A 236,790-nucleotide genomic window follows, 5' to 3' on the forward strand; every position below is an offset into this window, starting at 1 on the left:
ACGAAGTTGCAGCACTTCATGTATGTGTGCATACGTGTGTGTATATGTGTGTGTGTGTGGCATAATAATTTTGCATATGCAATTTTTGCGATCGATAAGCCAAAATATGCAAAGCAGTTAAAAGACTGCAACTCCCCAGCGGGTGTTCAGGTAGCAAAAGAGAGACGAGCTCACTTTCCACCTGCCTCTCAGGTATCCCATTGACAGTTTCTTGTGTCAATCGATGTCGAATTTTGTTGCTTTGAAACGAGTTTTAATGACATCTTTAGCTCGCTTTAAATATCAGCTGCAGCTCACTTTAAGAGCCGCACTTGATGGCTTTCGCATAGAGTTTTGCAAGAGTTTGAAGTCTGTGCTGTTATCGAGGCGGGAGAAGTTTTAAATTTTAGCCTGCAGTAGTACAAGGAAATATATGTAGGGATTAGTCGAGAGCAATTGGGTTTTAGCAAAAGTTCTTCAGATGCGCTTGGGGCTTAGCTTTTCCAAAGCCCCAAATGTGGGATTAAGGTTACTGGACTTTGTTATTGGTCAAGGTTCTTACTGTTCATATTAAAGGGATAATCTTTTGGAAGTCTGATCAATGAACTAAGAATAATAAAACAAAAATATATTATATAATAATAATAATTAAAAAAAAATAAAAATAATAATAATAATAATAATAATAATAAAAATAATAATAATAATAATAATAATAAAAATAATAATAATAATCATAATAATGCCAAAATTTTAGCTATGAGCCATCTTAAAAATATCTCTAAGTTTTATCCGCACTTCTCGTTAAATTTTAAAGCTAAAACTTGGTTTCTTCAAGCCAATTTAGCGGATTATTTTGGAAACTGCTCCCAAAACAAAAATTAACAGTTTCTCATGATCGAAATGCGTAACGAGCGACATATTTCGGTTGTGCTTTTTTCATTATATCTATACATATATCTGTTGTGGCAAGCCCAGAGGCATCGTTGTCAAAAATAGCAACAGAAGTCAAGTGAAAGGAAAACAAGTTGATGGACTAGATGGGGCGGAGCAGTGGGATGTCTGAGAGCTGAAGCTAATGCTGAAGCTGGAGGTGCAGGTGTAGATGGAGGCGGAGGCAGAGGCAGAGGCGGAGGCAGCACTACGAGTAAATTACAAATTAAATCATAAAACGCAAGTGACAGCGCACAGGGCAGAGATTTAGATTTATTACGTGACTGGAAACATTAAACGCTTTGGCCATTAACACACGCGCGCCCAGGATAACAAGCCAGGATGAGACAATGTGTGTCTGTGTGGGTGTGTGTGTGGATGAGCGTATGTGTGTGTGCGTATGTGGGTGTCTGTGCGTGTGTCTGTCTGTCTGTCTCTTTGTCGGCTAGGGCATCGTATATGTTTGACTTTTGTGTGTTTAGTGTGTGTTTATTTCGATTAAATTATTAAAATATTTAATTGCCGAACAAAACAAAGTCATTTATCTCTATCTAACTGTATCTGTATCTGTGAGTGCACTAAACAAATTGAGCTTTGGCTTTGGTCTTTTGATCAGCTAATTATATTTGAGCTGTGAACTGTGTATAAATACACATCTATTTCTATAGCTCTCTATATATAAACGCTTGAATGTTTTTTGGGTCTTTCCCAAAGTAACGAATAGGCACACTCAGTTTGTGGTCTTGCGGTTTTTGTTGTCTTGACCAAGCCAATTAGTTGTTGGTCCTTTATCACACATTCATTTAATGTTACACTTAATTCTTAGCATGATTTCGATTTGTGTCTGTGTGCGTGTGTATGTGTCACTCAAGTATCTCTTAACGGCGTCTGTGTGTGTGTGTGTGCGAGTGTGTGTGCTGTGCTGTGATTTGTCGAGCATTTCAGCTCGTATAAAGTAATTTTCATTTAATTGACATAATTGCGCACACTGTGCATATGTAATCAATTGTCGCCGGTCAAGTGACAAACGGGATATCCACACACACACACACACATACACGTGTGGAGTGAGGCATTTGTTGTTCACTTTATCGTTAAGCTGACAATGACAGCGATGGCAATTTTATTGGCAGGCACTGGCCAAATGGCCATTGGCATAGACAAATATTTGTTGGTTTACCATTGCAAATGTTACACACTCACACACAGACACATAAAGCCACGCACAGCCCCTTTGCCACGCCTCAATATTCAAAGCCAAAGCTTTCACTCAAATGTCACTTATCGCCTCACTTCGCTTCAAACTACACACACACACACACTCACACACACACACTCAGACACTTCAACAGCTGTTTATCATATGCCCAAAGTTTGCATGTATGCTTGCCTCTAAGTGGATGTGTGTGTGTGAGTCTGTTTGTGTTTAGCGTTTTAGTCTTCCTTTTGCCTGTGCTAATGATATACAATTGAAAAGTTGGCCAACACAATGCAGTTCAATGATTACGCAAATAAATATAAGTAATAACAATTAAGTAGAAAATCAAATGAAAGAGAAAGATAAAGAAAAAGCAACAGAGAGAGAGGGAGCGAGAGAGGTATAGAGAAAGGCAGATAGATAGAGAGTAAGTAAGTAGAGTTTAGCTTTAAGAAACATTAACAGGAATTAACCATTTAAAGCAGGTAAGGAGCAGGTGAAGCCTGTATCTTCATCTCTGAAAACATGCAGTAAAATAATGAACATATATATTTTTGATAAAATATATCTGAGCAATATTAGAGGACATCAAGTGATACAAAACAGAGCATGAGAGTTGCCTCTGAAGTGCAATATTAATTAATTTTCAAAGTTAAAACTCCTGTGGAAATCGAACGGTAAGCTCATAAGCCTAAAACGGTTGCAGCCCGCTGAGGGAAGTATAATAATTATTAGAGGCGCATATTAATCCAATAATAGGATTTCCCGACCAGACCCAAGCGGGCAATGAGCTCGTTTTGATTGCTTGGAGAATGCAAAAGGCAATATGAATTGAATGGCATTTAATGTGTGCAGCTCGGCTGCAAGGATTTGCCCCGACAGTTGTAAACGGGCCGGTTGATATTCTTGTCGAGCTGCATAATAAGGAAAATGGAAGGAGAATGGATGGAAAATGGATGGGAAATGGATGGAGAAGGGATGCAGAATGGATATAGCCAGAGCCGCACAATATAATTATGCATTAATGTTAATTATCGCCAGGCATTGTTCGTTATGGCAGGCCACGCCCATTCGCCGAGCGGCTTACAGGGCGAAGCAGCAATCAGTGAGGCCACAAACCAATACGTAGAGTCCATTCTGAGACAGAGAAACAAAAGGCTGAAAATGATTTTAATTACAATTAATTAATGACTGTTTAAATGTTGGGCATGTGGCACGGTGCACGCTGCATGTTGCGCGTTGCACGAAGCAATTCATGCTTTGTGTATTGCAACAGGCTTACCTTTGACGCAATTAATTTGGCTTAATGAAAGACCCACACATACTCAGACACAGACACGGACAGAGACAGAGAGAGAGACAGAGACAGAGACAGAGACAGCAGAGACGCGGATGGGCACTAAAAGTTGCACGACTGGTGAAAAATGATGCCTGTCAGTGGCATCATATGCAAAACTCTTGGCATTAACTGTCCAAAGCAGAAGCCACGACCCAAAAACCCTTGAAGGATCAAGTGGCCCAAAAACTAACCGAAAACTAAATTTCAAGGCTCATTGCGTGCGAATAATGTGGCCAATGTTTGACAAGAGCACGGGACGGTCACTCATGTGTATGTGTATGTGTGTGCGTGGGGGGGGGGGGGGGGGGGTCTAGGGTAAGTTTGTGCACTGAACCTCACTAATGTTGCGGTCACACACCCACACACAAACACACTCGCACACAGTCACATATACAAGCAAAAGTTTGACTTTCTTTAAGCGGATGTGTCTGCGGGTCGAGGCGAATGGCAATTTGCATATGAAACACAAAAACGTTAATGATGCATAAAATGATTTTGTTAGCTTGTAAAATTCTTTCAATTCATACACATATACACATACATATATTTATATATGTATGTGCATAGATACATGCATGAAAAGTCGAGCTATAAATGATTGAACAGCAAATGTGGGCGTTGCCAGACGCCGCCCGCCCACTCGTTAACAGCACCAGCAGCTGCTAAACTTGTTTGTTAACCTGTTGATAAATTTTATGTCTCTCGCGTAAGCTTTGCCAAAGATTTTGCATTATCGATTTGCGCTGCTCGAAAATGTTTAAATGACGGCAGAAGCAAAAAAACAAAAAATAATGAATGAGAATTGTGTGAAAATACAACTCAAATCACATGTGAAATTTTGAAAAATGAGCGCGAGCACGCGCCGCCCCTCCCCTGGGCATTTGATTTTTCAGGTGGCGCCGCGAGCAAACTGAATGAGTCAGCCGGGTAACATAAATCATTCGAATGCGAAAATCAGTTAAAGCATAATGTTCCATAAACATTGAAATGGTTACCTGTCCCTCACTAGCTCGCTTGGTCTCTCTCTTTCTCTTTCTGTTACTTGCTTTCTCTCTCTGTTCAGGCCGTGTTTAGCATCCATTCTTTGCTTTTGTTTTATTTAAAACAGCAACTGGGGAGCAGCCAGCCTATAAATAAGCGCAATGATCTATATGCAAGTATTCCCAGCTAAAATTGAAAAGCGGAACAGAGTGAACCAGCATCGCATTCAGCTGTCGGCCTTTTGAACTGGGCCTATAGCAGAGCTATGCGGGCTTTAAGTAAGTTTATTCATTCATTCATTAAGTTTATTCATTCATTTCATTTCGTGTTGATGCTGCGTTTGATTGACTGCATTTACTTGGCAATAGATTAAATATATTATATATTTATTTTATTTTATTCAAAGAGAAGGTTTGAAAATGGGTATAGAAAAATAAAACAGTTCTGAAATTAGAAAAGAAAATTTGATATGTGAAATATGGAACGACCATTCTCTATTGATTTCTATGGATCTATTCTATGATATATGATCTGTTTTAGAGTTAACGAAAAGTTACGAACACTTAGCATAGATTGCTGTAAATTAAACGTGAAAGTTTTTTCACTTGGTTCTTCGATTCGCTCTGAGTTAAGCCCTAGCACTAAGCTGTATATTTTAATTCCAATTTCAATAATTCGATGTCTGTTTTAGCAAAGCAGTAAATTTATTTTCAGCACATTCATTAAAAAGGAATATCGCAGCAGTTCACTCAGTACCTTCGACAGTCCACATCTATCAGCTCTTCAGTCGACAGGTAATTACAGGTCAGCTGCTAGTCAAGCTCTGTCTGCGTTTCGATATATTCTTTGGCAGCGAGTGACTTGTAATTTATGGAGTGTCTTGCATATTTCATGCCGTTAAGATTAAGATAAGCACACATGAATATTTAAGGGAAAAGTTGATGCTGCTCGAGGGCGACCAATCTAAGGACTAATTAAAGCCCACGTCGGATTTGCGTGTCAAGCTTTTGTCAAGCTGACTGGCAGTCGCTTCAGCTGAAGTTACATTTGACATCAACTTTGCCCTAGCAGCCGGTGGGAGGGTCGTGTATGTGTGTGTATGAGTGTGTGTGTGTGTGAGCTGCAGCTGTGCGATTAAATTAATAACTGCACAAGGATTAAAAAACTAACTAACAGCCATGGCAAGGACATGCACCCAAGCCCAAGCCCAAGCCCAGGCTCAGGCTCTGGCACAGACAGCAGCTGCTGCGTCCGAAAACTTTTGCTGCAGCTAAAGAGGTTTTAAGTTAAGCAGCCTGTTCTAAGGTGAATATAAAGAAGAGCGCTCATTTCCATAATATTTGCTTTGCACTCGAAGCCACGCCCCACGCCCCAACCGTTTCGCCTGCAGCCGCGTGGAAGAAAATAATTTGCTAAATGATGTCTTAAATAGTTAACGAACTTCGCACGAAATTCTGCGGGCTCCGTTTCGTGAACAGATTCTGAGTTGCTCTGGCTGCTCTTAATTCACTTGGACCATCGGTATCGCTCTGCTATATGCGTGCAGCATCCCCCATTGCCACCTCAGCGCAAACAGCGAACAGCAAACATCAAACGCTGTGCGGAGAGGCAAACTTTAACTAATTTGCTTAAAGCTCGAATCAATTCGGCTCACAGATTGTGGGCGCTCTGCCACGCCCCTCTCTTCATTTGGTTATCTTCACATGACGCCGGTTGGCGACTGGCGGCGGACCTGGGCATCTCGTAAATTTCGCCGAACCACCCGAAACTTTCCATTAAGAAGCTCAAAAACAGATATACCAAACTTCCAAGTGCTCATCCGCCTGGCTGGGCGCATAGTGAAGGGCGGCGGAAGGGGCCCTGTAAGAGGGGAACTAAGGCAGCCATCTGCTGTGTGTGTGTGTGTATGTTTGTGTGTGTGGGTAGGCAGACGCGACATACGCCGCGCAACAAATCACGCGTCGCAGCCGCCGACCAGGCCAAATGGAAATGCCGACAACCAAAAAAGGCTGGCCAAGTGCTCTAAGCCAGATGTGCTCGACTAGCAGATGCCCTGCAGAATAGTAAGTAATGAATGAATTTTCAGTAAAGAATTTTAAATCTGAAATTTATGTTTCTGCAAGAAATTAGTCTTGTTGATTCCACAGTTATACAACTCTTACCACACAAATAATCGATTCTATATTTAGTTAATCTTAATTTGTGCAGGGTATTAAGCAATAAAGAATAAAATTGCTCAGGAAGTGCACGCAGTCTGTTAGTCGGAAAACGAATATCATAATTTACTTTGTCACCCGCTGCGAATTAGCATTGTGTGTGTGCGTGTGTGTGTGTGCATTTGTGTGCAGTCTGCCACGCCCACCTTTGACTGCTCAACGGGGCGGAACATTTTAAACAAAGCGTCGCCACTTGAACGCCACTGCGAAAACTTTCCACAAAGCACTTAAAAATTTCTGTGTGTGTGTGTTGGATAGAGAGAGACAGAGCTACAAAGAGAGAGAGGGAAAGAGAAAGAGAGTATTCGCTGATTTTAACATACGATAAAGCGAGCCACAGAGTGAGCAAAAGCTGGAGAGAGAAAGTTAGTCAGAGAAAGGAAGAGAAAGAGAGAGAGATAAGGAGAGAGAAAGAGAGAGATAAGGAGAGAGAGAGAGAGAGAGGGGTATAGCAAGTCTGCTCAGCGCAGACAAATAAGTGAAGTTGCAGGCTTCAGCCTTCAGCCTCAGATTGCAGCCAATGAATAAGAGCTGATGGTCGCGGCTGCCTCTCGCCACTCCCACTGGGTGTGTGCATGTGTGAGTGTGAGTGTGAGTTGCCACAGAGCAAATTAATAAAAAAGCATTTGAGGCTGAAAAAGCGCCAATAAATAACGCGACGGGGACAGCTTCATTTGTTTAAGTGCCAGACAAAGCGGCTATCAAGTGCGGAGGATCGCACTCGAAGTGGATGGAGTGCAGTTTTAATCTTTAGCCGATCAGCCAATACTTTAAACTGAATTAAGAAGAGCTAAATGAAAGGATACGGCTTCTCGGAAAATTACTTACGCAGGAAATACTTCTTAAGAGCTCGCAGATAAATGTAAACCGGTAACTGAAATGAATACCAAATGAAGAATGCTGTTGCCTTATCGTATTAGCCCTTCTTATGTGAGTGAAGGCCAAGGCAGGGATTGCCCAGGAAAGATGAAGGCGCGTGGTTGCTTGGTGCTTTCGCTTGACAATTTTGTAAACTCAAAAGCCAAAATGGAATTAAAAGGTTTATCTGCAGCAACTCAGCCAGGCGTAGGTTTAGTTCCGGGAAAACCCTGATTAGCATTATGGGTTCCATAGAATAAATAGGAAAAGTATTTAGAAGAAGAAGAAGAAGACAAGCTGCATTTGCTACCTCACCTCGCAGGTAAAGCCAAGAGAAAGTTGACTAAGAGCCTATCAAGCGCAATTAGAAAGTTCCACAGCCATAGAATTCTATATTCTGGCTTCCCTCACACAATGCCTACCTAGAATACCTGCGAGGCAGAAATAAGAGTGAAATTGATACTGGTACGACTCATGTCCTTAGCTTAGGCACAAGTCGTTGGCTTTATTCAATTACCAAAGAAAATCATATCCGGGACAGCAAACAAATTATCTGAAATTACATTTGTGTTATCGGAGCTGAGTTTGTGGTATCCCTTATGGTCATCCACCAATACAAATAACGCATATCACAGCACTAACTAAACTCTCTCTCACACACACACACACACAGGAAGAGTTTTTATGCGCTTAGCTTTCAATATGATTGCCACTGATGCCATTTGCAAAGTCATCACGTATACGCCACCGTACAGCTCATGCCCCCAGCAGACAGATCACATATGTATATATGTATGTATGTATGTATGTGCGCATGTTTGTATGGTTATGGTGTAAGGGGCATAAGACACACTTAGATGTGTTTAGAGATTGGCTCATTGCCTGATTTCGTTTTGCGTTACGTCATTATTCCGTTGTTATTTGCCATTATGACAATTTAGTTAGTAAAATGCGTTACGAGCTTAAAACTAATTTCAGATTACGCTCAGAGATTTGCAAGAGTTGGGCACAAGCAATGCGAATCTAAGGCAGTAAAAATGCCGCACAACAAGACACAGAGATTGAGATGGAGACGGGCAGAGAGAGACATAGACAGAGAGAGAGAGAGAGAGCGAGAGGAAAGCAGTGAATGTAATAAGTGATTTACATGACTCGCAGGAATTTAGCCGCAAGTCACAAGGCAAAAAGAAAACGAAAACGAGAATCGAAAACGAGAATCGAACATTTCGTGAAATCAGTAGAAATCGATACTTCATTAAGATACCAAAACGTAGCTGACTGTTTGTCCCTTATGCCTGCCCTATTCTCTACTCCCTCCTCCTGCCACCCGCTCACCGCCTCCCCTCGTCCGTGTCCTTCGTTGTCTAACGAGCATGGCACGTTGGCTGCTGCTGGTGTGACGGCCTATCTCTATTGATAGATGGCTAACATGATAGACGGAATCGTGTCGCAGTGTCGCTGACTTGGCAGTCCCATCCACGTTCCCCATTGGCGGCAATGGTGCGTATACGCAATATGCACATTTGCACAACAAAAGCACATGTCAGTCAAGGTCAAATCTAGAACCCAATAGACGAAGCATAGAATGAAATCCCTGCTATTTGAGCATGGCTAACATATAATATAATATTATTAATGCGATTACCCAGACAACTCAATAAATGATATTACTCTTCTATACAGACATAATAAATATGGGAATGGCATTGCCTTAAAGTAGTTCGCTACAGACAAACCCAGAGAAGTTATGTATGCTGATATAGTAGTTGAAAATTTAATCATTCTGCTTAGCTAAATAAACGAAATTTATATATTCGAAACGGTATATATATTTCTTTGATATTTTTGATACTCTTTCACGGAATTACCTATACAATGAACTCTTTAAAGGCATGTGGAATACTTTTGTTGAAATGAATAAATATTGTTTTCAAAATGAAACGGAACGAAATGAAATGTTCGCTGATTAACTAAATTTGGCGACCGCATAATATGTTTGGCCTAGAGGCATGCGAATATCAATTTATGAGTCCAGTTCTGGATGCTGTTGTTTATGTATTGGTGGCAATAAATCATGTAATTATTACATGCGAGTCTGGCCTGCACCTACGCACACATATGCAAATGCACACACAGTTAGATATGGGAGTGTTTGGGCCAGCATTTCGAATCAATTAAACGTGGTTTAAAAACTGAAATAACATCGGCTGCATAAATTATTTAAATATTTTGCTAAGCCTTGTCGATGCGTGGGAACAGGGTAATTCGCATTTGTGTGCGATCTGTACAACTAAATTAAAACCTGGCCAAAATGACTGAGTCTTTGTGGTCCATAATGTGCACTGTGGCAGTTGCAATGGCTGTGGCAATGACTGTTGCAGTTGCAGTTGCAGTTGCATTTGCTTTGGCCTCTAATGCGAAAATAGTTCAACATTTAATTTAAATTATTTAAGCGGCCGACTGGGGAGGGAAAGGGAGCACATAGTGCGGGCTGTTGATGTTACGGATGCATAGCTAAACAGATCAACAGCAGCAAATAATTGTAACGGAAATTGAAATTATATTTTGCTTGGCCTCATTTTGCCATTGACGCGGCTTTCACATAAAATATTTGCCATTTTTTATGCAACAATAATACATATTTTTAGTTCCATTTTTTTGCACGCAAATGCAACATAAGTTTAGCATTTAGTTTTTCATTTAAATTCCATGTGAATTAGCAAACATTTGACATTTATAAAAGCTACAAGTAATTTAAATACGCGCGCATATCTGCATATGTAAATGCGACTAATGCTAATGCTCAGATAGCACAGAATTTTGACAAGGCGCTTAAATTGTCGAAAGCTTCTTAGGTATGCTGACATGTATATTTATATATAAGCATGTGTATATGAATATATATATATATAGTGCACATATATATATAGTGCATATATATATATATATATATATATATATATATATATATATATATATATATATATATATATATATATATATATATATATACCTATATACATTTACATTTATATACATAGGGCATACATTTTGAATAAAATATTTACCTTTAGCTTAGATTTTGATATTTAAGATATTTGAACTTAGTCAAAAGCCAAATATCTAGTTTCTTCATTTGTTGCGTATTTTAAACTGAAGAAGACAATGAAAATGAATGTCTGATCAAATTATACTCATTATTGATGTTTATTCGTTGCCTTTGGCATTATAATTTTAATGGAAATCTAAGAAATTATTTAACCTAATCTCGCTTTTAGAAAAATTACAAAATATTTCACTAAAATCGAACTGAGCTTTAAATATTTATGAACATATTTATATAAATATTTATGAACATGTTTATATGTTTGTATTATTATTTATTTACAATTTGTTAAAGCTCATTGTATTAGACTAACTAAGTAACTAGTAAGTGGACTTATGGACTTAGTCATTTAAAGTCTAAACATAATTATATCTCATTCTATTTTATTCTATATTTCAAGATCTTCAGATCTATTTAACCTTCGCCTGCTGCTGTCAGCAACAGGAGTCGCCAGCTCTAATTGTAGCTCTCAGCTTCTCACTATCCACTCAGTTCAAAAAAATTAGATCTCCTTTGGTATGAGATCTTCATGCTGAGAGGTATTCCATATAGGCACAATCATTACTTGAGGCTTTGCATTCAGCAGATAAAAAATATTTGCCAAAAACATAAAATTACAAATAATAATATTATTTAAATACATTATAAATTACCCTAACTCTATTGACAGGCATTGCGTTGATTCCCTGAAATAAATTGTGCCACAATTAGTATTAAATTCCATTTTTACTGGAACTAGCTAAGCTGACTTTTTAAGGTGCGTATTAAAGAATTAAATTGATTCAAACATATTCTCAGAAATTAATAAGTCGCTGCTGAAAAATACAATTATCATATTAAAACTCCTTTAAATTGAATTATTTTCTTAAGGATGTCGTAAAAAATTCAAATTACGCAACACCCGCGGCGTTAATTGTTGAATATTTGAATCGAAAAGAATGTCGACTCGTCAGGACATTAGTTCAGACGGCAGATTTTGTGAGCCAAATGAACCCTTCTGCCACGCCCACTGGCATCAGACCCAAAAAAATAATAAAAATAAAAATCAGATATGTACAAAAAAAAAAAAGCGCCGGAAATAGAAAAGCAACGGCAGCGCAGCGTGTGCCAGAGACAGCACTGGGCTGGAGCAAGGGCAGGGGCAGGGGCAGAGTGAGCAGTAGAAGGCTGTAAGCAGGACGCAGGACAAGACAAAGGCAACGGAATACACGCACGCCTCGTGCCCAGGCCACGGCGAAGCGCTATTAAGACGTAAAACATTTTTAACACCTACTCGAAATGCCGCCCCGAAACAGAATTCGGGCAGGAGCTGGAACGGGGCGTGGCGTGGTGGATGGCTGGCTGGCTGGCTGGGTGGCAGCAGACGGAAGTGAAGACGCACTCACAGGAAGCTGAAGAAGAGCTGGGAAATAGTTGTGCGAGAAGAAAGCAAAGGAATGAAATGAAATGAAATGTTTCTAATTCAGCGCAACACATTTAAAAGTAATGAAAATAGCAAAAGCAATTGACATGCCACGCCCACTCGCAGTGCCTCTGCTGTTGACACTTTATCAGGCAGGCAGGCCATGCGTGTGTGTGTGCTGAGTGTGTGTGCTGGGTGTGTCGCATCCGTCATTGCCCTGCTCGCAACATTTTCCGCTTTTATTTATAATATGAACAATTTCCTTCAATGCCTTTCCCTGTGAGCCCAACAACTCGTACAATGAGTGCTGCCACTTGACGCTTACCACTTGCCGTTTTCCTCAAAAAATGCATTTTCCAAAAAAAAAAAAAAAAAAAAAAAACAAGTAAGAAGGCTCCAGTCGAGACTGCTCGACTGGGAGATACCCTAAACCCTCTAAGCTGATATTCTAATCATTCTGCACTTCTTTTATGCACACATACATACACATGCATCCACACGCACGCATAAGCCTGCGCTCTGCTAACTGCGCAGTAAGCAGCGACTGCGCTTGGGCTGCGCTACAGTGTGGGCAATATTATGAGAATTTATTTGTCAAATAATTTCTTTTGTAGACGTACGATCTTCATGAAACTTTCAGAGTGTAATCATATGGTAAATGTGTGTGTACATTCCAAAGCACAAGTCTCTAGTACTTGAAATGCGTTTTTTACAAATTGGGGGCGAATGGGGCGTGGTATCCAAAATCTGTAAATTACAAAATCTTTGTATCGATTAACTTTATATACAACACAAATTTGAAGACTCCAGGTCTAAAAATGTTCAAGTTAGGCTAAAAAAACAAAATCAATTTTTCGATTATTCTCGATAAAAAAGTTATCGGACAATTTATCGAAAAAATAAAGCAAACTCGTACTGCGTATGGTACACACGAGTATGCATGCCAAATTTCAGCTCTCTAGCTCCTATAACTTCTTAGATCGACGCACTCATACGGACGGACGGACGGACGGCCGGACGGACGGACGGACGGACAGACGGACAGGGCTATATCGACTCAGCTCGTCACGCTGATCAAGAATATATATACTTTGTGGGGTCTGCCACGCCTCCTTCTGCCCGTTACATACTTTTTCACAAAACCATTATACCCTGATTTCCCATTTTCAATGGGTTCAGGGTATAAAAAGGAGGTGGAAAAGAAACTCACGTTTCTTTACGTAGTCACTGGTCGTTCGGCAGATACCCTGTATTTATTACACTGATTTATAAAGTGAACTGAATGCATTAGGCTTGAGGAATGTCCGTTATGCTGCTCGTCCGTCTGTCTGTCCGCTTGCCTGTCCGTCTATCTGTCTGTTCGCCTTTCAGTCCGACTAAACGCATACCATTTCGCCGCCATTGAAGCTAGCGACTTGATATTTGGATTATATTTGCCGTACTCGTACTCAAGTCTGATGGAACGTTACGACTTTCTTAAAATGTTAGCTTTGGGCGTGGCAAATCGAGTAAGACTATCCCCTGTAAGTTAGAAATCAGGAATACATTTGTATTGACAACCAAGTTCAGAATGTTATAGCCAACATATCATATATGCATATAGGAAATACATTTCCATCTCTTACATATATATTTCTATTGCTTTTACCTGTCTGTCTGCATGGACAATACATTCTGATACAAATACAATGCATGCAGGGTATAGGAAAAAAGAAAATTTCAATTTCGTCAGCCAGCGCTCTCAGAGAAAGAGAGACAAGAGAAGGAGAGAGTGAGAGAGAGAGAGAGCGAGAATGCTGGGCGACAGATTCGTCGTTGTCGCTGCCATGTCTTGCACTTGTCGCTAATGACAATACACTTGTCTAGGGCAGCAGTGCTAGTATACGTGTGTGTGTGAGTGTGCGTGTATTTGTGTATGCGTGTGCGCTTTGCGCGCTTCTTACTTATTTGATTTACGTTTCATTTCCGGTTGCCATATGCTGCCTCGCATGCGAATGTTGCAACACACACACACATATACACTCGCAGACTTTAGTTGTAGTTGCAGCATAGCCCCCCACACATACGCACACACACACGCACACATTTATACTCATCCTCCAGCGGACCACCTTGTGAGCACGTTATGCAATTATAACTTTTGTCGTTAGCAACTTTAAGCAACTTTAAACGTAAATTGCAGCCATGAAGTAGCTTTTGGCGCACACTCTAAAGCAATGCCACACACGCGCACACACAGCGAGAGAGGCACACACACACACAAATACTCTCACTAATGCTAAACGTTATAGTTTGTTGTCGGCTTTAGCGCCAAGTGTGTGAAAGGTGTTTTATTGAATTAAGTGGGTTTAACGGGATTTCTATAATGCCAACAACGATGCTGCCTCTGCCTCTGCATATGTATTTATTGTAACTACAGTTCTTATCTCTACCTATTTGTGTGTAAGTGTGTGTCTGTGTGTGGGAGGCTGTTCTGAAATGAGTTTGTCAGACAACAACAACAACAGCAGCAACAATAGCAAAGGCAACAACAACAACAACAACTGTCGCACTTTTAGCTCAACTTTTTTCAGTTACGTAATGCATATTTTATTTAATTTTTATGAGTTGCCAACCAAAAAGTGGAACTCATGCTGCGCTAGAGGTTAACAGGGGGGAGAGTGGGTGGGTGGGTACCTTCTACTGCCTGCTTTAGAGTGCTCCTCGCTGGAACTGTTGAAATTGTTTGCCAACAGTTAAGTGGCGCTGAATTATAATGCGCACTGCAAAATTACGAATCCGAATAATGTGCATAATGAGCGCATTTTGTCCAAGCGTTTCTCAAGCGCTTTCAACTGAACAGTGTTGTACAATTGCTGAACTCGTGAGCGCTGCAGTGTTGCAAATTGCATAAATTGAAAGTAGTTTGAGTGGAAATTAAACTGCGAAATGTCAAAGTGGCCCACTCTAGTGGATATACCTGAATGCTCATAAATTAACTTAAAATACAGATAACTAAATAGGTATATATAATAAATAAATATATAAAACTAAACAGATACATATGTAGATAGATAATATCTTAATAATAACTTCAAATATAGATAGCTAAATAGGATATACATACATACATATGTAGATATATAGATACTGGCTGAGAAATTTATAATAGAAATATGTTCAGATTAAGCCTTTGCTTCTTTCAACTCTTATCTACATATATATTTATTTATATCAATCCAGTTGAAAATTGAGTAACAAATATAAGAAATAGTTTATGGTTCGACGGATAGATGGAAAATAGATTGATAGTCAACTAGATTAGCATTTCATCTTTGGGTTGTAGCATAGATCTTCCATTGTTTTCCTTTCATATAATTTAACTCTCATTCTTCCATCAATCATTATTATGTGTCATTGAAACTCAAGAGAATGCAATGCAATTTTAATGCAACTTGCTTGCTTAAATTTCACTTGATACAGGTCACACTAGATTCCCTTTTGATTTGAAAAAACGAACTCTAAACAAAACTCTGCTCGATGACAGGAATGATAAAGACCTTAGTTTGAGTACATAGATTCACTGTTAATAGGGCACATTTCTGTCCCCAGCTTTGGTTTCGCTGGCATTTTTTTATGTTTTGCTCTTTTACTTTCAAGCGCATGTTTGAGTACGAGTATTTGACAGGGAAATGAATATGGAAAAACGCGGAGTCGGAAAAAGTCGCGCGTGTGGCATGCAAAAGTGAAACTCATTTCCCTTGACGAGCACTTAAAAGCCCGCGCAACTGCAGTTATTTCCCATGTTTGGGCCAATGAGAGAGAGAGCGAGATAGAGAGAGAGTTGGGCTAGTGTTTCAACAACTGCAACTGCTGGACATGCAACGTGCTGGTGCATGCCGCAAGCTCAGAGCTCTGCGGAGAGTACAGGGCACACACATTATGACTTCCTCTCGAAATTAGGCAAATGGGCAGCAATTAAATAACATGTGATTCAAGGCGACCCCTGGCGCGACTCGTGCGTTTGTGCTTAATTTATTTGAGGTGTTGTTGTGTTCGTTGCTGTTCTTTTTGTTTTTCTCTTGCAAATGCTCGTTAAATATTAATAAGCCATTTAACTGCCACAGCACGTTGATGCATGGCCCACAATTAGTCTGCAAATAGCTCCAAATGTTTACTTAATCAACGCCATTCATCAAATCGACACGTTTTTATCCACGGCCCAGTCCCAGTCACTCTCTATACAACCACTCACACTGTCCTGCCTGGCAAACACGCAAGCTTAACCCCACACTGCAGTCGGGGCCCAATCGAGGACAGTGCTAAAAATTCGCGTTGCAGCAAGGAGACACTGAGAGGCGCCTGAAATTGGAACTGCTGTGGAGAGGTTAAAAAAAAAGTATTTAAATTATTTATTCAATAAAGTGAATTTGCTTGAAGTTAATTGAAATAGAGTGTTATTTATTGAGAGGATCCTAATGCAAAGATTTTTTATTTTTATTTAATTTTATTTTTAAAGATATAAGTTTCAGTGTATATCAATTAATTGAATATACATATGTAAATGTTAACTTACTTTAAATCCAAAGGTACAAATTCTGATCTAGATCTATATTCATTTATCTCAAGCTCTGCTATAAAAACAGAGTTAGCATTAAACAAAGAAAAGCTATTTTACGTGGATAATATAATATTTATTAATATTTAATATAACATTTATTGAAGTTTAATCTCAACATTTCTATTAAAGTAATTTCATTCATAATACAAATCTATAAAAATTAATTTTTCTTTAGCAAACAACGAAGTGCTTTATTTTACTGTATTTAATATGTCTCTAGGTTCAAAATCAATACTTTAAATACATAGAGCATATTTCCATACTTTGTGGCATCTGAGCTTTCTATTACTTCATAAGCTAAAGATTTATTTGCATATATGTATGCAATGGATAGCTTATATAAACACATATACTTCTACCTTTACGTTTGTTTCTATGGACACGCAATGAAATTCAAATATCATTTATATACACACATAAATAGCTTTTACCTTTAAATTAATTAAAATTTATATCTCATCCTTATATCTCATGCCGCCACGGCAATCGCTTAATAAAAATCTCAGTTATTGAGTTAAAAAAAAAAATGATTCTGCTCGACCCTTATCTTTGGCTTAACTGTGGGGTAGCTGTGCCTGCAGCACTCTCCATATATTTATTTATTTTTTTATTCGTTTACTTTTCTTCTTCTTCTTTCCTTTTTTTTGCTGTTGAGCATATTGCATTCGCCTGATCTGGCATCGAATGCGGCCTAATTTGCCACATGCGGCGTCTGAGCTGTCGCACGTTTATTGTTTGCATTCAAATTGAATCCCTTAACTGGATGCGGCACTTGATGCCGCAATTGACATCGACTTGCCGTGCAGTGTGCAGACCCCTTCCACCTCACCCTCTCTCTCTCTCTCTCTCTCTCTCTCTGTCCCTCTGGCAGCAACAATATAAATATTAATGCTGTTTGCTGAACGTTTCAATTGCAAGTGGGTTTTCGGCGAGAACTTTAAAGCCGGCAACACTTGGCCGATTCACACGCAGCGCCAGGACAACGGGACGTCGCATATTAATCAGGCATGAGGCTCAAATCGTAGGTACGAACAAGAGCAACAAAACATTCAGAAATTGCGTATGTGGCACTCAGTGTACTCTGAATGATTCATCTGCTGGACTGTTGACTCCGGCCTCGGCTACGGCTCGGGCGCCGTTTGAGGGGTTGCATTCGTTTTAGGGTGTAAGTCGATGCAAATACTTTAATCCACTTCACAGTGACACTGAAATTAACACACACACACACACACAAGCACACATAGAGCGAGAATGACAACCCTCAGCAATTGGTAAGGGTTGGGTGGGGTTAGGGGTTGGCATCGCATTCAAATTGGCTGCTATCGCAATTATTCATATGGCGGCGACACTCATAAAATGTCGCGCAAGTGGCGTCCAGATATTTGGGTGCTCTGCACACACACACACAGATGTACACATGGAGAGAGTGAGAGACACACACACACACAGATGCATACATATGTAGGTACAGAAACATTCGCCGTGCTGTCGTCCTTTTGACAGATGAAACACAAATGCAATTATCACTTTATTTTAAACGATTTATGTGCAACAGGACGACGGCGTCCCGCGTCCCGCGTCCCGCGTCCCACGTCCTGTGTCCTGTCCTGACAAACATGCGACACGACAAACGGACCAACAGACAAACGGACAGCGGATAACAACGGAACATATAGACATGAAGCCGACAGCGGCATAACGGAAACGGAAATGGCAACAAGCGCTGCCACCCGAATCCGCGCTTCCTCGATCCATTCAGAATCAACGCGCTGCCACTGCGACCGGGCGTAGGTGAAATACAGCCCGACGCAGGTCATTAAAAGTAAAAGCTAAATGTAAAAACGACCTCATCAAATGTCTTAAATGCGATCAGCCTCTATCAAACTGCATTGACGATTCACAAGCAATAAAAAACCAATGGGCGTACATATGTACTATATACATATATATGTATATATAAATATAAATTAATAGCCGCTTCATGAATATTTATTATATATAAAACCAAGTTTTAATCTACTTCATAGGATGAAATGTCCATTGCAGTGCATTTTCCATGAATGGCATCTATATTTAATATTTATACCATCTATTTTAATATCTCCAAGATAATTTAATAAAAGATTGACCACATATTAAGAGTCTCTTATTTAGATTATAAACTTAAAGTGCTTTAGTATTTGTATAGCAATTTAAAAGCGTTTATTGGTTTTGTTGATTGTTCAACTGTAAGCTACAGACTTTGAATTTTGAATATTTACTCTTACATACCACACACAGGTAAGTGTAGTATAGAGCAAGGTGAGAGAGAAAAATGAGAGGGCCAAGATATCGGGAAATCAAATTCATTTGCTGAAAGTCTGAAGACTATTCTCAAGTCATAAGGGAGCTAATGTCGGAACCAAGTTAACTGTTTCTTTACTTTTACTATTTATATGCAAATAGTAAAAGTATAGAATCTTTATTACTTTGTGTAAAGAATCCTTTCTTACTTTGCAATAACTATTAATCGGGTTTCAAACTGACCTTCTGAGCTTAGCTCTCCTTATTCACATCGCAGCCAACTTAATGCTAATTGGCGTTGCCAGATCTCGAACACACACTGCCTACGATTCTTTCAGCATAAGTCAAACATGAGAACTGTAAGGAAACAACGAAAATCGATAAGTATATAAATATATAAGATCTCAAAGCAGATTGACAGGCATCACATTACAGTTGCAGCAGGCACTCAATGGCACACAGTAGTTGGAAGTGCACTCGGCAATTAGGTTCGTTTTTTATCGGCAACATCTTGACAGTGTCCTGTCAGAAGTTGTAATGCGTTTTGCTGTGCCTCAATTGCAACAGATTTGGTCGATCTATAATTTCTGCTCATATTGAATGGGAATTGACAGACGGTTAATGGCGCCGAATGAGGCGGGCTGAGGGACTTGGACAATAGGCAAAAGAGGCAGCGGCAATTTAACACCCCGCTGAGCAGGGGCTGCTCATAGCTAACAGCCGCTAAGGGCTTGGGCCAAGGGCAGAGCGGGACGGGGCGGGGCTGCGAGATTTGCGATAAAAAATGATTGCACATGCGAGTGTTTTGCCTCGAAATTGCAACATTTGCGGCATGAAAATGCCGCACAAGCCAAAAGAAAACCCAACACATGCCCAACAATGAGAAGTGGCTGGGGGGAGGGCGAGGGGGTGGATGGTGGAGAGTGGAGTGAGTGGTGGAGGGCGAGGAGGGTGTGAGCCAACTCTCGCCAGCCTAGCGACGACCCAGATTTGCACATGCCGCCCAGTTTAGCCGGGTTATCAGTGGCCTCGAGCATAAATCACTGTCAAGTGTCATTCGCTCGCGTCGACGCTGGCTGCCATGCACTGAGAGAAAATGCTCAGTGTATACTTTAAATTAAGCTGCACATTTCTTAAACTGATCTCGAGAACCATTTCTCCCTAAGAAACGTAGGACTCCACTTGAATGCGTTTCGCATCTATGTTAAAGACAATACACAGAGAATAGACACAGTAGATAGTACAAAAAGCTTCTAAACAAGTTTGGGTATTGAAGGAATTTCATTTTGAAAGCGATATCTAATATGTAATGTGTGTGTGTTTGCATTCAAGGCAACATTAATGCACTTGGAGAAAAAAGGGTAAGCTAGTATTTTTATTGCAAAAATTAACTCGTTTATGCAGTACTTAAACATATGCTGAGGGTATAACTAAAAAGAAAACTGCAGTATTATTTTCAAAAAGTTGCCAAGTACTTCCATTTTATTAACAGATATTTTGATTAGATTATCAGATAGTTTTGTATGTACTTCAATTAAAAAAATATTTTTATAATTTTTTATTTCAAGCTTCTTTATTAAGCCAAATACTTATTGAAATCTGTTTATTATGTTCAACTTGAAGTATAAAATATTGAGTATATTCGTTCTATTTATGTATGTCTTGTTGAGTAAGTATACCAGATAGGCTCTATAAGTATCCTTACGCAGGAAACATATACATAAGAAATGCAAATAAAACAGTTGAGATTCGTTTTAGTCTGGTAAATCTTTGATGCATATTTCAATAATCTATCTCTGTTCTTTTACTCTAAGTATTTCTCTAAGTGTAGCTGAAGTAGTTGGTATATGCTTTATTTTAGCTACTTCGACTGCGTTTTAGTATAAGTTTTTTCATACACCCACACACACACATACACACACATGTGTATTGAGCTATCAGCTTACCACGATACATGTGCATGTGTGTGTGTCAGCGAGTCAAAAGGTGCATCAGCGGAAACTGCAGAAGCAGCAGCAGCAGCCACTCAACGCCAGCTCCAAAACAATAACAACAACAACTATAACAACAACAGCAAGGATAGCCTGAAAAAGTTGCTAATTAAACTTTTTGCTTGGCGGCTGCCGCTGGCTGAGCTTTGGCCCTAACGATCATCAGGTCGGGCATTTGCCATTGCAGCGAAAGTGTTGCATGTCGAGCAGCCGCCAATCACGGTGTTCACAGTACCAGCTACACACATAACCTATGCCTCTTCTCTCTCTCTCACTCACTCACTAACTCCTCGTCTGCTCTGCTGTGTTCCACACATTCGTTACGCTTTGGCTGGCATTTCGTTGCGCTGTCAATGCAATCGCAAGTGAATCCAGCCACAAGTATCACTTTGTCCTCGTGCCGTGTGCTCACTGTACCGTTCCATGCATCCCCTGCAGATCCAGCTGCATTGCTCCATACCCATATACACTCTATATATGTATATCTATCTATCTAACTATCTACGCTCTCAGCCGTCTGGCTTCTTGGCATGCTTAATTTCCGCTATTGTTCATAATTTTTATTGCGCTTGTTGCGAATTAGTTTCGGTTACGCCTGACGCCAACACCCCGCTAGCGGACCACCCCTCTCCCCTCGCCCTCTCTGCTCACCCTTAATAGCTAGCAATCAGCCCTTGGTCTGGCCTCATTGCAATTTTTTGCAATTTAAAATTTGTTGCCATAATTGACGGCGTCTTCAGTTAGGGGTTGACTTTTTGTCCGTCGACTTGGCCTACAGGGGCGTTGACAGCGGTTACAACTGCTACAACAACAACAACAACAACAACAGCAGCAGCAACATGTCTGTTTAACATGACTGCCAACAAGCGATTGGCCATGGGCTTAGGGGGCGAGGGCTGCTGCAGCATTTAACAGCGCTGTCGATGGGTGTAAAACACATTTCGGTTTAAATGTTTGCAGCTCATTGCAATTAAATTGTGGTAGAGGTAGGGCTACGTGGTTAGGAATGGGGAAGGACGGGGAGGAGTGGATGAAACTGTAGTTAATTTAAAGTAGTGTCAATGAGTACTCGGTGTTTGAGAACGCCATCAAACGGTTAGCATTTAGCTAACAAGTGTTCGGCCATGTTAAATATTGCTTGATTAGCAAGAGCTACAGAAGTCAAGTGCTGAACACAAATCTGTTAAGTGCTAAGTCAACGTAAGCGAGCTGTTAAGAAAGTCAAAAATAACAGCAACATAACTGGCAAACAAATATTGCTACATATCTGTTAAATACCCACCTAGTTTACAGAGCAATGTAAAGCCAATAGAATTTTATTCTACCCCAAAGACAATTCGAAGTTTCCAATATTAACATAACATAGCATGACATGACATAACATAGCATTTTAGCTTAGTCCTGAATGAAGGGGGCAGTGTACTGTCAATAGCATTTGCTGTTAACTTCACTTCGAAATTTGAATCACTGTTAGTGTTCCGCTATCAGTTATAACATTCTAGCTACGTCATGCTGTACTGTATAAAGGGGCAAGTGTACTGCTAATAGCATCTGCTGTTAACTTCACATCGAAATTCGAGTTACTGTTAGCTTTGCTATCTGTTATAACATTCTAGCTACGTCCTGCTGTACTGTATGAGGCGGAAAGTGTACAGCCAATAGCATTTGCTGTTAGCTTCCCTTCGAAATTCGAATTGCTGTTAGCGTTCCGTAGTCTGTTCCCCAGTCGAACTACTATGTTATCTTTAGCATTGAAAGTAAAGTGTTCTGTTCAAGGGGTAGTTTTCTGAGCTGTTAGCAGCAGCAACTGTTAACTATGCTCTCGGTTGGCATGGAGTGTTAAATGTGAAGGGGAATTTTCGTTTTTAACAGAGTCGAACAGCGCCTGCTTGTATGCATGTTTCCTTCATATGCGACTTTCGTGGTTTGCAGTACAGTTACAGCAGCTGACAGAACTATGTTAAAGGTAAAAGCGCAGACTGTTTTCGCAGGACGAGCTTGTTTGCTTGTTAACTTCTTATTTGATTTTCGAAATGTTAACCCAGCATAGTTTCCTTGTTGCTGTTAAAAACATTTGCCTTGGCATTAGGCTTGTTATGTTAGTCAAAAATCGTTTTATCTTCTGTTGAGTTTAGCATTGCGGCTCAGCCTTTAGAACGCTCTTAACAAGTATTTGCGCCATGACAACAGGTGTGCAGTATGATATGAACTGTTATTAACTGAAATATTTTTTAATAAGTTTTAATATATTTTTAATGTTAATTAAACTTGCTGTTGAATATATAATTAAAATTAAAAATATATATTGTCAAATATTTGCATAAATTTCTTTTAAAAAAGTTAAAATAATAAAATCGCGAATAAAAATAATTAAATTAAATTAAATTTACAAATATTTTTAAATCGCTTTAAAATTATTTAATGCTTTGTACAACCATAGAATACTTGCTGAACGCCATTCCAATTCCAGTTGGACCGCTCGCGTTGGTTTCGTAGGTCGTGAGCAAAGAGCAGGACAACCTCTTATCAGTCGTTGGCTTATCAGCAGCATTTGTAGACGCTGCGTGTGGTGAGTTTCGGAGTGCCCATTTGACTCTCTTATTGGCGACCGAAATGTCCAAGGCATTACCCGAACTGCTAACGCCAGCCACTTCGGCTGCGCGTGGTGGGTTGTATGCCGAGCACTTCGGCAATGGCGACACGAAGCGGCGCGTCGCTGCCCGCTGATTGAGTTGAGAATTTATTAGCGCAAAAAACGAAGAAGCTTCAGTCTCGTGTTTGTTGTGCGCTCGTAAGGATGTGTCCGCAGCCGCTGACGGACCTCGTGCGTTCGCGTCGCGTGTGCGCGCGTTCCCAACGCTGAACGCTTCAGCCGTGTTTCAATCGCTTTTCCATGCCAACAAATTAAACATAAAAGGAAATTAAAAAAAAGAATAAAATAAAATAAATAAGAAGAAAATTTAATTATCCCGAAAAACGCCAAAGGCGAGTGTTGAAATAAAAAAAGTCAAGTGTGTAATTAATGTTTTATTTAGTGTTCCGTTCGTGTGGCAGCCACCGGCTGCAGCAAGCGGCAGCAGCCCAATAAGCGGCCAACAAGTGCAACAACAGCCAACAACGAAAAGGTGCCTACAACTGACCCACAATTTGCACTAAAACATAACTCACTGCACCGCACCTACAGCCCCCCAACACCCCAACCCCTCAACCCCCTAATTCCACCATTTGCACATACCGCAACCCTTCGGGGCATGCCACACTTTTGAGGCATGCAAATTTTTGGCGTTGCATATTCCTGTACACAATCAAATTTCTTTTCGGGGCCTCGCCGCAAATGCAAATATTTTCGCATTTATGCAAAGCGCCCAAAGCGTTTCGCGCCACGCCCCCTTTGGCATTTGACGCCTACACTTGAATGAAAGTTGATGTTCAAAACAAAAGAGAATTGCAACTAGATCTGAGCTTAAATGGTTCTTACTCAAAAAATGTTTGAAATTTGTTTATTTTTTTTTTTTTTTCTGTTTTTAGTATAACTGAATAGTAAACAAAACATGAGGAAAAGGCAAACAATTATTTTAAGTTAAGAAAATCCTGTGTTAAGATTTATGCAAAAAATCTAAAGAAAATGTTTTAAGGAAATTTAATATAAAATATAATAATATAAAGTATAAAAAAAAAAAATATATATATATATATATATATAATAATAATAAAATATGGTATTAAACAATGCTCAAGAAAATACATAATATAATATATATTAAAAAAAAAATAAATAAAAAATTGTAATAAATTTGAACAAAGTTTAAGAAAATTTCTGGCTTTGGGCCACAAAATCTTACAATCGAATTAATTATTTAAAACGGGGAAAAAAAGCTTTCGACCTATTTTGCTTTTTAGCTTAAGTTAAAAGTTCTAAACTTGATTAAGCCCTGCCACGCCCAGCAGCGTGAACGCCTTTCAATTAATTAGTTTAATTAGTGTGGGCTGTTGGCGCTTTTGCTTAACCGAAAGAATTGTTTTGGCATTTGCAAAACGACTTTGAAAACTTTCGCAAAAGGCGCTCAGGCCGAATTCTAATGGCAAACCTTAACGCACAAGCACACACACACACATACACCCACACACATACGCACACACAGTGAGTCGAAAAAGGACCTCGATCAACGTTTCATGTGCCATTTAACAAACACTAAGCGAACCCTTTGCGACCATTTTTCTTAATTTCATTCGCTTCTTCTCGACAACGGCAACAGCAGCTCAGTCAATTGCGCTACATGTTTGAATACCCTGCAGATGGGCATATGCGTGCGGATATGCAAGATGTAACAAGTGCATGTAGAGTGAAAGAGTGGGCGAGAGCAGGCAGAGTAGAGCGAGTGAGACAGTTAATGTGGGCTCTAATCAGTCGGACAATCGGCATAAATCTTATATAAATCGATTGTATATGATAAATATCGGGCTAGTCTAATATCGACAGCTTAATTTGGATCTACCTACTCAGGCAGCGAAAGCTATAGAGCTCCCTCTCTTTCGCTCTCAAATTAAAATTATTGCTATATAGGCAACACATTTGCATACCCCATCGGCTGCTTTTCTAGGGTATGAAGTGTTCATCATGTGCGTTTTTTAATGTTGCTCATTGGCCAGTTGTTTTTTCATTTTTATGCTTGGCCATTTCGTTTTGGGGGCAACAAAAGCCGCCAGCGACTTAAGACATTTCGTGGCTCTAAATGGCAGCAGGAGGCATGAGGCATGCGGCTTGGGGCATGTGGGCTGGGAGCTTGTGGCAGGCTCTGTGCGGCAGCCAGTGAAAGCAAACTAAAAGAAAATTTATTTACTTTGCCACTGAATTTGCGCTGATTTCGTGTTGTTGTTTTTGCTGCTGCGGCTGCTGCTGTTGTTGTTGTTGTTGCCACTGACCGTTGCCCCAATGGCCTGCTGCTCGATTGCCTCATTTGTTGTTTGCCCCACTCAACAACAACAACAACAGCAACAGCAACAAAGAAAAGTAGGCAACAGCAAAAAATGTTTGTCAACAAACGCAGCCAGGCACAAAAATAATATCAAAAACTAAGTTGAAGGCAAAGCCAAAGATGCCACACACACACACATCTGTCTCTCTCTCTCTCTCTCTCTCTGTCTCTCTCTGTCCCTGTCGCTCTGCCATACACAGATGGCATATTTTTGGCTCAAGTGTGCCACGTCCGGCGCACAACTATGAGTATTTTAAAATTTGTGGCACGTGCCCCAAATAGCAAACATCAGCAAATAATAAATTCATTGTAAGCCAACGCACGGCGCTGCCTGCACTTGAGCAGCAGCCAAGTACGAGCCAAAGGGACATGCGGCATGCGGCATGCAGCATGTGGCATGTGGCGTGCGGCATCTGGCATGGGGCATGTACCAGAGATGAGTGGCTGACCGGCTGTGCAACCAAATTAGCTGCTTTACTTTCCTTTCTGCTCATTTCTATTCTTTCTCCTTCTCCTTCTCCTTCGACTCCTCCTACTCGTCCTCCTTCTCCTCCTCCCTCTCCTTCGCCTCTTCTTTCAATTATTTTGTTGGGCAGCTAAGCTCGGTTTACGGCACGCTTAGCCATTACGTTTGTGTGAGTGGCATGCAACAACTGCAGCGCAGACAAATACCAAAAACTACTTGCCGCATCTTGCGGCACAGGCGGCCATTGTGGCCAGCACTTGCAGCAATTACAATTGCATTTGTGTGCGTGTGTGCATTTTCTTTCTCCTTATGTGGCAACACCTGCTGTGGCTGCGGCTGCGGCTGCTTCGATACTTGAGAAAAGCTGCAGCTGCAGCTGCACTTGAGCTGCGTGTTGCTATTCATTGTGCAACGTGTGGCATCATAAGCTGCAGTCAGCGCTGGAGCAGCTACAGACAAATGCTTGCAACATAATGTTGACACGCGGCTTTTGTTGCTCGCCTTTGAATTTCCGTGGCTCTTGCAGTCTTCTGTAACAGTGTGTGTGTGTGTGAGTGTATCAGTGCACGTGTGTGTGTTTGCAACCTGTGTAATTTCCATTGGAATTAAGTAGTTGGCAGTTTGTTTCTCAGCAAGCAAAATTCTTGAAGAATTATTTTTAGCGAAAATAATTTTTAATTTTTTTATTTTATTTTTTTTTCTCTAACATTTTAGTTGCAAGAGAAAAATGTTTTAAATTATTGTTAAAATATAGATAAAAATAATACATTTATAAAACTGTGTTTCAAAACTGTTACAGAAAAACGGTTAAAGTGAGTGAAAATAAGTGAAATTTGTTTGTTGAATAACAATATAGAAAAAATATTTAAGAAAATGATACAAAAGTATTTAAAAGGCACAAAGAAAATATATTTGATAGTAATATCTATAAATATATATAAATATATATAACTAATAGGAATTTTCATTATTCTTGTAAATCATACATTCCCAAACGCCAAATGACAGAAAATGCGAGTAAAAGTAAAAGAAAATAGAAAATTCAAAGAAATTGCGAATAAAAAATAAATAGTTCAATCTATTCTAAAAGTGAAATGTTTACCAGCAATTCAGTAAAAAAAATATCAAATGAAATAGAATGCAAATTTAAATAGAAGAAATCGGTTTTATTTATTTTCCAAGGAAAATTAATCGAGAATTTTAAGCATAATTTATGCTGCCAAATGAATTAAAAAACTATTTGCTTTTTTTTAAATTAAATCAGATCTTTTCGTGTTTTTTTTTTTCTGTCTATATTAAAAAAAGGTTTAAAATGGTAATTATTTCATTTGAAAATTTGGCACTTATAAAAATTGCAATTGAAAAGTATTGCCTATGAATTGAATATGAATATTTATTTTACCTTATAGTTTCTTAATATATAGTAATTGATAGCAGCAAGAAATTTTTATTTTCATTAATGGAATATGATTTTCTTATTTTTAAGATATTTTCTTAAACAGATCCAGATGTATTTTAAAAATAATTTGTGTCATAAATCAACGCAGATTTCTTAGAGCTAATTTTGTATGAAAATAGTTTTCAGTAGAAATAACTATATTATTGTTATTTTTTATTTCATTTTATTTAATTTTTTTCACATTTACTTTATATTTTTTGCAAATCAATGTAAATCATTATAAAGCATTCTTGGCCTGTGCTGTTCCTTTTGGCCAATTCTTCTTCTTCTTCTTTACCTAGCTCTAATTATCGCTCTTGTGCAGCTCAAGCGGAAAGGGATAAAAACTTGACTATTTATTCGCGTGCATTTGCGACATGTCAAAGCTTTTCATTTATATCAGATGCTTATTCGCAGCAATTTATTCTCTTCTTCTTCCTCTTTTTTTTGCATTATTTATTTATGCAACTTCATTGCGCCGCGCCCCGCTCAGCTTTCACCTTGCTTCTTCCTCCATTTCCGCTGGCTTAATTCATTTTTTATTTCAACGTAAATAAGCAGTAAATTACAAGCTGCAACAGCAACAGTTGCTGCTGTCTCAGTTGTTGCCGTTGCTGTTGCTGCTTGTCCTTTGCATATTTCGTGTAATATTGTTGCTTACTTTATGCAGTCGAGTCCTTGCCGCTAGCTCAGCCATATTTCTGCTTACCCTGCCCCGCCCTGCACCTGCCCAGTGGCAAGTGTCAGCTGCCTGCCGTTAGCCCCATCTGCTCGTTGCTATTCATTAACAACCTGCGCAATTTAAGTTCAAGTTCTGTCAGCTCCAGCAGTAGCATTCGGTTGCATTTTTCTACACTGCGCGAAACGCTGTTCCGCTTTGTCATAACTGCAAATCGGCTAGTGACATCTGAACTATTTACTCGGGGATTTCTTGTCCACTTGCTCGCCCCTGCCCCGCCTCACCTAGTCTTAACTCCGGCTGTCAACCCTTCAGCAGTTACTTTTGTGGAATAGAAAGAAAATGCTGAACGGAAATGTTCGCTGGCAGTTTAATTGCTTTGCTTTGCTGCATCGACAACTGCTCATTAGCTGGGCCAAAAGAGCGCGGCTGGAGTGAGGGGGAGGCTAACTTGTTGAGTTGGTCAGCAGCAGTTGGCAACCACTTGATGAGGCTCGAGCTGGCCCCAAGTCGTTAAGGTGCTTAGCGCAAGGCGACTCCAGGCAAGACACTCCACCCTGAGAGTCCACTGCGAGGCTAACAGCTAACAGCTAACGGCAAACGGCAAACGCAACTGTAAATGTTACTATTAGCCATTAGTGGGCTTCAGCGTCTCTGTTTGGATTAGACGGCGTCTACGCTCGTTAAGTGTCAGGTGCTTGCGCAGCGCCTACTCCCAGTCAAAGACACGGCCCGTCTATATAGTGATTATATGTATATAACGATTATATGTCTGCCATACATATTTTATTTAAAAGCATAGTCAGTCGTCAGACAGCAACGTATAATTATAGTGAGCGCTAAAGAAATGTGTCCCCAATGTGTGCTGTTCGATGAATTTTACTATGACTTAAAAGTGCCAGTAAAGGCAAGTGAGCTAAACTTGTGGAACCAATGAGTGCAACAGAGGAGAAAAGAATGGAATAGAATGTGCTCTACAATAGCATAATATGTAATATAATATAATGAGATGAAAGCTTAACTCGATTGTGCATGTTTTATTACAATAAATTGTTGGCATTCAAAGCGTCCTACAAAGCAGAGAAACATTTGAACAAGTTTCGGAGCAACTCGAAATTCTCGGCTTTTATTTCCAAGAACTCGCCCACAATGGAGTGCACTGGGAGTCGAACCCCACTTACGGATTTCTGGCTTTCTTGGCTTCTCAGTATCAAATCAATTGATGATTAAATTTAGAATTTATTCAGAAATACTGAAAATCAAATCAGAAAACAGAAAAGGCACAGAAAATATGTAAATTTCATTGGAAGTTCATTAAATTTAATAATTAATAGGGATTTAGTTGTTATTTATGAACAAATATTTGCAGCTCACTACATTTTTTTTTTTTTTTTTTTTTTTTTTTCTATAAACATTTTTCATATTTTTAATTAATTTTATATATTTGTATTTCATATATTTTAATTCATTTATTTTTTAGCTACTTAAAAATAGTTTGTCTATTAATTTACTGTGTTAAAAATTCCATCTTACTCATTTCTTTGCTCTTTTCATAGAGCATTTATTTCGTATGGCTATATAGACAGTCAAAACTCCAAATCAAGTTAATAATACTGTTAAGCCTAACAGATATCAAGAGTACGTAATTTAAAGTACCTTTGTTTATTTAAAAAATAATGCAAGCACTGAAGCAGAAATAATTCTTTGTCCATTCAGTTGGCAAATGTGTTGAACGCAATAATCTCTGCTTTCGAGCTTAAGTCCTGCTCTTGATTCTCTGTAACTAACAACATTTTAATGACTTTCAACAGGGCAAATAAATGTTGAGCGGGATTCACACTGAATTCGCAAATTGCCACAGCAAAAAAACTATAAAAAAAAGAAAGAAGAGAGATATTAAAAGCTAAAAAGTCAGGTGGAAAACAAAACATTTGAATACCCTTTATTGCAGCTGCACACAAATGGGGTTTGCTGCCCCAGAGTGAGGGGTTTGCATTTTTGTGGAGCAATTGTTAGCCGAACATAAATGTGTACACAGGGGTGTGTCAGCAGTGGGAGTTGGATTCCACAATTATACTTTATACACACTTGTGCACGCTCCTGGCAGATTCAAGTCCAAAATAATACATGCATAGCCACAAAAACTTATTTACCCGAAAATGTTTGTATGTTCCGTGTGCGGACAGTCAGATGTGTAGCTACATCTATAAACATACATATATATATTAACACACAATATATGTATATATGCAATGAGAGAAATGTAAGAAAAAACTTTAATTACCAGCAGCCCGAACCGAACTGAGAGCAACAAAAGTGAAAAGGGAGAATATGTAGTAATAACACATAAATCAACGTGTGGAACAACAATTTGTTTATCCCAAAAACTTGCTGCATTTTCATTTGAAAGCCAAGCGGGCTGCAATATGAAATTTTCTATATGAAAATGTTTTATTTTAAAGGCACAGGCAAAGGAAACTTGTTGGCAAATATTAAAAGGAAATTCGAATTGTGAACTCTACAAAGGAAAAGCAAAATGAACATGTAAATTATAGTCTGCAAATACCAATAAAAATAGCAAATATATTTTCAGTTTTCTTTCAATGATTGATAGTTAGTTTGGATAGAAACAGATATTTGAAAACCTGCAATGATTATAGTTCATCAGAGTAACAAGACAAGGCAATGCATCGGAAGTTGGTAACAAAGTCTACTGAATATATAACAAAAAGGTTCTTCAAATGGGCTTATAGATAACCAGCTTATATTGTGTGTGCACGAACCTTTGTTAGTTGAAAATAATTACCTTATATACGAGTGCAGCCCTGGCGCATGTAAATATACATATATGTGTTTTTATATATACAAATAAATGTATAAAATATTTGCATGTATAGTTTTTAATATTTGTTATGCTGCAACCATATTTAAAAAACTTACATTTTTTCAAGAGTTGATATATTCAATATAAAATATTTGCCAACAAAAAGTTCTCGTAAGCTTTAATTATTCAACAGAGTTAAGAGTTTTGATTAAAAGTTAAAAAGCACAATTTTACAAATAATGATTAAAACACTTCAAACTGTTTTTGTTCGCAGTTGAGTTGAGAGAGAAATGAGAAATAAGTTGTGTGTGCCTGCATTACAGTCCAATTTTTGTTAGCTACTTTATAGTTTGATATAATTATGTACAGGCATTTTATTTTCGTTTACTACTCAATAAAAAATAAATGAAATTTGTGATACATGTTTTAAAATTTTTTTAAATTTTTTAAATTTTTCAGGCAAACTTTAACAATTTATTCGACTTGATTAGATTAGATTCGTATACCCTCTTCTATTTTGTCTGAAAGCAAGCCTAGTAATAGTTTAAAGATTATTAAAACATTTTATATAATAGCTCTTCTCTGTCTCTCTAATATTGACGTATAGGAAACGTTTGTCAGTGCTTAAACCAAGTTGTTGGCCCTTCAATCATGCGTGTTGGCTTTAAGCTAGAAGCTCTTAGCTGGCCTTGGGGTTAGGCATTGGGGTTGCCTTAAAAAAACTTTGATCTCAATTGAAATATAGGTGAAATCTTTATTAATTAAATTGATCGCAAAAGTGGGATGCTGCAGCAGCTCCTGTATCAATGACAGCATCTGTTGGCCTGCTCAGCCTGTGCGTTTTGGGGCGTACGCAACATGCCACAAATGGGGGCAAAGAATTAAAAGGTGCAGCGAAAACTTTCGTTTCAGTTTTGTAGCTGTGCCAACGTTAAAATGAAAGTTTTTAAAAGCAACCACAACATTTACGTCATGTGTGTGAGCGAGAAAGAGGGAGAGGTGATGTTGTTGCTGTTGTTGTTGTTCAAGCTGTAGTTAAGCTTGTTGCTGCTGCTGCTGCTGCTGCTGCTGCTGCTGTTGCTGCTGCTGTTGCTGCTGGCTGTGTAGCATGTTCCGCATCAAAGTGGCAGCTTTAAGGCGCTTACTGCTCAGTTTGCACTTTTTATAGTCAAAAGGCAACACGCCAAGTTGCAGCAGCAACAACAATTGCAAACAGCACCATTTGTTGCCACATGTTGTAACTGTTGCCGCATTAAATGTGCAACCCTCAGCTGCGGTTCAATGTTGCTGCTGTTGTTGTTGTCGTTGTTGCTGCTGCTGCTGCTGCTGCTGCTGTTGCGAATTTCACTTTTATGTTGGCGCATCCTACGCTGCTTTTATGCTGTTGCAGCCGCTGCAGCGCCGCACCACCTCGGCTCAGCTCCATTAGTTCACTGGGCACCACCAGCGGAGATTTCACTTCATTTTATGTTGTCAGACTTCCGAGTGCGCCGAGTTCTTGTTATAAAAAAGCCAAATTCATTTTGCACATATAACTTTTATAACCCACACAAACACACATACACACACAGACCTCTCTCACTCTCACTCTCAGTCTTTCTATATCTATGTGTGTTTGTGTGTGTGTTGTGTTTATGCTCCCTGCTGCTTCAACTTGACATCTCCTGGTTAATTCTGCAACCGCAGCTCGAAAATGACAGGCGCACACAGTTGGAAACTCGTTTTTTGTTGGCGCATTTGCAGTTCCCTTTGGGGCATTATTTATTGACGGCCAAAAGGGCTGCTAGCCCATTTTGCAAGCAACCGAATTCGAGCAGAAATTTGGCATTTTCATATATATTTTTTTATATGGAATTAGAAATTGGCGCGCACATTCGAGAAGAAAAATCTGAAATGAATGTTTGTATATATAATAGTTTCCTTGAAACTATTATATGCTGTGCATATGATCACATGTATTTATTATTAAAGTACACTCTTTATTATTGTATAAAATCCTTACACATTACTCCTGTTCTCAAATCCTTTCAATTCATTAAAGTAAAGTGCACAAATATTCCATGCCTCCATATTTACGCACATTGGAAGTCAACATGAATTTCTCTTAGTAGATAAATATAGCTTTCACTAATCAATTTCGAAAACATAAATAAAACTCTTGCAATCTTTTCAGCAGCTAATAATCAAATATTGGCACAATGAAAATAAACATTCTTTTCCATTTTACAGCTTCAATAAAATGATAACCTGAGGCTTCGACTCTGCATGTAAACAGTTTAAATTGAAAATTCAAAAGTATAAATAAAAAAAAAACTAGTAAAAACATTAAGCGAGGCAGAGAGAGAGAGAAAGAGAGAGCGTGTAACAAATTGGCCAACGAAAGTAAACAAAAATATAATTCAATTGAATAACCCATGGGCGAAAACTTCAACCCATCCAAATACCATTAAAAATAAGAAAAAAAAATTAAAAAAAAAAAAAAAATCACGCAACGTAAACCACCGCAAAGCACTTGCTTTCAGAAAGAGATAAATATATAGAAAAGGATACAAATTGAAACAGCAGCAACAGCCGCAAAAGCCACGCCCACAAAATGACGCTGCGCATATCGGTGAAATCGAGAAATCATCTTGGACTCATTATTTATGGCTTTGTCTGGCTGCTGATAACGACAACAACATCAACAATGCCATCCATCGAAGCTGGACGAATTTTCGGTGAGTTGAACAAAACACGATTTGCTCTTCTTCTTCTTCTTCAGTCTTTCCATTTTCTTAGCCACATTTCTATCGGTCTCTGTTGGAAAATATTCCATGAGCTGCTTTTTCCTTTCCTTTTCATTTTTCACTTTTTCTTTGTGGCCTTTATTAATGCACACAGTTTCCAGCTAATGGAATTTTTAATGCAATGAAAACGCAATGTGGACACATTTCACAAATTGGCTAAAATAAGTGAGAGCTGCGCAAGAAATGCAAATTGACAACCCTTTAGCGTCTTCTTCGTGCGCCCATACCCTGTAAGCTTTCGAGTTTTTAGAGGGTTTTAGGAGGTTTTTAGTGTAGATTAAAAATATATAAATATAATGGAAAGATTTAAATTATATAAAGGCTTTGGATTGGGAATTTTGTGGATTTTGATTTTTATGTTTATATAGGGAATATTGCACTATTTCTATACTATCCGAATGAAATTTTTCATATACTGAACAATGTAACTCAAATTTCTTAAAGCCATATTAGGAACTGCTTAGAGCTATATGATAGACCTCCATCTATCCAGAGTCTTTCATATGAGGATTAGGTTTTAATTTAAAAGAGATATCCTTTGATAACAGTTGGGCTAATAATTTTATTTATTTATTTATTTTTTTTTTTAATATTTATGCTCATCTAATGGACTTTTTCTTGGAAGTACTACTCTTCATTTACAGGGTACTTCTGGGCTGAGCATGCTCACGCGTTAGCTCACTTAATTATACTTTATTGGATTTGGGTCATATCCATGGGTACATGTTATTTTCGTATTAATTAGTATTACAAAAGGTTTCCTCTCTGTCTGCCTCGCAATGTCATGAACGTTAATGAACTGTACCTTTTGCCGTATAAGCCCCACACAACAAACAAGCAAATGCACATATGTGTGCGTGTGTGTGTTTGTATGTGTAAAAGTTCCTGTTAAAGTCAATGATTGTGTGTTTTTTATAAAAAATAATTAAATATAATTACATGACTTGAAAACACGTTTGCTCGAAATAAGGGTTTCGATTAGAAGCAGAGAGAGAAACAGAGACTCAAAGAGAGAAAGAGAGGGAGGCAGGGAGAGTGAGGCCGCAAGGCTATGTGCTGCGGTCTAATTAACCGCATTCATATATTCATAAATGAAGCGTTTTGTACATGTGGCTCTAATTTACATGTAATTATGGTCGCACAACTAGCACGGCTTTGGCCTATGCAAACACACAATAAACGTGTTGGTAAATGCCGTTTAAGGCGAAGCCTCCCAGCCAGAGGGCGGGAAAATGGCAAAGGGATATCAAAACAGCCTTCGCATGGCTAATTGCAGTTTTATCTGCCTGGACGCACTCGAAAAGGCGCACATTAGTTTGTTGTCCGTATAAAAAAAAAAAAAAAAAAAAAAAATAGTTGGCATTTGCCATGATCAAAGCCGAGAACCCACAATAACAAAAACAATAACACCAACAACAACAACGACCATTGTTGACACACATTTTGTTGTGGCTGGCCCCTAAAAAGTATGCTACGAAATTTGTGCACACGAATGAGAGAATTTGCATGGCATCAGGAGGGGCGGCAGGAGGGGCAACAATAATGCGCAGATAAAAAGAATACCGCTGCACACACACTTACAACTCTGTAAATTTGCATGTGTGTGCGTGTGTGTCTATGTGTGTTTGTGTGTATTGGCATTAGGCTGGCAGTTGTGCAACACTTTTTGTCGCGCAATTTAAATGACGCTGTCGAGTGCCAACCACCGCAGCCCCACCGCAACAACAACAGCAACTACTATGGAACTGCAGCCAGGCGTATGCTTACACACACACACACACACACACACATACGTTCGTGCAGCATTGAAAGCGTAAAGTTTACGCGCTTGTTTGCTATAATTTCGATTGTTTTCACTGCGCGCAGCAGCCGACGCCGTTGCCATTGCCGCCGTGGTGGCACCGCCACGCCCATCGATAGGTAAACAAGCCCCCCTCTGCACCCCAACAGCGCCGAGACCCTTGGCTCAACCCCTGCCCTTCGCTTGTTGCGACAGTTTGCCGTAATTTTCGTTTTATTGATGTGCGCGTCGCTGTTGTTGTTGTTGTTGTCGTTGCTGCTGTTGTTCTTGCAACTTTGCTGGCAGGCAACAACAGCTTGCAGCAGCAGCAGCAGCAACAGCAGCAGCAACAGCAACAGCAACAGCAAATGCAGTCGCATAAAATATGCCCGATAAGTGGCACACTTTAGCATTTCAGATTTTTGCAGTTGTTGCATGTTTTTGGTTAAGTGCAAGAAAATTGATGCAAAACTTTTGCCCCAAAAATGTTGCACAATTTATGCGGCACGAGGATGTGCAATTCCAGCTGCGAGCGCACACACTTTATGACCACGCCCTGATTGCCTACAATTAAGTGGGCGTCGAATGGGCAACTAATTGAGTGTATATAAAGCTGGCATGGGCCCTAGCCAGAAAGGATGCGCCATAAAGTTAGAATTTCACTTTTACTTAAGGGAATTATTAGCGTAGATATCAATGGACTTATAATGAGTAAATTATAGGTTTAATTTACTATTAATTACTATTAATTACTATTAATTACTACTATTATACTCATATTAGTTAAGTGTATGCATGAGAAAGCTATCTGCATCAAATAAATACCTCTAATAGAAATATTATTATGCCGCTGTTAAAGTTTCATAGTTTTCTTTTATTTCTGTGGAATTTGTAAATCGCTGTTTTTGTGGTAACATTTCACATATCTAAAAAATATGCATTAAAAATTTGAAAATCAAGTCCATTGTTCCACAGCCCATAGGCATCATATGTGGTTAGAGTGTAAAAACATTTTCATTGAAATTTCTTTGGCATTTGTGTTGGATTTTCTAGTTTTTCTACGAATTTTTTCGCATATTTTTTTTGCCACGAATTTTCGCCAGCTACCACAGAATGTAGCGAGCATTCAAGACAGTTATTCGATCTCTGTCAATTTGGCTCAAGTTGTCAGCAAAGCTAAATATAAAAATAATGTTTCAGCCCCTGCTCTAGCTGCTTCCATTCAGCAGCAGAACAAAACAAAACTTTGTGCCACCAAGTTTTTCTTTTCATTTCATCAGCACGTGGCAGGTGGTGGAGGTTGGCGGGAGCAGGAGGTGCGACTAGGACATGGCTATTTATATCTGCATGTTTATGTCTTTAGGACTAGGTCAAAGGTAACTAGCATTAGCTGCCAAATTGATAAATCGAGCATTTAATGAGCCACAGCAACTGTTAGAGCACTCACACATACACAACGGCACACACACACTGACACACGCATACTGACACAGATCCCTAGCTAATGATTTCGTTTTAAATTATTCATGCGTCTCCTAAGTATAAACAATTTTTATGGCCTGCCATCAGACGTACTTTATATTCAGCTCATTATGTTAAAGCCAAACAATTGGCGACATCAACACAAACAACAACAACAATAAGAAACCATTGTTGTATACATGTATATAAGTATGTATATATATAAATATATGCTTGTGCTGCTTTTTGTTTTAGCTGGGATCACATTTAAGCATGGCGTTGTCCTTGGCAGCATCGCTGTCTGGCGTAATTTCTTTATTAGATTCATTGCGCCCCTTCAGCAAATTTGCACTTGCCACAGCCACAGCCACAGCCAGCGGCAGCGACGGCTGAGACAGGCAGCAGCTGCAAACGATGCTAAAAACAATTACATAAATTGGCTTTGACTTTTAGTTGAGACTGTTGCGAGTCTAAGCCACATTTATGAACAAGTTTCGCATCGCTGAACTAACTCAAAGCAGCTGAGACTAAGGAAATACAAAATATATGTAAATATCCACTCGGTTAATATTGCAAATTTATAAAATATACATTTAGTTTAAGAATTTCTTGTGGTGGGTCGACAGATAAGTAAGAGCATTTCAAATTCGCATCGCTTCAATAGCTGTGACATGACTCAAATTCCTTGATTGGCAGCTACAAATGTCTTTTAATAGGAGTTCAAAGCATTTTTTTTTTGACGGCTTTAGGAAAAACTAAATAAGTGTAAAAGCTTTCGCAGCAGCGAATAGTAAAGAAAAGAAATTTAATTATACGACAAGCAAGTTCAAAGGAAATTCGAAATCTGAAAAAAGGCAAAAAGAAAATGAAAACAAAATAAATTAAAAATCCAAAATTCAGTTTTTGAAAGCTAATGAATGTGAACTAATGAAATTCATAGAAAAATCGAAAAGGAAATTAATTTATGCTAACTTTTCGACAATATTTGATTGCAATTAAAATGAATTTATTTACTGATCGAGCAAAAATTTGCTCTCTTTGTGACCTAAAACCTGGTTGTAGTTTGTCTTTAGAAACTTTTCGAAATGAATTGAAATTTATCCGCAAAACTAGAGAAATGCTAACATATCCGTTCGGCCAGTTGAATGGATGGAAAAGCGGAAAATTAGTCCAGAGGGAAAACTGTGTGGCTAAAAATGCATGTAAATCTTGTTGCACATATTTATTATTGTTTATGTTTTATTGTTGTTGTCATTTGGTTGTTATTGAAGCAAATAAATTGTTTTTCCATGTGGATCATTAGGCACCCTAATTGAATTGAATATTTGTTCACAAAGTTTTCCTTTGCACGCCCAGCTTAAATAAATAAACAACAATCGATTAGAAAATTATGATAATAAATATTTATAATTTCGACTGCAGTCCGCTTCGCACATCGGTGAATAAATATTGCCACAGCAAATGCAACAAAATAGAATCAACAAATATGCATCTTCGATTAAAGCTTTAATAAAATATTTCAATTAGAATGCTGCCTGATAAACACAAATGAATTTCGACACGAATTCATGCAATTCGTCTGAATTAGCATATTTATGGCTGCAGTAGAAGGAAAAGACCAAAGAATAACTGAATAAATTTATATGAATTAAATTGATTTCATATTCAATTAAAATGTGAGTAAGTGAAGTAAAAATAATAATCAAATTGTAAGATAAATTTTGCATTAGCTACAGTCGAGTAAAAACCATAAATACCTTGATATAAGATTCCACTAACTAAAGCAGGAATAAATGTGAATGAATAAATTATTTAGCTTGTACAATGCAAATCTCTTGTATAAGGAAAGTGTCATTAAGGTCTCTATATGACCTACTTCTAATCTGGCATTGCATCACGTTAACAACAAGGCCTTACTAGGCCTCATTTAACTTAAAGCGTTAACTTAAGGCTATATATTAATTTGATACACCCAAAAATAATAGATTCTAAATCTAACTCAACCGTTAAGCACTTAAGACATTTAAGCCAGGCTAAGGCCGTGCTCGCTTGTAAAACTTTCAAGCTGACAAATGTTGGCCCTTATAAATGAATTCCATCTTCGAGCTCTCTAGCGGCTCAGCTTTAAACATCGCCACAAATGCCGCCACAGCGAACATGCCACAAGAGGTGCTCACCTGCCTCATTATCCTTGCTGCGTAAGTTGCTGCTGCTGCCGTTGCCGTTGCCACTGCCTCTGCCTCTGCTTCTGCTGGCGCCTGCGAGTGCCTATTATAATCCCAGCTAAGCCGCTGCGATTATTGTCTACAAAATTCATGTATTTCATTATTAGGCAGCGTAACGGCAGCCAGAACAGCGGCTCAGCGTATCCGGCTTCAGCAGGCAGCCAGCAGCCGGCAGCCGGCTAGGCTCGTGTCCTGTGGCCGTGCTCATAGTCGCTTGTTCATTTGCTGTCATAATTTAATTTTTGCCACCGCCCAGGCACTCACACACACACACACCCACGTATACACACATATTCAGCGAGCAGCAGACAGTTAGGCAGAAAGCACATCCTGTCGGACTTGGGCTGTCTGCCTGTGGCCTGCGGCTGGCCTCCTTCATCCTTCTCATTTTTTGCTCTCCATCCGCTTGACATGCAAAGCACTGCAAATGTTGTCTATGGCAAAGCAGAGAAAAAACGAAAATGAAAACAAAAATCAGCCAGCAACACGATGTCAAATGGACATGGACAGGCCTCAAAAATCCCAATGTGGTTTTGCTACACAGCGGCTCATTAATCCCTGCAGTTGAATGGCCATCGCCGTCGCCGTCTCCGTCGCCGCTGTGCCGTAACCTTTTGAGGCTTTGTCTTGTCTCCCGTTGCCGCCTCCTGCCCTGTTCAGAGCCCGCACATAAATCAGTTGCCTTTGGGCACTTTATCTACATCAGTTACAGCATCAACTGGCATATCGCAATTTCATATCTGTCTTTCTCTTATTCTCTCTCTCTTTCTCTCGCTCTCTGGGTTGCTCCCCATTTGGGGCGCTCAATTTGCTACGCAAATTATAAACACCAAATGAAAAAAAAGAGGAAAAAATTGAAGCGCTGCATAAAAACTTCAAACTTGGCCAAAATTGAAATGCCTCAAGCTGATTTCAACATTCATGCGCGAAAAGTCAATAATGAACATTTCCCGGCTGAGCCAAGGGGCCAAGGTCTTAAGCTGCCTCCGCCTGCGCCGCCTCCTCGCCGCCTCGACGCCGTGCCAAATGTAATAAAATTCGCATAAAAACATTTCACAGGCTTTGGACGCGCCTCGCAGCTGCCTGCTAAACTTGTGCCATCCGCCCGGAGAGCGAAAGGAGAGCGGACGGAGCCCGTTGGCCCGGTGGCTCGGTGGTCCGGTAGTCCGTAGTGCCGAGCCGGAGAGATCATGTGACAGCAGGAGAAATTAAAGCAAGCTGCTTAAAAAGTTGTGCAGCATCCGGACAAACGGCCGCAGTTGAGTTTGTGGCAGCACAAATAGCTTGCAGCACAGTTGCTGCTGCAGGCACAGTGGGCACTTTGGGTAATTTGTGAGACAATTATTTGATTGCGGCTGAGCAGGCAAATGAATTAAAATTTAACATTTATGTATAACCTAGAGAAACATGTTTAATATATATTTTAAGCTATTTAATATAAATATTTTTCTTAAATTTTGGCATTCAGTTTAATTAAATTATTTTATTTGTCTATTTTGTCATATATTTGCCACTTCCTCTGGGCATTTCTATGGCACTGTCAATGCCAACGCCTTCTGCAGTTGGCAGGATGCCCAAAAGTTGTGCCGCCTTGTGACGTGGCGCCTATCAAAACCAATTTACTAACGAAGCACATAAATCCAATTTCTGGCCAACACAGCAACAGCTCAACAACAACAACTACAACAAAAGTGAAGAAAAGAATTGTCTAGTGTTTGTTGTAGGCAGCGACAATTTCCGCATCCGCTAGACTTGGCCCTTGCTCGGCGTCTCTAAATTACTCGTCCTGCTTGTCTTGCTCTAGCGTTTAGTTTATTAGGCTTATCAGGATGGGTTTATTAGGCGTCTCCTGCCCCCACCAACGCCAGCCTGTGCAAGCCTCAAACGTAGCTCAGCTAGTTGTTGTTGCTATTGGAGCTGTCGCTCAAGCAGAGCTTTCGATGTGTTGCATGCAACAGACAGTGCCAGCTGCAACTGCAACCGGACTCAAATCAACTCGTACAACCAATGCCTGAGGGAGTTCGAGCACTGGCCAAATCAGCAGCACGTTGCTAAGGGCCAGGGCCATGAGAGGATTATGCCTACAATGCGTTTGACACGTTTTACTTTATGAGTTTCCGTTACCCCGAGAGAGCCGGAGAACTCTTCAAAATTGAGTTCTTTTTAAATGCATGAAACAGAGCAGGATTGGCTAATCGGTTATCAATGTCCTTGCCCAAGTGCCGACAATTCGTACTGCTCAGCCAAATGAATCTCTCCAAGCGGGGTCAGAGCCTTGAACGGGCCATGTGTGGATGGACTATGCACAAGGCATGTAAATTTAAGTGAGTTTTAATGCAAACTGTAAATAAATCAGTAAACAAAAGCGAAAGTAAGACAGCATAAAGAGTAACGGCAGCAGCAGGAGCAGGAGTGAGTGCATGCTGCAGACAACACATGTGCTGGGCTCTGTGCTGCCTCTACGCATATCCTTTCAAATACGCATTTATTTATGATGCGAGGAATGAGCAAAAGTTTTAAATTAAATTTTATGCTATGTGCTGGAAGTCCAGGCCAATGTAAATAGAAATGCAAGCAAAACTTTGACCCAAATACCAGGATCGCAGGCAAAAGGCACGAGTGCACGAGCACACACACACACAATCATATAAACACAAGCACTCTCTCACACACACACACACGTACACAGAGAAAATGCACAAGATGCTGCATGGCATTTGCTAGCTTTTTCTGCCAATCTGCCTCGCACTCTATCTCTGCCCGGGTACGTTTCTGATTGTCTTCGCCTGCATCCTTTGTCCTTTGTGTGCTGTCACTTGGGTCAGTTAGGTAAGACAAACAGTGGACTGTTGCTCCTTGCTTCGAGCTTCTTGGCCACTGTCAGAGTGCTTGAGCCTCTCTCTCACTCTCTTTCTCTCTGTCTCTTTCTCACTCACTCTCTCTTTTTCCCAATCGATTTCTCGTTTTTTAAAGCATTCTTTTATGCGCACATGAAATTCGATTATGCATTTCGTACGCCTGCGGCCTGTCTGCCTGCCTGTGTGCCGGTTGAATGTGGGCGTGAATATGATATGATTCTTATAATTGAATCAACTGCGTTCCGCTTCAGCACCCCCTATATCTTTCTCTCTCTCTCACTCTTTGGTTCTGGCCTGATCTCTGTCCATTGGCAGGCGCATAAAAGTAAGCGCATCTATAAAACAGAAATCCATCTGAAAGTTAAGATTAACGCTGTTTTTACGACCAACGCATTTGTCATACACTTTTCGGCCCATAAAACGTAACTTGAAGGGTTGCCCTCGCCAGCCCCACGTCACTCCCTTTGACCCCTTGCTCACTCCACACTGGGGTCTTTAATGCCCTTGTCGTATGACTTAATAGAGGCAAGCGATTGACTCGTTTTTAGCGGCCTTAAAGTGCAGTTTATGGGCTTTTGTTTCTAGTTGTAATGAGCTGGAGCAATACAAGACATATAACTACACTGAAAGAAATACAAGTGCAGATATACATACATATATAATATAAATTTTTGTTTTGACTATTTAAAGTGGCTCATTCAATTTCAGCTCTTTCAATAGTCTATTGTCGATTGATTTTCTCCCTTGTTGCATGAGTGTCTCGAGTTGTTCTCTGAGTGTATTGAGTACGTGTATGGCACACCTCGTGGCTGTCATTTATCAATTTATTGGCTGCTACGAGCATAGCTTGTTCATATGTCAAGAGGTCAATGTGTGCGTCGGCTAATTAGCAGAGCGACACACATACATGCATATATGTATGTCTGTTTATATATAGACGCACGCACAACCCCACACACACACACACACACACATGATCAATCATATTGGCAGTCAGCTGAGCTTGGTAAATGGGTCACAACAACTTGCCACAGTCGTGATTTATGCATGTGGCAGCGGCTCTACTGAATAATTTGATTAATTTAATCAGCTGCACGCAGATAGATTAAATCCCAACTATTGAATAAGAACAGAGTTTTAAATAAATATATCGTAAGTATGTGTATATGTTTGTATGTATATATAGATACTCTTCAAAATTGTCAGCTCAGTGGCTTAGGGAAAATAACCGTTACTGACAGTCCATGAATATTTTACAAGTGCTTTAAAATTGTTCGCAAGCCAAACTCCCATATAACAACAACAACAACAATGGCAGACAGCCACTGCGTAAATAAATGCAATACAATTTGAATAAACAGGCTTACACATACTTAAATACACACACGACTGATTTATGCCAGTATGTGTGTGCCTGCGTGTATATGTGTGTGTATGTGAACCACTTGCTTTAAATGTTGTTCGCTTGTGTGTATATGTGAGTGCCGCATATATATATGTGTGTGTTGGTGTGTATTTGAAAACAATTTATATCCGATTTTCATTTTGAATCTCTGGGGCGTAAATCGAAATCTCTTGGTAAAAGCAAATCTTTTGGGCGTGGCCTCCTCTCTCTCTCTCTCTCTCTCTTCTCTGCAGAGTGCGCCCATAGCAGGTGGCAACGCAGGTGCAATGCTCCGGCTTAATCTCCAATTAGTATATGTAAACAGAGAATTAAGCTGATTTGACAGCCCGAATAACGTTCATGTTAATATTAAATGAACTTTATATATTTAAAATAAATAACTACGTTATTCATATAGTAATAGGCTCATGACCAACTGTCACAAATAAACAAATAAATAAACAAAATTGTGAACACAGAAAAGATTTATTGCTAATATATATAGATTATATGCTTATGACTGCTTATATAGAATTATAGGTATTAAAAATTGATTTGAAAAGTCAGAAAATAACGAGTTTATTTGTATTAATGAATAAATAAAATATTTGGCAAGCGAGGATTAGGATTTAACAGAAAGCAGAATATAATGTTCGAGGTACGGCTTCAGAGTAGAGCAAAAGCCTGTAATTATTATAATTATATATTACATTTGCTTAACAGGAATCAGGCTTTAGATATTTAATATGTTTTCTGTCATAATATAAGAAGGTTTTAGACTCACATTTATCCCAGCATAAACTTACAGAGAATTTTAGATACTTTAATATGACACTTTATGCTGGTCTTTAAATCCCAATAAACTTCGTGCGAACTAATAATATTATATACATAATATATATATATATATATATTTATACATAGTAAACAATCACAAGAATTTTCCTCAGATTGCATCGAACGAGTAACGAGCTGCTTACCAAATCAGTTAGGACGTTGCCAGGCGCCGGATTTGCTATTAAATTGAACTAATTAGACTCACATATGCATGAGTAACAGATACGATAACAAAGTGTCGCATATACTTAGACGCCCACTCACACACACACACACGCACTCTCATCCACATGTTTTTCTTGGAGCGCGCGCCCCAAAAAGTAGGCAACATTTTATGCTGTAATTGGAGAAACTGCTGCAAATGTAATCAGGACTTTTGATGATAGCATTTCGGACCCAGCCAGTCATGCGTTTACGTATGTGTGTTTGTGTGTGTGTGTGTGGCATAGAGCAGCAACAATAACAACAACGAGAATAGCAACAACAACGTGACGTAAGGCGCGCACGCTCTCACGCACAAACAAAAAATACATAAATCAAATTGTTGGAAATTGGTTACCAAGCAGAGATAAACTCGCATTATTATGCCTTCCATTTAGGTGTGTGGGTTGATGCGTGTGTGTGTGTGTGTGAGTAGAAGCTGCTAGGCAACACATTTTTCACATGCAATAGCTAAGCCACACACACACACGCACACACGCACACACACACCCATACACCCACAAACAGACATAAGCAGAGGAAACCTGCTACTTATCGGCCATCAATCAATAGATATGAGCCAGCTTTTGCCTAATATTAATAGCTGTTCGTTTGCGTCGCAGATCATTTCAAAACCAAAGATTGATATGTAGCTCTGGTTGTTGTTATCATTGCTATAAGGAATTTATGGAGCACAACGAGCACAGCTTGTTTTCGCTTCTTCTTTGTTCTCACAACAACAACAAAAAAAAGACAGAAAAACTTGGCCCAGTTAGCTCTTGACTGGATGCTGTTGTCGTTGTTGCTTCGCCAGCGACATTCAGCCAAATGTCGCCGTTTCTTGCCCCAATTTAAGCTAACTGAATTAATAATTGCTGCGAGTCTCAAAGTCTTTGAAATCGGAGCAGGCGCATTGCACTTGCTGCTGATGCCAGCCCGTCGCACTTGCGTCAGCTACCTGATGCTTATTGCCCAATTAATTCTGATTTATGCATGTATTTTAGAGTTTCTCTGTCGACGTGTGCGTATGTGAGTGACTGTGTGTGTGTGTGTGTGCTGTTGATTGAACGAGTCAACCGCAAGGGAGTCGTCGGAGCGACAGAGCGGCGGGATTGCGTAGGCGGCGGTGTCAGTGTCCTGTCAGCTCCATCTGAGTCAGGCACTCGAAGCCAAGTCATTTATGCATTAGCCAAGAAGCGCTCGACTGTCTAAAGCATATGCGAGCCACATAGGAGTAGGACGGGCGCATGGCATTGCCTTTCAAATGAATGCAAAACTGTTTCAAATTTTCATAAATTCGACAGAGAGACAGAGAGAGAGAGAGAGAGAGAGAGAGAGAGAGAGAGAGACAAAGACCCAGTCGAGCTGGCAGGCTTTGACTTGGTTTCGAACTTGTCGACGACTCCAACAATAAAAGACCGCAGCAAATTATGCAAATGCAAAAGGCAAACCAATTTAGCGCACAATTTGCACGTTGGCCGCAAAATTTGCTGTGCAGCCCAAAAACCTCCCAGCCCGAACGCCCAGCCCCTAGCTAACGGTCTAAGGACACTTCCTGAATCACAGTTGGCGGCCAGCTGACCAGGCCAAGGCGCTTGAATGTCCTCAGAACAGCTGGAGGCCCGCAGTAAATGTGGACCGCATGATTTGTATCACAAATAGGCCGCAAATGGCTCCAATACACTCACACACACACATACACACACCCGTACACACATCTCCAAATACATGCACCCGCACACCAATACAAACATTTATTGCTAATTGCTGAGAGGACATTTGCATAAACTTAACAAAACCCCAAAATTCTCGTATAGCCAGGCAAATAAACGACAAAGTGACCAGTCTTTCACATACACAAACACACACACACACACACCGAGAGAGAGAGAGAGAGAGACACGTACACACGTACTATGTTTTCAATGTATATGAGCAAATAAACGTCTTGGCTTGTGCACAGTTCATTTTGTGTGAAATGCAGTGTGGTCAATGGCATACACTCAGAGAAACGGCAAAGCAAAAGCTTGTAGAAATTAAGGCATTAATTAAATGATACAAAAAATAAACAAATAAACAAATAAAAAATAAAAGTTATAAAATATGTGAAGTGCTGTATATGTTTATTTACTATGTTTGAGTATTAGTTTGTTTTTCTTTTTAGTTTTTTTTTTTTTTTTTTTTTTTTTTTTAAATTATTAAAATAATTTTTGATTTATTCAAAGAAATAATTTAATCAAAAATACCCACTCATTTCGACAATCGATTGCAAATTAAATGTTTATTATATAAAATTACATTCATTAATTTTTAATTAAATTTGAAATTTATATTTATCTTTATTTTCATTTTAATTTATTTCTTTTTCTTTTTGTAATTTATTTTGATTATTAATGTGATACTTAATTTATTTCCATAAAGGATTTTTCCCTCCCTATCTGAGCCCACATTTACATTTAATTCAATTAAATTTTAATTGCCCATTTTATATTTATAATAAATTTTTGTGAGTGTATTTGCTTGGCTGACACAATTTGCCTGCCTCTGGGCTGGCTGCCAAACAGGACGACAGGACGCTCTGTTGCTACAACAGCCAAAACCGTAAACATAAATCAATTAGTGTTACCTGGCAATGAGGCACAACTCTTCCAGCTAGAAATATATAATTGATTGTGATTTGCTCCTCTCTCTTGGCAGAGCACAGCAGTCGAAAGAGCAGCGAGAATAATTGCAGCTAGGCACAAGGCTTAGAGGCAGCTCTAGCTTTGATCTGTGAAGTGCAGCTAATTATTGTTACAGTCTGGCAACGCTTGCTCCGCTTTCCACACTTGCCACATTTGCCACACTTGTGCATAAAATTAGCCTGTAGTACAAGGCGGCTCATGTGGGGCACGTTGCGCACGAAAGTATGCAACATATTCCGTATGCAATCGACGCTTGACCCATTTAAGTCCGTTTGGGGGCAGAGAAATACAGGCGCGGAAAGGGATGGCTCTTAAACGTTTCGGCATGCCAATTTAGATGCTCATTTCATGCTGGGCAAAGGCATAAATTGTCCAAATTAATGTGAATGCGTTGCGCGCACCACCACCACCACCAGCACCATCAAAAGTCTGTGATTGAAGTTGAGGCAGCAGCCAAAGTTAGACGAATATCACAGATACGACAGCGAATGTGAGAATATTTCAATAAAGTTCGCAGCATCAGACGCAACTTGACTTTCGCACTCAGCAGGATTTGGTTGAGTAAACTAGACTGAGAGATACCCTCTACCAAAGTATATAATGTGTGTCAGTTTCATGAAGTAAATAATAAAGTAAATAAACTGGTTCTACTCTTGCAAAATATTATTGAATTAGATAACCTTACAGTTGTAGCTATAACTTTACCTCCCATCCTGTTTACAGGGTATAGCCACCACATGGCAACATCTCACAACAACTACAGCGATTTGCCAAAGTGCCCTCATCAAAGCAACAACAGGCGCCGAACGAGGCACAGCAGAGGCCGAGGCATCCGCATGGCCGCTGCTTTGATTACTCGCTCGCTCCTCGTTTCATTCTGTTTCTTCATTTCGCTTGCCCCTTCACTCTATTGCTATTTCTTTTTTTTTTTTATTTTTTGTTGTGCTTTGTGTCCTGTTGAAATCTTTGTGCGTTTTTCATTTGCATTGTTTGAAGAGCAGTCCTTCACTGCGTGGCAGTTGTCAAATTTTCAAAGCAACTGCCGTAGATTGATAAAACTGGCTGTAAGACTCACCTGAAGTTAGCGAGGCGACAGTAAAATCATCTGAGACATTTCTGCTGGCCAAATCAGATGCAAAGCTGGCCTTTGGTGATGATGGCACGGAAATGACACCACGCAACACACTTGAGCAATTCCCTTCGACTTTTCGACTTTTCCACTCATCAGACGGCAACTCCATCAAAGAAAGCAGCAGGAAATTGTTTTTCTCTAGCGCCAAAAAGTAAAATTCAAGACGAAATTAAAATCTGTTTATAAAGCCATTGTTCCGGCATGTTGCCATGTTGTTGCGGTTCAACGGAATTTGTTGCCACTTTGGCTAGAAATTCCTTAGCTAATACCCTATAATTGCGGTAGTTCTGCAGAGATTATTGCTGTGTGGAAAAGATAAAGAGAATAATAATGATTAATACGGATAGATGAAGAATAGATGAATGCTGTGAATACCACAAGAATGAGCTCAAGGACTCTGCGAGTCTTGGTATATGAATACATTGAATGATTGATCGCATTTCAAAATAACTGATAAGAGTCCATTAAAACCCAGAAACTTCAGCATCCTCTATACAATTCAGTCTGAATTTATATCAAGTCGCATCTAAAAGTTAAATTTTCCACAAGTACAGGGTATTGGCTTGTCAAGTGCTCGTAACGAACGCATTCTTGTTGGCCTCCTTTGCTGGTTTTCTTAACGCTCGCCCGCTGCATTTGCCATTTAAATGGAGACTCCCGAGTGCGAATGGCATTTAGCAAACAAAACTTGGCCAAAAACCCAACGGCAAGCGACGAGCGGCAAGTGGGTGAGAACGAGCCAAGCCAACGACAATGCCAATAACAACGACGATGATGACGCTGGCTGGCATTTCAGAGTGCTGGAGCTTTAGAGGAGAGCTCTCGAATTATACAAGACTGTGCGCCAAGGCCGAAGGCCGGAGGACGTGCGACTAGCGACAAGCGACCGTTATGTCTACAGTTATTGCAATTATAAGATGGCTCATTGTTATGGGGCCCCTAATGAAAATGGCGCTGCAGTCATTTTTGGGGCTTAGCAGCCGCCCATTTGGTATTAATTAATATTAAGCATACGACTCGATGGCCCGGCCACAGAACAATGCCAGCCATTTGCATATGATGCGCCAATTTGATTGATTAAAAATATAATTGCAACGTTGCTCGAGGCGATGGGACTTAACGGAATGAAGCAAGCCACCGTCCGGTGCTGTTGAGGCTAAGCCTTTAAGCCGGCACTCGTTCCAATTTGTAATTGCCACATTTGCTTGGCTCAGCAGCTGCTGGTGTTTATGGTCGAATTGTAAGTTTTTGCAGCTGCTAACAAGAGCTTGGAGCTCGGAGCTCGCAGCTCGGAACTCGAGTGCTCTTTGCGCATACGCAAAGCGCACAGTACAAAATGTAGCTGGCAATTGGTTCTCACTACAGTCTACTAAATAATTGAACGGAAAGCGAAAAACTTAAGCCATGGCTAATAAAGCACAAGATGTGGCAGCCACAACGTCGTCAAGTGGCTTTAAATGAATTGCAGTGCAGCTCAAGCGCTGGCAAGGACATGCTGCTGCTGCTGCCACTACTCCTGCTGCTGCCACTGCTCCTCCTGCTGTTGCTGCCGCCTAATGTTGTTTGCAGCTGGCGGGTGTGGCAGCAACAACAAACAAACTGATGCAACATTTGTTTACTTCTGATGGCAACTTCAACGGGGTAGCCAATCAGTTGACTTGACTGTAACTTTTCCTGCCTCTCCGCTCTCTCTGTCTACCTCTCTCTCTTGCAGAGGCAAATGCAGACGAGCTACATTTTTCACTTTTCTCTCGTCTTCGACTCTCTCTCTTTTTTTTTTTTTTTGTGTCATTTTGGCATTTCATTTTGATAAATTGCGCGCCAAGTTTTAAAGCATCCCACTCTGCCACGCCCTTGTTGAGTGGGCGTAGCGCTCAACGTTGAAGCATTTAATGATGCAGCTCTTTTCCGCCTTCTCTGGCTTCTCTGCCTCCACTGCCCGTCTTGCCACAGCACTGTTGCACAATGACCTCAATTTTGTTGCAGTTTTGGCTTTTAGCCCAAAACTAGATTTTCAGTCATGAGTTCATGTGTATTTTATGGCTGTTTATGCAAAATGATCATCAGTTTAGCTTAATTAACGCCTTGTTCATGGCTTCACAATTATTTCCCATACAAATTTTTGGCAAATTTTCGTGCAGGTTGTTTTTGTTTTTTTTTTTTTTTTTTGTATGTTTTCTATTTGTTGGAAGGGCCATGTCAGTCGCAGGCAAACACCTCGATTCAAATTGAAATTGCATCGAATGCGCATAAATTATGCAGATGAAGCAATTAGTAGGATGTGTGCGCAATTTTTGGGTACTAGGTTGGGGTCCATACATCCATTTAACATTGTCACCTGACAGCTACCGTTCGTTGCAAAAACATTGCCAAATTTACATACAATTTCGATGGTCATTGGCGAAATTCACAAATTAATGGCACAGTGTGAGCGAGAGAGAGAGAGAGAGAGAGAGAGAGAGAGAGAGAGCGAGAGAGAGAGAGACAGGTGAGGGACATATTAGAATAATTTAAATGGAATTTTTGCAGTGCCTAATGAGCCAATAACCAGATCGACCGCATTCCGATAGTTAATCGATAGATAATCCAGCAACTGCTGCGCTGTGGTTCTCCCAATCTGCCATGCACATTAAACAATAAAATTTGCACACAAGAATCCAAAGTGGCTTTATTTTACAATTCAATTTACGCATTTTTTAGCCAATAAATGAAATCAATTGAAATGTGAATTTAGCTAGAAAGAGCTAATCGGAGAATATATGAATTGCATTGCGTATATATGAAATATATATATGTGTGCATTGTATTTACTATATACATATAAATGTGTGTGTATCTTGACTAAAAGTAATATCTTTTTATTCAGAAAAATATTTTTCATAAAAATTACTTGATTTTAAATTCATGCTTGAATGGACTCTGCTTAAAAATGTATAAAATAAAAGCAATTATTTTATTTATATATTTTTAAATATATTTTAAGCAAAATGAATTCAAGATTAGATGAAACCTGTTTGACAGTCATCCGTCTCTCCCCTCTTGCCTTCCGCTCATCATTAGCGCATTCATTCATATAATCGGAATATAAATATATAGGGCTATAATCAAATACCTAAAGACAGACCATTTGAGTGTTCATTCGGTGTTAACGAAAAAAGAACAATAAGAAGAAGCAGCAGCAAAAGAAAACAAAATATTTAAGCCGCTTGCCACGCAGCGGACATCTTAAAAACTCAATTTCCTGAATAAGCAAATTAAATCCAACATTAGCATCGAGCGATGCCCTGAGTGCGCTTACAAATATATAAATACATGCGCACGTAGCACTTCCAGCAGCTTCAGCTTCAGGTGCTGCAGATGCTGACAAAGCGACTCGTTTGCTAAGGTACAAGAAGGAAAAAAAAAAAGTGAAGCGAAACACAAAGAATATGAAGAAAATTCATAAATAAGTAGCATATACAAACATTTGGCTTGAAGTATGCAAATGTCTTTGCAAAGGCGCGAATAATACAATTTCGATGGCATTCAGAAAGACAATTTTCATAATTGAAGCAAACACATTCAGTGGGCCGCATGCTCCATTTGCATAACAACAACAACTGAGTTGTAACAGTTAAATATATATTTAAATATATAACTTTACATATATATACACATACACATATTTATGTATGTGTGTGTATACACTCGCGCTTTGGTGATTTATGAAGCCGTCGACTGGTCAACGAGAGCAAAGTTTTTGCCTTTCACCTGCCGCGTGGCACTCGAAGTTTGTTTGGCATTTCATTTCAGTAGCTTTTTACTTTTATTTAAAAATTTTTTAATTTTTTTTTTTTTTTTTATATATTTCCCAAACTTTGCAGACGTCTATCGAACGGATTAGGGGCTATGGCGGCGCAGTACGATTCCGGCTAACTGCAGCTCATTGGGCCCTTTATAGCCGCTTAGTCGTAATTTTTATTATTTGGTCCACTCGCTGAAAAAATCAACAATTAAAAGCGCAGACTGCGCCCGCGGGGCATGCTGCTGCTGCTGAACAAATTGAGGTCAGGCAAAGGCAAAGGGCTACACATAACGCTCGAAAGCAGCGGGGCCATGAGAGTGGGCGGGCCGGCTGAAGCGGAGTGGTGTGGCAAGCCCAAACAACAGTTAAAAGAAAATTGGCTGCTGTTGCTACAGGCGACCGCAAATGAAGTCGACGAAGCAGACGCAGAGCCAGTACGAGAGAAAAAGAGAGAGAGAGAGGGGGAGCGATGTTGGGTTAAAGTGGAACTCTGGATGGGAATCTGGCACTTGGCCGTGGCGTTTGGCCAGGCGCTTGTTTTCACATTGGCTCATAAAAGCAACACAAAATTGTGCTAATTAGCCCTAAAAGCATGTCTAACTGTATATGTGTGTGTGTGTGACTTTGCACCGCTTACTCCTTTGTTGCCCTTCTCTAGATTTGCGAGCGCTTAAAAATTAATATGCACATTATGGCTGTTCATTGTTTTTATAACCCAATTATTATAGCCAAAGCAACAGCAGCAGCAGCAGCTGCTGCAGTGGCTGGCCACGCCCTGTTTTTAGGCACTGCACCGCCTTTGTTGATTTGGAAACATAGCTACGCAGTGTGTGGGCGCCTGCTGCACAGATAGTTTTATTATGCGACTGTCAAGTGGAATATCACGCATACGACGCGTCGCACGCACAAAAACGCATGAGTAATTAGCCCATTAAAGCCAAACAATATATGCACTTAGCATGTTGTTATTGCCGCTATTATTGCACATATTTGTTATTATTTATAATTATTATTATTATTATTATGCTTTATTAGCGCCCGTTGTTGTTGTTGTTGTCCTTGTCGTTGTGTGCTGGTTGCCACGCGCCGCAAAAATTAAACGCAAACATTTGTTAACAACTTTTGCTGTGTGTGTGTGTGTGAGGCAGCACACATATTGCCAAAACGGAAGCGACAAACCCGCGACTCACACTTAAATCAAACACGCCACAGCCGCAGGGCAGGTGTGGCAGGAGAGTGATACGCGTCAAGCTCACCTGTCAATAGCTAACCGCAAATTTTTCAGATTGACAGCAGATTGACAAAGCGTGTGAGTCCTAATAAAGTAGTTGGCTTCAAAATTAAGTTAAATATATGTTGAGGTATGTCGACTCAATCCATAAAAGAAAATACTTTCTAGCGTAGTATTTTCTGTAATTTAATATATTCACGGAAAACTTTGAGCACAGAGGAATTTTCTTTTACATGTGGCACACGCACTTTAAGCATAAAGTTGAGCCTGTCGAAAGTTTAGCTGGATAACGACTAACGGCTTAAGACTTACGGCATACGGCTTGCATTGATCGTCAATCAGTCGATCAGTCAGTCAATCAAATGTACTTAAAATACGTATATATATGTTAAACTGCGTATGTTTGGCATTATTATCAAAATGACATTAGACGGCAGGCGTCATGTGGGGCGCACATAAAATGCGAAGCGATAAAATAGCGACGAAATGTTCAGATTAAGCAGCCAAAAGGCGAGTCATCCTGCTGTTGCCACAGCAAATGTCAGCGAACGCAAATTTAAATTTAAGCGACACAGCGCTAATGTGAAGCGTTTCCATGAGGCAGATAAAGAGAGAAAGGGAGAGAGTGGGTGGAGTAGCGACAGCCGTAGGCAGGTGTATAGATATGAAAGCCCCAAAGCGCGCCGCTCGCACCGGATGTGCGTGTTTTTTTGGCTGCATGCCTAATGCCACAAAGTCATTTGACGGCTTTTGCAAGAAACGAAACCAAAAATACAACAACAACAATAAAGAAAGAAAGAGAAGAGAAGAGAGGATGAAAAGGAAGAACAACCAAAGTCGAAGCCAAAACCAAGCTGAAAGAAAAATAAAAGCAAGACATGGCTCGCATCATTTATAATGCGTACAACGCGGCGTATGTGTAACATGCCTTTCCACTACCGGCAAACAGTTGTCGCTGTCGCTCTACCTAAAGTGTTATTGTTGTTGTTGAGTGTTTGTGTTGCTGTTGCCGTTGTTGTTGTTGCGGCTGCTGCGTGCGTTGTTATCATTAGCGTTACATCGCTTAACGCCTTTTGTCCGGACTGTCAGCAGCAACGAGTTAGCCAACTTTTGGCTAAAGTATGTGACCTTTTAAACGTGGCCAAATTATGCGCAAGTTAAGTTGTATTCCATTTTGGACTTGGCAAACAGAAAACAGACAATCAGCTAAATTGCAAGTCCAGCTATGCTGCTAATTTTCAAGTCAAATTACGCTATGACTGTCAGCTAAAAATATGATTGTCGTTAAGTGCGTAGGTCATTATGTCTATAGAAGAAAATTATCATGCTCGCCATTATTCACTATATTTATGTACTTCATATTTATATTTAGACTTGATTAAAGTTTTTATAAACTTGCATAGGGCAATTCACTTCTGCTTGACATCCGATATAAATAATTTTTTAATACGAGACTCAAGACTCTAAGTAAGTTAATATTCATATTATTTATTTAACGAACCCAATGTCAACGATAATGTAAATTATAAACATGAATATAATAGTACCCAAATAAAAGAAGAAACCTATGTCCATCAAACTGTTGAGGTATTGGCCCGCCCAATATGCCCCAATTAACAGGCATACCATATCGAGCCATGATGAAATAAAAAGTGCTTATGGAAGTTTAAAAAATCATTTTTAAGGACTGTCAAGTATAATTACTTTATTAAGAATTACATTAAAATCATTCTAAAAGGATTTAAAGAAAGGATTGATTGAAAATTGATTATTTTAACAGAATAAAGATAGTTAACAAATCATTATTCATTATAAATATTATACATATGAATATGCCTTAGAATATAAATAATAATATATTAATTATCTATATTAATTATCTTTTTTATATTTTTATATATATGCAATATTATTATTATTCAATAAATTTCAATTTTTGTCGGTTTAGATTTGTGCAAATATTGCTTTACAAATTTAGACATCTCATAAATATTTGCTGCTCCAAAAAGTAATATATTTACATTAAGAAGATTTATAATAAGTATTTAGAAAGCGAATTTCCACTTCGACTTCCGCCTGAAGTTTCTGTGCCGTCGCATCAGCTGTTTGCCTTGGCGTTGTTTATTTTTTATTCGGACTCAAATAGACACATTGCCAGTGCTGTGCTGGACAGTAAGTGTGTTGTCTCTAATCACCGTCTGGGCATCTGCCACGCCCTGTTAGTTTTGCCCAGAGTATCTGACGCCTTGCAGCGATGATATATTAATTGGGTTTTTATTTATGATGTCGACACCTACGCGCAGACAGCGGACTGTGGCGCTTCTGTTGATGTTTTTCTATTTCGTTCTCTGTGTTTCTCTCATTCTATTTGGCGAATTCTCGCTGTCACATCCGATTTGCTTTTTATTTTTTGCTAGCTAATAATTGATTTTTAGCCCACACACACAGAGGCACACACACATACGGAGGTTAAGTGTCAATGGCGAGCAGTTCAACAAACTGCTGACGTCTGCGAGCCAAGCTTCGAGAGCAGCTAAAACAATGACCCACAAGGACCCAATGAACTGAGCTGTAAATGTTGTTTGCCATGCATGTGACAACTGTGTGTGTGTGCGCGTGAGTGTGTGATTGTTGTTTGTGTGCTGTTGTAGTTGTTGCGTAGTTCAGCTTAGGGACTCGCTCTGTGGCTATGACAATTTATTAGCAGCTGTAATGAGCAGAGTTTATTGAGGTCCCGTGTGTTTATGATTTAAATTTACATGCAAACCCCACACACACTCACACTCACACACACACGAATACACATATGCAATTGCTGTCCATGGGGCAATGCAAACACTTGTCATCATTAAAATAACTGCAGTTGCAACAGATGCTGTAGCCGCTGCCGTTGCTAAACAATAAATAAAGGCAATTTGCAGCTGCAATTATTATGAAAGCTGATAACAACAGTTAGCCAACTACCTACACACAATAAACACAGACACGCACACACACACACACTAATACACACATATGGAGAGAGTCAGCTATTTTGAGGGTTGCCATAACGTTTTGCATGGCTTATAGTAAACTGTTTGCTTATTTAAGCCCACAGGCTTCGGTTGCCCACTTTTAGCCCACAGAATCTAGAACTAAATACTAAATTAAATATGAAATTTGAGTAGTGCTCGGACTAAGCACTAAAGATGAGTACAAAATGTTGATTAAGTACAATGTCAGCTGCATTTAGCTAAGCAATCATATATCAAATTATTAGAAACGACAAAGCAGATTAAATGGAGCAGTGTGCTTCAAAAGTTCTAATAAAGAAGCCAATTACGAGTTATGACCGTACTTATTGCATTAGGTTTGTGTTAGAGTGTTAACACTGTTGAGGTGCTTTAATTAGAGTTAACAATTGAACTCGAGAGAGATTTAAGCAAATGAAATTCGAATAAATCTAGAATGAGTAGGAAATGTCTTAGAATATAATACTATCTTCGTCTTAGTCTTTTGTTTACTGTGTCTCTTATCTATATTCGCTTAAACGCGTAAACCATACAGGACTCTCTATGGAACATTTGAGTGTAACCAATTTATTATCTTGGCAGCCTAAAAGGCAATATCAAATTAATTCCTATTCACGTTTACCTAAGCACTTGGAGTTCGAATCGAACATTTTGATTACCGCAACGAACATCTTTTGTCAGCTACACGCACCAATACACACGCATCCACATTGCCAGCACTCGTGGCTTTCAGTGCAGCTTGAGCCTTGGCATGCTTACCACATGAAATGGAAGTCATTATGAGTGGCAAATAAAGGCCTTTCAATAGCAGTTAGGGCTATATATGCCTGCAGCTCGCAGCAGTGCTTAATGCAGAGTGCTATGGTGTGTACAAATAGAAAGCGGCTTAAATTTAACAGATTGAGCATATTTGGTAATTCGTTATGGCTGGAATCAATTTGCATAAACAATGGATGCAATATTCATGGCTCTATTCTGAATTCTATAGCGCGAGCTGGCGAATCGCTTAAACTGAAATACACACACTAAACTCACACACACACACACGCACAGACATTAAGACAATATGCTAACAGGCAGCTGTCACGCCCACGATCACACACACACACGCACGCACACTGATGAAATTAGACTAATGAAAACAAATGCATATCGAAATTAATCCCATAATGTCGCTTTATTTATAGACAAGCGTCGCAAGCAGCAGTAACAAATGAGCCAAGTCATTATCGTTGCCAAATAGTGGGCGTTGTTCTGTGTGGGCGTGGCCCGAGAACCACTTCATTAGATGCGAAGCAATAAACCAGATAGAAATGCAAAATCATTTTCAGACACAAGTCAAAATCGAAGCAATAGCACAAAAGTGTTGTCATTTGTTGCACGCAAGCACACACACACACATATATATATACATGCAAGAGCATGATGTCATGTGTAGCGGGAAAGGAGCTAAAGCTACAGCTGTTCCTCATAAGCAAATCATCATGATGCGTTTTAATTAGTGAACCAAGCGTTTAATAGTTAATTTTATGGAGTAGAGCGAGAGGGCGAGAAAGAGAGAGGAGGAGTGATATGTGTGTGAGAGGCAAGTAGAGTCTCTGTTAAGCAGACAACAATTTGCATTAGCAGGCATTCAAGTTCTGCCAGCTAGTAATTAAAATAATAAACACGCACAAAATGCATTAGAAAATTTAGCTGAGATCTGCGCAAAGAGAAGCTCTGGCAAAGCGACTGCAAAGGTTGGGGTAAAACTGATGGTTGTTGCTTCTGCCGAGTAGATGTGGCAATTGTCACACAAATAGGCTCACACACACACACATACATGTTACGGCTGGCAGCGTGTGCGGCTCAAATGCTAGACAATGGCACACGTTGCATATACGCAACGCTGGATAATTGTTTGCATAGTCAAAGCGATTGTGTGTGTGTGTGTGTATATATGTGTGTGAGTGTGTGTGTGCATGAATATATGTGCTTGTGGACCAAACGTGTGCTATTTGTGTTGGCTGTTTCACTTAGTGCGCTACTGACTTCAGACTTCAGGTGCGCCCCACTGCGCCTCGTCCAGAGCGCGGGGCAAGGGCTGGAACACAAGGAGTTTGCCGTGCTGCGACAATTGTTGTGGCAAGCACAACACTCACACACACAGACACACACACATAAACACTTGACCTGCAAAGCATTCACAATGGTCACAATGGCCGTCTAACCCGGCCAAGAGCTGCTAATGACGAAATCAAGCCGAAGATTGACCATGACTATGACTATGCCACAACACGTTGCACGTGTTGCAACTGGTCTGAGTGGGCAACATCAATCAGCTGAGCAAATTAGTTGCCTGGCAATATCAACAGCAAACAGGACACGCCATAATTGTGCGCTTGTTGAGCTGGGATTAACGCAAATGTACTTGGGCTTTACGATTATCCTTGACTAAACTCGAACCGAGTGAAAACAATTTTTGTTGGCCACAATCAACATTTAAACGTTTGCAACTACTTAGCCGCATTTTGATGGGCAGCACAATGAGACACTCTTGCGTTTCCGTCACTCTCACACACACACACTCACAAACTGTTGGCTAAACACTGCAACAACAAGATGCAGAAAAATTACAAATGACAACAATGGCTGCCAGATGGAGCTGCGGCACGAACTAACGGGCTAGGGTGGTAAGGGGGGGCTAGGGTGCTGTGGCTCTGAGGTTGACTGAGTGCTTGCCCGACTGCATTACAGCTCTAGACGTCAACTGTGTCAACGTGTTGTTGCTGGTGCTGCCTCTGCTTCTGTCTCTGTCGCTGCTGCTGTCGTTGTGTCGTTGAGTGCGTCTGTCGACGCTTGAGTGTATCAAACACAACGCTATATCAGCTGCATACTTTTAGCTGCTACTGTCTCACTGGCTATGTGAGAGAGTGTGTGTGTGTGTGCGTGTATATGCACTTAAGTGTCAGTGTGTCAGTGAGCGGCTGACCCACTTTATGATAAGCACGACGTCACCAACACCAACGAAACAACAACGAACAGCACCAAGCAAAACTAGTGCACTGTGGGCCAAGTTGATTCATTTTTCTATGAAAATTTGAAGTGCTTTTCAAGTATTGAATTTGAATAGTATTTTGCAGCACTGAAATGCTGAATAGTCAGAGTCCTCGGGATATTTGATTTCTTCTACTCTACAAACTTTATCATATATAAATGGAATCATATGAGCAGCAAAATACGCAGCTATTTAGCTATTTAGTACTTCATTAATTTAACAATATATTCAACAATTATGCCCATAGTGCTACGTATGCGTATTTATCATCGCACACGAAAGCGTTGCATACTTTTTGGCTGATGACGGCGCAACAGTGAATGACATTTAAATAAATTCTCAACTATATGAGGGGCCTGTTATGCTTTTGACAAAAAAAAAAAAGAAGGCATAAATGCGATTTTTTTCGCTTAAGCTCTCTTCGCATGACAATATTGTTTTGCTATTTATTTTGAAAAACAAAAGAAGAGACAGCAAATGAGGCTTTTGCCAAAGAGCAAGCGGAGCAATTTTGCTTTTGTGTTTTGTGTTTGTGTCAATTTGTTAGCGCTAATTTAACGTTGATTATCTGTGGCTGTCACACATGCACACATATATATATATATATGTATACTCAGACAGAGTGTGTGCTCAGATAACTTTGGCAGCTTCAATTTCGGCTCCGTTTTGTTAGCGATTTGAACGTTGACAATTAAATGAAAGTAAGATAAATTGTCGCGTTTGTTTACAGTTCAACTTGCCTGCTCCTCCGTTCGAATTCCAGCCAAATTGCCAGTGGGCGTGGCATGGCCAATCTGCGCTTATAGTGCGACTGCCTTTCTCCGTCTACCCTTGCCCCCCTCTGCGTGCAGCCACATTGTATCGCTTAATTTATTAGATGCTTCGCTCGTTCCTTTTGCCGCAAGTATTTCTGCAAAGATAAATTCCCAAATGTCATGTCATTTGTTGTTGTCGGCCCAAAAGGCCTAAGGGTTCCTGAGAGTGAGTGGGGTGGGCGTGATAACAGCGACAAGGTCTGACTACTTAGCCATGTTAATATCCCGAGCGAGAGCTCACTGCAAACGGCATTGCCATAGGGCTAGCAGATATGAAGAGTAATCGCTTTCCCTATCGAAGATTGATGACGAATGGAAATTTAAACACACTTAATTTCGCATTAAGTTTAATGATTAACTTTTAAATGTATATCGAAATTTTTGACGACACTAAAGACTTTCGTATATGCATTTATTTATTGATTTTGTTTTAATGTCAGCAAAAGTATAAAAAATGCGTGCTGCGATTTTTATTGCATATAAATTTTTAACTCTTCAGCATGTGAACGAATTCCTAAAATTTATCTCAATTTAAAATTCAAGCATAAAATGTTAAAGTAATTGGATTTTATAGCGTTCAAGAGCGAAGTCTTTAATATCTGAACTAGTTTCTATGCATAAAAACTGTGCTTAAATATTTCTTGGAAAGTTTATGAAATTTTATGAAACTGTTGGTAATATTAAATTAAATATAAATAAAGTATGTGAATGTTTTTATAGTTGAAATTAATATCGTTTAATTAGAATGAAATCACTCTAGAGTTGAAGAAATGCAAGCAAATTTCGAACACGTCTCACCTGGTGGCAACACCTGCTGCACCAAATGAGAAAGAGCGGGCAACAAAATGAGGACATTCTGTTGAAACCATGGCTAAGTCACTTTCCATGTAAGCACGCAACAATGTGTGTGTGTGAGAGAGAGAGAGAGTAGGTGCCGTTGGGCGAAATGTAGCTGCTGTGGCAGCCGAAAGGGCATAAGACGATAGTAGCTATTGCTGCAATGCCTGGCATTTGTGCTGTAATTAAAGCGCCACTGGTGACGCCGCACCACAGTGGGTGGTTCGAGTGGATGAACTGAGCTCGAGTCCAACTTTAGTGAAATGTAAATTTGATTATCGCAGCTGCAAATATTTGTGTGAGCGCTGTCCAATGCGTGAGTGGTTGGGTGGTGCGGGGGGTTGGGCTGGTGCTCGTCTGTTGACATATTTATCGAGACATTTTTGTTGTTCACATTGCTGTCGCTTGTCTTTTCCTTTCCTTCTTGATACTCATACCTTAGCTTGCCCACCCAGCCATTGCATTGGCCCGATGTCAGCTTGACTTTTGTTTAGCCAGGCAATGATTAATTAAAACATGAGCATTTTTATTGTTGTAGTGTTGTTGCTGTTGTTGGTATTGTGAGCATAAGGCTTGTTTATATTACACCACACAAACAAAGCGGCCTTCAATGCCCCATCCTAAAGAGTCCCCAATACACACTCTTCTTGTCTATAGACATTAGCCCAAATAAAAGCAAAGACGTCCAACCACCAACCACTACGGGCCCCACTTTGTGGGTCGCTGTTGCGTGGCTAAAACTTGCGGGCTCTGGATTTGGACTCATTAAGCCGCTTCAGCTGCTGGTGTCAAAATTGCTTTAAACGACCGACCCACTGTGCGTACACTGAGAGAATTATTTTAGTTGAGTTGCAAAACAAATATCGTAGGACTCATGCAATCTACTTAAATTTTTATTATTTTAGATTTTATGTTTATTAGTATTTTTTTTTTTTTAATTTTGATTAAATGGAGTTGTTACTTTTTAATAAAATGTAAAAGTGAATCAACTGAAATATTTGATAGGCAAAATCCATATTGAAAATCTTTCATATATTAAAAAATGTTCGAGCTGAACTTCAATTAAAGCCAATAAAGAATTCTATAAACTTTCTTTAAGTGTGTTTATCTGCTTAGGTGTGTGTCTGTGCGTGTGTATGCGCAAACATGACGCCTAATGAGAAAGAAACTTACTCTACTATTTGAATTTGCTTTAGAGACGGCGTCGAGTCCTTGTTTGCCAGGCAATGCGGGGCCAACAGGCTGGCAAACAGATTGGTTCCGACCGGGGTGGCTCGTAATGTGGGCAACTTGTAATGGTTGCCAATTTGTAATATTGCAAATTGCAGCGCATGTCGTTTGCGACAACATTGTCGCCTGCGCTGCAATGCAATGCACGAGAGAGACAGAGAGCGGAGCTTTAGCGATCGAGCTTTCGTTAAGCTTACGCTGTGCTCGCTCGTCGGAGACAGTGGGAGAAATACGCTCACTAGCATCCCGCGGTCCGAAGCTTCGCTGAGAGCGAAACATTGAAACCAAGAACACTGGAATGTGGGCGTATAAAAAGCGGCCACATTGCCAGCTCCATCTTTTTCCGGCCCACATTTTCAAGAAGATACCCTCAGCGTGGAGTGCTATCCAGCTAAAATTTTTGTTAATAATTATATATATATCTATCTTTATATATATATTTAACAAAAAGAAACATACACAAAAGATTATTGCCCTCCACAAAAGATTGGAATTTTCTGAATTTGGCCCACCGTGACCAGCTGAGCTAGTCAGTCATTGACTTTGGTGCGCGCAGCCGCACGCATTTTTATTCGTGGGAAACAACAAGTGTGCAAGCAGGCAAAAAAAGGTATTTCGATCAAAATTAATATAAATTAAAACTTAGTTTACAGAAACTAAGTTGGTTTTTTGTATTTTGCAGCCTTTAATATAACCCTAACCTCTCGGCCAGCAGAAGGCCACATGCACATATGCGCTGTGCAGAGGTTAGGGCTATATATTAAAGTAGCCCCCGAAAAAAAAAAAAGATTAGCCACCGAAGAAAAAAAAAGAGCCCCGAAAAATAGCACCCGAAATAAAATGTATAGCAGATCGCAGAACGGCGAGGGATTATTGACGACATATTAGTGAAAAAAAAATATATATATATATATATAAACTAAAAATTACAAATCATTATATGTGCGGTTTAAAAAGAAACAAAAATTAGAGAAAATTATGTATATATATTTGCACGTGTGCGCAATGTGTATGTGAAGAAAAAAACATGAAAAAAAAGCTTCCAAGACAAATTTGATAAAAGTGAACGTGCAGCATAAAACTGCAAGTACACGAAAAAAAAAAAAAAAAGAACTTTAAATGCTTATTGGTTAAATAAATTCTTGATTTAATAGACAATAATGAATATTATACATATATAGAATTATATATATATAATACATAAAAAAAAAAAAAAAAAAAAAAGACCGAAAAGTATGATACTATAATTCCCCACTAAAATAATAATAATGCATTAAAATAATACACAATAGTTCACACATCCTCCATATAGCAGCAGCAGCAGTCACCAAACGAAAGGCCTTTCAGCGGTGGACATACAACAAAAAGAACTGTGAGTGCTAAATTAACCCTTGTCTTCCCCTCCCTATCATGTCCCCAAAATGTATAACGAAATAAAACTAAATAAATAAATAAAGAAAAAAATAGAAAAAAAAGAAAAAAATTTTGAATAAAGAATGAAATACAAACTAAGAAATAAAAACTATGAAATAAAAGCTATGAATTAAAACTAAATTTTTAAATTAATATATATTAACGAATACTCCCCAAATGTCTAAAATATGATTTAAACATTCTTTTAATATTTTATTGTAATATTATATTATTATATTATTATGTTATTATTACTATATTGCTAACCTTTTTATACATTTGTAATTTTTTCATATTATGTAGTTTTTTTTATTTTATTATACACTCAAACTACATACCAAACACATGCACATACATAAATATAAATTAAAGAACATGAAGCGACAGTAATTAAGAGTACATGAAAATGTAATAGTCTAGTTAGAGTAATTTAAAGAATAAATGTATCTTTTAGAATTTTTTTGAGTTTCCTTGATGGATTAATATGGTAGGCTAGGAGTATAGCGTTGGCATAGAAGAGAGAGAGAGTCGAGGCAATCTTTATTAGGGGATCTTCATAAACAATTTAAAGCTGAAGATCATGGTTGGGTTTGGGTAAAGACAGCGAGAAGCCAACACCACCTCGGCTTCCGCGTCTTTCTAACTGTCCGTGTTTGTTTCGTTTTTCTTGTTGTCCGAATGTTTGTGTTGCATAGGAATCCTAAAAATTTTAAAGTTTGTGTGTATTGGTGACGGTTTGGCAAGACCCACCCCACCGCCGACAGAGCTAAGGGAACCAGAGGATTCCGCCCGCCACTACCCGATCCACGTCTTGTGTATGTTGATGTATGTTGATGTATGTATGTATGTATACATGTATGTGTATATATGTATATATGTATATATGTAAACATGCGAATGGACGAAGATCGCTTTCATACTCGAGTACGCTCGTTACATAGATTTTATGGCGCCCAACGGGGGGCCTGAAATTCGAAGAGAGAAGTTAACGCCCGCTGCATTCATACATAAGATCGATACATTACATAAATTTTATGGCGCCCAACGTGGGGCACTGTGAGTTCATTAGCTTTCAGTGAACCGAAATTGTTTGTGGGGCACTGTGAGTTCATTAGCTTTCAGTGAACCGAAATTGTTTGTGAGGCACTGTGAGTTGATACGCTTTCAGTGAACCAAAGTTTTCTTGTATGGCCACTTCTTCTATATGGAGTAGTAGTCATACAAAACACCCCCTTTTGTGAGAATATTAGTTGTCTCAGTAGCCTGTATTGCTGAAATAGACTTAGACTGGGTTGGTCTAGCTATCGCAACAGCGACTGCTGAGAGGAATAGATTTGTTTTCATAGGTACTACGAAGCTGCTGGATTCAAGCCTGGATCGCAGACCGAGACACCTTGAAGAATCTTTCAACTTTAAATGAATTAAAGCATCTCTGCTTTGGAAAAGAACATCTTCCCTCACAATTGTAGCTCGTTTTTGTTTGCTGTGGATGAAGCCACAATTCAATCTAGTTCTAGAAAAACTTCTCTAAATAATTCCAGAATATTGTGTATTCGGCTAGGATACCAATACTGATTATCCCTGGAGGGTATTCTTTACTTAAATGAAGAATGGTAGAAGCCTTAAGCAATGCTAGTTGTGTGTTGATAAGTTGTTGTCGTTGCGTCTTTAAGTGTACTATTGTCTGGAACTCGGAGATATGCTGCCTGTGCATTCCCTTGCCGAATAGTATAGTTTTTGATGGTAGCGATAATAAATTTGTAAATACCTGCTAGATTTAGTTTCAATAGCCCAAAATGAAACAATTCGGAACAGTTAGAACTAATAAGAATACCTCGATTTTCTCTCTCTATGCCATTTATAGTCAAGCTTAACAACACTTTTTAGTAATTATGCCAGTTATAAATACACCGCCGCACGTCGCATCTGTAGGTAGTACAGAAAATAAATGCGCACTATGTGCGACAGAAATGGATGATACATATCCTTGCTATTTATTAGCGTGTCAGCACATTTTTCATAAAAACTGCGTAGAAGCGTGGTTAACAGAAAATACCATCTGTTATACTTGCCAGACACCAATAGATAAGCAGCAAATGAAGCTAGTAGTAGGCAATTGCTCACCCTCTCGGAGGCACGAGACAGCTCCGCCACCAGCTCCAGTAACTCGTCGAGTTACAACCAGAAATCTTGCCAGAACTTTAGCACTAGCAGAGGCCAACAATACAGCTAATGTACAAGAAGCTGCTTTGTTGAATGCTAGTGGCGCACAGTCATCAGCTTTAGATGCGAGTCAAAGCCCGAGTCAGGCTGAAGCTGCGCGACCCAGAACTACTAGGGGACGACCCAGAGCAACTCGACCATTCCGTGGTGCGAATCCTCAAAGATCGCAGCAACCGGACTACAATGTTATACAGAACATGATTGAAGAAACAGTCACTAGGGTCATGTCCTCGTTAGCCATAAACAATCGCCCTTCGCCAATCGAATCATTGCCGGTAGCGAACAGTCGCGAGTCCCCATCAATAGGCGCTTGCTCCTTGAATAGTCGAAGGATCGTTGACATTATGCAAAAGTGGGGAGTTCAATTTGATGGTTCATCAGATGGATTAGGGGTTAATGAATTTATCTATCGCGTTAAATCGTTAACAGATGAGACCTTAGATAGTGATTTCACAGGCATGTGCAAGAATATGCATGTGTTATTTACTGGAAAGGCTCGATCATGGTATTGGAGATACCACAAACAAGTTGATCATATTATTTGGTCTGACCTCTGTGCATCCCTTCGTCAACAGTACGATGATTATCGGTCAAGCTTTATGAAGATGGAGATGATCAGAGCTCGAAAGCAAAAACCAGGAGAGTCTTTTTCAACTTTTTATGAATCGGTAGCCTCTCTTATAGATAAATCTTCACTCAAGGTAGCAGAAGAAGAATTAATGGAAATTTTAAAGAATAACTTACTCCCTGAAATACGCGGGAAGCTATTATATCAGCCAGTTCACTCGGTAGGACACTTACGCCGTTTAGTTCAAATGAGCGAAAACTTAGCGTATGAGACTAGTTGTCGTTTTAATCAGGCAAAGCCAGTAGTACAGCGTAGACAAGTTTATGCTGTCGAAGAAATAGCTGATGATGTAGAAGGCGATTCACTAGATGCAGAGCTTGCAGCTATACGCGCCTCTCATCAGAAACTTCGTTGCTGGAATTGCGAAGAAATAGGCCATATCTGGGAAAACTGTCTATCTGAACGTCGCATTTTCTGCTACGGTTGTGGACAGCCCAATGTATATAAGCCACAGTGCAAAGTCTGCCTACAGAGACAGTCGGAAAACCGGCAGAAGGCATCCGTCAACAGCAGGATGCCCACGAAAATGTAGAACCCAAAAGCACAGATACAGATACACCCGAGTTGCAAAACTTGCACTCGAATACGTCTGCAATTCGTTTTCGTCCCTACGAAGAACGCTTACAAAATTATGTAGAGGTTCGAAATCGAATATTTCAAGATAACCCGCCTGCTATTAGCAAGCGAACTCAAAGATTAAAGACATATTATTCAGAGGTAAAGAAAAACCGGAATTTGCAAATATCTACGATTTTCAATAATGGAACCGACTTTCGTAGCTATGCTGAAGTTTCGTTCTTAAATTATACAGAACTTGGTCTGTTAGATACTGGAGCAAATATTAGTTGTATAGGTTCGAAATTAGCAACACAAGATTTTTCGAAGCTGTCAGAGTTTAAGCCTATAAAATCGAAAGCAAAAACAGCCGGAGGAGAGAGTCAAACCATTATTGGATATTTAGACGTAGAACTGACATATAACTCTGTCACCAAGCCAATCACATTATATATTATTCCCAGCATAAAGCAGAATCTCATTTTAGGACATGATTTCTGGAAATCCTTTCGCCTTGCACCAAACATTATTAACGCTATAGAGATAGCTGATACAAGCAAGAATAATTCCCACGAACAGTCATATCCTTTAACGAAGACAGAGATTCAACAACTAGAGCTAGTAAAAGGATTATTTCCAAATGCATCTCATAGTTTGGGGCGTACAACACTTATAGAGCACCACATAGATATTGGAGACGCAAAGCCAGTGAAACAAAGATTCTATCCAGTCAGTCCCGCTGTAGAAAAGCTGTTATATCAAGAAATTGATCGAATGCTTCAGTTGGATGTGATTGAACCTTCTGTTAGCCCTTGGAGTTCACCTATGCGCCTCGTAGTAAAACCTAATAAAGTTCGCTTATGTTTAGATGCTCGCAGACTCAATGATGCTACTAAAAAGGACGCGTATCCTTTGCCCAGCATTGATGGAATATTTTCGCGATTACCTAAAGCAAATCTTATTTCGAAATTAGATTTGAAGGATGCTTTTTGGCAAATTAAACTCACTGAGGAGTCTAAGCATTTGACTGCATTCACAGTCCCAGGCCGCCCTTTATACCAGTTTAAAGTTATGCCCTTTGGTTTATGCAATGCCCCCTCCACAATGTGTCGTTTAATGGACCAGCTTATTCCACCAGATCTGAGGCATTGTGTGTTTGGATACCTGGATGACCTTTGTGTCGTCTCAGAAGATTTTCCATCTCATTTATCAATTTTAGTCCGTCTAGCAGATCAATTTCGAAAAGCGAATCTAACTCTGAACATAGATAAAAGTCACTTTTGCGTTACAAGCATTAATTATTTAGGCTATGTAATTGGAAGTGGAGGTATTAGCCCAGATCAATCCAAAGTATCTTGTATAATTAATTGGCCACCGCCCAAAAACTTAAAGCAAGTTCGTGGATTTCTAGGAGTGTGTGGGTGGTACAGACGATTTATACATAACTTCGCAGATCTTACTTGTCCAATTACTGACGTACTCTCAACAAAGTCAAAATTTGTCTGGCCTCCCGAAGCACAAATGGCTATGGATAAGTTAAAGAAAGTATTGACTACTGCTCCCATTTTAACAAATCCAGATTTTAGCAAAAAATTTTATTTACATTGCGATGCCAGCGATTTTGGTATTGGTGCCGTGCTTGTGCAACTCTCAGATACAAATGACGAAAAGCCAATCGCATTTATGTCGAAGAAATTAAATCGCTCTCAACGCAATTATAGTGTTACCGAGCGCGAGTGTCTCGCAGTGATACTCGCAATTGAGAAGTTTCGATGCTATTTAGAACTGCAAGAATTCGAAGTGGTTACCGATCATTCTAGCTTGCTTTGGCTTATGCGGCAGCAGAATATCTCTGGTAGACTAGCTCGCTGGATTTTTCGTTTACAGCAGTTTAAATTTACTTTTAGTCATCGAAAAGGCAAAGAACATGTAGTCCCAGATGCATTATCTCGATTAAGCGAAAATGAAATATTAGAACTTGATATGAACCCGATTATAGACCTCACATCAAATGCTTTTTCAGAAGATTCTTATTTAGAGCTCATAAAGAAATATTCCGAGCAAAAGTCTCGATTTCCCGATCTGAAATTGGTTGGAAACTTTTTATATGTTCGCACCGAACATGCAAATGGTCAGCAAGAACAAGAAAAACTATCTTGGAAGCTATGGGTCCCCGAGAGCCTTCGAGCAAGTGCCCTTAAACAAGCCCATAATAGTTGTACTTCAGCCCATGCCGGAATGCAAAAGACCATAGAAAAGCTACGTAGGCATCTCTTTTGGCCAGGTCTAGCAAAAGATGTGAGAGACTATATTCGTTCATGCGATACTTGTAAAGAAAGCAAAGCCCCTAATTATACATTGAAACCCCCAATGGGTGATCATATCCCTTCATATAGGCCGTTTCAAAGACTTTACATTGACCTTCTTGGACCATATCCTCGTAGTAAACAAGGTCATATAGGGTTGCTTATAGTTTTGGACCATTTTAGCAAATACCATTGGCTATGTCCATTAAAGAAGTTCACGTCTGCAAAGATTCAAGAGTATCTGCTAAAGCACATATTTCATAGTTTTGGGGTCCCTGAAACTATCGTTAGTGATAATGGCACTCAGTTCAAGTCAAAAGAATTTAACGCCTTTTTGACGGAACTAGGCATCAAACACGTATACACCGCTCTTTACTCACCACAGAGTAACGCGGCCGAACGTGTAAACCGATCTTTGCTAGCAGCGATTCGTTCATACTTGCAAAACGATCAAACTGAATGGGATGTTCATCTCACGAGCATTTCATGTGCGTTACGCTCAGGACTGCATCAATCGCTAAACTGTTCGCCATACCGAGCACTTTTTGGACTCGATATGATAACACACGGAGCGGACTATAAATTATTAAAAGATTTGCATTTGCTCCAAGAGCCAATAATCCCGATCTCTAGATCCGACAATCTGGCTCTATTGAGACACGATATCCAGATCAATATCCGTCGAGCCCATGAACGAAACGCAGGCCAATATAATCTCAGAGCTAAATCGGTTACTTTCAAAGAAGGACAAGAAGTCTTTAGAAGAAATTTTGCTTTGAGTAAATTTTCGCAAAATATTAATGCCAAACTAGGACCACAATTTCTAAAATGCCGAGTTAAGAAAAAGTTAGGAAATTGTTACTATCTGCTTAAGAACCTGCAAGGCCAAGAAGTCGGTACTTACCATGCCAAAGATATTAGAAGCTGATTCCCGCTAATATACTGTCTAACGTTGTATATTATCGGGTGGTGTAATGGTTGCCAATTTGTAATATTGCAAATTGCAGCGCATGTCGTTTGCGACAACATTGTCGCCTGCGCTGCAATGCAATGCACGAGAGAGACAGAGAGCGGAGCTTTAGCGATCGAGCTTTCGTTAAGCTTACGCTGTGCTCGCTCGTCGGAGACAGTGGGAGAAATACGCTCACTAGCATCCCGCGGTCCGAAGCTTCGCTGAGAGCGAAACATTGAAACCAAGAACACTGGAATGTGGGCGTATAAAAAGCGGCCACATTGCCAGCTCCATCTTTTTCCGGCCCACATTTTCAAGAAGATACCCTCAGCGTGGAGTGCTATCCAGCTAAAATTTTTGTTAATAATTATATATATATCTATCTTTATATATATATTTAACAAAAAGAAACATACACAAAAGATTATTGCCCTCCACAAAAGATTGGAATTTTCTGAATTTGGCCCACCGTGACCAGCTGAGCTAGTCAGTCATTGACTTTGGTGCGCGCAGCCGCACGCATTTTTATTCGTGGGAAACAACAAGTGTGCAAGCAGGCAAAAAAAGGTATTTCGATCAAAATTAATATAAATTAAAACTTAGTTTACAGAAACTAAGTTGGTTTTTTGTATTTTGCAGCCTTTAATATAACCCTAACCTCTCGGCCAGCAGAAGGCCACATGCACATATGCGCTGTGCAGAGGTTAGGGCTATATATTAAAGTAGCCCCCGAAAAAAAAAAAAGATTAGCCACCGAAGAAAAAAAAAGAGCCCCGAAAAATAGCACCCGAAATAAAATGTATAGCAGATCGCAGAACGGCGAGGGATTATTGACGACATATTAGTGAAAAAAAAATATATATATATATATATAAACTAAAAATTACAAATCATTATATGTGCGGTTTAAAAAGAAACAAAAATTAGAGAAAATTATGTATATATATTTGCACGTGTGCGCAATGTGTATGTGAAGAAAAAAACATGAAAAAAAAGCTTCCAAGACAAATTTGATAAAAGTGAACGTGCAGCATAAAACTGCAAGTACACGAAAAAAAAAAAAAAAAGAACTTTAAATGCTTATTGGTTAAATAAATTCTTGATTTAATAGACAATAATGAATATTATACATATATAGAATTATATATATATAATACATAAAAAAAAAAAAAAAAAAAAAGACCGAAAAGTATGATACTATAATTCCCCACTAAAATAATAATAATGCATTAAAATAATACACAATAGTTCACACATCCTCCATATAGCAGCAGCAGCAGTCACCAAACGAAAGGCCTTTCAGCGGTGGACATACAACAAAAAGAACTGTGAGTGCTAAATTAACCCTTGTCTTCCCCTCCCTATCATGTCCCCAAAATGTATAACGAAATAAAACTAAATAAATAAATAAAGAAAAAAATAGAAAAAAAAGAAAAAAATTTTGAATAAAGAATGAAATACAAACTAAGAAATAAAAACTATGAAATAAAAGCTATGAATTAAAACTAAATTTTTAAATTAATATATATTAACGAATACTCCCCAAATGTCTAAAATATGATTTAAACATTCTTTTAATATTTTATTGTAATATTATATTATTATATTATTATGTTATTATTACTATATTGCTAACCTTTTTATACATTTGTAATTTTTTCATATTATGTAGTTTTTTTTATTTTATTATACACTCAAACTACATACCAAACACATGCACATACATAAATATAAATTAAAGAACATGAAGCGACAGTAATTAAGAGTACATGAAAATGTAATAGTCTAGTTAGAGTAATTTAAAGAATAAATGTATCTTTTAGAATTTTTTTGAGTTTCCTTGATGGATTAATATGGTAGGCTAGGAGTATAGCGTTGGCATAGAAGAGAGAGAGAGTCGAGGCAATCTTTATTAGGGGATCTTCATAAACAATTTAAAGCTGAAGATCATGGTTGGGTTTGGGTAAAGACAGCGAGAAGCCAACACCACCTCGGCTTCCGCGTCTTTCTAACTGTCCGTGTTTGTTTCGTTTTTCTTGTTGTCCGAATGTTTGTGTTGCATAGGAATCCTAAAAATTTTAAAGTTTGTGTGTATTGGTGACGGTTTGGCAAGACCCACCCCACCGCCGACAGAGCTAAGGGAACCAGAGGATTCCGCCCGCCACTACCCGATCCACGTCTTGTGTATGTTGATGTATGTTGATGTATGTATGTATGTATACATGTATGTGTATATATGTATATATGTATATATGTAAACATGCGAATGGACGAAGATCGCTTTCATACTCGAGTACGCTCGTTACATAGATTTTATGGCGCCCAACGGGGGGCCTGAAATTCGAAGAGAGAAGTTAACGCCCGCTGCATTCATACATAAGATCGATACATTACAAACTATATGTTTACCGTTAGCTGTCAGCCATAAGGCAATCGTTGTGTTAAAATGCAAACGAATTTAATGTGAAATTTATAACTAAATATATTTGTGAAAAAGAAAAAAAACAAAAAAAACAAATTTTAGATAAAAAGTATGTATGTATAATCAATAATTAGATTTCAATTTTAATTAGTTTTGAAGCTCTGATGAGCAATTGTATTAATTAAAATTTGACATCTAATTATTATAGATAATTAAAAATTTAATGAAAATCACCTATTGAATGATCCCAGGGCAAATCAGAGAGCAGCAATAATATCCTTGGGTAACACCAAAGTAGTGCGCAAATTATGCAAGCTCTAAGATCATAGCTCCAGCTCCAGCTCCAATATTTGCCTGAAGCAGGCAGCGGCCGCGTAATGGCTGCGGGGAGGCGAGTTGTATAGATGCGGGTCACAGGACGCGGCAAGCTGTTGGCAAAAGCATCGCTAATTACTTGCTCATTATGCTGGCTATTTAGCTTTAATTACGCCAAGCGCCATCCATGACAAGGGCGACAACGAGACACTCTCAGACACACACACATATACACACACACACACTCCAACCGATATTCTACGGTAAAAACTCGCTAAAATGCTAGCTAACAAAGTAGCAACAACATTTGGAGCCTTTCACTTTTCACCTGCTTCTGCCGCTCGCCTTTGTCCCCGGCCAGCCCTCAAATGTGCAACGTTTTCTATTCAAGTGCCGCAGCGACAGGGAGAGTGGGGCAGCGTGAAGAGGGGCAGCGGCACGTGTAGCAATGTGATGCTGCGGCAATTTGCAGCCTTTCAAAGCGAATACACTGGGTCAGTGTCTGTATGTGTGTGTGCGAGTGTGTGTGTCCATGTGGCTTAGAGGCAAAAATGCTAGGGGTCTGTGTATAATGGCTGCAAAAAGTATGTGTATCAAAGACCGAATCATAGATAAAATCCTTCTATCAATTAAAGAGCTTAAATTGAATCATTTATGCAGCGTTTTAATGATATAAGAACACAAATATCATGAATTGCACATGTGACATGAAATATCTTTTATAATGCCGAAAAAGGTGGATTGAAATTGGTAAATATGTAAGGTATAACATCCTTCTGAATAGGTGTCTTTTGACTGAGTATAGCACAGCATTTTTAGCTATTTTTAGCCACATACTTCTGTTAGCGACTGTTGTGTGTTGTTTGGTCTCAAATTGATCTATTTTTAAATGTATGCAAAGGAAATTGTGGCTACGTGTTTGAGTGTAGTATACGACTGCAGGTGTGCAGGTATATAGGTATATACTATAGGGGTTGCACACCTGGCTAAAATATTAGATATGCTTTTATGCCGTTTATCCAATTCATATCATATGCTTGTTTTAAGCCGCATTTGTGTAATGAGTTGGAAGCACTTAATGCTGCCCGCCCAAACAATTACCAACCCTAACCCAGTTCTACCCTCTGGCTGAAGTTGAACATAATTGAAAAATGTATTCAATACGCCACCTACGCACACACACGCATACACGCACACATGTACACACTCTCTTTCACCTTTGCTTAAATTGTGAACTGACAGGTCTGTCAGCCTGCCTTCAATATGATGTCAGCATTATTGACTGATCCCTGATGCCTTGAATCGATTCAGTTCTCGTCTCATTTTGCTTGCCAAAAGACATTTTCATAAGCAAAACACTTGAGGTCAAACTGTGGGCAAGGCTCACCTGCTCCACGTGGTTCAATCATGGCCCATGCTTCACTGCCTCACTGCCTCATGCCACACGCCACTTGTCAGCATTCATCTGTATTTACAAAAGAAATGGCCAAACAGGATAGAGTTGGCCGGCAAACTGTATGTGCGACTGAAGGTAACCATGGCACGAACTGAAACTACCTGTATAGGTAGAGGGTGCTTTAATCTTCTATGATTGTCTATTGAATATTTGAATTACTAGAAATTGTAATAATGTTAAACATCAAAATTACAGGATATCTCGCATGTCTGTGCACACACTCGCATTGACTTGTGCGTGTGTGTGTGTATTATAATTTCATTATTCGTACCGCTCGAGCATAAAAAAAGGGATATCTTGTTGTCATGTGAACTGAGGCAGTGGCAGAGGCAGGATGGCCCCTGTCAGTAGCCGCTGTTCCCGGGTCTGTGGGTCGCTGCTTAAGCATTTATTTATGTTGGTCTGCAGCGAACAGGCAGCACCACAGCCAGAGGAGATGACGGAGTGTCTTTTCAATCAGGCAGCCAGTCAGCCCGGGCAGTCAATCAGACAGCCAGACACACACGCACGCATCCTTTGCGAGACAGCTGTCCTTGGCACGTGGCTCAAGTAAGCGCAAATAAAAGCATGCAGAAAAAAAAAGAAGAAAAACATGAGAATGAACGGAAAATAATAAAATGGCCTAGCCAATGTCTGCGAGTAGCGAGAAGCATCAGTTTTAATTGAATAATTGTTCAACCACTTGGATGCGAAATGCGTAAGAATGACGGTCGAGGCCAGCAGCTGCAGCAGCAGGAGCACCAGCAGGAGCTGTAGCAGGAGCCGGCCAATGTGAAATGTGGTTAATGCAATTGGCTCAACAGCCAGCGGAAAATGATGAAATGCATTTTAATGGAGGCGCCACGCTTTGCAGTAAGGTTGAATACAGACAAGCAATACGAAGGAAATCACTCGGAAGTAAAAGGAAATTAAAGCCAAATTACAACAACTACGCAGCATTCTAGATAGAACGGAGGCGTGGCTGTTGGCACACGAATGCGGCTAATGCTGTTGCCATGGCTTTAAAGCGTTTCACTCCGATGCAAAAATTGCTTCGAAATGCTTGGTAAATGGCCGCTTACCAAATTCCCAGCAACTTGTTGGGCCCCTTTGTCGAAATGCAGGCGAGAGGGCAAGTGAAATGAACTGCAGCAGCAGGAGCAGCAGGAGCAGCAGAGGCAGCAGGAGCAGGCGGTGATCAGGTCGGACGGACAGTCGAATGTATGACGGGGCAAGCAGTGTGCCTTTGCAAGGCGATTGGCAGTCAGTTGCTGACTGCCAAAGGGCAACACAGCACAAGGATTAAAAGCCAAATGGCCCTGCGTCGAACAAATGCTCCAATGCTGCCCAGCATTCAGCATCCAGCATCCAGCATCAGGCATCTGGCATCCAGCATCCAGCATTCAGCATCCTGGGCAGTCAATGTCAATTTCGTGGCATTTTTGGCTGGCGAGCAACGCATATTCGAGTGAATTTCGCGCTATATGCAGGCAGCTGGATCATAAAGTTTTGCACATGTTCCAAATGGATGGAGCTCCAATAAAGCAGCTTAAAGTCGAGAAAACCCCCTGACTGAAAGTACATAAGAGTGCGCGAGTCAGAAAAAAACTCCATTTGAATGAGGCGGATTAACTAGTCAAACTACCAGTCGGGAGACCAGATTTCACACAGATTTCAGCGTAACTTTGTAACAAGTTTCGCTTTAGGTTTAAGAGCGATTGTCATTAAAGATCTGCTAGCTGTCCAAACAGTTTTAGCTATGACTAAATATCACTTAAATTTTTAAATCAACCTTAAATCATTATTTGCTTTAATTTATATATAATATATAGCTATATTGTATATTTGACCTATAGGTAAATTTTCACTTCACATAATAGTACATAATTAGTTTTACATTAAATTTTAATTATTATAAAAAAAAATATTAATATGCACAAAATATTTAAATATTGTAGTTAAATAATAAACAATAAATAATAAATAAAAAATTAAAAATAATAAAAAATAAATAAGAAAAATTAAATAACAAATAATAAATAACAAAAATTAAATAAGAAAAATTAAATATTAAATAATAAATAGTTCAAAAGGCTGCAGATGTAAAGCGCTTTCGATATAGTTCGATGGGTTTCCTAATGCAGTTTCACAAGTAATATTTAGCTAGTAACATGATTCAGAAGTGATAGTGATCTACCTGTAGTGCTTTACAATAATATAATACCTCACACACACACACACCTGTTGCAGGGCATTAAGTGTGTCTGATATAATCGAGTGCAGCTAATTGTCAATGCTCCAGAGTTGAGTTCAAAGGCCGAAGGACAACAGTTGAACTGCTGTCAGCACGCATCGCACTGGCTGTCGCTGGCGCTGACCCGCAACTAACTGCAGCAGTAGCAGCAGTAGCAGCAGCAGCAACAGCAGTAGCCACGCCCACGGCCGCCTCTGTTTGCCCCAGCTGCTGACACGCTCTTAATGGGCCGCACTTGCAATTGGATTCTCTGGAGGGCCATTGCTGGGGCTTAGCCGTGCAGTGCCGAGCAGCTCCATTTGCTTTGGTTATGCTTGGCTAGCAAGTGCTTTCTCTTCTTCTTGTTGTTGTTGTTGTTATTGCTGCAGTTGTTGGCCATTGAATTGGTCAGAAGCGTTGGCCAATCGGACACGTCTAAATGCACTAATAATGGTAATGATTTGAACTCGAACACGACGCAATGGACGCAACGGTGCATGAATTCAATTTTAATACAACTAACAACAAGTGCAGACACGTACAGACAGACAGCCAGAGGGACGGACAGACGAACGGACGAAGAGTCGGAGGTATGGCCAGAAAGACTGGCAGACAGACAGACAGACAGATGGACGCTTAGATTGCCATGGCAGCAGACGGCACAAGAGGCTTCTGTTGTTGGGTGAGCGAAATTATTTTACGTTGATTAGAATCAACATAAATAAAATTAATTGTTGCCGCTTCGTCTGTCTCGTTCGCTTTTCAGGGGTTGCATTCAATTTGATTATTAGCATTTGCTCAACCGAAACGCACTCGACTGTGCCACAGGCCACAGTGCAACCGGCTGCTGTAGTGCCCCCAGAGGGTTGCTTGAGCTCATGCTTGAGTCACTTGTAGCTGGCCAATTTTTTAAGGCTTGCGCTGGGATGTGCCCAAGATGTGACAGTAGTGGGCCTTAGTGATGAGAAAATACTAAAGGAAATTCCATCTGAGTGCGTGAGAAGTGCGTCACGTCAAGAGATGGGAATAAGGGGGAGTATGTAAATAAAAATAGTAAAGTAAAAATTTTAAATGATTGTTGAGCACAAATAAAGTAAGTCGAAATGTGTAAAATATATATTTAAATAATATGTTTATATATATAAAATACAAAATAATGATTAAATATATTAAATAAAAATTTCGATGTATGAACTACAATGTTTATTATTTATTTATTACTTTATAAAAAAAAAATTAATAAAAATGGTATAGGATTAAATTAAGAAATGTATAAAAATGTGGACCAGTAATCGATAGAAATATCTACTTTAAATATATATTTTAAAAAATGGTTTTGTTATTATTACTGTAACATTAATCGCATGACACGCGCTCATCTCTAGCCAGGTCAGGCGGGTCGTCAGTCCCTTGGGTAGTCGCGCAGTCAGCCAAATAAGTACTCGTAATTATTATTTATTTACGTGGCTCTCGTCTGCTTGGCTGCATAATTTTGGGCTGGTTTTTTAATTGGCCAGTGGCTGGGGCAACTTTGTATCTATCGAAGTGATTGCCCATTCAATATGTCCACTGTGTACACACGCACACACACACACAGGGACATTTGCAACATTTTGCACTCGCGCATAAATTGTGCGCAATTGTTTCCTGAGTCACGGCTGACATTATGCGAAGCAAGAGTTGCTTGTGGTGCGAGTGATGTGGGTGGCTTGGTGGGCAGCCTGATGCGAACCAACAGCCGTCGCGATTTCGCATCGAAAAATGATCAGGAAATTAAACAGCCCACACTGCCTGGTGCGAAGATGCGCCCGCCGCCTCATCAGCATGCGACTGGCATAATAAGTATGCAAAATCTTTCTCTCTGCCAGCTGCAGCGCTCCCATTCGACGACTGTGGTGCAACGTGGTGCCGAAAGCCATAAATTACACAAAAGTGACCACCAACAGCACCAGGGACAGTCGCTGGCAGCAGTCGCAGCATTAGCTGCCAGCACAATGCCTCATAGAGTGGGCTGTGGAGTAGTACAGTTGGTCAGCTTATAATATGCAAAATATGCCCTTACTGCGCCAAGCAACCAGCCAACCTCCTCCCCCTTCCCCACTGCTGGCTGCGGCACAGTTGTCGCCCAGCCCAGCTGCCAAGTAATTAAACGCGTTGCCCAGTCGCCCTCGCACGGCCCACGAAAAAAACATGCAGCAGAATTGTCAATTCTTATGGCCATTGTGTTGGCCACGCACGCACACAAACACGCACTCTCACATACACCCACGCACACACAGCGACTGCAAGCGTATTGCTATGTTTATGAAATACCATGGGAACAGCTCCTGCCAAATAGATTCGCTGAGTGGCGAATGCATGTAAATCAGACTCAACTAATTCTATAGCATACTTTTCAACAACAACTGCTTTCGAAAAATCTTAACCAGCAAATAGGTCTAAGAGCCACCAGAACTATATAATATTTACATGTTTATTCCATATGCACTATTTCCAGTCTTCGTCTGTTGTTATTGCTTGCAATTTGGGGCTAGATCCAGTGAAAGTTCATATCGCTTTATTTTGGGCTTTATTTCTATTGAAGCCTGCGCCACAGAGCTCCGCAATGTTATTCCATATAGGATGGAAATATGTTAATGTGTGTCTCCAGTTTACGTAGCTATTAGTTACACATCACCCAGCTGCTCCCGTTCGCCAAATTTCTGCTGTAAGCGACTCAGTCTAATACCCAAAATCATAGCCATTGCCATAGAAATGAAATTCGAATGCAATTTAAAGCGAGTACCGCGCCTAGCCTATGGCCGGTCTGGAATGCCTTTGTAGGCATTGCACGGCTCAACGATATTTTTGGCCATAATGTCGTCTGTTCTGGCTGCATGCGGCAGAACGACAACAGTTGCTATAACGCAACCGCTAAGCCACTACTGCCACGAGAATCGAGGGGCTGTCATAGACGGGCTATAGAAATGTTCATCGCAAATTGCATGGAAGTTGATTGTGGAAGAGATGATGTTGCTGCTGCAACTAGTTGCATTGCTGTCGGCGTTTGTTTTTCTGCATGTGAACGAATACACTTGACTGTGATGGTGTTTAGTTTTGTATTGATTCTTTATTCTGTTGGGCCCGGGTTTTTATACCCAGACTCATGTATAATTTTAACCATTAAATCTAGTGCGTCTATTGCTGAGTGTGTAAGGCTCAGCATTGGTCTATTACATATTCTTAACTTATCGCGTAGTTTGTAAGACTCCGCATTGGTTTATTAGCTATTATTATTTTATTGCTGAGTTTATAAGACTCCGCGTTGGCTTATTAGCTATTCTTATGCTATCGCTGAGTTTGTAATGCTCAGCGCTCGCCTCTTACGTATTCTAATCGCTAAGGGTCAGGGTCATAATTTGTGCCCAGTTTGACAGTTCACACTTGAAACATATGTCATTTATTTTATGCTAGTTGTCGAGTGCATAGCGCGTACGTTCCCCTACTTATCATATTTCTATGTTCATGCATGTGCATGAACATTCTGCGGGGGGCCAAAGTGGGTAACGTCCAGAACTGCTATCTGTGGATTTCTAAATAATATTCAGGACAAATACAAATTTAATAATTGTTAGTATTCTTGACGAAATGATCATGATCAAGGATTGCAACCTTATGTTCGTGCCTGAACATTCTGCAGGGCCCAGAGAATGTGACATCCAGATAAACCGAGTATGCCACCATCACCTTGGTCTTTTGCTCAGGTGGCGGCTCCCATGCCAAGTGAAGTCGTGCCTCTTTAAAGAACTTCTGTGGCTTGTAGGTGTCATCGTTTTTTGCATTAATACAGCTGATTGCATCTGTTGAGGACGTTGTCGATCGCTTCATTGTTGCCGAGGCCAAAGCCTCCAAGTGATAGATGTCCTTCTGTTGATGCTGATGCCTTATTGTGCCTATTGTTATGATTGTAGTGGTTATGATTGTTTCCTTTAATATGTTGCTGCTACTTCCAATTGACTCCTTTTCTGATGTAATTGTACTTGCAGCTTTAATTTCCATTGTTGGTGGCGCTGCTGTGGTCATCACTGAAGAGTTTGAGTCGGCATTGTTGCTTTTCTCTTCAGCTGCACTTCCAGTCGCTGTTGCAGTCTCCGCAGAAGTTTGCTCTTCCGTCGTGCTGCCAACTGTGGAAATATCATCCATTGGTCGAACTTCCAATTGGATATCTGTTGATGTATCTTCAGTGATACTCAACGTCGATGTCGAAGTTGTGGCAGAAATTCCATTCTCGTCCGCATCTTCTATGTGCTCCGGATCCTTTGTCGGAGTTGGTGGAGCCCAGATCTTTTTTATCGATCTCTTGTCTTCACCTATATTTGGTTTTGTTGTTACCACTTGAACCTTATTACGTTGTTCAGTAGCTTTATTTATATTTCCTCCCACGTGGAGGCTTGCCGGCGGGTTGTAATCCCACTTTTTGAACACTATTGCATCCAAAGCAGCCTGATATGCGGTCATCTCATCAGCTGTGACGTTGTCGCTGTTATCAGAGGTGCTCACGCAATTGCGGATACTGCCTTCATCGTTATCCTTCAGCAGTTCCATGTCCACAGGCAAATAACGTTTGTAGCGTTTGCATAAATAGTCCCACGCTGAATTGTAGTTACCCACTCCAATTGAGAAATGGCTTATAACTCGTTGACCTTCTCCTTTGAGATACATTTTGAGGTATATCAGTTTCGTCTTGTCGCTGATATCCTTTCTGTTGTGAATTATTTTGGTGAACTGCTCGAAGAACGTTGGCCACGCCTTAGGACTTCCATTAAAGTGAGGAAGTGTCGGTTTCGGTCGCTTTGGAGTGTCTTCTTTTACGATTTGCAGTGCACTTATTTTCCTTTCCAGTTTTTTCGACACTGTGTACACTTTGAGTTCCAGTTCGTCTATGTACTCGATTTCGAAGGCAGGCCTTTCATATTTTACCTCCAAATCTTTCAGTGTTGACTGGACTTTCTTCCAGAGGAAATCTAGCGTATCTTTGTAGCTAACGATTTCATCCTGGTTGCTGAGCTCAATGTTGGCCAGCACCTCTTCAATGTGCAGCCTTACTCTTTGAGCTCTTTCGTCCACAAGGCTTACCAACTTCTCTATTGGGCTCGACCAACCAAATGAAAACATCTCTTGCTTTGATGTTTCTGGTCTCGTTTCCCAACTATAAAGTTGTTTTGTGTCTATGGCGTGGTCGGCAACTTCGACTTTCATGAACTCTTTATTGGTTCTGATTTCTGCCATTATGCCACCATATTTCTCTTTAAATATTGATGGTTGACGACACAGTTGTTTGTTTATTGTAGATCCATTGGCTTATCCCGTTGGAGGTTTTTTTGTTTTGATCACCAGGTTGATCTTGCTGTGCCTCGACTCACAGCTTGGGTTGGAAAGCCAATGCACAAATCTATAATACTAGCACTTCACTTTGTACTAATCACAAACATTTTTCCTTGTGGATGAAATTGAAGTATTCAAAATACTTCATCCGGCTCGAAGGACCATGAACGAATACACTTGACTGTGATGGTGTTTAGTTTTGTATTGATTCTTTATTCTGTTGGGCCCGGGTTTTTATACCCAGACTCATGTATAATTTTAACCATTAAATCTAGTGCGTCTATTGCTGAGTGTGTAAGGCTCAGCATTGGTCTATTACATATTCTTAACTTATCGCGTAGTTTGTAAGACTCCGCATTGGTTTATTAGCTATTATTATTTTATTGCTGAGTTTATAAGACTCCGCGTTGGCTTATTAGCTATTCTTATGCTATCGCTGAGTTTGTAATGCTCAGCGCTCGCCTCTTACGTATTCTAATCGCTAAGGGTCAGGGTCATAATTTGTGCCCAGTTTGACAGTTCACACTTGAAACATATGTCATTTATTTTATGCTAGTTGTCGAGTGCATAGCGCGTACGTTCCCCTACTTATCATATTTCTATGTTCATGCATGTGCATGAACAGCATGATTTTTCGATTCATCGGCATCGGCCCGAATATTCACGTCGTGTAGGTGCTTGGGCATTGCACGAACCGGACATTTGCATCAGCCTAATGCTTATTAGGCACACTCGAACGCTTACGAGATTGTGTGGAGCGGCACGAGCTCTGTAAAAGGAGCGTGCAGCAACCCCTCTCGACTAAAATCGATTTGCTGTTTTTATAATTTTAATTGAAGCTCGGCTTTGCTCAGCAAATCCAACCCAAGCTGCCAGTCTGCATTGCATTTTGGCAATTTCCTAAACAAATATTACACAAAGGATCAAATCGTAAGCATTTACACACACACACACACATACGCATTCACCTGTGCATCGGAATGTGCAACATGGAGTCGAGTCGCTTTGAGGTCGGGTTTCGTCCATGTTTTGTAATTAAAATGCCTGCAAGACATTTTAGCAACATTTTCGGCAATTTGAGCTTAGACCACACTTTTCCTTTTGACCCACACTCCGAATGCTTTTCACTCTTCACTCATTTCTCATTTCTCGTTTCGCTCCTCTCCTTGCAGACGTCACGAATCTGGACTACGTCAAGGTAACGGCCGAGGCTGGCAAGAACGTGACCATACCCTGTCCGGGCGTCACAGAGCACTCGCTGGTGGACACTTTGGTCTGGAAGACAGCGTCGACGACAATCGCACAGTTTGCCAATCGCATTCCGTTGCTCCACAGCCCCAGGGTAAGTAGAGGCCATCAAACAAACTGCGATAAGCCGGAAGGTGAAGCAAGTCCTATGATTGATCCAATTTACTACTTTGGACTGGTTAGATTTATTATTAAAACGAATTTATTTCCCAGTCCGCTTGCTAATGAAAAGCAATTGTTGTTGTGAATTCCATTAATCTTGTATCAACCGGCCAATGGCAGTGGCAAATCTCTGGAGTGCAGTTATAACTCAAATTGCAATCCGACTTGGCTTCATATTAGAATTCATTACCCACTTGCCATATTTCGGCACTTGACGGCCCGAGTTGGGGCCACTTGAGTTTGGCCATTAAATATTTTTGGTTGGCAGACAAAAGGAAGCACAAAAAACAGAGGCAGAAGCAGGAGAAGCAGGAGCAGCAGAAGCAGCAGAAGAAGGTGGCTGTTAAAATAATTGATAGCCAGTTAGTTGCAAGGCGGCTGTTTGAACTTTGCCAGCGACGGCAACGACGACGGCGACGACGACGGCAACGGCGACAGCGACACAGGCGAACAAAAAGAAAGTGCAGCGAAAGTCAGGAGAACTAAGTGGCCATCAGTGGGCGTTCGAGTTGGCTGCAGACAGTGGGGCCAATATATTTTTAATGTTTGATAGTTGTAGTAAAATAAAAACGACAAGGCGCAAAAATGGTTTAAGTGGCTGCCAAGCAGCGCCAAGCAGCAACGCCAACTCCAACAGCTGCTGCTGCTGCTACCGCTGCTCCTGCTCCTGCTCCTGCTGCTGCTGCTCCTGCTGCTGCCTTAAACGCACTCCGGGGGCCCCATCGAGGCGGGGCAAACAAAATGAAGAATGAACAAGTTTCAGCTGCAGCCCGAACAAGGCCCTGGGACTAGGCAGGACGCGGCAGCAGCCACCCCCTGCGTGCCCATCCCCTCAGCTATCGTGTTAAATGGCAAACTGGGACACTTGAGCTGCAGCCAAGCCAAAGTTGGCGTCGAGCTAAGCAGAGAGTTTACCTGGCTTGCAGCCGCGACGCTCTCGCTCATATTTCTTAGCCAATTTGGCCTTTGCCATTGCTCAATGTGCGACGGCTGTGCGCCTGCACAGTGGGCCAGAAGACCATATAAATTGGTGTGGATTTATAAAAAAGTTACCAAGTCCAATTTCCAATTAAACAGTGAAATATTTTAGTTACATTTTTTTTTTTTTATCAACTATGAAATTGCTTAAACTTTTTATTTATTTTCCCACAACTGTAATTTAAAATTTTTTTTTTTATAAATAAAGCATTTTATATACATAAAAAAAAAGTTGAATTAAATGAATTTACAATTTGTGCTACCTTCACAGGTATTAAAATTATTTATACATTTTTTTTTAAAATTTTTATTAAATTAAATTTTGTTTCTAAATTTAATTTTTTCTCCACTGTAGTTTCGCATTGTTTAAGCTATTGCTCCACTGTGCAGTGTGTACTTTATGCTTGGCTATTATGTGTATTAAAAGTTTTTCAGTCCGTCGTAGTAGCTGCTTCATTTTATTACAACTGACACACTCTCCACACACACACACGCTGGCTCCCTCTCTCTCTCTCTCTCTCTCTCACTCTCTGCTAAGCAGCTATTAACTTTTGTTTTATGGCTGCGGCTAAAAAGGGAAATAAGAAAGAGAATGATTCATGTTACTGTCGCCGACTGGTCTTTGCCAGTTCTTAGCTGCAGCTCAACTTTGTAAGATGCTCGACTGTCAGATTTTGGAGTCTGACTGATGCTATCTGGACACATCGTTGAGGCTGTCAGGCGCACACAGCTTAAGTGCAAATTTGTTGCATGTAATTAAAATTTTGTTGCAATTTCCTGCTCGGCTGCAGATTGAACTGTAAATTGAAATTCCATTGTGGAAAAATATTTAGGGTGAAATTGTTTTTGCGGCCAGCAGCACATAGTTTATTGCTTAATAATCAAATCCGATCGATCAACAATTTCATGCCACAAGACTGTAGTCAAGACCCAGACGAATGTGCTAGCAATTTTGTGGCCAAAGACACACACACTGACACAGACACAGACACAGACAGACACAGACAGACACACACTTATGTCGTCTGGCCAGCCCACAGAGAGCTCAACAGGGCAGGTGCACAAAGCGCTTTAGTAAAAACCTGAAATTTTCGTTTTAACCAAAAAACAATTCCCCTAAAGAAGAGCCTAGGCCCCTAACAATGAAATGTCAGAGATTTCAAACAGTTTTTAGCACAAAATCCTTAATAGGTTTTCAAGAAATAATACCGTTTACATACACACATATATACATATATGGGCTAAGGACTGTGGCTCTGCCCAGGCTCGGCTCGTTCATCAGGCTGCAAGCGTATTAAATGTTTTGCATTTATAAATGCTTTTCTACGTGCAGTGGAGCTCAAATCAAACTTTAAAGTAATTTGCGTGCATTGCCCCCCAAAACTCAATTTGCCAGGGCTCAATTATGGAGACAACAACAACAGCAGCAGCAGCAGAAGCAACAACAAGCACATGTGCATTGAAAAGTTATCGTCTACAACTACAAATTGTCGCCAGAGTCAAATGTTGTCCCAATGTTTGGGGCTATTTTAAGTGCTGTCCACTCGATAGCTGCACTGTGTGTGTGTGTGTGTGTGAGGGGCGGTCCTGTTTGGAGGCGTGGCTATGCAGCAAACTTGCTTTTGCTAACTTATTTGTCTTTTGTATTAAAAAGTTTGTGTGCAGCCTAAAGTAGAAACTCGTGTTGTCCACATTGTTGCCGGCCACTGTCAACGTCCCCATCTCCATGTCCGTTTGCAGTTTTGTTTTCATTTCGCCCTGCCACCCCCTCAGTCCTGCCTATCTTGCTCCACTTTAACTGCACTTGTTTTGCACACGTTTCTGACAAATTTGTTTGTTATGCCAACTGATGTCAGATCCAACGCAATGCAGGCGCCCAGTTAGCATTCGTATTCTCGCATTCTCGATTTCGAATGAAATAATTAACCCCAATAATTAGTCCCATTCCTTCTCTCATTCTCGTTCTCATTTTGTCTTTTTTTTTTTTTTTTTTGCAGATTCAACTGTTATCGGACAATTTCGGCCTGCAGTTCGCCCCGGCCCTGGCGAGCGACACATCGGAGTACATTTGTCTAGTCAACGATCGGCATATACCAGAGGCCATTGTTGATCTGCTGGTGCAGGGTAAGTAAGAAAGAGAGATAGTCTAGAACAGCATATTACAGTGAGTAGCATTAATATTCGTTTTGAATTTTTTTTAATTTTATTAGTTATGTTAAGTATACTATATTGATATATACCTCATCGGAAAGGTTATTAATGTTACTCACTGTATATGATATTTAATGGCATTGCTGCTGTCAGGCGGAATTCCAATTAGATATTTCGCTGAGGTTTTAAATATGAAATTGTTTAAATAAACAAATTCAATTTTGATTTATAGCTCTTGCATTTTAAGTTTGCTCTTTGTTATTAATTTAATTTTAATTTAATTTAATTTCGATTTTCTTGAACGGTGAACTTACCTTTAGTTTACTCTCGCTCTTTCTCATGCTCATGCATTAAATACTCTTGCCCTGCTTTCATCTCCATTCAGCTGGCTTAGCAACTAGAGCAGATTTCGCTCGAGTATGGGACAGACAGCAGCTCCATCATATTACATTTCATACATATATTTCTGTTCTGCTTCTGCCTTTCATGATTTTCTTCCTTTTTATTCGTTTGGTTTGCCATTCGCCATTTAATGAAAGCCTTAACAACATTAATGATTTATCCGGTTTCCTTCCATTTTGGTGATTTCATTTGCAGTTATGTGTCCGTGTGTGTGTGTGTGAGTGTGTGCGTACGCGTGCGTGTGCGTGTGTATACAATTTCGATTTTCTCACCACAACTCACACACACGCACACACATACATACACACACGTTCGTTTTCTTGTCATGATTTCCATTTGCATTTCACTGATAGCTGCCAGTTTTCTTTTTTATTTTTATTTTTTTTTTGCTCGCTCTTCTCATGTGTTTTTCTTTCTCTCTCTCTCCCCTCTCTCTCTTTCTCGCTCGTCACACAGATGTGCCCGATCCACCGGAGCGTCCTTTGTTAATAAGTTTCACATCACGCTCCGTGAACTTATCCTGGGCGCACTCCCAGCATCCACGGAATGCGCCAGTGACGCATTTCATTATTGAAACTCGGTAAGTACAGCAAACGTAGCTAGAGCTTCAGTACATTAAATCCATAAAGTTACCCATCTATCTGTCTCTCTCACACTCCCACTTACCCTCTCCTTGTTGCTCTCTCTATTTATTGGAATTAGAGCATTTCAATGCCAAAGATTGTTTTGTCTAGCCATATATAATATATATTATGTACCATAACTATCTTTACCATCCACATTCTTGCCGTATAAATCGCATGTGCCACGCCCCCGGAAACATGTTCAGCGGCCAGGCAATGGCTGGCTGCGCCTCCCTTGCTCCAGTCTTTGTCGCGCGTACGCATGCAATCAATTAAAATCATGCGTTTATTGCTTTCCGCTCGCCGCTCTTTGATAAATTTCCATTGCATATATTGCAGCTGCCACGCCTCCTGCAACTCGGCCCACTTACCGTTGGGTGTCCTGTAATTAATATGTAAAGCATTGGCTGTGATATGCGCGCATATCCACAGCGATACGCACTTCACTTGTGCTCCATTTAAATAGAAAAGAAAACACGCACACACACACACACGCACAGGCACACAGTCACACACACACACACACATACGCATACACAGACTCACGCTTGAGAAGACGTTCTTGCAGCGGCTATTTTCCGAATAACTTGAACTCAATGCGCGGCATGAACATAAAAAGAGAAGAAGAAGAAGAAACGATTGCCGCGAGTGCAATACAAAGGCCAGCAAAACGAGTCTGCGGAAAAACTACTGAAAAGCGAAACTTTTTCAATAAATTCCCATCATCAACAGCAGCAGCGGCAGCAGCAGCAATGGTAGCAGTGCCAGTGGGTGGGCGTGGCATGGCAGGGGTACAAGACACTGGGGCCGGCAATCGATGACAGGCAGCTGAAAAGCAAGCAGAGCCTGTGGTGCATTTATGCAAAATAAGAAATAACCACACACCCACACCCATACGCACACACACACAGCCATACACTAGAGCGTGCGCGAGTGAGTATACATATATGTAGCATACTTTTTTGGGCATGCACAAAATGAAGCTGACGCCGACTGCGCCGCTGACTGCATTTTATGTAAATTCTCCCATCGATGTGAAGTGATGTGAAGTGTAGGTTGAGCTCCTGATGTTGTTGTTGCTGTTGTTGTCCTTGTTGTTGTTGTTGTTGCTGTCGTTGTTGTTGTTGTTGTTGCCGTTGTTCGTGTTGTACGCGCTGCTGTTGCTGCCACACAGTACGCCTGTTATTTACATTTTCGGTTGATTCGGTTTATATGCGCATATGCAAACCGTGTGCGAGTGTGTGGATGTGTGTGAGTGTGTAGGTGTGAGGCGTGCCGCGTGCGGAGGCCTTTAAGGGGCTTGTGTATTATGTGGAATATATCTTTTGAGTGCCGGCCCTGCAAATTGAAAGACGATGACAACGAAATGCTTCAAGCTGGAAATCTCGTCTCGCAAATCCACACATCGAATGCCAATGCAATTGAAAATAAGTTCAGCTGCGATAAATGCGAACTGAGAATCGGAGGTGCGAAGTGTCTGTTGGTGTGAGTGTGTGTCTATATGTGTGTGAGTGTGTGTGCTACAAAACAAGTGGCTGTACATTAATACAGGCCATAAATTGTATGGCACACACACATACACACACTCCTATATATATGTATATACATACATTTATTTATAAGTGTGTTTGAGGCCGAACTTTTATACATTTATTTATCGAATTGATGATGATTGTACTCGCTGCTGTTTGAGTGCTGTTTACAGTTGTATGTGAAAGGTGTTTATCAATTTGAGTTGATTTTCATATCCAGCAAACGTGATAGAGAACAATTCAAGAGTGGATTGTATGACAGACAGCATAAAGGAACAGATAAACAAAAGAGGAAATAAATACAACTACTAGCATTTGAGCTAGAAATATTATAGTATATGATATATAATACATAATTAATGAATATGAATTATATAATATTTATAACTAGCTGGCCCGGCAAACGTTGCATTGCCCTCTATATTATTTCTAGGTAAAAAATTGTTGAAAGCTATGTTGTTCAGGCTGGGATACACTGATAAATTTATTAATCGGATTTTCATTCAAGCACCTTGTTGTAAACGACATTCTTCGTTTTTTGGTCGGGTGCAAGAACAAATAATGCGGATCGTTTGCCAACACGTGAGCATGCCACGTACAATTGACCATGAGAAAAACACGCATTTTCTAGATTGAGGCCACAAATAGTCAAAGATTGGCCCTGTGACTTGTTGATCGTCATGGCGAAGGCAAGACGAAGCGGGAATTGAATTCGTTTAAATTCAAAGGGCATATCTGTTGAGCTCATCGGAATCCTAGGAATAAGAACTTCCTCATCTTTAAATTTTCCTTTGAGTATCAACGCGTGAATCACATTGCTCATCAGTTTTCTTATCACCAAACGCGTTCCATTGCACAGTTTTGGTTGGTTTAAATTTCTAAGCATGCAAATCATGGAGAATTGCTCTTTTCATAGCTGTGTTCATTTCTTGACGCCGGTCAAGTTGTTCTTCCATATTGCCCATGAAGTATATTTGCAAGAATTTTTGCTGTGCATCTTCAATAGGTTGCAATGATCCAATGCGATGGCAAATCTGGCCTTGAATCTTTAAATTCAAAGCCATAGTTATAGTTATATTTACAAACACTATTTACAGAAATCTAACAAACTACATTATTCAAAATTTTTTTTTGGCAGTCATAGAAAATAAAATTTTTAACGTAAATTACCTTAAATATCCGTCTCCAATATTTTCCGCCCCAAATTATGTCATTTGGAAACAGGCATTGTATTTTTGAGTGTTCGCTAGAAAATGTCGTGATTCTAGTGTTTCGCCATAAAGCAGGGAACGCAATGGCTATGGTGACCGCTAATGGCAATGTCACTTTACCACTAACGCAGCACAAACCGGGCGTTTCACCAGCAAACTTCAATGCGCCACAATGCTAGCAAACAACGTCCATTGGACCAATGCAAACTAAACGATTCAAGCTGTAATCAATGGTGCAATCATATCGAAACGCTGCTCGATTCAAATCAATCCTTGAACCATTTCTTATTGCCATTTCACGGGCTGCCTCTCTTTGAGAAGCACGAATTAAGGCCCTTCTTCCCTGGGTACTAACGCGGAGCCTTTCTCGGGCGATTTCTCGCTCTTCGTCAGATAATTGACTCGCGCTATTCCGTTGCCTAATTGCATTATGGGTCCGCCGGGAAAGATTAGATCTTCTAGGACGCGGCATTTTTATTAATAGTAATACTGCCCTCGCACAAAACCATATAAAACAATCGAGAAATATAAATATAAATAATTTACACAAATTTATGTTTGAGACAAACAAATACCTGAACTTTCGAGATATTTAGCTTTTGTAAAAGTCCAAAAATACAATTTTTAATAATTAACTTTTTTTTTTTTTAATTTCGAATTTTGAATTTTGAATTTTTTATTTATTTTTGATTGTTAGGTTTTAATCTTTTGATTTTTTTTTTTTAATTTTTGCAGATTTTTGATTTGAAATATTTATAAAGTTTAAAAGTCCGAAAATATAAAAAGCCAAAAATACACTTTTTAATAATTACCTTTTTTTTTTAATTTCGAATTTTTAATTTTTTATTTATTTTTTGAACAGTCAGGTTTTAATCTTTTGATTTTTTGCAGATTTTTGATTTGAAATATTTTTCCTTTTGATTTGAAAATTTTTTTTTTTTTTTTTTTTTTTTTTTTTTTTTTTTTTTTGAATAGTCAGGTCTGCTCGAGGTCAGGAGACCGTAGACTGACTGACTACATTTGTTTATTTACTTCTACACTATTGTCAAAACTGTCACTGTTACCAAGCCTACTGGGTATAAAAAAAATTTGAACATTTGGGGAAAAAACCGCGTTTTTCAAGTATTCGGCAAATTTTTTCAGTATTTTTAAGACCCTATACTAAACTCGTTGCGGAGACAAATCCAACAAATCAAAAACCATGAAAATTGGTTCAGCCCAAATCAAGTTATAAGCAGTCTTCACTTTTACACAACTTTCTTTTATATATATAGATTATTATTTATAACATTAAAGTAAATCAAGTAAATTCCAGCTTAGCTTACATTAGGCTTCATATTTAACTTCAAAGAAAAAGAGAAATATTCAATGATTCCCATAATGAAATACTTTTTATAATATCGTCAGCATTCTAGATAGAAACAATCTGAAACTCTCTCAGTAAAGCGAAGGCAAGCTCTACTTACAGGGTATCTCTCAAGTTCAGCAACTCTTCAGCTGGCTTGTTGATGTCTCAAATATACACACAGTCTCTCTCTCTCTCTCTCTCCCACACAACCACTCTCACATTATACTGCATATTTGCAAAATGTCATCAAATAAGAAACAGAAAAGTCATATTTAATTATAAACAATAATATTCTTCGCTGAGATTTAATCAACAGCAGCGAAAGTCGATGTTGTTTTTGGCAAATTGATTTCGCTTTTTCATTAATTGAACAGCATAGCAAACTAATTTCCTTTTTTTTTTTTTTTAATGTCAGCGCGTTGTAATTAAATAAAGAATAATTAAACAATAATTAAATTATGCAACAAATTTGTTGATATCAGCGAACTTAATTGCAGGCGAGAAACTGAACAGAAATTTTAATTTAATGTTTGACAGAAACTCGACGATTTGAAATGCAAATAATATGCGATATATGTAAGCTCATTAGAGGAAGAATAAAATAAATGTTTATCAATAGATACTCGCCTCTCTCCATCTCTCTCACTCGCGAGAGCGAGTCTCTATCTCTGTCTCATTATCTACACAGTTCATTGTGCATATTTCATGTAGTTGCTCAGCCACAAAATACAACATTTTTGACTGTTTAAACAAGTCGTGCATGAACTTTGGCCCTGGCCCTTACAAATCACACACACCCACGCACACACACACACACACATACATATATATACAGGCAGCACATACATAAGCCATATGCTAAAGGCAGCAAAAGAACGAATGTTTAAGCGGCTTAAAAAAATGTTGTGTGTATTTTATACCGATTCAAACACACAGACATACACACCTACACACACGCACACTTGCATACATGCTGTATGGAAGCAGCCGCAAATTTATTTGCCATTGCGGTTATTTCGCTTATTGTTGTTGTTGTTGTTATTGCTGAGCTGTTTTTTAGGCACAGCCCATTTTTCACAAGTTCTTTTTTTTTTTGGCTTGTGCGCCGCTTGCCGCCTCTGAGTAGCAGCAACAGCAGCAGCTTGTATTCATTTTTGCAGCAATATCCATTGACAACACACTCACACACCCACACACACATGCACACATGTGTATGTGGCTGCCCACACGCATTTATTAATTTTAATGCTTTTTGGAGCAACTTAAAAAATATGTTTTTCCTCCTCACAGATTGTGTTGGTGCTCTTATTTTTATTTTTATTTTTATTTTATTTTTTTTTTTGCTGGTAGTAAATATATTTATTTTATATTATATTTTCTTCATTTTGCCGTTGTTGTTGTTGTTGCTTCACTCCACTTTCAGTCGCATCTCATATTTAATGCATTTTTAATCACACAAAAAAGCTGCACATCGCTTTCAGCTCGTGTAGCTCGCGTAGCCGTGCATAAGCCCTAATAACATAATGTGTGCATACACCAACACACTCACACACACATACGTCTGCATGGTATGCGTGAAATTTATGCAGCCAAAAAAAAAAAAGAGCAAAAAAATGGGAATTTTTTGGCAACTTTAAACAAAATTTACTGCACTTTGATATTGGTCATGAAAAATGTTTATTGTGCGGCGCCCGCTGAAAATTTATGCGTCACAAAAGATCCAAAGCCAACCGAAATGGGGAAATGAGCTTAAAGCGAATATAATCTAAGGCCTGTCACATGCCCCACTTAATACCCTGTATGACTTTTACTTCGAATTCAATATGAAAATCTGAGCTAGACTGAGACTGAAAGCTAAAGAGGCTTGCAAATTGTATTTAAATTTACTTGTAGAAAATAGAAATAACAATTTTTTGTGTTTTCTAGACGAATTTTTTTAGAGTATAGTAATAGATATTAATTTAAAATATTTTTTAGAATAGATTAGAGCTGGCTAGAAGAAAGATGGGTCAAGTATTTTAGCATCCGGTCCAGCAGATCTTGACAATGTTAGCATCTCTATCTTCTCCTACTTCTAGCAGTTCACTGCCCTACAATATCCAAGTAGCTAGCGAAATATTATATATTATGCATATTATTTCTGACTGACAGTCTTATAAACAGACAGGCCAATGAACAGAAAGATGAACTTTTGAGCTGGCAGATGATGATCTGTAAGGAAAATTATTGTCAAGTTTTACAATATATACTTACTTATATATAACCAAAACAAAGATAGTTGAACAGAGTCAGAAAACTTTCTTATATAAAAATGTGATCTTAAAAATATATATATTTCATTCCGTTATATAGTCAGCTGCAAGAAACTTTAAGCACTACATATGTACTACAAAATGTTAATACCCAATGCGGGATCATAAAAACAGAAAATCTCGTAACGTTTTTTGATATATAATTTTTTTGCATGTGTATGTGCGTGTATTAATGCGTATGTGTGCGGTAAAACGAGCATAAATATTTTAGTACCTATGGCAAACACTGTTATTTTTTATGTGGAGAAAATCTCATTCCCGTCGCCGGGGCATAATGCATTTGTTGCCAATATTTTATGTTAATCTCGCTCTTTGAAATGTATTCGAAATAAATGTTTATACAAAAAGAGAACAGTATATATGTATATATGTATATATGGCTATTTGCAGGTGTCAATTGAGGCAAGTGCAATAAAGATTAATACAGTTTTGGCATATGAATTATTCGATAAATAGAATTGTAATAAAATGGGATATTTTATATATTATATTGAATGTGGTTTTCTCTTAAATCCACAGCGAGGGCGAGGATGGCATCTGGGATCAAGTGTCGCGCATCTATACCAGAACCAATGCGACTTCATATCAGGTGACGGGCCTCACTCCGTTCACCGTTTACAGCTTCCGTCTGCTGGCCGTCAACAAGCTGGGCGTCAGTCCGCCCTCCAAGGAGTCCTACTACATTGTGACGCTGCGTGAAGGTGAGCCAAATGAGATATACGTATATACACATATATGTATATATACATAGATATATGTGCATTGCTCGGTTTATGATAGGCACATACAGATACATTAACAGTGAGTCACATAAATTACCAGACAGTGCTGACATGACACTTTTCTCTTTTACAATCGCATTAATTTTTCATTTGCATTTTATGGCTTGGCGGGACTCGCACCTGCTTTAAGTACCGGACCATGAAAAGTTGTGACGTCATAAAAGTGCGCGCCTTTAAGTCTGATGTGCATTTAATTATTTTAATGCCATGCTGCGTGGCTGCGTGTGGCTGCATGAACGTGTGGGCGTATAGCGTATGGGCGTGGCCGTTGCTGTTAAAGTAACTAACCGAAGGGACAAAGCCGCAAATTGACAAATTCGACAGCATTGACAGCTAAACAATGGACGAACAGTGTTGCAGCTTCGTTGTTGCAGCTGTAGATTTGTTGCATGCGGCGTGCGTGCGGCACCTGCTGCTGCTGCTGTTGCTGCTTGCCCCATGATTAATTATGGCCTGCTTTTAGGCTGAGCTGAAAGCCAACTTTTTCGCAGCCCACTGCCATTAATCACAGCAGAAGCAGCCACGCCCCGCCGCCTAGGCCGCCTCGGCCGCCCTTAATGTAGGGGCACATATATCTAAATGGCGACAGCGACAAGCTATTAGCAACACATTTGTCTTGAAGGCCCAGCTTGAGGGCGTGAAATGGCATTTATGCCACAGCCTATTGGAATGCGTGGCAAGCAGCAGCAGCTGCTGCTGTTGCAACACACATTCGTGGTTGTAAATTAGTCAATAGTCTGCGGCTTGTAGCTCATTAAAAACCGCATGACTTAGACCAGTCCCCTCTCTCCCTCCTCCCCTCTTTGACTCTTGTGTGCTGGCCAATTTGTATAAATTAGGCGCGTGGCATGCAACACTCTCGAGTCAAATGAAAATGTTTGCGTAATTTATTTATATGCTGCTGCAGCTTGTTGCCAACTTGCCAAGTGACAAACTGCCAGAGCAACTTGTCCAACTGCCAGAGCTAGCGCCTCAGATTCCAGCTCCAGCTCCAGCTCCTGCGTCAGCTCCAGCTTTAACTCCGACTTCAGATGCCGCTGAATGGTTGAATGGCTCACCTGCCCGACAGGAGTTGAGGCAGCAGGAGCCGCAGGAGCCACAGTGAGACGCACGCACCATTTAACTTAATGCGACAGAGCGGTCCACGGGACGCAGCCAGCGCTCCCAACGGCAGGCACTTGCAACTTATGTTGCGTGACAGTGACAACTTGACAATGCCACACAGACAACGCCACAAAGACGAACAAAAAAGAAAGAGAAAGCAACAGCAGCTAAAAAACGCCAAGCGAACTTTTTCGTGCGGCATTTTTAATTTGAAATTTTTGAGTTTTCGCCAAGTTTTTTGGCAGCCAGAAAAAGTTTGGCCCGCGGCTACCTCAGCCTCGATTTGAGTTTGGTATTTGATTTGGATATATGCTTCGGTTTATCTTTGCAGCGCCCACAGGCAAGCCGATACCCACCACGGCGCACAACACCTCATCCAGCTCGGTGTACATCTCGTGGAAGCCGCCGGCGCCCGACACCATTCTGGGCGAGTTTCTGGGCTATCGCATAACATATCGTCCACGCGATCGCAGCCCCAACGATACCAAGGAAATCTATATACGCGACAATACAGTGGAGGTAAGCGAGTGCTTCTTTTTGACTTCAGCATAATTGAATTTCCACAATTTTTGACACTTTTGCATATTGCAAATGCCAAGCGGCAGGGGCAAAGGGGATAGAGGCGCCGCGAGCATAACGTGCCACATAACAGTCATTCGATATCCATTTCGTGCCACCTTCCTGTCTGTCTGTCTGCCTGTTACCATCTTCAGCAAAAATAACCGCTTTTCAATTGGTCCCAAAGTGTTGGACGAGTAGGGGAGGGGGGAGGTAAGGTGGCCCGTCGCGACATATTAAAAAGTAATTTACACCTGCCGACAGAGGCTGTTTTTCTCACAGCCACGCCCACCCAGCAGCAGCGAGGAGTGGGTAATGGGCTGTTGCTGCTGCTGCTACAACACGTGGCATATCTCTTGTAGTGGCCGCTATCACAAGCAATTTGTTAACGATTAGTCGACGTCGTCGTCGTGGCAAGGTAAACATTATGTGTATCAGGTGTTTGTGCGAATGGGTGTGTGTGTTTGTGTGCGTAGCATTTGTATCTTTCGTAATGCCACTACACGCGACGCCACTAATGAAGTGTGGCAATGTCTGGGACACATTTATACATGCGGGCAACCGCATGTGGCACGTGCTGCCTGCCGAACATGCCACGCGGGAATACACTTTGGGCTTAGCGCAGCCTAAAAGGAATTCGGAATTTATGCAACTACTTTCGCCGTGCCCCATGGAAATCTCAACTACTGGCGATACCTACGCACAGTCCCGGCGGAATTCTAGCTAGGCGAAATTAGCAATTGGCGCAAATGGACTCGATTTTCAATGTTTAATGCAGAGATTTTTCAATTTACGACCCTTTTTTTAATGGTGCTCGGAATGGGTCAGAGCTGGTGAAGAATGTAACATAAAATGCCGGAAATGTTGGCAATAAACAGAGGGAGATATGTTGCCATGGCATAGAGCAAATGGGTGGCATGAGTTTAGTTACATTTGTTGCGGGTCCTGCTTAGACCTCTACATGACCTCTGTGGGCTTAGGGCTGGTGTCATCAAACTCTACTTTATAATTAATGAGGAGTCGCCTCAAAATGTCACCGAAACGAAATTAGGAGCCCACAAACCGCATACCTCTGCGTAAGAGAACTTAATTAAACAATTACAATAGTTAAATAATTTAAAAGAGAATATTCGCATTTGGGAGGGGGATATTGGTCGCTTTTGACTCAGCCCACTATACTCAGTTGACTCTGTGGCCTGCAGGAGAGTAAACTACTCGCTATGATACTATCGTCGTCTTATCAGTGAAAGAGTATTAGATATTTTCCTCTACTGTCTGATATACTAAGGCATAACAAAGCTAACAATAAAACTATATTTATATTTTATTTATTATGATTAAGTGGAGAAACAAATGAGCTACATTTAACAAAGAATTTCTATTGTTGGGCATATTTAAAAAATATTTATATATAAATATATATGTGGGAATGGTAGTTTAATATTAGTTTGAGAATCTCAACTTATGAAAGAAGTCTAGCTAAGTGAAAGAGGCATAAGGTAATCTTCTAGTGATCTGATATTTGTGCAAGGAAAGAGGTTTAATATCGAAAGAGTCATTGCGAAAGGAATCGAATTAGACACTAGGGGAGCTCAGAGAACAGAAGCATTGCTATAAATAAGACGAAGAGATTAGAAACAAAATTACGACTTGCTCCGCTCTAGCCTAACGGAATAATACAAGTACAGCTGGATCTGAACCCACTGGGATGCATCAGCATCATCCTAAATCCAAATAAAACATATATTCTTTATATACATGTATAAGAGGTAATGCCACTCTTATAAACTATCTCAAGCCATAGAAATATTTATTTTCTCATAGAAATATTTTGCTATCCATATTATGAAAACCTAGCAATGAGCACCCTCTACAGTGTGCAACGATACGTAAACTAATAATAGTACGAGGGCTGCATTTTTATGAGAAATAAAGGAGCTCTCGCTGCCGCTTGCTGAGCCTCCAGCCCCAAGTAAAGCACTCCTGGCCAGTTTCAATACGAATTTTAACTGCGAATATGTGGTTAAGTTGGCTTTAAACACGTATATTGCCCATAAACGTGTTTATATTCTATAGGCATTTGAAATTTGGTTATCTGGCAACTGAATGTGCATATCATAATCGGAATATTGGAATTGTGCACTCATTGGTAGTTTGTTTAATGAATATTTGAATTAACTAATAGCTGCGGCTTTAAGCCTTTGCTAATTCGCGCTCTAAGTAAATGGCTCAATAGAATTTGCAGTAAAAATGTCAAGCGCCTGCCACGCCCTCGATGCCATTTAAGCCAATAATATGCAGTGCATGGAATGCATTTTTGAATTTTCACAATTTTGCAATGGAAGAGCGGGCGGGGACGGGCGGGGCGGAGATGGAGGGATGCAAAAATATGCAAAAATTATTAGCGATAATGCTCACGTACGACAACCGACGCGACGCGACGTAGTTGCCCAAAATGCCAAAAAAAAAAAAAAAAAAAAAAAAAAAACGATGGTAAAATAAAACTATGCTAACGCGCTGGCAATGAGGCTGGAGGTGGATGGGGGCATGTGCGAGGCACTGCTGATAGGGACATGGCACGCTTTTGTGCTTGAGTGCATATTTTGCAGTTATCTCGACACTGGACCCGCCGGCTAAACAGTACTCGCAGCCAGCTGAAGCTTTACGCTCTTTCATTTCGTTTTTGCATGTCAGTGCGAAATGTTGAAATATTATCCTTGCAGGCAGAAACGTGCGACTCTCTGACTCCATTCCAGTTTTTTTTTTGTCTTTTACTTATTGCAAGCCCTGTTGAACTCGAGGGCATGGTTTGTCTCTGCCGTAAGCTGTCGCAAATGCCCGACCCCGAGCCCGAACCCGAGCCAGAGCCAGAGCTAAAGCCTGGGCACCCTCAGCATTCGCTACATTGAGCTGTCACGTGTGAAAGCGCCTCGAGTCCTTGGCAGGACTCTATCTAACTGCGCCTTCCACTTCCTTACTCTGCGTCTGCTGTGGCTGTGTAGCTATGTGAGTGTGTGTGTGTGTTAAAATTTGCCAATTTTCTAATTAAAATTTCTGCGCCGCAAAGCATAAATTTTGCTCGTTTTACGCCGTGCGAATTTCGCACAAAAGCCACCAAGTGAAAACTAAACCGTGTTAACTTTGTGCCAGTCGCCGGCGCTGATAACATTTTTCTGCACGGCTCAAAGGATATGCAGATGCGGCATGTGGCAACCAAATTTGTAGTCCTTAGTTGCCGTTGTTGCTGCTGTTGTTGTTGTTGTTGCTGCTGTTGCCTCTCTGTTGCTGTTGTTAATTGTTGTTTGAGTTTCGCTTTACACCTCTTTGACTAGCTGCTAGGGAAACGCACACGTACTCGCACGTAGGGGTATCAGATGTGCTGCCTGGCAAAACTTTTAATGATGAGCCAGTGTTGGGCAGCGCACTAATTACCAGCTTTGCATCACAGCTCCGATCGAATCTGGGCAAACATTATTCATGCTCTGTTTGCTTAATGGCGCAAATGAGCATATCTGGCTGAGTGCTCGCATTTAAATTTAAGCTCTAATTCAGGCATTTTAGTAAGTAGTAAATAGTTACTTTATATTGTAGTTGATATTATATTGATATTCTCTGGCAAGCAAAAGCTCGAGAAAATTAATTAAAAATTATTTCTTAGGTATTCAAATTTACCAATTTCCTTAAGGCCCACCAACGTTTCTCTTTAAAAGCTGAATTCCTATCTTTCTCAGCCCTTCTCTGCGATTCTCATGCCAAAACCACCGACAGTAAAGTATTGCGCCGGCAATTGCTGCTTTCGGCAACGTATTTAGTTGTAGTTCCGGTTTCTCAGACAATTTATCATGCTTTCAGCTAAGCACACGCTCGGCTCTATCAATTACATTATATCAATTAACTGGTTTTGGCCAACTTTTGGCGGCGGCCGCATAAAACGGGCCAGCAGCTGTAAATTTGGGGCCTCATTTACTATGGCCACTCGACTGGCGACTACATAAAATGAAATTATATGGCGGCATTAGCGCCAGAGCGAAGGCAACTAAAATCTAGCCTACACACCAGCTCACACACACACACACACACACACACGCGAACATACAGCAGGCAAAAAGATGTGCGTTTGTTGGTTGTTAAATCAAAGCGCTTGTTGGCCAACTCTGGCGCCTGGCAGCCACTTAAGCTTTTGGCATGGCAGTCAATCCGTTTCTAAGCACACACACATAGAGAGAGAGAGAGAGGAAGAGAGAGAGAGAGAAAGAGAGAGACTCAGAGCCAACCGCTTTGCGGTCCAGACCAGCAGCAGCAGGAGCAGCGACAGCGGCAGCGGCAGCGGCAGCAACAACTACAGCAAGAGACGGCGCTCTAATGTATGCAACATAAATTGTGTTTGTTGTAGCAAGCAGCCATTTTGAGCTTAACCACAGCGTATATGCATGCATGTGTGTGTGTGTGTGAGCTGCTTAAAGCCAGCGGCTTGTTTTATGGTTTCGCACTGCTTTTGACCTTACGTAAAATTTTAATAAGCCGCACCCGCCAGGATCTGCTGCCACATAAGTAGTTTTTGCAGGGCTTCCTTTTCGGGGGCGCTATAGCAGTGGGCATGGCACTGGCCACTAGCACATCCCTCAATGATTACTTGTGTATGTATATGTACAGCTCTGTCTGAGTCTATATATGTACGTCCTTCTATTTCCGCATAATGAACCCGAGCTTTAAGTTTGTCAAAGTAGAATTTAAAATATTAAGGGAACAAAACTTTAAGGCAAGGTAAGAGATAAATTGTGTTTAATGCGGAACTAGCGTATTTGCATTTCACTGAAGGGAAAAAGAAAATATATACATAAATATTTTTAGTCTAAGATCCGATTTATTTTCATGGCTTTATAGGTTTTCCTAAGAACTAAATAATTCTCGTAAACAAAACTTGCAAATTTTTCAAAGAAAAAACAGTAAAGCAAGCCAACTCAGAAACAATCTCAGAAAATGAGGCTGCAAACGCTAGCTGAACTATCGAAACTTTACGACGTTTCGTAATAAAAACGTGTATGTGTGTGTATGTTAGCTGGTGCAATTAAGGCTGCCTCACAACTCAATTTCCTTCTCGCTTTTTTCATGAGCCCCGCGCTGCAGCAAATACATTTTTAACAGCTGCAATTTAACGTGCATACATATTTGCCAGGCGACGCACAGAAGTGGGCGATGCGCAATTTCCGCTTGAGGCTGACTGCAGCTGGCAGCTGAAAGGGAGCGAGAGAGGGGGCAGGGGGCGAAAGGAAGGAAGGCAAAGGAAGCCAGCTCATTCAATTTGGCTACTCGCTCAGCGAGTGCAAAAAAAAAGTGTTTAGGTATTATGAAATACCTAGAGAGAAATTATGGGAATATGCGTCTTGTCTCTATAAACGAAACGATAAAAATAACTAAAAACATAAATATGCAAATAAATGTAGACTTCATTACACGAGCATGACGGCAGTCTGGTATACCCGTTAGCCCCATGTTCACCTATTATAAGCGCTTTCGTTTGATTAATTCGCTGAATAATTTTGCATTCACATTTCCCCATTGCAGAGCCACGAGATACAGAATCTGGAAACCTACACGCAGTACAAGGTCACCGTGCAGGTGTTCAACCCAGAAGGGCTCGGCCCAGAGACAACCATACTGGTGATGACCGATGAAGGAGGTGAGTGTTCTTGCTTAATGCAATAAGTCAGTCATGAATTCTGAAAACGTTTTACACTTGAAAACATAGCCAAGATTTCCAACGGAATAATTTAAGAGGCATCTGTATGCTTTTACACTCTGCAAAATTTGGTAGGTAATCTGACCGCTGACTAGGCAAAGCATATTTGGAATCAAGCATTCATGTTGCTTATAATTTTTTTTTAGTGTTTGAATAATTCTTTCCGATTCACGCTTGATTTATTCAAAATTTCAAGCCAGTCAAGCAAAAATGCATTTGAAATAAAACTGCAAATTCTCTCTGGGTAGCTACGTAAGTTTTTCTCTCAGTGTGCAGAAAATATGAAATACGGCGATGACTTTGCCGGCATTTTCAATATTTGATTTATATCCGATTCAAGTTGCAACTCGTTTTATTTCTCTCTTTTTGTTGCCATTTTCTGTTTGAGTTGGGCTTGTGGAACTATTTCGCACATATGCAAAAGGCAACTGCTTATTGAAATGCCAAGTGACCAGCAAGTGACCAAGCCACACGATACATGACTCTGCATACAGAGGAGAAGCGATTCGGAGGAGACGAAGGCGAAGAACCGTTTGTGCAACAATCAAAAGAAATTGCTTTTGTATGCACTACTTAAGGCTCTGCCCCTGCATTGTCAGAGCGAAGGGTATATTATTGCATGTGCAGAGATTTTCAATTTAAAAATCCACTTGAGTGCCATAAGATTTCAAAGCTATAGACCTTGTATTGGATAACAAAAAAATAACTCCACGTATGATCTGTTGAATAGAAAAGACCAATCAAATCCCATTTCAAATGTCTGAATATAGAGTATCTCTCGGCTTTAGTTTTGCCTAGCATCTTACATTATCCTGCTCTCCCACTCTCTCTTTCTCTCTCTCTCTATCTCTGTCTCTGCCTCTCTTCTGCACACAGTTCTCAATTCAAATAGAGCAAAGAGCCAAAGCTTTGACTCGCTCGACCGCAAAATGTCTGTGCCATGCAATGAGCCAAACAAATAAAAGTTGAGTTAGACCAAACAGAGGCAAAAATATGCTACAATTTCTCATATTTCTTTCAGCAGCTGCAGCTGCATACGGACGCTCTTCCAGTGTGTGTGTATGTGTGCGTATGTGTGTGTGTGTGTGTGTGTGTGTGTGTAAGGGCACTGTATTGGAATCGAGCATAAATAAAAATTGCTTACTTAAACTTTTGCCATATGCTGCATACTCAGCACAACAAATCGAGGCAAAAACCGTTCAGGCATATCCCTTATGCGCCACGTAACCAACTACAACTCACCAACGCCCGCTGGCCGTGCCCCATTCCCTTGCCGCATTTCCAAATCCCATTTCTCTTTCCATTGCCACGTAGCCATTATTTTTTTATTTTTTAGACAATTTGTTTTGTTGGCGCATTCTAACGTGGATTTCCGTTCGCGTCTCAGTCTGTGGCTCAGACGCCGCCACAAGCGGAAATCCACGGAATGCAGACGCCGGCCACTGCCTACGACTGCCAGGACTCTGGGATGCTGCCGGGGTCTGCGGAGGGGGCAGCAGTTGCGGTTGCGGGCAAAAATAATAAGCTGAATGCCCCCTGCAGCACGCTTTACTAGTTAGTTATGAAAGGTCTTGAAGCTGATTTGAAGTAAATATGTTGCTAATAGCAACAAAGCAAACTCTGAAGCATATACAATATAAAATTTAATATAAATATTCCCCTTTGCCTGGAGCTGCCTTAGTTCAAGTGAATATATCAAGTAAAACTTTTACCTCACTCACCCTCTCTCTCTCTCTCTCTCTCTCTCTCTCTCTCTCTCTCACACACTGTTTCTCTTTTGCTCAATCAAAGCAACGGCCAAGCAGTGTATTTAATATTCGGCATTTACGGTGCCTTTCAACCGCCTTTTGTCTGGCTGCCTTTCGGCTAGATTTTAATATCGCCCCAAGTCGGCGCTAAGCTTTTTATTCGTGCCAACTTTTAACTCTTTGGATGAAGATTCGTAAAGAAAAGTTAAATGTTTAACGCATAATTAGCATAAAACACTGCGGCAAATCCGCTCAGCATTGACTCAGGTTGTCCTAATATATCTCAGCATTGTATAATGAGTAGATACATATATATTAAAAAGAGCAAAACGAGAAGATAAGGGAAAAGTGTATTGCGCACATAAAAGTGCAACTTTTAATACATTTTTCGGTCTGAAGCTCTCCTGGCTGACTGAGAGCAGCTTAGATATATATACATATATATATAAATTATATATATATATCTATGTATAAATATATAGAAATATAATACTTACTTTTCTGACTGGCAGCAGATTTGTTTGCTTTTGGCAGAGTCGACTTTTCTTTTTCTTTGGAAAATTTTCATAAGCGCCTTTGACTTGGGCTTCCTGCTGCAAAGTTCGCTGCAAAATGTTCGCAGCTGGCATAATTTTGTAATTTCATTTCATTTTACATTTTCGCCAGCTTCAGCTTTATAAAAATTTCTTTCTTTTTTGTGCGTATGTGCCTGTGTGTGTGTGTGTGTTTATTCAACATTTTTGGGCTGAGCTGCCAGGTGCAGACAGGCGAGGCTTTCAAGGGATTTGCAGCGGCTTAGTCGACAAGTTTAAACAGCTGTGCAGGATGTGGCTCGGGATGTAGCTGTGTACAAGGATGCGACTAAGGATGCGAATCTGAATGCGGCTCGTCTTGATGAGCTTGGCAACATGTTGGCTATGCCTTTGACAGACTTGATTAATTAGCAGTTACACCCACACACACACACACACACGTGCGCGCACTTACACGCACACACACAGACAGTCTAAATCATATTTTATGAATTTCATTTTCATTTTCGTATTGCGCCTTGCTTTTTGCTATTGCTCGAAATCAAATGCCTAGTTGCCGCATGCCTCATGCCGCATGCCGCATTCTGCATGCCGCAAGACGGGGCGCCTAGCCGCATGCGGTGAGCATTATGAAGCCTTGCAATGCAGCTTAGCGCGCGTCTCCTTTGACTGAAGGACTCTGTGATTTTGCGGCTATCACTTGCCTTTAACTATCCCGTTGCGCTCTGACACGAACAGATATGACAATTGCAACGGCATACAAGAGCTGTGAATGCCCTTTCAGTGCGAGCAAGAGTCCTGCTAAAAGTGTTTCATTAATGTACTAATTTCATATTGTTTTCTATATGCTGAACTGAAGATTAACTCTATAAGCAACCCGTTAATGTAAGCTATGCCAAAGCTATGCCAAGTAAAACTCTCGATCTCTGCTGCTTAGACTCTATATACTATATAACTGCCACATCGCCTCAGTGCAGCTTACAGTCTTTTAATGCTCTCTGTTAGGGCATTTTCCTGCTAACAAAAGGACACGTGGCAGAGGCAATTGCAAAGCAATTCCAAGGGCTTCACTTGTTTCCCACTTATTCAATATTCTGCTCATCCTCGTTGTTGTTGTTGTTGTTGCTGCTGTTTCTATTGTTATTTTCGTTTGTGCCAGACTGTTAAATCTGACTGAGCCCTGCCTGCACTTTGAGCCGAAACAAACTCGGCGGGAGGCTCCGGCTCTGTCTCTGATTAAAATTTTGCCACTTTTGCCGCTGCCGCTGCTGCTTCTGCTGCTGCTGCGTCTTAGCTTTTGACATTGACCCGGCTAGGAATGGGAGTACGGTTTTAGACCTGACGCCGAATCGCCTTGCACTTTAGCCAGCACGCACTAGAATTTCATTTGGCAGCCTCGACATGCGCTTTGTGGTAGCCCGAGCTGCAGTGGCAGCTCTTGCCCTTGCCTTTGTGCCACGCCCCGTAACGCTTATCCAAGGACTTAGGCGAGGCATAATAGTCGTGTGCCTTGAGCCATGATAACTTCGTTTCATTTTCATTTCACTTGCGCAGTTTTACTTTGGGCCACGTCTCCCATTGTGGCACTTGATGGCTCTCAACATTGTTGTTGTTGTTGTTGTTGTTGTAGTGCTTGGCAACTTTTGACTTTAACGCGTCATGTTTCAAACAGCAAAGACAGTTACATTCTCGTTTCAGACATGGCCTAAGGATTTCTCGCTCTTGCTGTCTTCGACCCGTGCCAGGGATCACATGAAAGGCCAGACGCCCAAGGTGTGCGAGTGTCAGGTGTTGCACGAAACTTGCTGACCCAATGTCTTGACTTTTTTTGCTTTCTTTTTTGTATATAGTTGCGCCTTCGTCTCCTAAGTAGCCTGCTGTTTCTTTTTACTTCTATAGATAAGCTTACAAATGTGTAAGAGGCCCCCAGAGATTTTGTCTACAGTTTAAAGTGCTTTCAATATTCGAGAAATGCTCTTCATAAGTTGAAATTGTTTAACATTCAGTTAACATTTGCTTACAAGTTAAATGAAAGCTACATAAATATAAAATGCTTGAATGATTATGGAATATTTCTACCCCAAGTATTTGCAAGAAATCATTTCAAAATTACAAAAAAAAAGCAAATATATTTACGAAATTAAAATGTAATCCCCTAAGAACTTTCTTTCCAACTCTTCAACTGCTTCGCGTGTTTATCTAAAATTCGTTATCTCATGCTCAATTATAAATGACGAATCGTTAACGCTTAAGCTTACTGCCAATTCCAATGGAAAGTTCAAGGCCACCGCTACCGCCACCGCCAACGCCCAGCCCCGCCCCCGCACAAAATCAAGGCAGCCAATTGAAAAGGTCCATTAGACGCTTTATGCAGCACTCAGCGAAAAGCGGGTTTCGCTTCTAGTCATTTATCAGAGTTGCTTGTCAACGCCACGCCCGATGAGGCGTGGCACACAAAATTAATAGACACATTGCAGCATGACAAGAAAATGGAAAATGGAAAATTGCAGCACGAAAATGGAAAATGCTCGCAGCTGTTTAACTATTGCCGCGAGTTTGACGAAAAACCCAAGACAAAAAACAAAGCAATAGAAGGACGAAAGCGAAAAAGGAAAACGTATAAAATTGCGGTCACTCATTCTAAATGAGGAGCCAAGCAAATGGAAAACTGAAAATGGAAAATCGTAGATGGTAGATGGAAGATGGCAAATCCATTTGCACTGTGGACTGGACTGTCAAAGGCAAGCGCCGCGTCACCTGGCGCTCAAACTAAACTAAAACCGCGAGCGAGAGAGCTGAGCTAAGCTCATCTGCGAGTTGAGAGTTGAGTTGAGTGGAGAGTTGAGTTTCGCGGTTTGATGGCTGTTTGCTTTGGCTGCGAGCGGCAGAGCTCGTCGCATAAAACTTACAGCAACAAAATTAATTACCTTTGGCTACTTGCAACTAGTTGCGGCAGCGACCGCCGTTTGCATGAACGGCCAAAAAGGTGGCCCAACATCCGCTCACTGCTTTTAAAGCGAAAGCCGCGACGAAAAAAAAAAAAAACAAGAGAAAAAAAATCTCCAAGTTTTAGCAGAGGCGGAAGTGACAAAACAGCAACAGCAAAAGCAGAGACAACTCTGCTAAAAATGAAAAAAAAAAAAAAAAAAAACAAGATGGCCGCCGCAAGAAGACGAAAGCGGATGTGATACAACGGGAAAAGTATGTTTTAATAAAAGCGGAAATGAAGCAGCGTTACCGTTATTTCCTGTTTGCGCACAGTTTTGTTTGCAGCTACAGCCCAAAACTCTGCCAGCCCAGGCAGTCGAGCAGTTGGAGCTGTTGGAGCAGTTAGAGTTGCTGGAGCAGTCGAGCAGCAGCTGACCTGCTGCATTTTCATTTCCCAGCTCGGCTGCAAACCTAAAATGATAAACCGCAAGCCACTTAAAAAACTTGGCTAAAAAACTCGGAATGCAGAGACTAAGAAAAAGTGCGGCAAAAACTTCTTGTAAATAGACGAAATTAATGAGCGGCAACGAAAATTACATCCTGGCAACGCTACCTGCGGCAGCCAGACACAGTGAGTCGGCGCGGGGCAAGACGAGGCGTGGAGGAGGAGGCGGAGGTTAGGGTGTAGCAGCAGAACAAAAAGATTCATGACTCTGTTGTATTGATTTCGCCTGCTGCCTAATTGAATTTGCTGCCACAGTCGGAATGGCCATCAGTTAAAGCCAGTTAAGAGGGCCCTCAGCGCAGTACAGACTGCAACTGGAGTAATGTACAATAGGAAAAGAAGCACATAATTATGCAGCCATTAGCGAATTACTAATTAAAAATTGACAGGATAATCAATAGCCAAGATGACAGTCAAGCTAAAAACCAGATCTGTTTGCTTTGTTGAGTAAAGGTTGCTCCTCAAAAACATTCACTTCTATAAAGTTAAGGTCCTCGACAAAATCTATTTTTGCCAGTTATTGATAAAGTTCATGACTTAAGGTAAACTCCTATTACAACATCTCTGATTCCTAAATTTAAATTCTCAGCCATGTTTGATTTCATAGTTTTGACTTCTCTTAAGTATATTACTTAAATATTTTTAACTAACTTTAGCCACATTTCACATATAATCCCAAAAACTTTGAGAATTACCTTTGATGTTGTGATCGAATTTATTTTCATACGCTGTTCAGACGCACCCAAATATTCAGAGCTCTATGCGAAATGTCGTATATTTTGCCATAATATTGCCACACATCTGACACCGAGCTGCGGTTGCCGGAACCATGCCCCCATCTCCAGCTCCACCTACACCACCGCATACACCTTCATCGCGCTATATCTCAAAGAGTAAGCTAATAAAACATTTGAAAGCAATCACAAGTTTTGCGCTGCAGTTCGATGGCTGTCATTGCATGTCGGAAAATAAAACAGCTTCGAACTGGAACCGAAACCGAAACTGAAACTGAAATACCAAAATGCAAAGTAAACTCCTCATGCCAGATGGAGCTCCCACTTCCCATTCAGCCAAAGAGCGCGACCGCAAAAGCCGAATAAAAAATGGAAAAGAAATCGCATCGCATGCCAAAAATGAAAACGAAATGAAATGTTGGAAAAGTTGCTGAAAATGGCGTTGACAAATAATTTCATATCATGTCTGCGCATTTTGGCACTGCGCCTGGCGACTGGCGCCAGATCCTGCCGCCTGCTGCCTCCAGCCTGCTGCCTGATTCCCAATTCCTGGTATTTGCCTTTACTTAGATTTACTTCGATTTCCTCAGGATCAGTTTCATTTGATTTCATCTATCTGCCTTGCCGCAACGTGAGTGCATGCTGTCAGCTGAGGTGGCACAGCTCATCCACCTGTCTGCCAATGACTACCCCAATGAAGTCTCCTCTTCTTCTTCTTCGTTTTTCTCTTTTCACTTTTTTTGACAAATTCGCCCCAGGCTTAGGACGCACGCTCAATCACTTTATCGAAGGCGGATTTTAAAGTCTTTAACTTGCCTTTTGACTTTTGTGTTCTTGTAAGAGAAGCAAAGGCGAATGCTGAGTGTGAGAATACCCTGTATTGAGGGAGGGCAGCAGATGAGCAGATGTGATGACATGATACGAGATGACAGATAGATGTTGATAATAAATTTGACTCCTTTTGCGATTTAAATACCATCTGTCAACTTTTAAACTTCATTGCCTGTTCTTGAAGCCTTTTACAGGGTATCACATAGGTAAAGTTCATAGTGCTTGGATTGGAGTTTTGGACAGCATCAAACACACTTGGCAAATCTTTTGAGGCCAACTCGTCTAGCTGCCGCCATGTGGGTGTGAAAAGTGCCTGTGTTTGTATGTGTGTGTGTGTACGTGCGTGTGTGTGTGTATCCTTTCGTGCGTATCCTTTCCTTTGCGGACCCTCTTTTTGTCCCCGCATGTGTTTGCCGTGTAGAGCCTGCGGGTTTTTGACGTTTTGCCCTTTTTTTTTCATCTTGTGCCTTGGCAAAAGTGCAGAAAATTTGTGCAAGTTACGTGCTTGATTACATTTTTTCAAAGTTTTTACTTGACTTTATCTCCTGTTTTGTGTCTGTGAGCCAGTTGGAGACACACACAGAGAGAGACACACGGACGGGTTTTGAGCAGTGGCAGCGATAAGGTTAAAGGTTTGCCCTTCCCTGTCCCAGAGTGTGCAGGGCGGTGCGGTGGCTGTGATTGTAGTGCCAACTCTGGGCGTGGATGGAGTGCGCGTGTATTCTATATTTACTGGCGATTAACATAATTGAACAAACACCTGTGCCAGCAGCAGAAATCAAAAGCTTTTAACAAATTGTGGTCAGGTGCGTAATCGGCTTAAATCGAACAAAACAAATCTCAGCAATTAGGCAACAAACAAAGCGCAAGCAATTCAATTTCTGGCCAATCAACTGCCGACTATTTAAACAAGTTTCATATCAATGTCGAGCCGTCTGCCTGCTATGCTATGGCTTACACACGCACACATGTCCATATGGGCTTAGAGTGGAAACGAATGGTCAGCCCTAGCCACTGGCCAAACCACAAGTTGCCAGTTATTATATTATGTGCGTCACAGTAATACTTTATGTAGCTGCAGATGTTTTATGGCTAGAGATGGGAGCGTGACACGAGATGAACTACATTATTTATTGGTCAAATATGTGAGCACTTTTTGTTTAAATAGAATTCTTGAAGCTGTCTTTAATTGAGTGTAGTTTGCCTTAAACTCAAAGAGATTACACTGAAAATAAATAATAGTAAAGTAAAATTGAATCTCACGCAATTCCAGCTCCATTCGCACAATCTACAAAATTGTTTGACATGCTGGAATTTCTCTGATAACTAAATCAAAATTTACATTTTCTCTTTCTTTTTTCATCTTAGTTCAGTCAAGCCAAAAATTGAAGGCTTACAGCTTCGACTGCGTTGGCCAAACTGTAGAACAGCGTGTGTGACAACATGGCGTATGATAGATTTCACTAGAAACTTGTTTCGGCTGCAGCTGCAAGGCATGTTCCATGCACAGCGACACACAACATGTTGCCAGCCTCTGTCTCTGACTCTTCAGGCTGTTGCGCATTCGTCTAGTATTGGTGCTGCTCCTGCTGCTGCTCCTGCTGCTGCTGCTGCTGCAAGGCTACTCTCTGTTAAATTAGTTTTGCACTTTGTACATTGTCAGTGGCATTCTTTGCACTTCTACCCGCCCCCGCTGCAGCACCCACTGCCGCCCCCACTGCCGCCCTAATCTGCCCAGCTGGCTCTTTTGGTTGTTTGTGTGTCCCTTGCCTCTTGCCGCTGTCTAACTTGGTTAAGGTCTTGCCCAGCTGACTGTGGCTCAGGCGTGGCGGCATATGTGTGTATATATATGTGTGTGTGTCTCCTGCGGGCAACTATGTGTGTGGCTGCGGCTGTGTGTGTGACTCTGTTTCCATATATATATTTATGTGTGTGTGTGTTTGTGTGTCTCCTGCGGGCTACTCTGCTCCTCACATACTCTCTCTCCCTCTCTCTCTCTCTCTCTCTCTCCCTCTCTCTCTCTCTCTCTCTCTCCACTCAACTACAGCTTGTCATGTTGCACATGTGCATTTGTGTGTATTTGTTAGTAAAAGCGACTTTCATGTGGTTAGTTTTGCTCGCTTCAGACAAAACTCTGCACATTTAACGCCAAATGGGCGTGCCACATACCAGCCCCTTCCCCTGCCCCACTCCCTGCCCCTGCCCCTGCTCGTTGCTTTAGCAAATCAGCTTTGAAATTTATCTAAATGCCTAAAGCTCGTTATAAAACGAGGCTCGGCCCGGCTTAGATTTATGCAGACATGTGCCAAGTGCCAACTGTCAGTTGCCAGTTGCCAGTTGCCAGTTGCCACAGTTGCCACACAGCGTTGCCAGACTGGCCAAGGTTGCCAACTGGAGTTATGCAGGCTGCGCTGCTAAGTAGGCAACATATTTTTGTCTAGGCCTAAGCCGGCTAACACTTTGCACTGATTGCCCACAGACAGCATACACACACACACACACACACACTCACACAGGCACACACGCACACACTTGTTTGCACATATTTTTACACACATGCATTAATTTTCATTTACAGCACTTGCATGTCAGCCCCTCTCCGTCCCTCTCGCTCCTGCCAAACGCACTTAGCCAAATTGCATTGCTTGGCAATGACTTCGCGCAGACGCCGTTGCCGTTGCTGTTGCCGTTGCCATTGCCGCGTCGTTGCACTCGTAAAGCGTTAAAACCACATTTGCCCAAAAACAAACAAACAACAACAACGGCAACGGCAACGGCTCTAGCTGCTTAGCCCTTTACCCCTCCTGCTTCCGCCTTGCCCGTCTGCTTGTTTTTGTGTGCGTTTTTAAAATGTAAATCCTGCAAATTTTATGCACATTTTGTAGACATGCCGAGCCCCTACCCATCTATCGCCCCCGCTCCTATCCTCCACTATCGCTTATATAATATTTTGTAAAACTGCATTTACACCACAAACACATTTGCATTTGAAATGCGCTGCTGCTGCTGCTGCTGCTGCTCCTCTGGCTCTGTTATTACAGCTACAACTGTCCCGTTGACACGCCCACCAGTCTCTGGCTTTACAAGTGCAGCTAGCCTCATGTTACAGTGACTCAACAACAAGACAATTGATTGAATGGAAAATGTACGAGGGACAATCAAAAGATTTTCATAAAGGGTCAATTGGCTAGGTAGATAAAAGTTTAGATTTTGTTTAATTTTTTAAGTTGATTTGTCAGCAATTTAACAAAATTTTATTGCATAAATTATTATTTTGTAGGATTTGTATGTGTTGAGCATATGTCGATTGTCAATGTTAAATTTATTTAATTTATTAGATGTTAGAGTTTATGTATATCAAATGAAAATCAATCGGTTGTCTTTGAGTCTTTGAGCTGAGTGTATATACATACATGTCATAGATTTATAGTAATTGTCTGTCGTATAAGTTTTAGAGTTAAGTTTATATATTCTATTACTGTTTTGCAGTAGATCTCAACGAGTAATCTTCCTTCCGTATTAAGTGTCTTTCAGGTTTTATAGTTAACTGGGAACAACAAAAAGAAGTCAAGCAATCGCCTAATAGAATATTTTAATTTATGAGTTTCTCCCTCTCTCTTCCTTTTGTAGAGGCAAGTTAGGTGCCCCAACTAAAGCTTTGCAGTCTTAATAAGTCCTTCCAGATATTAACTTTAATAATGCTACATAGATAACCGTCCTTACACTCTTCATATATGTTAGCAAACCTCCTTTCGCATTATTAGCACATTTTCAACCACTGTGCCACTGAGACGTCTGTCGAGCACTTCTGTCCTTTATTTGTGTGTGTTTGCTTCTTTTTTCATTTTTGCTTATTGTAGTTGTAGCTGGCATTTCTTTAGCAACATTTTGTTAAATGCCTTGTAGCCTGGAAATCCTGTTTAGCAATATCCTCAACAGAACATGGCATGTGCCATTCCACTCCATGCCATGCCGCCTGCCTCATGCCGCCGCATTCCAGTGACACATGTTGCCACACGATACAGCGAGCCCAGCAGACTTTAAAGTTGACTAAAAATAAATCAAATTCAAATTATGCATAATTTAAGAGAGCTTTTTACGACTTAAGGATTATGTTTATTTATTTCTATTTTTACGTATGTATGTCTGTATGTCTATCGTACAGCTGCAGCTGGACTAACAGCCTCGCTTGTGGGCCAGGTGGGGCGTGGCTGAGCCGTCAGCTGTCAGTCTGATTGTCATTTTTCTTATACAAGCGAAGAGCTGCAACTGTGTGCCGACTACATAGACTTGCCACGCCCCGTCAAGTGTGGGGAATGCCACAAGTTTGGCTCTTGCCGGCGTGCTGTTGTTGTTGTTGCTGTTGTTGTTGCTGCTGTAGTCAAGATGCGTTAATTTGATTTAAGCGTTTGTGGCATGCGGTCGCCGGCGACTGGGACAATATTCAAAAGCCACGCTTATGCGCCAGCCAGTTGCGGTAAGAGGTCAGCAGCAACAACAATAGCAGGAGCAGCCACAACAACAACAACAACAAAGTGAAGCTATATGACATGGTCGCCGTAGCATGTCACAGCTCTCAGCCAGCTGCCATGACGACGAGGACGACGCCGCCTTTTGTTCGTTATCCTTGTTGAGCTAAATTGCAGCAGCAGCAGTAGCAACAACAACAAAATAGAAAATGTCATAAAATATGAATTAAAATAAGCATAAAAAAAATATTAAAAATATGACAACACACACACATTCTGTGCAATATAAATTTAAAGGCAGCGCCAAATGCATATTTTGAAGCCACAATAAACCAACAGCGGAGCTATAAAACTGCGCATTGTTGTGACTGCAGTCGCCCACAAGCAGAGGCTGCGGCAAGTTGAACTGAAACGGGGATCCTTTGCTTAAAGCCTTTAAGCAAAAACAAATTGTGTATATAAACTTTTCAGAATTTATTGAATATTTGCTCGAAAAACATTTCATTTCATCATTAAATCAGCATTCAGAGTAAGCAAACATAAAGAGATAGTGTGAAGCGCATTCCCATTCAACTCTCTCGCTTGCTACGAAAATCAATGTTTAATTTGTGAATTTTTCAGAATTTTGCATTGCATTTAAATGCCACATTTCAGTGGTGCAACATCGAGTGACCTTCGCACATATTTCATACGTGAATTGCGAACGGCCCGCCTCCGGCTGACCGCGCCTTCACAGCTTTGAGCCCGACCTCGAATCCTGTCATGGGAAATGCTTCATATACGTACACATTTTTACTTTTCGCTTCGGTTTCCTGTGCGGTTGCGGGGACTCACGTGCAGTGGGAGAGGCCACTCGCTCTGGCGGCGCATGCAGCGCATAAATTTTATTCAATTTCTGTCATTTCGCGAAATGTATAAACACATCACTCGAATGCGATTGCAACAGCAACGGTTGCTGCTGATGCTGCTGCTGTTGCTGCTGTTGCTGTTGGTGTTGCATGTATTTGGCAGCCGGCAGCCGCAAGCGCCGCAGTTGCCGCAACCGCAGCGATGGCAGCCACGCCCCGCACCTGAAGAACTGTCCTGCCTGTGCACCGCTGCGGTTTAGATGGCCGCGCCTCTGTTTTGTCAATGTTTAAGCTGGGAAACGACAAAAAAATCACACGTTTGTGCCGCATGGCACGCGCACCAAATATTATTTTCAGCATTCGCCTGCAGCTCGCAGCGGAAAAGTATTTTGCGCTTAAAGAAACGTCAGGAAACGGCAAGCGGATGTGGCACACGGAATGCAAATAAACCAGGGCCACAGCCGGGAGCAGGACCCATGTAAAAATTTACATACTCACATACACAAGCACACACTCAGTATGTGTGTGTGTGTGTGTGTGTAAGGCGATGCCTGTCGAAGCGAAAGTAGAAAAAGCCAGGCAATAGCTAAGTAAATTCTCAAAACATTTTGCTCGTCGTTGCGCTTTTGTCGCATTAGTGTACGTGATGTTGCAACAGCAACAACAACAATGGAAACAACAACAACAACTGCTACTACTAGAAGAAAAGTATCAACTGTTAGAGACCAAACACATGGCAAACGCATTTGGTCCTTTGGCCTCCTCGAGTTTGCATACTTCAGCTGCTGTTTTCTTTATTGAAAACGAGTTTGGTTCGAGTCAAGTGTTTCGCATTTTTTTTTTCTATTGGTTCGTTTGTGATAGTTGCAGCGCGCACAACAGGGCGTATGTGTATTCAATTATGCACATTTAGAAAATATTTTAAGGAAATTCTCGGCGAGTTGAATGTGAAATAAAAACGGTCTTACGATGCTTTCAGAGTGCACTACCGCAGCTCTTATGTATCATAGTAGATCTATGCAAACAAGTTTGATATAAAGTCAATAGAGAATGAATATTTCCTTTATTAGCCATCAAATTTCGCATATTTTGAACATTTCGAGCATCCATCAAAGAATAGCTCAGCTTGCTAAGCTCTCTTGCTAAGCCATGAAAGAGCTCTTTGCTGAGAGGTTATTCGTTTGAGGGGGACTTAAAGCAGTGGATTGAAAGCATTAAAACAAATTCAATGCAAAGGAATAGCTAGCCCCCTCTCACTCCCCCTCTCACTCCCCATACATCTCTGTCACAGTGCATCACAAATCAATGTAAATGGCAAGCATACATTACTCATACGCAACGTTGGCTGAAGGGGAACCACACACACACACATACGAGCATACTAAAAGCTTGCAGCTAATGACGCTTCAATTGCTGCTTCATATGAGTTGCAAAACGTCGAATGAATGAACGTCATTGAATTGAATGACACAAGTGTTGCAAGACTTGCAGCAACAGAAGCAGCAACAGCAGCAGCAGGAGCAGCTAAGTAAGTGCCTGCAGACATTTGTGGGGTGGCAGCTGAGTGTTGCGGGCCATTGCCAGGGACGACGACGATGTTGATAATGATGCATGTTTCAAATCAATTTTGTTGTATTATGCCAAAAATGTGCTCGCTCTCGAGCAGCAGCAGCAGTAGCAGCAGCAGGAGCAGCAACAGCAGCAGTGCAACAACTGCTGCCCCATTAGCAGTCGCTGTTTGCAACCGGGTTGTGGTTCCACCCAAACGCTCAGCTTTTATGTGGCCGCCACCACGTTGAATGATTTTGTGCAATTCTTTTGCGCTGCTTGCTTACTTCTTATACGTGCCACGCCCCATGCCCCACGCACCATTGCAGCCATGTGGCATGCACTAAAAATCCCGCCTTCGCTTTCAAGTGGGTGGCGAGCTCTCTTGGCTGGGCTGTCACAATTTTTCAGCGTACGCGTGTTGTTGCTCAAGAATTAGTGTCATTGGCTCAAGAGAAAAATACACACACACACACACCCAACCTCACACATGCACACACTTGTAAGCTTGTTGTCTTTTTCTTAACTCAAACACAAAGCATTGTAAATAATTGTCTCTAAGTCCATTTTCTTCAGCAGCTTTTTCTCCTGCTTTTTATGTGACATTTCATTTTATTTCATTTACTTTTTGTTTGGCTTTCATTTTGCACTTCTCTTGAGTCTCCTGTACTCGCCTTTTTTTCTTAGCTCTTTTAATTAATGTCATCAATGTGTGATTAATCTATGAACTGGTTTGAGTTTGTGTTAGTGAAATATAACTGAATGCAAAGGCTTGTCTGAGCACCTGCTGGACGACTTACGTTTTCAGCGGAAAATTCCAGAAGTGATAGAGCTGCGTGAGACAATTTTCCAGCTAAATTGGTAACTCAAGAGTTTTCTGCGGAAAAGCCTATTAGCAGCTCTAAAGCAAATTTCATCAGTATCTCTTTAAGCTTACCAGCGATAAATATTTGTATAAAATTGATGTACAGATAAATGAGAATAAAAAAGATAAATAGATATACAAAAAATATAGATATTTATAAATATTTGTATAAAATTGATGTAGAGATAAATAATAATAAGAAAGATAAATAAGGAAAAAAATAAATAAGCCCAAACATTAAATTGACTACATACTACATATTTCTAGACGGCTATAATAAACCAGATTTTCTGGCTAAAATCAATTTCACTTTTGATTTTCATTGAACCGAGTATGTCACATAGAAAAGCTCACAAAAATATAATAAAAGTAATTTGAGGAGCTTAAAGATAGCGCACGCCTATTGACAATGATTTTCACAGGGTTTGCTTTTTATGTGTGTGTGTGTGTGTCCAGGGAGAGCAATGTGAAAAGTGAAAAAGGAAAAACTGTTACGACATTTTCATTTTAATCTTATTAAAATGTTACACGCTTTGTAGCGCTTATGTCGTGGGCGCTGCCCACCGCTCGCTGCCTTCGCCTTTGGCTTTGCTTTTGCCTTTGCTGCGTCTGGGCGCGCCCACTTTGATATTGAAATAAGTTTTTAAATTAATTTTTTGTTAGCAAAAGTTTGCCAAACTGAACTGAACTGAACTCGAGTGGACTAAACTGGACTGGATCACGACTGGATGCGACTGAATCAGAACTCGATTGAGGCGGCCCCTACTCAGGGCTGAATGAACAGCCCCAGCCCTCGCAGCTGCCAAAATGGGCGTGTGAATGGAGCAATTGTGTGCCATATTGATTGAATCGGCCATGCCATAGAGTGTATATAAAAAGCGATTGTTAGCTATTTGTTGCTGCAAAATTGAAAAACTTTTGCCCTGCCATTGATGACAGAGCGACAAAGAGAGAGAGAGAGAGAGGCAGAGTAGAGGCTAAAAATTCGCAAATAAAAAAAAGAAAATCAAATATTATTAATAAACTTGTAATTAAAATTTCAACTTGAAGTGCAGCCACTTGTTCACGAGTTAACATTTTCTGTGCACTCAACAATTTTCCACAATTTCCGTTTTTTCCCCCCCTCAATGGCTGTGTGCGTTGGTGTGCACATGTGATTCGCCTGTCAGTGGGTTACGAGTGCATTCGATACACACATGCCGTCGACCACCTGCTGCCACGCCCCGCTGTGGCCAGTCTATCACGTGAGTTTTATGCGCATTTCATTTGGCTCAAGCGCCTTTCACATGTTTTCTATAAACGCGCGCATTTGAAAACTACCAAAAGGGCCCCACTGACAGCTGACACTGACAACTCCACAGCTCCACAGCTCCACACTTCCAGCTCGCATTTCCCACTTAACCCCGCGCCATCAGCCAATCCCCGCACTGCCGCATAAATCACATAAACAACATTCTGATTTTTCGCGCATGATATTTGTGTCTTCCGCTGCAAAAAAAAAAGAAAAAGAAAAAAGTGAATTCTATGCGGCGATTTGTGGGCGGATTTGCAGTGAGTTTGCAAAAACAAATAAACCTCGACTACACCAGAAAAAAAAGAAACACTATCCAAAATAAAATACGGATATACAGGAAACACATGAAAACAGATAAGGCTAGTACGTGAGCAAAAGTGGGGAGTGAGCGACTAGCAGATGCCCTGCAAGATGACCTTAGCTGCATTCAGTTCATAAATATACTGTGTATATATAAATACAAATTTATTAAATTTATATATATTTATATGCGTTTACCTCCTAAGTGCTCAGGTGTGCAAAAGTTTTTATATTGAATTTAGTTTAACTTTCTTAAATACTTTTTACTTTGAAGTTCTTTGCTTTGAAAGTCCCTAAGTTAAAAAAACGAAAGATTTCTAACAAATATTTATAAACTATGGAAAAGTGTTTCTTTTATATATATATTTATACAGAAAACTTTAAGGGAAAACTATATTTGTATATCATAAAGAGATGCTTAATAAACAAAATAAAAACAATATACAACAAACATCAACTTTGAGTCAATTATCATTCCCTGTTGTATTCATTTGCTGCAGTCAAAATATTTGCACACACACAGACAGATATACATAAACATATATATTTTTATATATCAGTTGTTAGTGTGCACACGAAACACAAACCGCACTGCGCTCATGATGAGCAATAAAAATGAGCATAAAAAAGCGAATACAATGAGACAACATTTGAGTTATTACTTGAATTTTTTGGCACTGATTTGCTATGCTGCTTGTCCGCCCGGCTTGTCCGCCCTCTATCATCAGGCGACCCTCATTCGCATTCGATTGCAACATTTGCAACAATGCAATGATTTTTATGCTGCCATCAAATCTCTGGCACACGACAATCCATTGTTTTTCCCGCAAAGGGGCACACAGATTGCCACAAAGTATCTTCCCATACATAAATTTACTCAGCTTGAAAACATTTTCATAGGTTCAGGACAATTTTAAAATCGTTTCTGATGTGCCAAAAAACAAAAAAAAAAAAACAAACAAGCAAACCAAAGAAAAACAACAGAAATATGAAGTACTTTAATAACGAAAACTCTTTTATTGTCAAAGACTCTCTCTCTCCCTCTCTCTCTCCCTCTCTCTCAACCATTTAGCAAGAGTTCAAAGTGCGAGCAGCATTAAAATACGCTCAGCTATAACAAATTTAATGCAAGAGCACGATTTTGATGCAAATGGATAATTTACAGGCAACTTCAAAGAGAATATTATGTGGAATGAGAAATAGAATTGAAGTGAGCACCTTGCTAGATATGCTATATATATATATATATATATATATATATATATATGAGCAACTGTAGTTGGAAGCGAGCAACAATAACCTAAATATTACACAATATTGGGCATTCAATGTTTAACCTATTCAAAGGGTTTTCAATTCAGTTTGCATTACAAATTGCTATTTAATTCGTAGTAAAAAAAATGCAGTTACTCAAACTCAGTTGCAATTATCTAACTGATTTTGTGGTATTTTGGACATGGAAAATATATATACACAAAATAATAGAAAATTTGAAGAAACACAATTATCTTTCGAGTTGTAAAACAAAAAAAAAAAATAATATATAAAAAAATAATATATATATACTATTATTATTATATATATATATATTTTTTTTTTATTATTAAATTTAATTTCTATAAAACAAATAAAAAGTAATAAATTAAAAAGTAATAATTCAAATCAATGGCTAAAATGCCTACTATATGGGATTGAAAGGCCCAAAGCTTTCGTCAAATCAAATTATTGCGTGAATTTCAAAAACAAATCCTATGCCAGGTACAAACAGAAATTGGCCATGCCAGAAGACTTCTTAGAAATACTAAATTTATTCGTATTGCCATACCAGAGCCCCCAAAAATATATAATATATCATATATATTTGACATAACAGCTTTGAATTCAGTTAATAAACGTGTCAATAAATACATTTCACATCTGCCAACCTAAGTAAACCCAACTAACAATAATATTTACCATGATGATAAGTTAGATATATATATCGGATCACATCTGTTAGTCATTAGACTATATATAGAGTATATTCTCTCGCCGACTCATTCGCAACTCAGCTGTAAGTTAAAAATAGAAACGAATCGTAGCTAAGTTTGATTTACTGTGACTTTCCCAATAAATTATTTAAAGGAAACAAAAGATTTTCCATGTTAAAAAATCATTTTTGACAGCTGATTGCTATGGCAGCCGTATAATCTAGACTCCAAGGAAGAATAATTTGCAACCGACTACAATTTCATAATCAGTTTGGGGAATCAGTCGAGGAACAAGACGTAATCCTCAAAATATAAATTCGTAATGTTGTGCACAACTTGTGTGCTCGTATCTCTTGGCATTCGCCATTTTTATTTAATTTGCAACACTTTTCTCCATTTTTACAATGCGCTACATTTTTCAATTTACTTGTGAGTCGCACACACACACACAGCGAGCGCTCGTTTCGACGTAATTTACACATTTTTCTGCCACATTAAGCGACGTTTTGCCTTGCACAAGCACAGCCAGTCGAATCGTGTGGGGTTGCTTTGAGGCTTGGGTTGGGTCAGGACTGATATTCCCCAAAGTGCAATAAACATGCGCGCTACTGACACACACACACACACATACATACACACATCGTGCTGGTACCTATGTCATGACACACTTAAATTTTGCAAGACAGACCCAAAGAAAAGAAAAAAGGAAAGCCGAAAACTTTGCCGAAAAAAAATGCAGACTAAAGAAGAAATAAACTTCAAATAAGCGAGCCAAGATAGCTTACAGCCTGCCACACGCTCACATACATTAACTTCAATATGTGTGTGTGTGTGTGTGCTTAGTAGCAGTTGCTGGCACTTAAACTTAAACAGAAAGAGACAGAGCGAGAGGGAGCGAACACAAGCTGCAATAGGAGACACAACTCTAGTTATACATTATATATATATAAGTATATACCTTGTATATGTATATACGTGTATCTAGATAGTCCTCTTGTTGCGCACAGCCTTAAACTCTCGACGCTTAAGCGCTGCACAAATATTTATTGTGTCATTGATTTTGCCGCTAAGCCGCCAAGAGTCGGCGCTCAACTTTCCATTGGATCCCTTCTTATTTTCTGCCTTCTTCTGCCATATTTACTCAACGCACATTGCTTTTGTGCTCTGCCAGTGTGTGTGTGCGCTTGTGTGTGTGTATAACTGGCAACACAAATATTAAATTTCACACATTTGGGATCAAAAAAGGGACACTTTTCTGCTATATTCGCCAGAGACGCGTCCAAGCTGACGCTGATTGAAATACGAAAATTTCATTTCAAATTTGCTCACATTTCATTTAGAGGTCTCGCACTATATGCCCGATATAACTCATTTAAGTGATATGGACTTATAGATGATGAATATATGTTTCTGATTCTGAATAAACTTAATGCTTGCGATTACATATCAAATATTTGATATTATTATCTCATTTTAAATATTTTGTAAAACAATTTGAGTCTCTAGCTCTTATATCTTCTGAAATCCACGCGTTCAAACATACGGACGGACGGACAGAAAGACGGACAGACGTAGAGGGCCAAATCGACTCAGCTCGTCGCCCTGATCAGGAATATATATACTGTGTGGTAATAGTAGAACAGTCAGGCAGAATCTTCGAACTCAAGCAGCTTGGCATCAATAAATTTCTTGTTTACCGTGTCTGAAATGGTACTGATAAAATGTCACCTGGTTCATCCAACAGGTAAAGAACCTCCTAGATCGAAATCTTTCAGAGATCCGAGCATATTGTATTATAACCTTGTAAATAGAATTGCGGTTGGCTTTTCACAAAACATTTAAGCTCAATTTGCAACTATGTATAATATGTATATTATATAATATTTATTTTCAAATTAATTACAAACAAATCAATAAAACAGGAAACCTCTCAATTTTTAATAAAGGCATAACTTTTGAGCAACCCTGCTACAGTTTTAATGTAGGCTAATTAGAAAACAATACATAGAGATAATGATGGCAAGAGGAAATGAGTTCGGACAGCCTATCTATATATCTATCTATTAATATATTCATTTAGCAAATATTTATAATTTATACATGACAAAAATGTTCAACGGAATTTCAATATTAATTTAAATTTGAATGGTCTCATGTAAAACTAATTACTATTCCAGTTACTATTCGATTTATTGATAAATATTTTATATTCGACTGAGCTATTCAGAAAGTTGCTCATATTTCAACCTCAATGGCTGCCAAGTTGTTGTTAGCATTAATCAACAATTGTGTGATTTATTTATTAAAAAATAGCAAAAATAGCAATTAAGATATTGCAAACATGCGATTGTTTGAAATTGATGTTGTTTGCTTCACCACTGAAATTAATTTATGACTATTGATTTTTACATGTGAACTAATTCAGAATTTCTTGAATTCCATTCGATTGCAGGTAAGTCGAGTCGAGTCGCGTCGAGTCAATTAACGATGAATTTCATACGGCAAGTGAATAATGAAAAAAAAGGGACGAGAGAATTATTAATTAAAATGAACTGTAGCAGCAGTGCAAACACCAACACACACACACACACACACGTACATTCACTGTGGGTAAGTGGGGTGGTGTGCAAATAAAACTAATCCCAAGTTGAGCGACCGCATAAATCAACCGCAAATAAGTGAAGAGCAGGCTGCCAGCTACACATAATACAGTCAGTGTACAAAGCAATTTATATGAATAAAAGTGTATATATTAAAATGCCCCTTGGCCTAATTGCCCACACACACACACACACTCGCAGACACACACACGCGTGTGTGTAAAGTGACGCCATTTGAGCTAAATATGCATCAATAATTCATAAAATTAAATAGCTGCATATTAAAAGTGGCCCAAAGCTTAGGGCTGGGTGCCAATTTATCGACTGGGCCTACGCTGCTGACAGGCTAATGCCGCATCACTCATACGCCGCGTCGCCGGCCTGTCACATTAAATGCAGAGACAACACACACGCCGCTGAGCTGGGCACATCAGCGCAATAATAATAAATTATAATATTAGCGCTTAATTAAAATTATCAATTGAACCCAAACCACAGGCGAAAGAATTTAAGTCAACAGCGCATTACGCATACGACACGTTGCCGCATGGACTTTGGCTAGCTGATTCGATTTAAATGATATATATACTTATATATGCTATATATTTTATATATGTATATGAGTTAACTAAATCAACAGTTATTTTGAATGCATTGACATGCATCTGTATTTCATTTGAAATGCATCAATTCACATGATAAAACACTGCACAGCTGAATGCTAATGCAACAAAAATCTGATTTTTTTCCCCACTTTTTTGTTTTTTTTTTTTTCGTTTGGCAGTTAATTAAGCAAGTAGCTTACGGCTATTTATACATTTTTTTAGACTTCAATAGATTAGCCCAATAAAGTAGTCGAAAAAATATGGTTTGTGCGATTTACGATTGAAATTACTTTGCCAAAAGCAAGGTTTTTATGAGCCATATTTATAATACATTTATATAAAAAAAAATAAAATAAAATAAAGGAAAGCAAAGATTTTATTAACAAAAAAATATATATAGCAAATATTTGCATGCACATATGTATATATTTAATTAAAAGCGATTGCCATACAAATAAATCTCTCTGCCTGCTGAGCTGAGCTGCATTCGAGTTGCATTTGAAGTGTTTCATGGAATCTCACTTTTGTGCATCAAATGTCAAACACTTAGCCAAACTATCTCAAAGATGCGTTGTGCGAATTGCCCTTTTGACCGAGTTGACAATCGTTGTGCAGTCATCTCTCAGCTCATTTAACTGCCAACTGCATCTGATTGGGATGCGGATACGACTTTGCTTGCTCAATGCTGTCACTGCTAAAAAGCAAATGCGTGCCACACACACTCACACACACACACACGTACATACATTCGTACGCATATAAATCAATCAAGCAACTAATCACAATCAGCTGAGCTCAACTCGGGTCACAGCAGCTGTGTGGCAGTGGCAGAGGCAGAGGCAGTGGCAGCAGCAGCTGCAGCGAGTCAATGACATCAATTTCCGTTGTCAATAATTCAACTTCTGAATGAAATTTAATCAACCTGGCTGGGAATGTGCATGAGTGTATGAGTGTGCGTATGTGTGTGCTTTCATCTAGCTTACAGGTAAGACTCCTGCTGCTGTTGCTGCAGTTTTTCAATCAAATAATCGAAGCCAAAGTGTGCGTACGCATACCCTTACAAGTGTTTACCGTTATTAATCTGATTACAGTTAACGTGCTAAGCGCTCAAGTGAGTGAAACAGAAAGAGACAGCAAAGGAATGCCACAGAAACGGACAAAGAGAGAGAGAGAGAGAGAGAGAGAGACATAGAGACGAAGAGAGAGAGTTGGCATTTGAAGGTTGCCTTCAAGCTGTGCACATTTCATTCCAAACTTTTCAAGTGCCCCTATATGTATGTGTGCATGCGTGTGTGTGTGACTGTCTTGTGGCAATTGACAGCTTGACAAGTGAGCAACATGAGAATTTAACTCGTATGTCAAACTCGAACAAGAAATATGCAAAGCATAAAAACAAAGAACAACAGCAACAAAAATTATGTAACAAAAACTTTTTTATTTTTATGATAACTTTTGCTCAACTTTGTCAGCACTGAGAGAGATAGAGACTACTCTCTCTCTCTCTCTCTCTCTCTCTCTCTCTCTCTCTTATTTTTTATCTCTCGCTCTCACTCTGTATGTAGTCAGAGATTTAATTAATCAATTACTGTGATAGTCAACTCTTTGGGTTACGCCCACTTTGCTATGCACAGCGAGTGCAGCTGGGACCGAACATAAATCTAAATGCCAAAAACCGTTCAACAATTTAACAGCAAAATGCAACTAAAGACAAAATCTACAGACTTTTATGTTTCTTTTTGTTTTTTGGCCATGTCATTTGCATATTGATGCATATTTTCCGACACACGCTGTCGGACAGCAGAATATTCTATCAAATACCCAATAAAATTGGACCAACAGGGATAAATAGAAGCAGCAGCAGCCAGAGCCAAATATTTCAGTTCTGGACTGAAATCACTTAAAGATCTACAGTTAAAGAATTTAATAAGGATATTGGGTTAATCATATCAAATTAAAATTTAAAAAAAGAATATTAATATATTATTACTATTATATTTATATCAATGCTACAGGGCATCTGCTCGTCGAGCACACTTTAGGCAATGTAAGCTCTATAGGTAGCAAATTTTATTAGCAATATCTTATATCAATTTGTATATGAACTTTTATTTATTATTATTATTGTATTTTATTTTTATTTTATTATTTATTTACATATTTATATATTTATAAATTTAAAAAAAAAAAAAAAATCACACAGCATCTGCTCGTCGATCATGCCTCAGCTGCTGTTAGCTCGGCTTTTTGGAAAAAGTTATAAATCAATATTCCTTGCAATGAAAGGATATGCTGTAATGTGAAATATTTGTCAATTAAACCAAAATAGTTGAGATTCAAATTGAATTGTGAATAATTTAAATCTGATTGCATTGAGGTTGCAAAAACTTCAGCTCACAAAACCAGCAAAGATGTAAAAGATTTAATTAGATATTTGTTGTGCGGTCAACAAAAGAGCTGGCTCTTGGCCTTTGTTGTCATTGCTGCTGCGGCTGCTGCTGCTGCGGCTGTTAAAACAGTTAACTGCCAAATTGACATAAAGCGCCAGCGAAGTGATCCAAGCTCTGAGCTTTGGCCCATGGCTGAGCTGAATGCCGACCGCACAATACAAAAGTTTGTGATGCTTGCTCCAGGGGCGACAAGCCAAATACCTGGCAATATCTGTAAATGTGTGTGTGTGCCTTTTGTGGCAAAAGCATGCATAAAATATGCCAATATGCAGTCCCTCTCTATCTCTGCTCGCTTTCAGCTCTGTCTTTCCCAGCGGCACAGACGTCGCATTCATCTCCATTTGCTCGAAGTGATGAGGCGACACACACACATCAACACACACTCACACATACACACATGGCCCATCGGAACTTCAATTCATCCATAGTGCACAATTTTTAACACTCATACGCCCTGTTGCCTCGCCTCCACGCCCTCCGCTCGCTCAGCAGCAACACTTTGCCATGCAGTCGCTCTCTTGGCTTGGCTGCACTATTTTGTCATATTTACCATTTGTTGTTGCTGCTGTTGTTGTCTTTCAAGGTTCATCAAAGCCTCAACATTGTTTGGTCACAGTTGTTGGCAACTCTGCCAATCCAGCGCCCCACTCAACCCCCGTTGACATGCCCCTAAACTGTCTTGTGAAATTTTTCCAGTGGGAGTTAATATATGCAGAGACGAGTTGACTCCAGCTAGCTTCGTGCAGCGTCGCAGTCTATGGCTGACTTTTTCGCTCTGCCTCTAACTCACACACACACACACACGCGTATGTATGTATAAGCTATTAAAGTGTATGTGTGTGCGTGTGTGCTCACATTTTTCGCATAGTGCTGTAACTGGTAGTTATGCTTCAGTGCATGTGCAACTTGTCTGTTGTTTATGACACCCCCACAGCTCTTCAGTCACCCCTTCATCATATGTATGTGCATGTATGTGTGTGTGTGTGTGTGTGTGTGTGTTTCGTCGTTGCACTATGGGTCAAACGCCCGATTTTTTGGAATTAATTAATAACTTTTGAATCAGTAAAGATAGTTCAATTTGTTTTTTTGCATTTGACTTTTGTTTGCAACATGCATTTGTGATGAAAAAATGGGCGTGACATCGCCCCTCTTTCATATTATTAGATGTCCCAACTTTTTAGCTTTTTAAGTAATTTGCACCAAATTCACATATTAGATGTGTTTTCATGTTTCAAAGACCCTGTAAAAAAATTATCAAAATCGGTTAACTATATCATATAGTTTTTATATGTAGAAGTTGAGAAAAATCTTTTTCAAGGAATAAAAGGTTATATTTTATGATTTTAAGCACAAATAACATTAAAATATATCTCTTTTATTGTTAATCAGCGTATTCTTCATTATCTGAAGCTAGCATGCCATAAACCTCAAAATTTTAAGTGTCCTGCCTTTCGAACAGGCTTATTTCCTCTTCCTCACCTGCGACGAGGTTAGTTGCTGAAAAATGAAATTGCGTAAAAAGTGCTCAAAAGTGCACGTTGAACTTATAGGTCATAGCTCGGAATTGAATATTTTATAATATGGGCGTAAATTCATCGCTACAAAATGCTACAAACACAAGTTTTCTCTTATCAAAGACAACAATTTTTTTTTTTTAATGATGTCAAAAGCAGCTTTTTGACTTACTCAAAACTTTACATCACATAAAGATTTTGGACAATACAAACACGTAAAAACAAAGAACAAGCCCGATTCTATATTTTCCACCACAAATTTTGATCTAATTGCCATTATTTTGATTTCAATTGGCGATTGAAATTCATATAAAGTTTTTACAAAACTGATAATGTGCGTGTCATGCATAACAGCTCGGTTTAACAGCAGTTTTGTTAGCAGATCGCGCCTCTGTTAAAATTCTGAGTATGTAACATTTACATATAGCGTATTCCTAATGGATTGGCATTAAAATTTTGTACAGTTTTTCAACTTGAAAATAAGACTTTTTTCCAAAAAATCGGGCGTTTGACCCATAGTGCGTTGTCATCATCAACATCATCATACGTCTCGGTTTCGTGCTCCAATCACAAGCATATCATCACACACAGACATGCACGCCTCCACACAGTTGCTCACACACACACTCACACATATATTCACCCTCACTAACACACACACACATATTCGGCTTGACTTTTGTCAGTGTCTGTGCGCTTCTGTGGGCGCACAATTTGAATTTAGCCTTTGCTTTTAGCCACACTACCTCCCCCTTCTCCTCTGGCTGCCCCCTCCTCCGCACCAGCTACGCCTTCGCATATTCTCTAATCTTGTGCATAGCAGACAAAAAAAAAAAGAATTCTATAGATTTTTGTTACGCATTTTTTTGTTTATGGGCATTCAATATGAGAGCACTCTAACCATATTAAATACCAATCGGGCTTCATTTATGAGACACATCTTAAAAGCATGATGGAAATAGAACAAATTATTGTTGTACATACATATATGCCTCAGCAGTACTTGAGACAGCAACACAGAGAGAAAGAGGGAGAGGGAGGGAAAAAGAGAGAGATCTTAAGTGTGCTATTTTAAATCTAAGAAAAATAATTTAATTTAATAAATTGTTAGATATTTTTGTGAAATTAACTAGAATTTTTATTGATAACAAATGTTTGAGCCACAGCTATTTTCGGTCTGAAGACAAAAAGCCTTTATATAGATGCATTATTAACTAAAAAAGAGTTTCATGAATATATAAAGGTTATCCTTTTAAAGTTTATCCATAATTCACTTGAAAATATAATTATCATTATGGCTAAAGACACCCAAATCATGTGGCTGTCCCAGCTTAAACAATATGAGAGGTATTCACTACAACCTCACCTTTGCCTTCCCTGTTCTCTGTTCTCAATTGTTTTCCAATGAATTACTCTACTCTATTTAAATATGCGTCCCATTTGAATATTGAGGCCACTAATAAATTGAATTTGTTTAATTAGCTCTCGACATGCAACACACTTAAAATTCCACTTAAGATAGAAAATTCTGGCTAATAACTCTAGTAAATATATGAAATTTAATTTAAGGTCTTGCGGTTAAATTTGATTTTAAGCATTTTTATAAAATCCAATTCTCGTTTTCATCTGAAGTGTGAAGCGTTTAGTGTTAGCCGAAGAACGCTGCAGGATATTGATGGAAAAACCAAAAAGGAAAAAATTTAAAAACTGAGCAAATTTAAAATTCTAATTAAAATTCACAGCAGGTGTGGGTGTATGTGTATGTGTGTGTGTGTGTTTTTGTGTAAAATTGTAAATTTATTTGACTTTTCGCTTACAGCAACTGCTCCTGCTTCTGCTGCTCCTGCTCCTGCTTCTGCTGCTCCTGCTCCAGCTGCTGCTTCTGATTTTGTGTTATTCAACACTAAAAAAAAGCTAAAAATATTTTGCAATAAAAATGCATTTCCTATGGACTTTATTGAAGCTGCAGTAAATGTCTGTGTGTGTGTGTGTGTGTGTGTGAGGGAGTGTAGATTGCCACTGTGAGTAATGACGCAGACAAATGGCAAGGCGGCATTCAGCTTCAGCTTCAGCTTCAGTCTCTCTCAAGCACTCAGTCAGTCAGTCAGTCAGCTGCTGAGTGGTGCTGTGTGGGTGGTGTGTGGGTGGTGTGTGGTGCGGCGTCAGTTCGTTGTCATGCAGATCAGGGCAGCAACAAAAATATTATTATGTCAGCATTATGTTCACAATGTCGTTTGCCATTAAGTCAACGACAACAACAGCAACAACAGCCACAACAACAACAATGACTACAACTATGACAATGGAAATGCAAGCGGGTTTGGGCATGGAAGTGACATATGAAAATGTGCAGACATTGGTCGCTCCGTTTGCATAATAGAAAACATAAATTTTACACTTTTGTTGTAGTTATCTACTGCCAGCTGCTGCTTCTTCTTCTTCTTCTGCTTTTTGCTATGGCCCGCAGCTGGACAGGAAATGTCCACAGAGTGAATATATTCATCATTCTCAACAGCAGCAGCAGCAACAACAACAACTACAACAATAACAGCAATTGCAAGTAATCGAGGCTATACTTTTGACACAATTAAAATGACCTCCGATCTAATATATATATATATATGGTTCCCTCAACTTGGTCAACTAGAGTGCAAAGCTCAGTTGGCCAAAAGGTAAATGTGAATTGCTTCAATTGCATTTGTTGCTCTTTCACCTGGCTTGATGCAATACAGAAATGGAAACGCTTTACGCTTTTAGTCAGCGAGTCAGGCTAGTTCTATTTTAACTTAATTTGACTTAATTTTCGTGTTGTTTTTGTGCTTTTGGGTTTGCACTTAACGCATAATTTCCTCTGCTTTGTGTTGCCAGCGAAACGACGGCGAATTGTGTGTGTGTGTGTGTGTGTGTGTGTGAGTGGTTGTGTATGTGTGTGGGTGTTTGTTGCTGTGAGCATGAAATTAAATTCCTCGTCAGAAACAATAACCTGCCTGCCAACCAGCAAACAGCAACAACAACAAACAACAACCACGTTGACTTCAAAATCGCAGCCATTGCTGCTGCTGCTGTTGTTGTTGTTGTTGTTGTTGCTGCTGTTGCTGTTGCTGCAGGCGCTGGCCAAAAGGGCGCGCGAATAAATTGAATCGAATTTAATGTCAAAAGTGCAGCATATAATTGGCTTAATGTTGTTGTAGCCAAAGTTCCTGTTGTTGTTGTTGTTGCTGCTGCTGCTGCTGCGAGTGGCAATAAGGCTGACAGCGAGCATGGCTAAAAACTGCATAGTGCGAGTCTGTCTGTGTGTATCACACACACACACACATACACTCATACACGCAGCTGCCAGCTGGCCATTAAGGCCAACTTCCACACTCACTCACACGTACAGTATCTACCTTTGCCCACCTGGTTATGGCCCTGGTGTGTGTTTTTGCCGTTAAAAGCGCAAAATTCAATTTCGTTTTATTGTTCGCTGGTTAAACAGCAGCGTTCAGGGTGTAAATATCATGACCCTATATATATATATGAAGCATGTGTATGGGTGTGTGTGTGGGAGGTGGGCGTGGCTATTGTACATGACGCCCACCTGTGACGCGTGGCAGCGTTTTTTTCTTACCTGTGTGTATGTGTGTGTGCGGTCATGGTGCGTATGAGTAATATTTGTTCAGAGCCACCAAAGCGTCGCCTGTCGCACCGCACAGGGCGGCCGCTGCTGAGGGGGCGTGGCGGCCGGGCAGCGAATGAAACAATTTCCGCTGACGCTGCTATTATTGCAGATGCTGCTATAGCTGGCCATTGTTGCTGCTACTGTTGCTGCTGCTGTTGCTGCTGCTGCTGCTGCTGTTGATGTAATGCAACTAATTTTGTTTTTGATCAACGGACCGCAAATTTCGCCAGGGGTTTAACAGAAAGGCGAAAATTTTATTATAGCCACACTTACAAAGAGCAACATAGCATGGCTGCGCCATCTCAGAATTTAATATCCTGGCAGATACATTTATTAAACAGCGAACAAAAGTGTATATAGTAAACGCTTATGGACTAAAAACAATTTCGGACTGCTCGAATATTGCTGTTGGATAGGATTCGAATTCTCCTTATATGCTCAGTATATCAGCAACATCAAACGAGTCTATCAGATGATGACAGATAGAAAATATATTAACTATTTCATTCATTCCATATAATTATAATAGAAATATAATAAATTATAATAGAGATAAAATATATTAATTTCTGTGATATTCATTTTCGGTTTTCAATTATATTGTTGCATTTTACTATCAACAAAAATATGAATTAGGAATTTAATAAGTTTTCAGTCTCAAAACCATTTGCTGATGAACCCAAAGGACTTGCGTCAGGCCAAACAAATTTTGATCAAAGCGCAACAAATGTGAATCAGAAATCAAACGAATGCCCGAGCTTGTAGAATATCTCTAATATATTATCTATTCTACACATCTATTATGTTTATCGATTCATTGAGCTGTGAAATGGCCCTTGGCAGCTGACAAATTACGCAAGATTTCCAAGTTTCAATTAAGCTGGAGCCATTCAAAGGCAGCATTCGGCTATTGCCACGTCAAAGGCAAAAGGCGGACGCGGCGGCCGTTGAAAGCCTGAAATGCACAATCATAGCCCACAACTGGGGCGTGGCCACGGGCGCATGGCCGAAATGCAATATTGCTAAGTTCCAAGCAGAGTTCAGGTAGTCAGCCATACTCACGCACACACAGACACACATATACATATATGTATGTTTGCCATGCACCTCAAATTATATGTTGACAAGTCTCAACTGAGCCGAGCAGCCCAATCGAATTATTGGGCCCATGGCAATTACTTGGCCTGGGTCTCTGCGATTCAAATTGGGCTGGGCTCGCCGGCAAATTGCTGACCAAATTCATAGATGTCAAATCGAACACTATTACCTATGCAAGTAGTTATTTCGTATCCTGAAATTTGACTATTAAGTGAATTATGTCATTTTCATATGTGAAATCAAAGTCGATCGCAGATTATTTTGCTGATAACATTTTGACGCCCGAGAGAATTCGATTTTTTTCTTGATAGAATTTGGCAGATAAGGAAGAAAAATATGAAGTAATACGTACTTAAAGGCAGTAGTGCCACGAATTTTTCTGTTTAAGCATAATAAAAGCGACGTGGAATATGAATTATATATATTTAATATATACAGTATAATCCGGTTATAACGACTCTGCTTATAGAGTCCCTACAGTTAATGCGATGAAAATTCTAGTTCCCAGATAGTGGACTTATATAATCATAGTGTCTTCCGGGTATAGCAATGGCTCCTTGACCATGTTCTCTCCCTATCTCCTTATATTGATTGCCGATATAAAACAATCAAAAATTTATTCAGGTTAAATGAAAGAATATTGTCAGAAAGCACATATAGATATATTTTGAGCTAGAGCTAGAGACTATAATTTGGAATTAATATTTCTGTATATCATACGGCTATGTATGTCATATATCATTCCAGTCTATGAATAACTTTTTATCAATCCATTTTGTTATCATACATCGTACTAGTCTATATATTTTTCGTAATAGCTCAGTATATGTGCTTATTTTTCATAATTACCAATGCATATATAGAGCAGGGGTTAGACTTTGCCCAAGTCTACAACTTTCATACTGATTCCGGTTACATTCTATCTGGAACACATTCGCAATTAGTCCGGCAATCGTGTCACGCACGACTTTTGCAACACGCCTTCAATGCGAATCGCACAACACCCGCAGCTAGATACGAAACTCGAATGATTCATCTGACACAATCAAGCCGACAAACTGTTTATGGCTCAACAATTTGATAAGCAAGTGAAGCATATGTTACTCTTAGACTGATTGGGAAAATCACAAACAACGAAAATGTAAGAAATGTAAATAAAGGAAAAACAGGCGAAAAAATAAAACGTGCAATGCGAATGCGAAATTGGGTATTCATAAATAGCTGGTGATATTTGTCGCCCACCTTCGGGCAATTTTCCAGGGCTTTTGTCGCAATTTTCTTATCTCGTGAGCATAAAATTAACAGCCCAACAAAATGGCGTCAAAATCAACGACAATGCTCGCACACATTATTTGCGTAGCTGGGCAGACGAGGACGAGGAGGAAGACACGAGGACACGGCAAGGACTATGCCGGAGCTTTATTTCGAGAAATCGACGCCCGCGGCGTAGCTATAAAAATTTGTGCGCGATAAAATGGAATTATGAAGACGAGATGCTGCGACAAGTGGGACGACCAAGTCTGAACACGACACGTGTTCTTATTAATTTTAATGCATATTAAAAATCGCAGCCGGCGGGGCTACGTCACGCCCCCAACGCCCATAACGGCTACCGCCCATCTCGTAAACCTTCTTCAGAAGCTGTAAATTTTAAGCAGCGTATCAATAAAAAGCCTGGATCGTTGAGCACGTTGAAGCACATAGAGCCAGCTCCATAAGATACTCTAACCACAACAATATACTATACACACACACACACACACACACACACACACCGCGACACACAGATACACTCACACATGCTTGCATGACAGTCACTGACTTATGTTTATTAGATTTTATGGGCGCTGGGGCTGAGCTTCATCTTGTGGGCTTTGCTTTACACATTTTTCGCTTGTGCATTAAAATATCTTAATAGAAAAGAGATAAGTCATAAAATATTAAATGAGTGACTACGGCACACACACACACAGACTCATGCACACACACAGACACACATAAAGCTCATAATCAGTCAGGGAGTCAGTGAGGCAGGCCAAGTGGCAGCGTGGTTTCATCTGCTGCTGGCAGGCTGTTGGCTATGTCGGAGCCTCCATTATGCCGCAGTATTGTGGTTATGATATCGCATACCCTGTACGCAGCCAGTGGACAGCAGGGTATATGCATGCAGCAAACATTTGAGTCTTAGAAATGCTATTCGAGTTGATCAAGATAACCAAAGGTTATCTCTGCCGACCATATGAGCTGAAATTGAAATTGTAGCTTGAAGCTGGACATGCTTTGGCACCTTTTTTTTTAATCAAGGAATCTATACATGTTGGTCAGTCAACTAATCAGCCTTATTACTTTCATCCTTCTTAAATTCGGTCTCTATCCATTTGCTTTGATTTAAATCTCATTTGATCTTCATGTTGAACTCTTTTCTCTTCTGCTAGGTCCCTTGATCTCAACATCAATATCTGTCCTTATCTGTCTGTCTTTGTCTCTTTCTTTCTTTCTCTCACTCGCTACTCCCCTCTCTCTTTATATATATCTTAGTTTTTATATCTGATCTATCCGTCTATATCTATTTTGATCTCTTGCTATCTTTCTCTATCAATCTTGATTTTTATTTTTATATCTTTCTCCCTATTCCTCACTCACATACTCTACTCTTTCTCTCTCTATCTTTGTACCAACCTCTACCCATCTTTGTATATCTCTCCCTTGTGATCTCTTCTCTTTCTTTTTTTCTCTCTCTCTCTCTCTCTCTCTCTCTCATATCTCTCTCGCTCTTAATTTTTGGCAGTTTATCAGTCGTTCAAACTAGAAAATCATATATGACTTCGATAGGAATTTACAGGGCATCTTGGAGTCGTTCGCCTTGCAGCTCGTTTGATCACATTTGTTCTTAGTGCTCATATTTCCACTTTGCAGATAAATAATGCACAAAAGTTGTTCATTTAACTTTGCCTGGTTGTTTCGTTTCATACCGCTTTTTGTTTGTTTTACTCGTTGGTGGTTTAGACGGCCCAGCAGCTCCGGTGCCTCACCTACACTCACCTGCACCGCCATCGCCGCCACCGAATCGCCTGCCATGTGCCAGATATAAATCTTGAGAGCCTAAAACCTGACTGGGGAGCAACTTTACTTTTTATTTTTATTTTCATTTTATATATGTATAAATATTTTTCGGTATTTTCGGGGCCAGCTTTGGCTGAGTCGAAAATAAGTTAAGAAACTCATTCACATAATTTTCGAGTTTATTGTTGCTGCTGCTGCTGCTGCTGCGGCTGTAGCATGCTACACACCTGGCGGGGCGTGGCTCTAATTACCAACAGCCCTCAGCAGCGACTCCGTGCTGCCCATAAAATCTAAATAAAAATCATTCATTTTCTCGGCAGAGCGAAAGTTAACCTAAGGCGCCAACAATTCTGCCAACTGCCATGCTTAACGGCTCCTTAAGAACCACTCGATGATGTTGTGGCTGCTACTGGAAATCCAGTAGCTGCAGGCAGCACCCTCCCCCCTCAGCTGTGCGGTTGCCTTTGGGCGTAAAATTTTTATAGCCTACACTTGGGCGCCCGAGCAAGTTATGGCCACTTAATGAATTAACATTATTTTGATGGGTTTTATGATTTTTTGTTCATGCCACCCACACACACACACACACACACACACACATAACTAGGTTGCAGCACCTTAGCAAAAATATCAGCCGCTTTTAACTTTTTAATAAGCCACAAAAATATTATTAAAACAAAAAAATAAACAGACCGAAATAAAAAATTAAGCAGATTCAAACATAAGCATAACTCCACTCGAATCATTTCATTAATATTTGGGCGTGGCTGAGGCAGCCCTCTGCCTTTTTTTTTCTTTTTTGTGTATTTCGCATGCTGCATGGAAATTGCTTTTTAAGTACTTGGCTTCAATGCAGGCGCAGAAAAGTTTTCCATGCAGCGTGGCGGAAACTGCGAAAAGCTGAAGTGAAAGTTTTTATTAAATGCATAAAACGAGTCAAAGTCGTGACTGTGTATGTATGTGTGTATGTCTGTGTGTGTATGTGTGTGTATTGAGCGCGTGTATCGGGCGACATAAATCTAAGTGCTTTAACGCCCTTGTGGCCAACTTTTGCAGCGCCTACTTTTGTGGCCAATGGTGCAAAATGTTTTAACAGTCTGAGCCACCCCTTTGCCCACTCCCAGCCATGTATATACATGTGTGTGTGTGGGTAAGTGTGTGTATTATGTAAGCGTCGCTGTGGAGCTTTTGTAATGAGTTTTCAAGTGGTTTTATGCATAGGCAGGTAATTTTAACATAATGCCTAATGATGTATCTTTTGTGAAGGGGGGCTTACTAAATAGCCAAGCATTGTATGCCAGGTAGTATTACACACACCCACTCTCACACACGCAAATGACAATGTAGTTTATAAAGGCAAACCTAATGGGCAATAAGCAGGCAGTTAGGCAGTCCCTTTGTTATTGCTCATGGAACGAGCTGAGTTTGTCAAATGTAGTGAAAGACAGACGCTTAAGCGCTTAAAACTGTCTGTAAGTGAATGTTTTTTAATGCATTATACCATACATGTGCGTATTATATAAAATAAGCTCAAATTATTATAAATGAAAATTTAAAAACAAATTTTAACAATTGCACATTATATTCATTATATATTACCATATCACAACACAACTTGCATTGAACTATATTAAGCGTAACTCGTATCTAACTTCCTTTATCTCAATCAAAGCTATTACGTACGCAGTTTATCACAGCTATTGCCATTAAATAATATAATAATATAACTTATTAATTTAATTGTTTAATCAGTATAATTTGCAGTTGCTGATTCTTTCAATAAAACTCTCGGATTCCCATTTATTGCTTGCGATATCAGCTAGCAGCAAATGTCCCACAATTTAAATGCGCGCCTAAAATAAAATTCCCTAACAACCGAATTTCCCGTTTGCACTCGCATTTTTGTTCAGAGCTGGCGAGTCACTCGCACACACACATGCAAGCAAAAACAAACGCTCTCGCTCTCTCACAGCCGCAGCAGCAGCAGCAGTAGCAGCTGCCGCATATGCCGCACCACGGCGAATTGGACACAGCCAACGGCGGCGAATGTATTTGACAGTTGTACCAGTCACCCGTGTGTGTGTTGTCTGTCTCTGTCATCATAGTCGCCGTCGCTGTGGCCGCCGTCTCGTTGTGCTTCAGTTTTTCTGATTGTGGCCCAAGCAAAAACTAGGCAAACATTTTTAAAAAACTTTAATAAAAATCGTCAATGAAATGCGCACAAAGCAAAGTCATATGTTGACTGCTCATAAATTTCAAAAGTAACTAAATAAGTGAAAAACACAAAGTATAATAAAACAAAGCTGTGAAAATTTTGTATAGTGCGAACGCCTGGAAAAATTCTTTGCGCAGCAGCCGCCTTTTTTTCGGCTACGACGAACGAATTGGGTACAAAAGAATGAAATATATGTAATAACTTAATCGAAATATAAACAATTTAAGTGGTTGTGCATTTTGATGTGTGGAAAGTGCTGAATATCTGATAGCAAGCAAAAAAGATACAATATACAGCTACATACATATATTTCTGCCCAAAAATATGTGCCAAAAATACAAAAGTTTTACAGCTCGCAAAAAATTATGACAATAAAAGTGTGTGAATAAGATATTAGATAAAATCATAAAAAAATCCAAGAATATACATTTATATGTGTATAAATAGATATAAAAATAATGTTTAATAGTGCGCCCATTAATCTTATTGTTATTGTTGTTGTTGCTGTTGCCTTTGTTCGCTGCGTCGTTGTTGTTGTTATTCGCATTTTGTGTACCTTTCAAGAAATCAATAAAAAAAAAACAGTACGCAGCCCAAAGGCCAGGCAAATTCGCTCAAAACGAGTCGAGAGAGCGGAATGAAAGAGCAGCATTTAACACAAAACAGCAGCGAAGCGCCTGAGAGCGAGAGAGGGTGAGCGCTAGCGAGCGTGAGTGCCCTGTGCGTTTTGTTGACATTCTACAGCGCCGCATGCTTGCCAAGAAGCCCAGCTTGAGTTGTGTGTCTCATCTTGTGCCTCTCTCTCGCTCGCTCGCGCGCTGTATCTGTTACTGCGGCTCTGTCTTGGTCACAACTATGCCATAATTTAGCATATTTAGCAAAAGAACGCGAATGTCCGACAGAGAATAAACACAAATAGAACAATAAGTGTATTTATATCATGATGAAGCACAGTTAGCTGACACAATTCTTAAAGAAGCAGACTGCATTCGCTGTGTGCCCGTTTCTCTTGTCGCGTAGCGCTGCGAATTACTACTCTTGGTATATTTTGGCAAAGGGTGCTCTGGGCACCACGTGCACAGCCCAGCTCTATTGATTTTTCGCATATCCTGCATCCTCTTTGCCGTGCATGCGCAGCCACCCATATATATGTAACTTTATATATATGTATAGATATATATTTACGTCTATGTGTATGTGTAAGTGTGTGTGTGGATATCCCTAGTGCACTGACCTTAGCCATGGTACTACCAGTCATAACTAGAGAGTTGCACGTTAATTTGGCCAACAAATTAACAGCATTTGGCAAGTCGCTAAAAACAACAAACAAACATTTTGTGATACACATACGTGAATGCACACACAAATATGTAGTACACAATGTGGGCCATTCATAAAAACCGGATAGAGAAAAAATAAACATAATACAACTAAATAAACATTCTCGCTGTCGCTGTATGCATAGGAAGTGTGTTAGACGTATTTGATTTGGGTTTTTCGAAAGCGAATGCTTGAGTGCGTTAATATGTGGGTTATCAAACAGTCTCACGCCTATTAAAGCCATCGAAGATGTGTTCCCTTCTTGGCATTGGCTGCTTAGGGAAACCAAACTATCGAATATGCATTAAGAACAGCCCAGACCCAGGGACTGCCTATGTGAACTCGGGCAGTTATGAAATTATCTCAATGAAATTTCGTATAGATGCGTGTTTTGAGTGTGGAAACAATATACGAACCAAAATATATTACTCCCTCATATTGCTGTCATACAAATGATAAGTTAAATATTGTGCTTTTAGTGTAAGTCATATGCCATATTATGTGAGAAATAACTTCAGCTTAACATTTCAATCTTCAGTTTGAAAGGGTTTATAGTCATAGGCTTACAATTCCCCTTGCCCATCAGATCAGCTCAATTTGTAGCCATATCATTTCAGTTACTTGAGTGCCCAATTAGATGATATTTATTGACACTTGAGACACACTTTAACACACTTTCACGGGTTGTCAACAAAGTCAGTCGCCCGCCCACATTATTTTGCCTTCGTTTACTGTGCTGCTCCATAAAGCTATATTTTCGGTTTATTTATATGTTTGTTCAGAATACAACGGGAAATCGGCTTAGGCTTATGTGACCTACTATATTCGTAGCTTCTACTTCCGTTTATAGCGAGCGGCAGAGGTAGGCAGGCAGCTATAACATTTGTTACCTGGTAAAACGATAATATGCTCACTTTTTATCAATCACACACGCACACTGACACACTCGCAAAAAGGTCACTTATTATTGTTTATGTGTATGACAGGCATAATAGAGCTTATCTCGGCAAATGGCTAGCGACCATAAAAAAACTCGCCACGACTTCAATGTGGTGTGTGTGACTGTGTCAGTGTGTGTCTATGCATGTTTTCCATTTATGGGTCATACATGCATACACACACATTCGCACTCACACATATCTGTGTTCCCATCCGTTTTTCTGCACTTGACAGCAAACAGTGGGCAATTTTTCAATTACATTTGCAATCACACATGCGGCACATGCCACAGCGACCACTCACTGCTATCTGCTAATCAAATTCTTCCGAAGTGACCCTAAAAAGTCGTTGGCCCCGTGCATTGACGTCGATCTACTGCTTGTAATAATATTATATTATTATTGTTTATTGTTATTATATATGATATGAGTGTATAGATAAATGGGAAAGCTGCTTGAATATTAGTTCTGTCTGTATATACCCTGTACACATAGATAAAGATGCTGACCAGACTCCAGAGCTTTCTAGCTAAAGCATCTTGAACTTGAACTTTGTCTAACTGCATAAATTTATCATCTATAAGAGATTGAAATTTAAAAAAAATCTACTTCGAAGAAGATGTAATTAAAGCTTTCAGAATTAAATTTTCGTTTTGAAAATCTATATTATCAGCAGCTAAACCTTATTACAAGGTGTTTGCTCATTACAGTTCTCCAAAAAATTTGCCATTTTATAATTGATATCCAGAAGATTCAATTCTCGCTAACTATATTAACTTAACTATATCCCTATATGAGTCTTGGAAATCCATAATTTATCCATTTTACTCCAAAATAGGATTATGACAAACTTCCAATTATTGCTATTTTTGAGTCCATGCTCCATACTACAGGGTATTTGCTAGTTAGGTATTTCCAAATAGGTTGCCATTTTATAAGCTATGTCTACTTAACTTTCCGCTACCCGTCTTAGATCCATAAAAGGTCCAACAATTGACGCTTGATTGGCCAATTTTCTGGGACCCAAAGCACGTCAACTCGTTTTCCAATATCTTTTTTATGGCCGCAGATACAGTGAGCCAGTCTACTAACTATTTATATTCGTATAGATATATATATCTTTTAGTGCGCTCTTATTCCGACTGTCTGCCCGTCAATCTGTCCGTCTTTTATGTGTCACATTTTGTTATGCGAATATTTTGGGTTTATTGATAATTTCGTTTTATGGTAACGCGTAAGCAGCCCAGGCTTTAGATTATTTTTCCGTTTTTTATTACAATTTCATTTTCTTTTTTATTATTTTTATTTTATTTCGTATTTTTGTTGCATGCGGCTGCAGTTTGATGAGCTGCTAATTAGCACCGGCTGCTCAACAGTCACGAGCAACACTTTAGCCCAAGCACATGGCGTGCCGAGCCAGTTCTCAATGAATCAGCACGAGCGCACTGTAATTTGCACTTTGTTCAGCTACCTCTCAGCCACTCCCCCCTCCACTCACCCTACCCCCCTCTCCCGCCATCTCTTTTCTTTTTCTCTCTTTCTTTAACTGGCAGTGTAGAGTAAGCTGCTGAGTTCGGGGCATATTAGTTACTGCGCTCATGATTGACAGTTCTTGGACTAGGTTAGTCGTCGCTGTGGATAATTAGCCCACTTGGATTGGCAGCTGGATGGACAGCCAACAGCATTTGCCTTTTGACCCCAACTGCTCGACTGCTCGAGCATATGCGAAGCTTATGTTGAGCTCCTGCCTTCAGCAGATTAGCAAACAGCATATTGATTATTGATCCAATTATTAGAGACCATTTAGGAGGAAGAGCTCGTTAGAAAATTTCTCGAATCACATAAGAGAAATGGATTAACTGACAAGTGATGGATAAACAAATGGATTTTGGATTACATAATACTATCTTTTGTTTTGAAGAAAAAAAAAAAGACTGAGGAACTGCAAGAAAACAATGTGCAAGCTGAGCTGCTAAACAATGACCTATTTTTCCATTAGAAAAAACCATTTCATTTCTTAAGCTAGTTATGAGAGCTGCTGCTGTATATGGTATGATTTATTAATATATAATATTTCACTAATTATTTCACTTATTTGTGGTGTACTCCCATTAAAATTACTGAGCAATTTTTTTACTACTTTAGTGATTCATTAGAAGTTATTTCATTGAAGTTAAATTTCTTTTGTACCAAGCAGTTATTTCTCTAGCAATATACATATATAATATAGATTGTTTAATAACCATTTTCCACGCATCTTTATACTTATACTTCACTAACTGAGCCACGTTATTGTTTGTTTACCTTCGGCTAATGCGAAACCTTCGCCTCAGCCCTTGAACTTCATACTCAACTGCCATTAATTTTGTGGACAACTTCTTGAACTTGGAGTAGCGTGCACTTGTGTCGTCTATGTTCGACTTGTGCTTTAAATCTTTTTGCTTTTTTGCGACATGAGGCATGAAGCCGTCTGCGAGTGCCGCCAGCTGTTGCACACATGTCAGCGGGACAGACGCTGGGCTCGTCAATTTATTGCAAGCGCTTTACAAGTTTTTCCCTCTACTTTATTTTTTGCTTCCTACAGTTTTTATATGGGCACATTTATAATTTTTATTTATATGGTCACACATGAGCAGGGCAAGGGAGTTAGGTGAAGATAGAGAAAGAGAGAGTGAGACGGAGGGGACTTTTGATGCGTCGACAACTGCAGTAGCCACGCCCTCATGTTTTAAAGATTGAACCGGGTTGAACTCGCCAGAAAACAAAGGGCGATCGCAAGAGAAACAAGAATTGTGAATAAGTAAAGTAAAATGAAATGCAATAAATTATGATGTAAGGCAACGGCAGCGAGTGGAGTTTTGATAATTTTTACATCTCTCTTTGCATTTGCTATTTTATATAGTGCGCAACAAGCAACAACAACAATAACAATAACAATAATAACAGCTTGCAATTTAATTGATATTTTTACAATATTTTGTGACAGTGTAAAAATGGAAATCATTTAAGCATATAGAAAAACTTTAGCTAGAAAAAACTAAAACAAATTGTAAAAAATAAAACTAACAAGAAAGAAAATGTTGTAGTAACAACAAACAACTTATAAAAACAAACAATACGTTGCAAAAGTATTACAATAGAACAAGCCTTGCGTTGCACAGTGGTGCAAAGCACAGCGCACAAAAACAACAAATTCGCACAAACAAAAATCAACACGAAAACCGAGCGAGTCTTCTGCTTACAATTGGAACGCGTATTGGAACAATGCCACGCCCATTGAAGCTGCCACTGCTGCAGTTGTTGCTGTTCAGCTGCCTGGCGATTCAGCACTGCGGCACAGCGCTGCCCAGCACTGCGCAGCCACCGCAGCTGGCAACGGCCAGCAGCACCACATTTAGCAGTCGCGCCACTCGCACCACTCCAGAGCTGTCGCTGGACAGCAGCACCACACAGCGCAGCATCTTGGATCTAGTCAATGCGGAGGCCGACGGCTCCGGCTGGGAAACACTTGAGACTGAATTTAAACTAGCCACGCACAGCCCCACCGCCTCGACGCTTGGCGCCACGGCACCCACTTCCATTGAGCAGCAGGACCAGCCGCCGGCGATCCCTGCCACCACCCTGGCCTTTGCCAATGCAGTTGCCGTTGCGGGCGATACCATGGACTCGACGGGCCTAGCTGGCGATGCCACGCCCCCCTATGCAGCGGTCGACGATAGTTATGGTAATTAGCTTGCGAATATTTCTATAGCGAAGAGAACTTTATCCACCTATGACGCATCAGAGATCGCCATCAAATGGCCCAGCGCTCGAAATGCTGATTCAATTATTCCAATTGACTCTGTTTATACAAAAACAGAAGCTGCTGACTCAGCCATTGCAGTCAATGTAATGCATGAGAACACAAACCAAAAAGAAACTTAGTTTAATATAAGTATAAAAATATATTCACAACATTTCTAGATCTTAGATCTGTGAGAAGTCTGAATGATAGAACACGAAAGATAATTTTTATATGAAATATAATGTACTTGCTCACAAGTCTGATCTATCTCTTATCTATAGGTAACTATATTAATATATGTCCTCTTATATCCTGTATCTATTTGGTCTATATATAGCTCCTTCTGCACGTATATCCTATATCGTATGTGCTATAAATACTCTATGTCCCACATACTATATCCAATATTCTATATTCTATATCCTACATCCCACATACTATATCTTTATATTCCAATCCCATATTCTATATCTTACATAATATACCCATATCCTATATTCATTACTATCCTGTGTCTCTTCCTGCATTTTTACACACGTCCACCCAAATCTTTATGTTATATGTTTTCCAAACATTTTCTATTTTCATCTAAGCCTATTATAATTGATCTTGAGTGAGTGCCCATTTAAGTAAAGCGAATCCCAGACACCGATTTATTTGTATTGCTTTATTAATTGGGATACTTTAAAGGACTATCCCAAAGCACTTAGCTCGAATTGAGTTTTTTACAAATGCCAATAACTCATTAAATAATTATAAATTGCATTCGATGGGTGTTTACTGTACAAGACTTTTCCATTATGGCCGCGTTTAGCTGCCCGCCGGGCACATTGAAGTTCATTGACATCGCAAAAAGTTTTGCTGGAAAAAACTTGATGGTACCGAAATGAGAATCACAGCGGGGGGTGAGCGCCGAAGTTGACAGACAGACAGGCAGTTGCTCAGTTATTATCGATAGATAGAATAACAACAACAACAACAACAAGAACAACAACAACAACTTTGCTCATACTTTGCATACTTCATGGCAATTAACAGAGTTTTCATTTCCGGCTTAACACGCAGCCTTCCACCACGCCTCAACGCCTCCCTCTCACTCACTCCATATATATACAACTACTCCCTTCCCCACTCCAGGGGTGTTAACGTGTAATATGGCTAAATTCTCACGCAAAAACTTTCAGCATTTTGTGTGGAATGAATTATTTAACATTGTTTTTGCGGGCCAAGTTTTTCGGAATCGCGTTTAATAAAATATGCCCGAGAATTGACACCCACAACAACAACAACAACAAGAAGAACAAGAACAGCAAACAGCTCGTCAAAGGTTTTCATTGAATACGACGGCACACGCGATGCCCGCTGGCTGCCCGACGCTGCGCGGCTCGAAAGCAAACAAAGCAATTAACAACTTAACTTTTATGGGCCACAATTATTTGGTATTTATTGCTAAGCTCTAGCTATGCGCTATCTTTATGGCCCGGCTTAAAATTCAAAGCCGCTGACAACTCAGCTGCCCCGCATTCAATTCCAACAAGCCCCACCCCCAAAAAACACTTCAAGCCCTTGCTAACCCGCTGGATCCACGTGGCGTATGCGCAATTTGCATTATTTCTTGTCTTGTTTTTGTTGTTGTCGTCGTGTCAGCAACTAAAATATTTTTTGCATGAGCGCCAGCGACTGACAGCTGGCAAATTGCAGGCCACTGGCTGCCAATGGGGCGTGGCTGTTGTGGGCGCTTATTCGGTGGCCACACGCAAAACTTCAATTAAAATGCATTTAGTTGATTTTGCGTTGTTGTTGTTGTTGTCGTTCTTGTTGTGTTTGATTTGTGGCCAGGGGAAATCAAAACAAACGACCCAATAGAGCGAAATTAGAGCAAAGCCCTCCAATAGTCTAAGGATAAATCCCTATCCAAACTAACTAGCGACCCTGAACTTGAAAAAAAAGCCAAATGAAAATATGTATATAAATCTAATTAGGTGGAAGTGGGCTTAAGTAGCTTACAGTTAAGCTAAGAATATATGAGTATATGTGAAATTTAGTGAATTAATAGAGCATTCATAGTTATATAATAATACTTTAACTCAGTTTAAACAAATCCCGGCTTTAGTCTTTATATTAATTATTTGTCAACTGATAATTTGCTATTCTTTAATATATGTTTACACAACAACCGCAATCTAGATCTTGTAAATCTCGAGATCTACTCAATATACAGCTTTATACAGCTTTTGAGATAAAAATATTTATACAATAAATTTGCAATTATTCGTCATTTAATTTGAGCTTTGCCCCATATGAATACACATTTTGCTTATACAATTCTTCAAAATATATTTAAGAGTTACGACGCTAACTTTTGAGATCTATGCCAAAATTGATCAAAATATTCACGTTTTGAATTCAAATCAATTTATTATTACAGCTAGTTGTGTGCTTAGGCAACAATTATTGCAATTTACATAACGTTACCTAATATTAACGACTTTTATGAGGCCTGGCCCATTTTGGAATGGGACTCTGGCACAAACCCGTATTTATATACTTATCTAACGTGGTATCCAAGCTCTCTGGATACTAATATTAAATGCGGCAGCTAACTGAGTCATAAACACAGCTATAATTTAGTCAGGAACGAGAGCCCAGCTCCGCCTCTCTTCAAAACACTAATGACTTTCTTGATTCTCCACAGTTACTATAAGTAATTACTTAATCAAGCAAATACAATTTTTATTTTTACATATTTTAATTAATTTTTTGTGATTAATTTTTGCCTCGAGTCAAATTTTTGCCTTAATTACAATAAAACACTCAGTCGTTGATTCCGATTTTGTCATTTCTAAATGTAGGCAAAACGAATAGAGGTATATATATTTATATCTATACATCTAGTAATTGTACTCTTCGAGAGAGAACATGCAAATGAGCTGAGTGACAGCCACATCGCCGCAGACTACGCAGTTTGCAAATTGAACAATTGTCGAGTCTTGCCTGCTAAACGTTCCCCGCGCGCTAATTATTGATGCAGTCAAACAAATTCATTTCGTATTCAGCTGAGCGCCAAATCCATATAGTATATATGTAGTATCTATGGCAAGAGTAAAAATATATTATCTAACTACAAGGTTAAGCAACAAATACCATATAGCAAATGACACTTCCAGTAAATTTCTTGAAAATTTTTAGTCATACACAGTGTCTATCAGAAGTTTAGGGATAACAAGGAAAATGTACAAGTAAATAATTAAATTTAAAAAAAACTATATAGATAATATTGATTGATTAGAAGAAAAAAAAATCGAAAATATAATAATTAGTATACAAAAAAGTACCTGAAACTACCCTGTAAATATGATATTCAGAAAAGATTTAATTTCGTTATAATGAACAGCGAATAAGAATTTGATCGACTATAAGTTGCAGTGTATCAAGATTAGTTTGCTCTCAAAAAGGTTAGAATTTTTACAACAATATTTTGGGGAACTTAAGATATTTTAAGGTATTTTGAAATCTCATTTCCAATCCCAATTAAAGTTCCATTTCTAGTCAATGATTTCGCTTTAATTAAAGCCTAATCAAAGCTTAGGTTTCTTTATTCAGCTATAATAAAGCTGACTCGCATAAATAGAGGGTACTAGTACAACCAGCTAAAAATTAGCTTTTTACAAATCATTTAGCGTGCACTGCGAAAATTTCTATCAAGTCATTAGTTTAATTAATTGTTTCCTACAACCTGTTTCGCCCAGAACTGGCCGAGAGGAAATTGTTCTGGGTCCACAGCGCAGTTTGCCAAGTTTTCAGAGCTGTTGTTGAGTTAATTTTTTATGTTAATTCATTTGAAGACGCAGCTGAAACGCGGAACGCTGAAACGCTGAAACGTTGAAAGGTTGAAACGTTGAAACGTTGCCTTCACAATTTCGGCTACAGCTGAAAAGTGCAGCTCATCAACTGCCTGTCTTCAGATGTTCCCCGCGAGCAAGAGAAGGACAGAGGGAGAACGTCAGAGGGAGAGAATTAAGAGACACACTGTCGCCCGCTTTGCATTGGGGCAGTCGAGAGCCGCCGAGTGGCATGAAATTGAAATTGGTTTGCTTGCAACTGGCAACTGGCAACATGCAGCGCCTCGCTGAGCAGCTACCATTTGCAATTAAATGCATAAAAGTATCTGTCAGATGCAGCCTGTTGATGGCAGAATGACAAACAGCAGTTGACAAAAGTTTCCCTCAACTCTATGGGGCAGCATTAAGATAATTAATTCTCGCCGAGGTACCATGTGGAGCTGTCATAGCTATGCATAGGTAAAAGCTCTAAGTTCTACAACATTTTCAAATAGGGTATGTGATTTTTCAGTACTTTCACCTTGCACTTAAGGCAGACAATAACTCTTAACATATATAGAAACAGTATATAATATGTATTATATATGTTAAAGATGTATACGGTATATATGTTATATTATCATTATGAAACCTATAAGAATTATAGAGCTGTTACTTATAAATTTACTAGACTAGACTGATGGGAAGGTCTGCCATCGATCGAGCTAGAAACACTTGGAGATCAAACTACCTCCCTGCCGTGTGTTTCGCTCTGTGGATCTCAATGAGCATTTATTTTATACATTTTTGTCCTGAAAACTCTACTACTACTCTACTTGTAGCGTGCCTTAGATTAACTATTTGTCAAAACATTTTTCATTTGTTTAATTTAATTAAATTTCATAAAACCAAGCGTTTTGCCCTCTTAAGTTTTACTTAAGTTTTACTGGCTAAATCTGAACTAAATCAATTATTTTATACAACATAAAAAAAACCATTCAGCTCTTCTTTTGATAACGTTTAGAGCAGTTTCTTTCCCTAGATTTTCACTTCTAATTATAACAGAAAAATAATGTTTTAAATTCAATTTTCTTTGGTCTTAAACTTGTCTTGGCTACTTTGACGCTGCACCTGCCAGAAACTTTCATGTATTTATATGAAGCTGTTGCTTCAAAAACAAAAAAAAATATAAATATTTTCTTCTTTATTTTGCCGAAGCTTAAATGCGAGTGAAGCTGGTAAATAGATTTTAAAATGCACACATACATATATATATTTGTTGGTATATCGCCAGCGTTGGCTCGAATCTCAGTTTTGGCCACTTGAAGTTTTCTGGTCCAGGCGCAAACTTGGCTAATACAAATTGACGTAACTTTTGGCTTGTCAACAGCAAACAGCCAGCCAAAAGTTTTGCAGCGTTTTTTGACAAATGATTTGCCTGACAAGAAATAAACACAAATAAACACACACACACACACAGAAAATGGCTAAAAACCTTGGCCAAAGCTAACTTTGCACTTCAACTTTGCAGCAAAAGTTTTAGTGTGTGTGTGTGTGGGCGTCACTCGTAGAAAATTTTACAGGACACTGAGTTATGAACATGACTTGTCAAAAAATACATTAAAAGTGCAAAATAGTGTAAGGAGCAGCAGCAGCAGCAGCAGAAAACAATCATTTAGTAGACCAGCATAAAACTAAGAAAAAGCATAAATCATTGAACTTTTGCTGCTTCTTCTGCTGCTGCTGCTTCCACTTCCACAAAAAATAGAAGTAATCAATCATTTAGCTGTCTTGATTTTAATTTGCGACATGGCCACACAGACACACAACCACACGCACACACTTGCACGCAGCGCCTATGGCAGTGCGTGCAAAAAGCGTTGCATACCCAACAGGCGCCAGGCCACTGCACGTGCTCAAGGCGTTGGCAAACATGCAGCTGATAAGCCAGGTTCCTGTCTGTGCTTGACTCCGCCTCGCTATCTCTTAATTTACCTCCTGTTCTAGCTCACTCTTTCTCTCTCTCTCTCTCTCTCTCTCTCTCTCTCTCTCTCTCTCTCTCTCTCTCTTTATGCTTTCTCCTGCTCACTCTCTTGTATACATGTGTGCTACGCTGCGCTTTTCATGGCTGCACAGCCTCCTGAGGCCACACCTTGCGCTTAAAAAAATAAAAGAAGTTTTCAGTTTCGACTACGAGATATCCTATACATACCCAATACGCAGTATTGTCATAGAACTTCAATGAAAGAAGTATAGAAAAACTTGGTAGAATTTATGCAAATCATTTTAAACAATTTTTAAGTCAGGATACATTTATTATATTAAATACTACTAAAAACTCTATATACGATATAACTAAATTTGAAACTTAATACCTTTGTGAAAAATAGATGTATAGCTGATAAAGCCTTTTATATGAAACAAAAATCGGAATCCTTTTATATGTATTAGTTTGATAGCTATTAATATAATATACTAATATGTATATAGTATCCAATGAAAACCAAACATACATATATACGATATATATAAATATATTATTTTATATATTTATAAACATTCTCCCATTCTCTACCCCATGAGAGAGCAGCCATGGACAAACAACTTCTCTGTGCATGAGCCCGACTCTATTAGAGTTCTTAATAAACAGCCGGGGCAGATTGCTGCCTACTTATCGAGGGCATTGTTGTGTGTTCATTTATGAAACTTTAGTCTAGCTGGCTGTTGATATGGATGGCAACAATGCGAAGCCAGCTTGAATATCAACAGATAAACCCTTTTTAAGTGCGGATCGTCCACAAAAGCAAAAATAAATACAACAACAACAAAAAAGAAACAAAATATGGATGCTGGCTAAAGGAAAAACTGGTTGCCGGGGCAACAACTTCCGGCTAACTGCACTTCAGCATGAACATTTGAGCGCCAGACAAACACGGCAACAACATAACTGTACAACAACAGTACAACAACCCTGAATGCCTATACAAGAGCATCAGTCAGAGTTAGTCCCCAAACCCGTCTACCCGCCTACTTCAACTCCAACCCCTCCCAGCTTCAGCTGCTGAAGGCCTTTTTTTGCACTTGAAAGTCAGTCGTAGGCGGCTGCCTTTTGTCTGCCTGACTTATTGCTGTGTGTGTGAGTGTGTGTGTGTTGTGTGTGTGTGCTGCTTAAAGTCATAAACACCCTGTTAGTGGTGCAGCAACTCGACATGCTGAACGTGACATTGATGCCTTCTTTTGTGGCCAACTCCTGCCGGCAGATAGCCGCGTCTGCTGCCACCTAAAACAGTTTCCGTGTCTCAAGCATCATCAGAGTGCTGCCACCGGATGGACTGCCACTGCCTCACATGCGGCACCATGGTGCGACCATGTGCAGCTTCCTGTCGATAACCTTTCATATACGTATGGCCACAAGCCGGCGCCGCTGAATTTATAGCTCAATTGTTTAGGAGCACACGTGCCCGCGCTTAATTAGCTAAAAAATGAAACCTTTAAGCTAAAAAGTGTTGGCAAAATGCCCCAAAAATTTTGGATGGGCTGGGCCTGAGAAAGCTATTCTCTTTAAATTTTGTATTTGGGGTGTTGCAGATGTAGCAGTGTTGCAAAAGTGTTGAAAGTAAACGCTTATATATCTTAATTTCGATTGCAAATTTTTTGAGATCAATTTCACAAAAAAAAACTCGCAATAGAAACTAAAAAACTTAATATTTTATAATATAATATTTTATATATAATACCAAAAGATTAAATTAAAATAATAAAAAATAAATATAGCAATTCAGTTGTCCTCCAAACTAAACAAAATAATAAAATACAAACAAAATAAATATAATTAAAATTAAGCAATATTTTTAAACGTTGTTTATGAACATTTCTGAGCCTCATCGCACATTTAAAGGCAGCGAAACTTTTGTTTAGTCTCAAAATATTGCTCAGCCTTAACTGAGTGGCTGACAAGCCATTTATAGTGACAATCCTTTGTTATATGCGTAGCTAATGACCAAATCGGACACATGTCAGGCAAGCGCAAAGTTCGCAAATCTGTGTCCATTGTCGGGCAAGGCGAGAGTCTACGGACTACAGTTATCGATTCAGCCAACTGACATGTGCCCAAGTAAATGGCCCCAGACACGAAACGAGCATTATAAAAGGGTTTATTTGTACTATGTGTGTGTGTGGGTGTATGTGTGCATTGAGTATGCCTTATAGATGACACATCAACTTGAATAATAGCTGGAAGACATAGCAAATTCTATGCTGATGCCATTAGGCAACACAAACGGCAATAATTTCTGTTAAATACAAATGTCTCTGCGATTAATAAATGAAAGGCATTTGATGCTTTAGGACATCGCAAGACTAATTTCCCAAGACATGAGCTCGCCGTTCATGCGACAACCGAATAAAGCACTTTAATTCTATTGATAATTCAAGTATTTAGAACAATTTTGTCAATTACGAATGACACCTGGGAATCAATACATGTTTAAGTGCATTAACTTGTTGCGAATCTTAACAACATATTTAATATGCCAAGCAAGCAAGGATTGCTATCCATTTGACAGCGAAAAGCAGCTGGCAACAGGCAGCAGCACGCATTGCAATTGCAATTGACAGTTGCCTTAAGTAAATGCAGCCAAGATTCAGCTTAATTGACTTGAGCATGCACTTCAGCAAATGTATCTGAAATTAAATGTATTTCTATGCAAATGTTTCTCATTGCAAATGCATGTGAAAGCCAACAGAACTTTATTAATATGCATATTAACTTCAAGTTTAAACTAAACCAACACATCTTGCAATTTACAGTCACATGTTCCTGCATCTAATCATTCATAACTAAATTCTAGACTTAACATTCATGTTAACACTAACGGGAGTTTCAGAAAACATCACTGTAGGACAATTTACTTTAAAGAAATGTTCGCAAATGTTAATTTTAACATAAATGTAATCAAACAAAGCTTTATAACTACTGCCCCTACAGTTGTCTGAGCCCTCAAAATGAAACCTACATGTTAACTGTGATATGTTAACTCAGCAAAAGTACAAAAATAAACTAATATATCTGAAAATGCAAGCAATATGAACTTTACAAAGCTGTAAAAAGCCCTGATCTAACATGCTTGTTAAGTTTAACATTTACCTGCCCGGTCTACCTGTCCAAGTCCGGTCTACCTGTCACGATAACGCCATAGATGAGCAACAAAAAAAGGTCTGGCTAACATGCATGTTAAATTTCACATGAACGCTAAACAAACGTTACTCAAAGCAGTTGCCATTTTAGCTGCAGTTATTGCTGTCACGCCCCCCATTGTCTACTCGTCGCGCCCTCTTTGTTGAACGTGTGACAGAGCTTTTCATTTCGGCTTTATTTCGCATAATTTTTGCGCCTTTATGCGAGGAGCCTTTGAAGCGGCATTGAAAGGCAGCCAACCGCGACGCGTTCACATGTCAAATTGCATGTGAAGCTGTGTGAGCAGGTGTGTGTGAGTGAGTGAGTGAGTGTGTGTGTGGGTGTGGGCGTATAGCTTTCAACATAGCTGCACACTCTTAATTGTTTGTTTGCCTCTGTGTCTGTCACAGCGTCCCACCTCTGTCTCGCTGCAGGCGTCCCTCTCTCGCGCTCTCTTTCTAACGCTTGCTGTCTCTATTTACGCTTTGCACGTCGCCTTTTGTTTAGTTTTTTACGTCTGGCCAAATTCGAAAGCTCGAAAACTTGAAGCAACAAACAACACAGCCTGAAGGACAACAACTAAATAAGACTCAAGCGTAACAATAGCAATGGACTTGTTTTATTTCTATGCCCTACACTGGCAGGCATACCGTTTCACTGAGCAAGCTTGCCATTAGATGATTTCTCTTCTTATTATTTTTTTTTTTTTCGTTTCTCTGAAATTTGATTTGCCAACTAGCTGTAGGGAATTCAGGCTTCAGCTTGCTTGCTATGATGCCCTTATTTCTTCTTGACTTTATTTTTTAGCGTAGTTTTTTCCCCTTTTTTTCGAGGCTCAGACAACTTAATGCTATTTGCTTTACACTACCCCTCTCTCTCTGTCTCTCTCTCTCTCTCACTCTGTCACACATTGTCCGTCTCTGTCGCAGTTGCGTGCACCTTAGAGTCCCTTCGGCATCTCAGCTCCACTCCGCCGCTCTCCACCCACAGATCCTTTGTTTGGCTTTCTTAACAACTTAAGCACGTCGTCTATATTGGTTTTCGGGCGCTACTCTTTTAAAAAAAGATTTCGCTTCCTGCTTCTGCCTTTGCTTTGTGAAAATAATCACGCGCAGCTTGGCGTTTTTTTTTTTTTTCTGTTTTTTTTTTTTGCCAACATTTTTTTTTCCTCCTTCCCTTGCACGGGTTTTCTTTTGCTTTTTCACACTTGGCTTCTTCCGCCTGGCGCCGGGCAACTTATAGTACGCCCTCTATTGTTTTCTTTTAATTTGTAGCTCAGCGCCTTTCCTCAACAAAAAATAGGCAAAAAAAAAAAACGAAACACAAAAAAAAGGGCGACAGGAAGGGCCAACGACTGTGCGTCCATGTCTAACAGCATATTAAGTAAGTGAACCGGTTCACGAGTGCCTTAAAGCTGTTGACTAACTAGTTCAAACTGTGAACTCCTTAGAGTTGACTTTGCCAAACGTGAACTCTGAGCATATGATATGAGGTGTGATGTTTAGCCAAGATGAAATATTTAAATTCAATTTGAATTGGCTTGGGGAAAAGGGTAATGGGTATTACTATTATTAATGTAACAGACAGAGGAATCTACATGCGCAGTAGCTGACTCTAGCCAGCTTAGTTTAACTACATGTCAGAGCTAAACTAAAGGAAATTTAAAAGGATTTCCTGTTGTTTATCCTGTGTGTATTTATCTGGTTTCTCCCATCAATTAACATGTACATATATATATATATATATATATATATTTATGCTAAATTTATACAAGTTCTTGGATTATTACATACTAGTTCTATACTAGTTCAGGAACTGAAATTGGAATATTTGGTAAATAATCCAAAGTTGAGTTCGACGCAGGAATCTAAGTATCGTCTATTTAAAATACTAATTAATGTTTGCATTTTTCATATAACATGAACTGGATGAATTTATGTTTAATTTTAGTATAACATAGCCCCGTCAAGAAGTGTTGGGGGGATATACATATATAATGTGCAATAATTGGGCCTCAATATTATCGTCAGTTGTCCTCTTCGAGGTATCTGGACATGGGTCTGGCCTATTCCGGCATTCATGTCAACCAAGAGTCAAGTCGTCTAATTGGATTTCCGCAACTATTTTGACCACAACTCGTGATAGATATTACAGTTATGTGATAAGGATATCTAATTAACTCGCTCTCAGCTGTTGTCGTGAGCCATCAATCAAAGCTGAAACTAATAATAATGCAAATAGTTGGCAATGCTAGGGAGAAATGCGGTCGAAATGGGCCATACACCTGGACAACTGCGGCCGAGAAAGAGACAGTGGGAGGCAGAGAGAGAGCGAGTGAAGCGAAAGAGCAAGTGGCCGGAGGTCGGGCAAAAGTGAAATCAATTTACGGCTAACTAAAGGCAAACAAAGCGGCTTCACATGAATGTAAACGACATGGCCAAAACCAATCAGGAGCACTTAAGGTTCACAAAGAGTGAGACAGTGGGATAGAAAAAAAGAGGGGGAAGCAAGAGAGAGAGAGAGAGAGAGAGAGAGAGAGAGAGAGAGACAGAAGAAGATTAAGATTGTGCACAAAGAAAATGTTGAGCCTGAGCTGTCTCTGGCATCTGTCAATGCTATTAACTTTTGTACCCACACACTCACACACACACATCCGACCTCTCTGCTGGTAACTGCACCTCGACGACATTTATCCTTTGGCGCCTGAGTGTATGCAGCACTTTGTTGCTTAATTGATTTTAATGCCACGCGCACGGGGCCTACAATTTGCCAACGTTTGCCCGTGCTCGAGTCTATAAATTGGCTTTTTCCTTTGGCCCAACTATCAACTGCAGCAGCAGCAGCAGCTGCTGTGCCGCTGCTCTGTCGCTCTACTGCTGCTCTGCTCTGCTTCACTTTGTCCATTTCCCATTTCCATTTCCGATTTCAATTGCAAAGGAAGCAGCGCAGGCAAAGTGGAGCAAAAAAAGAGAGAAATGCCATTTATTGAATTGTATAAATTTCTCTACATTGACAGCGACTGTTTATTTTACACATACACAAAGAGAGCGATAGAGAGAGAGAGAGAGAGAGAGGAAGACATGTGTGTGTGTGTAGTTCTCGCTCTTTGTATATGTCTTGTGTTTTGTTAAGCTTTATCGCATTTGCATGGCACAGCCCGTTGGCAGGTCAAGTGTGTTTTGGTCCACCCTCGGGTCACTCATTTGTTCTTTTGATTGGTGGCGAACGCAAAGCGTTTTTGCCTTTGCCCTTTCATGTCTTTCATTCGCTCCTTTGTTGTATTAGTAAAATAAATTACCATTTAGTGCTTTTTGCCACTTACAGCACGCCCGCACTCACCGGCCCTCTGCGGCCCGGCCCGGCCAGCCGTCACACATGGACGAGTGTTGTCCTTTGGCCCTGCCAAATGAAATTATTGCTGCAGCTTTGCATCCTTTTGCTATTGCTCGGATTATAAGCGCACATGGAGCAGCTACCAGTGGAGGGAGAGTCGGGGGAGGGGGACACTTGCTCTCAATTGCAGCCATAATAAATTGCTCGCAATCGCATTTCCGTTTCTTTATGCGCTTCGATTACGTTTCGCTTGGCTTGTGCCAGCTCTAGCAACTGACAACATGCCCTCGCTCGCACCCGCACCGCCCGCTCCGCGCTGCCTCGGCTGCCCCTTCCTGATCGTAATTGAATATATAATTTTTTTTAGCTCCTTATACACACACATACACTCAGCCATACATGCATATTTGTGTGAGTGGCATTTGAATATAAATTGTTTCATCTGCTTGCAAAATATTCATTTCAATTTATTTGACTTTCCTTTTGCGCTCTTCGCTTCTCTCTTCTCTTATTTTTGTATTCTATTTGCCTTCGTTTTGTGAGCTTTATTTGTTGTTTAATAAATTATTTATATGTACATTTATATATATCTATGTATGTGTGTGTGCGTGTGTATCTGAGCAGCACTTCCGGCTCCCGCAAAAGTTTCCCATGATTGTCAACCTTGAGGACTCGGCAGGTCCTCAAGTCCTTAAAGCAGCTTTTAGCGACTTTTGCATTTGAGTTTCTAAAACACAAATATTTAACTTGATGAACTTTCTTTTTGAATTTTATCTTACTTCCGCATTTCTTCTAATTTCTCTCTTCTATTTGTTGTTCTATTTTGCAGTGCCAAGCAAACCTCAGAATCTCACCGTTCTAGATGTCTCCGCAAATAGCATCACAATGTCCTGGCATCCGCCAAAGAATCAAAATGGCGCCATCGCCGGCTATCATGTCTTTCACATCCACGACAACCAGACGGGCGTTGAAATTGTCAAGAACTCACGCAACTCGGCCGAAACTCTGATACACTTCGAACTTCAAAATCTGAGTAAGTAAAAACTGTGAAGAAATGAAATCCCAAAGAACTTTTTACAAAGTTATGAATGTAAACTTTGAGAAACTCGACAGACTGAAACGACTCCAAACTGACCAGACTGAGAGAGTAAGGAATGATGAACAGGCTAATTAATAGACTGACAGACTATCAAAGAGACTGATATATATGAATGATTGATTGATTACTGCCTTACTAATTAACTGACTGACTTGAACCCCAAGGAATTGATTGATATCCTCAAGTCTTGAATGACTAGCTGATGAATGATAGTGACTGATTTGTTAATTCTTGATGGATTAATTTACATACTGACTAAGACTGACTATAGACTAATTTATTGCTTGAATGACGGACGATTGGTTGCAGGAATGACGTTATGATTGATTGCTTTATGATTGATTGATTCTATAATAAAACTTATGATTATTGACTGATTGATTAGCTGATTACTATGTTGATTGATTGACATGGTAACTAACTAACATAACTGAATGATTGACTGATTCATTGATTGATTGACTATGCTAACAATTGATTGACTGATAGCATGATTGACTGATGCATTGATTGACTTAGCATAATCAATCATCAATCTGCTATCTGATTGACTGACCGATTAATTGAGTGATCATTAGAGTGCTTGATTGATTGAGCTTACCAATCGAGCAACCGCCTATGTCATTGTGCCTTTGATGTTCAACTCGACTAATTTCATGCGTATACTAAGAATAGCTTTCAATATTAAGTATTAATCAACTTCTTAAGTATCCTTAGTAATCTTAAGTATAGTTACTTCCGTTGTCTATTTGCTTACGTTTCCCGAAAGCCCCTTCAAATCGCTCTTTAACTTTCGCAACTCTGAAGAGTTGTTTGCTTGAATGTGCTTTGCGTCTGCTCAATATTTTCTCAATTTCGCAACAATTTGTGCGAAAAGGGCACGCTCAAGTGGTTTATTAAAGGCCCCTAAGCTGGCTGTAACCGAACGCTTAGTGCGCGGTACAGTCATGCCCAAAAGGCATGCCCAACACTTAAAACGCCATTTTAATTGCTTTTTATGGCAAACGCAGCGCCCGCCCCCCACAGCTCCTCAGGCAAACTGTCAATGGCAGCCAAGCTGTCAGCAATGTGGCCAGCATTTGCTCCAGCCACGCCCCCACACCCTATTTTACCTGCCACCTGTAACGCCGACGCCCCATCCTTTCATTAGCTGTAATTGCAGCTCAAGTCAATTGTTTGCCCCGCTGCTTTGTAATTAAATAGTTTCAAGTGTTTGACGCTGGCCACTTTTTGCTTTGTTGTATTGTTGTTGTTGTTGCTGATGTTGTTGTTGCTGTTAACAACTTGCGACGCCTGTAATTATGAGCCTCGAACCTAAGCGCGAGACTGTCGCAATTTCAAGCTCAAAAACTTGAGCTAACCAAACAAATTATTTGCGCGACGCGAAATTTGATGGTTGTTTCATTAACGTGAAATGCGCACCCGGCTGCCAGCCTCCTCCTGCCCCTCTTGCATACTTTTAGGCTGTGTGGCAAGCAGCAGCACCAGCAGCAGCCAGAGCTTGCCACATTATTAGCCAAAGAGCACAAAAACTGTTGCATAGTTGTTGCTTGCATTAATCAGAGTAATGAGAGAGCGCGCAGGAGGCAGGGATGGGGCCTGGGTGCCATGCAATTAACTTGCAACATAAGAACGCGTGCCGCATTCCACGTTGCTCATACGCCATGTGGCATGCACAGCTGTAGCCCAAGCCGGCGGCGCCCACATTGTTTAATTAATTACGCCCGTCAGGTGCGTCAGGTGCGCCAGGAATGCGCTGCACTGGCAAAGTTGCTGCTGCTGCTGTTGCTGCTGCTGCTGCTACACGCTGCAACCAGCAGCTTTTGCTGCTTGCAACAATTTGCCAAAAGACTTGGCAAATGTGGCACAGCGTGCACAGCTCGCTTTGTCAGCAGATTTGCCAGCCGCATTCGCCTCTGCCTGTGGCATTTAATTATTGCATCAACATATTTAATATTTTTCACCTGTACGTTCTGCGTATTTAATCAATTATTGTTGCGCACCTATTAAGCGTGCAGCCAACACTTTGGCAGCTCCGAACTGCTTATCATAATCAATATATGTTGCAGTTGCTACTGTTGTTTCTGTTCTTGTTGTTGCTGTTTCTGCTGTGACATTTTCACATTTTAACTTGAATTTAATTATATCGCAGTTGCCACGGCTGTCATTTGCTGTCACAGCAAACAAGCTGCCGCACTTTGTGGCATGTGGCATAACGCTTTAAAATCATGCTGCAGAGTGAGCTTCAACCATTCCAAAATATTTAATATAAACCATTTTTGCACGCATCTCTCGACCAGCTTTATTATAATTACAGTTTTATATACATATATTTATATACTATATATATATACATATATATACTACTATACTACTATACTATATATTTGTCTGTGTCTTATTATTATGATATTATAACGTATTATTCTACCCTGAACCCATTGAGAATGGGAAAACAGAGCATAATAGTCTTATGGAAATGTATGTATGTAGGCAAAAGGAAGCGTGACAGACCCCATAATATATATACAGTATATACATGTATTCGACTGATCAATAAAATCCCCACCTAGTTATTCTACTGCTGCATCACACACATACTCATTAGCTTTCATTAATATTTCTTTAAATTGCGGATGACATTACAAATTGTAAAATAAAACAAATTGTAAAATATTTCTATAACTGGCCATATAAAAGAACACAATTGAATTGCTTATACAACATAATAATAAAACATCAAAGTCATTGCCAACATATTGTTTTTAATGCTGTCTGTCTCTCTTTCTCTCCCACTTGTGCAGAACCCTTTACCGACTATCGCGTCATTGTCAAAGCGTTCACCACAAAGAACGAGGGCGAACCCTCCGATCAGATTGCCCAGCGTACGGATGTGGCCGGACCCAGTGCCCCGGCGATTGTAAATCTGACGTGTCATTCGCAGGAGTCGATTACGATACGTTGGAAGCGACCCTACGAGTTCTACAACACCATCGACTTTTACATCATCAAGACCCGACTCGCCGGCCAGGATACGCATCGTGATATACGCATCAATGCATCTGCCAAGGAGCTAGAAACAGCGGTAAGCATTTCAATGGCGACCCAATGAATGCATGGATGGCGGGCCTTTGTTTTAGCTCTCAAACGAGTCCGTGTCCGATTCCGATTGCGACTCCGATTTCGAGTCACAGCCAGACCGGGGCCAACTAGCTGCCCAGCAATTTGTCATATATATGCCAGGAGGTTTTCCAGCCTTCCTTGCCCTTCCCCTCCCTCTTCCACCGTCTTTTTGCATTTATTTTTCTGCCTGCCGCCATTTTGTCGGCCATGTTGAAAACGGCATAAAAATGGTCGAGCGTGGGTGGAAACGGGGCTGTGACACACACCTTTCATTGTTGTTCTGTGAGTTCAGTTTGCCATTTCTGTTTGGTTTGTTTTTGTTTTTTTGTTTTTTTATTTATTATTTTTTTTTCCAAAAAAAGGAAGGAATGTTGATTGTTGCCAACTTTACGTTGATATTTTGATATTTCTGCGTTTGCTTTTGGGTTTTTTTGGCTCTTTGATAAACGTTCCACGACAACACAGTAGATAACAGCCAGACAAAACTAGAAAGAATTTGCCAAAATGCAAAAAAATAAAATTAAAATAAAAAGAATACAAAACTAAATAAAAGCCAACCATAATTGCATTTTTATGCTACAAACGGCATAAATAACCCGTGCGATTTCCACTGCCAGAACAGTCCACCCTGCGATAAGGCAAACATTTTAGAGAGTGCAAATGAAAGCATAACTGTATTTAAATCAGAAAATGTAACTGAATTTTTATAAAGTGTTCAATATTAACCAAGAAAATAGAGAACAGTAAAAATAATGGATGAATCAAACATGATAGGTGGCTATAGAAAACTGGAGACAAACATAGATGTATATATTTATCATCTGATATGACTTTTAAACAAAAGATATATGAACTAAATAAATTCTTTAATAGCATTATATAATAATGTTACCTTAAGGAATTATTATTAACAACTAAGAGGGGCCCTTTGATAGCTATACGAAAATATATTTTTAAAAAAATAAAATAAAATAAAAAAAGAAAACTATAAAATATGGAAAATAGTGCACTTGAACCTCACATTACTCAAACTATTGGATATCAAAATCTGCACTGGATGCTATTATATTTTGCCATGAGCACTATGAAACTTTGGAAATTTACTTTAAAACATTTTGAGAGCTTCAAGTAATTATTTTTTATATTAATATGACAGTAAATATTTTTGTTTTCTAAAACTTGAAATCGCCAGTGTGAGCTGGTTAATGGGACAATAAATGACACCAGCTATACACCGAATATAGCACTTTACCTCTTAATTAAATCTGTTATGAAAAAAAAAGTTACCTAATAAACTGAGTTGAAGCATGAAAATCCAATAGAAAAGAGAAAGTTATAGTAGATCTTGTATATAATAATAAATACTAAATAATAAATACTAATAAATACTAGCATTGATGTAAGCAAGTGCATAATCTAGCAGCCCTCGACAAATAAATTGATCGATACTCTGCCTCGTGACTGCTATCGCATCGCATTGTAATAATAAAGTATTCCAAATGTTGCACATGATTATGAATATAAATATTATATATGATGTATATACTATATAGGTAATCATTTCTGCATGCTACATTACCTATCGGAGTGTATGAACCCTACCGACAGACCCTGAAAGGGCCTTTGGCTCTGTGGTCGAATGGCTGCGCATACTATAAATTGTTTGCAAATGTTTATCTGCAGACACGTCCGCAGGGTCGAAGGCTATATGGACACTGGTTACAGCTTTGACTTTGGCTTTCTGCAACATAAATTCTTGGGCAAAACAATACCCACACGCTCTCACACACACACACATACAGGTGGCACACGTGTACGTGTTTTTCGTTGAAAATAAATTAAATTTATGCTGTTTTTGGAGGTGGTTTTCCCGGTATTTTACCTTTTGTCTGGGCGTTGGGCCGCACAGCTTTTATTTAGCGCCCCGCATAAAAAACGAAACAAACTAAATAAATAAAAATAAAAACGGCACAAAATAATAATAAAAAAGAAAAAAAATGCACAACAATAAAATTTTATTATTTTCGCACAAAGTAGAAACTTTTTATACTTCATATGCAGCTCGGATTTTTGTTGCCTTTTTTAGTTTTCCACTCCCTTTTCTACTCCTCTTTCTGCTGCTATTTGTAATATGAGCTTGTGGTGATCCGCTTCGCGCTCAAAACTATTTTCATAATTTAAATATTTTTGAACACCAAAAAAAAAAAAAACAACAGAAAATATATAAATAAAAAATATATATTGTAAATATAAATTTACCTTATATAATGGAAATATGAAATGAAGTATTCACTATCGAGAACTACAAGGCGGGGTATTCTATAGGTACATGCAACCCGGCATGGTCCGGCTGATGACTTTCATTTCATTTTGTCCTGACATCTCGCTATATTTGAATTTTTGCATATATATTCAGTCGCTCTCAGATGATAATAATAATATCATATTTTCTGTCTTCTATTTTATGCAGCTGATTTTACAAAATCTGACAACGAATTCCTACTACGAGGTCAAAGTGGCAGCAGCCACGTTCAGCGTTATAAATCCCAAGAAAATAGTCTTGGGTAAATTTTCGGAATCACGAATTGTAAGTAAGACACCTACACACCCACACACACACACACCCACACACACACACACACACACACACACATCTGTCAGGCAGTGCATGCTTAAGCCAGGTTTGGCCTGGGGCGTGGCATGCCATAAACTTGACTATAATATTAGCTCTGATTACACACAAATGCATGCAAGCTGCCTGTCCGCCTGTCCGCCTGCCTGTCTGACTGTCTCTATGTTCTGTCAGCCAGCAGCACATTTTGTAGCCAAAAACTTTATTGCATATTCGCCCGGCTGTGGGCCAAGTCATAAGCCAAAGAGAGCCGTGCGCACAGTTTGTGGCATATCAATTTGCCTTTGAGAATGCCGCGTTGCCACGCTGCGTATGCGTAATAAGCGCCTTTGCATATTTTATGGCAAATTGTTGTCGAGCATAATGATCCGCGCTGACATTTAAAACGACAGACACACCTACACAGAAACCTATCAACCACGCACACAGACACACACACACACACACACACACACACTTGCGTAAATCATGTTGTGCAGTCGTGACAAAATATGCCAATTTAGCTGACCCCATTGCCCAGTGTTGTGCGGAGGGAGGTGGGCGGTGGGCGGATTGTCACGCCCTCATTAGCTGTGCAGTCTCCGTGCTTGGTTTGCCTTTTCCTTCGTTTTTTTTTTTGTTTTTTTTTTTTTGCCGTCTGTTATTTTTACTTGAGTTTCCTTGCGCATTTCCATATAATGCATAGCTGCATTTCAAGTGGCTCCACCTTTTGGCCACATTTACAAGCTGCGCTTCCGCCTCCGCCTCCACTTCTGCTTCTACTTTTTCTCTTGCTTTGCTTTAAGCTGCTTCCACTTCCACTTCCTCATCCATTTTCATTTGCATTTGCAGTTGCGCTTCCGCTTAAACGCACAATCCACACAAATGTTGTTTAAACAAATATTATTTAAAGCAACAAATGGCAGCTGACAAATATTTATATTAGTTTTATGCAAAGAAGCAGCAAGGAGAAACATCAAAAGTTTAGGTGACTGAGATCCTTGCAGATCTAGGGGCTGTATCAGACTGGCGAAGCTAGAAATACTGCTATAACTATATCATAACACTGCACAACAAAGTTGTGGCTTGTGTCCAGTGACAACATTTTGATAGAGTTTTACGAGTTCAGTATTTAAGAGGACGAAAAACCTACAAATTGATATAGAATATATAGTTGAAGCCATATTGTTTATTCTAAAATATTTCACTTATAAACAAAATTTAAGATTAACTTTGTCAGTGCATTAAATCACAAGATCTTCATATTCAACATCCTTTCCTTTGCAAATAATATCAAATGACCTGCAGAAAGTTTCCTCTTGACAGACTGTATAATAAGGTAGAAAATAGTATTAAATATCTAAGAATGACATTGGAAAGACTTTAAATATTTTATGTATGTATACATATGTATATCACATATCATATATCCCATACATATCTTATTCAGAACTCAACTATGATCGATTTTTCTTCGCACAGCTTCAGACAAACCCAAGAAACCCTTTAAGATTTAGCAATTTCTTAAGAACGGCAAACAGAGGCTGACCTAAAAGCTAATGCCTGTGGCAGACATTTCTTAAAAGCGTTACCTATTTCCTTTGGCCAGTTTGTTGCTTAAGGCTTAAAATAACAAAAAGTATGGGGCATAAGCCAAGGGACATTATGAATAAAAAAAAATAAAATAGCAATACAAAAGCTTAGCACACGCCCAGGCGCCGCAGTTAAACACATATTTGCATAACACACACACCCATACTCACACACACACACACACACACACACTCACACTGAGGGCACGCCTTTGAGCCGTGTCAGCTGCAGGCTCAATACATAAATCTTAACTTCCCCTTAAGAACAACATCCCCCACCCCTTGCGCTGGGCTGAAGCAACCCTAACTTGACTCTTTGCTCTTCACTTTCAGATACAATTGCAGCCGAACTGCGAGAAGCTGCAGCCACTGTTGAGGCAATCGCACAACGACTACAACTTGGCCGTCCTGGTGGGCATCATTTTCAGCTGCTTCGGCATCGTTCTGATTGTCATGGCCTTCTTCCTGTGGAGGTAAGTGGCGCTCCATGTTTACACGCGACTCAACTTCGAACCAACTCGAAATGCTAGGCAAAACAAGTGCAGCTGCATGAGGCCGCGGCGCGTGCTGTCTCCCTTAAATAGCTATAATATATATAAGAAGACAGAGCATTGCAGGCGGGCATGCACGACTAGATCATACTCTGTGAATATATAAATCAGATGGGAAAGGTTTAGTCTTATATTCCAGCTGTGATTCGTAGACTAAAAATCTAATCAGCAGATTGCCAAAACTTGACTCGACTCTAATTATCAAATATAGATGTAAATTTAGATATAGACAACTAGGAAGTCAAGCATCCGAATATGTCCACTTGTGGCTTAACTGACTAGTGTATCATAAATAGAGCACATGCCTAGTGCTCAGTTGTTAAGTGTTCTCGGCTGTCTCGGCGCACAGGCGGCACACGCCCAGCCCCTCCCCCATCCACCCCACACCCGCAGCGCAACGTGGCTTAAAAATAGGCGAGACCACAAATCAATGTGTCGACTGGGCGCAAATGTTGCATCCACACAGCAGGCGCAGCGCTATTTCTGGTGCGTGCAAAGATGAAAATGTTTTTATTTCGTATTTGATTTACCCAAAACAGATCAACAAAAAAACAAAAATTTATATATATATATATATATATATATATATATATATGTATATATCTATATATCTATATATATGCACATCGAGCTGATATATCTATTATAATGGGGCAACGGGACATCGAACTGTGACTGCAGCGAGGCTGAAAGAGTTTCAAGGGATTAACTAGCACATAGCTGGGGCATTAACATAGCTCTAGGCTACACATGTTGTATGAGGGTGTTGTGAAAGAGCAAAGAAACTCGAATGAACATGTAAATTATTAATAAATATGTTTTTGAGCTCAATAACTAAATATGCTTTTGCTTCTAGATAATTTCAGAACATATTTTTAATCTCCAAGTGCCCTATATCATAATTTCAATATAAACTTATAGAAACTTTATTTGCTTCTGCTATTTGGATAATTCCAGGCAATATTTATAATCAGAACGCTCAATAATCATACTTTCGATATATAACTATTATATATTTATCCTATACACTATGTTTAATTAATGCTAGTCTCATGATAATCTCATTTGCCGCGGCCAACTTAATATGCACGCCAAACTGTGCAGTGTTGCCAGACATCTTCAATAGTTAATCTTAAAGAAATTAAGCTCAGTTAGCAACTATGATTAAATCTAGTTATCTACTTTCAATGAGATTTTAGCTCGAGCAGCGAAACTAAAGGCAAATTTACTTTGAAATTCTGAAAAATTAAATTTTTTGATGCTGGCCCACACAAGCATAAAAATGACATCAGAGCGGCGTCCAGTTAAAATTCACGTTTCACTTGCGCATCCTTTGAAAGCCAACCCAATCCAAGTGAATGGGAAAGCAAACAGCAAAGAGGAAATACCCAGAAACCAATTCCAAGTGGTCATTGACCGGGGGTTAGGGGGCCACAAGAATGCCCGCATATTCATTAGAAATGTTAATTAAAATTCGAAACACAAAAACATAAGCCCAACCTGGAACGCCCACGATGCAGCAGGGAATCGAATGGAATGGAATGGAATGAACGGGAATGGGATGGAATAGAACGAAAGACAAGCAAAAAGTTTCAAGTTACTTAAAGTCTTTATTAAATATGAGAGTGGTTAACCCGTCCGTTGGCAGCGTTACACAATTTCGCACAAAGCCAAGGCCCCCGGGCGACTGTATAACTGTATAACGGCATAACGGTATTGCCACACTCTCCTCACACACGCACGCACACACATCTCACCCTGCTAAATGCCATAAAGAAAATGCGAAACATTTTTAACTTCAATGAAACATTTTTACTTCTTCTTTTCATTCTACGATTTTTTCTTTATTTTTCTTTATTTTACTTATTTGTTTTTTTTTTTTTTTCCTCTATGCCATTTTTCATGCTCCCGCGAATATGTCAAATAAAAGTTGCCGCACGCCTTTCCCAACCCCGGCCACAATCCCTCTGCCCCCCTCTCGGGTTCCCTACACCCCCATCCACTAGCGTTTTCTAACAAATTAATGCCATTTTATTTATTTTTTACAAATACTCTGGAAAAGTTAAGGACGCAATAAATAGAAAGGATTGCTGAAAAGGGGCTTAAAGGGCTGGCCGTAAAGGCAGCAACCATTTTTCAGGCAGCCTTCGCGTTTTAGAGCGGAAAAATTATATTTTATTTAAAAACAAACAAAACAAAACAAAACAAATTTCCACAATTTCCCTTTCAGTGCGAGCAAACAAAAGGAAGAAAAAACGGTGAAGTAAATAGGCATTAGGGAAAAAAGGTTTACCTTCGGGTAGTGCGAATAATATAGGTAATTTAGTGGTATCTGCGCTAAGTAGTTACTTATAAGATCTAAGCGGAGTTAGAAACTCAAATATCAGCTTTATAACATCAATTAAGAGTCTCAGTCTATATAGCTATTGTAATTCAAATAAATTTTGAATATTATATCATTATTTTTATTATTATATATTTCCGTTTTAATATTCAGTATTTCATATGCTATATTTAATAATATGATTAATAACCATTCTAACTTTCAATGCCAATCCGTCCCATTTTGACCCCTCCCACATATTCCAACTACCCCTTTGAACTATAGTATTGCTTGAGCTCAACTCAATTGCCTGTTGGAAATACTTTCTTCTTCGATTGAAATCTCAACTTGGCCTAGCGCAACTTTTGTTGCTGATGCCACGGAAAAATCAACAACAACAAAGGCATAAAAATACTCAAGAAATTTTTATTGGAACAATTTGTTGGTTACAATACAAAAATATGTCAACGATAACAACAATTTTTATTTACATTTTGACGCCGCATATAAAAGCGAAAAAAAAAAAAACAGAAAAGCAACAAAAATGAGAAAACTTTTGTGCCACAATTACATACATGTATGCATATAGCTGTCTCTCTCTCCCTCGTGCTGCCTCCCCCTTCCCTTCCCCCACACACTCAAAACTCTCTCTGTCTCTTTCTCTTTGCTGTTAGTAGTTTCATATTTTATGCAGTTTGGCAACATTGTTTTGCGGCAAGAACTTTATTTGCCCCGTGCCCGTACCCGTGCCCCATGTGCGCGACGAGGTCAGGCGTCGAGTTTTTCCGCCAACTTTTGCCTTTGGGCAACCCCCAAAAATACAGGAAAAAAAAAAACAAATTTTGCCAAGAAATTGTTTTGGCTTCGTATGCGCAACTTTTTGGGCCAACCCTTTGTTGTTGTCATTGATGTTGTTGTTGTTGCGCCAGCAGAGTCAAAAATATTAGAAGCACGTGCATGCCCCGAATGAGTTGAGTGTGCAGGTGGGGTTGGGGCTGAAAATGGGTTAAGTTGCGCCTGTGTAAATGTCTATGTGCGTGTGTGTGAAGCATAAATTTCACTTCAAGAGTTTTGCTCAGGTTGATATTCCCATTAGCTGAACTTTAATTGGAAAATCTTTTGTCTCTCTCTCTCTTCAACTTGACTTTCAAAATCAACTTCAAAACAGTCATGGTAAACATCTACTTCGAATTTGCTATTCCACATTCCCAAACACAGCAATTAATACCTTTATCTATTTGTTCATTAACAATTATTTTAATGACAGACAATACATTAATCTAATTGGTTTATTTATGAGCGCAAAGTATTTAACAGAGATAACAGAGATAACAGAGGGCCCTCTCTTGCCGAGTATTTTATTAAGCAATAACATAAAAATACCGCAAATAGAAAATACTATCGCTCACGGTCTGAGAGAGCAGACATCAAAAGTCTAGCTAAACTTTTCTGTAACATGCGTGTCTTATCAGACACAGCTGGCAATTGGCCAAAGCTCTCGCTCACCCGTACGCTCTTACAGCGATCAAGAGAGCACTTAACATAGCGAGTTTGACATTAACAGAGTGAGCGCTGTTGAGACCGCATACAGCTGTTGCTGCCAATTGGGTTTTCAGTTGCGTTTTGATAATCGAGCTACGCGATCAACAAGTGTGTGAGGGGCGCACCTCAAAAAGTCGTCAATAAACACGCGAGTAAGACGGAAAAGGAGATAGTCACAACAACAAAATAAACGGTGCTTATCAAAGCAGCGAAAGAAACAAAAATATAGGCACGATAAGCCGTCAATTTGTATTCCTTTTGTTTTGTTGTCAAGCTCTTGCATTCTAGCCAGTGCGTGCGTGTGTGTGTGTGTGCCATTGTATATGCGTGCATGTGTATGTGCGCCAATTGCGTACTACATAATTTTGCAAGTGCCTGGCGACAGAGCGGCTGCCCCTCGACGACTGCGCACCCAGTTGCCAATATGACGTAATTCTTTCTGTGTTAATAAACGTGTGCAACAACAGCAACAGCAACAGCAACAATAACAGAGGCCAAACAGACGGCGCAACACGCGCAATGCAATTTTAACTTGACAGAGAACAAAGCTCTGTGCACCTGCTCACCGACCCCGCCGTCACTGGGGCATTTGAGCGATCATCTTTATGAGCAGCATGTCAGCAGCTGGCGGGGAAAAGCGACGCAGCAGCGCCACGCCGCTCTCGCCGTCGGCATCGGCATCGGCGTCGGCGTCGACAGCGTCGCCCCTTGTACGTCGCAAATCGAAACGTGGAAATTGGTTTACGTAAGTTTTGCGCTCTAAACCCGAATGGTCTAACACAGGCGGCGTGGGGCATGTAGAATAGAAAGTTGAAGAGGGGGTGGGGTAGGCGCTGCGGCCACCCAATGCAAATGGAATCGGCCGATCAACTTTTTATGACAAAAACAATCAACAATCGAGAATGCATAACAAATGAGGCGCAGTCAGAAGAGAGAAAAACAGAAACTGAAACTGCTGCCAAAAGCATAAGAAGTAAATAAACAAAACGGAAGTTGACAAAAGAAAACAATAGCCGTAGACATGCGCAATAGTCGACGCAGCAATACCCTGGGCTTAGATGAATATGCTGACATTCGGTTACATAAACATACATTACATACAGATATATAAATGTCATTATGTTTCATTAACTTTGTCGCTAATTTAGGCAAAAAAAAAAAAGAAAACTAATTAAACAAACCAAAAACGTAATAATCCACACGGCTCAGTTGTAATTCCACTTCAAGGTTCACTTCGCAGTAAAACTAAAAAAAAAAAAAAAAAACAGTTAATTCAGGTGTAAAACGCTTTTAAAACTCGGAACTCGCAAAAAAAAAAAACAGCTGAACAAAGCGCTAAATTATCAAAATATAATAGATATTTTTTATATAACAATCAGGTGCTTGACCTATAATTATCGCACGTAAATCAAAGTTTTCAAATGTGTATTTCATTTGTTTATAGTCGGCAGAAGAAGAAAAAGTTGGAAAAAGAAAAATACATTAAAAATGTAACAGAAAGTTTAACAGCAACAAAACAACAACAACAAAATTACAAGAAAACGGTAAACTTTTAACGAGCAATTAAAGTGTGTAATATATATGTATATTATAGGCATATGTATATACATACATAGTATGCATTTGGAGAGTTCCTAAGTGTCTACTTATTTTTTTTTTATGATTTACAAACGTCGTGATTACGTTTATAATAAATGTATTTTTCCTATAATAAATATGTGGTGCGTAGTTGTGAAACAACAACAATAGCAACGGCGACATTGAATAACAAAAATTCGCATAAACATGTTGACATATATATATCGAGATACATAAAGATATACATATATACATATTTACATTTATACGAAGCTCTAAGACTAGAAAAAGGAAAAAAAAAGCAAAGATAAAAAAGAAAAACACGAGTTGTTTTGCAGCTTAAAATACTTTCTATAATGCTTTTATTATTACTTTTATTGTTATTGTTGTGTTGCTCTTATTTTTGATAAACATATACTCAATGTACTGATAAAAACCAAATATTTATTTATATCTGTATCAATATTAAATATACAGCTGAGCTGCTTGCGGACATTTCTCAGAAGCAAAAAACTTGCTGCGCTGTTTGTTTAATGTTTTTGTTTAAATTAAAAGTTTATGCAAATATCTGAAATCTAAATAATTGACAGATCATATGCATCATTTGTTATTTGTATATATAAATAAATGATATTAAATAGAGTGGGGGCGAAAAAAAAGTTTTTTGTCATGGAATGCTGACAGCGATTTACGCAAAATTTTTTTCTATATGAATTGGAATTGACTTTGTTTATAAGATAATATTAATATTATTTACAAATTTCTTGTGAAAATATGCTATGGAACATAAAAACGAAAATATATTTTTGATATCTATTTTTATTAATATTTAAGCTCGAAAAAAATTTGAAATTAAAGAGTCAGTAATAATTAAATATCAATGAAATATTATTTAATTAAATATTAGATTATATTTTTTATTTATTTATTTTTTATTTTTTTATTTAAACTACCTATATTAAATAGCCCTCTCTCGCTCCCTCTTCCTTTCTCTTTCTAATTGCTTTAGCCAATTAGAAAAACTTAACCCCAATTCATGCACTGCACAGGTGCAATTGCCTAACCAATGCCACGCCCACTCCCCACTCGAGCTGCTCTTCAGCTGGGAAGCAGCAGCGGCTCGTTGTCACTCAAAAATCTTTGCATAGGTATTCAAAATGCCAAAAGTAGCAAAAAGTTCAGTTGCAGCTGCCATTCAAAAATGTAAAAAAAAAAAAATAATAATAATAATAATAAAAAAAGTTAAGAAAAAAACGGAAAATGTTGAGCAGAAAAAATTACTTGTTTATGCTTGGCTGCAACTAAATACCGTTAATGTTGACCAAAAGCACCCCACAAGCCTTACGGATGTCCTTCAGTGCAGCTCAGCACTCGCCTTCTCGCTCGCTCTATTTCACTCACTCACTTCCCTCTCTTTCTCTCTTTCTATTGCTGGACAGCTTATTATTTATGAATTTTGATTTTAGTTAAAAGCGCGCTGCACATTGAATGCTACTTAAGCTACTCCTGCTGCACTCCTCCCACCTACCCCACTGCCACTCCCCCTCTGCAGGGGCATCATTTATGCCTTTGAGCTCTGCTGACACCTGGTATTTCACCGTTTCTACCATTTCCGACTATTTCCACTGATGCCAAATACTTATTAAGTACGCTTTTGTGCGGCTGCCTGATACTTGAATATACTCGGCTCGCGCATCTCTACAGGACTCACCGTCCCTTTCCTCCACCTGTTCTATGCGTTGAAATGGACCAATAATAAAGCTGGAACATTCAAATGATATTCGTTACCTCTGCTTTAAGGTTGTTTTAAGTGAACTGCAAGTGAAGCTGTTTATATAGTTAAAGAGTTAAATATAATAAATTATTATATGGCATGACAAACTGATAAAAACTCTGAAAACTCTGAAAACTGATTCTGTCTCTATATAACTCCGATATCCGCGAAATACGTCTCCTATCTGAAAGTACGTGCATATATTTGTATATTATATAAAGATACAATCTTAAACTTTCCCATAATATGCCAACTAATATACCTACAGTATATACTCAATCTTATCTAACTGTAATCTGTAAAAACCCCCATTATATATGTACATATATACTATATGAAACTCAACTTTACGTAAGCCGAAAACAAAAACTTGATTAATTAACACTTGATCTTTTGTGGCTTAACTCATTTCAGCAGAAAGTGCTTCCATGCGGCTTACTACTACCTGGACGATCCGCCACATCATCCGAATGCGCCGCAGGTGGACTGGGAGGTGCCCGTCAAGATCGGAGATGAGATACGTGCGGCGGTGCCCGTAAATGAATTCGCTAAGCATGTGGCGTCGCTGCATGCGGACGGGGATATTGGTTTTAGTCGCGAGTACGAGGCCATTCAGAACGAGTGCGTCACCGATGATCTGGCCTGCGAGCACTCGCAGCATCCGGAGAACAAGCGCAAGAACCGCTATCTCAACATTACAGCCTGTAAGTGCACAGATTACAGAGTATAGGAGATCTATTTCTAAGTACTTTCTCTATGTAACTCTTTCTCCCTCTCTCTCTCTCTCTCTCTCTCTCTCTCTCTCTCTCTCTCTCTCTCTCTCTCTCTCTCTCTCTGCAGACGATCACAGTCGCGTCCATTTGCATCCCACGCCTGGCCAGAAGAAGAACTTGGACTACATCAATGCCAACTTCATCGACGGATACCAGAAGGCGCACGCCTTCATTGGCACCCAGGGCCCCTTGCCCGACACCTTCGATTGCTTCTGGCGCATGATCTGGGAGCAGCGCGTGGCCATCATCGTCATGATCACCAATTTGGTGGAGCGCGGACGGCGCAAGTGCGATATGTATTGGCCGAAGGATGGCGTCGAGACCTATGGCGTTATACAGGTGAAGCTGGTCGAGGAGGAGGTCATGTCCACGTACACGGTGCGCACGCTGCAAATCAAGCACCTCAAGGTGGGTAACTCCAAGAGTTTCTGTTTCCATTTAAATGCAATACGAATTCCATTTCAGCTGAAGAAGAAGAAGCAGTGCAATCTGGAGAAACTTGTCTATCAATATCACTATACCAACTGGCCGGATCATGGCACCCCGGATCATCCATTGCCCGTGCTGAACTTCATCAAGAAGTCCTCAGCTGCCAATCCCCCCGATGCCGGTCCAATCGTAGTCCACTGCAGGTGAGTGTTGGCTATAAGAATGCATATGTTTGGACTTGGCTAATTGGACTCTATTTGTTATATTTGCAGCGCTGGCGTCGGTCGCACTGGCACCTACATTGTACTGGACGCCATGCTCAAGCAGATCCAGCAGAAGTCGATTGTGAATGTGTTTGGCTTCTTGCGTCACATCCGCGCCCAGCGAAACTTCCTTGTCCAGACCGAGGAGCAGTATATATTCCTGCACGATGCGCTCGTCGAGGCGATCGCCTCGGGCGAGACCAATCTGACAGCAGAGCAAGTCGAGGAGCTCAAGAACTGCACTCCGTACTTGGAGCAGCAGTACAAGAACATCATACAATTCCAGACAAAGGACATACACATCGCCTCCGCCATGAAGCAGGTGAACTCGATTAAGAATCGCGGCGCCATCTTCCCCATTGAGGGCAGTCGCGTCCATTTGACACCCAAGCCGGGTGAGGATGGCAGCGATTACATAAATGCCTCGTGGCTGCATGGCTTCCGGCGTCTACGTGACTTCATTGTCACCCAACATCCCATGTCGCACACGATAAAGGACTTCTGGCAAATGGTCTGGGACCACAATGCACAGACCATCGTGCTGCTCTCCTCGCTGGATGATATTGTAAGTTCGCCTACGCACGATAAGGACACAGACACTAAACTCTATTCATTGCAGAACTTTGCCCAGTTCTGGCCGGATGAGACCACGCCCATCGAGAGCGATTATTATCGCGTCAAATTCCTGAACAAAGTCAACAAAAGCGACTATGTAAGCCGCGATTTTGTCATCCAGTCCATACAGGACGACTATGAGCTCAGTGTCAAAATGCTCCATTGCCCCAGCTGGCCCGAGATGTCCAATCCGAATAGCATCTATGACTTCATCGTCGATGTGCATGAGCGCTGCAATGACTATCGCAACGGACCCATTGTTGTGGTCGACAGGTGAGCGAGAGAGTTCAATCTTAACCAAGTGGAATTCCTTCATATTCCGAATTCCTTTCAGATATGGCGGCGCCCAGGCGTGTACCTTCTGCGCCATCTCCTCGCTGGCCATTGAGATGGAGTACTGCAATACGGCGAACGTGTATCAGTATGCCAAGCTTTATCATAACAAGCGACCCGGCGTCTGGACCTCCAGCGAGGATATACGCCTCATCTACAATATACTGTCCTATTTGCCAGGCAATCTCAATTTATTGAAGCGCACGGCGCTGCGCACGGAATTCGAGGATGTGACAACGGCCACGCCGGATCTCTATAGCAAAATTTGCAGCAATGGTAATATTATACACCAACAACAACAACAACAGCAACAGCTGTTGCTTGCACAGCAGCAGCAGCAGTTGCTGCAGCTGCAAATACAACATGAAACACAACTACAGCTACAGCAACAACAGCAGCAGCAGCAGCAGCAGTCAAATCTCATTAGTCATAGTCATACAACAACAGCAACAGCTACTGAAATAACAAATGAAACATCTGCAACTGCAACTGCAACAGCCACAGTAGCAGCAGCAGCAGCAGCAGCAACAACACCAACAATACCAACAACACCAGTCACAGCAAATACTAATTCTAGCTTATTACCCATCTCATCATTGTTACCACCCACAGTTGCTCCATCATCCATTACACCCACACCCAGCAATGACATGCCCAATCCAACAGCAACAACAACAACAACAACAACATCTACAACAGTCCCAATACCAACAACAATAACAACACCAACAACAATCGCCACAGCCACAACCACACCAACAACTGATTTAACCCATACTAATGCTAATTTTACCACTGTTACTAACAATGCTGCCGATGTGCCGCCAATAATTGCTGTAAATTGTGATGAACTGGTTCAACAACAACATCAACAACAACAAATGCTCGCGCTGATACAACAACAAACCCAACTGCAACAACAATATAATACGCATCAACAACAACAACAATTGGAAAATGCCAACTGCCTGCATGTTGATGAACTGATCCACCCAACAACGGCCACTCCACCAACACCAACAACAACCATGTGCAACAACAACAACAACATCAACAACCTGCAACAACCGCTTAATCCAGCAGTCACAGATGCTCAAAACTTAGATATTGTAGCTTAGAAATAAACATAAAATAAAAGTAAAAAGTAAATTAAAATAACATTTTATAAATGCTAAAATATGATATAAATATAACTAAATATAAATACATTTAAAATATAATTAATAACTAATTCTAATTACTGTATACATCTGCTTAGTTATTTAAGCAAGTCCTTTAAATTATTTTTAATATTATTTAACATTTTATTTATTATTTTAAATTTTTATTTAAGTAACTTTAAATATTCTTTGGAGTTTCCAGGGCAACTCTCCGCCAGGCGTATCACGCTTACTGTATTTATAAAGAAAAAACAAAAAACATGATTTACCATTATTAATTGTTTATATTCAATAAATTATTTAAGTTTGCTAAAATTTATGGTAGTCGCAAGCAAAAGAAATAATAGTCAAGGCACACGGTTCAATATAAATATATGTATATCCATATATATTTATGAATATTATCAAATATAATAATGTTTAAATGTAGCTAAACGCACAAAATGCCAGAATAGTTCCCACACAAAGAAAACCACAAAAATCAAATTAAAAATATATATATATATAAATAAAAATTTCCCTAACTTAGTTACCATTAAAGTTATTTTTTTTTTTTTTTTATATATATATATATATAAATATTTAGAAAGAAACTCTGTTGTACTTTTTTGTGCCATGCTCTAATTAATTAGTTCAAATCAGGTGTTTTTCATATAAGGCCAGTTACCGTTACACATATTGACATATTTTTTGCTAAATTGTTTCAATGTCCGTCCTACAATCTGTTAACAATAACTGTTTTTCCGCTCAACTCCAATTATTACAACGATTACAAAATGTTAAAATTTGAAAAACAAACAACAAAAAATCGTAGCGAAAATTATGCGAATTTAATAGACAAGAAAATGGAATATTTAAGTAACAATTTGCATATATACATAATGTCACGTCTAGATATCTAGAAATATTTTCTCAAATTTAATCGAAGCACACCTTAAAACAACCACATCACTGTAAATCGTAAGGAAAACAAATGAAACGACAAGTAGAAAACACGCCTCACATCGCAATTGTAAATAAATATATCGATGTGTAGATCGCAAATAGAACTTAAGACGAGCTTTTCGACCGGCTCTCAATGCTATAAATATTGTAAAAAAAATTAAACGTACGAAAGAAAAACTGCTTAGCGTTTAGTATTTAAGAACTTATTGTATGTAAAGCGTATCGCAGGCAAAGTATTACTAAAATATATAAATGTGGAAAAACGGAAAAAAAATTAAAATGAAAATATTCAATTGAAAAATATCTTCACATCACTCTTTTTTTTTTTTTTGTGGACAAGGAATGAGCGAAGGAAGTTAAGTGAGCGAGTGTAAGGCGTAAGCGATTCTAAGAAATGTCTAAAGACGATATAAGCACAGGGTGTTTCAGCTCCGAATGCCCGATTCCCCATATTGTACAGAGTCACACATTAAATAAAATATAGATGTTTGCACTATTGAATTGCCATGGCTATAGATGTGAATTCTCAATGGATTGTACATGCTTCGAATATGATATATATGCGTATGTGCATAATAAGAAATATATATATACATATATGGTATTAAGTACAGTAGGGTGCTTGAAGTATATACATATATTATATGTAAATAGCATGTAAACAGTTGAGCTCTTATTAAACAGCTGCACAATTCCCAAGATTATACTTCGAGTCGAGTCGAGTCAAAATAAAAGTCCTGTAAGATGTATACATGTGTAAGCGAACATACGTATATGTATTGATATATATATATATGTATATGTATTTACTGACAACATGTTTTAAAGACTGGTTTTTTGTACACTTTATCTTAGGCAGGTATACTGTTTACATTGTATTATTGTATCTAATTGTATTGAATTGCTTTCGATTTCGAGTATACCAAAAGTTCAATTCAGTTTAGTTACAATGTATAACCGTATAGCTTAACTCTAATATTATTTCGCTCAAAAACAAGCTGCATTTCTATAAAAAGAAAATTTAAAATTAAAAAAAAAAAAAAAAAAAAAAAAAAAAATTATTAAAACCTAAGAACAAATTCAACCTAACGACCAATTTTCATATTTTGTTTGTTATAGAGCATAAAAACTCTAGGCACTGTATTTAATTTAAGTATTTAAGATACGATCTTTAAATTATATTATATATATACATAGATATACATACATATGTATGTATTACATAGATGGCTTGTAAATTCTCATAACTTAACAGCAAAAACTGTAATGCTTCATCTGTAATATACGAAAGACCATATTATTTTCAAACTAAAATATAACTAATGCATTTTAACTATGAATCACAATTTAGTTGTTAGTTATACACAATGGATGTACTATAAAAAAAAAAAAATAAATAAAAAAAAAAAAACAGATAAAAAAAATCAATGGAAATAAAATCTAAATGTATGAATGAAGATTTGTAAATTGACAGCCAAACATAAAACAAAATCCTTAAAAAAACGAGGCGAGGCAATTAGACAGCCAATGTGAAGATGATTTAGAAATATAAAAGAAAAACAAAATACAACCGAAGAACTAAAAGAAAATATTTAAAAAATAAATAAAAAGTAAAAATCTGCACACACTTCTCGAGCAAGGAAACCTTTCCAAGACTAACTACCTTCACAAATCATATATTAATATATATATATATATATATATATATATATATATGTATATCTATATATATATATATATATATCTAATTGACGGTGTTATGCAATTTATAAATGTGATGAATGTCAAACTTAAGCGTATAAAACACAAGAAAAAAGATCACAAAAAAATATTATATAAAATCTAAAAAAAAAAAAAACAGTTTAGTAAGAAAGCTGAAATGTAGCGAGAAATAAAAACTAACCTAAGCATAACCCACGATTTTAGAGCTAAGCATAGAGCGAGAGGGATACGTGAATACAGCCCCATAGTTTTTAAAAGGGAATTACAGAGTAGATCATCAGCGCAAGGCAGCAAACTGAAACAAAGTGAAGTAAACCACGTTATATAGAGGGCAGTAAAATTGCCATGAGAACGCTCACGGCGTAGCGATCAAAAGAAGTATCTCGACATACAACAGAAAATTGAAATATAAGTTTATGTACACCTAAGTTATGGATAAGCTAATGAAAAGTTGCTATGGATGCAAACAAAAATGAAAGAAAAAAACCCAAAAACTTATAAAACTAAACTGAATGGAAATATGAATAAAGAAAATCTGATTTAAATTTTGAAAGAGTACCCACGTTTAAGTCGGCGCCCTCGTTTCCAGCGTAAACTCCACATCCATTTGGCCAAAGCTGCTCCGAGGCAGTACATCGGGAATCCAGTTTATATATAGGCCACTTTTTATCTGTAACTTATGAATTGCATTAGAATTGCAAATAACGTTTAAACGTGTTAGGCTTAGCAATTAGCAAGGCTGCAAGGCAAATTATTTAATTAACTTATTATCGTTTGAATGGACTGCATTATATCAATTTAACTAATGCACATCTACATTCGTATGGACTTGCAGAACTTTTAGCATTTCGAGACTATATTAAATATTGCAAACGAGTCTCTAAATACGAAAGTGGCTGCCATAAATTGGGTTACCGAATGTTATCTTGCAATTACAGCCTTGCTAACAACTAGTTTTTTTTAGACTATCTCAATTGCACCTGCTGCTCGACATCAAAGACCATTTTAACCACATAGAGCCGCAGCTTGGCATGCACCGGGCGTTGTCTGTGCTGTGTTGATGCCTGAGTGGGCGTCTGTCTCACATACGGCACAAAATGTCCAAGTGCATGGCGCTCAAAGCACCTTTCCAGCTGCAAGTTAAGCTGCTCAAAGAGAAATGCACATGTAAGTCGCCAGTTTAGAGTCTCCTGAGACACTTTATACACACATTGCGACTGCTGAAGATGCGTTTCACAGTGTGCGAGGCACTGAAGTGCCACACATACTTGCTCAGACCTTTGTGCTTGCCAGAGTCAATGACTGCCACTTGATGCAAGGGACGGCGCTTGATGCCAGCACTGAAGCTCTTGCTTAAGTGCGAGAATGTTTCCTATAATGTAGGAGTATTAGTTTAGCCATAAATATGTATAAATTACTCTTTATAGGTGCTTCAGTGCTCTCACCTTGTGCACATGAAACGTTTGCAGTATTTGCCTCGTGCTAATTGCCTGCTGAGGCGCAGGTTCCGGCTCGATGGTTGAGTTGAGGAGCTCTATCACATAGTCCAGCCAGGCTTCATATGCCAACGCTGGCTGCACAGCCACGCCCACAGGCTCAACTACAGTTGTACACGTAGGTTCATTCACAATGAGCGCACGCTTTGCTGGCAGTGGAGGTTGCTTGCGCGTCTTGACCTCATCCACAATTTCAGATGCTTTGATGGCCGCCTTCTTGACGACCGCAATCGTGGGCAGCTCTATGGCGGGCAGCTGATTGGTGGCTGCCGGCGGCGCCTTTGCGTAGATGGGCTGAGGCGTCAGTATGTTGTACGGCTCGCTGACCAACGGCAGCTCAATATCCTCGCTGCACAAATCGATCTGGTCGGTCAGTTGATATTGATCCATGAGCTCAATATTGCAATCGGTCAGCTCTAGATGTTGATCCTGCTGCTGCTCAGCGTATATATCGAAGTTAGACAAGAGCTGGGCATCGTTGGGAGCACAACTACTGCTGACGCTGTGTGCGGCAGGCATCGAATCCATGTCGTATATGATATCTGAGAACTCCTCTGGCATGGGCAGCAGCTGTAAGATTGAAACATGAAATTGGCAGACCTTTATAACTACATCAGACTTACATCCGTGTCAGCTACACAGAACTCATTGTCAAAGATATATATGTCTTCGGAGAGATCAACATCGCCGCTTGGGATTATGCTTAGGCTTAGACGTAAATCGTCGTGTGTGGCTTCGCCTAGAGGCGTCTCCAGTTTGTCGGGCATCCAAAATGTCTGCAGACTCTTTGTAAAGTTGCCATAAATCGTCTTGCCCTGTGGTGAACTGAGTATGCCAGCCAGCACGAGGAGCAGATGATCACAAATCTCATCCTGCATAACCAGGGAGTTGTCTGGCTCCACGATAATCTTTAGCTTGCGACAGGCACACGCATAGGTGCCCTTCTTGGTGGAGAGTCCGTTGGCCAGCGCCGTCACATGCAGATGCGCCGCTGGAAACGTGTTCGAACGTTGACATTTGACCACAAAAGTAGTTGCATTTAGTCGCTGCACTGCCGGCCAGTGGTCCTGCTCCTCGGCCGATTTATACTGCTGCCAGAGCTGTTGCTTTTGCTCTATCGTAATATTCAGATTCCAGAGCACCTCACGCGACACGGTGTACACCTGCGCCATGGGCATCTGATCCTGACCATCGCGACAGGCTTTGATGTGCCTGCAATCGCTGTCAGCCTTACACGCATCCACATAACACACAGCCTTGCTGGAAACAACGGCTGCATTCGGTTGCAACGACAACGTCACATCCTCAAATGACACAAAATTTCGCGGCTGAGCCTCTGGATCCCGTTCTTTGGTCCGCACCGAATAGACCGTACAACCGGCACGTTGGCACACCAGCTGCACTCCATCGAGCTGATTTTTGTTTTGGGGGCACGTAAGATTCCTACAGAAGAGAGCACGACTGCCATTTATGGCGCCGCAACTTGAACATTTTCTTAAACCGCGTAACGTTGGAGGTCGAATTTGTATTAAATCCGTACATTTACTCTCGTTAGACATATTTACAGCGCTGCCATACTGTTTAATAAGAGTGTCAATCTATCGATAAGTATAGGGTTTTTGCAATTACTATCGTTAAATTAGCGCGAAAATACATTTTGAAATGTAAAACCAAACTTGTTAAACCCCAAACTTAAGTGTAAATGAAATAAAAGTTAGAGCTCCTTCAACTTTAAATGAAAACTGTATTTACATAATTAAGTTCGTATGCATGCCGCATGTCGCTGCAAACTCTCTAGGCAATCGAATTCCACCTGTGCCTCAATCCAACGAGCCACTGTAAGCAGCAGCTGCTCATTCAGGTTATTGCTCATCAGCTGAAGACTAAGCGGCAAGCCGGCTCTGGACAGTCGTATAGGTATCGAGACAGCTGGGATTCCTGCCATATTGGCTGGCTGTGTGCAAAAGTCCTGTACGGCGCACTGATCGCGGTTGCTCAGAGCGGCAAAGTCCTTGTAGACAGGCGCTTCACTTAGCGTTGTGGGCGTTAATAATATATCCACTTGGTCCTCGGTTGTCGGTGGCTCGAACACTTTAATAAAATCTTCAGCGATCAAACGACGCACACGCAAAGCCTTCTCAAAATAGTGATCATAGTTTTTGCGCAGTAGCAGAAAGTTTCCCGTTAATATGCGCGTCTTGACCACCTGGTTAAAGCCTTCAGCTCTAGACTGTGCATAGAGCTGCTCAGTGCTTCGCTCGTCTGCTGCTCGGTGTCCATACTCGATGCCATCGTACCGCGCCATATTACTAGCAACCTCACATTGATTCAGTATGGAGTATACGAATATGCTGGCCGCAGTGTGAGGCAATGATATCTGTCGAACGCTGGCACCTGCGCACTCCAGTAGGTCCGCCACCTTGGTCCAGGTTTCCAGGACTTCAGACGAAAGTCCCTCGCAGTTATATTCTTTGGGTATGCCAATGCGCAGAGAACGCAAATCAATTTGATCAATTTCTGGTAATTTTAGTTTCTTGTATGGCCTTCTTATTGTCGTCGAGTCCTGTATATCCGGACCGGCTATGGTATTAAGCAGCTCAACACAGTCGGTTACCGATCGGGTTAATATGCCGGGCACATCCATTGAATTAACAAGTGGTATGAGACCGTAGCGAGAACAAAGACCATATGTTGGCTTTAGTCCCACTACGCCACAATAGGAGGCGGGGTTGCGCGTTGATCCGCCCGTATCAGAGCCAATCGCTCTGCAATAAGAGTAGAAATTAATTGGTTTGAAATAAATTCATTTTTACCTCGTATAGTCATCGATAAATCTTGATCTGTAAATACAGCTATCGATATATTACTTGAAGGTTTTTTTTGACACAGCTGTGAAACGGTCACACTGCGCCATCAGCGAACGCAAAGTAAAATATTTACGTGAAATTGCGAATAATTTGTAGCGTATTGAAGCGATGTCTGCGCTCTTTCGCCTAACCAGCCGTGCCGTGGCACTGCAGCGCTCAGCAGCGCTCAATCAGGCAGCAGCGCTACGCCTGTGCCGCAGCATCAAAACATCACCCAAGAAGGATGAAACGGTTGCAGCACCAGCCACCGTTACGACCGAAGACTTTGCTAATCCCAACCCAAAGAACTGGATAAGCTACGGCTTCGATTACAAAAGTGAGGCTGAGGATCGCAAAGCAACAAAATCGACATTCTTCTTTGCAGTCACACTGTGCCTTGTGTGGGGCACATTTTATTGGTCCTATTTACCCGATACGAAGTTGCGCGACTGGGCTCAACGCGAGGGCTTTTTGGAGCTGCGTCGCCGCGAGGAAGCGGGCGTCGATTTGATTAGCCCCAATTATGTGGATCCCGATAAGATTGTGCTGCCATCGGACGAGGATCTCGGCCAAACGGAAATTATTATTTAAACAATTAGTGAACTAACCCTTAGTTTGTTTTGTAAGCGAATGTTATGTAATGGAAAATGCTGTTGGCCACAGCGGAACGCGTTTCATGTGCGTAAATAAACGAACATATTTCGGCACGAACTTATTTGTCAGGGACTGTCTTTGCTTTTTAAAAGTGAGCTAAGCTAAAATACGCAGTTTTATCAATTGTTGTTACAACTGCTGCATTTTGAGGTTAGGTTGGATCAAAAATGTAAACAAAAGAACTTACGCATAACACAAACCAGCAGCAACAGCTGATGCGGAGCCGCCCGAACTACCGCCTGCTATGCGCCAATTGTCCTCACTAAAGGACTCACTCCATATGTTCTTGGTTGGCCCATAGATGGAGTCCACTGTGCCGGCACCCATAGCAAATTGATCCATGTTCGTCTTGCCCAATATAACGGCGCCGGCTTCTTTTAAACGCGAGCAGACAGTCGCATCGTAGGGCGGCACAAAATCCTTTAGCATGCTGTAACCGGATTTTTTAGTTAATAGCATCTTTCATTTAACAGTAATCTTGAGGTACTTACCGTGAAGCGCAAGTTGTGGCTATATTCTTTGTACAGAAATTGTCCTTAATGGCTACGGTAACGCCATCCAGACTGCTCAATGGCTTCTGCTCCGCATACCGGCGAACCGACTCCTTGGCCTGCTGTAACGCCTGCTCGGCTGCAATGCACACAAAGGCGTTCAACGTCTTTAGGTTAGTGGACTGTGCCAGCGCTTGCTCCGCCACCGACAGTGGAGACAATTGTCCATTGATGTAACTTTCGGTTAGCTGAAATTTTGGGTCTGTTAAGAAACATAGAAGAAATGTTGACAATTTCTCATACCTGTTTAATACTCAGCTGTAGGTGGCGCCTCATAATAGCAATACAAAATATAACTGAAAAACTCTTGCTTTAATTTAATAAAATAAAAACCACCATCATAAACAATAATTAATTCGGTTAATGCAGGCTATGTGTACGCACAGGGTGTACATCTATTTACACCCTGTCAACTAGAGATGCGCACTTAACCGATACTTTTAGCACGTTAATCAAAATTTAAACTTTAATTTGCAACTAACAAACACGTAGGTATATTTCATAAAACTCTTAGGCGATTTAACACTAATTACATATAACATTTAGCAATAGTAAACTAGAGACTAATCTATGTTGCGAAATTTGACTATATGCCCGACCGTTTTTAGTGTTTTCTGCATTCATTTGTTTTTATTCTTATCTTTCGGATTGTGGTCGTCATGGGCTGTGGTTACATTCAGAGACATATTTGCCTCCGGCTCCTTGTCCTCCTTCTTAATCTCTTGTTTAGCTGCAGTGGAAGAGGGTTCGTCGTCCTCGGTCTCAGATTCGCATTTCTGTGAATGAGAATAACCGGACATTAGAATTGTTTGCGCTAGATTTCAATTAATTCAATTCATTAATGAATGATGCTAGAAATGTACATGCAGTTATTTAGTTAATTTCAATTAGTTGAGCAGTGCATCGAACCAAGGCATATTTTCGATGCCTTCGAGAACGTTCAACATATCACTGTCGGTTTCATTAAATTCAAAATTCTGATCAGTTTGCATTGCACTTTGATTCGAGTTTTCATTAGAAACAGCATCGATAGAGGTGACTGCATCGATTGAAGGGATTTCATCTTGATTGGAAATATGATCTTGATTCTCAAATATATTGTTATTATCGGTCATATATGGATCATCCAGCCCCAGCCCCAGAACACTACAGTCCATATCGAGCAACATGGCGTAATTCTCATCAATAGAATTGGTCAAATCTTCGACGGTATCAAAGTCAAATATACCATTTGCCAACTCCAACAGATCATTCTGAGTGCTGGAGTCAATGGATTCATTGATCTGGTCATTGTCACCGTTAAAAGTCTCATCACTGCCGCCAGTCGCAAATATACTTTCGATCGACGGTATGATCGGCACTTCATAAAACTATGGATGGGGAGGGGGGGTGAGATGTCGGTATTTTATTCAAAAATTGATCACAAGCTTTTTGTTCATTAAACGCTACGAAATACTTACATATAGATATACGTATGTATGTCTAGCTAGGACTATACTATAGTATATAGTAGTTGTTTATGTGTATAAATGTTGGAACTACCGGCTAATGAAGACTGCTGCTCGATCAAAGCGATAACAATCTATAGCGATCATTTCTGTTTGTCTTTACGATTTACGTTTGTATGAATAGAGTAATGTCTATGTATGTATGTATGTATATGGAATTAGTATTTACACAAATGTAGGCGCAGAACTTATGCGTTTAGTGCTAATGCTCTAAGTAGTGCTATTGGTAGTGGTATTGGTAGTTTGGTAGTAGGTATTTGCAGGCTCAGCCTCTAAATTAACGCACCTTTTGTATATACTGGCGTTTCGCCGGCACATTCAAATGCAGCACACATGTCGAGTCCTCTAATATGCTTGCAACGGGCTCTTGGCAGACGACACCGCTGCGCTCAACACCACAGGCGCGATACAAAACCTGCCGCTTGTCCTCGAGTATATGCTTACGGCAATGCTTGCAACATGGCAAAGTGCGCTCGCCACACTTGACGCCGCCTTCAGTGAATACGCACTTCGGCTGACTGGCGGATTTGGTTGAGATCACAGTGTCGCGTGATCGCTTCTCTTTCATCTTTTTGTAGAGGAGCGCCTCCATGCCCTGTCGACGATGATAGCCATTCAGCGCCTTCAATTGCTCATACAGCTTGCGCTCGTGCGGCGTGTCCTTGAGCTGGTCATGAATACTGCCTGCAATGTCATAATTGTTGAAAAATTGTTGACCTAATAGCTGAATCACTTATTGATAAATTACAGTATGTCTCGCGCTCGCGGCGTATGTCCTGTAAATAGGAACGACGACGCTGCTTTAAGATATGCTGCAAATGTGTTATCTGCCCACGGTACAAGTTCTGCAATTTGATCAGTTTCATCTCTGACAGACGCACTGCCTCCGCACGTGTGTAAACGCCCGCATGTCTACAAATGGAGATAAATTTAATATACAAATAATTGAGCCAGTCTATGCTTACTTACTTCAGAGGATCATCCTCCTCAGAGTCTACGCTCTCATAATCAGATTCATAGAACTCCAAATCTTTTGCTGTATTTCTCAAGCATGGTGGATCTCCGTCATTGCTTGAGCTATCAGAGGCATAATCCAAAACGCGGCGACGCTTGCGCACGCTGGACACAACTTGTGGTATGCTATTCGTGTGATCCTGATTGACTGCAAAAGATAAACAAAAAGATAAATGAAAATCATAATTGGTATAACATTGATTTTAAGTGCACAAGTGTTATAGGTAAAATATTGCACCATTACGGTCGTTCACAGACTGTGGCTGCAGCAGAAACTCAACGCCTAGAGTTCGCAGATTCTATCTTTTCAGGGGGCTACTCTTGGCTTACATATAACTTTATTTACAACACTCACCAAAAGGCGTCACATGCGGCGAAACTACATCAATTTCATCATCGTCCGGTTCTGGCTTGGGCAATTCCGGCTTTATGTCCTCTACATTCACGTGATGCGATAGATTATTGAGAAGCGTCTCATTGGTCTCGACGCGGCTACGTAAGCGGCCCACCGAAGAGTGCGTCTTTTGTAGCTGCGCCTGGCGGTTGTGCTCGAAGCAAAGCGTGGTAAGTATTTGCTCCTTTTTGGTATCCAGTTTGGGCACTGCATTGGCGCATTTGCGTCCGTTAGGAAATACGTGTGTGCACTGGCGGTAATTGGCGCGTGGATCGCGCAGAATGTGGCGAATGCAAAAATCATAGCCGTCAAGGCGCATCAAACTGCACGAATATGTGGGATTGCTGCAGTACTTGATTTTTGCTAATTCGCTATGGATTTGCTCGCGTAATTTTTGTTCCTTTTCGGGTGTGCAAGCCGTTCCCGTAAATCGCGCGCATTGGCGCAATTGATTTGGGGAAAAACTAGACATTTTACGTTTATCGCTGCGACAGAATTTTCAACGATGCGACTGAAAAATGCGTTGTTGCTGTTAGAGATGTACAATTGTTATTATCGATTGCAAGCCGATATATAGCATAAACATTCGACATATATTTAGTAAAAGAACAAAGAATCGGTTCATTAGCGAGCCAGATATCGCATTAATTATCGAAATTACTAAAATCAAGCCAATTGAACTCTGCTAGATTATTAACGAGGGAAAACTGCAGTAGAAATTGTAAATATTTGTGTATAAATTATAAGCATTGCAGTTAATTTACCGCTAAAAAAGTGAAACCATGTCGGAGGACAGTGATTCAATAGCCGAGCATGAAATCGACGAAACAATGGCAAACCAAAACACGATACCCCAGCTACCAACGCACAAGCGACAGAGTTTCGTCTGGAAGTTCTTTAGTCCAGTGCCAGACCACTCGAATGTTTTCAGATGTAACGTGTGCAATGAAACCTTTGCCAACAAAACAACCAATCTAAGTAGGCATTTGCAATCAGTGCATGGCCTCGCAGAGGTGAGTAAAAGCTATTGGGATACTTTCTCATATGTATTAAGCACTATTACATCCCAAAGCAGCATCAGCAGGATTCAGTGAAGAAAGGTCGGCCGAATCGCAGTTTCGTTTGGAACTTTTGCACCAAACTGGATGAGAAGCGTGCCCTGTGCCATATTTGTAAAAAAGTGTTGTATTTTGGCGGCGGAAATACGTCCAACATAACAAAACATTTGAGACGCATGCACTCTGAAAAGCTAGAGGAAGTTGTGAGTATGGCAAATCGGAGCTAAGGATTCTTTTGATGAAACTTATCTGCTTGCAGGCTAAGCAAATGCCACTCAACATGCGCTGGTCCATGGAGCAGTCATCGAGGAAAGAGCGTAGAAGTTCCAGCTATGTGTGGAATCACTGCGAGAAACTGACGACCGATACAGTTCTATGCAGAATATGCAATCGTCGCATGCGATTCCATGGCACGGCCAACGTCATAACGCATCTGCAACGCCGGCACGGCATTATGGACGAAACGACGCAGGTGAAAACCGAGACGCCTGATAGAGTGCAGGAAGCAGCCACATCCAGCACGAACGAGAATCCGCGTAGAAACATCAGCGGCAGCCAGGTCTGGAGATACATCACACGCATTTCGGATGATGCAGTACGCTGTCGTGTGTGCCTTAAGAATCTATCGTATCAGGGCACAAGCAACCTGCAAAGGCATTTGCATCGCATGCACAATATTGTGTGGAACTCACAGCATCCGAGTGGACCGGTCAAAGCTGAAAGCCTTGACTTTGATGATAACTCGTTCTTCGCCTTCTGCGAAACCACCAGTGATCCCACGGTATGGAAGTGCCAAATGTGCGACGAGCACTTTGTGCACACCGACAATCTGGAGGAGGTCATAAGCAAGCACATGATTAAGATTCATAGCGCAGCAATGCGCGGGGAGCCAGTTGAAGTATGCCAGCAAAGTATATTGATTGATTATAGCTTAACTTAATCATAACTTGTTATCATTTAGAGTTTCGCTCCCACAGAAGAGGAGGATGAAGAGTTCGCCACTCTCTATACGGAAGTTGTTGCTGATGATCACAATACGACTGTCTCGGGAGAAGTCAGCGAGCAAGCGAGGCTAACAAATGTCGTTGCTGAGGATGCGCTCTACGATGATCTCATTGAGATTGATGAAGATCTGCAGACTGCTGAAGAGGTTGGTGAGCACTTTGCAGTTGAAAGTGATCGCTATGGGAATACATTGCCCGCGCAGTCGGGCGAAAATGTTGTTTCCGATTACAGCAACGACAGCACCGATGCCCAGCTGGTGACGACCACTATTCAAGCAGACGACACGCCGGTTATGCGTGAACTAAAGGAGGATCTACTGCGCCAACAAGCGATGTATTTCAGTGAGAAGGCTGGCTTCTATCGCATGCAAAAGTTTCTAGTGGCGCAACAGGTGCTCAAAGAGCGGCTAGAAATTGAGAAGCTCAAATCTGGACAGCAACAGCAGCAAGTCAGTTGAAGCTAGTTGTTGACGCTTCATCAGACTTCGTACGAACCCTACTGAACGTAGCTTTTAATCTTTAAGTGTAATGTATTTGTATTTAAAATTGTTATATAGACCATCTATCATAATTATTTAATCATAAATAACAAATTAATTGTGTGCAAGAGGCCCCGTCAAGCTCTCTACTTCAGTTGCTTTCAACAACGTTCATGTCCAGTAAAAGCTTCTTCGTTTGCAGATCAATTAATCGCCGCTTAGCTCTTGCCAATTCGGCCATTTCATTGTAATATATTGTTTCCGCTTTCAGCTTTTCGTCCAGTTGTGTGGTTGCTTCGCCCATTGAATTCGATTCGCCCGGATGCTCCATGGAATGGGCCATATTCGATGGATCTTCCTCACAGTGGCGGGATACCATGACGTCAGAGTTGTCCACCACATATTCGTAGAAAGGTTCCTGTAGCGAGACCGACGTAAACTTCAAACAAAATGCAACCGCAGTACATTGATGATATTCTATCTATGCCTTACCTCATCGTCCATGTGGTCCGTGACCTTCTCAATAATGCTATCCACATCGTCAAAGTCGACCTTTTCCAATGGATCGCCCTGCCTGCGGTCCTCCGGTTGCATTAGCTCCTTCTTTGGCGATATCAGGCTGTGTTGAGAGTAGCTCAGGTTTTTCGACAAATTGTGGTGCCTTCGAATAATGTGACGCATCAGATTGGAGGATGAATGTTTTGAGGAGAGCGTTTTGCTGCAGTGCTTGCATTTGGCCATAAACTCAGATATGCGCACAAAGTGCGCCCACAGCTTATTGTTTTTACCAATGACTTTGTTGCGCTCGGTTTGCTGATGTTGCTCCTGGCGCGCCTGGTTCTGGTTATCAATGATGGTGCGTACTGCAGTTTTGGTTTCCCGCTCACCCAAATTGGCATCCATGTGTACTTCAGGCTCTGGGTCTGGTGCGTTTAGTTCCTCTCTTAGCTCTGCGAGCATTTTGCCCTCGTCGCCGGCAAATATAGCTCGCGCTAATAATTTGTGATTCCTGATTAGGTGGCGCGTCAAGTTGGAGGATGTGTGTTTAGACGAGAGAGTTTTATCGCAGTGCTTGCATTGCACAATATATTCGGTAAGGCGGTGAAAATGTGACAGCGCTTTGGCATTTCGGCCTACCATGATTACATTTGGCGATTGTTGTTTTGATTTCACTAGTACGCGCAAAATCAACAAATTATGATGTTCCGAGTTGGCTTGGGTTAAAATTTTCTAGTTCATGTACAGTAGGGATGTCAGAAATTCATCGTTATATCGATTACGAATACGTATCGAACAAAAGTTACTGTGTTTTTGGTGGTTTTGGGCAGAACTGCTAGTTCACGTTTGGTGAAATTGGCAATATTTTATCGATAACGTCGATATATGCACAATTTATTTATTTGGCAAGTGGACGGTAATTCACTGAAAATGCAACTCTGCCAAAGTGCTGCCCATCGCTGTCAGTCGATAACCTAAAAATCTTTTGACACGAGGTTGTGCGTGTCTTTTCCTTTCTTTCTCGCTTTTTACTCGAACATGGGTGAGTCGTCGGCTAGTGCAAAATGTGTTAAAATATCAAGAAAATCGATTGTGATATGCATAAAAATAATAAAAAAGTGCGCAAATTACGTGCCAGTTGACAATGCATATGTGTATTATTAAAAAATAATGAAATTGGACATATATTTGGACATTTAATGTCCGACTAGCAAGCAGCACCGCGTGCTATGGTTTTCTTGATATTTCAACTGGCTCCGATTTGATTGTCTTATTCTGATGTGTGTGCATTTACTCTTGCATTCTTAAAGGTATTAGCCGTGATAGTGCACACAAGCGTCGCGCCACTGGTGGCAAGCGCAAGTCGCTCCGCAAGAAGCGTAAGTTCGAGTTGGGCCGTCCCGCTGCCAATACCAAGGTGAGTTAATTACCTGCTGCCGCCATTGTTGTTTTTATATTTTGCAATAAAATGATGTTAACGCGTGTCAACTGTAAACGCACTCGACTTGTTCGTAGGCATTATCATTGATGATTGAAGCATTATGTTCGGACTACTGACTGCATTTATATAGAAAAATAATAATTTATATGAATTTGGTATACCTTGGTAATGTCTGGCAACTCTGTGTATGTATTTTCAGCTTGGCGGATCCCGCGTGCACAAGGTGCGCACCCGTGGTGGTAACATCAAATTGCGCGCTCTTCGTTTGGAAACCGGCAATTTCGCCTGGGCTTCAGAGGGTGTTGCACGCAAGACCCGTATCGCCGATGTTGTCTACAATGCCTCCAACAACGAGTTGGTGCGCACCAAGACGCTGGTGAAGAACAGCATTGTGGTCATCGATGCGACGCCATTCCGCCAATGGTACGAGGCACACTATGTGCTGCCTCTGGGTCGCAAACGTAACCCTAAGCACGTGCAGAAGGAAGATGAGAACGATGTGCTCACAAAGAAGCGCAGCGACAAGGTCATGAAGAAGTACCTGGAGCGCCAAAAGTACGGCAAGGTGGAGCAGGCTTTGGAGGATCAGTTCACATCTGGTCGTATCTTGGGTACGTATTTCCACAGTTCCAGCAAATAATAAGCAAAATATCGATGATGTTAAACCCTTAGCGATCCAACTACTTTATTGTGTCAATCTTGTTTTAAGTGAGACGCAAGCCTGTTGGGCGTGATTTATGCTTGTCATAGTTACTCTGAGAGCTTTGCTTATCTAGTTAATTAAATATGACCTGTTGTTTCGCATATTAATGTATTTCATTTGTTTTTATCAAACAGCTTGCGTTTCATCCCGCCCCGGCCAGTGCGGTCGCTCCGATGGTTACATTCTGGAAGGCAAGGAATTGGAATTCTACCTTAAGAAGATCAAGTCTAAGAAATAAACGCACTAGATAAGAATGCAAACCAACAACTGATTTGCAAACAGAAAACAAATAAAACGGCTTGTTTTTTTATAAGAAGAATCAATCAATACATTTTACTCTATCGACTGCGTGCGTGTGTGTGCGTGCGTTCTGCTTAGAACTATGTTAAATAGTTTCTGTTTGTAATTTTTAATTGGTATTAAAAGAACAAAAGTGAATGGAATGTAGAATTCGTGGTAATCGAGTTTGTATTCTCGGATATTATTTTTGGGCTATTACAGGATATTTCCTATATAGTTTATTAGAATATGTATATGTATTATAGAAGAATCTCTCCCAGATTGCTTTCATTTACATTTTTACAACTTCATTACTTAAAAGTATATTGGATTCTAGAGATAAAAGTTAGGTCTTTGTAACTATATAGAAAATATTCTGAAATATTGGATTTCTCATTTTAAAATTCAATGTTTGCTTAGTTTCGAATAGTTTTGATTAAAGCTAGCTTAGCGAATTAATACCTTTAGGAATATTTGAACAATATTTAATTTCGGTGTGACTTAATACTACTATTAGTGGATTATTAACGGGAATGTGATTTATGGATTTAGAACCTGATCAGCTTTAAGCTCTATAGAATTTTACAGTTTACAAGTTTGATATATTAGTAAAATTGAAACTATGCTAGAGAAACTTTTATAGGAACATCCCAGAAGTAATTGAATATCATTTTATTTTGAATCAATACACTTAGCTTTTAAAAGCTACTAAAACTACTAGTAGTATTTTTCAAAATATAAAATCGATTATCAGACGACACATCGCTTCATAATTGTGGCATATATTTTGGAATAGTTTTTATTGCAATCACATTTTCGAATGAAAATTCGTTGTCAACTACTTCTCTTGTTAGTCCATAAAACGGAAGACATTAATTTATATTGTAAGACGAAAATAAAAAACATTTTCAATTCATACTTAAATGAGATATATTTTTAAGGTATTTTTTTTTTCTTCACTTCCTTCTCTGCGAGCTGACTTCATACAGTGTGGTAGAAAAATATATTTATATATATACGTAATTAATAACAATAGTTCAAATATCATTCGTATTAGTTGGCTATAATTACATAACACAAGCAGGGCGACTCACAATGTCGTAAATCACGAAATCTACAACAAATATTCCATGTAATTTGTACTGCCAATGACAATTTTGGATTTGTTGCGGCCTAAAGGAAAATAACAAAACAATTTTGGAAGCAACAGTCAAATGCTGCTTATGCTGCTGCTGCTGTTGTTGTTGTTGTTGCTGCTGCTGTTTGGAGAACGGGGCTCAGTGCTCGAAGAGCATGGTCATGAGGGCCATCAAAGCAATGCCAAAGACCAGCGCCAGCAGCTGTTTGACAGACTCCTTGCGCTCATCCTCCTTCAAGAGATCTGGTAATACTGTAACCAATGAAATGTGCAGAAAACCGCCAGCGGTAAACGGCATGATCCAGGATGTGCGCGCCTCTATAAAATCACAGAAATTAGCTCAGCTTAAGTCAAGGTCTCCGGCTGCTTACCCATGGCCGAGGTGACGCCCGAACCGCCAATGGCCACCAGGGCGCCCAAGAGACCAGCACCAGCTGTCAGCAGCTGTGCGCGTGCCGCATCCCATCGACTGAAGCCGGAACGCAACAATATGGCAAAGTCGCCGACCTCGTGTGGAATTTCATGCACTGCAAATATAGAAACTGTTAGGCAATGCTGTGGATTGGGTACGCCGACTTGGATACTGACGCAGTATGGCAAAGGTAGCCAGCACTCCGTGCCTGAAGGAGACCAGGAAGGAGCCAGCGACCGCTAGGCCGTGTGTGAAATTGTCAATGGAATTGGCCAATAGATTCAGATAGCCGGCTACTTTCCTGGGCTGCTCCTTTGGCTCCTTGGTCTTCAGTTCGCGCTCACGAAAATGACACATTTTGTCCACATCCTCAATGTCGCAGGCACCGCAGCTATCCATGGTCTCGCCCTCTGGCAGCTTGCCACCATGACGCCGGAGCAGACAGTTGGCAATCTCCACGCATTTCGGTTGCGGATTCTGCTCATCGGCGTTCGTGTAGCCTGAGAAGATCTTCTCGACAATGGTAAAGATGAGTATGCCGGAGAGCACCCACAAGCCGGAGCGCAGTGATGGATGACTATCGTTATCTGTAGCAAGATAATTTTTAATAGCATTCAATTCGGATCATCTAGGGAATCCCAGAGATAAAACTCACTCTGATTATCGCCCTCCCAGGCCTCTGGCAGCAAGTGCAGAAATACATCACCCAAAAGTCCGCCCACTGCAAAGCTAAGCAACACACGCAAAAACTTTGACTCAGCAGCTATAAGATAGGAGATATATATAAATATATTTGCAGATATTGTGTAATTGCTCCTACTCACGATCTTTATAGCCGTCCTTAGTCATTTTTTCGTCTGTGGGTATTATAAGCAAGGGAAATATACCGCTGAGTCCAATCACTACTGAGCCGAGCAGTGAGAAGACCCAGGGTGTATATTCCAGATTCTTGATATATTCGGGCACATATTGATTGACCAGACTCGTGTAGATCACAGCAAAATGCTCGTTGAAGAAGCTGCTGCTGTCATTCATCTTGATGGATTTTGTTTGCTAATTTGATCACGTGGACTGCGCGTCCGCTTTCTCCTCTTCGATTCAGGGGCAGGTGGTCACCGTCTTTGGTATTTGACTTTTTGGGCTCAGTCAATGCCTTGTCATGTCCTCCAATTGCAATGCTTGAGCCAATCGTATTGTATGCCGTCTTAGCTGCAAAGCCCAACAAAAAATAGGTTCAAATATGAAATTTTTTTTAAAGGTATTATATAAACATTATGTTTAGGTGTTGAATTTTTTTTTTATGATTTCACACGAGAATTTTGGAGTATTACTGTGATAGCAGGATTACACATCAAGTTGAGTCAACGGCCCGCTCGCCTAGCAACCGCTCCGTTGGCTCCTTCACTGATATTAGATTGATATACAAATCCCCCCCATGGATAGCGTACAATGAACGTCACATCGATAAGCGTTTCTGGTGTAAGACTCAAGTATCACTCAGCTTAAATATGACCAGATAACTAGATAGCCGGGTGTAGAATGTGACAGCTGCCCATAAGTCGGGCGGCTCAAGAAAGATTTTGTCAACATTGTAAGGATTGTCATGGGGGAAAAAAAAGCACCACGACTTTAATTTGACCGTCGAAAATGACTTCTAACAATATTCTTTAGAACTTTAAGATTCGTTTTAATGTCTATTGATTATTAGAATATGAATGATCGTTACTTTAGTTATCGTAGTTATCTAAGCTTTATATAAAGTTTTGATATTCCAACTTAGATATTAAGTTATTATAATGTATAAAATGATTATTTTTGCAGATTGACCTTCAACGTTTGATAGTAAAGTTACTGCAAAGTCTTCCTCTTAAGCCACGAATGAGTATTATACAGTCGTTGACGCCTGACTGTAAATTCTTACTGGTTTACAGACTACGCTCGCATATATTTTTCATTATTTATGCAGAACACATCATAATATATCAAAACATTACATTAAACATTAACTTCACATTTATTGAAAATATGAAAAGCTCAAACAATTGTTTAGCTAATGTAAATATATTTTTTTACGAGCTTATCTGAACTTATAAATGTTAATAAAAGTGAGCAACAGCTGTTAAGTTTGAGTTCTAAGTTTCAGTTGATATTTTTCACTGCAAAACAAAATCACATATCAAACATCAGTGTATGAACACATACGTTACAAACTGCAAGATTAGGATTTGTAACTTCGATCTTTATAGTGCATACAATTTATATTATTGAGCAAACTAATTTGATTCACTAGAAAATCACGTCTTCTTTGCACATAGATAAACCTCAAGCCGTGTAATGCGATGCCTGCCCCAGGGGCAATACAAAACACGTTCGGCTCAAGGAATACGAGCTGTATGAGTGTAAACGCACACAAAGCACTCGATAATTGGCGAGCTCACTTTGAGGAGAGTCGCAAGCTAAAACCCTTTTCGGGAGAACACACAATCCGTACCGAAATCCTTAGTCGCGGGCAAGCAGAAGCAGACTGAACATGGGCGAAATATGGGCAAGAGTTCGTTACCACTTGGGAACGTACGCAGATAAAGCTCTCTGTGGGTGATTTACGACCCACATTTTGACTTTACTTGAGTCTTCTATATATATATGTATATATATGTGATTTGATGTGCGCAATGCAGCTTAAACTGTTCAAGCGATAAGATAGAATGGCAATACGAGCGTGTCGAAGATATAGACTCGATATAGACGACTTATGTGTGATTCGACCACAAAGCCCGTGTCCGAGCCGCAGCCGTAGTCGTAGTCGTAGTCGTAGGAGCAGCAGCAGCAGCTGGCTCCAAGTGTCAGTGTGTTGTCAACCGTGGATAAATCGCTGCAGAAACGTGTACAAATGGTGTCTGATTGATCACCCGCCGTTCGCCGAATGCTCTGGACACTTGAAAATATCACGTATTCGTTGACCAATGCCGCATTTAGGCATAGCAAATACATTTAAACGCTTTCGATTCAACAACAGCCAACTGGCAACTCTGCCGAGCAGCGCCATCAATGTCAACAGCATTAGCAGCGGCGTCGACAGCGACGGCGACGCTGACAGCGACTTCGTTAGTGTTTTGTTTTTGCTTATCAGCCAAAGTCAAGTAGTTAACTGTTTTTTGATTGTCTACTAGTTGTTATAGTCTCTACTATTAGAAAATTTTGAAATAAAGGTACACTCGTTTTCTTAACCAATATGTGACAAGAATAAGCAAGCTTCGCCGATCTCTGAATATTGAACTACTACCTAAAGAACTGAAGAAATTTTAATACAATTTTAAATTACTATTCATAAAAAAATGTATATTAAAAGAATTTTCCCATTACATATCTATAAATCCATATATATTATTAAGAATTTTCATACTACAGAGTAACTGCTAGTCGATCATTGCTAACATTCGCACGCCCAATTTTCTTGTGATTTATATGCTAATCAACGACGACGCACTTTGTTTGTTGGTAAATGCATTTGTTGTAGATAGTTAGCTAACTATTGGCTGCGGTTCCCTTATCAAAGAATAACCAAGTGCTATAAAAAGAAAAGCAATTAATTATCTGGAGAGAGAAATGTAAAACCGGACTAAGTGTTCCTTTGTTCCAAGGTTACCACAGTTTCTATTGTGAATAATTCTGCGAATGTGTAACGCATTTCAATAGACATATCAGACCACATAGTCTATAAATATATATTACTGCACTGGCCAATTAATATACAATATAACTGATTCATCACAGTGGAGTGGAGCTCATGTACATATGTATGTATATATAAGTCGTACCGATCGGGCTGTTATATACTATACGTAGTGGCAACGCGAACTATCATTCGAAATTTCTTCTGGAGTACGAAATAGTCCATGTATACATATATATAGATAGATATATATGGTTTTATATACACATACACACATGCATTTATTTAAAATAGTACAAAATAGTAGAACATTACATTACATATGTATCTCATTCGAAAGAAGCTGGGACTGTTGAAATTCATATTTGCATATTTGTTATGCTATCGAGCCATTTGTTTAAACAAGCTAACACGAAGAACAAGGTAAACTTGGTTAAGACCTGTATTTTGTTCTGCTGTTGGTTTTTATTTTCTATAGCTAAAGGCAAAAACTGTAGCACATACCCAACGAAAAAAAAAAAAAAAAATGAATACGAAATATACTGGGTAGGAGTACAATGCTTGATATCACAGTAACGACTTTATATTACGCACAAACAAAAACACATTTCAATTATAGAAATTGAAATTCACTGACACACATGTACATGCCTACAACTATATACATCTTTAAAGATATGGAGGACAAAAGCCTCAGATATTTAATGTATGTGTGTTTGTAGATTTGCCTCTCGACACAAATTTACGAAATATCGCGCCGCCGGCTACGTTCGCCGGTGCTTTGAACTTGATTTGCGGCATCCGTGTATCTGTATATACATACATACGTGTATATATTTATATACATATGTATATATTTTCGTTTGTGTATTTGTTTATCTTTCACCTCAAACACAATACCATGCGCTCTGGCACTCACTTGACTTGCGGCTAATGCGGAAATTTATGCTCCCAGCTTTAGAAATTCGTTTTTGCTTTATTTATTCGCGCGTCTTATCGCGCCAGCGACTTGGTTCGTTCTGACGGCTGTGGCGCGATGCCTGGGCTTTTAAATATCCCAGCAGCGGACTGTGAAACAGTTACAGAATTCTATTTGGAACCCCCAACTTTAAGCTATGGAGCAGACACTGTCAGACAGATGATTCAATTACAATCGACTTGTTCTTGTTGTTGTTGTATTGAATTTTATTGAGCTTTTAAATGGCGCAGATTATTTTGCGCGCTGCACTAAACTTTTAGCCAGAGACAGCAACCGACTGCCAGAGAGAAAAAGACTCAGACACAGGCATTAAGAGAGCCAGATGTGCTATAAAATAACAAGCATAAACAGGTTATCAATGATAGTACACCCTAAGATGATTTATAATGTTTCTAAATTGAGCTCTACAGTTGCTAAATTTTTAGAAAGGGTTTGTAATATAGTATATGTATGTAGACTGATTATCAAGAAGCCGAGTTTTTTAATGATTGCATTTTGCAAGACAAAAGAGAGAACGTAATGCTGATAAGATTTTACCCGTTCATCAAGATCTATTAAGATCATAGGTCCAACGAAATGTTTCTTGCTCTAATCAATAAATAAGTTACCGAAAACGGCTTTTCTATTAACAACTATTACAAATCCATGCATATACAGAAAGCAACGATGTTTCCTCAGTGATATGCATGTCAACTTGTAACTACTTAAAGTAAATAGTCAAAAACTGTTATACTATACTAGACTATGTGTCATAATGTCGAACGGAAGAAATGATTTGATCACAGGTTATTAGCACTTCAGTATGTACACAGACACAAAAGCAAACACATATGTATGTGCTTGCAAAAACAAAAACAACAATGAGTGACAATATGATAAGAGCAAGACCGTGTGAGTGGATCAGCTGTGCCCAGAGCGTGGGTGAGAACGATGCAGCGAGTTCAAGGCAGTGAGAGTTGGCATCGTTGAGAGCAAAAGTGGAGAAACATGGCGTCGATTAGCGCGCTCTCTTACATTCATGTCATATGTGCATTCACACACACACTCATAGTGATACATGTATATATGTACATGTATATACAAATGGTTATGCATAACAACGAGTTGTGAAATTTGAAGTATTTTACATTTATTCACAAAATCATGAAACAATATATTTTATTTGCAAGCAGGTTTTAGAGTATTAACGGCGCAATAGCGACGAATAACCTGTTTATCACACATCAATCTTACTGTTACGATTGTTGTAGATGTTGTGCGTGTTATCGCCTTGATTATGGTCAACAAAACAATTCGGCCATATTTGAGTGGCACTCACTGCACAGATTCTCAATTAATTTAGTGCTGTTTGCAAAAATAAACAAATATGGCCGTAGCTCTGACGTTATCGAAACTTCAGACTGCAAACACACAAACGTATCCATATATATTTTGTATGTTTTGTGGGTGTAGGTTAGTTACACTTCCGCCTTACCGTGCTGGTTGTTTTATTGATTGCAGTTTACACTATCGCAGTGGTTGCGTTATTCCACTGTATTATATTAACAAACGAAATTTTTGCTTAACATTTGATCGTCGGAACTTCTCTGTTGTTTTTTATTCTAGGTAAATGCGATAAATATGCTTAATGCGCAGTATCGATCTTTGAATGACGCTGTTATTGTCCGGCCACTAATCTGCACTGAGACTGAGTAACGGGACGTTTATTCGAGATGCTTACAAGTTTAAAGTTACTTTGTTATGTGTAACACTTTATAAACGATTTATTGGGGTTTGGATCGAGTTGAAATTTCTGAGAATTGTTATCAAGCCCCGTTAGTGCGTAGCTGACTGTTACAGCTGAAATGAAACAGGTACGGGTAAGATACGTGCTTTTGTTTTGTTTTGGGCCGTGCGAAAAAACAAACATGGCTGCAGAGCACAGCTGTTTGCAGATAAGCACAATATATCGATAGCAAAAACTGCGATAGTTGACATTTTCTTGGTGCAAGCGGTCACACTATTGGTGTAGCATGCAACAGCTGTTGCAGTTGTTCCACTTTGGCTGTCGCGCTTTGTTTATGTTTTTTTTTAGTGTGAAATAAATAATAATAAAACGAAAATACCACTTTCCGCCATTCTTAATTAGCTGAAAATTATTTGGTGTGTGTGTTGGCATATGAAATAGTGTGCAGTGCAATGAGTACAGACGATTTATTGGTGCGTCATGAAAAAAGCGACGATTCAACGTCAACATCAACGTCGCCACCGACGCCAACGCCAACGCCTGTGCCCAGCTCCTCATTGAGTCGCCTGCGTAACACATTCCGCCGTACCGAAAGCATCTCTAATCATATTATTAACCAGATATCTACGCAATTCTCAAATGCCGCTGCTGCAGCGGCCGCCTCAGAGATTATAGATGGCACAACCACATACCCTGAGATGCCACAAACTGTGGCTACAGTCTCCAACACGCCAACAGCAAGTACGCAGCCCAAGCGCAAAAAGCCCGGTGAGTGCACTTAATGTATACTACAGTGAAAAGTAGCAGGAGTGAACAGCTCAACTGTTTTCCCTTATCACAAACAAATACATATCTTCCGTTAGACCAAAGCCTGAAAGCATGAATCAGAGTGTATATACGGCGAAAACTTTTAAAGCATTGATTAAAAGGCTTTTCCTTACAAATTCATTAACACTTTTTTCACAGAGAAATTCGTTATAAATAAAATATTTTATATTGTACTTACATTAAAATAAAATCATTCAATATTTATTTACTTTTCATATTTGAACTAATACTATATGAGTTATAATAAACATTAAAAAGTGTTTAGCTTTAAGATAGTGTTCACTGTACTTACTTGTTTATAACGCGAGTCATATGATTTTAAAAATATGCCAAAGTTTGAACCTTGAACCACCCTAACGAAAGCTCCTGAAAAGCTGCACTGCTAATACCCAGTTGACAAATCAATAGAAGCTTTCGCTTCAGTCTTAGTCAACGCAACAACAGGATAACTGAAAGCAGCGTCTTAAAAGACTACCAACTTCAACTTTATTATTATTTACTACGTTTTATTAAGTATATATTTATATAATAATAAATATATAAAGTGCTTGTTAACGAACTGTGCTAAGCAACTGCTGAAAACCCTCAAGCCGAACTCAGCAACTTTTTCACGTATGTTGTGTGCCGCAAGCTTTTTGCATGTATTGTACAATGCGCTCATTTTTGGCTATCTATTTTTATGTGGGCACTTGTGAAGTAAGTGCAACGCCATGCGTGGACTAGTCGAGGAGACAAAGAAGTCAAAGCTTGGCACCACCAACACCACTACCAACAACAACAACAACAATAACAACAACAGTAGCAGCAGCAGCATGGGAAGTCGTGGCAAGGCTGCGCTAACCAGCGCCAGCTCATCGCGACCCTTGAAGGGTGGTGGGACTAAAACGCCCACAACAACAACAGCAGCAGCAGTAGCAACAACAGCAGCAGCCACCGGTGTTGCAGCCAAGAAATTGCCACAAGTCGGCGCAAAGTCCAAGGCAGCTGCAACAGCAACCACCAGCAGTAGCAGCACAGCGGGTAGCTCCGGCGCTAAGCCAGGCATGGCAAAAGCAGTTAAGGCTTCGAATCCAACCCCACAAGCGTCGCAGATAGCAACAGTGGCTGTTGCAGCCGCAACCGCAACCGCACCTGCATCTGCAACACCCCAACAGGCGCCGATGCAGCCGTACAACAACAACAGCAGCAGCAGCAGCAACAACAGCAACAGCAGCACCACAATTACCTTGCCAAAGGCATCGCATGCGAATACTAGTGAGGAGCTGGCCGGTGGCGTCCAGGACACCATATATCTTTGCAATTTTCGCGTCTCTGTGGATGGGGAATGGCTGTGCCTCAAGGAGCTGCAGGACATCGATGTGGCCAACGGACAGAAGACTGTTGGTGGTGGCGCAGCTCTGCTAAATACTGCAGCATCAGCTGCTGGCGTTGGCGGTGGCGGTGGTAATGGTGGTGTGACTGGAGTTGGTGGTGCGGGTCATGTGCAACATCGCACGCAATCGCAGCAGCAGCATCATCAATTCGGGCAGCGTAACAGCAAACGCTTTTCGGGCCTATCGACGGGCAGCGCGGGAGGATTCGAGGATAACGGTATTATGGCAATTGAAAATCTAATCGGTCGTCGTCTGTGCGACGTTGTCGGCTCAAATGCACTTGCAACCGCACCGCAACAGCACCACAAAAATGTGGGCCTCATCGGTGGCACGTTAGCTGAGTGGTCGCATCTCTGTAGGTTGCTTCTTGCCGTCTCTATCTCTCTCACACACACACACACTCACCTACTCTATCTCTCTCTCTTAAAAATCTTTCGGTCTTTCTCTCTCTGAGTTGATTTACAAGCGTTATAGTTTCTGTTATGTTAACTTTGTAGTTGTGTAGCTGTTATGTTAAGTTTTCTGTTATGTTCAACATATGTATGTTAATTGTTCGCTGCTACGCCTATCCTATTGAGTAGAAGTGACTGGACTAACTAAATAACGGCAAATTTAAATGCTTAACCATAGCAGCATTGGCTTGCTAGGTTGACTGTGCCTCAATTTTGATTGGGTATTAAAAGCTGAACATGCAATATTAAATATTAGCCCTCATGTTTACATCTAACATTTCTTCTCATCCAGTTATCACTGTACTTTGACACTTTTCCTACTGTAAACTCACTAAGCATAAGCGTAGCACTAGCTAATCTTGATTTGGCATGCATTATTGCATTATTATATTACACTCTTGCTTTGCACTCGCTATTGTCTGGGCCACGTCGAGTGGGCTGACTGGCTGGCCGACCGTCTAGCCCCAATCTTGGATCTCGTCTCGTAACTAGCAGCATGGCATCGTCGACTCGAACGTGCATTGAACTTAAATAAGTAAATATATTTGTAGAAAAATAATGAAACACATTGGCGCAAAGGAAAAACGGTCGACAGTCGACAGGCGCCAGGCAAATGCTCTTTACTTGCTGTCATCGTCGTAGGTCGTTTCCCAGCTGGCACCGTTTTTGGATGACTGTTTAGAAATTGGGTGTAAGATTTCGCATAACCACGTCTCAATCGGGACTTACCTCGCCCACCGAAGAAGAAGGTGTTTGAGACTTGACTTCCACACTTTCAGTCTGCGCTTCGAGTCTATTAGCCGTCGCACTACTCGGCTCGACTTTAGGGTTGAAGAGGTTCTCTGTAATGGATGACTTCAACTTTGGGTATCATTTAATATCTCTCGCCACTTACCTGAAGCTTTCTTTTCACTGTACAGTTCTTTTTCATGCACACTCTCTCTTCTTTGGCTCGTTCTGCTCCCGCTGGGTCGTATCTGCTTTTGGGTGGAATTAGTTCGATTTTCTTTGAGTTGCTAACTACTTACTTCCTTCTCTTTTATCCTCTCTCGTGTTCTCTCTCTCGCGATCTCTGGCTCGATATCTACAACTCTGTCTCTCTCTTGGCTGTAGGCCAGCCCGCCCTTTTGTCTTTTATGCTTAGACTTGTTTAGGCGTTCGTCTGTTGTTTCCATTTTCGACACCGAGTCCAGCTGACTCGACATCTTTTTCTGTTTGTGTTCTCTGTGCTTTTTGGACTTATCATTTTGCAACTCTTCTTTCTGCTCTTCACTTCGGTCCCGATCTCTTTCACGCAGCAGATGTTGGCTTGGCTGTTTGCTGGCGACTTTGGAGTGTTTCTTCTCCGATAGGCCGTAAAAGGTATTGTGTTTCTCTCGATTCGACTTGATGGGTAGAAACTTTCTTGGAAATTGGCAAACTAACGACGATGTCGAAGAAGAATCACTGCGATAAAAATTACCTGAAGTGTGGATAGAATAATATTCAGATTAATTGCTTATTTTATCAGAAAGTTTTTTAAAAGGCAGATTCTCTACTTAATTAGATTAGATGAACTTACCATCGTCCGTTCCACGTATTTGATTTTCCATGTCATTTAGGTTCCTTGGACCCCGTTGATTGCTCATCACGCTCATGCCAGGAGTCATATTGGAGCCTCTAAGAGTAGTAGTCATAACAAGGGACTTTTTAGCAACTTTATCTGCGCCTCTCCTAAAAATTGAACTCCAGGTACTCTGCTTAGAATCATTCTTAATGGGTGGAGTTTCGTAAAAGGGTTCGACAGGCTTTTCGGTGGACTCTTTAATGATGACAGGCGGGTTGAATTCCTTTTTAACGTTTGGCTTACTTCGACTCTTGTGCAGGCAGCAACAGATAAGCAACAGTAGCAGCAGGAAGATCAGCGCCAGAAAGGCTGCCACATAGCCCACATAGTTCTCGTCGTCGCAATCGATGCATTCCTCGCCCTCTGGATTCTTATCCGTTTTGACAAACTGCATATCCGCACTGCTTTCGTTCTGATGTTGGCGCGGCGTGCGAGTCTGTTTGCGCCTTGCCGGCGTGTTCTTCGGCCTATTTTGGCCTCTGACATTGCTATTCTTATTGCTTTTATTTTTAGGCTTTTTGCTTTTATCCGCCGAGTCGTGCGCCTCTTCTTCGGGCAGAGTTTCGTAGTCCTTCAAGTCGCCTAAGTCCGGCAATTGCTCGTCCTCCTGCGAGGAGTGATCGTCTGCAGAGGTAGGGCAGGTCAGTGCCTCATAGACTTGCAGGACACCGCCTAGACCCGGATAGAACAACTCATCCCGGTAGTGCAGCTGCAGATTCTCACGTATCCAAATTCTTAATTTCTGATTGTAAACCTTTGGACTCATTCCCTGGAATCGGTAGCAACTGTTTACTGTCTTGTAGAACTTGACCAAGATGGAAGCGCTGTCCGGTGAGCGCAGATTGTAAATGCGTCGATGCTTGAAGGGCAAAAAGATATTGGTCAAGTAGCCATTGTTATCCTCCACCTCAAGGTGCGGCAATGGCACAATCATCATCTCGTTCTGCGCATCATCATTGGCACATCCATGATCCAGCAGAGCACAGTTGGAGGCGTCCATCTCCGTGCTCTGCGAATTGTTCAGCTTGATGGGCTTAATGTGAACGTTCTTTAGCCGGGCGAGTATGTCCTGCTCGGGCATCTTCCAGCCGTTGCCGTTGGTGTTGAGCACCGTCAGACACTCGCGGTAGAGCGCCACCAGACGCTGCACAGTGCACAGCTTGAGGCGGCCAGCATAGTAGGACACCTGTGCCACCGGCACCATGTAGTACCTCAGATATCCACCCAAAGCATCGTAGAAGGCGCGCTGCATCAGGCGACGCGACTCTATATCCGACACTTGCTTGAGAACGTGATTGACGGTATTGAAGTACTTCATCAAGGTATAGACAACGCTATCGGCGATCAGGGTATTCGGATAGAACTTGGGCACCAGCAGCTCAAAGTCTCGGCGTGCCGATATAAGTGCTATATCCTCTGTAGAAAAGCAATGCTTGGGATACCCGCCAAACAGATTGCTGCCCATGAAGTGCTCCAACCCACTCTCGCATTTCTGGACGACGTTGCTATCGCACTGTTGTTGTGGCAGGGACGACGATGTCGACGGAGGCTGCACTTGCTCCTCCGGTTCCAAGTCGACAGCGGCCTCTGTGTGCTGGGGCGAGGCAGCTGCATAATATGTGGCTCGGATGCGATCCTCAATGCTGCGCAATCGGTCATTCTTCTCAAACGGATTGTCCTTGAGCCGTCCCACCTTGTCCTGGCCCAAGTCATCATTGGTGTTCAGCTTATTTCTGTACTGATGCAGCTCCGAGCTGAGCATCGATTGCAGCGTCAGCTCGTTCTGAAAATCATTCGGCACCTCCAGCGTGGACAGATCGATGCTGTAGATGGGACAACCGCCGGGCGCCAGGAGCAACAGCAACGAGAACAGCACACAAATGTTCATAATAATAATTTCCTTATTGAGTTTTCACATTGTTTTTTTTTTTCCTCTGAAACTTAATGCGAAGGCACGTGAAGCATTTCGGAGTGTAGCTAGCAGTAATTCAGCCAATCAGCGACAGAACGTAAAGAGCTGAGACTAAAGCCCAACTCTCGGACTCTTCCCTTGCAGCACGCGACACGGCCGAGATTGAGCGCAGCAATTTGGTCAACATCTGCAAACTGGTGGTGAAGGAGCTGCTGGAGCAATCTTTGCGGTATGGCCGCATGCTCGACTCGGACCATTTGCCGCTGCAGCATTTCTTCATTGTCATCGAGCATGTGCTGGGCCATGGCCTGCGACCCAAGAAGGGTCTGTTGGGGCCGCGCAAAGAGCTGTGGGATCTGCTGCAAAGCGTCGAAAACTATTGCCCCGAGGCGCAAGATATTACGGCCAGTGTTCGGGACTTGCCCACGGTGCGCACACACATAGGACGGGCAAGGGCCTGGCTGCGCATTGCCCTGATGCAAAAGAAGCTATCCGATTACCTGCAGGCGCTGATCGAGCATCGCGAGGACTCACTGTTCGAATACTACGAGCCGCACGCTCTGATGATGAGCGACGAGGTGGGTTTCGCTCCGTGGCATTCTGCTCTGCCTGCTGACTCCTGCAACCCATTGCCTTTTAGATTGTTGTCATAATGGGCATCCTGGTGGGCCTGAACGTCATCGATTGCAATCTGTGCGTCAAGGAGGAGGATCTCGACTCGCAACAGGGCGTCATTGACTTTTCGCTATATCTACGCTCCAGCTCTCGCAATGCTGAGGTTAATGAGGAGTCTAATGCGCCAGTCGCTCAACTAGATGACGCCGGACAGGGCAATATGATTGCCGTGCTGGACCAGAAGAACTATATCGAGGAGCTCAATCGGCATTTGAAGTGCGTTGGCCGCAGCTCAAATAGTTCTGCTCAAGAAGTTTCTCAAGCGTTCATCTTTTCACAGCGCCACTGTGGGCAACCTGCAGGCCAAGGTCGAGTCCCTGACCACCACCAATGCCCTAATGAAGGAGGATCTGGCCATAGCGCGCAACAGTTTGCTCGCCCTGCAGGCCGAGAATCAAGCCATGCGTCAGTCGGCCAGCCAACAGGCGGCTATAAATCAGTCGGACAACAGCTCCACAGGCAGTGGCAGCGATAAGGACAAGGACAAAGAGAAGGACAAAGTAGATGGCCTCAACACGCAGCTGGCGGAGGAGCGCAAGCGCTGTGCCGAGCTAGAAAAGGAGCTCAATTTGCAGATCTCGCTCAAGGCGGAGTCCGATATGGCCATGAAGTTGCTGGAGAAGGACATTCACGAGAAGCAGGACACGATTGTCTCGCTGCGTCGTCAGCTGGACGACATTAAGCAAATCAATCTGGAGATGTATCGCAAGCTGCAGGTGCGTATGGACAAGGACAGACGATGGACACAGCCAGAGATGGTCGCGTGTGAGAAAGTAAGGGAAGCACTTTTAGGGAGTTACATTGTATTGAAATAGGGTGAGGAGGAGGAGTGGAAGTAAATGCAGACTTAGCCATGCAAGCAGGCAATATTACGTATAGACATTAATGATTAATAACAAGGATCAAGGATATCGAATGAAAAGTAAACTCAAGGGAAAATATGTATACTTTGAAGCGGGATAAACGACTTGGTTCTATCAGGCTTTATAGCCCACATTGACTACATCAGAAGAACTTAAACTTGTATGAGATGTTAAACGGGATAAATCTATTCTAACTTGATATGATGACGATACTCGTTGGGTTAACTTATCATTATGTACGGTGCCCCAAATTGCTTATCCAACAGGGAAACTCAATTCTAACTTGATGTGTTTATGATCTCTTTGGGGTAACCTATCCCGTTTTAGGGCTTCCCAAATTTCTTTCTCGCGACCATCTCACCAGCTAAACACAAACACACATACGTACACATAAGAAACATCCTCATTCATCTCACATTCATTAAGCTAAATTCATTTGGTCGACAGTCATTCGTTTCTTTTTGTATTTTTCTTCGGTTTTGAAATGTAAAAATTCAGTAATTCAATTCATACTCCCTCAATCGTAATGTGGCTGTTGATAAGACGCACAAATCAAATCAAATTGAATCAAATCAAATCAAATCAAATCAGATAATATCCCGTACTCCAACCCGTTTGAAATTCAATTAGGAATGTGAAGATGAACTCACACAGAAGGGCGAGATGGTCTCTCGTTTGCAAACGAAAGCCTCACAAATTGGTAACATTTTACAATCGCTAGAAAAGAAATACGAGTCCAAGCTCGTCGACCAGCAACAGGTGAGCGCCAGCTGTGGCGGCGATCGATCGCCCAACACGCGTCGCCAGCAGAATCTACAGAAGTTCGAGGCACTCACCAAGAAGCACAAACAGGACACCGGGCCGCCCATGAAGCGACTGCACCTCAAGATGGACGGCATACCGCCTTTCAATCCCAACAACTATCGCAAGTCGCCGGCGGGTTCTGCATCGCTGCAATCGCAACCGGATCAATCAACAGCCAAGACGCCAACCTCTGCCAAATCCCTGAACGATGAGCTGGCCGAGGCGGCGGCTGCAGTCACTCAGCACTTCAAGGGCGGGGGCGATGGCTCACGCAGCGACTACGCCTTGTCCCGGGAACAGGAGGCAACAGGACAAGGCGACGACTAGACAAGCGACAAACTACAGTTTATTTAATTGTTAAGAAGGCATTTACTTAATATACTCGTACTACAGTGATCGCTCGCTAAACCAAACAGTGCAATTCGATTCGGCTCGAAAAACGATTTTATTTTTTAAGATTTTAACTGAGGATGGCTCTTACATATGATTTAAGAATTGATAATCCTCTGTGACTCTAAACTGCAATATTATAAAAATAAGTTGTAATGTATAATATGTAATTCATATACTTTGACTGATTCATTGACTAATGATCTCCGCTATTTATATATTTCTACATTATTTCTACAGATCCTGACAGATTGATTGAGTGACTGACTAATGACCAACAATAAGCTGGAAGAGTCAAAAATCATTTCAGCAATTTACTAAAAGATCTCTCAACTTATAACTCAATTGCAATTTATTATTGATTGATTGACTGATTGATATCCTACGCTAAGACTCTTTTCTTATGTCTGCTTTAGTATGCTTTTAATATGTTCCAATTAACGAGCGATCACTGTATTCAATTTATTGTATGCTAGGCAGGTGGACAACTAGAAACCATTCAAGAACTAAATGTTGAGCTCTACAAGTCCCAAAAATATATAAATATACAAATAAGTAGAGTTGTTAACCTAACTGTAACTCAAAGTGCAACGGCTTAACAATATGTTTATATTTTAGAAGGAATATAAAATGTATGTTGCCTTTAGTACTAGTACTATATATATAAATATATATAGTAACAAAGTCATATGTTATAGATATATATAAACCTATAATACATAGTGCTAACAAGTTGTTGAAGATTCTGCAAATTATAATCTATTAGCTGAATGCCCCAAGCCCCCTCTTAAGTATTCCAAGCATTCCCAATTGCATCGTGATGTATAGAGCTGACTTATTACATATAGTATATGAAATATATTCAAACGATATGCATATAAATACTCTCTAAATGCTTTAAATTTAATTTAAATATACTGAAAATCAAGTCTATCTAGTCAAATAACAATGTAATTATATAAATATGTATGTATGTATCAATACATGTTAATGGGACTACATATACACACATACAAATCCACACAAACACACGCTAATACATATATATATATATACAAAGAAAATAAAACTTATCCTAACTGAAGCCTTTCATTTCGTACTAACCCAAATATAATCGCATTATATGACGAACGTCTTGGAAGAACTGGTACAAAAGATTCTTGCCTTTTTTGTCTTTATCAACAGGATTGCAATGCCTCGCTGACCCACAAAACGGAGCTAATGAGTAAACTAGAGTGCCAAAAGGAAGATATGGCCAGCACAATTGAACAATTAGAGAAAAAGTAAGAACTGAATCGAGTTTGTTGATAGATGATACATGAATTGGAAAATGTTGCATTGATTGAAGCTTTATAGAGGAGATAGAAAGACAATAATTGAGTTGACCTAATGATCATGATATTTGGGAATAATTTGACATACGTGTTTCGCTGAATAAAAAATATGAGCTGTCTTTGTCACGTTCGATTGTGATTATAGGGGTCAAATCAGAGTGCAATCTGCTTTTTCTGAGCTTGATTAATATAACAATTAAAATATATGTACTTTTCTAACTTTCATAATATAACTTGTTCTTGGACGCAAAAGCTTTACTCGATGATTTAGAGACATGCTTTTGCTTGCATGAAAAGAGATAGAACAGAGATAAGCATAATGACTTGAGAGCTGATCATGAACTAGACTGTATTTATGTATATAGTTATATCGGCTCTATATTCTATATTTCCTAGCAATATTTTTAAAAGTGTATCAAAGTTGTTAGTAAATCGTTTTATAGTGAGGTACTTATTTAAAAGATATTAAACTTTAAAAATGTAGAAAAATTCAAATAAACTAGATCAACAAGTTTTCAGACTACCCTCGTACTATACATTCTCGACCATAAGCATACGCCCCTTAATATGAACGGCATTAAAAATTTTAATTTTGCTATCCGCAGATGGACTAATGATAAGAGCAACTTGGGCGAGATATTGAAGACCACCTCTCAAACGCTGTCCACGCAGGTGAGCGCTTGCGAAGAACGTGCGGCACGGGCAGAGGCTGAGACGCGCATTGAGCGGGAGTGGCGCGTATCCTTGCAGGAAAAGGAGCTGAAGCTGAAGGAGAAGATAGCGACGCTGCAGATGTGCGTGAAGGAGCTCAATGAGGAGAGGCAGAAGAACGAGAAGCTGAAGCTGGACTTGGAGAAGGTGCGCGCCCAATGGTCGGAAGCGCAGACAACGCTCGAGGAGCTGGGCATACAGCTGAGCGTTAGTAAGCTGAAAATATCAGAGTTCCAGGACAACGAACGACGTCAACTGCGGCAGCAGCAGCAGCTGCTCTCTGGCTCGTCGCAGTCGTTGCAGCAGACGCTGCCGGAGAATCCAGTCAGCTCACCGGGCATATGGGCGCCCGATTCCATTGCCACTCACTGCACGGCCTGCACCAGGGAGTTCAATTTGACGCGCCGGAAGCATCATTGTCGTAGCTGCGGCGAGATCTTCTGCAAGGCCTGCTCCGAGCATACCCTGCCTTTGCTCAACGCACAGGGTCAACCCGGCCGGCCGGTGCGTGTGTGCAATGCGTGCTATACGGCTACCTCTGGCAAGTGATCCACAACGAAGCTCATTTCCATATATAATATTAAACAATTGTAAGCTATTTACGTATAGTTTGTTATAAACAAATATTGTTCATCGTCAGTTTTTTTGGTAAACAGCGCTTGCGTGTTTGCAATAAATGTATTTTTATATTCCTATCATTTGAGATGAAGCCTTATTAAGTGTTAAATAAATGCACACAATACATTACATGTTTTTATTTGAATTTTCGAAACAGGTTTTGTCTCTGTTAACTTAACAGCAGTTGACTGGTCACCTTGCATTTAGGTATTTTTGTGGTATTTATTGTGTTATCGATAGTCGATAAGCTGTTGCAATTGATGACAATGCAGCCCTTTGGATTGGCGGTAAAATTTAAAATTTGCATTGGGTATTTGTCAAAGTCCCATTTTTTATCTGCACATTATCGTATAAAAATAAAATATTAAAAGAGTATGTGGTTTTAAAATATCTTCCTAAACAAATTCATTGCACAATCTCTATTCGATATTTCCTAACAATACTGATTGTACACCTGTTCTTAAGCAGCTCAGTACCCGTTATAGACCTGTTCATAAATGTATATGGTCAAAACTGTTTTCAAATAAACTCCCGGCAAAGAAACAACTGCAATTCCGACGCATTTTTTGTCAGTCAATTTGTCGGCCATTATATAAAGCCAGAGGACGCAGTTTTTTAATTAAATCAAATAAAATTCACAGCTGGCTGCGTACAAAATGGAAAAAAAAGACTACATAAATACAGCCCGAGGGTCTATAAAAGTTGTCATTACCATAACTTCAGAGTGAGAGAGTGAAAGAGAGGGCGAGCAGTATATAGGTATTAATAAACCCGATATTTGGCTGGGAACCACGCGCCCTGACTCAGGCCCAGGCATATGGACAGATTCGAGAGCTCAACTAATAACAGTTGCCCTCAACGAGCTGTCAAAGGGGCGTTTATTTCCACGCAATTGTAGTTGTAGTTGTTGTCGTTGCTTTCACACATAACTGAGGGTTAGATAACATAACTGGGCGGGTTGCTCAACTATGCAGCTATGGGGGTTAACTCATCGAAATCGGAAACAGTGTTCGCTAGCACAAAAAATTATGAAAACAATGGCTGGGAAGGTACTCAACAAAATTACATAGTATATAGATGCCATTTGAAAAAATACAAATTAGATTAAATGACAAATGAAATTGGAGAGAAACTGTACAAAGGATAACAAATATATAAATAGATGTATGTACGACCAAATATATAAATGGAAGTTCTTAATGTTTTCAAAATTTTCACTTTAACTCAGGTATTTTAATATTAGAATATATATATATATATATATATATATATATTGGATTAAATATAAAAGATATGGGGAAAAAATTATAATGTGTAAAAAATATATAATATAATAATATAAATAAATAAAAATGTATTTATATAAATATATATATATATTTTTATTTATATATATATATATATATAGATATATATATATATATATATATATATATATATATATATATATATATATATATATATATATATATTTATATAAATACATTTTTATTTATTTATATTATTATATTATATATTTTTTACACATTATAATTTTTTCCCCATATCTTTTATATTTAATCCACTATGTATTTTATTTTAAACGAAGTTCTTATAAGTTTTATGAAATTATTCTTTTGGTTTAATGATCAATCAATTGGCATACATAAAAATTGTTCTAAAATTATTCGTTTATTTTTAAGAATTTCTTTAAATTATAGTTATTCTGGTTTTTATTATTCAAATTATATTTTGTAATAAAGCATGCCACTGATTTTTCAAAGTGTACACAGAACTGAGCGAAACTGAGGCGTTGCCTCTTCTTCTGATTATTATTACAAAAATTATACATCCACGGCACAATATGTTGCGTTGTTATTATATGAATTAGCAGAGAGGCAGAGTGTCATAGCCAAAGTCAGCCCCGATGGCTGCCTGAAGAACTGTGTGACCTTGTTATGGGCACAATGTGGCCAGCTCAAATTACGCAACACAAGCAGCATAATCTGCTCAGCTAACGAGTCCTTAAATGATGCCCATTTATGTTCGGGTGTCAAATGGAAATCGCAATATTGTATAAATATATGTGTGTGTGTGTGTCTGTGTGTGTGAGTGCGAATTGTTCCTTGAGCCATGTCACGGCAATTGTTTGAAATCGGAGCATCCGGCTTGCCTGTTTGATTAGATATTTGCCAAGTCTGTGCCAAATTCCAAAGAAATGCTTTTGGCGTGTGTCAAATGACGAACAGGATATTGATACTCTATATATACACCTACCTATATGTATGTGTATGCATGTATGTGTGTGTGTGTATGTGCTATAATTCGATTACAATTACAAATAAAATCAAAGATCTGCATATGACACCAGCAAATCTTGAAATTCTGATGAACACAAAAACTTTGTGCTGTGTGAAACTTGGGCACAAAGCGAATCTTGTACGTTTCCTTGAATTTGTAGCTCCCAGCTCGAGACCTGGCCACGTGCTAGCTGAAAATGGCTTCCCGCACTCAACCACTCGCAACAGCAACAGCAGCAGCAGCAGCAGCAGCAGCAGCAGGGGGAGCAGGAGTAGCAGCAGCCCACGCCACGTATATCAGCAAAATGTAATTTCATGGCTCGACAAACTCAGTGAAATACATGAGAGTTCAAAGTTTCAGCTTGTTGCAAAGCCATGGCAAAGCACAGCCAAGACAATTCGTGGCCATGCTGGCAGATTCTGGCCGCAGGACTTGAAGCCGCCCGGAAGTTATTTAATGGGATTTCTTTATGCCCAAAGATAAGTCAAAGATTGTAAGCAAATTGTCTTGTAAAACAATATGCTGAAAGATCCCAAAATATATCTATGCACACAGAAATAGAGTAAGAAAGAGAGAGAGAGAGAGGCAGAGTGAGACTAAGAGAGAGGGGCTAGGTGGGTAGTGGGCGTGGCTGGCTAAAGGATAAGCCCAACAATTGTTGCACACACTTGAAATTAAATTAACTTTTTTCTCGCCCCCTGTCCACGCTGGAGTGGCTGCTGCGTCGCTTTGTTCAGTGCCTGCCGCTGACAGTTCCAAATGGAAAGCGTTTTTGGAGCTTGGGCAGCGAGAGCGTGAGGGGGCTCCCCGCCCGACTGAACTCCCTCTGTAGCTGCTCTATCTCTCGCTCCCTCTCTCTCTCTCTCTCTCTCTCTTACTTGCTGGGTGGCTTCTATGTGTGTGTGTGTGTGTGTGGCGAGACCTTTTCCAAAATAGAGACAATGTTCGCTGTGTTTTCGATGATTGCTCAAATATTGTCTTTGGCTGCGGCACAAGATGTTAAAACACAAGTTCAACTGCGCAACGCACAGCAGCATCAGCAACAACAACAACAACAATATTAATAATATAACAACAACAACAGAGAAACATAAAACAAACAAATCGCAATCGGAATGAATGAATGAGGCAATGACGCAAGGAAATCTCATTAGCCGCGTGTCTTCAAGTTTCATTTTTAATTTTGAACACTTTTTGATCTCCCTCTCTCTTTCTCTCTCTGGCTACTTCAGTGAGCACATATGTTATTTGTATACCTGTACACTGAGAGAAACATGCACGGTTCTATATAAAGGAAAGGCAAAAAGTAAAAGAAAGTTCTTTCATTATGTTGAATTAAATCAAAATAAATTTACACAAAAATAAAATAAATAAATAAAAAATAATTCAAAATACAGATATGTTTATTCAGTCATTTAATTCATTAAAAAAAAATAGAAAATAAAAGTTTTATATTTGGAGATTTCATGACTTTTTTCTAATTTATTGCGCTTTTTTTTAATTAATTTTTTTTTTTCTTTTTTTATTTCATTCAAATTCAATTTAAATTGTAATACAAAATTCTTTAAATATATTATCATACCCAATGCTTTCTCTGACTGTATCTACTTGAATATTTCATGTATATGCATACACACGCACATAAATACATACATATCCATAAATATATACATATATATTTTTTCGGTGGTCTTGATCAAATAATTTTGCGGCCAATGCACAGCAAATATTTGTCAACATTTTAAGGCACTTTTCTTTTGTCTCTCAATCGTCTGTAAGTGGCTCAAACCCGCCGGCGCCCCCGTCCCCTCTTCGCCAGCCCCTTGTCCATTGACAGCAACTGTCACTGTCTCTTGGCTGAATTCGAAGCAGTTCATCTGAACTGGCTTCTGGGCAGCGCTGCTCACTTGAGCACTTGAGTCGCACAGTTGACTGTGCCCGGTCGGACTCATCAAAAGCAAAGAAACATGGCCAACAGACAGCAGACAGCAGACGGCCGACAGCAGACAACAGACAACAGCCAACAGAGAGAAGTCGGCAGCCAACGGCAAGCAAAGTAGCCAAATGATCTTGCCCCACTCTACCCCCTTGCGATGCACACGTTAGCCTGGCCAGCACTTGAGATCCAGCTATAGCTAACGACTAGTCTTGGCTAGCATTGACTTCTAACCGAGATCATGATCAATTTAAAATATATATATAAAGATTAATATAAATATCAGGCATGTATATATGTAGCTATAAAGCTAGAATTGAAATTTTATGGCGTCTGGCTTTCAAGCATGGTATACCCTATCATGGTATACATATATCCTATTGATTTTATAATTTATTTCGAGCTTCAAATGTTGTGTTAAGAATAATGTAAAATTGTTATCAAATAAGCAGATGTTAGATCTCTCTAAAATCTTTTGATACCTTTCAGAATATGTATTCTTCTAGTTTGTTCGTTTGCTAGGTACTGAAAATTATATCAGATTAATTGATTGGAGCTCAATAGAACCTCTTTTACTTAATGCCTCTTTATATCAATACTCAGATTGTATTTTCTATAGAACTGCTCTAATGGCATATTCAATAAAAAGATTCCTTTGTACATTTAGATTGAATTCAAATATTTGCTTAACAAATAAACCACATAACAAAAGCAATGATAATGCTTAGTGAACAAATCTAAAAACAAAGTAGATGTTAGATTTATCTATCTATGCTTATCTAACTACAATAAAACCTCGAATATAACACATAGACAACATAGCAGATTTATTAAAGTATTGCTAAAGATATTTTTCTAATAATAATTATTAATTTTTGTTGTTTTCTCTTCTTTGTGAATTTGCTTTGCGGTTGTTGTTGTATTAGCTACTGGTTGCCGTTTGCCGCCTTGACTCTGCCTGTGCCTGCTCATGATTATTACAAGAGTATTTTTCTATTTGTACTGAGCTATTGGCTGACCCCTCTGCGGTACTCCGCCCCGCCCCTGGGGCCTGTTATGAAGTGCAGCTCATGCATGGCGAACGGCGACGACGGCGGCGGCGATATAATGGACATGTTTCAGCTTTTGTTGGCTGAAGAAGTTGTCGGCGCGGTACGAACTAATTTGCATATTTGGCCCGCAGTAAAAACACTTTTTAAGTGGCCACCCAGCATGTACATGTGTGTCTGTATGTGTGTGTGTGTGTGTGTGTGTGTGTGTGTGTGTGTGTGTGTGTGTTTGTGTGCGCACTTTAAACAAAGTTAAAATATGAGAAATTGCCTCTGCGCAAAAACCAGTAGCAACTACTACAACAACAACAACAACAGCAGCATTAATAACAACAACAAATTCTAGCCATTTACAGTTGCCAACGCGTTTGCGGTACGGCAGGCTGCTGAGCGTAAGCTAAAGAGAGACAGAGCGAGAGAGAGAGCGCGCGTGTGAGTATGACTGCCTGTGTGTATGTGTAGAGCTGTCCTTGTGCCGCTCTCTCGCACGCACAAGGTCTGATGCTGCTCTCTTCAGTTTGGAAACTTGTTTCTTTTGCGGCCAGCTGCCAAATACAACATTGTAGCCGCTTTGTGTTCATGTTAAAAGCGTCTGTGTGTGTGCATGTGTGTGCATGGTGAGAGCGTGCATTTAGAGGCGGAGCTGTGCGCGTAGGCGGAGTCTAGGGAGCGCAAAGAGAGCGCGCAAAAAAGCAAAAACACAGAGAGCGAGTGAGAGCACCAAGTGCGCAGAGCTTTTGAAAATGTCGCCGCTTCTGTCGCACACGTGACTTTTCATATTGATATTCTTGTTGCCTGTCGCTGCTGCCGCTGCCGCAGCTGCTGGCGTAGCCGTCGCTGTTTGTTTCAATTGCAATAAATTTGTAACATTCTAATAGGCCAATGCGACCCACTGGCGCCCCAGTTTACGCCACAGTCCCAACCCCCAAACAACTTATGTACACGAGTCTAGCCACATTACTATTGCTGTAAACAGCGCGGCTCAAATTTCGAAATGTTATCAAAACAAAATGGCGTGTTTATGAATTTCTTTTCTGATGATGGATTTTGTGCGAAATTTTATATTAAGTGGAACTAGGTAAAATTTAATACATATTATATTTTTAATCAAATACCAAATTTACTAAATCAGTATTTTTTGTAAGTAGAAATATAAATTTATTCAGAATTCAATACACATTCCTTGCATATATTTTTCGATGATTAAGTAAATACATGCATATCTACTACATCCATACATTCAACTAATTAATTTTGTAAAACCATCATTAAAGGTAAATAATGCATGTTCTTATGTTTATATGTACATACTAGAATTTTTGCTCAGATGTCCAATAATTCATATAATCAGAATATATGTATACTTTTTATAAGTTGGTGAATTGAATGTATGTAAGCAATCATATATATGTATGCATGTATGTATGTATGTGTACATGTATAAATACTTTGTATACCATTGATCCTGCTCGGTAGGAATATTACAAACACATTTGTGTTTTTAAACATTGCTATATTCAAATTGAGCAACACTTTTAGGAACTCTAATTATATGGCTGTGCATTTCTCCCACCTCACACAGACTATGATACCCTTTGTACAATTTATTGCACTGTTACAAGCTATTCTCAACCCACTTAAACATTCTTCGTTAATATCAAGTAATTCCATTTAATTCCTTAATTTAAATGTATTGTTTACTATTGAGTGAATATTATCGTCATGCCAAACAGTAAACAATTATTTCATGAGAGCTTAGAGCTTAGCGCTTAGGGCTGCAGCTGAAAGGCAATTGGCAACATGCCAAAAACAAAGACAACTTTAACAATCGAGAGCAGCTGCACGAATCCTTGAGACATGCCCCGGACGGCTGCAATTGCCAGAGCAGTTGACCTCCTGAGGCGCCTCCCAGAGCCCCCAGCTCCGGACACCTATACATGGCCAAAAGGCAACTAACAAGCACTGCCAACTGTGTCAGTTGTGTTGCGTAGTGTGTATTTGTAAGTATGAGTACGTGAGAGCGTGTGTGTGTGTGTGTGTGTGTATCGCCTACGGTGCCATGCCAACCAGCGGCGAGGTCGCAGCGCAGCTGAGGCGCCAAAACGTTTTTGGTTGGCTGTTCCACAGGCGAAGCTCTCTCAGACACACGCACACAGCCAAAGCTGAACAACAACAAAAGAGAAATTGTGAAACAAAAGCAACAAAGAAAATGAAAGAAACCTCAAACAACCACCAGCCGCAGTCACCACCACCACCACCACCACCAAAACAACAAAAACCAACCAACACAGAGCCAACCGGGACCCGCTCCACGCTAATTCAGTCGCAGTCGACGCCGCAGTCGCCGTCGCCGTCGCTGTCGCCGTAACCGTTGCTTGGAGTGCACAAATTTGTCTACAGTACCAAATTAGATTTTGAAACTTTTTTCTTAATTGCCGCCACTGCTGCGACTGCTACGACTGCTGCGGCTGGCGCTGGCTTTGACGTCGACGCCGACGCCGACGCCGACGCAGGCAGCGCACTTTGTGTGTGGTGGGCAGCACGCTCTCAATATTATTTGCAACCCTCTTCTGCCTCTGGCTGTATGCGAGTATGTTTGTGTGTGTGTGTGCGCACGCCGCTTTTGTATTGGTAAATTGTTGCCGTCTGCCGCCATTTGCCTGGGCTGCTCGCATTGAATTCAAATCAAGTTGAATCAGTTGCAACCGAGTGCTCCGTCTGACATGTTCGTCGCGCGTCCGAGCCAAAAGCAAAGCGAACGTGAACCGTGAACTGTGAATCGTGAGTCGAGAACCGTGAAATGACCTGAAATGTGCCAAGCAAATTATTTATAACATCAAATATCAAACAAAATTCAATAAACAAACTCTAAGAGAGTGTGTGTGTGTCTGTGTGTGCGAGTGTGTGCGTATTCCATATTTGAGTGTATTCCCGTTAGTGCGTTTGCGGCATGAGTTTACCGTCGGGCGTGGACATGCAGAACCTAATGTCACAGCATCCCGTGCTGGGCGCCCTGCCGCCCGCCTTCTTTCTGCGCGCCGCCTCGGAGCGCTATCAGCGCACTCCCAAGTGCGCGCGTTGCCGCAATCATGGCGTGGTACGTCCGCTCGGACCCTACTTATCTGTCCAGCCAACTAATTTCCTTTGCCCATTGCAGGTCAGCGCGCTGAAGGGCCACAAGCGCTACTGTCGCTGGCGGGACTGCGTCTGTGCCAAGTGCACGCTGATTGCGGAGCGGCAGCGCGTGATGGCAGCACAGGTGGGTTGACGAGCAGCGTTGCTAGTGTTTGCATGGGTCCATCTAATGTATCAGTTTTGCCTTGCCTTGCCGTTTCAGGTGGCGCTGCGACGCCAGCAGGCCCAGGAGGAGAACGAGGCGCGTGAGCTGGGGCTACTGTACACATCGGTGCCTGGATCTGGGCAGCAGAATGGCGGCGACAGCGTCACGCCCAACTCGCACAGTCCCACGCATGTAGGTGGCGGCGGCGGAGGTGTGGCTGGTGCGGCACCAGCACAAAACGGCGTATTCCATGGCGGCATACCCTCGCCACCCAGCGATGGCTACGAGGCGAGTCCCACGCCCAGTCACCAGCAACAGCAGCAGCAACAGCAGCAGCAGCAGCAGCAACAGCAACAGCAGCAGCACCAACATCAGCATCAGCATCAACAGCAGCCGTCGCGGCAGCATTACAATGGCAATGAATCCGACACGGATGGACGCACTCGCTCCGAGCATCTCAGCGTCGGCTTCTCACCCACACGCACCGAGCTGGACGAGAGTCCCGGTAAGTCCCGTGCACAAATATGAAATTATTATATTTACGCCTTGCTGCCCGCCATCGCAAACAACGGGCACTCCCCAGTGCAGTCCATGTGTGTGTGCCCATGTGCCCCACCAGCAGCAGCCCCATACCCGTTATTCTCCACCCACAACAGCTGCTTCAAAGTTGGCGGAAGAAAACGCCCGCCGCAAATTCTCATTTTCAATTGTCAAAAGCGCAGCGGCGCATAAAGTGCCACACTCCCAGCTACACACATGTGTGTGAGTGTGTGTCGGTGTGTGTGGGTGAGTGTGAGTGTGTAAGGTCTCAGCTCTAGGTGTTTGTTAACACAAGGGCTTCCCAGTCAAGGCGTTGCCCTGCACTCGATCAAACCGCGCGGAAACAACAAGTTCTCCAAACCCAGTCAACGTCATATCCAAGACTCCAAACGAAGGGGTTACAATATTGAAACAATTTAAAATTTAAGTGAAGCCTTAAAGGAATCGCGCAATTTAATTCTTACTGAAACTCTTAATTTACATGAAAGACAGTGTGAGCTTTAGTCCTCAAGGCAGGGTTCTTCAAAATGGCATATGTCTGCATAATCTATAAAATTTTTGTATTTTTGAGTAAGGCTCACAGTAAAACTTGACTTTCAGGTGTGAGTCTCAGAACATTTAAGCCTACGCTTTTAGATTCCAGGTTCAGTCTTTAAAATTCAAAAGATTTCTAATATTATCTAAAAGGTAGAGGTATTGTCTAAAGGTGAAAGGTAAAAGAGCTCACGTTTAAGTTCTTCATCAACCAACACATTCGGCAATTTCAATTGATCAAATAAGATATTTATTAGATTAGATTAGATATTTATTACTACATATATCTTTAAGCAAGAACAGTAACGTTTTCTTTAAATCTATAGTTTTTGTGATAACTATCATATGGAACTATATATTATAAAGCCAACAGGTAGGTGAATGAAGGTGCAAAGTTCATCATCAAAATATGAAAATGTCAAAGATGATTTTCTTAAAGGAGGTTTAAAATTAATTTTTTTTAGCAAGACTAACAACAACGAATAATCCCAATTATTTAGGACTATAATAAAAATATTTTAAATAGTTCTATATACTATAATAATACATATTTTGTATTTAACAACAATATTTTCAATAGTCCTCATAATACTCATATAGGTGTATATACATTTACTCAAAATATTCAGCCGTTCAATCGACTACATAGCAGCTAATGAGTCGTAAGGTAGGCAAATCGATTTGGCTTTATGTGTGAAACTATAAAAAAGATTATCTTATATCATTCCTAAAACCTACTTTTAGTAAGACTAAAACAAATATTATTGTATATGTCCGACATTAATACCAATCATACTTGATTCTCTGTCAACGCACAAGTGTGTCTAGAGAAAACCACATAATATTCTGTAGACCCTTAAGACCCTATTGACTCTTTAGACTCTATATTCGTACCTGTATATCCAAGGAATTCATTACATTCAACATCACTTGCTTTCTAACTTTATCAAGATGCACAAAATAAAAGAGTTCGATTGATCTGTCATTAAAAGACCAATGATAATAACTTAATAACTATATTAGTTCACCCCAATCTGGCAATTTTCCCAGCTTACATTTCACCTGTCATAGGCCTACTCTTTAGACTTTACCATTGTCTTCCCTTGAAAACACTCCAACTGAGGCCTCTCATCTGATCTGATCGATTACCCAGAGGCTGTAATAACTGTGCTCAGTGAGCAGCCCATGAAAACAATCAAAGGCAACATTATCCGATACAAAGGAGAGCAGACACAAACAACAGAAACAAACAGTCAACAGTTGCAAAGTCCCTGGCATGGAGCCGCTCAATGGGCCAATTTGGTGAATCTGGTTAACATTGTCAGTTTGTAAGACAACGCCAAGCTGAGGGCGTAATGCGAGACTCGCTCGCAGTCGTCCCTTTTGCGCGGCTGGCGAGTGTCCTGCCGGGAAAGGAAAACAGGACGGGATTCTCACGCGAATCAATCGAACCTGTTCGCTGTTTATTTGCACTGAAACTCAACACGATTTCACGCATGGATTTACAGGCGCAGCAAAAGAAACCAGGTGAACAGGGGCGGGGGTGAAGGCAGCAGCAGCGGGGCGCAACTTAATTAAATTTTCACTGCGGCTTCGTCAACTGCTAAATCAAATAGACAATTCAAAAACATAAAAAAATATCGTATAACTTGTTTCCATTTATGCACAGGCAGCGGGTTTCCATGTCAACGAACCCTCCTCCATCTGCCAATTGAAGAACTCCAGATACTCCAGGACTTCACTTGTGTTTGCGATTCCCGTGATTAAATTTTTGTTGTCCTCCTTTTCTTTGCTTTTTTATTGTCTTCCCTGTTGCATTTGATACTTTTATTTGTTTTGGCTTGTCTTTTTTTCTTTTTCTTTTTTTTGAAGTGGAAAACCGCACAGTTTTCCCACACACCGGCCAGATTCCAAAACTCAACTCCGTCTCTGTTTACGTTTCGTTGCAGTTTCCAAGCGCGGCGCCGCGCACTCCAATGAAACCGATCAGGACACGGGCTCCGAGTCGGGCTCGCCCAGCAGCCCTCGGCCCAAGGTGGCCGGGCTATTCAACCTGACAGCCAGCCTATCGCCCGCACGCACCGGCCCGCCCAGCTCGCCGGAGTCCGATCTGGATGTGGACTCAGCGCCCGACGAGGCCACGCCAGAGAACCTGAGCCTGAAGAAGGAGGACAGCAACTCGCCGCCGAACACACCCGCCGAGAATCTGCATCTGTTGCGCTCCTTTGGCAACGGGCATGCCCAGGGCTTCATGCCCTACCACCACACGCAGTTCCTGGCCGCCGCGGGACTGCCCACACATCATCCCGCGGCGCAGTTGCCCCTGCAGCAGCAGCTGCACGCACAGGTGCAGCATCAGCAGCGCTCTCCGATTGATGTGCTGATGCGCGTCTTTCCCAATCGCCGGCGCAGCGATGTGGAGCAGCTGATGCAGCGCTTCAGGGGCGACGTGCTGCAGGCCATGGAATGCATGCTGGCTGGCGAGGACTTGACACAGACGCCACCGCCACCGGCCCCCACACAGGTGCCTCCCTCGCCGCCGTTTCCCATGAAATCCGCGTTCTCGCCGCTCGTTCCACCCGCCGTCTTCGGCTCGCCCACCCATCCGCATCGCTACCATCCGTTCATGCAGGCGCATGCCAAGCGCTTCCTGTCCGCCCCCTATGCCGGCACGGGCTACATGCCCGGCGTGCTGAGCAGCTCGGACATTGAGCAGTCCGAGTCGAATGGAGCCAGCGGCATGGCCCTGGACCGTAGCAGTAATGCGGGCGACTCCCAGGATTGAGCCACTGCCGGCGCCCTCCTGCTCTATGAGCCATAAATACCCAACCCAGTTGATCCTTGTTCTTAGGGAAATCGAAGCGACTCGAATCGTAGCCTAGCGATTGGTTAATTTCTTTAGTTCGTAAGCGTCGTATTATACCACTGGCTATACTCGTACTCCTAGGAGAAAACCACATATATATTGCCTCTCTCTCTCTCTCTCTATCTCTATCTTTATCTGTCTCTTTTTCTTTATACAAACTGAACAGTTTGGCATACCTGTGGCATGTTTATCACTCGGAAGTATTGTACCATATGTTAAGAGCTCGTAAGATACGTTTAGATCAAATTAACTTTATTGAGATTATTGTGTAAAGAATCATATAACTATGGAGCTACCTATATGTACCATATATATAGATATATATAGAGACCACACATATATATATATATGTATATCGTACCATGTCTTAGTTAATAAATTACAAACACTGTGTTAAAGTATTTAATAAATTAAAAAGAAATAAAACAACAAATTCCAGTATATTGAAGATTTCGATTTCATTGCTTATAGGCTTGAATCGGCTAGATATTGTTCCATATAAAGCACATTTTAGGGCATATGGACATAGGCATGGCTAGTGTCAAAGAGGCGCAACAGATGCACGTGCTCCTCATGTGCCCACTCTTCAGGCTTAGGCTGTGAGCCAGTCTGATGTCCACATTGGCTCTCTGTAAGCTGTGTGGACGTGTTACGAGAAGCGGACACAATTTGTTATGGAATGAAACCTGTTGTTGCTGCTAATCCTGCTCTGGCTGCTTGTGCGCCCATGGAGCAAAGTATCGCTGTCGCACTGCAGGGCGGATGCTGCGGGATAGCTATGCAAAAGATGTTGATGCACGAGTCTGCCGGCCCGCGACAAAGGCAACTGGCGACAAAGCAAACAGCAGCCAACTTCAAAATTCGATTGGGGAATGAGTGGACCAGGTAGTAGTAGCAACTCACCTTGCCGGCCATCCATCACTGGCCCTCCACCCCAATGCGGCACTTTGAGCACACGCAGCTGCGCCAGCGACAGAAATACTTGTGGCTCCTCAAAATGCTGATCTGCAGAAGAGAGAGTAAGCGAGACAGGGATAGAGACATAGCAGATGAGAGTAGCCCTCTAGGACTATTCAGACCCACCCAGCCATGATTGGGACATCACTCACACTTCGGCGTGGGCTTGATGAGCGCAGGCAGCGAATACTGCATCATCATCTGAGCTCTGTACAATATAGAATCTATATGCCCAGCTAGCGATCATATCGGTCGCAGCTTACGATTGTAACTGCCCAGAGAATTACTAAAAGCTTCAGCCTAGTTACACTTTAATTGTTGATGTCAATTAATGTAATGCATTTTTACATATTTATTCTATATATCTCATTCATTGATCGCATTTCTAGTCGATGCTTAAAAAACGTTAATTGTATGAAAATACCTGCGAAAGGCTCAATAGAATAGATTTGACTCTATTATTGATACTGGTTCAGAATATTTATACGAGTATACTAAATATGCGTAAACTATTCGATCAGCTAAACACAATTTTAGAGCGATCCAAAACTCTAAATACTTCAAAGATATCAAAGATTTGTACAATCGCCATTTACCTTTTCAGCGAAAGAGCACAGAAGCCTTAATCTCAAATTAACATAATATATCATATGCGCGAGATACATATATAGGACATAGACTTAAAAACATATTGTTCACAAAACTCGAGTTTTCCCTCAATTCGAAGCAACTCTTGATATTGATTAAGAATACAATATATTAAGACAATTAAGCTGAACATATTTTATGCGTTTATTAGTTGATTCTGTGAACATAGATATATCCCTCAAAGATCTTAAAATTCTTATCCATAATGTGCTGCCTTTGGTCCTCTCGCTGCACGACCATGAAATGCTCTCAGTGATATATCAAGCTTCGATGTCAAATTAATTTACTATTAAGTCTTAAGCTCTAAGCCGAAACCTGCCCAAGTAATTGAATTGGCAATCTTCTCGAGATTAACTATGGAATCAATTTCAATTTCAATTGCAAATGCAATTGCAATTTCAATGAATAATCGCATTTTGAAACGTGAGAAATTTGTCGAAATCTACTAAACAAATCAATATTCGAATAATTCCAATTGAATGCCTTCTGAAACAATTATGGGATTATGATGTGATGCGAGGGCGTTAGACCACATCAAATTTATCTATCTATGTGCCACTATTAACAAAAACTAACGGCACACGTCGATATCAATGGAAAATGTTGTGGAAAAGTGTGAAATCCTTTTTCACACACGCACACTAACACTAGCCCACACTAGGGCGACACACAAACAATATTTTATTATAAAACTAATGCAAACAATGGGGATTACAGGCGGCGGGGACAGTGGTCAGTGGTCGGAGGTCAGGGGTCAGGGGTCAGGAGACAGGGGTCAGGGATTAATGCTGACCAGCATGATGAGGCTGGTTTCAGGACTAAGCATTTGAGTTATTTTACAATGGACCAAAGGACTCGTTGGACAATAATATCGGTTACACGCATGCCATAGTGCAAATTACAAAACTATTTTCCGGACATGGGGCAAAATGGATAACAAAATTAAATTATTGGATATCAATTTGATTCCAATACCAAGTGCTGTCGCATTGTGCGGCAACTCGAAAAGTCAACAACAAAAACACAACATGGTTCTGCGTGTGTGTATGTCCGTGTGTGTGTACATACAATACATTCACTGTATGGACACCATTGTCAGTGGCTAACAATGACGGGGTGGTCTAATGCTAACCCACAGCACAAGCCCAGCCGAGTGGACAGGACAATAGGCAGCAGGGCAGGCAGCAGGCAGCAGGCAGCGGGCAGCGGACCAGCCCAGTGGCCGGCGTTTGGTCCGTCCAGCAGTTTGCCGCTTGTTATTATCAATGAACGAGAGCTGTCGATAATATCTTAGAGTAGCGTTCCATGTTGGCCAAACAATGCCGGATGCTACCCAAGGCAGTCGAGACGGCGGCAACACATGCATGTGCTCCAGTTGTTTGTATGCCACAAACAAAATGCATACAATGTCAGGCAAGGAGCTGCAGGATAATGGACAATGAATTAATAGCAGGCGATTACGCCAAACTGAAGCCAAACAAACAAGCCAGCCCAACAAATAGATATTTAGATACGATAGATGGCCGGCTGGTTAGCTACACAGAACGAAAATATCCCTCGAAACGGGTATTCAATAGTTGCCCACATTGACTATCATCAGTTATAATTTTCATGATTATTATTGTGATATCGTGCTATATCATTAACATGGGACTGTTTATGATAAAGAAAATTATTATCATCAATATGATTAGGAAAATCGTTAAATTTATTATACATTAGTAATGTAGTATTTTTCTTGTCATGGTCATTGTCATTGTCATTGTCATTGTCATTGTCATTGTCACTGTCACTGTCATTGTCATTGTCATTGTCATTGTCATTGTCATTGTCATTGTCATTGTCATTGTCATTGTCATTGTCATTGTCATTGTCATCGTCATTGTCATTGTCATTGTCATTGTCATTGTCATTGTCATTGTCATTGTCATTGTCATTGTCATTGTCATTGTCATTGTCATTGTCATTGACATTGGCAATGGCATTGGCATTGCCATTGCCATTGCCATTATGTTTAATATCAGTATCATTAATATGATTGTCAGTATCATTATTAATAATATTATCACTTTACATCCATTTTTTCGACTAGATTGAATCATGGCTTTAATTCGATTTCAATTACAACAAAAATATTTTATTGTGTACCAATTACTGGGTGTGGATTTCGACCTACGGCAACGTCAGCTACTGCTGCTGCTGCAGATGCCACACAGCTCTTGTGGCTTTGCATAAGTGCCGTCAATTAAAACTCAAACAAGCCGACCAGCCCAACTCTACCTTTAAGAAATGGCACATAGTACGACCCCAGGGCTGGCCTTAAGAGAGAAGGAGTAGGCCTTGCCAAAGGGTTACTTAACAGCTTAAATACCTAGACATATGTTTTGCACCAAAATAATACTCGAGGGTGGTCCTCGGGGCAGACGTTCTTTCCTTTTCTCTCCCTTTCTCTTTGCCTTATTCTTGGCATTAGTTTCATTTATTTGTTATTATTTGCTTTGCCAGATTTCAGTTTTCAAATGCATTCGTTTTTTTCATCTTTTTTCTAACCCCCCTCTTGTTTTCACAAGGCAAACATTAAAGACGGAGACGGCACGGTTTTCGGGATTGGAATTGGAATTGGGTAACCCAATCTGCGGCTTGTCAAGCAATGGGTCATAAGGCTACATGGCAACTAATTTGGCAGGTTCCCCAGTTCCCCCGCCTCTCTCCCACTCGAGCTGTTTTTCCTTCTTTTTTTTTTATTTTTGTTTTTCCAGCAGATAGACAGATGAGAATGAGAAAGAGAGGCGGAGCGAGCGAGAGCGGCAGAAAAGACAACAAACGCCATTTCAAGTAGCGAACGTGTAAAGTAGGTGGCCCAGACCTATTGCCACAACAAGAGACACCGCCAGAGATGCACAGTGGTGTCGACTTCATATGCAAAGGCTAAATACATCTTTACGGCTTTACTGAGAGGGAGAATATAGAAAGAGAACTGAATTTTTCTAATAAAAATATAAATTTTGTATTTAAAATTAATGACATATGAGCTAAAATTCTAAATAGACCCATATGTGTAGCTAAGGAATAATATTTACCAATTATATATTAAGTTATATTTAAATTATATATAGACAGCACATGAAAATAGTAGTGCAACTGAATAGTATATGTTAGATAAATTAAAAACATATGTAAAATATTTTATTCCAATATATTTCAATGAAATATAGAGTATGAATTTATTGAGTATTCGTTCATACTTATAATTTTTCCATGGAAAATACCTAAAAGTATTTCCGGCATACCTATGTTATCGATTATAAATATGAATAAATACAAGTCTATTTTTCAGTGATAGTTTTGATCACATTCTCCAACAGTCTCCCCACAGTGCGACGTCAATGAGGCTAGGGCCGTCAGCTAATAAGCAGAGTGTCCACAGCGCACTGCTTTGGAGTAGAGACCTGGGCTGCCTATTGAGCAACTGACACGATGAGAAATCAATTTTGATGCCGCCCAAGCAGACAACAGATCAGGGAGACCACATACATCTATCTGTATGGTATCTAGCAAAAGGTATATGGTACTGTGCTGTGTGATTTGAATACAGTAGCTGGGCTAATGGCTGAGGTTCTCCTGCTGCTGTTCTTTGATGCACTCAGTCGCCTTTTTGTTTACACAGAAATTCATAATTTACATATTGTTTTTTACTTTTTAGTTTTTAGTTTTGTTATGTTATGTGTGTTGTCTTTCAAATGATTTTTAACATTTGCTTTCTTTTCGTTGCTGGCTGTTTTGGGGGGGCAGAGAAGGAGTGGGGGCTGGTTGCTCTTTGCCCTTTTATCCCTGCCGACGCGTCACTTTGATTATTTCTGGCCGGGGCATCAATCTACGTATGTTTCCGGAAGGCAACTGTACCTCAACAAAAAATTTTTTTAATTCTCATCGAGGGGGTGGGTTTTATTTTTAATTCAATGTTTTTTTTTTTATTATTATTTATTTGTGTTATGTTTTTTGTTGTTTTGCTGCTTAGCTCATTGTGAGGCCATCATGAGTCCTCGTCAGTCGCTTGTCAAAGTCCTTCGCTGTGATTTGTGAACTCTGCGTAAAAGTCACGTGTTGTCTCTGCGGTTGACATGACATAAACGCACGCAGGGGCAGCTGGCGAGGAGGACGGTGCACGGTCGGGGGCGGGGGCGTAAGTGCGATAAATATCTAAATGCAACGCTTGGCAGGGCGTTTATGTTTATAAAACAGTTTAGCTGCCTGTGTGTGGGTGTATTGGTGTGTGCGTTAATTGACAACAAATCGTGGCTCGAGTGCTTTGTGCAGGACACGTGAGATGGCAAATGGGTATTGTGTTAATTGGCACGCGTTTTCAAGGACATGCAAATGTTTGGCTCTTAGATGCCTTAACTGAGTCAAATGATAAACAAATTGGATTTGTTAAGGGCATTCGTGTAGTCAAAACATATAATGAGAGATGGTAATGCTGAAATAGTTAGATTATTTGCTAAGCCTATGTTTTCATGCTTTTGAATGATACTTTCTTTAGAAAAAAATTATTTTTTTTAAGCAAAGCACAAAATATTGCAAAATATACATTTTTAAAAAAAGAATATATTCCCAAGGCCTGAATCATAATTTATTTTTAATTAAAATCGTATCATTTATAATAAAAATAATAAAATTTTACTTCGATATTCTTTACCTTCTGTAAATAAAATAAAATAATATATTTGCTTATAATCTATATATGTATGTATTATTACAGAGTTAGAGATTTCCAGCCAACTCTCAGCTTTGCTCAATTAGCAATAATTTTTTTGAAGAAAAACTTGGAACTGAGATCAAAAATGAAAATGAAAAAGGCAAATACATCCTTTTTTTATAATATATACACAAACACATACATATATTTATCTTTTATTTCGCTTCTCTCATATTCCAACAATGAAAATCCGCAATTACAAAATATTTAACACTGAAAAGTGAAAGAACAAAACGAGGCAAATAATATAAAGAAAAGTGCGCACTATTGGATACTTGATAATACAAAGGCAACGACAAAAGGCGTGTAAAACGAAATATACAAAATACAATATGCAAAATAAATGCTCAAAGAATAAACAACATAAAAAGAATAATAATAAAGAGCAGAGCGCGCACAAAAATGGCAACGTAACTGAAGAGCTACTCCAAAAAAAGCTGCTAGCGAAAGAACAAAGGAGCAGCCGGGGGAATGTCGGCCACAGGAGCTCACTGGGCGAGAGTGAGACCGAGCGTGTGCGAGTGTGAGCGAGAGCCAGGCATAACAATACAGTTGAGCGCCGCAAACAACAGTGGAAGGAAATAAAGCAAAAGCAGAAGCGAAAAAAACACAGTACATTTGATAGAAGCAATATTAAAATAAATTGCAAGCCAGCGAAGCGGGTCATAAAAATAGTCAAAATGAAGGCGGCGACAAACTAACCGAGAGCAGGCAGCAAGAGCGAGACGGGCATACGCACCGAGCGGGAGCGGGCACGGCAGCGGGCGTGGAAGCGAGCAAATGATAAAGCTCAAGTGGACAGAAATAAAATATATAAAATAAACATGTTGGAATGTGCTGAGCACGCATGCTCGACTAGCTGATACCCAGTAGAAATGTGAAATAATTAATATATGCGCATAATTAGTATTAAATTCAGTTTTATAAGCGATTAAGCAAATTATAGAAGAGGTATTTATATTTATTTACCGATATATACATATATAGATATTTGATGATACCCTCTGCTGGCACATTCGAGTATTTAGGGTATATCAAACAATGCAAGAAATACATTTTATTCTGCAGCTTTTGTATGGGAGCTGAATCGACAGCAGGATCAGCCCCTGCGACCAACCGCCCCTGCCGGCCACCCGACTGCCTCCCCTCGCCGACCCTTGCGCCCAGCAATCACAATTGACAGGCAGCGAAACACGAAGAGAACGAGGCAACAAAAAAGGATTCTCGGCGTTGTCCTTTGTGCGCTTTGTTGATCGAGTAGTTTTTGTTTTTATATTATTTGCGGCCTCAAAGGAAATAAAAGTGTATGCGTATTGTATTTAATATATATATATATATGTACATATGTAAATATATGCCATGTGTGTATATATAATTATGTGTTAAATGTAGTTGAATGTTGAAGGGTTGTTCGCTTCCTCAGTGCGTAAATATGTGTGTGTGTGAATTGTTTCTGTCAATCAGCAGCTCCTTTTGTTGCCGCTGAAGGATACAACGTGATATTGATTTCGAGTTGCGGCAAATACAATGGCTGCTCTCTCACACACACGCACACATGCACAACATTCTACAGCGCAACCAATGAGAAAAGTTTCTAATATATGAACCGCTCACACACACGCACACATACACAGCTCTGTCATGTTCACTGCATAGTTTCATAATTACAAACTGCAATGGCGTAGGACATAGTCCACTGGCACACCAAGCTCTGACCACTTGGCATTGCAATGCCTTCTACCACACACACATACAGACACACACACATACACAAACCTAACTGGTGTGCGGCATGCGACTTATTTCGTCCCTCGCAGCTGGTGATAAATTTCATTTAAATGTGGTTAAACGCTTGTTGGCATTGCACAGCAACGGGTGGTTCAGAGCGTGAGCCCTGCTTCGCCCCGAGCCCTTCGGCCATGACCTTCAGTTAAAACTCAATTAAAACGGCATTGAAGTCATGCAAATTTCGACTTTGGCTCACGAATCGTTGCCCTGAAATTCTTTGTCAACTGCTTAGACGGGCCCCTCTGCCCCTCTGCCATATATTCCATATTCTGGCTGATTCTTGGCCTTCTTCCATTTGGAATTGTTAACAATTTGTCAGAGCATGCGCTGCCCCCTTTTGGTGGCGTATCGAATTGAGACAATGAGATATCGATTCAGTTCATCCTTTTGGCAATCCTTGCTGCAGAATGTCTGCAATTTACGCACATTTTTATTCAAATTTTGGTTTAGTATAGAAATAGCTGTTGCAAAAAGCAATCGCAATCACCGAAAACGAAAAAATTGAGATAGAAAACGAAAAAGTATTTTTATATTGAAATTCAACTGGAAATTAGATGATGTGAGTGCAACGCCTTCGCTATGAGCTTGGGCAAAGATTACTGAACTATGAATACCCTGCATAACAGGAAAAATCTGACTAGACTAATCTCAGTAAGATAAACAGTTGATAGAGACTACTTTGATATGAGCTGTTCTCTATGAGATGTTCTCTTTGAACTCGACTATTATCAAAATTAGAAACATGAAATTAGCTATCTAGAAAATCTTAATATTTATAGAAAACTTATAAATCTTAAATTCAACATTAATAAACCTCGTATATCTATAATATATATTCCATAGAAACAAAAAATTTATAGAATTTATATTTTGATTTAAAAATAGTTTAAGTTGCTACCAATATACATATATCAAATCTTTTATTTGTTGCTAAATAAAAACCCACATATTAAGCGACTGCTGCAAGTCTAACGAGCTCTATTCGTGCACTCTTACAAAACGGGATATAATATATATAATGTTCACAAAAAAGAAAGAATAGAAAAGAAGCAATCGCTATCAAGCAGCCCATTAACGACTTCATATCAAGGCGGCAACTATGCCGCAAGCCACATTTGCATATTTATGTACATTTCTTTGGCTCTACTTTTTTTCGGTTATATTCTCTTTGGCTGGCAACTGCCGGGACATTAGCATTTCTGCAAAGGATAATGTGCGAGCAACTCCGTCGCCCTGCCACACAGCCTCCCAGCCTGATGCGCTGTGGAAGGAAGCGATTTGGCATTTGCTCTGCTCACATTTTCACGTACTATGCACATGTGTTGGTGTACGTGCGTGTGTGTGTGTGTGGGAGTGTGGCGTGTGTGGGCATGCGTGTGCTTAAGAGCCTCGTTAACAAAGTTATTTTGTCTTTTATAACTCGACTATTTGGTTCCGCCTGTCGAAACATAATTTGCCATGTGCATGAGCATATATACAAATTACATACATCCCTGACAACGCTTGATGGCTGATGCCTGATGCCTGACGTCATGCCGCATGACATACATAAAGCTCTCGTTCCTTTTATATGCTATAATTCCATAGATTGTAGACTAAGTGGGTATGATGATTCACTGTATGGTTAATTTGCACCTTGACAGCAGCATGAAAACTCAGAAGAACTTCTCTCGATTGGCCCAACAAAAAATCGAGATATAAATCTACTTTGATCTCGATTTGTGAGATGAATACTCTGCGCCCTTATATCATATGCAATATGTTGATCCAATCTTCTCTATTCTCTACCGCGACGGTTGAATATCTATTGCTGTCTGTTTTCTACAATTTTCTATCAGAGTATCTTCAATTGTCTCATCTCTCTCTAATTTTATGAATATGCCTTTTCCTGCTTTTCTTCTATCTACCAAAATATTTTCTAATTCAGTCTCTCGAAATCTTCGTATCTATTTTCCTCTTTCATTTGTCTATATGTTTGTATTCTTCTCTATTTCCCACTATCTAACTCTTTCTCTCTCTCTCTCCCTCTACCTCCCCCTCTCTCTCTCTCACTCCCTCCCTCTCTATCTATGTACCTCTCTATCTACTACTCGACAATCTCCTTGTGGTTTTCTCCTCGTCTCTTACTTTTGTCTCTCTCTCTCTCTGTATGTCTTACTATATGTCACCTTCGCTGTCTTCCTTACTCTCTCGTTCGTTGTCTCTCTCTTTCTTCTTTCTGTCACTGTTCTTATTCGCTCTCACTCCCATTGATCTTCCGTTTCTCCCTACTTATGTCTCTCTGGCTACATTTCTTCATACTCCAACTGAAGCAATGGATATGTCCTAGTCGATCCCCTCCAGCGGAAGCCCTTCCTTTATGTTTTATGGGTGTGTGTGTGTACACGTACTACAACTCATATCATGTTCCGAGCAAAACGTGCCGGCATCCGTGGCGTATGCGCAATATTAATAGTTAGTTCGCTGAAACATGGCAAATTTTTGGCTTGTCATTCTGTTGCAGCCCACGAAAACCGCATCAATAGGACAACATATCACACACGGCGTATCGTGTATTGTGGCCACGCACAATTAATCTATTGTCGACGTATTTAATTGAATTACGAACTACGACGCACTGCAAATATCAATTACAACTGCAATTAGGCGAACAAAGGGCGGAAATATCGTACTCCAAGTGTTCCACTTCGCATTTTAATTGAATTACAATTTCAGAAATTCAATGCAAACGATTTCTTCTCTCGTTTTTTTTCGGGAATTAATCGTAGATTCGTTTAGCTTGGGTGCAGGATGCGTTGCAGGGAAATTTAAGACGCCGCGCAGGCGCACAGGAGCTGGCAGGACTCACAGGACTCGCTTACAACTTTTTAACACATTCGCACAATGGGACACAATGGCTGCGAGTAGTTTCCATTGTGCTCAATACAACAAAATGGGCCACTCGCGTGTGCATTGTATACATGCGTACATACATACATGTATATATAATACTCTATAATATTCCCCTCCGGCTTGGCGTATTGAATTCCAAACAATCGGAACTTATGTGTAAAGTATACATATACAATACATAAGTTTATATATTCAAGTGATTCGCGTCGCTTTGGCTTTGTGCGCGATTTGATTTCTCTTGAAATCGCTAGCGCAGTCGCAATCGCAGCCTCTGTCAGCGTCAGCGTCGGCGTCAGCGACGGCAGCACAGTGACGGAGCGGCAACAGCTTTTGCCAGCGTAAAGCCCACTTAATTCCAGGAAATTTAGTCTTTAAATGCTGCACATAATTGTTCCCTCTCGAGTTGTGGCCACTTCGCATTGTCGAGAGACTCCAAAGGCTGCCAGACAAGCAGGAAAAGACGGTTTTTTCTGTCTTCTACCTCTCTTGTTGCCAATTGAAAATTCCATTAGCGTCTAGAGTGTCAGAACTGTATGGGATATATAGTTAAGTAAATAATACTAGCTTTACTTTCGCGAGAATTCATTTCTGAACTATGAGATGAAATATGAGATTCCTCTCCTGTTCATCAGTCATCCGTTGAAAGGCTGTCATGGTTTGTATTTGACTATTATACTGTTTGTGAGATAAAGATAAACAATTTCC

General features: G+C 40.2%; 13 protein-coding genes, 3 long non-coding RNA genes and 1 other non-coding gene across 39 annotated transcripts; 8 read left to right on the forward strand and 9 right to left on the reverse strand.

The window, feature by feature from the left end:
• The first annotated feature begins 23,639 nt into the window (after positions 1-23,639).
• Positions 23,640-176,966, forward strand: Ptp99A (Protein tyrosine phosphatase 99A). Of its 10 annotated transcripts, none has more exons than XM_018013504.2 (19): positions 23,640-24,011; positions 33,499-33,986; positions 83,581-83,750; positions 86,794-86,920; positions 87,806-87,929; positions 94,895-95,076; positions 96,593-96,780; positions 102,385-102,499; positions 157,537-157,740; positions 160,611-160,891; positions 163,400-163,516; positions 165,466-165,605; positions 173,315-173,604; positions 173,741-174,081; positions 174,139-174,305; positions 174,375-174,930; positions 174,985-175,253; positions 175,315-175,589; positions 175,926-176,966. In XM_018013504.2, exons 2-19 carry the CDS (start codon positions 33,863-33,865, stop codon positions 176,429-176,431), a joined length of 4,176 nt encoding a protein of 1,391 aa, XP_017868993.2. In that variant the 5' UTR covers positions 23,640-24,011; positions 33,499-33,862; the 3' UTR covers positions 176,432-176,966. The 10 variants fall into 10 exon arrangements, with proteins under 10 accessions (XP_017868993.2, XP_089322468.1, XP_017868995.1 ...); XM_089466342.1 differs by having other exon boundaries at positions 176,394-176,966; XM_018013506.2 differs by having other exon boundaries at positions 176,397-176,966.
• On the forward strand, positions 55,543-72,120 carry LOC149270268 (uncharacterized). Its single transcript, XR_016269601.1, has 2 exons — positions 55,543-63,172; positions 63,245-72,120. It is a non-coding gene; the product is annotated as an uncharacterized LOC149270268 (long non-coding RNA).
• LOC149270269 (uncharacterized) lies at positions 80,108-83,037 on the reverse strand. Its single transcript, XM_089466385.1, has one exon. The coding sequence runs from the start codon at positions 82,310-82,312 to the stop codon at positions 80,645-80,647; it is 1,668 nt and encodes a 555-aa protein (XP_089322511.1). The 5' UTR covers positions 82,313-83,037; the 3' UTR covers positions 80,108-80,644.
• LOC149270270 (uncharacterized) lies at positions 89,957-92,041 on the reverse strand. 2 transcript variants are annotated; one of them, XR_016269603.1, is made up of 3 exons: positions 91,291-92,006; positions 90,675-91,204; positions 89,957-90,550 (listed from the first exon to the last, which is right to left on the reverse strand). It is a non-coding gene; the product is annotated as an uncharacterized LOC149270270 (long non-coding RNA). The 2 variants fall into 2 exon arrangements; XR_016269602.1 differs by having other exon boundaries at positions 90,675-92,041.
• Positions 113,155-117,680, reverse strand: LOC149270271 (uncharacterized). The gene is made up of 2 exons (XR_016269604.1): positions 117,504-117,680; positions 113,155-113,888 (listed from the first exon to the last, which is right to left on the reverse strand). It is a non-coding gene; the product is annotated as an uncharacterized LOC149270271 (long non-coding RNA).
• Positions 176,459-182,307, reverse strand: LOC108617806 (uncharacterized protein C2orf42 homolog). Of its 4 annotated transcripts, none has more exons than XM_089466369.1 (6): positions 181,260-182,307; positions 180,586-181,206; positions 180,351-180,512; positions 180,121-180,285; positions 179,704-179,810; positions 176,459-176,705 (listed from the first exon to the last, which is right to left on the reverse strand). In XM_089466369.1, exons 1-5 carry the CDS (start codon positions 182,193-182,195, stop codon positions 179,706-179,708), a joined length of 1,989 nt encoding a protein of 662 aa, XP_089322495.1. In that variant the 5' UTR covers positions 182,196-182,307; the 3' UTR covers positions 176,459-176,705; positions 179,704-179,705. The 4 variants fall into 4 exon arrangements, with proteins under 4 accessions (XP_089322495.1, XP_089322488.1, XP_089322497.1 ...); XM_089466362.1 differs by having other exon boundaries at positions 179,704-179,816; XM_089466371.1 differs by lacking the exon at positions 176,459-176,705 and adding an exon at positions 177,722-179,435.
• A 53-nt stretch (positions 182,308-182,360) lies between these two features.
• GatA (glutamyl-tRNA(Gln) amidotransferase subunit A, mitochondrial) lies at positions 182,361-185,100 on the reverse strand. The gene is made up of 4 exons (XM_018013650.2): positions 184,931-185,100; positions 184,628-184,875; positions 184,324-184,566; positions 182,361-183,401 (listed from the first exon to the last, which is right to left on the reverse strand). The coding sequence occupies exons 1-4, from the start codon at positions 184,961-184,963 to the stop codon at positions 182,393-182,395; spliced, it is 1,533 nt and encodes a 510-aa protein (XP_017869139.1). The 5' UTR covers positions 184,964-185,100; the 3' UTR covers positions 182,361-182,392.
• NP15.6 (NADH dehydrogenase [ubiquinone] 1 beta subcomplex subunit NP15.6) lies at positions 183,502-184,197 on the forward strand. The gene has a single exon (XM_018013753.2). It carries the CDS (start codon positions 183,612-183,614, stop codon positions 184,071-184,073), a length of 462 nt encoding a protein of 153 aa, XP_017869242.1. The 5' UTR covers positions 183,502-183,611; the 3' UTR covers positions 184,074-184,197.
• Positions 185,101-185,152: 52 nt separating the features above from the next.
• Positions 185,153-188,165, reverse strand: dgt1 (KAT8 regulatory NSL complex subunit dim gamma-tubulin 1). 2 transcript variants are annotated; one of them, XM_089466373.1, is made up of 6 exons: positions 187,565-188,165; positions 187,165-187,357; positions 186,944-187,107; positions 186,482-186,879; positions 185,551-186,057; positions 185,322-185,463 (listed from the first exon to the last, which is right to left on the reverse strand). In XM_089466373.1, the coding sequence occupies exons 1-5, from the start codon at positions 188,073-188,075 to the stop codon at positions 185,575-185,577; spliced, it is 1,749 nt and encodes a 582-aa protein (XP_089322499.1). In that variant the 5' UTR covers positions 188,076-188,165; the 3' UTR covers positions 185,322-185,463; positions 185,551-185,574. The 2 variants fall into 2 exon arrangements, with proteins under 2 accessions (XP_017869167.1, XP_089322499.1); XM_018013678.2 differs by lacking the exon at positions 185,551-186,057 and having other exon boundaries at positions 185,153-185,463; positions 187,565-188,164.
• Positions 188,166-188,218: 53 nt separating this feature from the next.
• Positions 188,219-190,355, forward strand: LOC108617821 (uncharacterized). Of its 3 annotated transcripts, XM_089466399.1 has the most exons (5): positions 188,219-188,616; positions 188,676-188,864; positions 188,921-189,559; positions 189,623-189,811; positions 189,869-190,355. In XM_089466399.1, the coding sequence occupies exons 1-5, from the start codon at positions 188,386-188,388 to the stop codon at positions 190,121-190,123; spliced, it is 1,503 nt and encodes a 500-aa protein (XP_089322525.1). In that variant the 5' UTR covers positions 188,219-188,385; the 3' UTR covers positions 190,124-190,355. The 3 variants fall into 3 exon arrangements, with proteins under 3 accessions (XP_089322525.1, XP_089322515.1, XP_017869119.1); XM_089466389.1 differs by having other exon boundaries at positions 188,221-188,616; positions 189,623-190,355; XM_018013630.2 differs by having other exon boundaries at positions 188,222-188,616; positions 188,679-188,864; positions 189,623-190,355.
• On the reverse strand, positions 190,176-191,468 carry LOC108617870 (uncharacterized). Of its 2 annotated transcripts, none has more exons than XM_018013728.2 (2): positions 190,637-191,468; positions 190,176-190,562 (listed from the first exon to the last, which is right to left on the reverse strand). In XM_018013728.2, exons 1-2 carry the CDS (start codon positions 191,282-191,284, stop codon positions 190,296-190,298), a joined length of 915 nt encoding a protein of 304 aa, XP_017869217.1. In that variant the 5' UTR covers positions 191,285-191,468; the 3' UTR covers positions 190,176-190,295. The 2 variants fall into 2 exon arrangements, with proteins under 2 accessions (XP_017869217.1, XP_017869208.1); XM_018013719.2 differs by having other exon boundaries at positions 190,176-190,583.
• A 76-nt stretch (positions 191,469-191,544) lies between these two features.
• RpS8 (ribosomal protein S8) lies at positions 191,545-193,105 on the forward strand. The gene is made up of 4 exons (XM_018013740.2): positions 191,545-191,684; positions 191,953-192,059; positions 192,283-192,694; positions 192,921-193,105. Exons 1-4 carry the CDS (start codon positions 191,681-191,683, stop codon positions 193,022-193,024), a joined length of 627 nt encoding a protein of 208 aa, XP_017869229.1. The 5' UTR covers positions 191,545-191,680; the 3' UTR covers positions 193,025-193,105.
• Positions 192,798-192,844, forward strand: LOC149270272 (small nucleolar RNA R442). Its single transcript, XR_016268809.1, has one exon. It is a non-coding gene; the product is annotated as a small nucleolar RNA R442 (small nucleolar RNA).
• A 1,002-nt stretch (positions 193,106-194,107) lies between the features above and the next one.
• Positions 194,108-195,650, reverse strand: Zip99C (Zinc transporter Zip99C). Its single transcript, XM_018013697.2, has 5 exons — positions 195,440-195,650; positions 195,271-195,378; positions 194,792-195,202; positions 194,575-194,730; positions 194,108-194,521 (listed from the first exon to the last, which is right to left on the reverse strand). Exons 1-5 carry the CDS (start codon positions 195,648-195,650, stop codon positions 194,343-194,345), a joined length of 1,065 nt encoding a protein of 354 aa, XP_017869186.1. The 3' UTR covers positions 194,108-194,342.
• A 9-nt stretch (positions 195,651-195,659) lies between these two features.
• Positions 195,660-207,314, reverse strand: LOC108617792 (uncharacterized). Of its 4 annotated transcripts, none has more exons than XM_089466348.1 (5): positions 205,208-207,314; positions 204,675-205,108; positions 204,542-204,623; positions 204,376-204,488; positions 195,660-195,824 (listed from the first exon to the last, which is right to left on the reverse strand). In XM_089466348.1, exons 1-5 carry the CDS (start codon positions 207,138-207,140, stop codon positions 195,762-195,764), a joined length of 2,625 nt encoding a protein of 874 aa, XP_089322474.1. In that variant the 5' UTR covers positions 207,141-207,314; the 3' UTR covers positions 195,660-195,761. The 4 variants fall into 4 exon arrangements, with proteins under 4 accessions (XP_089322474.1, XP_089322469.1, XP_017869072.1 ...); XM_089466343.1 differs by having other exon boundaries at positions 204,542-204,626; XM_018013583.2 differs by lacking the exon at positions 195,660-195,824 and adding an exon at positions 204,168-204,320.
• LOC108617747 (RUN and FYVE domain-containing protein 2) lies at positions 201,786-212,688 on the forward strand. Of its 3 annotated transcripts, none has more exons than XM_018013516.2 (7): positions 201,786-202,433; positions 202,519-203,549; positions 207,309-207,742; positions 207,805-208,055; positions 208,120-208,555; positions 211,082-211,179; positions 211,836-212,688. In XM_018013516.2, the coding sequence occupies exons 2-7, from the start codon at positions 202,532-202,534 to the stop codon at positions 212,488-212,490; spliced, it is 2,892 nt and encodes a 963-aa protein (XP_017869005.1). In that variant the 5' UTR covers positions 201,786-202,433; positions 202,519-202,531; the 3' UTR covers positions 212,491-212,688. The 3 variants fall into 3 exon arrangements, with proteins under 3 accessions (XP_017869005.1, XP_017869021.1, XP_017869028.1); XM_018013532.2 differs by having other exon boundaries at positions 201,787-202,433; positions 202,519-203,411; XM_018013539.2 differs by lacking the exons at positions 211,082-211,179; positions 211,836-212,688 and adding an exon at positions 209,333-209,919 and having other exon boundaries at positions 201,789-202,433.
• Positions 212,689-220,369: 7,681 nt separating this feature from the next.
• dmrt99B (doublesex-Mab related 99B) lies at positions 220,370-225,485 on the forward strand. The gene is made up of 4 exons (XM_018013664.2): positions 220,370-220,921; positions 220,982-221,083; positions 221,162-221,609; positions 224,128-225,485. The coding sequence occupies exons 1-4, from the start codon at positions 220,775-220,777 to the stop codon at positions 224,961-224,963; spliced, it is 1,533 nt and encodes a 510-aa protein (XP_017869153.1). The 5' UTR covers positions 220,370-220,774; the 3' UTR covers positions 224,964-225,485.
• The last annotated feature ends 11,305 nt before the right edge of the window (positions 225,486-236,790 follow it).

This window comes from Drosophila arizonae, chromosome 2 (genome assembly GCF_054131065.1).
Source record: "Drosophila arizonae isolate 15081-1271.41 chromosome 2, UAZ_ARI_1.0, whole genome shotgun sequence".
Taxonomy (NCBI): domain Eukaryota; kingdom Metazoa; phylum Arthropoda; class Insecta; order Diptera; family Drosophilidae; genus Drosophila; species Drosophila arizonae.

Bases quoted from the DNA above. Each gene is read 5' to 3' on its own strand.
- Ptp99A (XM_089466305.1), top strand. From the start codon at position 33,863: ATGACGCTGCGCATATCGGTGAAATCGAGAAATCATCTTGGACTCATT. The intron at 83,751-86,793 runs GTAAGTAGAGGC...TTTTTTTTGCAG, and splicing joins CGTTGCTCCACAGCCCCAGG to ATTCAACTGTTATCGGACAA. The intron at 174,306-174,374 runs GTGAGTGTTGGC...TTATATTTGCAG, and splicing joins CCAATCGTAGTCCACTGCAG to CGCTGGCGTCGGTCGCACTG.
- LOC149270269 (XM_089466385.1), bottom strand. From the start codon at position 82,312: ATGGCAGAAATCAGAACCAATAAAGAGTTCATGAAAGTCGAAGTTGCC.
- LOC108617806 (XM_089466362.1), bottom strand. From the start codon at position 182,195: ATGTCTAACGAGAGTAAATGTACGGATTTAATACAAATTCGACCTCCA. The intron at 181,207-181,259 runs GTAAGTCTGATG...TCAATCTTACAG, and splicing joins TCTGTGTAGCTGACACGGAT to CTGCTGCCCATGCCAGAGGA. The intron at 180,286-180,350 runs GTGTGTATAAAG...CTCTTTGAGCAG, and splicing joins GCATCTTCAGCAGTCGCAAT to CTTAACTTGCAGCTGGAAAG.
- NP15.6 (XM_018013753.2), top strand. From the start codon at position 183,612: ATGTCTGCGCTCTTTCGCCTAACCAGCCGTGCCGTGGCACTGCAGCGC.
- GatA (XM_018013650.2), bottom strand. From the start codon at position 184,963: ATGAGGCGCCACCTACAGCTGAGTATTAAACAG. The intron at 184,567-184,627 runs GTAAGTACCTCA...ATCCGGTTACAG, and splicing joins GCCACAACTTGCGCTTCACG to CATGCTAAAGGATTTTGTGC. The intron at 183,402-184,323 runs GTAAGTTCTTTT...CTCTTATTGCAG, and splicing joins GCTGCTGGTTTGTGTTATGC to AGCGATTGGCTCTGATACGG.
- dgt1 (XM_089466373.1), bottom strand. From the start codon at position 188,075: ATGTCTAGTTTTTCCCCAAATCAATTGCGCCAATGCGCGCGATTTACG. The intron at 187,358-187,564 runs GTGAGTGTTGTA...TATCTTTTGCAG, and splicing joins GCCGCATGTGACGCCTTTTG to TCAATCAGGATCACACGAAT. The intron at 186,058-186,481 runs GTGCGTTAATTT...CCCCATCCATAG, and splicing joins AACGCCAGTATATACAAAAG to TTTTATGAAGTGCCGATCAT.
- LOC108617821 (XM_089466389.1), top strand. From the start codon at position 188,386: ATGTCGGAGGACAGTGATTCAATAGCCGAGCATGAAATCGACGAAACA. The intron at 188,865-188,920 runs GTGAGTATGGCA...ATCTGCTTGCAG, and splicing joins CTGAAAAGCTAGAGGAAGTT to GCTAAGCAAATGCCACTCAA. The intron at 189,560-189,622 runs GTATGCCAGCAA...GTTATCATTTAG, and splicing joins TGCGCGGGGAGCCAGTTGAA to AGTTTCGCTCCCACAGAAGA.
- LOC108617870 (XM_018013719.2), bottom strand. From the start codon at position 191,284: ATGGTAGGCCGAAATGCCAAAGCGCTGTCACATTTTCACCGCCTTACC. The intron at 190,584-190,636 runs GTAAGGCATAGA...TTTTGTTTGAAG, and splicing joins CGGACCACATGGACGATGAG to TTTACGTCGGTCTCGCTACA.
- RpS8 (XM_018013740.2), top strand. The intron at 192,060-192,282 runs GTGAGTTAATTA...ATGTATTTTCAG, and splicing joins GTCCCGCTGCCAATACCAAG to CTTGGCGGATCCCGCGTGCA. The intron at 192,695-192,920 runs GTACGTATTTCC...TTTATCAAACAG, and splicing joins CACATCTGGTCGTATCTTGG to CTTGCGTTTCATCCCGCCCC.
- Zip99C (XM_018013697.2), bottom strand. From the start codon at position 195,650: ATGAATGACAGCAGCAGCTTCTTCAACGAGCATTTTGCTGTGATCTAC. The intron at 195,379-195,439 runs GTGAGTAGGAGC...CCTATCTTATAG, and splicing joins TAAGGACGGCTATAAAGATC to CTGCTGAGTCAAAGTTTTTG. The intron at 194,522-194,574 runs GTAAGCAGCCGG...GTGATTTTATAG, and splicing joins GGGCGTCACCTCGGCCATGG to AGGCGCGCACATCCTGGATC.
- LOC108617747 (XM_018013516.2), top strand. From the start codon at position 202,532: ATGCGTGGACTAGTCGAGGAGACAAAGAAGTCAAAGCTTGGCACCACC. The intron at 207,743-207,804 runs GTGGGTTTCGCT...ATTGCCTTTTAG, and splicing joins CTCTGATGATGAGCGACGAG to ATTGTTGTCATAATGGGCAT. The intron at 211,180-211,835 runs GTAAGAACTGAA...TGCTATCCGCAG, and splicing joins ATTGAACAATTAGAGAAAAA to ATGGACTAATGATAAGAGCA.
- LOC108617792 (XM_089466343.1), bottom strand. From the start codon at position 207,140: ATGAACATTTGTGTGCTGTTCTCGTTGCTGTTGCTCCTGGCGCCCGGC. The intron at 204,489-204,541 runs GTAAGTGGCGAG...CATCCATTACAG, and splicing joins CAGTGAAAAGAAAGCTTCAG to AGAACCTCTTCAACCCTAAA. The intron at 195,825-204,375 runs GTAAGTCCCGAT...TGGGCTTTGCAG, and splicing joins CTTCTTCTTCGGTGGGCGAG to CTAAGACGGCATACAATACG.
- dmrt99B (XM_018013664.2), top strand. From the start codon at position 220,775: ATGAGTTTACCGTCGGGCGTGGACATGCAGAACCTAATGTCACAGCAT. The intron at 220,922-220,981 runs GTACGTCCGCTC...TGCCCATTGCAG, and splicing joins GTTGCCGCAATCATGGCGTG to GTCAGCGCGCTGAAGGGCCA. The intron at 221,084-221,161 runs GTGGGTTGACGA...TTGCCGTTTCAG, and splicing joins AGCGCGTGATGGCAGCACAG to GTGGCGCTGCGACGCCAGCA.